Here is a 288,358-nt window from a genome sequence, read left to right as displayed (position 1 = left end):
CTCCCAAACCATCACCTGAAATAGTTTAATTTTGTAACCATGTGTTTATCGTAACCTACATTCACAGAGACCATCTGCAGTCAGTTATTATTCCCAAGAGGTCTCCCCTTGGCGTCACTCTGTGGGCCTCTCCTCCCTTCTACCCGGAGCTGGTTAGTGCTCAGTCTGTGCAAAATAACTTTACAGTATCTTAAGCAGAATAAAGGAGAGTAATCATGCGGCAGAGAATGATAGACCTGCTTCTAAAACCAAGCATGAACTCACTTGGTGCGGGTGCAGGGGGAGCTACGCGGTCCGCGGAGTCTGCGTTGCCCATTAACTCCACCCCCACGCAGGCTCCCGCGGCTCCGCCTTCAGTCCCAAACATCGCTCCCTGCCCTCCTGTTTCTGCCCTCCCGCCTTAGAGAATCTCTAAATCTTTGATTTAAAGCAGGCGTCCATTGCCACCCTCGGACCGCCTCATGCCAGGTCGCAGTTGTCCCGGTAACAGCGTGTCTGAAGGAAGAGCTGGCTTTCCGCAGTTTCCACGGAAACCACTCCCGGCAGAAGCAAGTGCGGCGGGCGCAGCCTGGCGGCGCTGGAAGGCGCCCTCGGGGCGGGGCGCGGAGGACCGCCCCCTGCGCCTGGTATGGGTTATATATATGCACCATATTTTATTGAGCACTATCTTCGGTGGGCTGTTTCACTGGCAGAACAGAACCACTAATTCCTTCCGTCTCGATACAGACCCAGTCGCTCTCGAGAAGCTGTACGCGCTTTAGGGATGGTCCAAATCGAGGAAGATCTGCCAAGGAGCCCTCCCCTCTCCTCCCCTAACAGTAATTCTGCTGGCCAGGGTCCTCTCGAGAGGCTGGAGCGTTCGTGTGCGCGACAGAACGTGAGGGAAAACCAGGTTGATGAGCTTCCTGCCCTTTGCATAGTGCCAGGATATTCTACCAGTGCCCAGAAAATCAAGTATTAATAGGGTTGAGGTTTGCTGTGTTGCTCTAAGTAAGTCCCCTTTACGTTTGTGACGCAGGTTAGGTTAATTGGAAAGGCACTCGCCTCTTGTTTTGTTTCACAAGTATCGTTGGGAAGAGTATCAGATCTCTGCTCAGAGCGATGAGGAAAGAACTGAGGTTTCTGGACAGTTCCTAGGTTAAGGCTGGCGTTTGACCCTTCTCCTGGTCCGTGCCTGGGCAGTCATTCCGGCCGCGGCATGGCCCGAGCTGAGGCAGGGTGAAAGCCGCGGCCGAACGTGCGCTTCTCGGTCCCTAGCCCGTCGTCTTTGTGTCTGTCGGGGCGGGAGGGGAGGGGCTGTCTGACACAGTTATTAAACCTGGCAGCTGCGTTGGCGGCACCGAGGCGCATTTCGAGTGAGCTTGCAGAAAATGAGGGGCTTTCAGCCGGGCACCGGCTTGTCACTTCTCGCTGCCTGAAAGGCGGGTTTCAGAGCGCTTTCTCTGGCTCCTGTTAGCAGTGGCCACTGAGAGTGCACGCACTTGGCGTAAACAGTGGGAAACGTGAGTATTTGCGGCTCCGCGCCGCGGGCCGGCGGCTCGGCTCCTACGGCTTCCAGCCGGGTGCCGAGGACGCAGAGGCAGCGGAGGAGAGGCCGGCGCGCGGGGGACCGGGCTGTGGGAGGGCCGCGCGCCGCCACGCCTGGTCTGTAGGTGGTGCGCGCCGGCGCGTCGAGGAGGCGACAGGCCGGGCGGCTGCGAGAGGCGGCTGGAGCGCCCGGTGTCTTGCGCGCGCCCTGCGATCTGGGCCTGTGGTTTGGAGCCACATGCACAAAGCCGTCGGGCCTGGGCAGCCGGTGTAGACAGTCCTGGGCTGCCCCAGGACCTCCGTCCTTTTTGAGAGAGAGGAGGAGCTGCATTTTACGGATGGCTCGAAACAATGAGGTTAGGCCAGTGTTTCCCGGCCCCGGAGGACCTTTGCGCGCTGGCGGTGAGCATCTGGCCAGTCCCGTGGGGACCCCGGTGTGGCAGCGCCGCCGGGAGCTTCGCGCGCCTCCAGAGGTCGGTGCGTCCGCATCCCTTGGGGATTTCAGAGCCTCTTGGGGCTCAGGCCCCAGTTCCTGAGCTCCCTCCCTCCCTTTTCCTCCTCGAACGCTGTGTTCTAACTGGGCTGACATTTTACGAAGATCCTAGTAAGGGAAAGAGACCTTAATTGCTTAATTTCTTCCCGAAGTTATGAGTGTGAAGAGATGTGGTGTTTTTCCTTACTATCGATTGCTAGAGGGAATCTAGAAGTTCAGCATTGGATTTATATAAATATATACACACACACACACACACACACACACACACACATGCTGCTGCTAAGTCGCTTCAGTCGTGTGCGACTCTGTGCGACCCCACAGACTGCTGCCCATCAGGCTCCTCTGTCCCTGGGATTCTCCAGGCAAGAACACTGGAGTGGGTTGCCATTGCCTTCTCCGATACATACATATATACACATACATATTTCTGGACAAGATTTCCCATATTACAGAACTGGCGTCATACCAGGATCTCTCGGTGTCAGTGTATTTCTTTAAAAACCTTGGCTTTCCCCTAGGGGTTCCAAAGAGTGTCTAACAGCCTCAGTTGACACCAGAATATCATGTTTACTGTGTCGTGTGTGTTTCCATGTCGACCTGGTTCAGGCTGGAACGTGTGATACTGAGAGGTAGTTTCTCAAGCCTCACTCTTGCCGCCTCTGTGGCTGGCCTTCTAGCTGTGTTGTCTGGCCATCAGTGTCAGCAGCTGATGGCCATGGAAGGGGTCACCTGCCCCAGGGGCTGGCCAGAGCCAGGACTCCTCGAAGGTTAGGTGTGTGGGCAGTCAGTTGTGGGCAAACTGCTAAAAGTTTCCAGGCCTCAGTTTCCTAATCTGTAAAGTGGGCATGACGAAGTAACACAGAGATGCACTAAGGTTTGTGCTGGTCTTCAGATCTCACCCCACTAAACAGTTTTTCTGTTATAACTTGATAGTTGAGATTATCTTAATGAAAACAAAAAGAAAAGAAAGGAAAAGCCTACAAAATGGAAAAACTTGTAAATAGCCCTAAGAAAAACAGTTATCAAGTTAGCTTAGAAATTTCCTAAAAACAGACTAGCCTGTTGGTTGTAAATTACTTGATTTATAAGTAAAGAAGTAAAACTGTCACAGACACACATGTGTGAGTGTGTGAGTGTGAAGTCGCTCAGTCGCGTCCGACTCTTTGCGACCTCATGGACTGTAGCCTACCAGGCTCCTCCCTCCATGGGATTCTCCAGGCAAGAGTACTGGAGTGAGTTGCCATTTCCTTCTCCAGATAGACACACATATGAGCCCTTTATTTCTAGAATTTATTTTTGGCCAACCTGTGGGGCTTGAAGGACCTGTTTGCCAACCAGGATTGATCCGGGGCCATAGCAGCGAAAGCCCAAAGTCCTAACCACAAGGCCACCAGGGAACTCCCCATAAGCCTTCTTTAATTTTACATGATCAGGTTGTGACCCTGAAGAAAGTTTGACATCTAACAGGAAAAAAAGGCTTGCTTTTCTTTGCTCCCAGACTTGGTTTTCCATCCTGCAGTGTGGTTTCTCAGGCTTTTGCAAATGAGTTTCTTGTTAACAAAAACCAGATGATAAGTTTTTTTTTTAAAAAAAAGAAATTAATGTGGTTCTGAGATGTTAAGTATAATATGATAGAACTGGAAATAAATACTCCTACTGAACTCTACTTTAGTAAAATAATGCTTTAGGTGTTGTTTCTAATTTTGTCCATTGTACTTTAAAAAGAATGTGGAGAAACTGGAGAAGGAGTTCAGAATGGAGCATCCAAAATAACTTAATGAACCAGAAAAAGGAGAAGCTTAAAAAATTTTTTTTTTAAATCCTGAGGCTGGGTGAGGCTCTGAAAAGAGTGGAGTAGGAGAAAAGCAGGTTTTGATAGAACAGAATGAACTTCTCAAATGGTGAAAGATTAAAATGAGGAGCGTCACAAAGAGAATAATTTCCCATCTGCCCTTCATGGTCTAGCCCCAATGCTCCCTAAACCTGGCTGCCTGTTTGAATCACGTGGGGACTTTAAAATCCTTCTAAGGCCCGGGTCCCTCCCCAGGCTGAGAGTCTGACTTAGCTGGTCTGAACATGAGTTGTGGATATTTTGTCAGAGCTCCTGAGGTGAAAGATTAGGTCGGAGAACCTTGATCATGCCTAAGAGGGCAGAGTCCATGGCTGCAGGAGCAGCAGGGAGCTGACGGGGCCACAGGAGAGAAGACAGCTGTGATCCACACAGGCTGTCCGCCAGCTTCGCCAGATCCTGTTTCATCAAGGGTTTCTGGAAATCCAGTTATTTACTGATAAATATGGAATCTTCAAATCTTTAAGGGTTGCAACTAATTAAGAGTAAAACATTTAAAAGTGTATTGTGCTTGCCAAACAAGACACATCTGCTGAAACTGGTCCCCAGGCCAGATTAGGCAACCTCAGCCGCAGACAGCTGCCTTCTCTTCAGGGAGGAGCCGGGCTGGACTAGGGGCTGTTCTGGGGCCTCTTCTAGTTTGAGTTCTGTTCTTTTGCTTTGTTTTGTTACTGTAGTAGATTGATTTATTCTTTTAAAATTGTTTTTAATTGAAATACAGTTGTGTTACAGTGTTGTGTTAGTTTCGGGTGTATGACAAAATAATTCAGTTTTGTGTGTTTATGTTTATCTATTTCAGATTCTTTTCCCTAATAGGTTATTACAAGATATTGAGTATAGTTCCCTGTGGTATACAATAGGGCCTTGCTGGTTATCTGACTCTTTTGTGACCCCATGGACTAATTCTCCAAGGTTAAAATACTGGAGTAGGTAGCCTTTCCAGGGGATCTTCCCAACCCAGGTATTGAACCCGGATCTCCCGAATTGCGAGAGGATTCTTTACCAGCTGAGCCACGAGAGAAGCCCAAGAATACTGGAGTGGGTAGCCTATCCCTTCTCCAGAGGATCTCCCCAACTCAGGAGTCGAACCAGGGTCTCCTGCATTGCAGGTGGATTCTTCACCAACTGAACTATCAGGGAAATCCCATTTTATATATAGTAGTGAGTATATGCTAATCCCCAACTCCTAATTTATCCCTCCTCCCCTTTCCCTTTGGTAACCCTGCGTTTTCTATGTCTGTGGATATATTTCTGTTTTGTATATAAGTTCATTTGTATCATTTTTTTAGTTCCCACTTTTAAACGATACCATATGATACTTATCTTTGTCTGACTTATTTCTGTACTATGATCATCTCTAGGTCCAGCCATGTTTCTACTAGTGGTATTCATTCATTCTTTTATATGGCTGACTGACATTTTGCTGTATTAATACATACGTACCACATCTTCTTCATCCATTCGTCTGTTGGTGGATACTTAGGTTGCCTTCACGTCTTGGCTGTATGAACACTGGGGTGCGTGTATGTTTTTGTATTATTGTTTTCTCCAGATACATGCCCAAGAATGGGATTGCTGGGTCGTACGATAGCTCTGTTTTTAGTTTCTTAAGGAACTTCCTTACTCTTCTCCATAGTGACTGCATTCATTTTCCTTCCCACCAACAGTGTAGGAGGGTTTCTTTTTCTCCACACCGTCTCCAGCATTTATTATTTGTATACTTTGATAGATCTCTCTAGATTATTTGAACGAAGAAATGTCCTCTAGTTCCCTAAGCTTCCCCCGGATCTAAGATAAGGGAGCTGGCTTTGGGGATTGGGATGGTGATCTTAGGCCCCTGTGGTAAGAGGTCGCCAGCGTCCTCTCTGCCCAACCTCTCCCACTCAGAGTTTCTGGCTCTGCTGATTATGAAGGTACGGTGAATGACGGCTGGGAGGCTGGCTCCATTCTATGGGAGGTCCGGCAACTGTCCTAAAGCTGCTTTTTGGCCTCACTTGGATTAGGAGGGGCATGGTCCGTGCATCAAGCCGCTCTGATGCTGAAACATAATTTTCAAAAGTTCCCAGTTCATACATCTCTTGAATTTCCCTCTCACCTTCCCTAAGCTGCACAAACAACTGAAAAGGGTACGTCTCCATGAGCAAAGGGGAGGCACTCAGCACCACTTTCCACAGATGAGAACCTAGCCAGAAGTGGAGAAATTCAGAAGGCCTGAAAATGTGACTTGGCAGGATGCTCCCTGCCTCTTCCCTCTGGATTAGGACTGCTGTTATTTGTGTGAATGTAGGGGCAGGTGAAGTAACGGGAAGTCAGGACCCCTGCTCTCTCTCTGGCTGTCTGCCCCCTCCCTGCCCGTAGTGCTGAAACCAGGGTGGTACCTCCCCTCCCAGAAATGAGGCAGCCTTCCAGGCTAACACCAAGACCTGGGTGTGCACAGTGGCAGGGATTCAGCACAGAGGAGATGACCACTTTGCCCCGGGCAATGAGCAGATGCCAGCTTTGTTCAAAACAGCTTTGTTAAGCCAGGTGGCACTGTACACAAATGGAAAAAGCTTTCTTTAGCAGCTGCCATTTTCACTCCCCATAGGCTCTGAAGAACAGGGAAAACCAGAGTGACTGAACAGAGGCGTGGGTCCACTCTGTAGGCTGTGAAAACCTCCCAGAGCCACGACCATGGTGTCTTCAGTCCTTCTGCCAGCTTCTCAGTTCTCCAGTCATAGAAACAACACCCGAGACTTCCGTGGTGGCCCAGTGGTTAAGACTCCAAGCCTCTAATGCAGGGGTTTGATCCCTAGTCGGGTAACTAAGATCCCACATGCTAGGTGGCACAGCCAAAATATTTTTTTAAAAAAGCAGCATCCATGATCAAAGATTTCACTGTCAAGGAAAAACGAAAGAGAGACTTGAAGTTAAAATGTAGAAATGGCCCAGAGAAGGGGGAAGGAGACAGGATCCAGGTGCTTGGCTGGATTCTGGATGCCAGAACCCAGAAATGTGTTTCCTAGAGGGACAGAAGCTACATCAACTCTCGTATCAAGCCACCAAGGCCTTAGGCTGCGGCAGAGATGCTCTGCCCTGGTATAATCTGCATGTGCTCACGCTCGCTTGTGTCCGACTCTTTGCAACCCCATGCACTGTAGCCCCCAGGCTCCTCTGTCCATGGGATTTCCCAGTAAAGAATACTGGAGTGGGTTGCCATTTCCTACTCAAGGGGATCTTCCCAACCCAGGGATCAAACCCACATCTCTTGCATTGGCAGGCAGCTTCTTTACTACTGAGCCACCTGGGAAGCCCCTAATGCCTGCATGAAGAAAAAGTGGTTGATTCTCCTGGAATCCCATAGGAACACATTCCCCCCTGTCAGTCTCTGCCACTAGCCCGGGACCAGCTTCAGAAGAGCGGATGTAAGGCGGGGTGCTGTGAGGTTCCTCTGAGGGTCTGACTCACCTCACACCACCATGCATCCCAGAACTGTGGTCCAGCAATTGGCCATAGGTAAGCCTGCTCCCACTCAGGTTCCTTTTAGTCCTGGAACCAAACTGCAGTGTGTACTTTGGAATCAGCCTTCCCTAATGTCTGTCCTCCTTCCGGCTGTAGCCCAGGCTCACTGTTATATATACCAATTGCCTGCTTTCCAGCAGCCAGAACAACAAGTCCCATCCATTTCTGGCTTGATAATGACAGGTTGCCTATGGAGCAGCCTGGCCCGTGCATGCTGTTGACCAGGGTGATGCAAGCAGCTTGTATTTTCCCTTCAGGTAGTTTATTCCCATTCTAGAAACTTCCTGTTGGCTCTTTTTAGTAAATTTACTCTTCACAGAAGATCTCCAAGTGTGTCCAGGGACAGAGGGTACCTGGTGTGTCCATTCCACTCTTTTGGAACTTTAGGTAGAGAAGTTCATTAAGGGGAAATTTGATACTGTTGGCTAAAATGCAGCTGTATATTCATGACTATTCAATTCATCTGTCTTGCATGATCAAATATTCTTGTTATATGAGATTAATGATAATATTAAGTTCAGTTATACAATGAAATGAACTATGAGTTGAGTTGCTGAGTGAAGCCGCTCAGTCGTCTCCAACTCTTTGTGACCCTGTAGCCTACCAGGCTTCTCCGTCCATCGAATTTTCCAGGCAAAGGTACTGGAGTGGGTTGCCATTTCCTTTTCCAGGAGATCTTCCCAACCCAGGGATTGAAGCCGGGTCTCCCACATTGTAGGCAAATGCTTTTACCGTCTGAGCCACCAGGGAAGATTTGATATGAGCTATAAGGGGTTTTAAAAAGAGCAGTTCCATTGGAAAATTTAAAGTACAGTATTCTCATATTGTAAGTAAATTCTCCTAATGTGAGTCTTCCCTAGTGCTCAGATGGTAAAGAATCACTCTGCAATGCAGGAGACCAGGGTTCGATCCCTGGGTCGCGAAGATCCCCTGGAGGAGTGAATGGCAGCCCACTCCAGTATTCTCGCCTGGAGAATCCCATGGACAGGGGAGCCGGGCGGGCTACAGTCCACGGGTCATAAAGAGCTGGACATGACGGAGAGACTAATACTTTCGCTTTTACTATAGTTATATATAGTAGGTGACCAAAGATGCAGAACATTTTTCTATTTTTTAAACTCTATTGACGTATAATTGATTTACAGTGTTGTGTTAATTTCTGCTATACAGCAAAGCGATTCAGTTACACACATATATATATATTCTTTTTCATACTTGTTTGCATTATGGTTTATCACAGGATATTGAATACAGTTCCCTGTGCTGTGCAATAGGACCTTGCTGTTTACCCGTCTTACATAGACTAGTTCACATCTGTTAACTGCAGACTCCCAATCCTTCCCTCCCCGTCCCCTCGGCAGCCTCAGGTTGGCTCTCTTTGTCTGTCTCTATTTCCTAGATGGGTCCACTTGCGTCATATTTTAGAGTGCACATTTGAGTGATGTCATATGGTGTTTGTCGTTCTCTTTCTAATTTACTTCACTTAGTATGATAATCTCTAAGTGTTGCCAAAATGCAGAAAATTTTAAATTAAATCTATGAAATAGTTGCCCTGTTTCTCCCACTAAGTATGAAAAAAGAAGGAAGCATACGATAACTTTAAAAACTAGCTCTCTCCATCTTTTTCAGAAGAAAGATTTGCACACACAAAAGCAGGCAAACAGTATAATGAAGAAAGTGTCAGGGGAAGTGCTAGACTGACTAATCAAATGTGGGAGCCCGTGACGGAGACTGTCTGTTCTCTGCCAAGGCTAGAAAGGCGGACACTGATGTTTGTGGTTATAATCATGGACTCTGTGATGGCTCCAGGGCTTTGGGGAATGGTCTAGAACTGGAAAGGTAAGCAGAGAAGGTGGAGATATTGTTCATGTAAAGGCAGACAGCTTAAGCAATGGCTCAAAAGTCATGGACTTGGCAGCTAGCTTCTTTAAAATATGGACGTATAGTGGCACGTACAGTACTGTGTTAGTTACAGGTGTAGAGCGTAGAGATTCGAAAGGTTTAAAGGTCATGTTCCATTTATAATTATTATGAAGCATGGGCTATATTCCCCATGCTGCACAGCATCTCCTTTTTAAACTCGTTTCTGTTTAGGGCTGTGCCGCAGCGCGCAGGACCTCAGTTCCCCACCTGGGGTCGAACCTGTACCCCCTGCGGTGGAAGCGCAGAGGATTAAGCACTGGGCCACCAGGGAGGTCCCTGTAATGCACCCCTGTAGCCTGTTTTGCACCTAATGGTTTGTATCTCTTACTCCCCCACCTTTTTTGTCCCTCTGCCTTTCCCTCTTCCCACTGGAAACCGCTGGTTTGTTCTCTATTTCTGTTTCCTTTTTGCTATATTCACTCATTTGTTGTACTTTTTAGATTCCCTATATAAGTGATATTGCACACTATTTGTTTTTCCCTGACTTACTTCACTCAGCATGATGTCCTCCAAGTCCATCCGTGTTGCCGCAAGTGGCAACGTTCCATTCTTTTTCATGGCAGAGCAATATTCCATTGTGTATATATAGACACATGAACATATGTATCTATATATACCATGCCTTATTTATATATTCATCTGTTGGTGGACACTGAGATTGCTTCCGTACCTTGGTTTACTGTATATAGTGTGGCTATGGGGGATGCATTTGTCTTTTGGAGTTAATGTTTTTGGTTTTTTCTGGCTGTATACCCAGGAGTGGAGTTGCTGGGTCGTATGTTATTGTTTTTAGGTTTTTGAGAAACCTTCCATAGTGGCTGCACCAATTTACGTGCCCACTAACTGTGCATGAGGGTTACCTTTTCTCCACACCTTAACCAAAATTGGTTGTGTTCCTTTTCTTTTTTAGAAGATAAACAGTTCATAATTATTGGAAGGAGTTTTTTCTTTCTTTCTCTTTCTTGTTTCTTTTCTCTCTTTTTTTTGTGGGGTGGGGGATGATGGCCATTCTGACAGTTGTGAGTGATGTTTCATACTTTTGATTTGCATTTCCCTGATGATTGGCGATGGTGAGCTTCTTTTCACTTTGGCAGTTCATTTTGGATGGCTAATAAAGAGAAAGGAAACAGGCCTTCTCTCTGCGGGCAGATAATCAGGATTTGTATCCCAGAGGGGCACGACCTTGAGCAGTTTGCATAACCCACAGTCTCAGTTCCCTCGTCTAGGAGAGGGGACGGCCGCTGCAGTCTTTTGAGGAATGAATTGATATAAAGGGTCCAGCATGGTTCATGGCGCCCAGATAATTAATCTTTAGTGATTGTTGTCAACAAGAAAGACATAAGATGAGACTCTACCCAACTTCAGTATCAGAAGGAAGACTTTGAACTTGTTCCCAAAACAATATGGCACCACTGTAGACTCTTCCAGGGAAAAGAAGCTTTCTTGTACCACTATACAAAAAGCTCACTAGATTATTACGGATTCTTATATGACCATTTGAACCTCTGCTTGGATTTGTTTTCGCTTCCTTTTTGTGTTTGTGATTCAAACCTAAAATACTTGAACAAACTGATCAGAATGTAAATACACTCCTCTAAATCTTTGAGAAACTCTGATCCACGATGATTTGTCAGTAAGCTGCGTGCTCTCTGGTGAGCATCGTATTGGCCTCCAGCCTTTCCGGAGAACTAACAGTAGCTCTGAGTTTAATGATGTGATAGACTCTGTCAATTACTTCTTTGACAGGTGAACCTTGTGAAAATTCAATATTCAAAAAGGTTTATTAAATATATAGGATTGCCTAATTTCAACTAGTATACGATTCCTGGACGTTTTCCCAGTTCCCTTCATTTTTAGCTCTTTTAAGTAAAAGTTGTAACTCTACTATGCTTTTGGTTTGGCAATGAGCAATATGTTTCCATTGTTATATCTCTATTTTACAATTTACCAGAATTGTTTGGTGCAATTTTTAGAATGTGAGTCACTTGCTATCTTCACACTGTGGTTTTGAAAATGTTTTTATAACTCTTCTGAGTGGAATGTTTCTCTCAAATTTTGCTCCCTACTCTTCCCCTCCTTCCTTTCCCTAATTCCTTTGAGTTTGTCTTTGTTAAACATAATCTTGAAGTGGAGTAAACTGTGTTATCTGACTCTCCCTGCTCACCAAGGTCCTAGAAATAAGCATTTCTGAGATAATCGGGGTGGGGGTGGGGGGTGAGCCACTGATGTCATTAGCTTCCCCAAAGGAAAATAAATCAGTTTTGTGAGGTAATATTGGGATTTCTAGAAGATGATTATATTCCAAGCTTTGTTTTCAAAGCAGGGAAGGGGGCTGAGGGCCAGTTCTCTGCCTAACAAACAGTAAAGGCATCCATTTTCTTTTCTTTCATTCGAATTTATGTTTCTCCAGGAGGGAGAGAGAGACCAGGCACCATCTTCTTGCCAATGTGAATTAACTCTTCATTGACCAGATTCTTTGGACATCCACTTCCCACCCATTAGTTTTCTGAGTAGCAAAGGTTTTGTTGTACTTGGAACTAACATGGGTCTTTTGTTCAAAAAGCTCAGCACAAAATTTTGAAATGAGAACTGTAATCCTGCACTTTGCAAGCTGATTTTTATAACCACTCCCTACTGCTTTTACAAGCACAGAGATGGATCAAAGACCCACCAACGCTGCAAGTTAAAAGGTAACTGCCGTGGGTTGGCATGTGTGATGGAGAGCAGACACTCTCTCTGTCACCATGCACCTGTGATCCCACTGAATCCTAACAGGAGTCCTATGAGAAGGTATTTGGTCCTCATCTTAGAAGGTCAGAGAGGTTGGATCAGTTCTCCAAGGTTACCAACTACTAAGAAGAAGGTGCAGGGGTTTGACCCAGACCTGCCTGACTTTAGTATACTCTATATACAGCAGATACAGAGAATATCCTTTGGAATATTCTGTTGCCCAGTTTGGGTTTCATTTGAGCTCTCTAATGAGTGAATGTAATCGACAAGGAAGCCTGGTGTGCTGCAGTCCATGCGGTCGCAAAGAGTAGGACACGACTGAGCAACTGAACTGAACTGAACTGAATGAGTGAATGGTTCACGCTCAAAGGACTCTCACAGACGAGACCAGTACTGGTTTTCTTTGAATCATCTAGTTCTCATAAACCAGCCACTACAAGGCAGGTCCCACACGTTTCCTGGATGACTGACTATTGGGCAGTCGTGCCCGAGTCTTTGCGACCCCATGGATTGTAGCCCTCCAGGCTCCTATGTCCACGGGATTCTAGTGCGTGAGGGCTTCAGTAGTTGCAGTGCATGGATAAGATGACTAGAGTGGGTTGACATTTCCTCCTCCAGGGGATCTTCCTGACCCAGGAATCAAACCCACATCTCCTGCACTGGCAGATGGCTTCTCCACCACTGAGCCACTTGGTTAGGAGAGATTTTTATTGTCATAATTAGTGTCAGATTTCTAAATTTCCAAGGATAAGGACCATTGTTTTACCTGTTTATCCTGGCCCTTAGCTTGTTGCTTGGCACCCAGTATATGCTAAATAAACATTTGTTTGAATGAGTGTATTAGGGTTCTCCAGAGAAACACAGCCAATAGGATATTGATTGATTGATTGGAATTGGCTCACATGATTATGGAGGTCAGTAAGTCCAATCTGTAGGGAGGAAGCAGGCTAGAGACCCAGGGAGAGCCAGTGTTCCAGGTAAAAGCCATCGGGCAGGAAGCATCAATATTGCAGATGAAGTCCAAAGGCAGTCTGCCAGAAATTTCTCTCTTACTTGGAGGAGGGTCCATCTTTTTGTTCTATTCGGTGCTTCAACTGATGGGATGAGGCCCACTGACAGTATGGAGGGCAATGTGCTTTATTCTATCAATTAAAATGTTAATCTCATCCAAAAAAACAGTTGTAGCAACACCCAGAATGATGTTTGACTAGCTATCTGGGCACTCTTGGCCTGGCCAGGTTGACACATAGAATTAACTATCACAATGAGTGAATGAAAAGCCGCGGTTTCTGGACTGTGGTAAAGCGAGTGGAACGTCAGGCATTGGTCTCTTACAGCAGACTTCAGTTAAAATGACATCTTGCTAATAAAAAAGGCTCTTCTTCCTGTGGGGCAGCTCCAACAAACCTCAGATTCTGATGCCAAGGTTCTGAGAGAACCTTCTTTGGGCCCCTTGGACCCAAGTGATCAGTTACCACTGAACCAAGTGAAATAAAGGGGTTGATGCAGGTCCCATGCTCTCCAAACTAACAGGTAAGTTATTTTTTAGGAGTCAGAATCATAAAAGCATATTAAGAACCCAGCTTTTCCAAGACCTATTGGAAAAATTAACCTTTATGTTGCTCAAGTATACATAGCCATATTTAAGACTGCTTTCTTTAGTTGTTTTAATGCAATTTGGTGATTACTGTAGATCTCTGAAATGTGTAGATTATGTATTCTCTAAAGTCATAAGTCATGTCATGGGATCACATGTTAAAAATGTGCTGCAAAGTGAAGACGCTGAGGAACATGTCCTTTCTTTGAGATTTAAGTAGTATTTCTTTTTGTTATTCACATACAAATTCACTTTCTACTGCACCTTTTTGGACAAGAAGTGATTAGAGGAAAAAGTTTTATTAAGGACATTAGCGTTTTGCTCACTCAGGGTTGACATCTGCATAAATTCCTCCTGTACCCAGTTTTATTTCACCTCACCAAGTTTACCTCTATAGTTGTTTGCATAGTCTAAAATTATTTTAACTTTTTATTTATGTAAACACATGCCCTTGATTTGAAAAATAAAATTGAAATTTTTTAAAGCTTATGCCTGTAATACATACAGCAGCCTCTTACCTTCCTTTCCCCTTGTCCCCCAGTTCTCCTCCTTAAAAACAACCCCTCTGAACAGTCTTACATTTTCCTATTAGTTGTTTCATGTTTCTAAGAAATGATCCTCTTTCTGCTATTTCTCTTTTAATTATTTCTTTTCTTTATTCCGAAAGGTAATATATCAACGTACTTCAAAAGGAAAAGGGTAAAAACCATAAAGAGTCTCCTTACCCTGCTCCTGAACCTCTCTGATCCCCTCTCTGCAGGCAACCAACATCACTTACCCCTCATATATTTTTCCTGAGATCATCTTGCATACACACACGTGACTGTTTACTGGTCAACTTGGCTATCATCTGTTGACTCTCAGCCACAGGAGATGAGAATTTAGCTTTCTCTCTCATACTCTGTTTTCTTGCTTTCCTTCTCCACAACTTAGTTACGGGACAAGTCTTCATTAAATTATTGTTTATATTATAACGACTGTATAAAAGTTGTCACTCCCAAGCCACATAGTTTATATACTGCATTTCATTTTACCCAGAGCTAATAAACACTTCATTTTTTTTCTTTAGATTTTCTATGAGCCTATTGTTACTATTTTTTTTCAGCTGTTCCAGCAGATGTGTCCCGTGGCCTGTATTCTACTCCAATTTGGACTGGCTTCTGTTTTGTTTTGGTTCTCTTGTTTTTTCTCCACTCCCAGTGAGCTGTGGTTTAGGGACTTGCTTTTGTCAATTCTCCCAGAATGGATTCTCTTTTCCTGGACCCCAGTATCTTTTTCTTTCTTGATTTAATTCTGTTTTTTCCTCAAGGGGTTTTTAAAGAAAAGGTACATGCAAGGTACATTTTGAGTCCTTGTATCTCTGAAAATGTCTTTATTCTACCCAGTCATTTCATAGTCTGGCTGGGTATAAAATTCCTATCTGAAAATAATTTTTCCCAGAATTTTGAAGACTCCTCCAGTACACTTTGGAGAAGGCAATGGCACCCCACTCCAGTACTCTTGCCTGGAAAATCCCATGGACGGAGGAGCCTGGTGGGCTGCAGTCCATGGGGTCGCTAAGAGTCGGGCACAGCTGAACGACTTCACTTTCACTTTTCACTTTCATGCATTGGAGAAGGAAGTGGCAACCCACTCCAGTATTCTTGCCTGGAGAATCCCAGGGACGGCGGAGCCTGGTGGCTGCCGTCTCTGGGGTCGCGCAGAGTCGGACACGACTGAAGCGACTTAGCAGCAGCAACCACTACCCTTTCTTACTACTGAAAAGTCCTTTGTTGTTCCATTTCTCCATCTCTTTCAGTGTTTTTTCTTCCTATGTATTCTGCTCTTTCACAGTGATTTGCCATGATTTGAGTGTTTTTTCATTAATTATTTTGATTATTTGGCCCTTTTTAATATGAAAACTCATGCCTTTCATTTCTGAGAAAATGTATTTTATTTTCACTTCACTAATTCCTTCTGTTTCATTTTCTCCTGTTTTCTGTTCTGGAACTCTGCTTAGCTGAACAATACACCACTTAAATTGATCTTCTGATTTTCTTATCTTTCCTGCTACTGAGATCTTTGTTTTCAGATTTTTAGTCTCCAAAGTGTCATTCTTGTTTTTTTAATTGTTAAGAAAATATCTAGTCATTTCGTGGGTGCAGTGTCTTCTTGTTTGGCTCTGAAGATGTTAAATACAGTGGATTTTTAAAAACCTTTTTATAGTCCCTGTATTGTTTCTGTGGCCTCTGAGCCATTTTTTCAGTTTGTTTGTTTCAGACTGTTCTCACATGTTTGGAGAAGTTTGGCTGTCCACACACCATTAAGAGTGAGGCTCTAAAACCTTTGATTGCAGGCTTTGTGTGATGGGTTTGGTAATTGGCAGACCTTCTTTGAAGAATGATCTGGCAGTGAGCCAAGTTTTTCTTTGAGAGACTCCTAAAGGCAATGTGGGAAGGATTTTTCTTTAATGGGAATATTTGGTTTCTTCTGTGACTACATCTCCTAAGAATACTTACGCTTTGGATAGATACAATTAATTTCCACCATTCTGAGAGCATGAAAGAGAATGGAATCTGGACTGCCTATCATTCAGTATACAGACTTCATTTTAATCTTCAGCTTACAATTTGGTGTGCTCTGACCGCCCCCCCCCCAGGAGTTGGTCTGGTGACCTCAGATTAAATACTCCTTGTGAATAATAATTTTTTAACTTCTTCCCTAGCCACAAGACTGGGTGTGTATAGTGGAACTAGCCATAGAATAATATTAAGAATTTGGACTCTGTAGCCAGAAAGTTTGGGTTCAAATCTTGGTTCCAGTGGTTACCAGCTATGTGACCTCGCTCAAGTTTCCTAAATCCTGTAGTTCATGACTCCATGCTAAAGGTGAGCAGTGCAATGCCCAGGGGGGAAAAGAGCATGCTGAGACTTTATTTCTCTTTAACCTGAATTATTGATTCTATATTTTTAAAATGATTTCTCTTGTAAACCAAACCAATGAAAGCACAAAGGAAAACAACTGCACACATGGTCTTTCTGCAAAGACGGTGCGGAGTTTCCCACTGAAGTAAATCATTGTTCACAGAATTTGGCAAAAAGAAAAGGAAAAAGTCTCCAAACAAATAGCCCGTTGAGAAATATACCATGACATGAGGATGATGCAATGGCAAATTGCAACATGGAAAGAAGCCCTGAATGAAAACTTTGTGTTACAAAAGGATCAAAAGCAGTCCAGCAAAATGGCAAGGAAACAATATTTATTTTGAAACCTTACTCGTTTTTCATATGCAGTATTTTTAATAAGTCGTTTGTTTCCAGTTCACCACTACACTCGGTACTTAGAATTATCATGGGCAAGCCCTCAGCTGCTGAATTCCTTTTGCCTCTGGGAAAGGTGTGACTGTGGGCTGCAGAGAACCTGACAGGGAGCAGAGCACCTGCCCCCAGAGAGTGCAGGAGGGCAGAGACGCAGGCAGATCCTGGCCAAACCCCCCAACACCACAGTCCAAGGAGGAGACAGGCCTGGGGTCTGTCCCTCAACGAGCCTCGGCTGAGTGCAGAAAGTGGCCCTAAACCCCTCGACCTAGAGTTTCTCTTCTGCAGATTTTTTGGCTCAGAACCATAGAAGATATGAAGGGTTTGAATGAAATCTAAAATATGAAATCATGTACCTTCTACGGCTCATTTGCCAATTTCTTTGTCACTAACAATTTTTTATTTATCTATGGTGATTAAAAAAACACAAAAGTATAGCGAGCTGCTGCTGCTGCTAAGACGCTTCAGTCGTGTCCGACTCTGTGCGAACCCGTAGACGGCAGCCCACCAGGCTCCCCCATCCCTGGGATTCTCCAGGCAAGAACACTGGAGTGAAAGAAAGCATTTTAAATAAGAGAACTTTGAAAAGGTGTTTGTACAAGGATATTTTCCCATTTGCTTATACTATTGTTTTACCCACATTAGCGGGTTGGTTAAGTAAGTTATGCTACGTCCATAAAACAGCATATTCTGCAACCATGCACTGAAAATTGGGCTTATCGAACCAAACAGTTCCATAAGGGACGTTATCCATGACATGTTATTGGTAGGATGTGAAAGAAACGATAAATAACTGTGAATTATGTTGTTTTAATAAGCACTGTTTTAATAATATGTTTGACTAAAAAGCATATAACATGATGCTAAATTGTCTAGTAATCATTTCTCTGTGGTAGGATAATAGATGATAGTTGAATTTTTGCAAAGAACATTTATTGCTTTTGAAACTAGAAAAAAATGTATATGGCTAAAAAGTGACCAAAGGCAGGCAGTGGTAAGCACAAAATTAGAAGAAAATGACCTTAATATACCCTTAGTGGAGAATCATGATTGACTGAAATTGAAACCATAGAGAACCTCTTTGAAAGAACTTAAAATGTTCATTTTCCATTTTCTTGAAATCAGTTTAATAGGCTTAAAGATATAAAAATAATGTTTCTTAAATTACAGAGTCTACTGATATACAGTGGTTGATTCAATTGCATTGTTAAAAAATCTTTAAACGGTATTCCCAAATTATTGGTTTTTCCAATTCTAATCTAGCACTTACTCAAACTTCTTTAAAAGATTTTCTTTTGGTATAAATTCTGTGCACTGCAAGCACTTTGTTCTCTTTGAGAAAGCAATCCACACTGAAGGGTGGAGAGGTTGCTATTTTGACATAGTTAGAGCCAATATTTCAGGCAGATTCTTAGAAGCAGTGTGTCATTGTGAATGGCATGCCTCAGAAAACAAACTCACACATTATAATATAGATTTAACATTTCTTGTTTGCTGTTTAAAATTATCCCTGTACTTGTTATCTGGAAGGCAGTCGTCTTAGTAATTTACTCAAAGGAAAACTCTGTGGGACTTCCCTGGTGGTTCAGTGGTTAAGACTGCGCTTCCACTGCAGGGGTGCGGGTTTGATCCTTGCTCAGGGAACTAAGACCCCGCATGCCTCTCGGAGTGGCCAAAAAAAAAAACAAACCCTGTGTAACATTCTGTGCTATTACGATCTACCTTAGGGTATCAGTTTGAATTTATTTTCATTTGACTATTTGAGGAAACATTTTTTATCTGTCCTTCTTCTGATGTAATCCAAAATTTATAGATGTATATGTGTGTGTGTATGCTTAGTCACTCAGTCATGCCCAGCTCTTTGCAACCCCACGGACTATAGCCCGCCAGGCTCCTCTGTCCATGGAATTCTCCAGGCAAGAATACTGGAGTGGGTTGCCGTTTCCTTCTCCAGGGGATCTTCCCAACCCAGGGATCAAACCCAGGTTTCCTGCATTGCGGGCAGATTCTTTACTGTCTGAGCCACCAGGGAAGCTCCATAGATGTATACAAATGTATATTTATTTATAGGGCATTTTACTAGAAAAGATAGCCCTAACTCATAGTATTTGTAAAGATGTTAATATTAATGAAGTCTCCTTATAATCCTTGGTCGTAACAGTGACAAAAACACCAACCTTGTGAAGTATTCCTCCAGCCTTCCAGATAGTCTGTGATGGATTTGAATTTCTGACTCCCAAATGTCTGCATGTGGCATCTATCCATGCCTGAATACGGTGCACGTGAACCATGTACGTTCCCCCTACAGCCCAGTGCTTTGCACGGATGAGGCACGTGTCTCTTCACAAAGGCATCCCCTCAGGCAGGCTCTAGCTTCATCTGCATCTCCAGTACAGATGCGCGTTTGTGTGACTGCAGAGGCATTAATGGTGCCTGCAGCTGGGATGTGGCTGCTACATTTCAGTCCACCATGCAGCAAAGTCCATGCTGAAGTGAATGGCTTGATTGGTGGTGCTAACACTGTTTGCCTTTTAATTAAAGTGGAGGCGGGGGAAGGATTTGGGGGAAGGAGAAGAAGAAAGGGGAGACACAACAAGGTGTAATGAGGCCCAGTGATAAAGTCACTTTCATTCCCAGTGAAACAAGCAATTAATCTGTAGAAAGCATTGATCTACATGAGTCACTATTTCTGTTACCATCACGGAGGAGAAATGAAAACACGGTTTTAAAATGCATGAGGAGGACTGAGCACTAGCAACGGCATGTTTAACAGGACCCCAGCTCAGTGAGGTGAAGGCTGGTGGTGGAAGAAGAGTGGGTTTGCGGGCGAGTTAGTTGTAAAGCACCTGCGGGTGGTGTTTTTTCCCAACCCAGCTATCCTGCTGCAACAACCACCAAACACAAGTTGGTCAGCGCCAAGCATCTGCTTTTTGAGTGCTAAGCACCTTCTTCCACAAGCTCATTTGTAGGCAAGCTCTGAGCTTTCCTTCCTTCTGGGAAATTTGATGGGAATCAGGGTGGGTCTGGTAAACATCTTCAGAGGCCCCGCGTATGAGGTACAGATTGAGCCCTACACAAGGGGCTGAGACCAGCCAAGTCCTTCACCCTTGTTCATGGCCCTGAGGAAAGGGCACTTTTTCCTGATGGCTCAAAGAGCTACTGGTCAAAAACAGGCTGCTCTAACCAGCTCACGATGCTAGCTGTTGTCACTGGCTCTTTATCAATAGCCTAAGCAGACACTTGGCTACGCCTATTATTATCTTACTTAGTACTCATAGCCAGCTCACGAAGTGATCCCTACCATCAGTAGTTTTTTATCAATGAGGAAACGGAGGCTTAGGACATTTAAGTGGCTTGTCCAAGATGGCCTGGCTAGTAAGGGGTGTGGTTAGCTTTAAAATGGAGGCTGCTGGCTACGGATGAGCATACCCAGCTTCTGGGAAGAGTCAAGGTTTTCTGTGCCCAGGTGGTCAAATATAAACCATGAGAGATATTTACCCTGTACGTATTTGATATTTGATCTTGTTTTACATAGCTGTGTATCCCTCACAGTTCCTACCTCAATGCTTTTTGCACAGCAGAGTTTCAGTAAACATGCATTAAATTAACTAGTAGAAAAAAGATGGTACATCTTGGTTCAGGGGTTGGAAATTGTGAGTTCTGCTTGTAAAATGTTTTTCTTTTGAAAGGTTTGAAAGTTACATAAAAAGTAAATTTCTTTCTACACAACATAGAAAGAATAGTATAATGAACCTACATGAATTCAAACCCAGTGTTGATAATTAGCAACATTTTGCCAGCCTTGTCCACTCCCTACCAACTTTTTGCTGTTTCAGTTTTTGCTGATAAATTTTTAAAATTAATTTATTTTCATTGAAGGATAATTGCTTTACAGAATTTTGCTGTTTTCTGTCAAACCTCAACATGGATCAGCCATAATACATATATCCCCTCCCTTTTAAAATTCCCTCCCATCTTCCTCCCCATCCCACCCCTCTAGGTGGATACAGAGCCCCTGTTTGAGTTTTGGTTTTTGCTGATATATTTTAAAGTGAATCCCAGGTAGTTCATTTCAATTATAAATGCTCAGTATAAATAACAAAGACTTATAAAAACAACATCATAATTACCATGTAATTATCATACCTAATCACATTAACAATAATATTTTAATATCATCTAATACTTCAGACTGGTTGTCACAAAGGCATTTGTTTATTTTCGCCAGTGCCGGGTCTTCGTTGCTGTGCTCGGGCTTTCTCTAGCCGCAGCGAGCAGAGGTTCCTCTCTAGTCGTGGTCCGCGGGCTGCTCTCTGCAGCGGCTTCTCTCGCGCAGAGCACGAACCCGAGGCACACGGGCTTCAGTGGTTCAGCGCGCAGTCTCAGGAGCTGTGGCTCACAGGCTCTGAAGTTGCCCTTTGGCTTGGGGAATCTTCTCGGATCAGGGATGGGACCCATATCCCTTGCCCTGGCAAGCGGATTCTCCACTTGCTCCCCTGGTGGACACCAGGGGAGTCCACCAAAGCATTTTTTAATCTTAGTTTGTGGAATCAGAATGGAACTTACCTGTGCATTGCGTTCGGTTGTCTTGTATTTTTCTCTCTTATACCCCCACCCATGCCTCTATTTTTAGTAACTTACTTTTTCTTTTTTCCTTCGTTCCTTCCTCCCATTCCTCCTTCCCCTTCTTTCCCTCCTTCCTTCCTTTTTTCTTTTCTATTTTCCCTTAGAAACCAGGGAATTTGTCCCATTGCGGTGATTTTCTTTCTCTTTTTTTTTTACCATATTGTGTGACATTCAAGACTTCAGTTTCCTGACTACAGATCGAACCCACGCCTCATCCTCTGCAGTGAAAGTATGGAGTCTTCTTCTCATTCCAGTGTTTTTGTTTAAAGTGACAGGCACTTGCTTTGTGATATTTGTCTGCGTGGCGGTGCCCAGGCTCTTCTTTGGCTCCTCTCGTGTGGCACCTGGGCTCAGCAGCTGTGACATGCTGGCCTGGCTGCCCTGAGGCATGTGGGATCTTAGTTCCCCAACCAGGGATTGAACCCATGTCCCCTGCATTGGAGGTAGATTCTTAACCACTTGACCGCCAGTAAAGTCCGCCCATTTCAGTGATTTTTAACTGACTTTGGAAACACTTCCTAGAGGGTACTGATGGTGCCCAGTTGTCAGGAGTTTTGCACTCCCAGTATCTCTGGGACAGTGTCTCTGTTGATGTGATTCTGGGTTAGCTCATAATTGTTCCTCCAGCACACAGATGTGTACTGGAGGGCTTCCATGTGCCCACGCTGTATCCAGTGTGGGAGATACAGCAGCATCTCGGTGGGGCTACAGCTGGACGGGGACAGAAGGCTGAGCGCCCGTGGCTCCATCATTAAGTTCAAGGCCCTAAAAAAGGAATGCTGCTGCTGCTGCTAAGTCACATCAGTCATGTCCGACTCTGTGTGACCCCATAGACGGCAGCCCGCCAGGCTCCCCCGTCCCTGGGATTCTCCAGGCAAGAACACTGGAGTGGGTTGCCATTTCCTTCTCCAGTGCATGAAAGTGAAAAGTGAAAGGGAAGTCGCTCAGTCGTGTCCGACTCTTCGCGACCCCATGGACTGCAGCCCACCAGGCTCCTCCATCCATGGAGTTTCCAGGCAAGAGTACTGGAGTGGGGTGCCATTGCCTTCTCCAAAAAAGGAATGCAGGTGACGCATTCTCATGGTGGTCTCAGGAGAAACAGACCTGGAAGTGCCAGGTCACAGGTGTGAGCAGCCCTCCACCCCTCTTTCCTCCACCTTCCAGCCCAGATTCCTGCTCCCCTCAAAGCCAGCCTGGGTGCCCTCTCTGCAGCTACAGCAGAAACTGCTGTAAGGACGGCCTCCTTCTCAGGGGAGACATTTGCGCTCACCATCTGCTCACCCACCTGGTGATTCTGAATAAATGAAACTGCAGTTCGAAAATGTGACAGCGATTATGCAGATGGTGGTCTTCCGGAAAGTACAGTCAGTGCCTTCCATTTGTCAGAAAAATGACCCTCCCCCTCCACCCCTATCATTTCCAGCTTCAGCCTGAGACCCAGGTTCGATGGAGACAGACAGTGCCTATGTGTCTCCTCAGCCTGTCTGGTTATCATTAGATGTGGGGCTTTCCTGGCTCATCAGCAGGATCCTCCAGGGTGTCCGAGGAAGGGAGTCCTTGTCAGCCTGTTTATCAGGTCGCCAGCCTCCCTACAAGGTGGTAGCCAGCCCACTACCACTCTGATTCCTCAGGAACTGTTTCCTGGGAACAGGGTGATTATTTTAGTAATATACCCACCTTTATACCTTTTAATAAATTTCAGTATTAAAAAATCCTATCTTTTCTTTATATAAAATGCAAGGAATTGACTGGTGCCTAAAGAATAAGCCCAGTGAAGGTGCAGAGAGCTCTGCTATGCATCAGCAATGAAATGTCAGCAAGTGTGATTCTTGCTATAGAGACAGATGCAGTGGAAATAGACCCTCAAGGACAAATAAACCATACCTCCTAAGTCAAATGCATTCAAGATATTGATTGCTGCTACATCTGAACAAAGCTCAGACAACTGTTTAATGGCCGGTTACATCCAGGAGGCTTAAAGGAGCCCCGTGCCCACCTCATTGTCAAGTGCCTCTGCAACTGTTTCCAGTGTGTTGAGTCCATTAGGCGGTTATTGGAAACGGTGTGCGTGATGGGGTGATGATCTGTCTCGACACTCCATCTGTGAGAATTTCTAACACTGCAGTTACCATGGCCTCACTGTGACCTGGACAGGCAGAACTCCTGGAAGCAGGATGGGAATAATGGGGGAAGAAGATGTGGGTAGATCTAGGGAATCACATTGGGATGAGGTGGGGTGAGTGGGTGCTGCTGTATTCAGGGATCTATAACATTTTTTTGTCCTCTGAGTCATTTTCTTTGGATGCATTACGTCCCTAGAAAGAGAATCCAAGGATTTTCCCTCCTATGTGTTTTCATCTTGCTTCTTCATGGTCCATGATGTCAGTTGAGGTTGTCAGTACAATAAAACCAAACTGATGGGATGGGAGAAGGTTCTTTGGCCATTTTCCTGGATCTTTGAGGTGCACATCAAATCTGGGGCTGACCATTCCACACTTACTTAGCCTGCCTATGAGATTCACAGCAGTTTTCCCAGCCCTGTGATCATCAATGATTTCAAATTAGCCAATATTACCATGCTTCTGAGAGTTCTCAGAAACATGGTGGAGAGTTCTGACAAAACATGGTCCACTGGAGAAGGGAATGGCAAACCATTTCAGTATTCTTACCGTGAGAACCCCATAAACAGTATGAAAAGGCAAAAAGATAGGACACTGAAAGATGAATTCCCCAGGTCAGTAGGTGCCCAGTATACTACTGGAGATCAGTGGAGAAATAACTCCAGAAAGAATGAAGAGATGGAGCCAAAGCAAAAACAATGCCCAGTTTTGGATGTGACTGGTGATAGAAGATGGAGAAGGCAATGGCACCCCACTCCAGTCCTCTTGCCTGGAAAATCCCATGGACGGAGGAGCCTGGTGGGCTGCAGTCCATGGGATCTTGAAGAGTTGGACATGACTGAGCTACTTCACTTTCACTTTTCACTTTCATGCATTGGAGAAGGAAATGGCAACCCACTCTAGTGTTCTTGCCTGGAGAATCCCAGGGACAGGGGAGCCTGGTGGGCTGCCGTCTATGAGGTCGCACAGAGTCGGACACGACTGATGTGACTTAGCAGCAGCAGCAGGTGATAGAAAGAAAGTCCAATGTTGTAAAGAACCATATTACATAGGAACCAGGAATGTTAGGTCCATGATTCAACGTAAATTGGAAGTGGTCAAACAGAACATTGACATTTTAGGAATCAGTGAACTAAAATGCACTGGAATGGGTGAATTTAACTTAGATGACCATTATTTCTACTACTGTGGGCAAGAATCCCTTAAAGAAATGGAGTAGCCCTCATAATCAACAAAAGAGTCTGAAATGGAGTACTTGGGTGCAGTCTCAAAACTGACAGAATGATCTCTGTTTGTTTCCAAGACAAACCATTCAATATCACAGTAATCCAAGTCTATGCCCCAACCAGTAATGCTGAAGAAGCTGAAGTTGAACAGTTCTATGAAGACCTACCAGACCTTCTAGAACTAACACCCAAAAAAGATGTCCTTTCCATCATAGGGGACTGCAATGCAAAAGTACGAAGTCAAGAGATAAGTCAAGGAGTAACAGGCAAATTTGGCCTTGGAATACAGAATAAAGCAGGGCAAAGGCTAACAGAGTTTTGGCAAGAGAACATGCTGGTCATAGCAGACACCCTCTTCCAACAACACAAGATATGACTCTACATATGGACATCACCAATGGTCAATACTGAAATCAGATTGATTATATTCTTTGTGGCTGAAGATGGAGACTCTCTATAAAGTCAGCAAAAACAAGACTGGGAGCTGACTGTGGCTCAGATCATGAACTCCTTATTGCCAAATTCAGACTTAAATTGAAGAAAGGAGGGAAAACCGCTAGACCATTCAGGTATGACATAAATCAAATCCCTAACAATTATACAGTGAAAGTGAGAAATAGATTCAAGGGGTTAGATCTGATAGACAGAGTGCCTGAAGAACTATGGATGGAGGTTCATGACATTGTACAGGAGACAGAGATCAAGACCATCCCCAAGAAAAAGAAATGCAAAAAGGCAAAATAGTTGTCTGAGGAGGCCTTACAAATAGCTGAGAAAAGAAGAGAAGCTGAAGGCAAAGGAGGAAAGGAAAGATACAAGCATCTGAATGCAGAGTTCCAAAGAATAGCAAGGAGAGATAAGAAAGCCTTCCTCAGTGATCAGTGCAAAGAAATAGAGGAAAACAACAGAATGGGAAACACTAGAGATCCCTTCAAGAAGATTAGAGATTCCAAGGGAACATTTCATGCAACGATGGGCTCGATAAAGGACAGAAATGGTATGGATCTAACAGAAGCAGAAGATATTAAGAAGAGGTGGCAAGAATACACAGAACAACTATACGAAAAAGATCTTTATGACCCAGATAACCACAGTGGTGTGATAACTTCAGTGGTGTGAACACTGGATTAGAGCCAGATATCCTGGAGTGTGAAGTCAAGTGGGCCTTAGGAAGCACCACCATGAACAAAGCTAGTGAAGGTGATGGCATTCCAGTTGAGCTATTTCAAATCCTAAAAGGTGATGCTGTGAAAGTGCTGCACTCAATATGCTAGCAAATTTGGAAAATTCAGCAGTGGCCACAGGACTGGAAAAGGTCAGTTTTCATTCCAGTCCCAAAGAATGTTTAAACTACTGCACAATTGCACTCATCTCACATGCTAGCAAAGTAACGCTCAAAATTCTCCAAGCCAGGCTTCAACAGTACGTGAACCATGAACTTCCAGATGTTCAAGCTGGATTTAGAAAAGGCAGAACCAGAGAGCAAATTGCCAACATCTGCTGAATCATCAAAAAAGCAAGAGAGTTCCAGAAAAACATCAATTTCTGCTTTATTGACTATGCCAAAGCCTTGACTGTGTGGATCACAAGAAACTGTGGAAAATTCTGAAAGAGATGGGAACACCAGACCACCTGACCTGCCTCCTGAGAAATCTGTATGCAGGTCAAAAAGCAACAGTTAGAACTGGACATGAAACAACAGACTGATTCCAAATCGGGAAAGGAGTGCATCAAGGCTATACATTGTCATCCTGCTTATTTAACTTATATGCAGAGTACATCATGAGAAATGCTGGGCTGGAAGAAGCACAAGCTGGAATCAAGCTGGATATTGCTGGGAGAAATATCAATAACCTCAGGTATGCAGATGACACCACCCTTATGGCAGAAAGTAAAGAACTACAGAGCCTCTTGTTGAAAGTGAAAGAGGAGACTGAAAAAGTTAGCGTAAAACTCAACATTCAGAAAACTAAGATTATGGCATCGTCACTTCATGGCAAATAGATACGGAAACAATGGAAACAGTGAGAGACTTTTTTTTTTTTTTTTTTTTTTTTTGCTCCAAAATCACTGCAGATGGTGACTGCAGCCATGAAATTAAAAGATGCTTGCTCCTTGGAAGAAAAGCTATGACCAACCTAGACAGCATATTAAAAAGCAGAGAGATTACTGACACAGGTGCCTGTAGTCAAAGCTCTGGTTTTTCCAGTAGTCATGTATGGATGTGAGGGTTGGACTGTAAATAAAGCTGAGCACCGAAGAATTGATGCTTTTGAACTGCGGTGTTGGAGAAGACTCTTAAGAGTCCCTTGGATAGCTAGAAGATCAAACCAGTTAATCCTAAAGGAGATCAGTCCTGGGTGTTCATTGGAAGGACTGATGCTGAAGCTGAAACTCCAATACTTTGGCCACCTGATGCAAAGAACTGACTCCTTAGAAAAGACCCTGATGCTGGGCAGGATTGAAGGGAAGAGAAGAAGGGGACGACAGAGGGTGAGATGGTTGGAATGGTATCACTGACTGGATGGACATGAGTTTGAGCAAGCTCCAGGAGTGGCTGATGGACAGGGAGGCCTGGCGTGCTGCAGTCCTTGGGGCCACGAAAAGTCAGACATGACTGCGCGACTGAACCAAAATGAGCCGTGCTTCACCATCACAGTCGGAAACCTGATGGTGACTTTGGAGTGTGGCCTGAGAAGCGCCTGGCAATTGCCTCTCTTTTCAGTGTTGCTGATATTCTTGAGAGCTTCAGCCAGGACAGTCATGCCCACTGTTATAGCAACAGGGAAAGACGGCAGAAAGCAGAGGTCTAGAGTTGAACTTGACACAGGAGAATGGCAGCTTTGTGAATTAGTAAAGAGGTGGTAGTGGCAGTGAGCTGAATGGATGTGCAAATAATCTGATTTCTGTTTCATTTGGATTTTTCTTTCTTTTTTTTTTGGAGAAATACTCCCTTTAAAAATGGTTATCTGAGATGTTACGAATAAATATATGATTCTGATTGAATCTTGGACTGGGAAACACATTACTGAGGCAGTTGGTAAAATTGGAATATGAACTGTAGATTAGATAATAGTACTGTACCAGCAGCCCTTCCCAGATGGACCTCCTGGTAAAGAATACACTGGCCAGTGCAGGAGACATAAGAGATGCGGGTTTGATCCCTGGGTCAGGAAGATCCCCTGGAGGAGGGCAGGGCAAGCCACTCCAGTATTCTTGCCTGGAGAATCCCTACAGTTCACAGGGTCACAAGGAGTCCTGAAGGGACTTAGCATGCATGCACTTTACCAATAATAAAATTCCTGACTTTGGTGACTATGGTTATATGGGAGCCTTGTTCACACTGAAGTGTTTAAGAAAAAAGGATCATGATGTACATGATTCCTTCTCAGATGGTTAAAAATTGTGTGTGTGTGTGTGTGTCTATGAAGAGAAAGAGAGAGCAAGAGATGTGAGAGAATACTAAAAAAGTGGTAAATCTGAGTAAAATGTATACCAGAATTCACTGTAGTAGGCATGCTACTTTTCTGTAAGTTTAAAACTATTTCTCAATGAAAAATATTTTAGGCAGTATCTACTGTATAGTTAAGATGTAATTCAACTGTTACAGAACACCCACAATAGCTTAATCAAGAGGCAAATATATTTCTCTCTCAGATAAAAGGAATCCAGAGGTGAACTGCTGCTGCTGCTAAGTTGCTTCAGTCGTGTCCAACTCTGTGTGACCCCATAGACGGGGGCCCTCTGTCTCTGGGATTCTCCAGACAAGAACACTGGAGTGGGTTGCCGTTTCCTTCTCCGATGCATGAAAGTGAGAAGCGAAAGTGAAGTCGCTCAGTCATGCCCGACTCTTCACGACCCCATGGACTGCAACCTACCAAGCTCCTCCGTCCATGGGATTTTCCAGGCAAGAGTACTGGAGTGGGGTGCCTTTGCCTTCTCCGAGAGGTGAACAGTCCAGTTCATAAAACTGTCAGGGTCTCGGGCTCCACTGCTTATGTTTCTTGGGTACCCTCAGTAACTGTTTTCCACCTCATGGACCAAAAGGGCTGCTTGAGTACCAGCCATTTCCCACATTCTAACCAGGAGGAAGGGAAGGGCTTGAAGTAAAAGATGGGGAGACAAAAGGTCTTTATCACCTGTCCTAAAACAAGATCTCCCGGAAGCCATCACTCAGTGTTTCTGTGTACATCTCATTGGTGGAAACAGTCTCCGGGCACACCTCGCTGCAAGAGAACTTGTGACATGAAGCCTGTATTATAGGTATTCCTGGATCCATTTAAAAATCAGGGGTTCAGATATATGAAAGAAAGTGAGACTGGACAGTGGGCAAACGATTAGCAGCCTTTACCAGATGGGTCGCCTGACAAAGACAACATCTGCCCAGCAAACTCCACGAACTTGTGGCTCAAGGGCCTAGCTGGGTGAGGCAGGCCCTCCTGGATACAGTTCAGCTAAGGCAGTGGGTGATATTTGCAGGCTTTCGGTGCCATAATCCTCTGCCACTTCAAACAGCACTCCACCAACCCCTCAACCCCACTCAGCCAGACTATATTTGTAGGAGACTCACTTGCCAATGACCGATTACTCTGATTTTTCCCTGAAATGACTTTGGTCTAAGAGGACAGACTGTTAAAAAACAACAACAACTGAAGAGGATTTCTTGGGTCAGAATAAAGGCTTCAGTGCCTCCTGGCTGCATCCCATACTTTTGGGGCAGAAGAGGAATATTTTTCTGGCTGTTTACAAAGAAATGAGAGTAATATTCATTTTGCAGTTCATAGAGGGTGAAAAGGCCTATTTTGTGGGAAAGTTTGCTATGCTAATAAGCAGTTTTTATAGTTCCTTGAGATACTGGCTTTGAGGCAAGGGGAATGAAAAATGATTTCTGGTCAAACAAACTTGAGGATCATGTACTCTATAATCTTCCGTTATTATTATTTAAGTCGCTTCAGTCATGTCTGACTCTGTGCGACCCCACAGACGGCAGCCCACCAGGCTCCCCCATCCCTGGGATTCTCCAGGCAAGAACACTGGAGTGGGTTGCCATTTCCTTCTCCAATGCATGAAAGTGAAAAGTGAAAGTGAAGTCACTCAGTCGTGTCCGACTCTGCGCGACCGCATGGACTGCAGCCTACCAGGCTCCTCCGTCCATGGGATTTTCCAGGCAAGAGTACTGGAGTGGGGTGCCATTGCCTTCTCCGATAATCTTCTGTTAGAGGGTCACAATACGTAATAATACACTAAGCTCTGAGAAGTTCTGCAGTAAGGAAGTCCCCAGCCTGAAATGGTGTAACTCAGATTGGGACTTGCTCACAGTCTTTTAACTGAGATCACACCGGGTCACAGGACTTAATGAAGCCTGGGTTCTTGACGTCTCATCACAGAAAGAATTAAGTGAGAGACAGTATGATAGGTAAGAAGTGGATTTATTTAGAGAAGAACACGCTTCACAGAGTGTAGGCCATCTTAGAAGGCAAGAGCTGCAGCAAGGTGTGGGGTGGTCAGTTTTTATAGGAGTGTGTAATCTCATAGGCTAGTGACTTGGAGGAATTGCTGTCCGGTCGCTCAGTCATGTCAGCCTCTGCAGCCCCGTGAGCTGCAGCACACCAGGCTTCCCTGTCTTCCACTATCTCCCCAAGTTTGCTCACACACATGTCCATTGATTTCATAATGCTATCCAACCGTCTCATCCTCTGTCGTCCCCTTCTCCTCCTGCTCTCAGTCTTTCCCAGCATCAGGGTCTTTTTCAGTGAGTCAGCTCTTCGCATCAGGTGGCCAAAGTATTGGAGCTTCAGCCTCAGGATCAGTCCTTCCAACGAATATTCAGGGTTGATTTCCTTTAGGATTGACTGGTTTGATCTCCTTGCAGTCCAAGGGACTCTCAAGAGTCTTCTCCAGCACCACAGTTTGAAAGCATCAGTTCTTCGGTATTTGGGGAAGGGCCGGGGAATTCCAGGAATTGGGCCATGGCCCCCTTTTGGACCTCTGTGGGACTGTCACAGTCCCATGTGCCTGTGGGTGTGTATTTATCTTACTGATGTGTTACAGTGTGTATATGCTGAGGCTCAAGGTCTGGTGGAAGTCAGCTTGTTCACCATCTTGGGCCTGTTTGGTTCTGGCTAGCCTCTGTCTCGTCCTCGAGCTCTGTCTTTCTTTTAAAGTTGTGCCCTGCCCCCTTGCCTCCTGTTTCAAGCCTTCTTGTTGCCAACTTTTTATTTTTCCTGCTGTCTCTTGTTTGCTTCTGTCCTATTGAGCCCGCCTTGGAAAATCAAGGATGCTATTGAGTCATGAAGCCCTTACTAAAATGCCATTAGCTTCATCTTAATACAAAGCTTCTAGATTCTCATGGTACCTATTGTGCAGAAAATGAAGCATAAGTCACTTTTAAAGCATAAGGACAAGGTTTTTTCAGATGGCTGGATTTGGAAGCAAAGAGAAGCTGCAGTCCTGCGGGCAAGGTCGATCGACACTTCAGCGCTTCTTAAGGAGTGTGGAGAAGATTGACACCTGTTTGTGGCAATGTCACAGCAAGGCACACCCACTGGGGACCGCAATGGGGATGGTCGCGCCTGTGTTCAGGATGCCTCCCTGGGGGGAAGACAGCCTTATCTGTAAGACTTTCCTCACCAGACCTCTAACAGTTAGCCCTACAAGCAAGGAAGCCCTGGAATCTCTTCCAAACCGTGTCCAGTGTTCAGAACACATACCAAGTTTTACTTAAGCTGGTGAGAAGAGGACAGATCTGTTCAACCTGCATTTGAAAGCTGCAGTGAGTAAGTGGATTTGCTCTATCTTCAGAGAGCTAGTTAAGAACACTGTACCCTTGCCTCTGGGAAGGGAACTAAACAAGGGAATCCTCGATATTCAGTAAATGAACAGCCCCATTGACTCAATGCGTTTTGGGTTACATGTTAAATAATGTCGCTTTATAGTAGTAATTATAGTAAGGTTTTGTATTGTGAAACTCATGGCACATTTCCTGTGTCATCTCATTCTTTTTGACCTAGGATTGGGCATTCTTCTTCTTCTCAGGAAAATGAGGCTCTAGACAGGCTCTGAAACTAACTGGGACATGGCAATAAGCAAGGGCAGGGTTCCTGGTCCCAAGTCTTAGCTGTGCGAGCACAAAGCCTTTGAAAGGTAGCTTGAGGGGTGCAGTCTTGCCTATAAATTAAAAAAAACAAAAATAATCCCTTGGGAAAAATACTGAGTACCCACTCCTGCTAGATCCTAGGCATCCTGCAGAAATCTGCATTCATTCATTCAGTAAATATATACCAAGTGCCCACCGTACCAGGCATTGTCCTGAGTGCCAGTGGTGCCCTGCCCTCAGAGACGTGCCTGTTACTTGTCCCAAGTGTCCCATAGAGCCCTCTGGGGGTGTAGAGTGTGACAAGAGTCAAGGAAGAGGACCACAGGAGAATGAACCTTTGTAACTGTAATAATCATAACAAGAGCTAACCATCATATAACAAGCCTTGCCCCTTCTAAGTACCAATTTGTGTGTTTTCATCACAACCCTCTGAAGTGGATCCCATGGCTAAATCCACTTTACAGAGGAGGAAATAGAGGCCCACAGGGGTTCAGTGACCTGCCCAGATCTCACAGAAGAGATGGGATCTCGTCTAAACAGTTCCCATTAACCACTGAACCATACTGCCTCTCCAGAAAGCCCTTAAGAGGCAGGCTAGGGGAAGGAGGCAGTTCTGGAGGCCCTGTGAGCTCTAATCATAAGTGTCAGGCCAGGGCAGCGTTTCCAGCACACAGGCAGTGACCGTGTGATGGCCGAGGTCTGAGTCAGATGGGGAAGGCCACTGAGCAGGGTGAAGGGTCACTGCCCAGGGACTTCCCCTGTGGTCCAGTGGCTAAGACTCCAGGCTCCCAATGCAAGACACCTGGGTTTAATCCCTGGTCAGGAAACTTGATCCCAAGTGCCACAACGAAGAGTTGGCATGCCGAAACTAAAGATCCCACAAGCTGTAGCTAAGACCTGGTGCAGACAAGTAAATAAATAATAATAATAATAATAATATATTTTTTAAAAAGATTCACTGCTCTTTGTCTCCCCAAGGATACACCAGGCAGACTAACCCCAAAGACCTTCCAGACGCTGTGGCCCCACACCCTGCCACCTGCCAGTCTGAAGACAGTTTTCAACCTTTCCTCACCCACTGAGAGTAAGCAGTAGAGGCCAGTAAGACTCCGTGCTCCTAGCGCAGGGGCCCCAGGACCCATGAAATTCCACATGCTGCATCTAAGTGCTCACATGCCACAGTGAAGCTCCAAGATCCCACGTGCTGCAACTAATGCCCAGCCTGGCCAAATGAATAAATACATTAAAAAAAGAACACGGGGCCAGGATGCTGAAGGTGGAGATGCGGCAGTGATGAGTCTGCAGCCCCCCGCAGACCAAGGCTGCAGGTGGCAGATGCACGGCTGCCGGCTGGTAGGGGCCGTCAGATGCTTGGGGGCTGCCCTGCCCCTTCCGGGGCCCAGCTCATGACTACTGCCTGCCTGTCCCCAGATGACACCAGGCAGCCTGTGCCGGGGGAGGTGCCGCTCAGGAGTCGGGGGACGTGGGTTTCCACTCTCCAGACGGTTGTCTGCCATCTGCTCCCCACCCTGAGGGTCTGGCAGTGCAGTGCTCTGCCTTTAGAAACGGGCGCTCTCTGGTGTGGCTAGGTGCTAACGAGCAGCTTGCTTCCTCTGGGCCTCTGATCCCTTCTGCTGTCAGAGGGGAGAGATGGGGAGGGTCTAAGAAGGCTCCCTACCCACCTGGGGACTCACAGCAGCCCATTTTACAGGTGAAACTGAGACCCTTGGGCACATGATGAGTGACAGCAGGTGAGGAAGAGACCCTTTGGTTCAGAATCAGAAGTGGAACCGGCGCGGCGCCAGGATGGTGAGCCTCCTGAGGCTGTAGCCTGAACCGTTGTACTGAGTACTTTCTGAGATCATAGAACTTGGAAATAGTGAAGCGACTGGAGTCCAGACACGCTTCTTGATGTAACTGCCCTTCTCCAAGGGCCTTAGAGGAAGATGTGAGAGGTGGTGTGATGACTGAGCGCAGGCCCGGGTTGGAGCCCCATCTGCCATTCCTCAGCCATGTGACCTTGGGCAGTGTGTGCCTGTGACTCAGGTTCTCATCTGTGAGTAGGGCCCACCACACAGGGCTGTTATTAGTATTACGAGAGCTATTAAATGGAAATGAAGGCAGAGAGCACAGAGCCTGCTGTGCAGTAGGCCCTCACACAGTGTCAGCGTTACTGAAGATGAACCAGAGCTCATTCTCAGAGCCACGCCGTTTGCAGCATGAACGGACGCAGAGATGATTATACCAAGTGAAGTTAGTCAGACAAAGGCAAATACCATACGATACCACTTACACATAGATTCGAAAGTATGACCCCAGTGACCTAAGAAGCGGAAACAGACTCACAGACACAGAATCATGATTGCCATGGAGGGCTGGGGGAGGGGTGGAGCGGGAGTTCAGTCATACATGCGTACGAGTCACAGAAACACACAACACTGTAAATCAACCGTATTTCAATCAGATTTTTAAAGGTCCATTTTCAGTATCTGGGGTGAATACAATATAGAATGGTTCATATAAATTTTGTGGATTTCCACCTCAAGCCACGAGGGGTTTCAGAATAATTTAATTCTTGAGTTGAATTAGAAAAACTGTCTTCCAGCACCATCGGCTTCTTTGTGTTCCTCATGCTCGAAAAAGGGCTTGCCTACCTGAGACCTGCTCCTCCCCCCAGCTGCTCCTGATGCACTCCTGTCTCCTGGGCCCTCTGTCACATCAGCCTGGTTAGTCCTGCAGAGCCCTTGTCCCAGTCTGCGGTCCAGACACAGACTGAACTGCTGTCTGACTTCCCCAGGGAGCTGGTTCACTGCGGCATCGCCAACACTCAGCGCAGGACCTGGAGCCTAATAGAGATTTGATGCATGAATGGAGGGGTGTCTTTCCCCGAAGTGTGGGCCCCACCTCATGATGATGCCTCAGGGCCATTTGCTCCGGAACCCGTCCTGCCTGTGTTGGCACACTGCGACCCTCTCCCTGAACACACAGTGTTTGTGTCTGTGCCATCCCTGGGGGACGATGAATGCCCCCCCTCACACCTGTCTGCATGTTCCACCACTGTGTTATTTCCCATTCCCATGACCAAGCCCTATGGCCCCAGCAGGATGATGAGTGTGCTTGGAAGGTATGCATTGCACGAAGTAGAAGAAAGAGACGTCTGCTGAGGGCGTCCGTGAGGGCTGGGGGAGGGCGGCACTGAGAAGGTGACAAAAGTCGAAACAGGGCTGGGGACCACACCTTCGGCCGCAGCTCTGCACGCGGGTGCTGTGAACCTGGGCTACACCCAAGGGGTGAGACAGGATGGTCCAAAGGGCTGGAGAGGAAGGGAGAGGAGGATGAGGGATCAGGGTCAGATAAGTGCAATCCGAGTCTGCAACTGTGTGTAGGAAGCTGAGTTAGGAGAGAGGCCAAGGAATGCAGGGGCTTAGCCTGTGAGTGAGAGCGACCCTAGGGCACCCCATGAAGGAATAAGCAAGAAAGTCAGAGACTCACAATGAGAAAGACATCCCAGCAGAGCTGTCTTGCAGGTGTGGGTCAGATGACCATAGGAGCTTTCAGAACTGTGTTCTGTGTAATTCCAGCCCCACCACGCAGGTCAGTCTTATTTTGGGCAACTTTCTTAACTGTTTTAAGCTTCATATTCCTCAACTGCAAAGTGAGGATAGCAATTGCCAACCTCACAGAGATTCAGTAGAGCATCAGAGTAAAGCATGAAGGACCGCTCAGTAGTGTAAATTCTGGGCTGCACGGTGATGAGCTTCTGGAGCGGAGCGGGGCAACCAAGGGGCTTTTACTTTGGGCAGGGGTTCTGCCTGGACTGTATCTGTTTTCTAGGACTACCGTAACAAAATGCCACAGCCCGGGTGGCTTAAGCAACAGAAATTTATTTTCTCACAAGTCTGAGATCTGGATGTCTGAGATCAGGGTACCAGCATGGCTGAGTTCTGGAGAAATCTCTCTCTTCCTGGCTTTCAGACGGCCATCTTCTTGCTGGGTCCTCAGTGGAGAGAGAGCAGAGCTCTCTGCTTATGAGGACACTAATCCTGTCAGATCTGGGACCCACCCTATGACCTCTTTTAGCTTTTATTACTTCCTTGAGGGTCTGTCTTCAAACGTGGCCATACGGGAATTAGGGCTTCAAGGTATGAAGTGAGGAGGGGGAAACAAACACTCCACAACCATGAGCACAAGGAGTAGCTTGAGGAGCAGGAGGTCCCCTGGGCACCTGGAGGGGCCGCATTGGCTCTGGACCCCGGGTGTCAGGACGGCTGGGTCCAGCACCGCGCACCGTGATTGGCCTCACGGTGATAGTCCCCGGTGTGCTTGGCTAGGATGGGCGCTCTAGAATCCAGGATGCTTCCACCGTGCTGCTGTTCTTCCCTGTCCTCAGGAGGTGGTGTGGAGTCTCTCGGACACGAGACCCTCAGCAGAAGCACAGGCCGCTCCTCACGCCTGGAGTCGCGTCGCCACCCGAGCGCCGTCTGCCCCGTCGTCATCTTCCCTGTGGAGGGGCTGCTGTGCCTTGTCTGGGGAGTCAAGTGGTGTCCATTTTCAGTGGCCGTTTTCCAGGATAAATTCCCCAGCTGGGCATTCTGATGTTGCCTCAGCAGCACAGCTCCACAGTGATCCAGGGGATTGCACGTACATTCTCCCCAAGTATTTATTCAGTGAATTCCGAAATGAATGGAGAAGTGAATGAATGAACATTTGAATGAATGTGAATGGAGAAGTGAATGAATGAACGTTTCTTTCACTGGCTGTAGTCTCCTGACAGCGGAGTCCATAAAAGCTTTCTGACCAAAAGAGCACCTAATATAGTTATTCCTTAAGTGACAGACTCCTCACCGTATGGCCATTTGCTTAGCATGTGCACTTGGAAATCTCAGGAGTGATTTCATTTTTGCTGTATTGTTCTTCTTACGTGAGGTTTACTCAATTCCAGCCTCACTTACATCAAGTGAAAAAAGAATGTCGCACTTCGAGGCCTTACCCACCCCACCCCAGCTGTCCCTGCCCCGCCCCAGAGCGCACAGCCCGCAGGGTCCCTGGATGGCTCTGTGGGTCTTGAGCTGTAGCGGGCTGCTGTTCAGTCCCTTTCCAGGGGGTGATCCTTTCACCTTTGCTCTGATATCCGCGTGTGATCCAAGCAGCTGTGCCTTTGTGTTTGAACAGAGCTGAGCCTCCCTAAGAGCTGTTTCGCCAGTGGCCTTGGTGTGTTGCTGCTTTGTCCCTAGCCCAGAAGGCAGTAGGGGTGGCTGTGGGGTGAGTTACACCGTCAGGGAGGGCACACTCCCACTCCCAGGAGCTCACCGTCAGGGAGGGCACACCCCCACTCCCAGGAGCTCAGAAAGGCGTCGGGGAGGCTGTACTGAGACAGGAGGCCACATGAGGAAACCTGACTCCTGCAGGCCTCTGAACCCACCCAGGGCTGCCTCTCACCGAGGGGGAGCTGGGTGAGAAAGGCTGGGTTCCGTTAGCAGTTGGCTGGGGGAAGGGGCCTCCGGAAGGGGCACTTGTGGGGGCAGCCATTGTCGTGTGTGTGTGTGTGTGTGTGTGTGTGTGTGTGTGTGTTAGCCACTCAGTCGTGCCCGATGCTCTGTGACCCCCTGGACTGCATCCTGCCAGGCTCCTCTGTCCATGGGATTCTCCAGGCAAGAATACTGGAGTGGGTTGCCATTTCCTTCTCCAGACCGTTGTTATTTATTTATTTGTAAAGATTTCTTTCTTTATTTGACTGTGCCTGGTCTTTGCTCCAGCATGCGGGATCCTGAGTTGTGGCATGTGGGATCTAGTTCCCTGACCAGGGATGGAGCCCAGGCCCCCTGCATTGGGAGGATACAGTCTTAGCCACTGGACCACTTAGCCTCTGGCTAAATAAGCCACTTAGCCTCTGACAGCCACCAGTCATCATGAAAGTCCCATGATGACTTGTCATTAAAACTGGGCATCCCTTATCACCGTGGGCAGAGTGCTGACGGAATCGCTAGACCAGTGGTTCTCAGCCAGGGCTGGTTTTTCCCGCACCCCCATGGGGCATCGGGCAGTGTCTGGAGACATTTGGGGCTGCTGCCATGGCGGAGGGGGAAGAGGTGAGGAAAGGCCAGGGACGCTGCTAAACGTCCTGCGGTGCACAGGGAGGTCCCACAACGCAATTCTGCAGCCCAGGTTTCAAGAGCCTCGGGGACAGCCTGGCGAGTCTACAGTCTGATCTGACCGGTGGGAACTGGGCCACTGGGCCTCCCTGGGTCACAGTCTCCTGATCTATGACGTAAGGGCCTCTAGGGTTACGTTTGGCTCTGACATTCTGTGATACAGAGAGACTGACTTGACCTGGAGCTTAGAGATGGGATGTGATATCTTCACCATTTCATGGTTTTGAAGCAGAAGAAATGTGGAGGGTTAAGGAAACAGTGCTTCAACCTCAGGCGAATCTATAAAACCTTGAACCATATCCTCTTTATAAAACCTGTAAGGGGCCCTGGAAGAGCCGCATTCTCATGCTTTGTCACTGTGGAAGGAACTCTTGTTAGGGCTCAGGGGACAGCCCGCGACAGACTCTTCTAGAGTTACACAGAATCTAAGATGCCGCCAGTGCAGCTGAAGGTGGCTTTTCAAGTGCTGCCCCCGCTGCCAAGGCACTGGAAGGGAACACAGCTCTCCCGAGCCAGGGCCTTTCTTCCCTGAGTTGTGACTGAATTAGAGCCACGCCCTGTCTGCCACCCGTCTCTCTTCGTATCTAAAGGAGCCTGCTCTTCCAGACCCTAAGAAACAACCCGAAGAAAAAGAATGAGAATATAAGATTTGCCTACGTGGAGAAGCTGGTCTAAAGAATACATGAATTCTCAGAGTTGCCCAAATAAATTGATGGTATTACATTATTGGTACTTTTCAGAAAAAGCAATTGATTCTAAGAAAATTCCCTTGCCACAAAAAGTTATAGTGAAGGCTGTTCTTGTACCTAAGATCATGGCATCCAGTCCCATCTCTTCATGGCAAATAGATGGGGAAACAGTGGAAACGGTGGCTGACTTTTTTTCTCTGGCTCCAAAATCACTGCGGATGGTGATTGCAGCCATGAAATTAAAAGACGCTTGCTCCTTGGAAGGAAAGTTATGATCAACCTAGACAGCATATTAAAAAGCAGAGACATTACTTTGCCAACAAAGGTCTGTCTAGTCAAGGCTATGGTTTTTCCAGTGGTCATGTATGGATGTGATAGTTGGACTATAAAGAAAGCTGAGCACAGAAGAATTTATGATTTTGAACTGTGGTGTTGAAGAAGACTCTTGAGGGTCCCTTGGACTGCAAGGAGATCCAACCAGTTCATCCTAGAGGAAATCAGTCCTGGATGTTCATCGGAGGGACTAATGTTGAAGCTGAAACTCCAATACTTTGGCCACCTGATGCAAAGAGCTGACTCATTTGCAAAGACCCTGATGCTGGGAAAGATTGAGGGCAGGAGGAGAAGGGGATGACACCAACTCAATGGACATGGGTTTGGGTGGACTCTGGGAGTTGATGATGGACCGGGAGGCCTGGCGTGCTGCGGTTCATGGAGTCACAGAGTCGGACACAACTGAACCACTGAACTGAACTGTTCTTATACTGTAAAAAAAAAAAAAAAAATTTCAATATTAAAAATTCAAATCATGCTTGTAAAACGTGCTGTTTACAAAGAGAAAATTCTATATGATGATAACTCTAATTAAAGGATCTATTACCATGTCATAAAGATGATCCATTTGAATTTCATAGTGTTGGAGTAGTATTTTCATGGAAGTATCAGGATTTATTTGTAGATATTTACAGTCACCAATCTTATGGATGTAACTAAAATGCTAACACAGAATGCTTTCTGTGTCAGTGAGATCAGAGGCTCCAAAGGTCAAGAAAAAATCAGTAAATGCTACCCACTCAGGAGCAAAAGCAAGGTAAACTCTCTGGGATGGACATACGAAGGTGGGGGCTTGCTGTCTCGTGGCCCTCAGCCCGTCACCCACCACGAGGCCTTCTTTGGCTCTTTGGATCGGTCATCGGTGTGTGAGCCTCCCTGTCCAGCCCCACCCATGGCAGAGGGCGGGGGTGCTTCCTGCACCTTATGCTGCTGCTGCTGCTAAGTCGCTTCAGTCGTGTCCGACTCTGTGCGACCCCATAGACGGCAGCCCGCCAGGCTCCCCCGTCCCTGGGACTCTCCAGGCAAGAACTGCTCACCTTATACCACGTGACAAAGGGAAATTCGAGGGGACCCGTCCGAATTTGACGCTCATCCCAAATCTAAGAGCGTAAGGACTGGCGTGAGAGCAGAGGGAGGGGGAGATGGTGACAGCGGGGGTCCTGCTGCCCCCAGCCGTGGGGCTAGCCCCTCTCTCCTGAGGGTCCATGGGAGCCATGTCAAGAGGCCCTGGCTCCAGAGAGGGTGATTGGGAGAGGAGAGAGGCCGGGCCTCGGCAAAGGAGAGTCTGCGTGAGGCTGACCCTGAGGGATGCAGCCCTGATGCTCAGCAGCAGCCACACCATGGGGATTCCAACCGGGGCTCCCAACCCAGCAAGCCTCAGGCCCCTGCCTCTGCCAGGCCCCTAGGGTACCAGTGTCCTATTCTATCTGTACCAAAAGACTGTGAGCATCTTTCCCCAATTCTCCCTCCTTCGGGTAATTCTAGAAGGTCAGAAACCTCACAAGCACTGGGAGACGGAAGTACAATCTAGAAGAAGAAAAAAAATCCAGTCTTTCCTCATAGCTCCACTCAGGCTTCCGGGATGAAAGCGTGCAGGAACCAGGGAAGGAGAAGCCCTAAGTAAACAAGAAGTCAAGAGTTGTCGTCATCATACTGGAAGAGGTAAAATTGCCTCTGTTAAGAGGTCTAACTTACAGTAAACTGCACCTGGTTTTGGTGCGTAGATCATTGAGCTTTGACAAGTGTAAGTCAACTGAAAAAAGAAAAGCACAACCTAAAAGCGGAGGGCTATGTTTTATTTGGTAGACTAGCCGAGGACCTAAGTCTGGGAGCCAGCCCCTCAGACAGCTCTGAGAGACTGTTCAGAAGAGGGAAGGGAGGAGCCAGGATGCCTAGTTTTTTGTTTTTGTTTTTTTTCAATCTTAAGATATTTCATTCATCTTTCCATAACCCAGATCAAACACCTTCAATCATGCTTGTGTTTACATAATTATGTCACCAATCTGCTAAATCTCTTTAAAATAAGGCCCCAATCACATCTCCGGCTGTATTTCATAAGACTATTACTCTGTTCAACATTAAAAGCAAGTAACAGCTGAAAATATAATAAAATTCAGTGCAAGAAAAAAAAGAATGAGGCGAATGTATCCCTGGAGACATAGGTCTCCAAACTAAGAGTGAAAAGGCAATTTTAGGAGTGTGTGTTTGTGTATGGCATTGTACAGTTAAGCATCTCTCACTTTAAAAAATGTTGGAAGATTACACACCAAGTGTTGTTTAGTCACTAAGTTGTGTCCAGCTCTTCCGCGACCCCATGGATCATAGCCCACCAGGCTCCTCTGTCCATGGGATTCTCCAGGCAAGAGTACTGGAGTGGGTTGGGATGTCTAGTTTCTGCAACAAAAGCCAGGTAGTCGGACCATCAAAAAAATTAGTTGATTAAAGAAAAACAGACATCTCAAGTTAATGAACTTAGCACTTTTCTAAATATGGGAAGATGCAAGAATCAGGGCTTAGTTGAGGTCATTTCTTGGAGAAGAACCTTAGCCATCCCGAGCCAGTATCCTAATTTCTCCACCCCAGACCCCTCAGGATGCACAGACGAGGGTGGCCGCAGTGGCTGGTGGCTTGATGGCGGTCACATCCTCCATTTTCTCCTAGAGCAGGTGGCATTCTTTGTCCACCTGTCTACACCTGCATACCCACCACACCGTCAAGACGCACAGTTCTTCCGCCACCCCCCAAAGTCGCCTGTGCCCCTTGACTGCCATTCTGCACCCTCCCCCAGCCCCGGGTAAGCACTGGTCTTCTGCCTTCTGCTGCTGCAGGTTAATTGGCATCTGATAGCATTTCATACAAATGGATTCATACAGTATGCACTCTTCTGTGTCTGGCTTCATTCATTTTCGAGGTTTATCTATGTTGTGTGTGTCAGCAGTTTCCTCCTCTTTATTGCCGATAGTGCTCTATTGCAAGGATAGACCATAGTTTATTTTCCATAATGTCCTCTTATGGAGGGACATCTGAGTTTTTTCCAGACATGGGCTATAAACATTCTGTTACAAATCTTTATTAGACAAGATTTTATTTCTTCTGGGTAATTACCTAGGAGTGGAAATTGTTGGGTTGTCTGATACGTATGTGTTTACCTGTATAACAAACCATCAAAATATTTTCCTTTAGTGGTTGTGTTATTTTCTGTTCCTACAAGCAGTGTATAAGAATTCCAGCTCCACATCTTTGACAGCTTTTGGTAATGTCAATATTAAACTTTTAAATTTAGCTATTCTAGTGGTTATACAGTGGTATCTCTCATTGTAGTTCCAATTTCCATCTTCCAGGTGGCTAATGGTGTTGAGCATCTTCTGTGCTCACTTTTTGATACTGTTAATTTATTCGTGGCTGAGCTGGGCCCTGGTTGTGGCACGCAGGATCTTTGCCATAGCACGTGGGCTTCCCTCTAGCTGCGGGTTCATGGAACCAGCAGTTGCAGCAGGCAGCTTTCTTTGCCCCAAGGCATGTGGGGTCTTAGTTCCCTGGTAGGTGGGGGTTTGTCGCTAAGTCATGCCCAGCTCTTGAGACCCCATGGGCGGTAGCCCACCAGACTCCTCTATTCATGGGATTCTCCAGGTAAGAATATTGGAGTGGGTTGCCATTCCCTTCCCCAGGAGATCTTCCCGACCTAGGAATCAAACCCCAGTCTTCTGCATTGCAGGCAGAGTCTTTACAGACTAAGCTACAAGGGAAGCCCCTTAGTTCTCTGAGCAGGGCTCACACCCGCGTCCCCTGCGCTGGAAGGCAGGCTCCTAGCCACTGGGACACCAGGGAAGGCCTGTTATGTGCTTATCGACCATTCAACACTTTCTGTTGCCAGTGCCTGTTCAAATTTTTTGTCCAATTTTTTTATTGAGTTCTTTGTTTTCTGATTATTGGGCTGTAAGAGTCTTCATGTGGTCTGGATACAAGTTCTTTGTCAGATATAGTTGCTAATATTTTCTTCCGGTCTGCAGTTTGCCTTTTAATTTTCTCAACGGTGTCTTCTAGAGACCAGGTTTCTCTTTTGGCCACTCTTCACGACTTGCAGGGGATCTTAGTTCCATGATCAGAGACTGAACTTGAGCCACAGCAGTGAAAGTACAGAGTCCTAACCACTGGAACACCAAAGAATTCCCCAGAAGACCGGTTGTTTTTAAATTTTGATACAGTTCTGTTTATCAGTTTTTCCCTGAAATTGTTTGTGCTTTTTGCTTTATAAGGCATTCAAATTACTGAATGAGATTTTCCTGGTGTTAAAAATGCTCAGCAAACTTTCACCTATTTATTTTTTATATTTTTAATTTTTTGGCAAAATCCATATACATATGTAATTTTTTATTTCAAATTTAGTTGTATTTACAACTACACTTTTACATTTAATTCTTCTTTGATTTCTCTACTCCTTGTTGCTTTTTCCTTAGTTAATTTAATTATTATGCTTCTTGCTTTGTTGCTTCTTGCAGAGACTTTTATGAATGATCTAGCTCTGATTTTTATTGCACTCTGTGTTCTTTTGAAAGATTGAATTAACACGTGTTATATTTTCTCCCTTTCCATTTCTTTTTCTTGTTAATTAATTAATTAATTTTTAAATTTATTTTAATTGGAAGTTAATTACTTTACAAAATTGTAGTGGTTTTTGCTGTACACTCACATGACTCAGCCATGGGTGTACATGTGTTCCCCATCCTGAATCCCCCCCACCTCCCTCCCCATCCCATCCCTCAGGGTCATCCCAGTGCACCAGCCCCGAGCACCCTGTCTCATGCATCGAATATTGTGATGGCTTTTGCCATACGTCAACATGAATCAGCCACATATATTTTAAAGTTTTACGTGTACAATGTTACATTTCTAACACTACTTCATAAAGTTGTGAGGCGGAAGGGAATAATGCTTTAAGGACCTCAGAACTGCGTGACACACAGTAGGGCCTCTGTGAACATGGACTATTGTCAGAAGCATTCAGTTGCCTGCTTGTGACTGAAAAAGCTACCGAAGCTCTGCCAGCAAGCCCAGCCCAAGGCCGGGAAAGACCAGCTCCCTCGGGGGCTGCTGCCGTGTCACAGGCCACTCCAGAGAAGGAGAAATGACTGTGAGCTGGGCAGCCACCACCAAGTGCATATCTAAGACACAGCAATGAGGAATATGGGTATCTTTAAGTTTAAATTTTTTTAATTAGAATTGCATAGTGTATACCTGATTCAGTGCACCACAGAGGTTCAGTGGAACTCCAATAAGCTATACTTGGAGAAATGTACTCAGATTTTCTGCTATGAGGCAGAATTCTAGGGAGATGTTAGCTAAGCTTCCTACTTTTTGTAGTTTTTAAATGACTGATTTGCTTTATAATACATAGCTCTAGAAAGAAGTTAATCTGATAACAAGGTTAAAAATTACAGGTAGAAATGTGTGTTTGTGTGTGTATTGAAAGGAAGGGGAATGTATATACATTAGAAAAGACCTTGATGCTTGAAAAGATTGAAGGCAAAGGAGAAGAGGGTTGCAGAGGATGAGATGGTTGGATGGCATCACTGACCTCCATGGACATGAGTTTGAGCAAACTCTGGGAGATGGCAAAGGACAGGGTAGCCTGACATGCTGCAGTCCATGGGGCCGCAAACAGACACAGCTGAAGTGACTTACTTAGCCTCCTTTCAGTAATTTTAGAGACTGGGAGTCAGACAGTCTGCAGTGTTTTTGTTTTGTTTTGTTTTTGCTTGGTGGTTGTTTTACAAATATCCTTAAAGTCATCTTGCTGCAAGTTAAGCCAATTTTCTTCCAATTTGTTCTCAGTGGAAATGGATAAGAACACATAAGCATCTCTTCTTTCAGCTAAGTAATTGCATGCTCAGCCCCTAAAATGTCCCCTCTGAATGTATTTTCCAATTCTTTTATTACCTTAGTTACTCCCTGCCAACCATCTCCACATTCCTCTTTGGATGCTAAACCCAGCTCTCAGCAGTCAGGCACCTAGTGAGGCCCTGGGGATAAGAGCATCATTCCTAGCGCCCCTGCTCCCCAGGCGTCCCAGCTTCGCGGTGGTGGTATAACCACAGCGCCGTGCTGTCGGCTCACAGCATTTCTACAGCACCGTGTCCAGCACTGTATCTGTATGCTGAAAAGTGTGGAGGCTCTAAATTCCATCACAGTCTCAATCTGTAAACATTGGGGGGCAGGGTGCAGAATGTCAAAAGACATTTTTAAATTTAAACATCAAGGTCAAGCGATTCCAACAGCACATAGAACATATGAAATGAAAACTCAGCAAACTGTACCCCTCCACAGTCAGCCAAACCACAGCGGCCCCTGGACCACTAGGTGCCAGGGCCTCTGGGCCTCTGTCCCTGTTATTTCCACTGCCAAGGATGCGCTTTCTGCAGACAGCCCGTGGCACTCTACCTGAGCACATTCGGGTCTTCCCTCAGAGAGTGAAGACCAAGAAGACCCCTCCCGACTGACCTAACTGCAGCTCTCTTGTTCAGCCCAGCCCACTCCAACCCACCCTCGGGAATTCCAAGTCCTCCTTAGACTACTATATATTTCCTCGTAGCACTTAACAGACATGGTCTGTGTTTTTAGTTGTCAATTCGTGTGTCTGTCTTCCCTAGTAGGAAGTAGTTTGTGTTATGTTGTGTTCACTGCTTTATTCCCCAGCTCTTAGAAGAGTTCCTGGCACAGAGAGACTCGCGATAAATGACCTCTGGAGGAATAAATCTGTGAATGCCAATAGAATTGTTTGTGGTGAGAAAGAGCACTTGAACATTTACCTTTATTTTATGGAAAACATATATAATGCTTTGTTGTGGTTCAGTCGCTCAGTCATGTCCAACTCTTAGCAACCCCATGGACTGTAGCACGCCAGGCCTCCCTGTCCATCACCAGCTCCCGGAGTTTACCCAAACTCATGTCCATTGAGTTGGTGATGCCATCCAACCATCTCATCCTCTGCTGTCCCCTTCTCCTGCATCAGGGTCTTTTCTAATGAGTCCACTCTTCACATCAGATAGCCAAAGTATTGGAATTTCAGCTCTAGCATCAGTCCTTCCAATGAATATTCAGGATTGATTTCTTTTAGGATTGAGTGGTTTGATTTCCATGCTGTCTAAGGGACTCTCAAGATTCTTCTCCAGCACAATTTGAAAGCATCAGTTCTTCAGTGCTTAGCCTTCTTTATGGTCCAACTCTCACTTTTGTACATGACTACTGGAAAAATTAGCTTTGACTACATGGACCTTTGCCAGCAGCACTTATTAAGTGCTAAACACTGCTCTAAGTTATTCACAAATAAATCTCCAATCCTCATGATGGCTGTATGAAGTAGGACTATTACTGTCCCCAACCCGTTAATGAGGAGACAGGTGCCCCACGCTCACAGCTGAGACACGGCAGCCTACTCCAGGTTCGGTGCTCTCGAACACCGCCATGCTGCCTCTCTTAACTAAGTGACTGAGAGATATCCAGCAGAAGCCCCAGACTGCGCGGACGTGGGCTGGGGCCAGAAATAGGGTGCTTTCTGGGCAAGGCCATTGAGCATGGATGCTGGGGAAGAGGCAGTGGACCACATCCAAGTGCTGGCGAGTTGGCGTAGGCGACTCAGAAGAGGAAAATAGAAGGAAGGAGGGCTGTGCAAGTGAGAGCAGGGGTGTGGGGGACCCAGGCAGACATGGGGAGAAGGGCAGGCCTCAGGAGAGGCTGATGAGAAGCATCTAAATTAGGTTTCAGCTGCCGCCTAACTGGGACCACTCACTCCAGTTTGGAGTCTAGCAGCAAATGGCCAGCATTGGGCCAATGGTTGAAGCAATGAGGGCTGGGGAAAGAAGTGTGGGCATGGCCTGAGCATGTGAGGGTAACCTGGAGGTTAGGCAGGGAGAGAGAGGGGGAAAGAAAGAGAAAACCCAGGTCAGATCTGAGAAATTACCCTTCATGTTCCCTCATCTGTCCTCCAATATTGCAATATCAGATTAATTCACTGACTGAAAATCTTTTAAGAAGTGAATAAACAAACTGTGCTGGGTTCATATAATAGGACAACACAGCAATAAAAAAAGTCTGAACTATTGATACCTAACAGAGGCAGAAGAGATTAAGAAGAGATAGCAGGAATACACGGAACTATACCAAAAAAGTCTTAGTAACCAGATAACCACAATAGTGGGATCACTTACCTACAGCCAGACATCCTGGAGTGTGAAGTCCAGTGGGCCTTAGGCATTACTACTAACAAAGTGAGTGAAGGTGATGGGATTCCTGCTTATTGTTACCCTGCTTATTTAATTTCTATGCAGAATACATCATGTGAAATGCTGGGCTGGATGAATCACAAGCTGGAATCAAGATTACTGGGAGAAATATAAATAACCTCATATATGCAGATGATACCGCTCGAATGGCAGAAAGTGAAGAGGAACTGAAGAGCCTCTTGATGAGGGTAACAGAGGAGAGTGAAAAATCTGGCTTACAAGTCAACATTTAAAAAAACTAAGATCTCGGTGATCCTATATGCGAGGCACCAAAAGAGACAGAGATGTAAAGAACAGACTTCTGGACTCTGTGGGAGAAGACGAAGGTGGGATGATTTGAGAGAATAGCATTGAAACATGTATATTACCATATGTAAAGTGGGTCACCAGTGCAAGTTCAGTGCATAAGCAGGGCACTTAAAACTGGTTCTCTGGGACAACGCAGAGGGACAGGATGGGGAGGGAGGTGGGAGAGGGGTTCAGGATGGGGGACATATGTACACCCGTGGTTGATTCATGTTGATGTGTGGCAAAAACCACCACAGTATTGTAATTATCTTCCAATTAAAATAAGTAAATTAGAAACAAAAAACTAAGATCATGGCATCCAGTTCGATCACTTCACAGCAAACAGAAGGAAGGGAAAGTGGAAGCAGGGACAGACTTTATTTTCTGAGCTCCAAAATCACTACAGACAGTGACTGCAGCCATGAAATTAAAAGACGCTTTGTCCTTAGAAGGAAAGTTATGATAAACCTAGACAGCATATTAAAAAGTAGAGATATCACTTTGCTGACATAGGTCCCTATAGTCAAAGCTATGGTTTTTCCAGTAGTCATGTACAGATGTGAGAGCTGGGCCACAAAAAATGCTGAGCATTGAAGAATTGATGTTTTCAAATTGCGGTGCTAGTGAAGATTCTTGAGAGTCCCTTGGACTGCAAGGAGATCAAACCAGTCAATCCTAAGAGAAATCAACCCTGACTATTCACTGGAAAGATTGATGCTGAAGCTGAAGCTCCAACACTTTGGCTACCTGACGCGAAGAGCCAACTGATTGGAAGATACTCTGATGCTGGGAAAGATTTAGGGCAAAAAGAGAAGGCGGCAGAGGATGATAAGGTTAGATAGCATCACTGACTCAATGGACATGAGTGTGAGCAGGCTGCAGGAGACAGTGAAGGACAGGGAAGCCTAACGTGCTGCAGTCCATGGTGTCACACGACTGAGCGACTGAACAACTACTGATACTCCCAACAACCCAGACGAACCTCGGAAAAATGCGGAACAAAAGAAGCTTCTGTGATCTGAATGTTTGACCTCTCCCCTACCCAGTTCATATGTTGAAATCCTAATGCCCAATGTGATGGTGATGTTAGGGTTGAGACTTTGCGGGCTGACTAAGCCACGAGAGTGGATTAGTGCTGGTGTAAAAGAGTTCCCCCAGACTTTCCTACCCCCTTCCACCCCATGAGGGTACAGCTAGACCTCTGTGACCAGAAAGAGGACCCTCACTCGACGGTGCTGCCTCCCTGATCTTGGCCTTCCAGCCTCCAGATGAGGAAAATAAATGTCTGTTGTTCATAAGCCATGCAGCCTGTGGTATTGTGTTCCAGCATCCTGAACGACTATCACAGAAGCCAAACAAAACCCATCTGTATGATGGCACTTGAAATTAAAAGAGTAGATAAGCCAATAAATCGATAGTAACAGAAAGTAGACCCATGGTTAGTTGGGGCTGGGGCCAGGGTGCAGGAAGGGGCAGGAAGATGGATTATAAAGGGACACATGGAAGCTTTTGGAGGCATTGAAAATCTTCCCATCTTGATTGCGGCAATGATTTCACAGGTACACGTTTATGTCAAAACTATCAAAATAGACACTAGAAACTGGGGATGTTCGAACCTATAAATCTGTTATTTGGGGTTGTTTTCTGAAGGCTTTTCCTAAGATTCAACAAATGATTTCTTTTCTTCTTCATTTTTTTGTTTTTGTTTTTTAGTTTTGGATTTAAGTGGTAGAAACAAGTTTGAGCTTCCCAGGTGGCACCCGAGGTAAAGAGTCTGCCTGCAGTGCAGGGGACTTGAGGGACATGGTTCAATCCCTGTGTGGAGAAGACCCCCTGGAGGAGGGCATTGCAACCCACTCCAGTATTCTTGCCTGGAGAATCTCATGGACAGAGGAGCCTGGTGGGCTACAGTCCATGGGGTCACAAAGAGTCAGACACGACTGAAGTACTTAGCACACATGCACGCATGCCTACAGAAACGTCTTTGCGCAGCACGTTTCCCCTTGTAGACGACACTTGCCCCTGAATCCCTTCCCATATGAGGAACCCTCCCTGCCCCTGGAGATGTATTCACTTGAAACCTCAAATGTGACATTGGAACTTTGCTGGTGATCCAGTGGCTAAGACTCCACGCTCCCAATGGAGAGGGCTGGGGTTCCATCCCTGGTTAGGGAACAAGACCTGGCACAGCCAAATAAATGTACAAGTATATAAATACATACATAAATATTTTAATATGACCTTATTTGGAATAAGGGTCTTTGTAGCTTCAATTAAGGTAAAGATATCAAAATTCAATCACTGTGGATTAGGGCCCACCCTAAATCCAATAACACCTGGTCTTAAAAAGACATCAAAGGAGGAGAGGCAGGTATGGCAAGGGGAAGGCAGTGTGAAAACAGAGGCAGAGACTGGAGCAACGTGGCTGCAAGCCAAGAGCTGCTGGCACCCACCGCAAGGTGGAGGCGAGGCACGGTACAGATTCTCGCCAAGCCCCTAGAAGAAACCAACCCTGTCAACACCTTGGTTTTGGACTTCTGGTGTCCAGAACTGTAAAATAATAAATTTGTGTTGTTTTACACTTATAGAAATGTGTTATAACAGCCTTAGCAAATCAGTGCAGAGCCCCTGGGTATTTTTGTTCGTCACTATCCTTAGTTTAGTTCTAACCCTGTATCTTATTTCTCTCTTTTTGTGGGTTGTCTTTGTGTTTTGTTTTTGGCCTGTACTGCGCAGCTTGTGGGATCTTAGTTCCCCATCAGGGATTACGGCGCCAGGGCACCAAGTCCTAATCACCAGACTGCCAGGGAACGACCCTCCCTCCCACCCATATCTTATTTCTGCTGTTTGTTTTTCCTTCTCTGAATTAGTCCTGTTAGAATTTTATTTTCTTAGCATTTGGCTGCTTGTACTAGAGAGTTATTCATTAACCTCTCTAACCTTCAGTTTCCTTGTCTGGGAAATGACTGTGAGTTCCCGCTGCCTGGGGCTGGCTGGGAGGATTGAATGAGTTAATGCATATGTATGTTCCTGTGACCGCACCTGGCGTACAGCTGATGCTGTGCACATACTGTTCCTCATTGTGAAGTTCTGCTCCTATTTTTTCACACATTTTGTCTGCACCAGGTCTTAGCTGTGGCCTGCAGGATCTCTTAGTTGCAACATACGAGGTCTAGTTCCCTGACTGGGGACCGAACCCAGGACCCTGCCCTGGGAGCACAGAGCCTTCATCACTGGACCACCCTCTGTTCCTGCTTCTGAAGGGATGGGTCAGCTTGTAGTTTCCTTAAAATTAAGGATACATTTGCCTCCATTATGTGGGTTATTGGTGAAAACACTGCTCTATTCTTAGAAGGACCTTTCCTTATGGGCCCTGGGATTAACTCTGAGCTAGGTTTTCAGTGAGTCCCCTCATGATCTTCACCTTTGTGGTGTCAAAAGTTGCCATGATTTAACTCAGTGGACTGGGTGATAACAAATGGACCCAAGGCCATTGCTTGGTACACCATATAAGTTGATTTCCTGGTCATTTCCGCGGCTAGAGTCTAACTTTATGCATTATTTTGCAAATGTGACCATTTGGCATTTGGGGACAGAGCAAAAGAGGAGGCTTGTAGCAATCCACCAGCGTGATAGGAAAAATGAAGTTCATTCATATTGAGGTGTGGTTAGCAGGGCCCTCTTAATGGCCTAACTTCATATGAACTGACTTTAATCCTTACAATAGCTGTCTTTCTCAGAGAAATACAAACAATTCATATACAAGAACAAGTATGGAATATCCACATATTAGTCATAAACTGCTTCATCTGCAAAGAACAAATGTATCTGAGGATGATGAAAGTTTAGCGAAATGTGTTTAGAATTTTTACCTCTTTAACAGGTTGGGGGCAGACCAAAGAATGAATGATTTTTGTCCGTAACTGACAATGCATTGAGGAACAGCTAAGCAGAACAAAATCAAAAGCCTTGTCAAGTCATGAAAAGATTTTGACTCTCATTCCTTCTCTCTGCAAAGTCCTTCAATGTCAGTGATGGGTAAACCTTCAGCTTCTCCTCTTTATTAAGCCATGTTATTAATACCTATGCACCACTTTTATTTCCATAAAAAAGAAAGTAAAGGATTCAGTCTTAGAAGTTTATAATTCCCAGAATCTTCTGAGAAGACTTAAGGGATCTGACCATTCATCCATATTTTATCCAAAAGACCTCTGTTTTGAATACTCAGTTCCATTAACTGTATGCTGTCCTAACAGGAGAATCTAATATTATGTGTGCATCACTTTAAAAGATATATATCCGGACTTCCTAGGTGGTCCAGTGCTCGAGACTGTGCTTCCCCCCACCCTGCCCCGCCCCATTCCTGGTGGGAGACGTTCTACATGCCGTGTGGTACAGTCAAAAAAAAAAGAAAATCAGTAGACCGTTTAATAGTTTTCCCTCAGTCCAGTGCTTCTGGGAAACGCAGGTGCGTGATAAGGAGGGCACTGGGGGATGTTGAACCAAGTCAGTGATGTGGGGCTTCGGCTCTTCGGAGGGTTGGGTGACGCGCTCTCTGCTTGTGTGTAATTGAAGCTTCAGGTTGCCAAGAGGTGGATGACTAAGGGGCAGCTGTTTTGGATCAAGGGTAAAGTTTTAATTGGATGATGAGCATTCTCAAAGGGTATACGGCAATTTTCTGAATTGCATAATCGAGTGATTTGAAATTTAGAAAGTAGTGACGTCATCTCCCCCTCTTTTGAAAGAACATACGTCCCCCTCTGTAATTATTTTGTGTTTAATAACAGCAGTAGGCCAGTGCCAAGGGATGCGGGGTCAGGAAAGACCGGGCCTCAGTGCGGAGTGGGCCAGTGCGCTCAAGGGTTTTCAGTCCTGTGTGGTCGTGTTTTCTTGATGAAATTCCTGGCAAAGTTTTCTTTCTATGTTGTCAGAGCCTACTGCTTCTCCTTGTTCTCAGTTCATTTCCTGTTCCAAGAGGCTTATTACCTGTGTTAAAAACAACTGAGTCTGAATATAGTCCTTCCCGAATTATAGCTTGTGAATGGCTGTCTTCGTTATTGGTGTTTAACAAACTATATGAAGAAAGAAATAGTAGACTCTTGGAGAATGTTGTATATGTGCTGTAGGTCGCTACACTTGGAATGTACAGAGAGTACGAATTATTATGTCTGTTAATTTATGGAGAGGTAGAGAATTTGAGATCTGCTCAGTAAAAGGTTAACCTGGGATTGGTTTCTTAATTTTGCGTGTGTGGCATAGTAGAAGGAACGCTGGACTAGGAGTTAAGAAACTTGACTCCTAGCCCTGGTTTTGCTGCTATTTTGCTATGTAACTCTGGGCACGTCACTTAATTTTGCAGGGCATCAGATTTTCCATCAGAAAAATAAGTGTATCTGATCAGATTACTTAGAAGATCCCTCTGTGTCTAAAGTTACGTGGTTGTTTTCTGAAAATGAAACGTTCTGAGTAAGTCTTTGACAATTTTATTTCTTTCCCTGGTTTGTGTCTTTATCCTACTAGAAAGAGAGCCACCCTGCTTTTTTTTTTTAATGTCTAAAATGCTTCTTAGTAAATTTAAGCCGTTTGTATATTTTTCCTTCTGCATTGGGAATGGATTCTGCTCCGTACCTCTGCTCAGGGAGCAGCTGGCAGAAGAGGAAGAACCTGCTCGAGTGCCTACGGGCAGGGTGACTTTGGGAAGGCAGTTAACTCTGCTTCTCGGTTTCTGTCTGCATAATATGGGAATAATCGTTCCTACCACCTCCGCTCCCGGTGGTTCTGAGTAGTAAGTGAGATCAAGCGTGAGATGGCCTGGCAGGTCGCAGCCGTGTACGCAGTACCCCTTCTCTCACCCTGCCTGCCGTGTTCCTCTCCCCACTGCGTGATCCTGCTCTTTCTCAGCTTTAACAGAGAAGGTGCAAATTGGTCTCCTGGCACTCACTGCCCCACAGTATCTGCTGCTTAACAGATACTGAACAATGCACAAATGATGATTGAATAAATTGAATAAATCTTAAAAAAAAAACTTCAGTATACTCATGGGATGACGTTTCAAGGAAGCCTCCTGTTGAACCCAGAAGAAACTATAAAAAGTAAAATGAAACATAAAATTAGCCATCTAAAGTGAACAGTTTAGTGGCATATAACACATCTGCAGTTATACAACTACTATCTCTATCTGGGAGAAGGAAATGGCCCCCCACTCCAGTGCTCTTGCCAAGAGAATTCCATGGACGGAGGAGCCTGGTGGGCTACAGTCCATGGGGTCGCAATGAGTCAGACATGACTGAGCGACTTCACTTTCTTTCTTCCTATAGTTTCTTTTGGAGAGGGAAATGGCAACCCACTCCAGTGTGCTTGCCTGGAGAATTCTGTCGACAGAGGAGACTGGCAGGCTACAGTCCCCACAGTTTCAGTCGGACGCAGCTTACGTGACAGCACGCACACACGCATGGGCGTGTAGGTTGTGTCTGCCTTGTGACTCCCTGTGAATAATGCTGCTATGAGCATAAGCATACATGTATTTCGTTGAGTACCTGTTTTCGGTTCTCTTGGCTGTATACCCAGGAGTGGAATTGCTGGGTCACATGGTAAAGTTTTATGTTTGACTTTTTGAAGAAGTATAGGACTGTTTTCCACAGTAGCTGAGCCATTTTACATTCCCACCAGCACTGTGCAAAGGTTCCGGTTCCTCCTTATCCTCCTCAACACTTGTTTTTGCTCTTTTTTAATAGCCATCCTAATGGCTGTGAATCAAATCCGTTATGATTATACAGTAGAAGTGAGAAATAGATTTAAGGGACTAGATCTGATAGACAGAGTGCCTGATGAACTATGGATGGAGGTTCGTGACATTGTACATGAGATAGGGATCAAGACCATCCCCATGGAAAAGAAATGCAAAAAAGCAAAATGGTTGTCTGAGGAGGCCTTACAAATAGCTGTGAAAAGACGAGAAGTGAAAAGCAAAGGAGAAAAGGAAAGATATAAGGGTCTGAATGCAGAGTTCCAAAGAATAGCAAGGAGAGACAAGAAAGCCTTCTTCAGCGATCAATGCAGAGAAATAGAGGAAAACAACAGAATGGGAAAAAAACTACAGATCTCTTCAAGAAAATTAGAGACACCAAGAGAACATTTCATGCAAAGATGGGCTTGATAAAGGACAGAAATGGTATGGACCTAACAGAAGCAGAAGATATTAAGAAAAGGTGCCAAGAATACACAGAAGAACTGTACAAAAAAGGTCTTCATGACCCAGATAATCATGATGGTGTGATCACTCACCTAGAGCCAGACATCCTGAAATGTGAAGTCAAGTGGGCCTTAGAAAGCATCACTACGAGCAAAGCTAGTGGAGGTGATGGAATTCCAGTTGAGGTATTTCAAATCCCGAAAGATGATGCTGTGAAGGTGCTGCACTCAATATATCAGCAAATTTGGAAAACCCAGCAATGGCCACAGGACCGGAAAAGGTCAGTTTTCATTCCAATCCCAAAGAAAGGCAATGCCAAAGAATGCTCAAACTACCACACAATTGCACTCATCTCACATGCTAGTAAAGTAATGCTCAAAATTCTTCAAGCCAGGCTTCAGCACTATGTGAACCGTGAACTTCCAGATGTTCAAGCTGGTTTTAGAAAAGGCAGAGGAACCAGAGATCAAATTGCCAACCTCTGCTGGATCATGGAAAAAGCAAGAGAGTTCCAGAAAAACATCTATTTCTGCTTTATTAACCATGCCAAAGCCTTTGACTGTGTGGATCAGAATAAACTATGGAAAATTCTGAAGGAGATGGGAATACCAGACCACCTGACCTGCCTCTTGAGAAACTTATATGCAGGTCAGGAAGCAACACTTAGAACTGGACATGGAACAACAGACTGGTTCCAAATAGGAAAAGGAGTACGTCAAGGCTGTATATTGTCACCCTGCTTATTTAACTTATATGCAGAGAACATCATGAGAAACGCTGGACTGGAAGAAGCACAAGCTGGAATCAAGATTGCTGGGAGAAATATCAATAACCTCAGACATGCAGATGACACCACCCTTATGGCAGAAAGTGAAGAGAAACTAAAGAGCCTCTTGATGAAAGTGAAAGAGGAGAGTGAAAAAGTTGGCTTAAAGCTCAACATTCAGAAAACTAAGATCATGGCATCTGGTCCCATCACTTCATAGGAAATAGATGGGGAAACAGTATCAGACTTTATTTTTCTGGGCTCCAAAATCACTGCAGATGGTGATTACAGCCATGAAATTAAAAGACGCTTATTCCTTGGAAGGAAAGTTATGACCAACCTAGATAGCATATTAAAAAGCAGAGATGTAACCTTGCCAACAAAGGTCCATCTAGTCACGGCTATGGTTTTTCCAGTGGTCGTGTATGGATGTGAGAGTTGGACTGTAAAGAAAGCTGAGCACCGAAGAATTGATGCTTTTGAACGTGGTGTTGGAGAAGACTCTTGAGAGTCCCTTGGACTGCAAGGAGATCCAACCAGTCCATCCTAAAGGAGCTCAGTCCTGGGTATTCATCGGAAGGACTGATGCTGAAGGTGAAACTCCAATACTTTGGCCACCTCATGTGAAGAGTTGACTCATTGGAAAAGACCCTGGTACTGGGAGGGATTGGGGGCAGGAGGAGAAGGGGTGACAGAGGATGAGATGGCTGGATGGCATCGACTCGATGGACATGAGTTTGGGTGGACTCCAGGAGTTGGTGATGGACAGGGAGGCCTGGCGTGCTGCGATTCATGGGGTCGCAAAGGGTCGGACACGACCGAGCGACTGGACTGAACTGAACTGAACTGAACTGAATGGTTGTGTAGTGGTACCTCTTTGCGTTTTGATTTGAATTTCCCTAATGACTAGTGAGGGACTTCCCTGGTGGCTCAGACTGTAAAGCGTCTGTCTACAATGCAGGAGACCTGGGTTCAATCCCTGGGTCGGGAAGATCCCATGGAGAAGGAAATGGCCATCCACTCCAGTACTATTGCCTGGAAAATCTCATGGACAGAGGAGCCTGGTTGGCTACAGTCCATGGGGACGCAAAGAGTCGGACACGACTGAGCGACTTCACTCTCTTTTCTTTCACACTTTAATGACTAATGATGCTGAGCATCTTTCATGTGCTTGTTGGCCATTGGTATATCATTTTTGGAGAAATCTCTATACAAGAACTTTGCTCATTTTTAAATCGGGTTATTTCTATTTTTATTGTTTAATTATAGGAGTTCATTATATATTCTGCATACTAGACCCTTATCAGATATATGATGTTCACATATTTCTCCTGTGGGTCATCTTTTCACTTTCTTGACAATAGAATTGATGCACAGAAGGTTTTAATTTTGATGAAATCCAATTTATCTATTTTTCCTTTTTTTCATACTTTTGGTGTTCTGAATCTTATTTTTACAACAGGGTCTTGATTAGTATTAAAGGAAAACTAGGTCTTTTCCAGAAGGTAACCTTTACTTTAAAATCCAGAGCCATGCAAAACAGATGTAACAAGCTCCTTTATAATCAGTGGAAGAATAGAAGGACCCGAAGCAGCCTCAAAGCACTATTTAGATGAGGTAACCGGAAGTCTCACTTTAAATGAGTCGAACTTTAGTTTAAGGAGTCTCGCTTCCCAGGTGGTGCTAGTGGTAAGGAACCTGCCTGCCAATGCAGGAGACACGGGTTGGATCCCTGGGTCGGGAAGATCCCCCTGGAGAAGGAAATGGCAGTCCACTCCAGTATTCTTGCCTGGAGAATCCCATGGACAGAGGAGCATGGCAGTCTACAGTCCACGGGGCCACACAGAGTCAGACAGGACTGAGCAATTTAGCACGTGTGCACGCACCGGAGGAGTCTCACTTTAATATAAATTAAACATCAGTGGCAGAATCATAAATATTTTTCAACTACCATAGATCAGAAAGGACAGTATCTTTGGATTGTTCTTTTTATAATCAAAATCAGAAAAGCCTGATACAAAATTTGTGGAAATGCTTATATTTCAATATTTTTCTGTTTCTCTGCTAGTCAATTTTGATAGCTGTTGTGCCTCCTTTATAAATAAGGGAACTAGTCTCAATTGTAACGACTGTGCTTTTCTCAAAGATTTTATGCCTGTAATTTACACAATACCACAAATCAGCCAAATAGCTCTTAACCTTATTCTTACTTCAGTGTATTATTTAGAAATTTTATTTTAAAAAGCCACAGTTATTTTCGGGTTCTTGGTTATTATCATAGGGTTTCAACAGTTTAAGCTGGCCTAGTAGCTTTACAAGTAGGATTTAGTTAAGTTCAGAAGAGAGAAAAAAGCCATTGCCTTTGCCTTCTCCCCTATACACTGAATTAACTCCTGTTTTCTGTGTGCAGGTATGATCAGATTGTGAGCATTTTTTTTAACGTGAGGCATTTATATTTGGCGAATAAAATGTGCCCACTTCTCTGAGTTCTGAAGACAAACCAATCAAATCAAGCATTTTTTCTGTAAATGTAGTAAGTACTTATCTGATATTCTATTTAATAACAAAAACATATCATAAAAGCATCTTCCTTGGACTTTGTTCCTTTCCTTTGTTTTTTGATTGAAAAAGCCCTTTCTACCCCAGTGAATACTCTATTTATTAAGCCCAGGAGACCAGAGATGGTTAATGCAACACGAACGTCTGTGACTTCTAAAAATTTGCATTATTTTGTGTGAGGCATCAAACTCCTCCTTGAAAATGATCTTCTGCGGGCAGTGATTAAACTTTTCAGCTCAGACCCCTTTCATGCTGCGGGGCTGGCCCTTCTTATTTGGCGTTCCTTGCTCTCTGTCTCCCCTTCTTCAAAATGAAACATGATATCCTCAGCCAACAGAGCCCAGAGAGGCTGGTCATTGGCGCCCATTGTCCCCTGATGCTGCAGCCCCGCCCCCTTGGCTGGCGCTGACAAGCTGTTTATATTTTTCTAAGGGCCACCCTTTAACTCGGCGGCCTGATGACTATAATGGGCCCGATTGTCTGTGGGCTGCAGAGCGCCGAGGCCCCACATCCAAGGAGGCAAGGGCCCGTCTCTGATGCTCCGGAGAGGCGGATATGGAATACCGGTAAGGGCGCTTCTAAGGGCACTGAGATGCCTTTTCTGGGCTCACAGGCGGCTCCTGGGCACTGTTTTGGAAAAACGAGTAGTGATCGAGTTGCTAGCTTTTTCCTGGTTTTAATTTTCTGCCTGCTCAAGACGGAAGGAACAGATTGGATCTCTGGATTTGCTAACGAAGCTCATAGGGATCCCTGTGGATCCAGGCAAGAACCGAGAAGGGAGGCAAAAATCCAGGGAGAGACGCACGCAAGCGGGTTTGACACCAAAGCCACATGAAAGAGGCAAAGCGCGGGGCTGCCTGGTGATGCCGTGAGACTCAAGGGCTGTTTTCTCTTCTGACTTAGCCGTTCGCAGCCAGAATTTAGCTCTGCCGCTGTGGATTTCTGTAAGCCAGCTGTCGGCCAGTGTAACTCGGTCAGCCCCTTTTGAATGCGTCTAGAATCTGCGGGGTTTTCAAAGGGCAAACCATAGTAATCTTGTGTGCCATAAATTGTTTTATTCAGAAACGTGAGAACGGTTTAGAGCTGCAGGCTCTAAAGTTTTTACTGCCCCATTAAGGTGTTCAGAGGGTACTAAGGCCGGCTGCAGTGGGGCTCGGGAATGAGGGAAAGCCTGGGGCGATGAGAGCATTTGTCCCTGACTAGCCGAGGAAGAAACCCGGGGGCCCTGAAGACCTCACGTGAGAGGCGGGAGCGAGCCCAGAAAAGGGCTGCGCCAGCCCTCCTGGGGTTCTGTCTGGTTTCTGCGCGTGAGTGAAGGAGGGCGGAGAACCGTTCAGGCATCCGCCTCTGGTCCCGGATTGCAGCATCGTGGATGCCCCCCGCCCCGCTTAGGCGGAGTAAGGCACCTCGCCTGGGGCAGAGGGCCACAAGGGGCAAGCAGGGAGGAGGTGCGCAGTTACTGGGCTGCAGGCAGGGGCGAGGGGCTGGGCCTGTCTAAAGCCTTGGGAATTGCTTTAAGAATTCCCGCCTCCTGCTGAACAGAAACTCACTATGGCAGCTTTGATGGGAGGCTTTTGTCTCTTTGCCTTTCACAGGAGCCTCACGGTGCAAAGTCAGTGAACCCAGTCTCTGCTTGATATGGACAGGAGCCTGAAAAGGGGAGGGGTATGGCTCAAGTTTTAGACAAAACAAAGGGTGAATTATGGGGCTTTAATGCATCTAGTGCTTTATAAATCTCCCCACCTCACCTAATCCCCAGCCTCAGTATTTATTATCCAGACACAGCATGTTTAAAGCCAACATGATGTAGGGCTGCTGGAAGACTTAAATCAGATGCAAAGTTTTTTTTTAAATGAAGTTGACCCAAAGCATCATGAGTGTTTCAGCGCAGTGTATGAAGACACCTGGTGATTTCCAGCTGCGGCCAGGCTCTCCTTCCCTGGTCTGGGTGCCTGAGGAAGGGGGCGAGTTGCCCCATGGGTGCTCTGGTCCAGGAACAGAGCTTCTGGCCCTGCCAGTGCTGCCCCAGAGATGTGGGACTCACAGGTATGAATCACCCTGTCCTTCTGCCTCAGGCCTCCCAAATCCTGGCTTCCTTCAGGTCATCGTACTCTCCTGTTTCTACCCCACAAGCACCCCCAGGGGATGGTCAGAGAGGCAGAACCAGGAGGAGGTGGTGAGAGCCCGGGGTGAATTCCAGGAGATTCCACGTAAACAAAGGCAGCCTCTGCCTGCCTTCTTTTATCAGAATGGTGGGCACTCCAGGCTCTGGAAATCTCAGACATAGCATCATTTTTAGGTACAGAATTTATGCTCATGATAAAAATAGAAGATTTACAATATAGAGTAGTATTCCTCTGTGTGTGTGTGTTAGTCACTCAGTTGTGTCCGACTCTTTGCAACCCCATAGACTGTAGCCCGCCAGGCTCCTCTGGAATTCTCCAGGCAAGAATACTGGACTGGGTAGCCATTCCCTTCTCCAGGGGATCTTGCCGACCCAGGGATCAAACCTGAGTCTCCTGCATTGCAGGCAGATTTGTTATCATCTGAGCCATCAGGGAATCCTTCTAGAGCTTTTCAATACTGAGGGCTATTATGAAACCAAAGAAACAAGCCTGTGTGAATGAAATACTATGACGATGACAAAGTCTAACAGAAATAGTACCTATCGTTTGTTGAGCACGTACTATGCGCCAGGCCTTTTTGTGCATTTTCTCACTCAGTCCTCCCTAATCCCTTTGAAGTACAATTCTCATTTTACGAAGAAAGAAACTGGGGCACAGAGAGGTTAAGTAACTGGCCCAAAGTCACACAGCTTATTAGTGACCTGAAATGTGAAGGTACACAGCACATCACCTTGTGTTATGAAGTGAGGAGTTTCTGTGGAATAGAGTTGGCATTTTCATATTCACAGTTTTTCAAGAATCCATCACTGCAACCAAAATGTGACCTCCTGTGGGAACGTAATTGGTGGCTGGGGAAGAAAGCCAAGAACCACTTCCTTTAAATGAACGAGAGCGCCAAAGAACAGCAGCCTTGTCCAGTGAGCCAAGTGCCAGGGAGGGCCAGCTGTGGGGCTGGGGGCCCTTGGGCCTGGCCCTGCCACACCACGGTGGGCCTGTGCTGTGTGGTACTGGACCCTGGGAGGAATGACACACAGCAGAGGAACCAAATAACACAGGGGTGAAAGGAAACAGCTGAGTCAGACACTCCTGGCTCCAGCCTGTGATAGAAACATGTGCGAGGCCCAGTGGAGATTGGAAGAAGCACCTTTAGCCAGACTGGGGACATCGGTGAAGGCTTTGTAGAGAGGGAGGATTCTAGAAGGAAGTCTTGAAGAATGAGAAGAGTGGGTCAAACGGGCGTGGAGGGAAGGGTGCCTAGTGCCAGCAGTTTCTGATGTGGTCGGTCAGCGGTGGGTCTTGTGGGCAGCTGTGTACCAGGGTTGGAAGCAACCGAGTCAAAGGGATCAACATGTGCAAAGGCCCAGAGTCAGAGAACAACTAAACAGCTTGTTCAGTCTGGTTGAAACCTGGCGTGTGAATGAACAAGTGGTCCTGGGTGAGACAAAGGTGACAGAAAATGAAGCTAAAGAAAACTGTTCCATAAGCTGCAAGATCTTGACAACTGTTTTATCAGGGTGATGGATGTGTAGGGATCCATCATCTACTTCTGTGTTTGTTTAAATTTTTATTAATAACTTTTGTAAAAAGGAGGCTAGCCCATAGAGGCACCAAGACCAGAACAGAGCAGAACTCGAACCAGGTCTCCTGGAGACCTTGCCAAGTCACTGGACCTCTCTAGTTCTCCTTCTCCTCATCTGAAAACGGGAGAATGACATCCACCTCACTGGGCTGTTGTGGGGATTGAAAAGATAGACCATACAAACATCCCTCCATAGAATGTCACGGAATCATCCCTTTTCCCACTCATCCACTCTGACTGAGGTTTCTAGATGATGCTGTAGAGACTTCCAAACAGAGAGTCTCAAAAGAGTCTGTAAGTTACAGAAGCAAGAACATGAGAGGCAAGGTCTGAGGTGGAGGCAGGTCTGGGGCTAGGTGAGTGGCCTGGGAAACATCCACACCACGGACTGACACATGTGAGTTTAGAGAAGTTAGCCCTGCAGGTGGCTGAAGAACAGGAGACCCCATGACCTTGGCTCTCCAAGGCCCCCCTGCCTAAAGCATGGAGCCCCGTTTGATTTGCGTTTATACGCCCTCGCATTCCTTGTGTTTTCTGTCTGAATTTTTAAGGGAGATGCCTCTCCCACCATCACTCACGCTTAATGAGCCTGCAGTTTGGTCATCCTGGATATTAAAGTGTCCCAAAGAGACAGAGGAAAGGGAATCAGAACAGTAGACTGAGATTTCATCCCCTGGGGAGCCCCTGGGAGCCTTTTAGATAAGCATCATCTCATCTCAAGCCACGCCTGGGAACACAATCCCTTATCACATGGCAGTCTGCTCTCAAGGACAGCGTTTCCTGGTATGTAAGTGTTTAGCAACCAGGTGTGTTGAGTGTCCTGGTACCGTTCCTGAGGAAGTGACTCCGGGAACAGCACGTTTCGCAGCTGTTGTGCAGAATAGAAAATCCCTCAAACTGTGGACTCTACAGAAACCACAAGAAGCCAGAGGGCCAACCTCTGACTTCACAAACACCAGAGATGCTTCTTGACCCCAGCCTCTGCAACTAAGGTGGCAAGTGCTGTCCTTCTCGATGGGTGTGTAGGAGGAAGATATTTAAGTCCGCAGCATCCTCAAAGCCGTGGTATAAACCTGGCCAGGGCAGGCCGTGTCCAGTGTGCGCTTTTTGAGGTGTCAGGCAGCTAAGTCTGTCCTCGCTGAGATTCCTCCAGGGGCCCTCCAAAGACAGAGTTCTCACTGCATGCTTTTGCCCCACTCCAACTTCTGCTCCAGAGGGGTAAAACTGAGTTCATGCTGAGCTCTGAAGCTGTAAGTTGGCCTCAGAACTACGTGCCATGAGGAGCACTCACGTGTTTACCAAGGTCGCTTCAAGTCTATATAGTTTCCTTGGTTGTTCAGTTCAGTTCAGTCGCTCAGTCATGTCCGACTCTTGGAGACACCATGAATTCCAGCACGCCAGGCCTCCCTGTCCATCACCATCTCCCGGAGTTCACTCAGACTCAGGTCCATCGAGTCAGTGATGCCATCCAGCCATCTCATCCTCTATCATCCCCTTCTCCTCCTGCCCCCAATCCCTCCCAGCATCAGAGTCTTTTCCAATGAGTCAACTCTTCGCATGAGGTGGCCAAAGTACTGGAGCTTCAGCTTTAGCATCATTCCTTCCAAAGAAATCCCAGGGTTGATCTCCTTCAGAATGGACTAGTTGGATCTCCTTGCAGTCCAAGGGACCCTCAAGAGTCTTCTCCAACACCACAGTTCAAATGCATCAATTCTTCGGTGCTCAGCCTTCTTCACAGTCCAACTCTCACATCCATACATGACCACAGGAAAAACCATAGCCTTAACTAGGTGGACCTTAGTTGGCAAAGTCATGTCTCCGCTTTTGAATATACTATCTAGGTTGGTCATAACTTTTCTTCCAAGGAGTAAGCGTCTTTTAATTTCATGGCTGCAGTCACCATCTGCAGTGATTTTGGAGCCCAGAAAAATAAAGTCTGACACTGTTTCCACTGTTTCCCCATCTATTTCCCATGAAGTGATGGGACCAGATGCCATGATCTTCGTTTTCTGAATGTTGAGCTTTAAGCCAACTTTTTCACTCTCCTCTTTCACTTTCATCAAGAGGCTTTTTAGCTCCTCTTCACTTTCTGCCATAAGGGTGATGTCATCTGCATATCTGAGGTTATTGATATTTCTCCCGGCAATCTTGATTCCAGCTTGTGTTTCTTCCAGCCCAGCGTTTCTCATGATGTACTCTGCATAGAAGTTAAATAAGCAGGGTGACAATATACAGCCTTGACGTACTCCTTTTTCTATTTGGAACCAGTTTGTTGTTCCATGTCCAGTTCTAACTGTTGCTCCCTGACCTGCATACAGATTTCTCAAGAGGAAGGTTAGGTGGTCTGGTATTCCCATCTCTCTCAGAATTTTCCACAGTTTATTGTGATCCACACAGTCAATAAAGCAGAAATAGATGTTTTTCTCGAACTCTCTTGCTTTTTCCATGATCCAGCGGATGTTGGCAATTTGATCTCTGGTTCCTCTGCCTTTTCTAAAACCAGCTTGAACATCAGAGAGTTCACAGTTCACGTATTGCTGAAGCCTGGCTTGGAGAATTTTGAGCATTACTTTACTAGCATGTGAGATGATCTTACTGAGGAGCCTCCATCCGCAGAAGTCCTGTGAAATGTGCAAAGCAGCTCCTTCCACGGTCCTGGAGAGTTCCGGGGCACAGGGACCATCTCTGCGTTCCCGGGAACGCCCAGCAGAGTTGAATCCCTTTGCTGTGTCACTGACACACAGGTTCTTCCACTGTGGACCGAGGGACAAGAACCAGGGCTCCCGGAATACAGGAGTCTTGCCCCATGCTCATCACTGCTGGATGATTCTGTTATCTTAAGAGCGTTTTGTAAGGAGAAAATAGCAGCCATCAGTGATGTCTTAGAAACGTGGCCCATTTCAGGATACCCTCAGGGAGAATAGCCATTGTCTTCTGGATATTCTCTGTGATCTGGGAAAGCAGAGGGGTGAAGCATAAATCTTAATTAATACTGGACCATTAGGAAAAGAAAATGGAGAGACTCTTGGAAGGTAGCAGTGACCCTAAAAAGCCCCCGAGGCTGTGCGGGAACTGTGGCAAGGAAAGGCAGGGGCAGCCCGAGGAAAGCAGTGATCCTCCCACTCTCAACCCGGGCACTGGACCAGCGGCGGAGGGGGCCGGGGCCGCGCCCAGCTCCCCCCATCCAGGTGGGCCCCGACATTCAGGGAACGCCGGCCTCCTTGCCCGTCGGGGTTCCCCCGTTACTGTCTGCACACAGACCTGGTGCCCATGTCGAGGGGCAGGGTCCCCGGGGCGGGGGTGGGGGATGCTGCTGCTTGGGAGGAGACCTGGGCTCAGCGCGGAACAGGACCGGGTGGAAGCGGAGCTGGCAGCCGGGCATCCTTGACCTTGCGGCGAATTGAGCTCAGAGAAACGTCTCAGTACTTTCCGGGTTTCCAAGGCTAGTGCTGAGCCCGCTCCTGCAGAGTGGAGTCCACGGCCGCCTGTCCACACCGCTGAGGGCTCCAGGAGCCGGGTGGGGCAGGGGGTCGCTCCCAGCCCTTTCCATGGACGCTGTCACTGCGCACCCCCTCCTCCCCCAGGTGGACGCGAACCTCTCTTCTCATCCCGGCTCCTGAGTCTCTAAAAAGCCCCAAGACGGGGGCTGGGGGGGCAGGGCTGGGAGAGGAAAAGAGGTGGAGGCGGTGGGGCTGGAGGGGAGCAAAGCCTTCCAGCTCCTTCCTCTCGCCTGGGCTGCTCTGTGGCTGCGGTGGGAGTTTCTGTTTGGGGGCCTTTCTTCCTTTGAATAAAAGCAGTCCGTTCAGGTGCTGCCCGCGGAACGGCTCTCTCCAGTTCGTAGCCCCAGGCGGAGGCCTAAGCCTCTGATTCCTTCTATTAACTCCAGGGGAACGTGGGTTGTGTTCTCATATCCTCCAACTTCAGGCACGTCTGTTCCCAGACCTGGACCTGGAAGCTTTGTGTGTGTGCTGGATCGCCGGGCAATCGGGGGGACTAACGCTCATTAAACACCAGCTGTATGTTAGGGACTGTTCTGAGTGCTTTATGTATATGAACCGGTTAACCTTACAAGGGAGGTATTCTCCTTTGTTTTCAGGTGGGGGAACTGAGGCTCGGAGAATTAATAAAATTGTCCAGGATTACACAGCTGGTCTGGGGCAGACTGGCATTCTGGTTCCAGAAGCTGCGTTTTTAACCACTATGTGATACCCGGGGGGGGGGGGGGGGGGGGGGGGGGGCGTTATATTCTTTATTTTGTATGTATTTGGACTCCTACTTCTGATTATTTAACGTCTTTCAAAATTTTCCCTATTGTTAACAATGTAATGAGGAGTGTTTCTGTAATAATAGCTAATGATTCTTACCATTTATTGCACTGCTAAGGGTGGCAGAGCCTGTTCCAAGTTCCTTATGCCTTGTAACTAATTCAGTGTTTGTGACTACTGTTAGTACCATGGGACCAATGAGGAAACTGAGGCCAGAGCAGTTGGTTAAACATTTTGTCCCAGGTGGCCGGATTAGGAAGTGGCAGAGTTATCTCAAAGCTTTTGTTCTTAGGATACTGTCTGTACATTTATCTGTGACCACATCTCTGATTCTGCTTCAGGAGACATTTTGAAGCTGGAATTACTAGAGCGCAAGATAGAAATATTTTGAAGGATCTGTATATATATCACAAAATTATTTGTCAGAAGCCAAGGATAGTTAGCTAATTTGTGTTCCCATGAATGCTGTGCAATTGACTAAGGAATCTAAAAGTTGAATGAGCCCCTGAGCAACGTGTCTATATACCTTTTGGACTTTTATCAGTTAATCTGGGCATTAACTATCATTAATATTATTTCTAAGAAAATAAAATACATGTCTGGCTCAAAACTCCATTTTCAAGCAAGCATCTAGGGTGCTGGCAATGTTCTATTTCTTGGTCTGATAGTGTTTACCCTTTGTGGTTTCTTGCAATAAATAATTCATCAAGCTATTGCCTTAGAACTTGTGTACTTTTCTGTTTGTAATGTATACTTACTAAAAGTCCCCCCGCCTTAGGCCTCTGATTGAAGCCTAAATTCTTGTTGTTGTTATTTATTTTTAATTTATTTTTAGTTTTAATTGGTAGCTAATTACTTTACAATATTGTGGTGGTTTTTGCCATAGAGTCACATGAATCAGCCATGGGTGTACATGGTTCACACATGGTGTACATGTGTTTCACCCATAAAAGTTTATTTTTAAACAAACTATCAAATATAACCGTTTGGAAGTTAGGAGATAGAACATATTGGAATCCATTGTAAGGAACAGGAAAATGACTCAGTTGCCTTCATATTTTCTCCACATGTTGGCTAAAAGGAGATTTAAAAGAAAGTTTCATGATTCCTTCTTTCTTTCCACTTCCAATGCAAGAATTAGACATTAAACCACAATAGTGCTAAGAAATGCAGTTCAGAAAAAGTCCCTTTTTTGTCTTTGTTTTCTCCAAGAAAGCTTTTTTTTGTTCGAAGCTTCCAAAGTATGACACAGATGTAAAGAATGCAAGGTTATGATGAGTGAGGTTTGGCAAGGTCTTGAGAACAGCGATCACGATCCTAGAGAGAGTTGTGCTCTATCTTGTTTTTCTAATAACTTCTTCCTTAATATTTGGTTTTGAGGCAGTGGGTTCTGTGATATGGCCTGATGCATTCAGCAATGTCCCTAAAGACTCAGGTACATCTTTCCATGGCTAATGGATCCAGCCCAGGAAGATCAGTATATCATCCTTTCAAGAAAACATTCTAAGGAAGCACCTTCTTACTCTAATGGAAGCCAGTAGCAATTGCCTTGTCAAGTTTCCAATTTTTTAAAATATCATTTTAGTGCTTATTTCCCTCTGATGACTTTATGTTTGACATAAAAGTAATTGTTTAACCCCATTCAATTTCTTAGTTCCTGGACTCTAGCTGTACTTTTCATCAGTTTTTATTCCTCTGCCACAGAGGACCAAAGTGGCTTCAGGAGGAAGGCCTTTCCTGAAGAGACAAAAGAAGCCATGTTTCCCAATTCTTCCTTTAGTTTCTAACCCCTCAGTGTCTCCACTTGAGATTCTTTGAGCTCTTTGATTGAGTTACCAGTATTCCTTTATTTGAGCTGACTTCCTTCCATTTCTACCCAACATCCCACCATTACCCCTGTGTCAGGCTGCCGTGGCAAAACACCACAGGCTGGGTGGCTTAAATAACAGAAATGAATTTTCTCTCAGTTCTGAAACTGGAAGTTCAAGATCAAAGTGCCTCTAGGAGCAGGTTCTGATGAGAGCCCTCTTCCTGGTTAGCAGAAGCAGCCTGCTTACTGTCCCCACATGGCCTTTTTGCTCTGGAGAGAGAGAAAGCTCCGGTGTCCCTTCCTCTTCCTATAGGGACACTAATGCTATTGGACTGGGACCTCACCTTATGACCTCACTTAACCTAATCACTTCCCTGAAAGGCCCTAAAATACCCCTGCAATAAGTGGGGTAAGGGCTTCACAATATGAATTTATGGGAGGGCACAACTCAGTCCATAGCCTTACCAGAGTCACTGCTAAGTCGCTGCAGCTGTGTCCGACTCTGTGCAACCCCATGGACGGCCTACCAGGCTCCTCTGCCCATGGGATTCTCCAGGCAAGAATACTGGAGTGGGCTGCCATTTCCTTCTCCAGTGCATGCATGCATGCTAAGTCGCTTCAGCTGTGTCTGACTCTGTGTGACCCCATGGACAGTGGCCCACCAGGCTCCTCTGTCCACGGGATTCTCCAGGCAAGAATACTGGAGTCGGCTGCCATTTCCTTCTCCATACCAGAGTCACTACAATTAAGGTTAAGTTTGTTTCAGGGACTTGCCTGGTGATCCAGTGGTTAGGACTCAGTACTTTCACTTCTAGGCTCAGGTGAAGTCCTCCTCAGGGAATAGGGTCCAGCAAGCCAGACAGTATAGCCAAGAACAAACAAACAAACAGAACTTTGTTTTCTCTTTCAAAGTAACATTTTTTTTAATTAAACTTTTTTGCCTAGTGTTTCCGTTGTGTAACATTTAATTTTTAACCTTGTAAAACGTTTTTGAGTTTCTGCTGACTGTACTAAGGGAAACCAGACATAAAGAAGACACGGACGCTCCTCAAGTAGATGCCTCCAGGAGTCTATAAAGTAATGAAAGAGAGGAATTGCGTGCACAAAGAACCAGAATACCTGGGAGACTGGCGATGCTTTAAATAAAATGCAGTGTGCTGTGGAATTCAGAGGAAAAGGGTATCTTCCTCCAAAGGCCACCACCTGCGCTTCACAATCAGGGACAGGCAGGCTGTGGACTGGGGAAGGTGTAGACGAGACCACACCAGGCTCAGCGGACGCCAGGGAGGCAGGAAAGTGCAGTTCAGATGAGACTGAGGAGTCAGGAGGGAACACTGCGGAGTCTGCTCTTATGGTGTAAGAGGAGGTTAATTCTGAAATCAGCACTTAAAAAGAGTCACTGTGGCTAAGTTGCCCTTGGCAGTCTGGATGTTTTGTCCCAATAATCCTAATACCATCAGTTTGTCCTCCAGTGTTGCAACAGACCAGTTTCTTTGAGCACCAGATGAAGAGTGTAGCTGGCTGTTTCAGGGGAGAGAGGAAAAAAAAAAAAAAAAAAACGGAGGGAGGGAAAGAAAGAGGGGATGGAGAGAGGGAGAGAGAGAGAAATGAATGGATGGGAGTGTGTCTTTAAAAAATAAGATTACACTGGCCACCCAAAGGGAGTCATAGAGCACCAAGATTGAGGAAACGGCAGATTCTTTCCAAGTTTCCTCCTCAAAATATGTGTTTCACTTACAACACTTGATGTAAATAGATGAACTGGCAACATAAAGGAAATATTCATGGAAAGGAGCATATTTAAAATGTTCCCATCACTAATGATCAAGTAAATACAAAATTTAAAAGCAATGAATTACTATTTTCTCCTTATCAGATTAGCAAACATCTTAAAATAATACTGCTAGTGAAGGAGTGTGTCTCATGGCACACCTAACTAATGGGAATGTAAACTGGCACAGCCTTTCTAGAAAGTAATTGTGTAATGTTTTACTCTCTCGAGTGCCCCAGAAATGTTAATATACCTTGATTTGATAATCCCACTTATAGGAATCTATGCTGATAATACAGAGGTGTAGACAAAGGTGTGTGTTTAAGAATTTCATTGAAGTTTAATTTATAATAATTGGAAATTTAGAAGCAATCTAAATGTGAACATTTTGAAAATTGGTTGCATAAATGATATATAAATTAATGGAATACTCTTCAGCTGTTTAAAAATGTGTTTTCAAATAATTTTACTGATAAGTTTACATATTATATGTTTTTTAAAAGCAAGTCTCAAAATCATGTATGTAATAAAAATATACTTGAGGAAAAAATAAACAAATTATATTTATTTATATTACAAATATTTGTTATGCATATTATATATCTGGCAATGTATTTATCTGTAGGTAGTGGCCCTATAAATGATTTCTATTTTATTCTTTATACCTTATTGGGTTTTCCAAATTTTCTAGATCATTTAATTGTTTTTTATTCAAAAATAGCATTTTAATAAAACCTTTTTCATCTTTTAGGGCCCAAGTCCACCCTTTCATAAAGTATTTCCTGGACTAATAGGAAATAATCTCTAGCTTTTCTGTGATTCTTTTGTACTAGTGTTAACATATATGGTCTTGAATTGCAGCCGCTGTATGTATGACATTCATCCCGACTGGTTTGGGAGCTAGCAGAGAACAGGGATTATGGCTTAGAGGTCCTGAGTTTCTGAGCAAAAGCCTAGTTCTCCTTTCACACCTTCCATAAAGCTTGTCCTGCTACTTGAAAAAGTGGGTGATTTCTTCTTCCCTTGAATCTTCAAGACAGCTTTTTATGCCTCTTTTATTGGAGGCCCATTCTGGTTTGGATGCTAGTTAATTGCGTTTGTCTTGACAAATAGAAATTTGTCATCCAACTCCCGATTATGGGAAACAAATTTTGCTCCTCTGTGTGTCCAGAGCAGTGCCTCGTACATTGTGTGTGCTCTGTAGACAGTTGGACCTATGCCTACATGTGTATGGTGTTAGAGAATGTTTTGCTGCTGCTGCTGCTAAGTCGCTTCACTTGTGTCCGACTCTGTGCGACCCCATAGATGGCAGCCCACCAGGCTCCCCCATTTCTGGGATTCTCCAGGCAAGAACACTGGAGTGGGTTGCCATTTCCTTCTCCGACGCATGAAAGTGAAAAGTGAAAGTGAAGTCGCTCAGTTGTGTCTGACTCTTAGTGACTGCATGGACTATGGCCCACCAGGCTCCTCCATCCATGGGATTTTCCAGGCAAGAGTGCTGGAGTGGGGTGCCATTGCCTTCTCCATGTTAGTTGCTTAGTCATGTCCAACTCTTTGCAACCCCATAGACTATAGCCCACCAGGCCCCTCTGTCCATAGGATTCTCCCGGCAAGAACACTGGAGTGGGTGACCATTTCCTTCTCTACTTTCATTCTTTTACATGTAGCTGTCCAGTTTTCCCTGCACCATTTATTGAAGAGACTGTCTTTTTCCTACTGTGTATTCTTACCTTCTTTGTCATAGATGAACTGACCATACGCTCATGGATCTATTTCTGAGCTTTCTGTCCTGCTGTGTTGATCTGTGTCTGCTTTTGTGTCAGTACACTGCTGTTTTGATGACTGTAGCTTTACAGTATGGTCTGAAGTCAGGGAGCTTGATTCCTCCAGCTCCAATTTTCTTCTGTATGATTGCTTTGGTAATCTGCAGTGTCTTTTGTGTTTCCATAGAAATTAACAATTTTTTTGTCCTAGTTCTGTGAAAAATGCCATTGGTAATTTGATAGCACTGCATTGAATCTGTAGATTGCCTTGAGTAGTATAGTCTTTTGACAATATTGATTCTTCCAGCCCAAGGATATGATGTATCTTTCCATCTCTGTGTCAGCTTCAATTTCTTTCAACAATAAGTTTTGAAGTACAGGTCTTTTGCCTCCTTGGGTAGGTTTATTCCTAGGCATTTTATTTTATTTTAATTGAACAATAATTGCTTTACAGAATTTTGTTGCTTTCTGTCAAACATCAGCATGAATCAGCCATAGGTATACATATGTCCCCTCCCTCCCATCTCTCTCCCCATCGCACCCCTCTAGGTTGATACAGAGCCTCTGTTTGAGTTCCCTGAGTCATACAGCAAATTTCCATTGGCTATCTATTTTACATATGGTAATGTAAGTTTCCATGTATTTTATTTTTGATGTGATGGTAAATGGGATTGTTTCCTTCATTTCTCTTTCCGATCTTCTGTTGTTGGCGTATAGAAATGTGACAGATTTCTGTGTATGGACCTATAACTGAATGAACATGGGCTCTTTCCAGCTGTTCCAACAGGTACCCAGCAGTCAGTGCCTGCTCTGAGGAGCTGAAGACTGCCCTACAGGCAGAGGAACAGAAGGCTCAGTTAGAGATGCCCCAAAGCACTGGGCAGTGGCAGTCAGGAAGCCCAGGCCTCCAGAAGAATCTGCCAGGGAATACCTTCACCTTAGGCACAAGATGCATCAAATACTACTCTTTACCTCCTCTCTGGGTCCTGAGAACTTTATCTGTGAAGTTTTACCTTCTTTTACCATTTCACAAACTTGTAGAGATTAATTAATTCCCCAGAGAATCCCATTTCTCCAATCATAAATTGAACACCATAGATTTGCCCTGCAACCCATTTCAGATCCCCCAGAGGTGTTCACTTAGAGAAAAGATTAAAATCAAGGACTGCATAAATATAATTTTAGAATAAAACACATAGAGTAAGGAAATAAGGCACAAGATTAAGTTCCTTTGAACATGGGTTTACTGTACTGCAAGTTTTCACAAAGCCCTGTCGTGGGCACTGAGGATGATCCAAAGAGTAAAAGGACGTCGATCTCATTCATTAGATCCCGAGAGACTGCAGCCCTATAGCAGGAAGGGAAGGCCTGGAGAGGGATGGAGGCGTATGTGTGTCTGGGGGGCGGGTTACCACACAGCCGTTGGGGGTGGGACCAGAGAGAGGGGAGAAATAATTGGGTGGTGGAGACATAAGAGACTTGGATTCCGTCCCTGGGTTGGGTAGATCCCCTGGAGGAGGGCACTGGCAACCCGCTCCAGGATTCTTGCCTGGGGAATCCTATGGACAAAAGAGCCAGTGGGCTACAGTCCACAGGGTCGCAGAAGAGTCACACACAGGAGGGTCCTGAGCACAACCTGCTACATTTGTATGGGGGTGGGGGGTGGGCAGCAGTTCCCACCACCACCACCAAGCAATTTTCTGCAGCACCAGCAGGTGTCCTACAGTTCAATTCAGTTCTGACACTGATCGCTGGAGAGAGCATCAGAGCCCACAGGTCAAGGGTTTGGTCTCGCAAGACTGCACCCTCCACTCCCCCAGCTACTCCCCCTCCCTTTTGAAGCCAGTCACAAGTCCAGGTTGTCACCTGTGCTTCTGGTCCAGGGGCTACAGATGGGGGGTTTAAATGACCCCCTCCTTAGGGTCAGTTCACTTGCTAGAGCAGCTCACAGAACTCAGAGAAACGCTTTACTTACTAGATCACCAGTATTATGAGAGGATATAACTCAGGAAGAGATGGGTGGAGAGGGACGCAGGGCAAGGGCAGGGGAAGGGTGAGGAGCCCCTGGGCCTCTCCAGGGACACTCCTCTCCCTGAATCTCCGTGTGTTCCCCAGCCTGGCTCTCAGAACTATCTCCTTTTGAGTTTTTACGGAGGCTTCATTGCATAGGCATGATTGATTAAATCACAGGTCAGTGGAGACTGATCAACCTCCAGCCCTTCTCTCCTTCCTAGAAGTCAGGGTGTGGGACTGAGCCAGTCTCCATCCTTCTGGTGTGACCCAGAAGTCACCTCATTAACATAACAAGACACACTTATGTGCTCATCACTCAGGGAAGTTCAAGGGTTTTAGGAGCTCTGTGCCAGAAATGGAACGAAGACCGAATGTGTATTTCTTATTATAAATCACAATATCATAGAGTGGGATTCAGGTAGACTAGGAAAGGCTTTAGGAAAAATAACAAAACCCAAAGTTCTAAGTCAGTGACGGATATAAGATGTGATGTGAGACAGGTTGTTTTGGAAGGCGGGAATGGTATTTAACAGTGTTCTTAGTGACTGACAACGCTACTCCAGGTAGTTTGAGCATGAAGGGAACTTATTAAAGAATATTAAAACACCCTCAAGAAAGTGAAGGAACAACCTACAGGATGAGAGGAAATATTCTCAAATCATTTTCCATTAAGAGACTTGTTTCCAGGATATAAACATTAAACACTAAAAGATAAATTTAAAAAGACAATTAAGAATGGGCAAAGAATGATGATTCCACAGCAATGTGAATAAATGTACTTAATACAGACAGGGAGGCCTGGCGTGCTGCAATTCACGGGGTCGCAAAGAGTCGGACACGACTGAGCGACTGCACTGAACTGTGCATTTAAAAATGATTAAAGTGGTCACTTTCAAGGATTTTTTAAGCAAATTTACAAAAATTCGAATGGGTATGGGGCAGACAGGGGCACCCCTTCCAGGGCCTGAGGGTTGGCTCTTGCCTAACACTCGGAAATGAATTGTTCAGAGAGACCCTCGTGCTGACAAAGCAAGAGCGTTTATCGGAGTAGGGGCACGCAGGCAGACAGCGAGAGGGTGAGGGGCCCGGGAGGACTGCGTTGCCACGTGGCTCAGTCTCAGGTTTTGTGGCGACGGGGTTAGGTGCCGGGCTACCTCTGCCAGTCATTCTGACTCCGGGCTCTTCCGAGGGGAACAAGCATCAGTCAGGATGGACCCTAGGGAGAAGGATTCTGGGCGGTTGGCCGGACAGATGAACTGGCATCTCCTCTGTCCTTTGGGCCTGTTCTGAATTCTTCTGTTTGGCATCAGCCTCTCTGTTTCAAGCTCTTTACCAGAAGCTCCTGTTGCAGGGTAGCTCGTGCAGGTGGTTACTATGGTGCCTGGCCAGGGCAGGTGGTTTGGGACAGTTCCCCTAACAGGATTTTAATAGACATTTTTTCAGAGACGATACACAAATGGTCAAGAAGCACATGAAAAGATATTCAGCATTATTAGTCATTAGGAAAATGCCAATCAAAACCACAATGAGATACCACTTTATGCCCACTGGGAAATTAGAACCCTAGGGATAGTGTAACATGGTATAACTGCTCTGGAAAACAGTCTGGCAGTTCCTCAAATTTTTCAACCTAGCATTACCATATGACCCAGTCATTCTCCTCCGAGATATGTACCCAAGAGAAATGAAAATATATGTTCCTACAAAAACTTGCACACAAATGTTTAAACAGCATTATTCACGCCAGCCAAAAAGTGAAAATAATCCACTGAAGAACCAATAGACGAAATGTAGTATATCCAGACAATGAAATATTATTTGGCAATACAAGGAATGATGCGCTGATTCGTGCTACAATATGGATAAATCTTAAAAACTTTTTCATCAGTGGAAGAAGCCAGAACCATGAAAGGAACCATTCATGAGATGTCCAGAATAGGCAAATCCGTAGAGACACAAAGTAGATTAGTTGTGGCTCAGGGCTGGGAGGAGGGGGAAACGGGCAGTGATCACAGGTGATGAAAATGTCCTGGACTTAGACAGTGGACTTAGATGGCTGCACAACCTTGTGAATATACTAAAAGCCACTGGATTGTACTTTTTTTTGAAGATTCATTTTTTTAAAATGGAAGTATAGTTGATTTACAGTGTTGTGTTACTTTCAGTGTCTAGCAAAGAGATTCAGTCATATACACACATACACACATATATATATTGTTGGTTATCTCTCATATATATATATGGATTACACAGTTTAAATGGATGAATTTTATAGTGTGTGAATTATATCTCAATAAAGCATTTTTTTTTCTTTTTTAAGACTATTACATGGCTCAGAGAATCTCCGAGAAACCCAGAGAATTAGACTTAGAGATTACCCCACTGAGAACGATGCCTAAATTGTATCACAGGAAGGTTCCGGTATGAGCCCAGCACTGTTCCTCTGGGCATGCGCGTCTCGGACCTTCACCCCTGCTGGCCCTGGGCCTCCATATCTTTCTACCAGATTCCACCACCTCACAGAAAGCAGCTTCCTTAGAGTCTGCCTTCCCATATGGCTTTCATCCAGACTGAAGCCTAGCAACTATCTACCTGACTGCCAGAGCCTAGGCCAGGGTTTCAAGCCCCAGCTGTAAAGGAGGCTGAGAAAGCAGGCTGGGCGTGGGGACGAGTCAAACTAATGTCCACTACCCCCAGTTCCCTCAGGGAGTTTGCTGGATAATGATTCTTTTTTTAGATTTATTTTTTTATTTTTTGAGGTCCTGTGCGGCTTGCAGGACCTTAGTTCCCCAACCAGGGATCACACCCAGGCCCCGGCAGTGACAGCACTGAGTCCTAACCACTGGACCTCAAGGGAATTCCCTGGGCAATGGTTTTAAAATCACAAAATATTGGAGCGAAGTATTTGAAGCTCATGTGTTCTGACCATTTGGTCCAATGACTAGCACACTGCCAGAGGCAATGGCAATGTCTAGCTCTGTCTGGCCTGACTTGGTAAGATTTGGCGATGTTGATGATCCCTCTCAAACACGTCTCTTCACTGTGTGTCACCCTTGTGCCTTCTCATCATCTTTTTCTCACTCTCCACCTGGATCTGCTCTTTTAGCCAGGTAAAACTGGTGTTTCTCTACAACTGCATATTGAATCCCACTCGACAACTTAATTTGCACTGTGAATGTTATGGGTTGAATTGTGTCCCACTAAAATCCCTATGTTGAAATCCTCACAGCCAGTCCCTCAGAATGTGGCTTTATATGCAAATACAGTCATTTCAAAATAGATAGAAATAAGGGCAGATGTAACTGGTTACAATGAGTTCATACTGGAGTAGGGTGGCCTCTAATCCAGTATCCTGGTGCATGCTGAGTCCCTTCAGTTGTGTCTAACTCTGTGCAGCCCTATGGACTGTAGCCTGCCAGGCTCAGTTGTCCATGGGATTCACCAGGAAAGAAATCCTGCAGTGGGTTGCCCTCCTGTAAGGGATCTTCCCGCCCCAGGGATCAAACTTGCATCTCTTAAGTCTCATCTCTTGCATTGGCAGGCAGGCTCTTTACCACTAGCCCCACCTGGGAAGCCCCAATCCAGTATCACTGGTGTTTTTATAGAAAGGGGACAATTGGATGCAGACACACAGGGAGAAGGCCCTGTGATTGAAGTTATGCTGCCACAAGTCGGGAAACTATCAGAAGCCAGGGGAGAGTCCTGGCACAGATCCTTCCCTGGGGCCCTCAAGGGGGCATGGCTCTGTTCACCCAGTAAACTTGGATCTTTAGCCTCAGAACTGTGAGACAATAAATTTCTGTTGTTTAAGCCACTCCGTTGGTGGTGTGGGAGCTCTAACAAATGTCGTGTATTTCCTTTATTGCCGTACTTACCTTCTTCTAAGTGGTGTGTGTATGCACGTTCAGTCGCTCAGTTGTGTCCAACTCTTTGCCACCCTATAGACTAGGGCCCACCAGGCTCCTCTGAGGATGGGATTCTCCAGGCAAGAATGCTGGAGTGGGTTGCCATTTCTTCCTCCAGGGGATCTTCCGGACCCAGGGATTGAACCAGCGTCTCCTTGCACCACCTGCATTGGCAGGCGGATTCTTTTACCACTGAGCCACCTGGGAAGCCCTCTTATAAATGGAAAAGGGCCTAAGATATATGTTTAGCCCGTAATAATGTGGCAGCCTTGCCTGCTGAGACATTTGCCGTTGGATAGCCCACAGAAACCACTTGTTTCCTCGTCTTCATTTGTCCGCCGGTGAGGGGCACCCTCCATCTACCCCGCTGGCCATGTCAGAAGTGCTTGCCTACAACTCTGCTCCCCCTTGCGTCTCCGCCACAAATCCTAAAGGCTCCACGTATGGCACAGCTTTGGCGTACTTCTCACCCATCCCAGCCCCACCTCCACTCCTTTCCTAGCCCGCCTTCCTTCTAGATGCCCTCCACAACGGTCTCTCTCAAAGGCAAATCAGATCAAGCCACTTGTCTGCTTTACCGTTCTTCAGAGAGGCCTCGCCGCGTGCAAAGGTCAGAAATGAGCCAAGAAGAGCTTTAGGGTCCGACTCCTTGCTGTCCTGCATAATCCCGTCTCTCACCATTGCACCTCTCACCTGCTTTCTGCACTCATAGGGATGCTCAGGTCTTCCTCTTCATTCCACCTGACGCCCGTTCAGTCTTCGAAACTCAATGGCAGCCTCCTCTGGGGAAGCCTGCCTTGATTTCCAGCATGATTCAAAACCCATTCAGTGTTCCTGCAACCCTCTTGACACGGACTATTACCGCAATTTCACAACCGCTGAAATCATTGCTCTCCTCTCCCCTTCTCTCTCCCTGCCCTGCGACTCCTAAGGCACTCGCGAGTAGAGACCTCAGGCTTTTTCCGTCAGAGTTTCCCCAGCCTCGTGCCTGGCACAGAGGAGCACACAAATGTTTCTAGGCGGAAGGAAGGGGAGGGGACGGAGCGGGGAGATTCCCTACATCGATCTAATTTACGGAATAAAATGGAAGACCTTGAGACACAGTAATTTCTCCTCGCTTCCCGTGCTCATTGTCAGAATTTACTTAAAGTAAACGCAGAGATTTTTTCCCCCCTCTCTCCCTTTGAGGGTTGTGATCGCTTTGAATAATGAGCCATTCTGTTCTGGAGGCTGGCCCTTTACAGCCGCGTCAAACTGAAGTCATTCCCCCGAAGGGACAGACTTTGCAGCGTGTTTACAGAGCTGGGGGAGGCGTGCGCGGGAGCAGCCCCGAGGACCGCGCCCACCCTTCGGCTGCCCCAGGGCTGCGATCGGCTCTCCCCCGGGAGCCGGCCGCCGAGCCCGCAGTCGGCGCGCAGGGGGAGGCGGTCTGCACCGGGGCGCCGCATTGCGTGCGCTTCGCCTGCCTTTTGTGCGGGGATTAGCGCCGCGCCGGGGCCGGGAAAGCGGCGGGCGCCGGGCGGCGCGTAATCCAGGATTTGCCGGGGCCGCGCGGTTGATGGAAAACAGATGTCTCAGCCCCGGGCCTGAGCACGGGATGGAAGTGACCGACCCGAGAGCCTGCTGGAAGCGAGGACGCCGAGTCCAGGCCCTCGGGGATCCAGCAGGGAGGCGGCGCTCCCTCGGCTCGTCCGTTTTCGCAGCTTCAGCCTAGAGCCCGAAATCGCCGGCGGGTGCGCGGCTTCCCCCGCCGCGGGCCGCGCACGCCGCTCCAGTGGCCGAGCGGGTCGCCGTCGCGCGGTAAGTCGCGGTTGCAGGACGGCGGCCCGCGCTGCGCGTGGGCGGCTGCGCCCGTGGGCTGGGCCGGCTCACCCGGAGCCTCCCCTCGGGGCTCCGGCTCCGGGACCGCGGTGCGCGGAGCCGGCGGAGACTCCGCTTCCGGGCCCTGCTCGACGGGCCGGGGCGGGGGCTGGTGCTGGGGAGCCGGGGACCCGCCGCCAGTCCGGAAAGGGGCGAGCCCAGCTCGCTTTTCTCGGCATTTTGCAACTGAGGGAAAAAGATATTCTGTAACCTTACAGCGCGCGATTTAATAACTGTTGAAAAGGTGGATTTCTTTCTCGCTGTCTTGTTACATTTCGGTTGTTTTCCTCCAACCAACTCCTGAAACCGGGTTCCTTCCTAATTAGCTTCCACTCTGATCCTCTGCCCAAGTTGATACTGCAAGTCTGGCTTCTTGGAGGAGAGAGATGTTGATTTTTGAGGGTTTTCGGGGCTTTTATGGATTGATACCTTCTGAAAATACATGCCCCATGTTGAAAACCGCACGCTGCGGACAAATTCGGTAAGAGTGCGAGTGGGAAGGCTGGTCTCATAAAGCGCCTGTCAGATCCCAAGTTTCTATGAACCCTAAATTAGTTTCCACCTGTAATCCAATCCCACAGGCAGCTAGTTCTCTCTCCACCCTTCTCCTCCCCTCAGGATTCACCAACCATAAGAGCAGAGACAGCTTTAGATTCAAATGCTTTTTAAGTGGTTAATTTTAAGCACCTAGACATCCAAAGAGTAGGTGAGCCCCTCGGGTGGGAGGAATTGTTGTCATAGGAACAAGGCTCACCAATGCTTTTTTTCCTCCGTTAAATAGTTTCTGGCCTATTTTCTTATAAAAGTTGAGAGTAACTTTTGCATCAGTCTTTAGGGTATATGGTGGGTTTGTTGCGCGACTCTTTGGTGTTTCCGGGTCCTTTGTCAGGGGTTTGAAGATGGACTGTGCTTGCTGGGCTCACTACCTGTCCTCTTGACCTCTGGTCTCAGATGGCTACGTGATTTCATCCCTGGCAGATTTAGTTGCCTTTGGACTGAAAGGAACAAAAGAGCAGAAATGACTCAGAACCCTTGGGCTACCTCAACCTTAACCAAAAGATGCGAAGGATTTGATTGAATTCTTTATGACGCCCATTGCTTGTTTCCTTCCTCTTCAAATATATCTAGGAATTAAGAGTCAATAATCGACGTGAATTTGAGCAAGCTCGGACAGAGGAGCCTGGCGTGCTGCAGTCCATGGAGTCCCAAAGAGTCAGACACAACCTAGCTGCTGAACAACAAACAGCAACAGTTTTAAAAGAAAACTACCTCCTTCCTCCCTTTAAACCCAGATTTGGTTGAGTAGGGCATGGCCGCTTGCACTAATGAAATGTCTTCATGGTGGAGATAATTCATATTTTGGACTGAGTAGGGGTGGTTTGCACCAGATCTCACTCACGCCCATGTTTATACATTCTTTTCTGTGAACCCTACCTTTTTCTTTCTACCATTTTTTATACTATCTTATTTAGGTACATACCATGACTCCATTTTGGCTCATGGAATCTAGTATATCTACCTTTTAGAGGCAAGTTTGTTTAGCTGACTGTGTCCCCTTATCAGTATTAGAACATTTTCCCAAATCCTGCATTTGTTTTCCTGGAAAACTCTTTATCAAACCCTCCATTGGAAATTCCATTGTATCTCTCAAAAGTAAACCTGACCCAGGGATTGAACCAGCGTCTCCTGCATTGCCGGCAAGTTTTTTACCATCTGAGCAACCAGGGAAGCCCTATGCGCCATAGGTCTTGAATTATTTTTCTTGCATCATCATTTTAATGTTGACTTGCACGGTTTCCTGATTGTCTGGTCCGCTTTTTATTCCTGCTTCATATTGAAACACAAATGGAAAGAACTTCTCACATTTCTTCACACTGAACAGAGCATACACACTGACCTTTTCTTTGATTTGTCCTTGGGTTGAATTCTGTCCTTGGAATTTCTGTCCACTGCTTACTTTAGAAAGAGGATGGATATTTAGCTTGGGGCTCAGGCGTGATATGTTTATTGGCTTTGTCTGAGCCGCAGTAATTGATCACCACTCCAGCTATTTCTTGATGAGAATTCGACCTACTCAACAGAGATAACCCAATCTGGTAATTGGCACTTTCAAAGTGCCATCCTGAAATCCTAAAACCTGGGAAGATAACATGATCAGAACCTTCTCCTCTTATTACTGAAGACACTGCTTGGTTTACAGTAAATCCATCTTGGATTGTAAATCCCCCAAAGACAACCTTAGTTTGATTTGCACAGGTTCTAAATGTTGATGCTGGCAACTGTTGGCCAGATGCTTTTGATGCTGCTGCTAATGAGGCAGATAGAAACGGTGATAGTTTTCTTTTGGGGTTTCATGAGAAAATACCTTCGTGGATATCTGTTTGCGAGGCCTCTCTGAGACTGTTATATTAAATATTTTGCGTCAGGGCTGAGGCACTGTCATTTTCCGTCACCAGCATTATTTCTTATCCTCTTAAATATCAGACCTTAAGACTGGCCTGCCAGTTGGCAGGTCTAAAAAAGTCAATGCAAGTTATCTAAGAGTTTAGTTTATTTTCTCTGCAAGAAAATGGTAAGTCTTTGATATGGCTAGTATTTGTTCCTAGAGTTAGAAGAATTGGTAAATGCAGCCTTCAAGATAAGTAGCTAGAGAGGAAATGAAGGGGAATAAGTCTAATGACACTGAGCCAATTGTTTACCAGCCACTCAGCTTTTATGTATTTTTGAAGAGTGGAGTGGTAATTCAACCTCAGAAAGTGAGCTCGTTGGCAAATATGAATACTGGCTCCTTGCTATGTAAAACTGTTAGTTTTGCATATCCCCCCTTTTAATCTCATCTTGATCCTAGAACTGAAATATCCTCTCCCTAGAATTTACAATACTTTCTTTTTTTCATAACATACTGGATGTCTGGATGAAATTTATTTAGGCAGAAGAGCTGGCCAGAAAGATTAGGATGTGTCCTTGAGTCAAACAAAAACACTGTGTCGGTCAGCGTCTTTATTCATTTATGACAGTGTGGAAGGTCTCAGATAGAAGCTGTGGAACTGGTTTGCTTCCGCCCTACCTGCAGTAAAATGATCAACTTGCAGACTTCTGGCACCAGAGCAATTTGCACAAATATGCTGGAGGCAGTTGGCGTTCTGGAAGTTGATTAGCCATTAAAATCACTGTATCTTTATTGGGAATGTTTTTCAGGTTTCAGAATGTCTGCTGTTTGAGCAATGTCTTTCGGTTTCAGTTGTACTAAACCAAAATGTCTAGAGAGGCATAAAGTCTGGCCGACCTGCTTGTCCCCTTCTAGGGTCAGGACTGGCGTTTTAGAACTTTCATTGCTGACCTTCAAGGATGCTGATTTTAAGGACCAGGAAACAACACAGGTCTCAGGTTAAGACTCCTGAAAAGAGAGATCCGACAGAAGACCAAAAATGTCAAAGATTACACCCAGTTTTGTTTTGGAATGTTCTGTCCAATCAGATAGAAGAAAGGAAAGCTGTTTTTCAAGCCCCGTCTGTCAACCAACAGGATTTGTTGAACAAATATTATGTTTCAAACTCACTGCGTTATGATCTAAGAGGTACAATAGTGTGAAAGGCAAAGCATGAGCCTTGAAGGAATTTTCAAGCTTTGGTGGTGCCGTTAGACATCAATGAGCATCCTTCTCCCACCTGTTCACTGATTTCCTTACCTGGGTGACCAGGTCTAGGGCTGGGCTAGGAGCCCCCTCTATAATTCAGCTCAGATGTCTGCGAGTTGATTCCTTTGGCAGCAAAAGTTGTGTTCTTGGCTCTTCAACAAGACCTGGATAAAGTGACACTTTCTGTCAATCCCCAATTCGATACATGGCTCTATTCCTGTGATAGTCCTTCCCCAGCCATCAAACAGTTCATTAATATCAAAATAACCCAAAATAGGGACATAGCTATCCTTGAGATTTGCCTTAATTTAGAGGACAGGATCAGGTCTCTTTCATCTTGAAAACAACCTCTCAGACTAAACAAAGACAGAATGTTCTCTTTTGCTGAGCACATGCAATTTATTTAAATTAGTGTTAAATATTCGACCATGGTGTCAAGGCTATATTATAAACCCATCTGAAAAAGAATGAGTTTTCTGGGCCTTCACTGAGGGATTAAAATTAAAAAAAAAAGGCATTAGCCACATTGCAGGGGATTTGCATCTTGTTAGCTCGCCGGGATGTCCTCGCTGTTGGGCACAATGGCAGGGCACCTGGCTCTCTTTGTAGCTGGGCAGCCTGCCTTAGTTAGAATTCTGCTGGGAGTGAAGACAGTGAACTGGAGGCACAGGAGGGGAAGGGAAAGGGCAGGAACCTGCAGGACTCAAAAGAAGGGAAGCTTGGGGTCAGTTCCGACCCATCCCTTTTTGTGTAGTTCAAGGTTAATGCAGTTTCCTTTAGTTTTAATATGTTTTTAATTCAAGTATAGTTGACTTGCAGTGTTGTGTTCATTTCTGCTGTACAGCAAAGTGATTTAGTTTTGCATATGCATACGTATATGTACATTCTTTTTTTTAATATTCTTTTCCATTATGGTTTATCATACGATATCGGATGTAGTTCTCTGTGCTATAGAGTGGACCTTGTCTATCCATTCTACCTATAAAAGCTCACATGTGCTAATCCCAACCTCCCACTCCATCCTTCTTCCAAACCCCGCCCCCTTGGCAACCGCAAGTCCGCTCTCTACGTCCATGATTAGGTTTCTGTTTCATAGGTTATTTGTGTTGTATTTTGATTCCACATGTAAGTGACCTCTAGGTCACTTCCTGTCCTTCTCAGTATGGTGACCTCTAGGTCCATCCGGGTTGTTGCAGATGGCCTTGTTTCATTCTTTTTCTGGCTGAGTGCTATTCCGCTGCACATATGTGCCGTGTCTTCCTTTCCATTCACCTGTTGATGGACATGTAGGTTGTTTCCGTATCTTGACTATTGAGAATTTTCTGCTATGACCGTGGAGGGGGTGCATGTGTCTTTTTGAATTACAGTTTTGTCTGGATATATGCCCAGGGATGGGTTTGTTGGATCATATGGAAATTCTATTTTTACTTTTCTGGGGAACTTGCGTGCTGCTTTCCATAGTGGCTATACCAACTTACATTCCCAGCAATGTAGAAGGGTTTCCTTTTCTCCACATCCTCTCCAGCATTTATTTGTAGACTTTTTATTTATTTTTAATTATTTTTATTTTTCTGGCTGTGCCTCACAGCTTGTGGGATCCTAGTTCTCCAACCAGGGGCTAAACCCATACTCCCTGACTACCAGGGAATTCCCTGTAGACTTTCTGATGATGGCCATTCTGACTGGTGTGAGGTGATACCTCATTGTGGTTTCGATTTGCATTTCTTTGATGATTAGGGATGCTGAGCATCTTTTCATGCAGCACAGCTTGCTTTAGTGGCAGCGCAGGCTGTCCCGGTGTGCAGTCGTCTCCCTCGTGTTGGTGAGTGAATTGTCTCCGTGGGGAGCTTGGGGCCACTGGCACCCTGGCATCGTCCAGCATATGTTTAGGGCTCCCTCTGCCTACCTCCTGCGTTGGATTCTTTTTTTGTTTTTTTAATTTAATTTTTATTTTATAATGGAATATAGTTAATTTACAATATTGTGTTAATTTCAGGTGTACAGCAAAGTGATTCATTTATGCACATACATATATACATTCTTTTTCAGATTATATTCCCCTATAGGTTATTACTAAGGGCTTCCCTGGTGGCTCAGAGGTTAAAGCGTCTGCCTGAAATGCGGGAGACCCGGGTTTGATTCCTGGGTCGGGAAGATCCCCTGGAGAAGGAAATGGCAAACCCACTCCAGTACTCTTGCCTGGAGAATCCCATGGAGGGAAGAGCCTGGTGGGCTACAGTCCATGGGGTCGCAAAGAGTCGGACACAACTGAGCGACTTCACTTCACTTCACTTCATAGGTTATTATAGAATATTGCGTAGAGTTCCCTGTGCTATACAGTAGGTCCTTGCTGTTTATCTATTATCTATTTTATATATACTAGTGTGAACAGTAAGTCCCCTACATATTAAGTTCATTTTGAGAGTGCATTTGCAAGTCCAGTTGGTTTTGTAAGTCCAACAAAGTTAGCTTGGGTACCCAAGCAACACAGTGGGCTATACAGTACTGTACGGTAATTGTTTTATAATAATTTTCACACAAATAATACATAAAAATGCAAATTTTTTTTTAAATTTTACAGTACAGTACCTTGAAATGTTCAGTAGTACAGTACAACAGCTGGCATACAGAGTCTGACATTGAGTAAACAGGCAAGAAGTTACTGTTTGGAGGGGCAAGGGAGGGTGGGAGATGGTAGAGCTGAAGGACCATCAACAACAGGAGATGCAGGGCAAGCTGCAGTTTCATGCCTGGCATTGTTGGAACATGTGAGCACATCTTTGAAAGTTCGCAACTTGACAGTTTGTAGGTAGGGGACTTAATATATATGTTAATCCCAAACTCCTAATTTATCCCTCCCCCTGTCTTTCCCCTTTGTAGCCATATTGTGTGAGTCTGTTTCTATTTTGTAAGTAAGTTCATGTGACTCTTTTTTTTTTTAAGATTTCACATGTAAGTGATATCATATGATATTTGTCTTTGACTTACTTCACTTAGTATGATAATCCATCCATGTTGCTGCAAATGGCACTATTTCATTCTTTTTTATGGCTGAGTAATGTTCCATTGTGCCACACCTTTATCCATTCCTCTGCTGGTGGACACAGGTTATTTCCATGTCTTGGCTATTGCAAATAGTGCTGAGATGAACACTGGGATGTAGGTATCATTTCGAATTATGGTTTTCTCTGGAGGTATGCCCAAGAGTGGAATTGCTGGATCATATAGCAGCTCTGTTTTTAGTTTCTAAGAAACCTCCGTACTAGTCTCTGTAATAGTTGTGTTAATTTACAGTCCCACCAGCATTTATTGTTTGTAGACATTTTGATGATGGCCATTCTGACCAGTATGAAGTGACACCTCAGTTTGATTTGCATTTCTCTACTAATTAGCTATATTGAGCTTCTTTAAATGTGCTTTTTGACCATCTGTTTATCTTCTTTGGAGAAATGTCTATTTAGATCTTCCTGCATTGGATTCTGCTTATGAAAAGCAAAATAATTGCCAGATTAGTCAAAGAAGGAGATAATAAAAGTGAGCCTCTTAAGGAATGTGAGCACAATCCTGGAAACCCCCCTTCTTTTAGCATGACCAGTCAGAAGTTACCCACGGGAAGTGGATACAAAGACACTCAGATAGGTTGAATGTTTGTGTCTTGATAGCAGCAGAACAGAAATGGCAAAACTTACATGTCTTTCTCTGGTAAATCATAGCCAAGGATGAAACCACTGATCAAGGGAAAACTTAACAAATAGTTGCAGAATGTAGCCTCCAGACCTGGTGCCATGAAGAAGTCTTTTCTCACTAAGTCATTTCCATTTCAGAGAAGCAGTGCCCGTAAGCCTGTTGTGCCAAATGAGCCTGAGATGACAGACACTTTCTTTCGTCCCAGATCACACAGAAGTCACACAGTCCTGCTGTACAAGGCAGTGATGTGACTGGGTGTCATTTGCTTAGAAGAAGGATGAGCAGAGGCTAAGGGGCGCCGGGGGGTGGGGGTGGGGTGGGGTCTTCTCTGCTGTTTTTGCCTGTTTTCAGCCATCAAGTAGCAATTACCCTTCAAGTGTCCTTCATCCCCTTCCTCCCCAAACATCTCAGTCCAGAAATCTGAAGTACAAAGTAATTGATGCCTAAAGGCTACAACCTACTGGAAGCTGCCCCGCCACCCCCCACCCCACCCCACCCCACAACAGGAGAAGATCTAGGAGCTTGAAACAGGAAGAAGTGGGAGGGTGGGAGGGGGAGGGAGTCTGTGCAAAGTATTCCTTTTTTCCCTGTGACATTTACTCTAATGTTTCTGCTTCAGCTCCAGACCCCACAGGGGAAGGTATGTTTAATTCATTTTTAAAATGATCTCATTGAAAGAAAAAAATCAGTTGGACCTCTCTGGGATTTCCTCTATAAGGCTTTTACTTGTAGTTCACCTAACTGCTTAAACAAAACTTCTGAATTTTTAATAAGCATCTATTATAGATCAAATTCATACTACTTTCTAAAAAGCCTTTGCATGTCAAGAATGGGAAATAATTAAGAGTTTGCTTTGAATAGTTAAAAGCAGTTTCTGTAATGGGAGAGGGCCAGACATGTTGAGTTATGAAATTCTGAATTCCATCTGCATGGGAGCTGGTTTTCATTTGTAACGTAGTACAAGATATTCTTGGCATGTTTGGGGCTCATTCCACACAGGATGCTCCATGCTGGAACTAAATCTAAGTAGAACTAAATAGATTTCTTTTCTTAGATATTTTTCCGAAACCATTTCCTCTCCATCAGGTCCCTTGGTTGCAGGCGTTCACCAAAGCGCTGCCGGGTCTGGGCCTTTCAGTATGCAGTCTGCATTATTCAGCCATCCGGCAGGGACCTGTTGATAGGGGGTCAGTAGGGACAGGAGGTCACCAACAGACCAGAGGGATGGAGTCACTCCTGGTGGAGACGCTCAGACCTCCTGCTTGTCTCCTAGACCTATTTTCCAGGCCGTAGAGACCCAGGGCCCAGTTTTCTGAATTTTGCACATAAAAAACAGCTGCAATACTTACTAACGTGCAGTCTGTGTTTGGCATCTGGAACTTCAGACCGACCACGCAAAATTGTTGGCCAAAGTTTAAAGTTTCTGAAACAAATACCAAAGGCGAAGTGAAAGAAGGAAAGTTAGTTTAATCCCTTTTAAAGAGAAACATTAAATTAAGAAAAACAAGCCTAAATCCATATGGCTGGGGAAAGATTGCTGGTCTGGGAACATGAATACTCACCAAACGCATCGGCTCCATGTAACACCACAGTGCGTCTTCTTTGGAAATTGGACTTTGGCTCTTTTGATATGCTTATGGAATGGACCATATTGAGATTCTAAATTGACAGAGGTCGACTTGCTTTTTTTTTTTTTTTAATATTTATTTATTTGACCCTGCTGGGTCTTGGTTGCAGCATGTGAGATCTAGTTCCCTGACCTGGGATAGAACCCACGCCCCCTGATCTGGGAGCTTGGAGTCTTAGCCACTGGACCACCGGGGAAGTCCTCAACCTGCTTTTTGTATTTCAGTCATTTTTCGCAATTCTCGATTAGCTTTCAGTCATAAGACCAGTAGAACTAAATGACCAAATAAAACCAGAATGCAACGTTAAACCTCTTGACTTGGGGATGACCCATTACCTGTGGGTTTATTGCACCAGAGCTGTGTGTCAGGGACTGTCAGTGTCCTTCCGAGAGCCTGAGGTACTGCATGCTTCAGGGAGACTGAGGTGACCGCACGCCGTCTGTCTTTTCTTTATGAAGATAACCCTGCTGACCCCCTGGACCTGTTTTGTGGTTGGCTCCATCCTTCCTCCCGCTCTGTTAGTTGTGAAGTTTATTGCCCGCTGTGGCACAGACCTAGGAGAGCCAGCTCACTTGGCTCAAGCCCATGATTTCCTCAGAAGGGCAGCTAACTAGCTGAGCCAACCTGGCACTGTGATGATAATGATTTAATCTCACATTTGAGCAAATCTTCACCTTTTAAAAATCACTTTCATGTAAATTGTTCCACCTTATCTTTACAAGGACTCTGAGAAGTAACATTTTAGAGGTAAGGAAGTCCAATGACTTTTCAAGGAAAGGAAGTTTGGACTCACAGCTTTGATGTTCCTCATTGACCCAAATGCTCAGTAATGTCTGATCAGATGTTAAATAATAAAATAATAGAAGAATTGTGGGAAGCTCTGGTCAAAAAATGTTTTATTGAGTAAACAAATCTAGGGAGGTGTCTGGAAAAGTGATTTCCAATAGGGACTTAAAATTTAACTCAAATATTAACTTAAAATTTAAGATCCGAGAGCATCACAGAAGAAGCCGTTAGGGAACTGTGTGAACAAGCTGCGATTGGGTGTCCGTTTGTAAGACATAAGACTTGACAATGATAGTTTAGAGAAAGGGAAAAGGCAATCGGCCGAAAGATCAGTGACACTGTAATGGCGGGAGAGAGACTGATGTTGCAGGCTAAAGAATGTGCGAAGTTTTGATGGCAGAGAGAAGCAGGTGGGGGACATCGCAAGCAAAGGTGGAGAGCCATTTCCAGATCAGGACGAGAGGGAGACACGTCTGATTGGTGCGGAGACTGACCCGAAGGCTGAAGTGGGGAACTTGCGGGAATAAAGGTTGAATGGGGAGGGAGGGGTCGAATTAAAGATCTTTAAGGCCAAACGGAGACATGGCAGAGAATGTGTGGGCAGGGCTGGCCCCTTCTGGGGAGTGGGAGTGAGCCTCTGGCTCCCAGCAGCCGCAGGCTTCCTTGGCTTACGGACGGGGCTCTCCCCGTGTCTTCACGTTGTCCTCCTTCTCTGTGTCCAAACTGCCTTTTTTTTTTTTTTAATTTATAAGGACATCAGACATATTAGGAGCTTCCTTGGTAGCTCAGCTGGTAAGAATCCACCTCCAATGCAGGAGACCTGGGTTCAGTCCCTGGGTTGGGAAGATCCCTTGGAGAAGGGAATGGCTACCTTCTCCAGTATTCTTGCCTGGAGAATCCCATGGACAGAGGACCCTGGCAGGCTATAGTCCATGGGGTTGCAAAGAGTCAGACACCACTGAAGTCAGACTGAACATGCACACACCAGACATATTGCATTACGGTCCACTTGACAGCTTCATTTTCACCTTGTCACCTCTGTGAAGATCTGTTTCCAAATAAGGTCATATTCTGAGGTGCTGCTGCTGCTAAGTCGCTTCAGACATGTCCGAGTCTCTGCGACCCTATAGATGTCAGCCCACCAGGCTCCCCCATCCCTGGGATTCTCCAGACAAGAACACTGGAGTGGGTTGCCATTTCCTTCTCCAATGCATGAAAGTGAAAAGTGAAAGTGAAGTCGTTCAGTCGTGTCCGACTCTTTGTGACCCCATGGACTGCAGCCCACCAGGCTCCTCCGTCCATGGGAGTTTCCAGGCAAGAGTGCTGGAGTGGGGTGCCATTGCCTTCTCCGATTCTGAGGTACTAGGGGACTTCAGAAACATATCTTTTGTGGGGAGGGGGGTGGGAGACGCAGTTCAACACGTAACGGGAGCCTTTAAAGAGTCTTGAGCTGCAGAGTAAGAGGGGAAAAGGTTATTTTAGTAAAGAGACAAAGAACAAAACACGCAGTACACTGGGGGCAAGAGAGAGATACAGACGCGGAGCGAAGGCTGGAGAAAAATTAGGTGAGACCTACAGACATATCAAAGGAGTATTTGAGCAGCTTTCAGGAGTAGAAGTGATAACCATTTTAGAACATGACAGTTCACAGAGCCTTTCTGCTGTGCTACATGTGTTGATCGTGATGAGCGTGTCTGGAATCCCAGGGCTCTGGCCTGGGAGGAGGACCAGCAGGGAAGTCATCCACACCAGTGAGGGCAGCTGCGTGTGCCACATGTGAGGCAGTGACAGGGCGGAGGCACCTGCAGGTCACGGGGGACCCAAGCCAGCTGTCCTCTCTCTCGATGTGGGTTTGGACGTCGAGTGCATGCATGCTGGCCTCTGACCCAGGAGACGGGGTGAGATACCCCAGGGAATGGACACACAGGGGAGAGCGGTGGGCTTGGAATTCTGGCATTGCTCCTGAAAAGCAGCAGCGTGTAAAGAGGAAGAGGAGAGGCAGCAAGGCTCTGAAGAGACAGTTTCAGCGCCACGCACTGTAGAGGGCGAGAAAGGAACTGGGGGAGAGCTGACCAGGGGTCAGCCTGGGGGAGACTTGGATTTCTGTTGTTCTTCAGCTGTTCAGTCAGGTCCGACTCTTGAGACCCCATGAACTGCAACACGCCGGGCTCCCTGTCCTTCACCATCTCCTGGAGCTTGCTCAAACCCATGTCCATCGAGCCGGTGATGCCACCCAGCCATCTCATCCTCGGTCGTCCCCTTCTCCTCCTGCTCCCAATCCCTCCCAGCATCAGGGTCTTTTCCAATGAGTCAGCTCTTCACATCAGGTGGTCAAAGTACTGGAGTTTCATTCTTCAGCATCAGTCCTTCCAATGAATATTCAGGGTTGATGAATTCATTGGAGAGAGCAAGTGTCAAGGAAAAGATGGTAAGAAATACGATGGTAGCCACAGGGCAGTAGGATTCAGAAAACGGTCGGGGCTTTTATTTTGAAGTCAGTTTTTTTAAGATACTGATTATGAATAGAAACCACCACCCAAAGCAGCGCAATCAAGATAGAGAACAGGTTCTGCTCCCCTAACATTCTGTCCTGCTGAGGGACTTTTTGAGAGGAAACCGGGGTCCATATCGTCAAAGCTGTGGTTTTTCCAGTAGTCATGTAGAGAGGTGAGAGTTGGACCATAAAGAATGGATGCTTTCCAAATTTGGTGCTGGAGAAGATTCTTTGAGAGTCCCTTGGCCAATCAATCAAGCCAACCAAGCCAATCAATCTTAAGTAAGTCAACCCTGAATACTCATTGGAAGGACTGATGCTGAAACTGAAGCTCCAATACTTTGGCCATAAGTATTGGGAATAGCCAACTCAATGGGAATAGCCAACTCAGTGGAAAAGACCCTTATGCTGGGGAAAATTGAGGGCAGGAGAAGGGGGCGACAGAAGAAGTGAGATGGTTGGATAGCGTCACTGATTCGATGCCATGGACATTCAATGCCATGTCCACTGATTCGATGGACATGAACTTGGGGAAACTCTGGGAGATGGTGATGGACAAGGAAGCCTGGCATGCCGCATGGGGTCATGGAGAGGCCGACATGACTTGGCAACTCAACAACAACAGGGTTTGTTTGAACTCAGAAGGGAGGGAAATTATGTTAAAGGAGAAAATGATGGCAGTAAAGAAGAATGAAGGGTTAACTGAGAGATTGAGACCCTGGAACCACTCAGAAGGGTTTAATTCTCCTGAAAAGGAACACTCCTCTCTTCCTGTGGAGCAGCAGGAAGAGTATGTACATTCAGGCTCTGTGATATATTTGGGGAGTGGATTCTTACAGTCCTGCCAGCAGAATCGTTTCCTGCTGAGCAAGATGTTAAGTGCCATGTTCCATAACTCCCCCCTTGGAGGTATAATTTCCTGTTGCAATTACTGTCTGCAAGAATTACATCAAAGTGAAGGGCAGGCACAGGGCAGGTTTGCTGTGGGCTGTGTGCCCACAGTATGCTGCCACTGAATACTGTAGCAACTTTAGAGCTAACAACTTCATCGTTCTCCAAAGTCAAGGCCTCAGCATCTTTTCCTGTCCCATACAGTGGAAACACTTGGCAGCCAAAAAAAGCTTCCATCCCCATAAACGTGTGTTGCAGCCAGTGGATGACTCACTGCCGAAGGGCTGGCTCCCACAGACATGTCCTCGGGGTGTAATTTGGTGCAAGAGATTCACGTCTCATCGTGTTACGCTTTTGGCCCAGAATCACCCTGCAGTGGATTCTCTCCTGTGGTCTGCGGTGTGGCTCAGCCTGCTCCTCACCTTTGTGGTCCCACCTCGGCCGCCTGATTCAGGTGCGGGAGGCAGTAGGTGTTGAACAGCTGTTCTCAAACTGTAGGTTTCATGAGCAGGTTGCGAATCAAGCTGTGGGTTGCAGGCAGCCTACTTAAAAAAAGAAACAGGGTGGAAGACAGCAGGGAACTAAGTGTGACATCACGAAACTTTTGTTTTAGTGAAAAATCTGTGCCTGTACTGGAGCCCATGTAAGATCTGTTTGTACTGTGGATCACTGTCACAAACATGTGGGAGACTGAGGTGCGTGCGGTATTATTAGTCCCTTACTAGTAGTGTGGCCCTTGGCAGGTCACCTAATGTCTTTGTGGCTTCATTGGAGCCGTAGTCTGTAAAATGGGCATGTTAATAATAACAATATCTGTTTCATAGGATTGTTGAAAAGATTAAAGAGAAAATGCGTGCAAAGCATTATGGACTGCTCCTGGTTAATAATCCACAATTATGATACTTTCTTTTTGTGCCTAGATCTGTAGCCCAAACCTTTGTTTCCTACCTAGACCTTTCTTCTGAGACTGGAACTATGAACCCAACAGTCCAAACTTGAACTCATCAGCACCTTCTCTCCCCAAGCCACCCACTCCCCACCCCCAGCCCCCAGCTGCCCCATTCGCCTGCCCCCAAACACACAGGCTCCTCTGCTCTGGAATCTACTCTTCTACGAGAGGGGCCGTCACTGCCCTCTCGGGCTGTCTGAGCATCATCTTACTCGTTCTTCCAGGAGCAGAATTCTAGGCCAGGTCCCCATCATCCCTTGCTGGGCTAGTGAGAGTCTGCCCACTGTCTTGCCCTGCTCACCACACCTTGCCTCTTGTGTATCCATCCGTCCCTTCCAGGCTGTCCTGTGTGTACGTCTTCAGTGGCTCTCATGGATTCCAAGTTAGCGTTCACACCGTTCAGCATACAAAGCGAGGTCCACCACATCCTGGACCTCATCTCTCCCTACCCTCGTCTCTCCCACTCAGCCTCGTGCTTCACGCAGACTGCCTGGTGAGCTGCTTCTGCCCATGCATGCATGCATGCGTTGAGGTCTCTTGTGCCTGGAATGCTTGCTTCACCTTTCTATGCTACAACTTTTACTTGTCATTTGGGCTCAAGGTTGGTTTTCAAAAGAGAAAGACTTAGGTTTGAATCCCCTAGTCAATAGTTAACAGCTGTGTGATTTTTTTAAGCACTAAAAACAATTTTTATCTTGTTTTTCAGTTGTTTTGGTTGCTTTATGATTATTATTTTTTAATTGGAAATTGAAAGTGGAAGTGTTAGTCACTCTGTCATGTTTGACTCTTTTCGAGTCCACAGACCACAGCCCCCCAGGCTCCTCTGTGCATGGGGTTCTCCAGGCGAGAGTCCTGGAGTGGGTTGCCATGCCCTTCTCCAGGGGCTCTTCCCAGGCCAGAGATCAAACCCAGGTCTCATGCACTGCAGGCAGATTCTTTACCATCTCAGCCACCAGCAAGCCCATTTTATATGCAATATAGTTGATTTACAACACTGTGTTAGTTTCATGTGTACAGCAAAGTGATCTATGTATAAATACATATATTTATATGTATTCTTTTTCAGGTTCTTTTTCCATATAGGTTGTTACAGAATGTTGAGCAGAGTTCCCTGTGCTATACAGTAGGTTATTTTTGATTATTGTTTTTATATATAATGGTGTATATGTTAATCCCAATAGCTGTGTGATTCTGAGAAGCAAACTTCTGAGGCACTTGAAGTCAGTTTATGCATCTGTAAAATGGGAATAGCAATGTCTCCCTCATAGAGTTGTAAGGATTAAATGAATGATTGTGTATAAAGAACAATGCCTGGCACATACTAAGTGCTTAACGAATAAATGGCTGTTCACTGTTGATTTAATATAATTATCATTATAATTATACAACAATATAATTGTTTATTTAATATAAATTTTTAATTAAAATTCAGTTTACGTCCTCTGGAGCAGAGCTTCTCGCAGACCCGAACGTGTCTGGTTGTCCGAGACTAATGTCTGCACCAGCTGTTCCTTCTGACCAATCACCCTTCTCATTCTTCTTCCTGCAGCCATCCCTCAGTACTTGCAGATACCTGACAATATAGTCATGATTCGTAAATGTATCCTTGACGACTGAATGGATGTCATTACTTCCTGACGGGTGTTCCTGCCATCTCTCTTTCAGGAAACTCATTCTGTTAACTGCAGCTGGATTAGTTCTCTTAGAGTTCCGTTATTTACCTGGGCTTCTCACATTTCTCCGGTCACTGTACTCTCCTAACACTAGCAGTTAGGACCACCCCCGAGACGGCTTCTGTTTAGTGTTCCAGACTTTCCTATTTTTTCCCCACCTTATGCCGTGTGCTTGCACTGCCTGTGTGCTCATCCGTGCTGCCTCTCTCTGCCTGGAAACACCGAACACCTTAGCTGCCGGCTTATCGTCCCCTCATCTTTGCCTCTCACCATCCCACAAACCCTGTGAAGCCTCCTTCAGTGTTACTGCATGACAATCCTAGAACCTCTTCTGATCCTTTTTTTTAAAAAATTTTGTTCCTTTATTCTGTGTGGGTGGCGCTGGGTCTTCATCGCTGCGCACAGGGCTTTCTCTCGTTGCGAGTAGGCTCCTCTGGCCCTGGGCGCCTGGCCCCCGTGGGTGTGGAGCAGGGGCTTCGGGCTCCTCTGGCCCTGGGCGCCCGGCCCCCGTGGGTGTGGAGCAGAGGCTTCGGGCTCCTCTGGCCCTGGGCGCCCGGTCCCCGTGGGTGTGGAGCAGGGGCTTCGGGCTCCTCTGGCCCTGGGCGCCCGGTCCCCGTGGGTGTGGAGCAGGGGCTTCGGGCTCCTCTGGCCCTGGGCTCCCGGCCCCTGTGGGTGTGGAGCAGAGGCTTCGGGCTCCTCTGGCCCTGGGCGCCCGGCCCCTGTGGGTGTGTGGGTGTGGAGCAGGGGCTTCCTTGTTCTGCAGCACGTGGAATCTTCCGGGACCGGGGATCAAACTTGAGTCCATTGCGTTGGAAGGCAGATTGCCATCCAGTGTGTGACCAGAAAGTCCCTCTGATCCATTTTTTATTTTATTTATTTTTAATTTTAAAAGAATTTATTTATTTGTATTTCTTTACTTGGCTGCTCTCGATCTTAGTTGTGGCACTCAGGATGTTCAGTCTTTAGTTGTGGCATGTGGGATCTAGTTCCCTGACCAGGGATGAAACCTGGGCTCCCTGCGTTGGAAGCCCAGAGTCTTGACCACTGGACCACCAGAGAAGTCCCTGATGCATTTTCTAAATAAACAAAAGCAAATTTGCTCCATCCTCTCTTGCCCCCTCGACTATCTGCTGTGGTTTGCAAACTGTCTCATGTAGAAGGTTGTCGACTGTCCTCTATTCAGCAGCTTATCTGCATACTTGGTTTTGACAGCAAGTTTATTGAGCCCAAGAATTGGGCCTTAAACTTCTATGTAAACTTTACAGCGTCTGGAACATCAAGTTGCTTGTCATTTCTCTTGTTTGAGGGAATGAACAGAAATGAGAATCAGCGAGACTGGGCCCTCTGCCTGCTTGCTGCTTTATCTTTGGGGGTTGGGGTAGGAGAGATTAGAGTTTAACTCTTGCCTTTGGACTCTTAAATATAATTCATCTAGCTGTACATTGGCACCATGTTATAACCACGTTGTACTAGGTGTCAATAAACATTTTTGATGAATTAATGATTAATTGGTGGTTTGGTTGCTTTTAGAACTAATATACCTTCAGGTCTACTGTTCATGGTCCTTAGTGACTTAGGAGCATACATACTAATAAAACTGAGTAAGAGTCAAAGTATATGAAATGTGACGCTGTTAATACACATGTTGGGGGGTGATAGTATATGCTTATATACATGGATATACTCTCTATTGGGTTTCCCACGTGGCTCAGTGGTAAAGAACCTGCCTGCCAATAGAGGAGACATAAGAGATGTGGGTTCAGTCCCTGGGTCGGGAAGAGCCCCTGGAGGAGGGCATGGCAACCTACTCCAGTATTCTCGCCTGGAGGGTTCTGTGGACAGGAGCCTTGTGGGCTACAGTCCGTGAGGTTGCAAAGGGTCTGATACAACGGAGCACACTCGCACGTATCCTCTACATTATCAAGCAAAAAGCTGGAGGATCAGGACAGGCTATGAACGGCTTACCAACACTGAAACCTAATTTTTTTTTTCTTTTTCAAAGACTAGAAGGTCCACTGGCAGTTTGTTCTCCAGTCCCACCCCCTGTCATCTACAGCTTCCTGGCTGTGTGAAGCCTGAGGTGTGATGGGTGATCTGCCACACTGAATGTGGCAAGGGAATGACCTTCAGGGCTGGCCTGGATGCAGAAGGCCTGAAGCTCAGTTTCTCTCATCCACAAGAAACTGAACCTCCTTCCTCAAAGCGAAAGGGCCAGACAGGTGGATCTGCTCATTTGTTTGTCCTTCTGCCCCTCTTTCCATCTAACCCCTGAGTAACAGTGAGCCTTAAGGTGGTGGTGGCTATAGCTTTTGTGTGTCTGAGTCCAAACAATACTCAGGAACAAGTTTACAAACTAATTAACCAAATCTACAAACCAAATTAACACAGAATTCTTAAGGAAGGTTTGCCAGTTCTAAATTGTGTATATGTTTTGATGAGTCCTAACTTCCAAAATTATTAAAGCATGCTGTGTGGCATCACACATTTCACAGTTTACACCCAAGCAGACTGTGAAATGTCGCATCTGCCCTTAATGACAGGCGTTGTCGTGCTGTGTTAGTTGCTTAGTCGTGTCTGACTCTGTAGCCCCCCAGGCTCCTCTGTCCATGGGATTCGCCAGGCAAGAATACTGGAGTGGGTTGCCATTCCCTTCTCCAGGGGATCTTCCCCACCCAGGGATCGAACCCGGGTCTCCGGCACTGCAGGCAGATGCTTTACCGTCTGAGCCACCAGTTCAATTCAGTTCAGTCGCTCAGTCGTGTCTGACTCTTTGCGACCCTATGAACCACAGCAGGTTCATGGGGTCCCTGTCCATCACCAACTCCCGGAGTCCACCCAAACTCATGTCCATTGAGTCTGTGATGCCATCCAACCATCTCATCCTCTGTCATCCCCTTCTCCTCCTGCCCTCAATCTTTCCCAGAATCAGGGTGTTTTCAAATGAGTCAGCTCTTCGCATGAGGTGGCCAAAGTATTAGAGTTTCAGCTTCAACATCAGTCCTACCAGTGAACATTCAGGACTGATCTTTAGAATGGACTGGTTGGATCGCCTTGCAGTCCAAGGGACTCTCAAGAGTCTTCTCCAACACCACAGTTCAAAAGCATCAATTCTTTGGCACTCAGCTTTCTTTATAGTCCAACTCTCACATCCATACATGACCACTGGAAAAACCATAGCCTTGACTAGATGGAGCCACCAGAGACATGTGGAAATGTTGGTGATAACCAAAAAACAACCTCTTTGTACTTTTGATGCTGGTTCCGGGAGACCACAAAATCAGGACAATAACGGATTATTTAGCTGGGCATCAGAACACCAGGAGCATCCAAACAGTGGAATTATTTTTAAAGAAGTTTTTCATCCAGTTTTAAAAATTATGCCAGTGTGATAATTGAAGAACATTTGCACTAAAGAACAATATGAGTGGGGATGCTGTGATCCACCAGCTTCCAAAGACAAATGGGTGGTATTGTAACAACACAGTCCTCTGAATGCAGGATAGACTGGTTCATGGTGGACCACTCCACTGACAACAGGGCAGTCTTAACTGTCAGTGCCAAGGTGCTTCTTGGTCATACATGTTTTGGTAGGTCCAAGCTGTGCTGAATGTTAAGTTTCAGTCATTCATACACACGTTACTTGTTAAAGCACCATTTAAAATTTGTTTTATAGAAGTGTAGTTGATTTACAATGTTGTGTTAGTTTCTGCTATACTGCAAAGTGATTCAGTTTTTTATATGTGTGTGTGTGTGTTCTTCTCATATTCTTTTCTACTGTGGTTTTGTTGCAGGAAGAGGGACCCCAGCAGTAGGGTAAGGAAACCCAGGAGAACTGCTCTGCCGCCTGGCTCGCAATGTCGGGTTTTATGGTGATGGGATTAGTTTCCGGGTGGTCTTTGACCAATCATCCTAATTCAGAGTCTTTCCTGGTGGCGCACGCATTGCTCAGCCAAGATGGATGCTAGCGAGAGGGATTTTGGAAAGTGGACGGACACGCAGTGTCTCCTTTAGACCTTTCCCGAACTCTTCCGGTTGGTGGAGGCTTATTAGTTCCGTAGTCCTTATCGGGATCTCCTGTCGTAAAACAGCTCATGCAAATGGTTACTATGGTGCCTGGCCCGGGTGGGCGGCCTCAATCAGTGTGCTTCCCCGAGCACTTTGACACAGGGTGCTGGGTATGGTTCCTGCACACAGGGCCTCGGTCATTCATTCTGTATACAGTAGTTTGCGTCTGCTCATTCGCACGCCCAGCCCTTCCCTCTCCCCCGCCTTTCACAGCCGCAAATCTGCTTCCTCTCTCTGAGAGTCCGTTTCTGTTTCATGGCTGGGTTACTGGTGCCATAGTTTTCAATGTTAATTGATTAATGCATTTACTTACTCGTGCCTGGCTGTGTCAGATCTTAGTTGAGGCAGGCAGGCTGAGTTGCCCCTTGGCATGTGGGATCCCGGCTACCCAACCAGAGGTCGAACCTGCTTCCCTCACACTGGCGGGCGGATTCCCTACGAGGGCCGTCCCTGTGTCGTAGTTAAAGGCTACATAGAAATGATTTCATATGTGGTACTTGCCTTTTCTTTCTGACTTATTTCACTTAGTGTGATAATCTCTAGGCCCATCCGTGTTGTTAAAATGACTTTATTTCATTCATTTTATGGCTGAGTAGTAATCACCCCCACACCTTCTTTATCTGTTTCTCAGAATGGACGTTTAGATTGTTTCCGTGGCTTGTCTATAAATAGTGCTGCACTGAACATGTATCTATTGTAATCAAGGCTTTGTCTGGATATATGCCTAGGAGTGAGATTGTCAGGCCCCGTTTTCAGTCACTGCTCTTTTGAAGTTGAGATAACTAAGTGCTTCTCTGGTGGCTCAGTGGTAAAGAATCTGCCTGCAATGCAGGAAACCTGGATTCAATTCCTGGTCAGGAAGGTCCCCTGGAGGAGGGCATGGCACCCCACTGCAGTATTCTTGCCTGGAGAATCCCATGGACAGAAGAGCCTAGTGGGCTACAGTGCGTGGGGTTGCAAAGAGTCAGACACAACTGAGTGACTAACATTTTAACTAAGCTCCAGAAATATTAATCCAAAATAGATCAAGTCAGTTCCTAGACGTTTTGAATACTTTTATTTCTAATAAGGTGGTTCTTTAATCTCCGTTTTATCAGACCAGCAATTCTTGTCTTACAAATACATCTTAAGAATAAAATTGGGTGTTTAACATAGAACCTTGTACATAGTAGGTGCTAAATAAATGAGTTCCCTTGCTCTTCACATACCATGAACCAGAATATATATAAGGGAAAAGTAATATTCATTGAATGACTGCTATTTACTGAGGACTTACTTCTATCTAGACCCTGCTATATCAGAGATAAAAAGATGAGTAAGACTCAGGCCAGGAACTCACTCTCTAGTAGGAGAGACAGACATCTAAACCAGTGATTGCTGCAGAGAGTGGTAAGTACAGTGATAGAAGTCCTGAATACATACAGGGAGGGCTGAGTACCTTGCCTGAGTGAAGGGGCTGTCAGGGAGTTTTCAGTATAGAAGTGACGCATCAACTGAATGTCTAGCAAGAGAAGAAAAGGAGTCCAGGCAGAGAGAAAGCATGCGAAAGTTTAAAAGACGCAGGGAGGCTCTGGAGGCCTAGCGTGAGTGCAGTTATAACCCTTTATAGAGGACTTTCAGAGGGCAAGCCTGGAATCACTAAGGGCAGCAAATCCAGCCCCAGTTACATGCACCGCAGCTGCCGCACTTACATGACGTGCAGTTGGTTGGGGGCTCTTAGTGTGTCCAGTGACCCGAAGTGGTTTGGATGCTTTAGTCACCACAGGGGTGGTGGGATCCAGAGGCCGAAGAGGTCCAGACCCTCTTGTACAAAATCTTAGGGCTCTTGTAATGGACTGAATGTTTGAGCTCCCCAAAATTCATATTTGGAAGCTGTAACCCTCTCATATGCTAGGAGTCAGTCATAGACGGGACTTTGGGGAAGTCCTTAGGATAGATGGGTCATGAGGGTGGGGCCCTCATGGTGAGACTGGTGCTCAGTCTTCTAGTTAGAAAATAACTGACTTGCACTGAATTGTTTTCAAGGTGGGCTTCCCAGGTGGTGCTAGTGGATAAGAACCCGCCTGCCAATGCAGGAGACACAGGATATATGGGTTTGATCCCTGAGTTGGGAAGATGCCTTGGAGGAGGTCATGGCTCCCCACTCCAGTGTTCTTGCCTGGAGAATCCCATGGACAGAGGAGCCTGGGGGGCTCCAGTCTCTAGGGTCGCGAGGAATCGGACACGACTGATGTGACTTAGCGTACAACATGCATGCTTCATAAAGGTAGCTCTTTTTTTCCTTTGCCTTTCTGTTTCCTTAATCTCTCTCTAGTCCCTTCTAATCGATAGAAAAAGTTACTTGCTCATTTGTACTCGTCAAAGATCACTGTCATGCTGTTTTGTATCCTCTTCAGTGTAGAAGCCCCTTGCGCCTGGTAGATGACGTCATTGCTGCATGAACGTGCAGGGAAGGAAGGGATCCATGACCGTCGTGTATCAGTGGCCTGCTGTGGGCCCTTCTCCTGTTCTCTTTACTTTCCTCTTTTCAACAAAAATGACTGCTATCAAGTAATATCTCCCTTGTTCATCTTTAGCTTAATCGGAAGCAGAGTTTTATTTTACTCTTATTGTTATTATGCTTTTATTCTGGCTGTGCTGAGTCCTCTATGGGCCTCTCTCTAGTTGCGGCACTGGGCTTAGTTGCCCATGGTGTGTGGGATTTTAGTTCCCTGAGCTGGAAGGCAGATGCTTAATCAGTGGACCACAGGGAAATCCCGAAGCAAAGTTTTAGAGCAGCGTGAAATGCATCTGAACTTTCTGCCATGATAGGGTCACTAAATAAAAACTGAATTTCACACCCACATTTCCTCATTTGGCCTAAATATAAAAGATCATTGCTGCCAAACTGTGCATAAGGATTGCAAGGCTATTTTTGAAAATGTTTCCCTGTGATAAGCTTACAAACACTTAAGGGCACGCGATACCGACAATGGGGCACAACACCTTACTTGGTAGTGTTTCCTTTCCAATATGTTTTTACGCTCCCTGTTTAAAGAAAGAGGTTTTACATTGTAGTTTGAGCAACTCTTTCAAAGTGATGCATTTGCCTAAGCAGTAACTATTTTTCTCTTACTTAAAAAAGCAATATCAAATATTAATAACTTTTAATAATCAGGCGACCTTCACCCACTGTGAAAGGACTTAGTCTGGGATCAGTGGTATCCTTTCCTCTGCTGCTTCTGGGACTCTGCGTGTCGAGAGGGCTCACTAATTCAGAATACATGAAAAAGCAAGAGTGAGTTACACAGTATCAGAAAACCTGTTTACTTTTATTACTCCCAATATTTACATGTATCTGGTAATCATGTAGGGTTTCCCTGGCGGCTCAGATGGCACAGATTCCACCTTATAGCAGGAGACTTGGGTTTCTTCTCTGGGCGGGAAGGTCCCTTGGATAAGGGCATGGCGACCCATCCCAGTATTCTTGCCTGGAGAATTCCATGGACAGAGGAGCCTGGCAGGCTATGGGGTCACAAAGAGTCAGACACGACTGAGCAACTAACACTATCACATTTATCAAAATTCAGTAATCATGTAAATGTGTTATAAAGCATACTTTTTTTGGATTTGTTTAGTATGTATTTATTTTTCGTCTGGATCCTGTGGCATGGGGAGTCTTAGTTTCCAGACCAGGGATAGAAGCTGTGCCCCTACAGTGGAAGCAAGGATTCTTAACCACTAGACCACCAGAGTAGTCCCACATACCTTAAGGATCAGGTGAAAACATTTTCAGAAAGTGATATGAAACTCTTTTCCTGGAAAGTAAGTAAGTAAACTCTTAAGCAGGTTAGGCTGTCCTGATCATGTCTTGCTTCCACCATTTCCCTGGCAGATCTGTTCTACAAATAAAGCTCAAAGGCATCTTAATTTTTTTTTAAAATTGGAGTATAATTGCTTTACAATGTTATGTTTGTATCTGCTGTGCAATGAAGTGAATCAGCTATATCAAATGTATCTTCAGCGGAGGTTCAGTGGTGACAAGTATTTCTGAAGGCATTTTACAGGAGAGCCGGGCCAGCGAGACTATTCTCCGCGGCATGCTGGTCCTCTTGTGGGCAGGCTGACTCTTGGTCTTCATCCTGTGGTTTTGGAAGCTACATGTCAGGACTGCGCGTGCACCGTGGCATCGTTGGGGTAGGACCCTGTCCATCGCTGGGGTAGGACCCTGTCCCCATGGAGCTTATAGGTTGGTGGGGAAGGTGGCTCTAAGCAAGTGTGCAAATAAGTATGTGTCATTACAAATGGTCATAGTTGTCATTAAGGATTCCAACACAGTAAAGTGCTAAAAACAAAGGGCGGGGGACACCCACTTATGATGAGAGGGTCAGGGAGGCCCCAGCGAGGCCCCAGCGAGGAGGCATCATTTGGACAGAGAGCCAAGGGTACAGGGACAAGCTTGCATCTGGGGGTGGGGGCTCCAAGCAATAGGGCAGTGGGCACAGCATGCCCTGAAGGGAGCTTACTCCTCCCTCCTGAAGACCTATTTTGCCATTTACCAACGAAAAGCAGCCTCTTCCTCTGGCCTTGAAATCTCAAAATTTGGACGTGAGGTGATGAACTCACTGGCTCTTGAAAGGCCAGAAATCATGGAGAGAGAATGATGGAGGGAAGAGCAGAAACTTGATGGCACAGGAAGAACGGTCCTAGAATGCTGCTAGGAGAGCCCTGACAGTTAAAAAAAAAAGAAGGAAAGAAATGAAACCTGTTTTTATCATGAATCAGCTTTGTGGGCAAGACTAAATTAAGACTAGGTTCTTCCATTTCCATTTCTGGGGGGCAAGCAAGCACGAGTTAATAGCCTTTTTAAAATAGAATGGAAATTCTGCTGGGGCCATCAGGGAACAGAAGAGAGATGGGTCGGAACGCACTGGCCACATGATGCCAGCCGCGCACGCTTGAGTAAATCTGTGTGTGCTTCTACCACTTCGTGCTCCTCTCAGATTTGACGAGCTTACAAGGCTTCCTGAGCCGTCTAGACAGCAGCTAATGATTCAACTTCCACACTTCTGTGTTTATTTCAGTGTCAGATTTTTACGGTCAAGGTCATTCTGAAGATATGCACCTTCTTAGCTGTGCAAAGTTGGTCGATAGCCTCTATTATGTCTTCTATCTTTTTTTTTTTTCCTTTCTATTCCCAGGAGCCTGCCTCCTCTGTGAATCCCGTTCCTACAGGATGTCATGGTTTATTTTTTCCCTGCCCTTTGCCGAGTGGACGGCCAGCGTTTTAACCTTTCAGTACTCTCCTCCTTTGAGGCGGCTTCCTGTTTCTCTGCTATCTTGGAAACTCCTGCTGTTTGGCTGCAGGGTTTGCATATTCATAAATTCTGAACCTTTGACTCTCCAAGCAGGCCAGCTGTAGCATGAGAGCTGTTTGTTATTCCTCGGTATAGTTTTCTATTTTCACTTGCCAAGAAATACACCTGTGCTTGTATTTCCAGTCATTTCTGTAGGGATCAGTCTCCAGAAAACTAACAGAGTCATGATGAAACCTGGTGGGATCATAAGCAAACCCGGGCAGCCTGTAAAATGGCTCCGCAGGTCTGCCTGTGCAGAGAGGGCAGGGGGCAGCTGGAGAGACAGAGGCATGCCCAGGATCAGGTTTTGCCGCACTTGCTAACTGTATGGCCTGGGGGGAGTTTTGTCACCTCCCCAGGCCTGTTTCTTTGTCTGTATGGTGATGATCTGGAGAGCTCCAGGTCCCTGACCGGAACAGAGGAGTCAGGGACCCAGCAAAGTGCGAGGCAAGCATGTTGGCAGGGTCCCTAGGATCAGGACCAGGTCTTTAGAGAAACCATTTTGCTGCCTTCCAACTATGGGACTGTATCATCTCTCTGGTCCTTTCCTGCTGTTTTATATATATATACAGAATTCTATTTATTTACCTTTGGCTGTGCTGGGTCTTCGTTGCTGTGTGGGCTCTCCGCTATTTGTGCAGGGGGCCCACTGTCTAGTTGCAGTGTATGGCCTGCTCATTGCAGTGGCTTCTCCTGTGGCGGAGCACGGGCACCAGAGCACGCAGGCCCCGGTGGCTGCAGCGTGTGAGCTCAGGAGTTGCAGCCCCCAGGCGCTGGAGCACAGGCTCACTAGGTGCGGTGCCCGGGTTTAGTTACTCTGTGGCAGGTGGGATCTTCCCAGATTGGGGATCAAACCCGTGTTTCCTGCATCGGCAGGCGGATTCTTTATCACCGGAGCACCAGGGAAGCCCTCCTTTCCAGCTTTAAATACCTCTGATTCTATGAAGGGATGAGAGTCTTGTGCCTTCCTGCTTCCAGTCACTGGTGGAGAGGCTCTGCCAGGGCAAGACGGAAAGTGGACCAGGATTCAGGCCAAGAGCTGGGCTGATGACCTGAGCCCCCAGTGGGCCTAGAAAGTGACAGTCTCTGCCCTTGGTGCGGGTCATTTGACGATCTATATGACGGAGGGATGGCTGTGTCCCTGTAGAGAGAACCTGTGCCACGCCCTGTGGTAGGGAGAGATGAAGGAAAAGGCCAGGTTCTCTGACCTCGGGCTTGTGCTCACGGGTGGGGAGGGGAGGCGTATTGGTGCAGTGAGGTCAGTCTTGGCCAAGGTTCCTTCCCAAAGCCCAGCTTCTCAGTTTTTTTCTTTCTAAAGAAGCCTTGCTTGCTTTCCACATTAGAGAGCAGGTAAAGAGGTGGTTCTGCAGGGAGCCAGCAGGTTCTGGGTGACTTGAACTCTATATGTGTCTGTGGCTGGGCCGCGCCGCTCCCAAGGAGAGTCCCCGCCAGCTAGAGGGTGTTAGCATGACATCCGACCTTGAGGGCCAGTCAGCACTTCAGTAGGTCAGGGTTAGTAGGTTCTTCATCCAGTAATGAGAGCAGAACATAGATAACACAGTCTTGAGTTTGAAATTTCTTTTTATTGAGGTATAGTTAATTTACAATGTTGCATTAGCTTTCAGTGTACAGCAAAGTCATTCAATTATACATGAATATGTTTTTTCCAGGTTCTTTTCCTTTATAGGTTATTAAAAAATGTTATTGAGTAGCGTTCCCCTAGCTATACAGTATGTTCTGTTGCGTATCTATTTTTATATATAGGAGTGTGTGTAGTTTAAAATTTTTTTATTGTAGTAAAAGTCACATAATATAAAATATACTATTTTAACCATATCCAACTGTCCAGTTCAGTGGCACTGAGTACATTAGTGTGTATAGTTTTTAAAAGATGTACAAGAACAGATTGGATTCTTGGAATGGCTTTATAAGAAAGCCTTTGCATTTCCTCTGGAGCAGGGGAAACAAGTTTACCTGTTAATTGCAGTAAACCTGGACTATGGTCTTTTTACAGCATCGAGAAAGACTGTCTGGCCTGCGAGGAATTTGATATGAACTAGAGAATAAAATCCATCCCAGATCGCAGTGGAAAGCGAAGCACAAAGTCCTGTTTCCGTCCTTGGACACCGGGGCAGTGAGGGAGGAGGCGGGAGAGCTGGGAACTAGGAACTGCCCAGCACTCGGGGCCTCCGACTGTTGTGCGAGGGGACCATCTGCATTTTGATCTGCAGGGGGCTTGGGACTGGGCCTGTTTTCTTGCGGGTCCTCCTGCCTGCCCTCATTTTCCCCAGCCTTCTTCACTCCTCATCCATTCTGTCATCTTTCATCCTCTCCGTGTAACATTTAGGGGTGTTGTGACCCTCTGTGACATTTCCGACAGCTGGGTGTCTCTGCACCCAGCCTTGAGAAGTGAAGTACACACAGGGCCAATTCTTGCACCTGTGGAAACAGCTTGCCTTTGTCCACAAAACACAGGGCGATCGTGTGTCTAAGGAGGGAATTGTCTTTTCTATCTTTGATCTTGGGCACTAGTAAATTGAAGGTATTGCTTACTTGTCTTTGCTTCTGCACAAATAAATTGTAGGTATTGTTTTTCCTTTATGAGGTTTTCCCTGTCTCTGGGTTGGTCTGTGCCCTTGTTAAAGTTAGCCAGGCTTGAAGTAGACACTGTCTATGGGTGTTACGGAGCTACCAACTAGATTTCCCTTTGAGGCAAAATCCATGACAGGAAGTGCCAACCCTTTCGTTAGGCTTGCTCCCGGGTGCCCAAACCAAGGCCTGTGGGCCACATCCACCCACTGCGCTGTAATGGTTCGCGAAGAAAAGTCAGGAGGAAAGTGATTTTCTGTGCGTGTGAAATTTACAGATGTTATCAGTGTTTATGAAGGCGGTCTGACTGGAACACAGCTATGCCCCTTCACGTACTGCCTGTGGCTGCCTTCACTCTACAGCAGGGTTGAGCAGTTATAACAGAGAACACAGAACTGTGTGGCCCACAGAGTCTAAAATGTTTCCAGAGAAAGCTTTCTGACCCCAGGATTCAGTAATTAAGACCACCACCATAGTGATGTCTTTTGAGTCTGACTGTATGCCAGGCACCATGCTCAGCATCTTTCAGGCATCCACTTATTTTATTCTCATAACAGCCCTACAGGTGTAACTGCTCTATCGCTGTTTTACAGAGGAGGAGAAGGAGGGCCAGAGAAGTTGTGTAATTTCCCCCACATCACATCCCTGGTCCGTGTTAGAGCTGGATTTGCACACACATATGTCTGACTCCAGAGTCTGGAATATCATCCAGTGCAGAATGCCATCCCAGTCAGCTGGAGTGGCACCCATGAGCATCCTTGCTGGGTCTGAGGTGGAGGCCATAGATGAAAGTTATTTGAGATCAAATTTATTTTTATTTTCATTAACTTATGTTTAATTGAGACTTTGTGTTTGCATCGCATAAGAGTGCACGAGTCCCTTAAGGATGGTGGCTGAATGTGGACCCCAGCACAGCACCCAGGACATAGTAGAGGGAAATTAAAAGCTAGTGGAGTAAGGGAAGTGGGTGGGCAATGGGGAGAGGGCAGGAGAACAGGGAGAAGAGAGACAGGAAGAGGAAAGACATTATTGAGGAAGAGTGGGGATGCCCCTGGCATTGGCCGTCAGGCCATGGGTGGCTCCACCCGGCACCAAGCTGACTCCCGCCGCACCAGATACAGGGTGCCCTGGACTTGCCAGGCCTGACCTGACCCATGCATACACCCCCTCTGCTATGGTCTGGCTGCGCCTACTCTCCTGCCCCTGCTCTGCTCACCTCTGGTGGCACTGTGGTTTCCTGGCACCCAGCCCAGGCATGCTGCTAACCCAGGGAGAAAGCTGGATGAGTCAGTGTTTAGAGCAGGTCCATTCAGTGGAGGACATGAAGCGAGGGCCCCCATTCTCACATCTAGAGAGGATGGCTTTCCTCAAAGAGGAAATGTTGACTCTGGAAAGGTGCCAGAAGGAATCCTTTTTCTTCTTATATTTCCAAGAAGGCTACTGGGTATGAAGGCGAGCGACTGACCAGTGAGGACTCATGTCCACTGGTTGCTGACCAGCAGAAAGTACCAGGGCTCTTTCTCACAAGAACAAGCCAGAGGGATGGGAGCAGAGACCCTCTTCCTTGCTGGGCTGGCCTATCTTTAAGAGTCAGTGTGAGGGCTCACCAGAGCAACAAAGTAGCGCTGCAGCCTCTTCCTCAAAAGTGTCAGAGCCAGTGGGAGACACCATTGCTAAGTGGCTGAGGCTGAGGGAGGCTGTGTCCTTCCAGGATGATAAAAGTGGACAGATACATTGTTTCTGATTTTCCATGATTCTGCCCACTCTCCTTTCCTGACTTTGGTTGGCATAAGAAGAGAATTAACTTTTCATCCAAAAAATAAATGTTTATTGAGCCCCTACATGAGCCAGGCTCTCGGAATACAAAAGAGAGTCGCTAGTCATCCCTAAGGGAGCTCCAGCCTGCTAGAGGCGATACTGCTAGTGCCTGTGCTCTCCTAGTATGCGAACTGACTCCTTGCTGTGTGCCAGGCACTGGGGTGGGTTCTCTTCATAGACTAAACCATTCAGGTCTCACACAAACCCAATGAGCCAAGTTATTACGCCCATTATATGGATGAGGACACTGAGGCACAGAGAGGCTCAAGGACTTGCTCAGACTCATCAGTGGCAGAATGGGGACTCAACCCATCCTGGCACCACAGCCCATACTCCCCACCCCTGCCCTGGTCGTAGTGACTTGAGGGTTGAGCATGTTGTGCGCTGAGCTTGGCGCTCAGGCCCCTCCATGCTGTATCATTTAATCATCACGACAGCCTTATGAAGGGACAGTTCCCAAGGGAGCTTACAGAAGCAATGAGCAGCCTGAACACAGAGCAAATACAGATTTGTCTCCAGAGCCAGCGCCTAAATTACAGCTGCACGTTGACTTTGGCAGTATGATTCTAATACAGGTGGCCAGTGTGGCGTGTGCCTCTCAGGCTGCTTAGGGAAATGCTCTCCCCTGGTTACAGGTGTTGGGTGAGGCAGCCTCCTGCGGGTGGGGCCAAGTTTCACCATCCTCAGATTATTCCCTCTGCCAAGGTGCCCAGCTTCCTCCTTGAGTACCACCCTTCGCGTTAGGGCGCTGAGCTCTAGACGTCCTCAGGAAACTCAGGCTTGTGAACGGAGAAAACCCCACCTTGGCCCGGTGGCACCTTGGTTAAGGTAGCTCAGATGCGGAAGCCTGCAGGCCTGGAAGGCAGGCGAGGCGAGGCGCAGCCCAGGGGATGGGAAAGCGCCGCAGCGGGCGCACCTGCGTTGCGGGAGGGGCAGGCCTCGGTGGTCCCTGTTACAGCGTTGATTGCTGTCACCGCAATGAAAAGCCTGAGTCTCCCCGCCCTCCTCGGCGCTGGCATCACCACCACGTGAATCAGTTATTTCATACAGTCGTCTTGCCTCCTGTTGAGAATAAGGTTAGAAAAGGATGCCTCCAGGGAGAGAAAGAAAGATTCAGAGTACAGGCAGAGCGGTGGACGCGTCTACGGAGCGGCTGCCTCGGGGTGGAGCCTGTTGCCATAGGAACCGCGGCCGGGCTGCGTCTGGACCCAGGGCTGTTTTCCGGGCTCCGCCTGGCCTCGGAAGCCAGGCGCTGGGAGATTGGCCGTCACCGGGGGATTATTTCCTTAGACTAGAGTTCTGGAAGCGGAAATACTTAGTCAGCAGACATGTACTTTTGTAAGGTTCTCTCTGAATTATACCTTGGTTAAAAAATAATCCTATGGGACAGAGAGGAAGAAACGCGGGGAAGAGGGAGTCAGGGTCCAGCAAGGTGATACCAGCACCGCAGCCGCATCAGCAGCCCCGGGACCTTCAGGTCAGGGCTGTGCCCCGCCCAGCTCAGGTCTTGGCTAGGCCTCAGCCCCGGCCTTGGCAGGGCAGTCACCGGGGGAAATTTGCTACCTAGAATCCCTGACTCTAAATCCCAACCTGGTAGTCAGAGCCACTGCAGTGATTACTTAAACAAGGTAAACCGCTGAGGCAAGCCGGAACTTGGCGCTGCCTTGGGTTTAATTGTCCAAATGAAAAGTGTGATCGTGAAACTGGCGGAGAGGAAAACAACCCTCGGTCTTGATGTGCTCATCAGCATGGACATCAGTAATTAGGGACCCAGAGTTAGAACTGGGAGCTTCTCTTCCAGCGATGCTCAGGACAGATGGTCGACTTAAACTTAGTGAGGCCAAAGAGCAGTAAAACAAAAGAGCATTTTGTTTGCTTGCTTTTGCTTGTTATTTTTGTCATAGTCAGAGCAAGACAAAGAATAAGGAAGGGTTAGCACGCTGCTGGGATGTCTGATGGATTGCAGAATCCTGTTCTGCTTCAGTCTTTTGTGTGAAGGACATCTTCAGGCTGAGAAGGGGCTTCTGAGGGCAAGAAGAAGAAACTCAGATGGTTGTGGGTTCAAGCTGCCACCCAGACCCCCAAGACAGATTTTAAGGTAATGATATGGTTCGTAATCATCGGCACAGGATGCGAAGCAGGCAGCATACGCCTTCACCTTGTTGGGAGGCTCAGAACCTCTTGCCTCGCTCCCCTGCTTGGGATGTGTACCAGAGATAAAAGCCAGCGGAGGGGAGCACAAGGCGTAGCCCCCTTGTCCCACCCGCCTTTTACGCCATTCCAGTTGTGCAGCCACCTTGGAGTTCCGCTCATGCACACCAGAACGAGACAGGTGTAACGTTCTCCACGTATCTCAACTCTGTTCTTGAGAGAACGGTGCTACGGGAAAGCCAGGCCCTTCTCAGGTGGGTCTGCATCAGCCCAGGCCTTGTGGTAGCCTTTCATCCATAGTAGTAGAGGCTAGGGGTTGAATTACGTCCCTCAAAAAGATATGTTCAAGTTGCAAACCCCACTACCTTTGGGTGTGGCCTGTCTAGGAAGGGCCGTCCTGACACCTGAGACCCAATCAACATGCCTGTGACTTGATTTTTGGGTCTTCACTGCCTAGTACACCACCTGGCACATAATTATTTGTAAAATGCATGACATTAAATGGTAACTCCCACTCCCTTTTCCCCCCCAAAAAAATTAAATGGTAATTCCAAGATGAGTTCTGGTGTGAGTTCCTGGGCTGTAACTGAGTCAGCTGGTTCTGTTTTCATCATCCACAGAACCCCACTAGGTTAAGGCCAACTTGGACCATCTCTCTTTGCAAGGACACTTTTAAAGGGAAGATTGTTTCTGCTTTATCAACCATTATTTTCAAACAGTCCTCTTTGGTATAGGACCTTTCCACCACCACTGAAGAATGACTCCTAGACTCCAGGGTGAGCGGTCTATGCCGCCTCTGCCAAAGGAGAGGAGAGGACTGCCTCTTGGGGTCCAAGCTAAACCATTCACCCAAGTTGGTTGCAAAGAGTCTGGACTGACAGGAAGAGTCTGGTTCTGAGGGGTCACTTGTGGGCTGCTGATCTTTAAAATCCATCCTAACAATATCTCTTCTGCAGTCACTCAAGCCTGAACTGGAAATAATCATTCCTTACCATCTTCTTTCAGAAGACAATTTGGCAACAATATTCAGAAAGGCTTTTGGAAACAAAGATTATGAAATAAAACAAAACAACAACTAAACTAAATGACGATTATATTAGGTTGACTTTATAGGCTCCTGGTTTTAGGCGGCCTCCTCCTAGTTGGTTGCACTTATCTTTCCCTGAAAGACATCCCCTCTCTAACCAGCTGGCTCTGTTGCATTGTGGGACTGGCTGCTCCCTGTCCCGGCCTTTGCCCATCCTTGAGGGGCATTGTGGCACCGTGAAAGAGGAGCTATGCCAGCCACAAGGCCCTAACTTTAGTTCACCTCACTGCCTAATGGCTGCTGCACTCTGGGCTGGTCTTATAAACCTGAACCTCAGTTTCCACTAAAGTAATAAGGTACCTGCTCTTGTTACTGCTCACCGCGTGACAGGCCGATAAGTAAAGGCAAGTTGTTGGGGCAAGGAGCAGCAACTGCATTCAGAAAGCCAGCAGGTCGAGATGATGGACTAGTGCCCCAAACAGCCATCTTCCCCAGGTTAGAATTCAGGCTTTTTTTTTTTTTTCAATAGAGTCATTATTTTGTTTTATTTTTCTATTTTTTGGTGATACCATTCCGGCTTCCTAGGTGGCTCAATGGTAAAGACTCCATCTGCCAATGCAGCAGACACAGGAGACCCGGGTTCAATCCCTGGGTTAAGAAGATCCCATGGGGGAGAAAATGGCAGCCCACTCCAGTGTTCTTGCCTGGAAAATTCAATGGACAGAGGAGCCTGGCGGGCTATAGTCCACAGGGTTGCAAAGAGTCTAACAAGACTGAGGGACCTCAGTTTCCTGATGGGATCAAACCCAGGCCCACAGTAGTTGAAGTGCAGAGTCTTAACCACTGGATGGCCAGGGAATTCCCCAGGCTCCTTTTCTACTAAAAAGGGAAAGGGGGTATGGTTGGTTGCAGCAAACCTTTTGGTGCCAGAATCCTTTGTTCTTGCAGCTATCCAGTCAAAATGTTCCTGTAAACCTCCTAAAAGACATTATTCTCTGTTCTGCAACTTTTTATCTTATATGAATGGAGAAGTGTTACACTTTTAAAGGCCAGAGCCTTGAGAGTGGGCCATCCTGTATATTTCAGGCTATAGACGGCCTTCTGAACTTAGAGCAAAGGCAATAGTATACCAAAGTTAAAGCGAAAGAAGCAGATCCAATATGGAGTCAGATTTGTCCATCCCTGTTAAATTCTGTCTCTGGGTTTGCGTTGCTTTGTATTGTGAAGGTGCTTTCTAAATTCTAAAGCACAAATCAGGTACGAAGAATTGCCTTTCCGTAATGGTCTCTGACCCAGCGACTTTCCAGTTCTGAGACGAGCAGAACCTTTACATGGTGCTACATGGCTCATCGTTGGTAGGGCTTCTGTCGCTGCACACCCACCTCCTGGCTGCTTGCTATGTGACAGGCATTGCATAGGGGCTGTGGAGTTAGAGGTAAGAGATGGAGCAGGCAGTAGTTTCCAGCAAAGAATGCTGTGGAGCTCAGGAGCAGCACCCAGTCCACACGGGGATGGGAGGGTCTGGGATTGAAGGAGCCACAGGGAATCCTTCCTAAAATGCAGCTGTCTTTGTGGATTTCTGGAGGACTTGAAGGAGTTAACCCGGGAGAGGAGTCAGAAGAGCTTGCACATTCCTCTTCGAACAAATGCTATGTTTCTTACATTGCTATCAGCAGAGTGAGGGGACAGAGATACTTGTAGGAGACCCTCCCACGTGCTGGGGGATGCCAGGCATCCTGCCTCAGGCACTAAACCTCAGTAGTATCTCCCTACCCCTAGCCCCCAGACACATAATCAGTAGGACAGTCAAAAATGCCCCTTCCCATTCCTGAATGCGTGCCCCACCACTCCATCAGGGGGATCAAAAATGCCCCTTCCCATTCCTGAATGCGTACCCCACCACTCCATCAGGGGGATCAAAAATGCCCCTTCCCATTCCTGAATGCGTACCCCACCACTCCATCAGGGGGATCAAAAATGCCCCTTCCCATTTCTGAATGCGTACCCCACCACTCCATCAGGGGGATCAAAAATGCCCCTTCCCATTCCTGAATGCGTACCCCACCACTCCATCAGGGGGATTGGTGCCCTGCCCTGTTCTGCTTAAAAAACACATGGTGGCATGACTTGGAACCAGAGTGTGACTGGGGAGGCTACAACAAGGAAAAAAAATGAGGAAGGCAGAGGGCAGATCATAAATGGCCCTATATGCCATCCTAAGAGGTTTATGTTCTAGCAGAGATGCCCTTGATTGGAGATAAGTAGACTACACAAAGGACTTTGAATTGAACCTGACACGTAATACACGGTCAGTAAATTTCCCTTCTCTGTCTCCCAGGGTCCCGCCAAGCCCAGCTCTATTAGCACCTCTCGTGTTCTTACACGTGTGCACTATTTACACTTCCTGAGTGACCGCAACTGACTGAGGACAGTTAGCTCTCTAACGTCTATTCAGCTGGGGGGAAACACTGGGGAGGGGTAACACAGCACCCCGAAGTCTGCACGGCATGCCGCAGACTCAGCCCCAAGGATCTTGGACTCATCTCTGCTCTTGCGGCTTTACCCTCTGGCTGCAGAAGGTCTCAATACAACTCCAACCCAGAAAGAAACTGTACCAATAGCTATGACCACTAGTCAAGGACTTAACCACTCCCAACTGCAATTACCTGCTTATTCATCCGTCTCCCGCTCTGGACTGTGATCTTCCTGAAGGCTGAGCCACCGTTCTGTTCGTCTCTGTATCCTCAGAGCCTGTTCAATGCCTGGCACACGCTAGACATTCAATGATTGAGTGAGTAGGTGAAGCTTCTCTGACTGCAAGCCAGGCAGCGAGACCAAGGATCTCTCCCACTTCCTCACCGTCCTGTGAGAACAGAGACTCACTCCGAGTGTGTGCCCCACAGTTTGGGTTGAGTGGAGGGGTCAGAAGAAATGACGTCAGAGGGGAGGAGTAGATTTCGATGCACTTGGCTACCGGATTCATCATGGTCAGTAAATTTCATCAGAAACGCAAATGAGAGGAGAGTCCTGTCTTAGGAAGTCAGGGACTGTTGTGATAGCCTGTCTTAGGAAGAAGACGTAGCTTGGAGTGGGATGTGCTTGCCTTTAGTTCCCAGAGTGGATTCTAATTAAATTGTAAACTTCTAGCAAACACCTATATATGAATGTTTATAGCAGCCTTATTCATAACAGCCAAAAAGTTGAAACAACTCAAATGTCCATAAACAAAATATCCATCTGCTTATCTGTACAGTGGAGTATTTTTCAGCCATATAGAAGAATGAAGTGCTGATACAAGCCACAGAGATGAACCTTGGAACTGTTCTGTGAGTGAAGTAAGCCAGACCCCTCAGTTCAGTTCAATTCAGTTGCTCGATCCACATTATTATATGATCCCATTTATGTAACATGCCAGAGTAAGAAAATCTGCAGGGACAGAAGACTGAAGGCAGGAGCAGGGGACGACAGAGGACGATTTAGTTGGGCGGCATGACCAACTCGATGGACATGAATTGGCGCAAGCTCTGGGAGTTGGTGATGGACAAGTAAGCCTGGTGTGCTGCAGTCCATGGGGTCACAAACAGTCGCACACGACTGAGCGACTGAACTGAACGGATAAGAGACAAACGGTAGATTAGTGGTTGCTTAGGACTGTGGGGGATGGGAAGGTGGGGTAACAGCTAAAGGGTCCAGCTGTAAAAACGTATTAAATTGAGGTATAGTTGATTCATAGTGTAGTGTTAGTCTCCAGTGTACTGCAAATTGATTCGGTTATATTTTTTCCAGATTCTTTTCCATTATACTTCATTACAAGATGTATGCCATACAGTAGGACCTTCAACTATTTTCCATCTGCTACTATATAAAACCGTATGTGTATCTGCTAATCTCAGAGCCCTAATTTATCTCTCCTTTGGTACCCATAAGTTTGTTTCCTGCGTCTGTGAGTCTCTTTCTGTTTTGTGAATAAGTTTATTTGTATCATTTTTTAGACTCTATGTGTAAGTGATATCACATGATACTTGTCTTTATCTGGCTTATTTCGCTCAGTATGATCATCTCTAGGTCCATCCATGTTGCTGCAGAGGACGTTATTTCCTCCCTTTACAGCTGAGCAACGTTCTGCGGTGCATGTATGTGTGTATAGGTTCCACACCTTTCTCCGTTTGCCTGTTGATGGGCGTTTGGGCTGTTTCCGCGTCCTGGCTGTTGCCGGTAGTGCTGCTGTGAACGTTGGGGTGCATGTATCCTTTCAAACTAGCGTTTTCTCCAGATCAGTGCCCCAAAGCAGGATTGCAGGATCATATGGCCGCACTGTTTTTAGTTTTTAAGGAGCATCCATGCTGTGCTCCACGGTGGCTGTTCCAGTTGCATTCTCAGCAGCAGTGCTGGAGAGTTGCTTTCTCTTTACTCCCTCTCTTGCATTTATTGTTTGTAGACTTTTAAATGATGAAAACTGTACACTTGAAGTGGGTGAATTGTTTAGTATGTGAACTATGTCTCAATAAAGCTGTTAAAAAACAAAGCAAAACTTCTAGAGCAGGTGTTAACCTGGGCTTTTGAGAACTGTGTACTATGCCAATTTGGGCATGTCTGTGCATTTTTCTGGATTTGTCAAGCTCACCAAATTCTTTGTGACCTTCCCCTCCTGCCCCTCTGCAGAGCTGAGTGCCCCTTCACCGGGCTTGCTGCAATGCCTGATTACATGGAAAGAATTTAATGAATATTAATGTTATTAAACATGCAAATTCAGTTTTTATCATTTAAATAAAATAATTAGTGTCTACTTTTAAACTAGTAACTAACCAAGGGATAGAAAGCAATGCATTTCCCTGCTCCATTGCTATAGAAAGGGAATGATTATGGATTCCATTCTGATATATAGGATTTTTATATTCTAAAGTATTGTTTGTAATATGAAGACCTAACTTTTTATGTGGCTTCTTGCTGGTCATTTTTGTTACTAAAGCCTTTTCAGGATCAGTTAAATGATAGAGGGGTTATGTTAATATGTCAAGTTTGACAAAGTTTCTAACGTTTGAGAACGTTGGCGTCATCAGAAAAACAAAAGGTTCTGTTGTCCCCCTGAAATAAATATTGACTTACATGATTTTTTTCTGAATGATTAGAACGACAAAAAGCAGAGAAATATCATTTGCATGATTTGACTTTGAGGAACTGTATTTTATAGACCCTTTCCTGGGTAAGACCAAGAAGGGAAAAAGTAGAGCCTTATTGAACTGGGCTGTTTTGCATTTAAAAAAAAATTTGCATTGGTGTTTCAAGCTAGTTAAAAAATCTAAGGAAATAGATCTTTTTTTTTTTTTCTCCTTACTAAGGGAAGTGAGTTTGTGCTCTCACACTCCACCCAGTCTTCTAAATTCGAACTTTTCCTGCTGAGCTCCCGCGTGCCTAATTTTTTCCTGGGATCTTTCCACACTGCATCCCCTTTCGATTACTTGGCGGCACACCCTCTCTCGGGTTGGTAAGCCTGTCGGCTGCGGGCGCAGGGAGCTGTGCACAGACAGTCCTCCCCCTGGTAACCGTGCAGCCGGTTCTGGCGATGGTGCCGCGGCCCAGCACAGGAGCGTGGAAACAGCTGACTGCTGACTCAGAGGGGAGCGCAAGCCACCCACGAATCTCATTGCAGCTCGCCGCTGCATCCCGATCCCATAATCCCTTGCTTGGTCTGCTGCAGTCTTTTCAACAGACGCTGAGTGGGAAAAAGATGTCCTGGGAGATAAAGGTTGATTGGTTTGAATATCGAAAGGGGTCTCCCACTTGTTCATGACCCAGAAACATCCCTGCCGACTGTCCTGAGCCTTCTCTTGCCTCCTCCATTTTTCTCTTCCTCTCTTCTGTTCATGAGCTGGCACACCACTCCATAGAGCAGAAGATATGCTGGGCTGCTGATGATGGCTGCACTGCATGGTAGGGAATTTTAACCAGTCTCTTTGCATGCTGCTTCCAAACTCCAGTCTTGAGCAGAAATGTGCATTGTTCTTTTGGGTGGCCGCGGGCTGCAGCGCCAGGTGGGGGAAGATGTCTTCTTTGCCTCGTTCGTTAGTCTGTCTGCAGAAATGGGTAGGTCCTCGGTGTTCATACTGCTTAGTCTTAGCCCAGGTGAATAACTAATTCACCCTGCTGCCTCTGTGCTGGTGTTCACCCCTCTCTTCTCTCTAATGGTGACGCTGTGTGCTCTGTAACTGTCAGACAGAGGGAGACCCACTCTGCTTAAACAAAAGCATCAAACTAGCAAGACTAGGGCGATCATCATGCAAGGTTTTCTTATCAAGTTTCTAATGTGGTCTAACTGGATCTTTATTTTTACTAGTTTTATTTTAATGTGTATATAGGCCTATCTTAAATACAGGGTTTTTTCCCTCGGTACCCCAGGGTAGAGGAGACCGTGTGATTCGACCCTCCCCCACCATGTCCTCTGTTAGGGAGCCCTGGGGTTGAGAGCCACAGTTCCCAGTTGCCATTGGAAACCCAGTCATTCGTAATGCATGACTCGCCCCTCTGAATTCTGAATGCCATTGATGGTCAGAAAACATGCAGGAGAACATTTGGGGCCTTTTCTGACTTTTTTTTTGCTGCCTTTGAAATAGACTCAAATCTGGGTGGAGTTCAATGGCAGCACTACACAGAAGGGGGGGAAAAAATCTTGGGTTGGACCTTAGGTTTGCTTCCTGAAACAGTAGGCATCATTTTTGTATCCAAGAGCTGTTTGTGCAACGATGCCCCACCCTGCCATTATTCCTTATTGAGGTAGGGGGGCAGGGGATTAGGAGAGCAAGTAGGAAGGCTATTATTTCAAATTAAAAATTGAATGTTAATTAGTAGATTTCTGAACCCAAAGGTAAAATGGTATTTCTGTCTTAAGAAAAGATGGTTTCACTATCAGCTTCAAGGAACAGGTCCATAGATTCAGAATGAGGCATTTTAAAAATTATTAGTTCACTTCTGTGGTTTAGATCACCTTGCAGTAGTTTTATTCCTCATGAGTAAATTGTGAGTGCTTTTTTGTTCCCGGCTTTGTTTTAATCAGACGGTGTAAGGAAAGCCATTTGTTTGCCCAGATTCTTGAATCGATTTAAGTACTAGGATTCACTCCTGCCCACTGTGAACCTATTTGCCGGTGCCTTTCAGTATTTTTGGACAGATGCTTTAGCAGCATCCTTCCTAACCCACTGTGTTGTTAAATAATGCACGCCCCTCCAGAGGGAGCACACAATGAGAAGTTTCATGTGTGCTGTGGTGGAGAAAGCAGCTTTCTGTTGCAGAGATGTGAATAGCGGCCTTTCCTAAACCTCCAAGTGTTTCTGTCCAATTTTCTCCTGGAAAGACACGAGGGGTTGGCATTGGAAAGGTTAAAACACTGCTGAATTAAAAATGTTCTCTGGTAGAATGTGCTGTTTCAAGAAACAAGAAAACAGCGTATATATAACCCACACATTTTTAAATGGAGAGTAAAATCTATATATATTTTCACCATAGTTAATGTTATAATCCTGGGATGACTTATTTTTTTTTTTTTATATGATAAAAGTTGAGTGATTTTGTTGCTTGTGAAAGATGGTAAAAAAAAATACTCATTCTTTGTCTTACTAAAGTAAAAATGTCCTTCACTTAGATTTCTTTAGACATTAATTTCTCTAAACCCAGGACTTCCTTTTACCTATCCTTATTAAGTAGGAAAAAAATCCTAAATATGTAGCTATTTATTTAACTAAGCTTAATTTTTAAGACTCCCTTGTGCTTTTTTTTCATTACCTCTCTGATAAAACTAAGACTTCAGCCAAATATTTATATGTATTATTGAGATATATAGGAGAGAAATACTTCCAAACTTAAAAAATTGCCACAAATTTTTTTCTGTCATTTTTTTTTCTTTTAAAAAATGTGACCGAGTTACTTTTAATTGTGGTAAAATTCTCATTTGCACACACCTGTGATTACTTTTCAAAAAAAAAAACAACCTAATACCATCTGTGTCCCTTTACTACTTATATAAGAATTTTAGTGTAGATTTATAGGATCTGCTTTCTATTAGGGTTCTTTGAATATTATTATTATGCAGTTTATCAGAATTGACCAGATCAGACTTCCTCGAAGAATTTGCAGATTCAGACTAGACCAAATACTGAGGAAAAAGAAACCCAATATAATTATTAAAATAACATCATTGGAGGAGATACTGATTCCTGCTTTTGCATGCCAGTCTCCCCTTTTCTACTTTACTCACTTCTGCCTTCATATTCTGTATTGAGAATTCCATTCTTCTAAGTGCTTTTATTATTATGATTGGAAACTTATTAGTTTAAGTAAACATTTATTCTAATCAACAACAGATTTAAATAATATGCCTCCAGGGGAAAAAACGTATTGCTGCTATATACGCCTGTGTCTTTTGAAGTTCCGATGCAGAATAGATTTCTCTTCTTTCTCGCTAATCTCGCCCACCTCCTGGGGCTTAGGGCCCTGGCTGCCCTCTGCCTTTCCCCAGAATATTCAGCCTCTTTGTGTAGTCCCCAAGGAAAGCAAGGAAGAGACTTGGCAAGGTGATGGATGTGGGGAGAGGAGACCCCACTCACCCTGACTGTCCCAGGGCACCGACAGATGAATGTCAATTAGCCTGACCACTTAACACTCCCCATCACACAGACCCAGCCTTCTGGAACTTAGAAAGCCCAAAGCAGACCTTAAGAACTGACTCTGGAAGGTGAGTACTTTGACAAAGAAGGCAATGGCAAGTGTTGGCAAACTAAAGAAAGAGGTAGAGGAGACAGGCGTAGCTGTCATATTACAGATTGGGGGCTTGGCTTAAAAGTCAGCTTCCATATGACCAAGCCCAGCAGTCTAAGGGAGCTGTCATGCATCTGACCCTGGGAAGGAGAACCCCCCTGGAAAGCTTGGGCACACGCCTCTCTGGAGACAGAAGGTAAAGCGGATGGCTTCCTGAGGCCCCCTGCCCCGCCTCCATGCACACTCGCATTCCTCCCGTCAAGAAAGACACTGCATCTGGCTTTTCTAATTTACAAAATGGCCCATTTGGGATAGAGGCTTGATTGAACTGGAAATAGGTCACCCTGCTTTAATTTCACTGAAGATTGTCCTCTTTTCTTTCCTCCAGTTGAGTCCTCAGTAACAATGCAGATTTCATTGCAAGTGGATAATAATATGCTCATAAATTTGAAAAATTAAAAAATACCTCGTTTTTTGAATTGTATTTTAATCCGTACCTTGAGCTCCAGGTACCACCTGCTCTGGCAGGTAAAAGGTAGTTTACTGTGAGTTTATAGATAATCCCAGTGGTTCAAGAGCTCCTTCCTAGAAATGTAAAAGAAGACTTTTAAATTCTTGGGAAGTTGATTTAAGCACATCTGCACCATTGTCGTTGGTCCAAGAAAAAAAAAAAAGGAGCTATATTAATAAATAAATTCAGTTAAGTTCCACAAAGAGAAACCATAATCCAGGAATGCCATAAAATTAAACAATGGAAATGGAACCTAGTGCCTTTAGGAAGACATATAATCAAATATGCTGCCGCTTACCCACAAATCACATGTTAAAATTTGATTTTGCAAAGGATTCTTGACCTGTTTCCCAGCCATGTTTCTTAGACCAGCCAGACAAGCTTTCACCAGCCTCCCTTTCTCCAGAAGGCGTTTCCAGTCTGTTTTTTCTCTTCTACCCTTTCTGCCTACTCTTCATCACCCTACCGTCAGCAATAAAGGGCTTGGATGGTTTTCTGATCTCAGCGGTATAATTTGGAGTGGGAGATATGGTTTCAACTTTGGAATTGTGGATGCAGGCATTTTTCTTTCATTCATCTCCTCCTATCAAATTCTTCTTTTCCACTTGGTTGTAATTTCCACCAAGTTGTAGATTTGAGAAAGCGAATCAGGCAAAATACCAGAGATGATGTGGGGAAGGAAATGCTGGGGCAGGATTTTTCTGTGCCCAAGGATTTCGTTATCTGATGGTTACAGTGTTTTTACCCACACAAGCTGGGTTTAGTTGGCAAGTCCCCACTAACATGGAATTTATGTGTCAACCTTCCTAGATTTTTTTTTTATTTCCATGCATATGTGTCTTTAGTAGTTCTCAATTTCTTTTCCTGTGTATGTAAGAGTGTTCACATATGTCACTAAATATTTAGCTTCTGGATCATGGCTTATGTTGCTAATCATTAGACTTATATGGGAAGGCAGGTAACGTCCGATTTCAAGTGAAAATGTTCAAATGCCCGGTGATAACCATGCTCTTCGTCTTGTAACTTAGCAAGCGCTGCTCTTTTCTGCTGGGACTGAGTCTGTTCCCGTGTTACACTTTCATTCAGTCCACTTACAGAAATGTGTCAAGAGACTCGTAGACTTAGAGAACTAACTTGCTGGGGGAAGGATGGAGAGAAAGGATCGTTAGGGAGTTTGGGATGGACATGTATATTTAAAATGGATAACCAGCAAGGACCTACTGTCGAGCACCTGGACCTCGACTCAGCGTTATGTGGCAGCCTGCATGGGAGTGATGATACATGTGTATGTATAGCTGAGTCCCTTTGCTGTCCACCTGAAACTATCACAATATCTTAACTGGTTATACCCCAATATGAACTAAAAAGGTTTTCAAAATGTGTGTACTGTGTACCAAGCACAGTTCTAGGTGCTGGGACTACTGCAGAGCAATCAGATAAAAATCCCTGCCTTTGTGAATGTTATGTCGTAGTGTGGGGGTGGGCTGGGCAGGAGGCAATATTTGCAATAAATCCATCGCACCCTGTATTGGAAAGGGACCAGGGCTGGGGAGCAAAATGGAGCAAGGACGGGGGTACTAAGTGCCAGGAGACTGGGGCAGGTGTCAGCTTTAAACAGAGCGGGCAGACTGAGATGCGGATGTTAAAGCGAAGGCCTGAGTGGGGTGCGGGCCCCGCTGTGAGCAGCACTGCTGGTTTTCCCCCGCAAGGACCCTCAGCTATTCTCCCCACACAAGCGCTCTCACAGCTGGCTCGTGTCGGCACTTCACTGGCGTTGGCTGTTGGTGTGGTTTCAAAGTGGCTCGCTCTGCCCTGGCGTCCGTATCAGTCCCTCTCTGTCGGCCTCTTGTGAACAGACGCTGCTGGTTCCTGCATCCTGAAGCAAGCTGGCTCCTGCAGAGACGGAGTACAGCCAGGTGTGTTCATGTGTGCCTTGCGGATCCCCAGCCAAAGAGTAGTTCTGTATTCTGATTTTTATTACCATGCTCTTAATTTCTGCTGGTTATGTGTGTAAGAAGGATCTCAGACAGCTCAGAAACCAAGAAGGGGAAAGAAGAGTAGCTGAGAATCTAGGTAAGTATTTACATGCGCGCATGCCAAGTCACTTCAGTTATGTCCAGCTCTTTGGGATGCTATGGACTGTAGCCCAGCAGGCTCCTCTGTCCATGGGATTTTTCAGGTGAGAATACTAGAATGAGTTGTCGTGCCCTCCTCCAGGGGATCTTCCTGACCCAGGGATTGCACTCATGTCTCTCATGGCTCTGCATTGCAGGCGGATTCTTTCCCCCTGAGCCACCAGGGAAGCCCAGTAAGTACTTACAGCTTTTCTAATCCAAGGAGACCAGAATCTGCAGTTGTGCCCAGACGCTTTGATGGAGAAAGGCTGTCAGATGTTTCGTGGATACTCCTTGTGGCATATTCAGATGGTTGGAAGCTTCCCACAGTGCTTACGAGTGCATTTTGTGCCTCCGTTTTTCTAAGCACATTCTCCCTCCAGGAGCAGTCAAATTTCTTTCTACTGTGGCTATCCAATTATATTCAGGGAATGATCATTATCTTGGCAAAGTCTTGGTTTGGAGCTCTTTGGGGGTTGGAGACCTTGTGTGTTGATTCTGGGAGTCCTGAAAATCCAGAAGTCTTCAACAGCTCACTTGTGACAGATTGTGACGTTGTCATGATTTTAAATTACTGTTAATGAATAAACTTAATTTATCATATAAATTAACAATACTAACAAAGACTCCCTCTCACCCACTACAATAATTATCATGGAATTAGAGTGAAAATTAGAATGAAATGTTTTTTATTTCCTCTTTGGAGAATAAAAATGTCTGCTCAGGAAACTTCATTTAGTCAGCATAGATCATTTGATTAGAACAAATGTTTTTTTTTTTCTTGCCAAAATTGAAAGTTTAAGGTTAAAAAAGAGTAAAATCCAGGTTGATGTTTTCTTTCTGCTTATTTCAGTAGTCAACATGACTGATTATTTCAAAGAATATGCTCTTTGGCTTGACTGTGCTCGGTGACATTATTCTTATTTAGTCTCCATTGACTGTTCCTTGTTTCAGCATGTCTCAGTTCTCTGATTGAACTTATTCTTTGACTAAAGTTTTCCACAGGCAAAAGGCAGGCAGAAGACATGATGGGTGGGCAAGGACCATTTGATCCTGCTCCATTTCAACATAAACATTTTCAAGAGCTATTCAAAATAAAATTCTTTTTAACTGGCTTTAACTGAAAAGTTTAGTATGATTTTTTAAATTGTATTAATTTATTTATTTTTATTATTTATTTATTAAATTTTTTTTTTAAATTTATTTGGCTACACTGGGTCTTCGTTGCCGCACGTGGGATCTTTAGTTGCGGCATGTGGGATCTAGTTCCCTGACTGAGGATTGAACCGGGGTCCCCTGCGTTGAGAGCATAAAATCTTAACCCTTGGGCCGGCAGGGAAGTCGTATTTATTTTTTAATTGAAGGATAATTGCTATACAGAATTTTGTTGTTTCCTGTCAAAACTCAACATGAATCAGCCATATAGTATGACTTAAAATATATATATTTGGAACACTTGGTGTGTCATGCTTGCTCAGGGCCTAAACCAGTCTTCTGTATCGGAGTGTCGGAGCTACTGAAGTGAGAAGGCTATAATCTTTGTAAGTCACACACACACACACACACACACACACACACACACACACACACCCCAGTAAAGTGTTGAACTTGCTTACGATTAGGTAACATTAACTTATCAGATAAGGCAGAATACTTGAAATCCGAACTTTCTGATTCACTGATTTTACTGGATGACCTTGGACAAGTCATTTAAACCCTCAGCTTCGGTTTCCTTATCTTAAGGCCAGACAAATCCATCCCTTCCCTATTCTTAGGGATATCTTAGTGCTCAGTAGGGATGCAGTCAAAGAACTGTAGATGATGTGCTAACCCTTTGAGCTCCTGAGAAAAGAGCTGCATTTAATCCAGTCAATGGGTATCACTCTCTGCTCTGGTACTTTCATTCTATGAAGGTCTAGCAGATAATGCTGGCTAATTAGACCTGTCCCACCCACGCCGTTTAATTGACGCAGTGAGTTCCATTTGAATGTGACGCTTGTACAGCAGGTGCTTTTACAAGCCCAATCTATTTATTAATCATGCTCTTTAGAGAACTTACCCAGAAGGCATGGAGCTGGAAAATGGGTGTGTCATGTGCGTATCTGTTCTCCAATATATTTCTGCAGGAAAGTTGACGTACTTTTTAAAAAGTTGATGATTTAGTGGAGAGAAAGAAGAAACACCATTTGTACTTGGAAAATAACATTTCTTTTAGAAAGTGTGAAGTTGTTGATTCTGTGAACACAGGTCCTGGATCAAGTTAAAATGTTGTATGTAAACCAAGCTTCCATAGCACAGCCTTCTGAAAACCCAAGTCTAGGAGAGTTATAGTAGTTTAAAGGGTGAAAAAGTCATGGGTTAAACAATCCATAAGTACTTCCCTACTTTCCACCTAGGGTCATACATTTTTTTTTGAATAGAGCATATCTATTGGGATTTGGGGTGGGAGCTGTGGACACCTTGGCAAATATTAGACAATTAGTAAGTGAATTTGAGCTCAGCCTTGGTTCACCCCTGTGGGACAGAAGCCAAAAATTCTTTTTTTTTTTTTTTTTTTTTCAGAAATTCTTTAAGGTGATAAATGGAGTTGTGTTTCACGTTGTAATTTTTCCCTCCCCTATTCTTTCATAACCCTCTGCTTTCTTTGTTACCCTCTTCCAGTTCTCCTTTGCTGACCTGAACTCTCACATTTTAAAACCTCCTCTGGATTAATTCACTTCACCAGTCCCTCAGATACCCACACACGAACACCAACAGACATTGCTTAAAATAATAGAGATTGCCTCTAGCCTTTGTCCCTGCTTCGTGACAAATACATATTAGTATGAAGCCTATAAACCTTTAGTTGTAAAGAAATTGCTCTGAACTACATACAAAGTTTTTATTGAAAACTTCTAATCATTCCATTCCTGCATATTAATAGTATATAGGGAAGGAACCATTTTTCTTCTATACACTTAAGTTCATACCTGAAGCCTGTGAATTAACGTGGCAAAAGACAGATATCAGAAGAAAAAGATATACACATTTTATTGATATTTCTTTTTTTTCAAGATAAAATGTTTTCTTGAACTTTATGTAATATTTTAAATTTTACATTGATAGGAGCTTCACAGACTAGAAGAGGCAGTTAGACCCAAGAGCTTATATACTATTTCAGTAAACAACCACAAACTATGGGGAATTGACTAGACAAAGGAAAAGTTTGGACTGCTAGGGACAGTAAATTGTGGGAAGGTGACCGGGATGTATACGGTGGATAAGAGTTGTTTAGTCAAGTCTGTTGTGCAGGCTCCACTCTGGTGATTAAGAGTCTTCCTCTCTTCCTGGTATTGAAGATGGCAGGCACCTTTACAAATGGGAATGGGTGCCCTGCCTTTGTAGACAGATGTCAGAGAGAGAGCTCTTCTTCATCTGCTATTTCTCAATTGACTCCAGCTCAAAATAATCCTTACGTCAGAGTGGCTTATTTGGAGGTGGCATATTTTGACCCCCTTCAAGTATAATAATTGAGGAAATACATTCTATCCTAATAAGATTATTTAATATAGACTATAATAGACTATATTTTAATAAGACTATAAATATATATTCAGATTGAGTCGAGGCTAAAGGTGTGAACAGGCAGAGCTATGTAAGTATCTATCCCTTCAGCTGCCCCTGCTTTGAAATCCAGCAAGATACTTCTTTTTTTTCTTGTAGCAATTTAATTTTTAATTCAATTTTTAAAGCTTACTTTCCATGTACAGTGATTACAAAATATTGGCTCCATTTCCCATGTTGTACAATACATCCTTGAGCCTGTCTTTCCCCCAATAGTTTGTACTCTCCATTTCCCCATCGCTGTATCAATATGTTCCACCAGCCTCTCCCCCCACTGGTAACCACTGGTTTGTTCTCCATATCTGTGAGTCTCCCAGCAAGATACCTTATTCTAATTTTTTTTTTGTTTGCCTGGTGGACATATGATTATTTTATTGATTTACAAAACGGGCCCCTCACTATACACCCTCTGTAACACTGCCAGTTGGTTACGCTGTGGTCACGACATGGAATGCTACCCATATTCAGAGCGCAGTGCCCCTAGCAAATAAAGCGATGATTGATTTGTATTTGCAGATTATTACATGTGTTTCCATTTTGGTTTTTCTGTCTGACAGCAGCAGCGTGCAGGGTCAAAGACAGCCGGCCCCCCATGTCAGTGGTCTAGGATGGCCAGTGAAGCCACCAGCATCCCAAGTCCTGTGGTGCGCCAGATTGACAAGCAGTTTCTGATTTGCAGTATATGCCTGGAAAGGTACAAGAATCCCAAGGTCCTCCCCTGTCTGCACACTTTCTGCGAGAGGTAAGCCTCTGTGCTCGGAGAAGGGGGTTTCACAGACTGACTTTCTGCAACCTGCCAAGGGTGCTGTCCAGAATTCTTCAGTTACCTATGGGAGATGATAAGTCTTTTGTGCTTCTGATAGACATCTAGAAACGTAATCATGAGTTGCAAAGAATTTACTTTCAAGGAACTACAAGCGGGAGGAAGCAATCCAATAGCTACTGATTTATTTCCGCGGGAGATGGAGCATTACATATTTTAAGATTCAGGTTTTTAAAACTTTTCCCTTTGTTCTTTGTGAAACCATTTTTGCCCTCATAGAGAATCTTTGATGAGGGCCAATTAAAAGTCTTCCCAGGTGCTCAGATGGTAAAGAATCTGTCCACAGTTCAGGGGAAACCTGGGTTTGATCCCTTAGTTGGGAAGATCCCCTAGAGAAGGGAACGGGAACACTCTCCAGTATTCTTGCCAGAGAATTCCATGGACAGAGGAACCTGGTGGGCTACAGTCCATGGGTGTTGCAAAGAGTCAGACACAACTGAGTGAAGAGTTTATATTTACATAATTAAAAATGTATCATTTTCACCAGCATAACAAATCAAGTAATATACATGCATATATGAGGGGTTAGTTGAAAGGACGGAGTTTTCTTCCAGAGATACTTCAGAAGACACATACTAATGGTGTATTTGAATGTGATGGTGTTTCACATGAAGAAATATATGTGTGTGTGTGTGTGTGTGTGAAATAACTGTAAATTACCTGAACATTCTTTCTTGAATAGTTTTTTCCACTGAGTTAACCAGTTTTCAAAATATACTTTTACCCTCATGTTCAACTTACCCCATCAGCCATTAGGCATAAAAAATGTTGTTGGTAATTTAACATGGTTAAAATTTTCTACCTCCTATCATAGAACAAAAATTGCTGTTTTCAGTGACTTCAAATCAATGCTAATTACATTTGCCATCCAGTTTAATGTACACGTGTCTCCCTGAACATGCTTGGAGTTGATTTCCTTTGGAAAGTCTCGATTACAGTAGGATGGCCACACCCTTGGTGGTGACGGATGGATGAGAAAGTGGATTTGTTACTGCTGGTTGTGGTGTTCTGTTTTGCTTTCTTTGTTTGGGTTTACACACACAAGTGCATGTATAGTTTTTTGTTTGTTTTAAGCGGTGGTATATAGGGCACTGATACTTGGCACTTTATTCATAATTTTATAATTATGAACATAATTACAAGTACTGAGTACTTTGTAATTCATATTCCAGAATGGCAACAAGGAGAGTGATTTTTCTCCCTGGCTCAATGGACATGGCTAAAACATGACTACCAGCTAACTGTGCACATGTCCCTGGACTCACATGGGAAGGTCATATTTGCTACTCAGGAGTCGATGCAGCTGGGCACTCTCGCGCTCACTGCTGAGACCCACTTGGCGTGAGCCTGGCAGAGCCGCCGGGGTTCGGTGCCTGCTCAGGCTAGCATCTGCCTGCCATTCCCTTGCTCTGACCGGCGAGAAGCAGCACTTCCAGACTTCCCTGGCTGTTCCTCTTGCACTGTCTCTCAGGTCTGGCGCAGGCCACTTCCACTCCACATCCAGTAGCTGGTGCTGGAGGCTTCCAAGAGCCAGACAAAGCAAGTCCCTAGGGAATGCCACGTGAACGTTGTTCGAGCCTCATGTGCACTAAACTGATTTCCTTTGCAAGGTGTTTGCAACTTGCCTTAATGAGAACATTTTACGTAGAGACAGAAATTCACGGCTTGTCTCGCTGCCAGAGGAGAGGAAGACCCAGGACCATTGTCTCCACCTCTTGCTGGGCACAAACACTGGCTGCTCGGTGGACAGCCACTCTCTTACTCTCATTTCTTCCAGAGTGCCATCCGTGGGGCTTGGAGAATGCAGACACAGTCCCTGGCTTTATGAAGCTTCCAGCCAAGAGAAGCAGCCAGTCATTAGCCACCTATTCACTCAGATTAATAGGAAATTAAACCAGTCACAACGGCCATGTACCTGAAGTACACAGGCAACCATATAATAGGAAATGTGGCTCTAATGCAGAAGGCTTCCCTGCAGAAGCAATGACTAGGCAGAAATCCCAAGGATGAAGAAAAATTAGTTTAGCAAAGCGGAGTAAGCAGAAGAAAAGAATGGACAGAAGAGCCTGGTAGACTGCAGTCCATGGGTCGCGAAGAGTGGGACACAACTGAACGACTTCCCTTTCACTTTTCACTTTCATGCATTGGAGAAGGAAATGGCAACCCACTCCAGTGTTCTTGCCTGGAGAATCCCAGGGACAGGGGAGCCTGGTGGGCTGCCGTCTATGGGGTCGCACAGAGTCAGACACGACTGAAGCAACTTAGCAGAGCAGAGCAGAGGTGTAGAGTGAGAGGGACCATGACACCTTTGGAAGAACTTTAATAAGCCTCGGGTGACAGATGTGCAGCAAATTAGAGGAAGACAGAAAAATGCAGAAGCCAGGTCACACAGGTGCACAGCACACATCATCACGTGTGGATTCTTGTCTCGGCTGTAAAAACAGTGGAAGCCACAGAAGGGTTTCATCTTAGATATGAGGGGAGGAGGTTAAACTTTACATTTGGGGAAGACCACTCTGGTTAGAATATGGAGAGGGATGAGGGGGATACAAGGAAGATGACAGTATACCAGGGGTAGAGTGACTGCAGAAATCTAAGCAAGGCTGGTGTGATACGGATGGAGAGACCTGGGAAGCCTGGAAAGATAACTTTCAGGCTTCGGTGGCGGGTTGGACATGAACAGTGAAGACCAGTAAGGGAATGCTTACTGTTTTAAGAACCACTCCTGTTTGGGTTTGCCTAGATGAAAGGATGGAGGTGCAGTTTACTGCTAAGAAGGAGGACAAAGAGTGTGGGAAGGTCATGCGTTTGGTTCTGGGCACGTGGAGCTTTAGGACCTGTGAGATCTCTTAGGAGAGATGCAAGAGAGCAGTTCGTGTACGGGTATGGGGCTCAGAGGGGGCATCCATGGGAGGAAACGTCCACATGAGAGTGTTGCGCTTATTGTTATGTAGTATAGTGCCCCAGGGAGAGAAGAGGGCTTACGACAAGCCTTGATGAAGTCCAGAGCATACTGACTCTCAGTAGGAGAGAGAGAGCAGGCAGAAGGAGAGCCAGGTGAGTGTGGTATCGTGAGGCAAGGACAGATGAAAAAGGAGTCGGGAGCGGGGAGTGCACAAGCTTGATGAATGGCAGAATGGAAAGATGTGTGTTAGATTTCAGTGTTGCTGGTGACCTTAGCAGAAGTTACTTCATCCCTGATGTTGACTCAGTGCTGTCTACGTGTGTGACGTGTGTGCGTGTGTGTTAAGGCACTGCAGTCATATCAGTGCTGTCTACTAGTGTGACGTGTGTGCGTGCGTGTTAAGGCACTGCAGTCATATCCGACTCTGCAACCTCAGACTGGAGCTCACCAGGCTCCTCAGTCCATGGGATTCTCCAGGCAAGAATCCTGGAGTGGGTTGCCATTTCCTCCTCCAGGGGATCTTCCCAATCCAGGGATCGAACCCACATCCTTATGTCTTATTGGCAGGCAGGTTCTTTATCATTTGGGCCTCCTGGGAATTCCTGTGTGACATAGGGAAAGTCAGTTAACCTCCTTGATGTCAGTTTTCCCATCTGCAAAATGAGAGAAATGGGGAGAAATAAGAGGTTTTCAAATTCTGTTTGTCATAGAAGCTGGGAAACATTGTAGTTATGGCACGCTTAGATTCTGGTGCCAAATCGCCTGGGTTTGGACATGAAGTCCCTTGGGCAAGTAGCCTACCCTCTCTCTGCCTGTGTTTCTTCATACATTTGAAAGTGATCACAGGATCGTTGGAAGTACCGTTGACCCTCAAACAACACATGAACTGCATGAGTTTATCATTTGCAGATTGTTTTCAGTAGTTAATAGTAGTTAATACTACAGAATGACAAGATCTGCAGATGGTTGAATCTGTAGGTGTAAACCCTGGATGTGTAGGAACTGGCTAATTGAAGGGCTGGCTCTGAGTCATGGGTGGATTTTTGGATTTTCCACTGCACTGGGGGTCAGCTCCCCTAACTCCCACATTGTGCAAGGGCCCACTATACTTTATATTTAGTGAGAAGTGTGTGGGTCCGTCATTATTAATGTAGCGTAGCTCAGTCAGTAAAGCTTCTGCCTGCATTGCGGGAGACCTGGTTTCATTCCTGGGTGGGGAAGTTCCCCTGGAGAAGGGAATGGCAACCCACTCCAGTATTCTTGCCTGGAGAATCCCATGGACGGAGGAGCCTGGCGGGCTCCTGGCAGGTTCCTGGGATCACAAGAGTTGGACATGACTTGGTGCTCTCTTTCTTTCTTTGCTGATTAAGTGAATGCAATTGATGGCTTTTAAGGAGAGGTAAGAAGAGATGGTGTGTCCCATCCCCATTTCAAACAAAGCGTTTCCACTTTGATGTGATTTTAATATCTGCAGTCTGCTTATGATCTTGTGTGTACAGAGTTTCAATGCTAACAAGAACAAAAAGTGACATGTCTCTCCCAATTTGTGTAAAATTCCACAAATTCGTGCATGCCATACCAGCTACTCTAGGCCAATGCTTCTTAACCTCAAATGGGCATACAGATTGCCTGGGAGTCTGATTCATCAGACATGGCGTGGGCCCTGTGAATTGGAGTCTACATTTTTTTCCAAGCTCCCTGATGAGGCCAGTGATGCTCACCATGGACCATACTTTGCTTGTGTGGAAAAGCTCTTGGAAACAGTACCAAACTAAACTAAACTAAACTGAAGTTGCTCAGTCATGTCTGTGACCCCATGGACTGTAGCCTACCAGGCTCCTCTGTCTGTGGGATTTCCCAGGCAAGAGTACTGGAGTCAATGAGATTTTTCCTTGAGCATCATTTGTCCAGATGGCTGACCAGTCGAATGTAATGTGACCTGTTGACTTCAGAAATGCACTTTTTCTAGCGAAGGAGACCACAACGAAAGTTTATGCAGAGCAGCTTTGTACCTACTGCAGGAGCCCCACTATGCTGACAGCCCCACTTCTGTTCCTGGACAGGTGCCTGCAGAACTACATTCCCGCCCACAGCTTAACCCTCTCCTGCCCAGTGTGCCGCCAGACCTCCATCCTGCCCGAGAAGGGGGTGGCCGCGCTCCAGAACAACTTCTTCATCACAAACCTGATGGACGTGCTGCAGCGATCTCCAGGCAGCAGCGCTGAGGAGTCCTCCATTCTGGAGACCGTCACCGCCGTGGCTGCAGGGAAGCCTCTGTCATGCCCAAACCACGATGGGAACGTAAGTGAGGCCCTGCGGGCGCAGTCCTGGCGGAGGGGCTGCTTGACCGGGGAGGCTTGGGGCAGTCAGAGGGTATCAACTCTGAAACAGGACTCCACCTGGAAAAGGAGTGGTTAACGACGCCTTTACCATCCTCAGATTATTTTGCCTGCTTCTTTCTCTGACCAAATTTATGTAAATAATAAAATCAATCTTCATTGTGCCCACTTTGCACTAATTGTTGGTTTCCCCACTAGGGCAAACTAACAACTCTTTGCCAGCTGGGCATACTTTGACCCACAGAAACGTCTGTGTTATAAATTATGGATAGAGATTAAATAGTAGATAAGTTCTGCAAACTGAGAATGGTTATTAGAATGTTACAGTGTTTTATTTTTCTTGTGAGGGAAATTTCTCTCGTGTTCCATTAGATCCTGTTACTTCATCATAAATAATCTGAAGTTATGTGAATCCCTGATAAGAGATTATAGAATGGAGTCCAGACTGTGTCCTGCTACCAGCAAGCATAGCAACTGTTATGTATTCAGAAGGACCTGTGTGTTCCATCAAAAGAGGAGTCCTAGGAGCTGTGTAGCCTGAAGAGGCAGCATTGCACAGCAGCTCACAGCCAGCTGATTCAAATCCTGCCCTGCAACTCATTTCCTATGTCAGCTTTGGCAAAGCTTTGACAGATTTACTAAACTCTCTGTTCCACTTCCTCATTGGTAGAAAGAAAGTAATAAAGAAAAAAATACAAAAAAAAAAAAAAAAGAAAAAGAAAAAAATACTATTACTACCATACAGGATTAAGTAGAGAATTAAATATTTAAGTTGTAGAAAATAGTAAGCTCTCAATAAATATTAGCTGTTAATATTATTTCTAATTAATGATGGCTTCCCTGGTGACTCAGACAGTAAAGGGTAAAGAATCTGCCTGAGATGTAGCAGATGTGGATTCAGCCCCTGGGTTGGGAAGATCCCCCAGAGAAGGGAATAGCAACCCACTCCAGTATTCTGGCCTGGAAAATTGCACGGCCGGAGGAGTCTGGCAGACTGCAGTCCATGGGGTCACCGAGAGTCAGACACCACTGAGCAACTAACCCACATACACAATGACTTGTTTCACTTTTCAAAAACATAGTGACTACTTCAAAAGTGTGTGAAACTGGGACTTCCATGGCGGTCAGACGGCTGACTCTGAGCGCCCAGTGCCGAGGGCTCCGGGTGCAACTCATGGTCCCACGTGCTACGACTGAAAAACAAGATTGCCCACGCTGCAACAGAGATGGCGCTCCCAAGTGCCGCAGCTAAGCCCTGGGGCAGCCAAACAAATGAATACAGAGAGAGATAAGTTGTCTTTAGAGTGGTTCAAACTGCAGCTGAGGCAACAGAGGTTGTTAGCAAAGCAACCACTATGAGCCATAGCTAATAACTGTTCGTTTCCCTCTCACACTGCTCTCTTCCCGCCGGGCCTCGGTCTCACTGGCCTCCTAGAACCTGCCGAGTGGCTTCCCACCTCTGACCCTTTGCGCCTGGAATGCTCTTTGCCCCGCCTGTGTGGCCAGCTTATCCTCGCCCTCTGTGCCTCAGCTCAAGCTCTCCGCCACAGAGCAGTCCTGTCTAGCCCACCACCTGAGGCAGACCGCGTCTGACTCCCAGCTGCCCGCCAGCTGGCCTCTGTCTTGGTTTCCTTCATGACATTCTCAGCGTCCTGACTGCCTCCACTGTGTGTTTGCTGGCTCTCCTTAGAGAGTGAGCTTCCAGAGGGAGAGGCCGTGTTGCTTATCATACCGCTGGCAGTGAGCACAGCGCCTTCCGCGTGAAAGCGTACGTACGGGAAGAGCCCAGCCAGATGAGGAAAGCAAAGGCTACTTGCTCAGCACGAGCTGAAACAAAGAGCAGGACCATCACGTGTGTTCTGTCAGAGCCAGGCCAGACGAGTGGGGAAGCTCTCTGTGGAGAAGGCGGAGGCTTCCGGTGTGCCCTGATGGGGAGTGGCTCGCTGGGGAGGCGGGAGGAGGACTAATGAGAAGGGGCACTCTATGTGACTGCTCGGGGTGCAGATCTGACTTTCTCTGCTTGGTCCTAAGTTGAAGACAGAAACAAAAATTACAGAAGCTGTCAGTTACAACTCCTAGCCTTTGAGGGCCAGTTGTTGCAGAAGTTATCTTTTAGCTTTTGGGATTATTGCCAGAGAAGCAGCGTGACTAATAGAAGCCTGGCTTCCTGGGTTGTTTTCTTGAGGATACAGGGGTTGGTGTGGGTTGTTTCCTTGTGGATACAAGGGTTGGTCTGAGGTGTTTCCTTGTGGATACAGGGATTGGTGTGTGTTGTGTCCTTGAGGATACAGGGATAGGTGTGTGTTGTTTCCCTGTGGATGCAAGGGTTGGTCTGAGGTGTTTCCTTGCTGATACAGGTGTTGGTGTAGGTTATTTCCTTGAGGATACAGGGGGGTGCTGTAGGTTGTTTCCTTGTGGATGGATACAGGGATGGTGTGAGATGTTTCCTTGTGGATACAGGGGTTGGTGTGGGTTGTTTCCTTGAGGATACAGGGGTTGGTGTGGGTTGTTTCCTTGAGGATACAGGGGTTGGTGTGGGTTGTTTTCTTGAGGATGCAGGGGTTGGTGTGGGTGTTTCTTTGATGATACAGGGGTTGGTGTGGGTGTTTCTTTGATGATACAGGGGTTGGTGTGGGTGTTTCCTTGAGAATACAGAGGTTGGTGTGGGTTGTTTCCTTCAAGATACAGGGGTTGGTGTGGGTTGTTTCCTTGAGGATACAGGGGTTGGTGTGGGTTGTTTTCTTGAGGATACAGGGGTTGGTGTGGGTTGTCTCCTTGTGGATACAGGGGTTGGTGTGGGTTGTTCCCTTGTAGATACAAGGGTTGGTCTGAGGTGTTTCCTTGAGGATACAGGGGTTGGTGTGGGTTGTTTCCTTGAGGATACAGGGGTTGGTGTGGGTTGTTTCCCTGTGGATACAGGGGTTGGTGTGGGTTGTTTCCTTGTTTCCTTGACGATACAGGGGTTGGTGTGGGTGTTTCCTTGAGGACACAGAGGTTGGTGTGGGTGTTTCCTTGAGGATACAGAGGTTGGTGTGGGTTGTTTCCTTGTTTCCTTGACGATACAGGGGTTGGTGTGGGTGTTTCCTTGAGGATACAGAGGTTGGTGTGGGTGTTTCCTTGAGGATACAGAGGTTGGTATGGGTTGTTTCCTTGAGGATACAGGGGTTGGTGTGGGTTGTTTCCTTGAGGATACAGGGGTTGGTGTGGGTTGTTTCCTTGATGATACAGGGGTTGGTGTGGGTTGTTTCCTTGACGATAGAGGTTAGTGTGGCTTGTTTCCTTGTGGATACAGGGGTTGGTGTGCGTTGTTTCTTTGGAGATGCAGGAGTTGGTGTGAGTTGTTTCCTTGGAGATGCAGGGGTTGGTGTGGGTTGTCTCCTTGAGGATACAGGGGTTAGTGTGGGTTGTCTCCTTGAGGATACAGGGGTTGGTGTGGGTTGTTTCCTTGAGGATACAGGGGTTGGTGTGGGTGTTTCCTTGAGGATACAGAGGTTGGTGTGGGTTGTTGTTTCCTTGAGGATACAGGGGTTGGTGTGGATTGTTTCCTTGATGATACAGGGGTGGTGTGGGTTGTTTCCTTGGAGATGCAGGAGTTGGTGTGAGTTGTTTCCTTGACGATACAGAGGTTATTGTGGCTTATTTCCTTGTGGATACAGAGGTTGGTGTGGGTTGTTTCCTTGGAGGTGCAGGAGTTGGTGTGAGTTGTTTCCTTGGAGATGCAGGGGTTGGTGTGGGTTGTCTCCTTGAGGATACAGGGGTTAGTGTGGGTTTCCTTGAGGATACAGGGGTTGGTGTGGGTTGTTTCCTTGGAGATGCAGGGGTTGGTGTGGGTTATTTCCTTGAGGATACAGGGGTTGGTGTCGGTTGTTTCCTTGTGGATACAGGGGTTGGTATGGGTTGTTTCCTTGAGGATACAGGGGTTGGTGTGGGTTGTTTCCTTGGAAATGCAGGGATTGGTGTGGGTTGTTTCCATTGGTGTGGGTTGTTTCCTTGAGGATACAGGGATTGGTGTGGGTTGTTTCCTTTAGGATACAGGCATTGGTGTGGGTTGTTTCCTTGTGGATACAAGGTTGATGTCAGTTGTAGCCTTGGTGATGCAGGGGTTGGTGTGGGTTTTTTCCTTGGAGATGCAGGGGTTGGTGTGAGTTGTTCTCTGTGGATACAGGGGTTGGTGTGGGTTGTTTCCTGTGGATACAGGGGTTGGTGTGGGTTGTTTCCTTGGAGATGCAGGGGTAGGTGTGGGTTGTTTCCTGTGGATACAGGGGTTGGTGTGGGTTGTTTCCTGCGGATACAGGGGTTGGTGTGGGTTGTTTCCTTGATGATACAGGGGTTGGTGTGGGTTGTTTCCTTGCAGATACAGGGGTTGGTGAGTGTTGTTTCCTGTGGATGCAGGGGTTGGTGAGTGTTGTTTCCTTGGAGATGCATGGGTTGGTGTGCGTTGTTTCCTTGGAGATGCAGGGGTTGGTTTCCTGGGCAGATTGTGGTCAGAGTTCTATTTCACATGGTCCAGCCACTGTGCATTGTAGTGTTCAGTTTCTCAGAAGCCAGTGGTGTGTATTTTTGAACAAGGGACCAGAAACCTTGCTTGGTTTCTCACACATTTCTTTGTGTAAAGTAGGTATGGTTACTTTCGCTTTACAGATAAAGAAACTGAGGATTGGCCAGTGTAAGTCACACAGCTAGTTGACACATGATAAATGCTACAGTCAGAGGAAATAGCATCCTGAGTTTTCTGGTAGCCAAAACAAGAGAGACATTTTGTATTACATTTTTAATTATCTAACTGAAAGCATACCAGGCTCTCAGTAACTATAGATTTCCTGTGCACTGTACTCCAAGGGAGCATTACCATATGAATTTTGTAAAGGGAACTTGAAGGGTGCCTTCTTATAACCACAGCTCTTAGTGAATGCTAAGGCTGTCTCTTCCTGGGGTGCGTATTCTAAATACTAGTCTGAGAAGGTGTCTGTATCACACACAAGAGTTTCCTTAAAGTGTAGTCCAGGCAAGGAACTTTCTGGAGGTCTGACTTGATAAGCACAGTTTTAGAAACAGTAGGAGACTGCTGTAGACATGGGTCCAAAATGGGGTGTAAAAGACAGTCGTGTGGGAGACCGATAACGGAAGCTAAAAAGACTCCATCCCTAAGGAGCGCCAGGCCGTCCTGGGGCTCAGGAGCGAGCCCCCAGCGCAGCACAACTGGGGCATGGCGATGCGCCCGTGCGGCGGAGCGCTGGCGAGCCGTGGAGTACAGGGCCGAGCCGGGGCAGAGGCTGTGATGGGCTGGGGGTGTCATCAAGGAAAGGTCTGGCCTACACTCCATGGGCAGTGGGTTCTTCGCCTTTGGCGCCACCTACCCCCGCCCCCACAAATGAAAAGGCATATACTAAAATCTGTTGAACTAAGCTATTAAGATGGTGAGTATTTAAGCAATTCAAATTGATCGTACAAGTCACTTTAAAAAAATTATTTTATTTTCTCATTGTATAGACCAAGTTCCTACACCACAATGAACTAAAATTACATTAGTAACATGTTAAAAGAGACTTCAAATCTTTTTAAAAAGCTTTTAATTATTTAACCAAAGAAAATAGAAAAATTAGACTATTTACAAAATATTGAAAGTGGAAACTTTATTGAATGTATAAGATAAAGTCATATCTATACTCAGAGAATTTTATAGGTTTAAGTATTTCCTTTTATTTAAAAATATTCCATTCCAAGAAGTTAGGAAATGAACAATAAAATAAATATATGGAACACAAAAGAAACAAAAATAATAAAGACAGTTTGAAAATCCTGAAACAACTGTGTTGATGAATAATCCAAGAGCTGAATTTTTAAAAATTAATTAAATAATTTGATAGAGCACCAAACGGTAAATATAAATTAATTGAGACTAATAAAGAGATTAAAAATTTTTTAAATTAGCAAGTCAATTCTCTGCTAAAGACTAAGATATTGAAAGCCTGAACGAAATATATCATTATCTAGGAAACTACAAATGATCAAGAAAACCCAAGTTGACCTAAAACTTCAAAAAAAAAAAGAAAGAAACTGGTGAAAGTTAATTTAAAACTGAATGCTTTCGGGACTTTCCTGGTGGTCCAGTGGCTGGGACTCTGCCCTCCCAGGTGGAGGTCAGGGGCAGTTCGGGAGTTGGGGTGGGGCAGATCCGATCCCTGATGGGGGAACTAAATCCCATAGGCAACAACTAAGACCCCTTGCAGTGAGTAAGTAAAAATATTAAAAAACAAACAAACAAACACTGAATGCCTTCAAACTTGTATAAAACAGACATGATTCTGATTCATCGTATGTATACTTCTGAACCATAAAAAAGGTAGGGAGCTCCCAAATTCACCTGTGACATACTCATAACTCTTGACACCAAAAACCTTGAGTCACTAAGTTTATGAAAGTAGCTGTACAATTCTTATTTAAATACCCCAGCAAACTTTTACCATGTAAGAGCACTTATTAAGAAAAATATGAATATCACAAAAGAAAATGAGTCAGAAGAAATATGAACATTTGATAATTGTAGGAGGAAATAAACGTTAAGCGTCACAAATAATTCTTCAAGATTGTTTTCTGATCATGCCTAAGCAATAGAGACCCTTGGATGCCACAGGCTGCTAAGAAGAAACACTCTCAGAGATGCTAATTCCAGCAAAGGTAAAGAAGCCTTTGGGTGAAACTTTCCTTTGTTTCTCTACCAAAAATATCACATCGAATCACACTGAAAATTAACTCTAAAGAGTCAGATCCTCCTGGAGGTGTTTTGAGCACTTTCTCTATGCTGAGTCATTATGATTCTTTGGACTCATAAGATGTGTAAACCAGCGAGAGGCCTTGGAAAATTAACTGCGCTTCTTTAATCATTCTGTTGTTCCATCATAGGAGTTCTCTGCCGCTGCTTTGAAACAGGGGTCCTCATTGCATATTCAAGCCAAATGCATGCAATATTACAGATAATTGGCTGCGGTTAATTGCCATGGGTAAATCTTTAAAAACAGTTCAAGCGTCTGAAGGTTAATAAAATCAGGTAATTAACAAGGAAGCAGGATGTTGCTGTCATAAACTGCCTGGTGCTGGTTAGCACATGTGGATGAAAGCCTGTCATTTACTTTAAGTGTTGTGACACTGTCTTCTAATTAAACTGCCACCGCTACATTGTTCAGATACAAAGAAAAATGGGGACAATGGTCAGTGATTTAAGAGGTTCTTTGCACGTAAACCAGACATTTCAGCTCATGCCTTAAAGTCCCAAAGCACGAATAATCCTTAAGCCCTGTTGTTGCTGGCTTCAGTGCCTTACTAAGGAGGACGTTAAGAGGTGTGAAGGAGAGATCCTCATGAAGGATGCCTTGCCAAGAATCAGCCCCCACTTCCAAAAGCCTCTGGGTTGGCTGCAAGGCCCTGACCATCCTTTACAGCTCGTTATTATGCATTTAGTCCTGCCATTCTCTCTTCTAATGAACCCAAACGTTGACTACCTGTCAACAACCACAAGCTCATCCAGCCCGCCCAGCACTGGGGAGCACCAGGGTTATCTCACCCAAGGTGGACGAGCTCTGCTGGGTCACTCACTCCTACATGAGGTCTCAGCTTGAGTCAAAGCTATCAGAACCAAGGACAAGCATTAGAGAATAACTGGTTGTTGATGTTTCAAAATGATTTCAAGGCCTTTGCTTCCCAGGAAACAACTAGGGCTCGGTACCAGGGACAGTTCCTCAGGTCTGCTGCTGTCTCTTCAAAGATACAATTTTTTAAATTGAGGTGAAAATCACTTAACATAAAATTCAACTAACTACTTTATTAATTTTTTAGATTTTTACTTGATGTGGATCTTTTAAAAAAGTTTTTACTGAATTTTTTACAATACTGTGTTTTATGTTTTGTCTTTTTGGCCAAGAGGCATGTGGAATCTTAACTTCCTGACCAGTACCCTCTGCATTGGAAGGGTTGACCTTTGCACTGCCAGTGAAGTCCATTTTCATCACTTTTTGTTTTGGCTGCACTGGATCTTCGTTGTGGCAAGCGGGGGCTACTCTTCATTGTGGTGTGTGGGCCTCTCATTGCGGTGGCTTCTCTTATGGAGCAGTGACTGCAGCGCGTGGGCTCAGCTGACCCACAGCACGTGGGATCAAACCCACATCTGCATCGGCAGCTGGATTCTTTGCCACTGAACCACCACTGAAGTCCTTCTTAGTATATTAAAAAGGTTGTGCAAACATCACTACTATCTAATTTCAGAAGATTTCCATGATATCCTCCAAAGAAACTGTACCTGTTAAGCAGCCATTCTTCATCCCCTCTCCACCGCCCCAACCCTTGGCACCCATCACCTGCTTTCTGCCTCTAAGGAACTGTCCATTATGGACATTCGATACAAATGCAGTCCTATAATATGTGGCCTTTTGAGTCTAGCTTCTGTCATTTAGCATAATGTTTTCAAGGTTCATCTATATTGTAGTGAATATTAGAACATCATTCGTTTCTTTATGGCTAAATAATTTACCACAACTCATTTATCCATTCATGAGTTGATGGCTGTTTGGGTTGTTTCCACTTTCCACTTTGAGCTGTTATGAATAAAGCTGCTGTAAACATTCATGTACAGTTTTTGTATGTACATACATTTTCAGGGTTGCTGGGTCATATGGTAGAGTTGAACACCAGCAAAGCATGAGAGTTATGATTTTCCATATTCTTACCAACACTTGTTTTTATCTGATTTTTTTAGTCTAGCCCTCCTAGAGGAGAAGGCAATGGCACCCCACTCCAGTACTCTTGCCTGGAAAATCCCATGGATGGAGGAGCCCTGTGGGCTGCAGTCCATGGGGTCGCTAAGAGTTGGACATGACTGAGAGACTTCACTTTCACTTTTCACTTTCATGCATTGGAGAAGGCAATGGCACCCCACTCCAGTACTCTTGCCTGGAAAATCCCATGGATGGAGGAGCCTGGTGGGCTGCAGTCCATGGGGTCGCTAAGAGTCGGACACGACTGAGAGACTTCACTTGCACTTTTCACTTTCATGCACTGGAGAAGGAAATGGCAACCCACTCCAGTGTTCTTGCCTGAGAATCCTAGGGACGGGAGAGCCTGGTGGGTTGCCATCTATGGGGTCGCACAGAGTTGGACACGACTGAAGTGACTTAGCAGCAACAGCCCTCCTAGGTGCTGTGATGTCTCATTGTGGTTTTGATTTGCATTTTTTTAGTGACTAATGATGTTGAAAGTATTCTCCTGTGAAAACTGGCCATTCATTTAGCCTCTTTGAAGAAATGTCTATTTAATTCCTTTGACAATTTTTGAATTGGGTTCTTGAGTTACCGGGTTTTTAATATGTTCTGGATACTGCATCCTCATCAGATGTATAACTAGGCAATATTTTCCCCATTCCTTTTACGTTTCTGTTACTGCCCTTTGATATACAAGTTTTTGATTTGATGAAGTCCAATTTATCTTTTTTATTTTGGCTTGTGCTTTCGTGTCATATCCAGGAATCTGTTGCCAAGTCCAAGGTCATGAAGAGTTAACCCTATGGGTTTTTTCCAAGGATTTCCATAGTTTTAGCCCTTACATTTAGGTTGTTAATCTATTTTGAGTTAATTTTTATATATGCAGTGAAGTAAGGTTTCAGCTTCATTCTTTTACATGTAGATATCCAGTAGCTTTGACATTATTTCTTGAAAAAACTGTTTCCCTCATTGAGGGGTCTTGGCATCCTTGTCAAGAATCAATTGACCATAAATGTATTGTTTTACTTCTGAACTCTCAATCCTATTCCATTGATCTATATGCCTGTTCTTATGCTGGTAACACATAAGTAGTTTCAAAATTTAGAAATACGAGCCTTCCAATTTTGCTCTTCAAACTCTTTTTTAAGATTGTTTTGGCTATTCAGGGTCCCAGTGCAATTCTCTATTAGTTTAGGAACAGCTTGTTCACTTCTGTGAAAAAAGAAGTTAGAATTTTGATAGCTGTTTCATTGAATTTGTAGATCAGTTTGGGGAATACTGCGCTCTTAACAATATTAAGTCTTCTAAGTCATAAGCATAAGATATCTCTCCATTTATTTCCATTATTTTTTAATTTTTTTCAACAATATTCTGTAGTACTCAGTGTATAAGTCTTACACTTTCTTGGTTAAATTTATTCTTTAAATATTTTATATTCTTTTGGATGCTATTATAATGGAATTTTCTTAAGTTCATTTTTTGATTTTTCGTTGTTAGTGGATAGAAATACAACTGATTTTTGTTTGTTGATCTTGTATCCTAACACTTCACTGAATTAATTTGTTAGATCCAGTATTCTATTGTATGTGTGTGTGTGCACGTGTGTATTCTTGGGGAGTTTCCATATATAAGTCATCTCTGAATAGAGAAATTTTTACTTCTTTTCCGGTTTGGATGCATTTTATTTATTTTTCTTGCCTATATGCTCCGGTTAAAATTTCCAGTACATTGTACGGAAGTGACAAAAGTGGAAAAAAAAGAAGTGCCGAAAGTGGACATCCCTTTCTTATTTCTGAGCTTAGGGAACTACCATTCAAGAAGCTGTGGGTTTTTGTAAATTCCCTTTTTCAAGTTGAGGAATTTTCCTTCTAATTTGATGTGTGTTTTTTTATCATGAAAGGGTGTTGGTATTGTCAATACTTTTTTTGCATTTGCTAATATGATCATATGGGTTTTCTTCCCTTCATCCTGTTACCATGGTATATTACTTATATTGATTTTTGTATGTGGACCACCCTTGCATTTCTGAAATAAATTCTACTTGGTCGTGTGTTTTGTCCTTTTAATATGCAGCTGGATTAAGTTTACTAGTATTTTATAAAGGATTTTTACACCTATATTCATAGGCAATATTAGTCTATAATTTTCTTTTTCCATTATGTTTTTGGCTTTGATGTCAGTGTATTACCGGCCTATTAGAATGAATGAATGTTCCCTTTTCTTCTACTTTTTGAAGACTTTGAGGATTGGTGTTAATTATTCTTAAATGTTTGGTAGAAATCACCAGTGAAGCCATCTTACCCCAGACTTTTCTTTGTTGGAGGTTTTTTGAATATTGCTTCACCTCTTTACTTACTATAGGTCTATTCATATATTCTATTCTGAGTTAGTTTTGGTAGATTCTGTGTTTCTAGGAATTTATCCATTTTATCTAGGTTATTTAATCTGTTGACCTACAACAGTCCATAGTATTATGTCAATTTTGTTGATCTTTACCAAGAACCAACTTTTGGTTTCATTGATTTCGCGATTGTTTTTCCATTCTCCACTCTGATCTTTGTTTCCTTTCTTCTGCTTGCTTTGGGTTTAGTTCTTCTTTTTCTAGTTCCTTCAGGTGGAAGCTTAGGTTTATTGATTTGAGATCTTCTTTTTCAAAGTAGACATTTACAACTATAAAATTTGCTCTGAGTACTGTCTCTCAAATTTTGGCATGTTGTTATTTTTAAATTAAAAGTCTCAAGCTATTTTTAAATTTCCTTTGTAATTTTTCTTTGACTCGTTGTTTAAGTGTATGTTATTTAATTTCCACATATTTGTTAATTTTCCAGATTTCTTCTGTTCCTGATTTCTGATTTCATTCCATTATAGCCAGAGAAGATACTTTATATGATTTCAGTCATTTTAAATTTATTGAGACTTTTGTATATGGTTTACTGTGGAAAATGTTCCATGTGTACATGGCAAAAATGCATTGTTATTGAAAAGCATGTTCTCTATGTGGATGTTAGATCAAGTTGGCTTATAATGTTTTTCAAGTTCTCTGTTTCTTTACTGTTCTTCCATCTAATAGTTCTATCATTACTGAAAGTTCAATATTGAAATCTTCAACCATTATTATTGAACTGTCCATTTTCCCCTTCAGTTCTATCAGTTTTTGCTTTGTTAATAATTGTCATCTCTTCTTGACAGATTGACCATTTTGTCATTATTAATGTCCTTATTTAATTGAAGTATAGTTGATAGTCCTTTTCTGTCTGTTATATCCCTGGAGAAGGAAATGGCAACCCACTCCAGTACTCTTGCCTAGAAAACGGAGGAGCCTGGTGTCCATGGGATCACAAAGAGTCGGACACAACTAAGCGACTTCACTTTCTTTCCTTTCTTTCTGTCTGTCTGTTATAACAACTTTTGTCTTACAGTCCATTTTGTCTAAGATTAGAAAAGCCGCTCCAGGTCTCCTTTGGTTACTATTTTCATGGAACATCTTTTTCCATCTTTTTACTTTCAACCTAAAGTGAATCTCTTATAAACAGTGTATAGTTGATACATTCATCAGTATTATTATATACCTACTATGTGTAAGGAATTACCTAGGCTCTGGGTTGAGAGTGTTTTAGTGCTTAGTAACTTAAAATTTTATAAATATTTTATAAAAGGGATATGAATAAAATTGCTTTAGTGGGTGCATTCACTTTATGAAAAAATCAATCTGTGTTAGGATTTATGCCATTTTTTTAATGTGTGTTATACTTCAAGAAAAAAATCCCCCCTTCAAAGTGCTTTGGGAATTCAATATTGGAAGAAGTTATTTCCCGCTGAGAGAATAAGGGGAATGCCTTCACAAAGAAACATTCAGGCTTTATGTTATATTGTTATCAAGAGTTCATCTTTAATCAGGATAAAGGGGTTTTATTTTCAAGTAAGCAAATGATATCATCATCATTATCATCGCTGCTACTGCTTAGGAACTTACTGTTTGTCAGTGCCGGGCATCATCTGAGTTCTCTGTGCAGATTACTCCCTGAATCCTCACGGCAGCCCTGTGAAGTAGGTTAGTAGGTTGCACAATTGTCTCCATTTGACAGAGGGAAAATTGAGACACGGTGAGCTCATGGAAGTGGTGGAGCCAGGACACAAAGTGTTCTGTCCCGCTCGTCTCTTATCCAAACAGCAGCAGTTCTCAGGGTGCCATCCAGGAACTCTCGTGGGTCCCCAGACTGCTTTAGGAGATCCACAAGATCACAACTGTATGATAATACTAAACATTATTTACCTTCTTCACTCCCAGTCTCCAGAGTATACAGTGGCATTTTCCAGAGACTGTATGGCATGTGCTATCAAGACAGACTGAACAGAAACAGATATGAGAATCGAGCTGTCTTTTGTGAAGCCAGACTCGGAAGAGATTTACAAATATGGAAAGCAGTGCCATTCTTCTCACAGGATTTTCTGTTTTGCAAAATATACTTTTCATAAATCATATTATTTATGTTCACATTTAATGGGGCTTAGTTTTGCCTTTGATGAATTAATATTTGGAATGTTTCTCAGTTTCCACTTTTAATATAAGCAGCTGTAGATATAACTCACATAAACAAAAAGCATTTCAAGTGCTCAGTCATTTATAAAGAGTGCAAAGGAGTCCTGAGACCCAAGTATCTGAGAACCACAGCACTGTACTGTTCTGCCTTAGGGCAGTGGCCAAGTACAGCTGGGTCTGTGCCTGTAGCTGCTCTGGAGTCCGATCCACCTGTGTTTGAGACCTGGCACACAAAAGTTTATCTTCCCTTTTCTCCTGTGACGCTGGATGTAGCACTCTCCACATCCTGGGGAGGCTGTGGGAATTGCTGAGTGGACGCTGGGGAAGACCCAGCGCCTGGGCAGCGCTCAGTCCCAGGCCGAGAACGGGAGCCGCTCTTGTGTCGCCCGCAGGTGATGGACTTCTACTGCCAGTCCTGTGAGACCGCCATGTGTCGGGAGTGCACAGAGGGGGAGCACGCGGAACACCCCACCGTGCCCCTCAAGGACGTGGTGGAGCAGCACAAGGCTTCGCTCCAGGTGCAGCTGGACGCCGCCAACAGAAGGTGTGCACACCCCCGCTGCGCTCTCCGCCGGCCGCAGCCTGGGGCCTCCGGGTTTCATGTCCCAGTGGGATAGAAGGGTCATGTCACCTGAGTAAAGTCTCCTTTGTCATAAACTAGTGAGCGATAAGGGTGATCCCCTGCCCCTTGGTAAAATTCCAATCCCCTTGTTATAAGTAGGCTTTTCTTTCAGCACCTTCGTATGATTAAATGAACAAAATATACTGGAGGAAAATGCTCTCAGATCTCTGAAATTTGTGCCTGAAACCAGGCTGTCTGAAGAGCCTTTCTTAGCTACTGTTCTTGGCTCACTTACAGGCCATTATGCCAACTGTGACTGGCTCCTCTCCGCTTGAGCCCAGCAAAATGGTCTTGAGCAGCGACTGCTCAGTTTTCCTTCTGCTTCCTTGCCTCCAGGCTCTTTCTTTGGCAAGGAGATGAAGGAACAGGGTAGTTGTGCGATGCGTGAGAAAGATCAAAGGGAGGAAATAAACAGCCAGCTGAAAATAAATCTTTACCAATAGTTGAAGTGAGAAAAGTGTGGCTATTCTGTACTAATTAAAAGAACTTGGAAACTTGCAAGAAGTTCACAGGAAACTCTGAGTTTGGGTCAGTTTTTCATGTGATTGGGGAAGAAGATATAGCTGTCTATTTAGAACAGTGGTCCTCAGCCATGGGCCATGATATCCCCTAGGGGAGACTGGCAATGTCTGGAGACAATTTGGTGTCACAGCTGTGTGGGGGGGAGGAACAGAGGAAAGGATGCTGTTAAACATCCTGTAATGCATAATAATCTTTTTCATTTTGCTGTTATCATAGGATTTTGAATATAGCTCTCGGTGCTATACAGTAGGACCTTGTGCTTGTCCAGTGCAGAGTATGCCTGATTTAGAGTGGGAGAAAAAGCTGAGGGGTTTTGAGAGCTTTGAGGTTTTGTACCATCAATTATTAAAAATAAATCAGATGTAGATTGAAATAAGACATGGATCGTCAAAATCTCTTTTCGCAAAGGCAGTAATTATAGCATGTCTTATGATTCTGTTCTTCAGTTTTTACTTTTTAAAGATGATGAAAGGCATAGAAAATGTTTCTTGACAAAATGTAGTGTTTGGATAGTTTTGTTTTTGTTTTACTACTTCCCTGTGGATGTTACTAGAATAACGACCTCTGACAACTGTCCTCCAGGCTCCCAGAAATAGATTCAGCTCTTCAGTTCATCTCGGAAATCATCCATCAGTTAACCAACCAAAAGGCCAGTATTGTGGATGACATCCATTCTACCTTTGATGAACTGCAGAAGACTTTAAACGTGCGCAAGAGTGTGCTGCTTATGGAGCTGGAAGTCAACTATGGCCTCAAACACAAAGTAAGACTCCGGCCATTCTTAGGACATCCCATAGGAGGCTTGATCCCGGTCCTCCCTGACGCCAGCTTACTGTTCCACCAGCAGCAAAGGGGACTCCAGTGGGTTCTTAAGTGTCACTGTTGTTTGGCAAAGAGTAGCTTTTACTTAACAGCATATTTTTTCCTGTTTCCAGCTATGTTTTCCTTCCTGTTTTCACCAAAACTATGATTCTGTGGCCTTAAGTACTACTTTATAACTTGACTATATAAAAGGCAAGGTTGAATATAAAGTAATACTTTCAGGATTTAGGGTTAGACTGGATTATTTTCCTTCCTTAATTATAATGTCTAATAGTCTCTTGATGACTCTCTCACCCACACCAACCTGTTAGTCAACTTCAGAGTGAACCCTGACTGCAGCCTCTGTTTAACTCTGCGCGTCCCATCACAAAACCAGGGGTGAAAGCTTCTGATATTCAGATGTGGAGCTTTTATTTGTCTGGTTTCCGTTCCTTGAGCTGACGACAGGGGAACTTTGAACATTAGGGAAAGAGAGTGAGTAATGAATACTTCAGATGTCAGGCATGGCACTCTGGCCGCCGCGCTCTCGGTGACGGTTCAGCTCACCCCAGACACATGATCCCAGAAATATGTGTGTGGGAGAGATGAGGCGAGGAGGACGGGAAAGAGAGGGGGCTGGGAAGGCGATTTAGGATTCAGCGTTACAGCCGGGTTCACTGGGTTAAACGGAAGCCCCCTCGCCCCGCGGCACGCCGCGGGCGGCGCTCAGCGGCTCGCTTTCCCCGCAGGTCCTCCAGTCGCAGCTGGACACCCTGCTCGAGGGGCAGGAGAGCATCAAGAGCTGCAGCAGCTTCACGGCGCAGGCCCTGAACCACGGCACGGAGACGGAGGTGCTGCTGGTGAAGAAGCAGATGAGCGAGAAGCTCAACGAGCTGGCCGACCAGGATTTCCCGCTGCACCCGCGAGAGAACGACCAGCTGGACTTCATCGTGGAGACCGAGGGGCTCAAGAAGTCCATCCACAACCTCGGGACGATTCTGACCACCAACGCCGTCGCCTCCGAGACGGTGGCGACGGGCGAGGGGCTGCGGCAGACCGTCATCGGGCAGCCCATGTCTGTTACCATAACAACCAAGGACAAAGACGGCGAGCTGTGCAAAACGGGCAACGCCTACCTCACGGCGGAGCTGAGCACGCCCGACGGCAGCGTGGCCGACGGGGAGATCCTGGACAACAAGAACGGCACCTACGAGTTCCTGTACACCGTGCAGAAGGAGGGCGACTTCACGCTGTCGCTGCGGCTCTACGACCAGCACATCCGCGGCAGCCCGTTCAAGCTGAAGGTGATCCGCTCGGCGGATGTGTCCCCCACCACCGAGGGCGTGAAGCGGCGCGTGAAGTCCCCGGGCAGCGGCCATGTGAAGCAGAAGGCCGTCAAGAGGCCCGCCAGCATGTACAGCACCGGGAAGCGAAAAGAGAACCCCATCGAAGACGACCTGATCTTCCGAGTGGGTAAGGGGCGGGCGGCGCTGCGCCGGCACGCGGGATTTTGCTGGGCTCAAGGCGGGACTGGGGAAGTGTCGCGACTTGCAGCTTGGCAGGTCGCAGCTCGGGCTGATGGTGTGGGAGATAAACTGCTGTATCTTATTAGGTGAGCTCATGCAGGCTTCTTCTCCGGAGAAGGTTTGTGTCCTTCTCTTCCTTCCTCCTGCTCCCTCTTCCCTCCCTGCTCTCTCTCCCTCCTTCCCCTCTCTCCTTCCCGTCCTTCTCCTCTTCACCGCGCCAGCGCTGCATATTTATTCTGGAAATTCAGGAACTGAAAATAAGCAAAAAGAGAGTTAGAAAAATACAGCTCTCATAATCGGGACTTTTTTTTGGTAGCAGTTGTTTTTTTTTTTTTTTGCTTATTTCATATTGGAATGTAAGTGATGAACAATGTTAGTTTCAGGTGTACAGCAAAGTGATTCAGTTACATATATACACGTATCTATTCTTTTCAGATTCTTTTGTTACATAATACTGAACACAGTTCCCTTTGCTATACTGTAGGTCCTTTTTGGTTATCCATTTTAAATATAACTGTGTACATAATCTGCACATTTTAAAGGAAATGTTGTCAATCCCCGCCCCCACCCCCGCCCGTGGGAATAATGTCTTTAAAGTACTTCTGCCTAACCCAAAGGCAGAGACATGCTTCTATCAAATAGCTTCACGGTTTCTCTGGAATGTGCCAGCGCAGGAGGTAACTGTGGGCAGAGGGTCTGATGCTTGTCACTGCTTCCACATTTTAAGACCTGGGGACAAGAGGCATGGTGCATTGCAAGCTGTAGTTATGTCCATTTGCCTGTAGCTGGAGAGCAGCCTCAAGAGGAGAGGGTGGGTGGAAACCTGGAGAATAGAATGGGGTTGGGATGGAAGCAAGAAGGTTTAGGATGAGCCAAGAGATTTGGGAATGCGAATTGTCCTCCCATTGTCAGCTTTATTGCCTCCGACTTTTTAAAGCTGTTTATTTTCTAAACAAACTAAATGTAAACAACCACCACTTAACTACTTCTTTTATTATATATTTAAAAAACTGTTTTTTTATTTTGTGGCATGCCACATGGCATGTGAGATCTAGTTACCTGACCAGGTATCGAACCCAGGCCCCCTGCATTGATAGCATGGAGTATTAAGCATTGGACAGCCAGGGAAGTCCTCACAATTTGATAATTCTTAAGAGAAAAAAGTCTGTCTGTTAGTATCCAAAAGTGGTTCCCACTTGCTTCCCTTTCTGCCTCTTCAGTCCTCCACTGCAGTATCTCTAAAAAGGTCTTCAAGGTATGGCCACTGACACAGGTGGAAAAACAGTTCTGTGGTTCAGACAGATTGGGGAAAGCTTAGCTTAAGTGAGGGAAACAGATTCGTTTTTTGGCCGTAGTACCTTCAGAATCTGCTGACGTGCACTCGAAGTCTCCCAGGCAGTGGAGGGATCATAGGCAGCACCTCCAAGCTCTTCTGACCATAGCACTTCTCCTGTGGCCATCTGGGGAAAACAAGGCTCCGTGGAACATTCTTGGGCAAGAGCTGCTCTACTTATTATTCATTTCTCGTTATTATTTAATACTCAATATTGTTTACTATTCTTTAGGGTAAATCTTGGTAAAGACTGTGATATAGCAAGCAGGCTGCCTTCTCAGCGTGTGGAGGCCCTGGTCCATTCACTGGCCATTTGTGCAGTTGGGTACTCAATATTGTTTACTGTTCTTTAGGATAAATCTTGGTAAAGACTGTGATATAGCAAGCAGGCTGCCTTCTCAGCGTGTGGAGGCCCTGGTCCATTCACTGGCCATTTGTGCAGTTGGGTGCAGAGGCTGTTGAGACACTTGCCAAAGCAGAGGGGGTGGGCTGGGTGGCACAGGATTGGAGCCTCCCAGGCCTGCCACTCCGGTTCTGCCACTTGCTTCAACTTTGGGCAGGTCTCCCAGCTTCCCTGGGCTTCAGTTTCCATGTCCATAAAAAGAAAAGATAAAAATATCTGCTTCTCAGAACTGTTCAAAGTTCCAAGCCTAATGCCTGGCATGTTGGAAGAGCTAAATAATCCACAGCCATTGTTTTTGCATGAGCTGTTATTGAGGCTGTTAGATGTTCCCTGCTGCCTTTTCTTCTAAAACAATTGACCTTGCTGCTCCCCATTGATCTGCAAACTCAGTCTTGCGTTTGGAATCTCCCCTCCCCCAGCCAAGTTCCCTGGTCTGCTTCCCAGGCAGTGTGCAGAGTGGAGAGAGGGCCAGATCTGGGCCTGATTCCGATTCTCCCTTCTTAACCCAGTTTCCTCCGCTAAAATAAAGGGAATGAAATCTTACCTAATTCTTGAGGTTGCCGTAGGGGTGAGACAAGAAGGAATTCTCAGGGCTGGCACTTGCCTGTGTGCAGTAACTGCTGAGTTAAAGATGGCCGTCCTTTTACTATTGTTATTATTTTCAGTCGTCGCCATTCCACTGTGAGTCTCCCCTGAGGAAAGAGACATATCTCTTAGGGGTTTTTTTTTCCCCAGTTATATTCTGAATGCCCAGCCCCGCCCCAGGGGAAGGGGATCCCCTCCTGTCCCCTCCTACCCATTGAGACACGCACCCTTGGAGATTCACTGGTGTTTAAATGTTTAGACATTTGTGAGGCCCTTAGAACAGTCCCTGGCATATACCACTAAGTCCACGGTTGTTAATGAAGTAAAGATGATGTCTAAGTTTGCTAGGGCCGCCATAACAATACCACAGACTGGGTGACAAACCGGAGGAGACTGATTTTCCCCCAGTTCTGGAGGCTGAAAGCCCAGGCTCAAGGAGGCGGCGGGCTCGAGGCCTCTCCGCCTGCTCGCTGCTTTGCCCTCTGAAGGTTCCCCCTGTGCTCGCACACTCCTGGTGTTTCTCCCTCTTCTCATAAGGACACCAGTCATATTGGATTAGGTCCTTGTTTTAAGTTAATCACCTCTAAAGATCTTAACTCCAAAAGCAGTTACATTCTGAGGTACTGGAGGTTGAGACTGGACTTTAGCTTATGAATTTTGTAGAGATACATACAGTTCAGCTTATAACAGATACGTAAGAGCAGATACATGACGAATATGCTGTGTACATACCTGAACACCTGTGTGTATTTGTGAAAGTGAACTATCACTTTCTGGATAATAGAAAAGGTCTTCCAGGGTAGTTTTGACTTACACTTTCCCTCTCGTCCCTGGTCATCCAGCCCCTAGTTAAATGGGACTCTGCTGTGTGCCCGACACTTGGCTGGGCGGCGATGTAGAGAGAGGGATCAGATCCTGAGCCTGACCTAGGGGAGACCACAGTCTAGAAGGGGATAGACATGACGATGTGGTGTCTTCAGAAGGAGCACCTTCAGAGGCGGGCGGGATGGGGACGCTGACAGGTAGCAGGGAGTTAAGGAAGGTTGTAGAGATGACACCTAAGCCTAAGCCGGCTTCGAAGGAGAAAGAGTCTGCCGGTTAGGAAGAGGAAAGGGGAGATTTAGGTGAAGGAGAAAAAGATCAGACACTGAGTAGTCCGAGGAACCATAGTGATTCCATTACCTGAAGCATGAAATAGAGTGAAGAGAGCAAAGAAGTTCTGTTTCCTTGCTAAGCAGAAACTTTTATCTGTACACCTGTGTTTCCCATAAACCACTTGAGTTCCTTGGGGTGCTTGGCAAAAATGAGAATTGCTGGATTCCAAGCTGCATGTACAGGATCAGAATCTCTGGGGAAGGGACCAGGAATCTGCATGCCTCCGGCTCCACAACCCTTCTGCGCACTGAGGGTTGAGACCCGTCATGGTGTGGGTGAAGCGGAGGGCGCTGAACAGTGTAGTGTGATGTGGTGACTTACTGTGATACTGATTTCCAGAGCGCCTAGGGATCTACCGGCAGTATTCTCCGGGAGGCAGGGGGCAGCAGTCACGTGAGCTCTTACAAGCGCTAGGATTGAGTGATGCGGCGAGTGGAGAGGAAATGCAGATTCCTAACATCCTTGGCGGAGAAGGCAATGGCACCCCACTCCAGCACTCTTGCCTGGAAAATCCCATGGATGGAGGAGCCTGGTGGGCTGCAGTCCATGGGGTCGCGAAGAGTCGGACACGACTGAGCGACTTCACTTTCACTTTTCACTTTCATGCACTGGAGAAGGAAATGGCAACCCACTCCAGTGTTCTTGTCTGGAGAATCCCATGGATGGAGGAGCCTGGTGGGCTGCCGTCTCTGGGGTCGCACAGAGTCGGACACGACTGAAGCGACTTAGCAGCAGCAGCAGCAACATCCTTAGGATGGAGCAGGCAGGACTTTAGGACCCAAGTGAGCTTCCGGCTGCTTGACTCCAGTGATCCAGGATGTGAGTGAATGGTCAAGGCTGTGGGCGGGAGGCTGGATGGCCCTGGTTCCAGCCCCAGCAGCCCCACTTTCACAACCACACAACCAGGGAAGTTCCTTCATCTCCAGTGGCCTCTCCCCTACCCTCCTGCCTCTGGTAACCACAAGTCTGATCTCTTTTTGTGAGTTCCATTTTGTTTTCATTGTATTTATTTATTATGATTGGCTGCACTGGGTCTTCATTGCTGCTCAAGGGGTTTCTCTAGTCGTGACAAGCAGAGGCCACTCCCTAGGTGTGGTCACAAGCTTCTCATTGCTGTGGTCTCCCTTGTTGCAGAGCGCAGGCTCTAGGAGCGTGGGCTCAGGAGTTGCAGAGCCTGGGCTCGGGGGCTGTGGCTCCCGGCCTTGGTTGCCCAGCAGCGTGGGGGATCTTCCCAGACCGGGGATTGAACCTGTGTCCCTGTATTGGCAGGAGGATCCTTACCGCTGTACCAGGAGGGAAGTGCTGTTTTGTTTTGCTTCAGATTTCACGTGTTAGTGAGATCATACAGTATTTGTCTTTGTCTCACTGACTTTCTTGAGTTAGCGTAATGCCTTCAGGGTCCGCCCATGTTGTCGCAAATGGAAGGATTTTCTCCCTTTTATGACTGAATACTAGTCACACTATTCAACCAGACATGGAACATACCCAGAAGTGGCAAAGCTGGATTGTATGGTAGTTCTATTTTTACTTTTCGGAGATCCTTTATCCAGTTTTTCCGTAGTGGCCTTATCAGTTTACCAAGAGTGCATGAGGACCAGTAATCCACACCCGTGCCACCCCGTTCGTTTAATTTGTTTGGCTGGGCCAGGTCTTCATTGCAGCATGAGGAATCTTTAGTTGAGCATGCCACCATATTTTATCTGTCTTTTTGATGGTGACCATTTTAACAGGCATGAGGGGCATCTTATTGTGGTTTTAATTTGCATTTCCCTGATAGCTAGTGATCTTGAGCTTCTTTTCATGGGACCTTTGTGACTGTTCTTTGGAAAAATATCCATTCAGGTCTTTCCCCCAGTTTTTAATTGGGTTATTTGGGTTTTTGCTGTTGAATTATGTAAGTTCTTTATATATTTTGGATATTAACCCCTTATTAGATGCCTAGTTTGAAATATTTTTTCCCATTCCATTTTTTGTTTTTTCACATTGCTGATGGTTTCTTTTGCTCGCTAACAAAAGCTTTTTAGTTTGATATGGTCCTGCTTGTTTATTTTTGAATTCTTTTCTTATGCCTTAGGTATCCTATCCAAAAAATCTTCACCAAGGCTCGTGTCAGGGAGCTTTATTCCTGTGTTTTCTTCTAGGAAGAAATAAGACCTGATTTCAGGACTTATATTTAAATCTTTAATCCCTTTCTAGTTAACTTTTGTCTATGATGTAAGACAGAGGTCCAGTTTCATTTTTTTATGTGATTATTCAATTATCCTAGCACCATTTGTTGAAGCCACTGTCTTTTCTTGGCTCCTTTGTCAAAATATTAGTTGACTGTATATATTTGGGTATTTTTTCTGGGCTCAATTCTGTTCTGGTCTATTGGTTTTTAATGCCAGTACCATACTGTTTTGATTTCAATAACTTTATATTATAGCTTGAAATCAGGGAATGTGAGGCCTCCTGTTTCGTTCCTCTTCCTCAGAATTTCTTTGACTATTCATGGTCTTTTGTGGTTCCATATAAATTTTAGGAGTGTTTTTTCAACATCTGTAAAAAATACCATTGGACTCTTGATAGGGATTGGATTGAATCTGTAGATGTCTTTTGGTAGTATTGACATTTTAACAATATTAATTCTTCCAATCCACGAATATGGAGTATCTTTCCACCTTGTGTCTTTTTCAATTTCTTTCATTAATATCTTGTAGATTTCAGATAAGAAATCGTTCAGCTCCTTAGTTAAATTTGCTTTTAAGTACTTTATTGTTTTTGATGCTATTGTCAGTGGAATCAAGTTCTTTGTTTCTTTTTCAGAAAATTCATTGTTAGTGTGTGGAAACGCTACTGAATTTTGTATGTTAATTTTGTCTCTGCCTCTTTACTGAATTCATTGATATCAACCATAAGGGGAGCTCTTACACAGTAGAAAGGGCTAGTGGTAGAAATCAGAGCTCCTCCCCAGCCCGACAGCTCATGAACCAAATTACCAGAACGACATATAATCATTCTCAGCTTTGAAGGAATGGAGGCCCAGGAGAGCCCGAGAAGGAACCAAGCCACCTGTGACTCTGAGGCCCCTGCCTTTTTAATTGCACAGCAGTTCCTCTTCATCTGAAATCTCCGTCAACTTCTGCAGTTTTCCAAAGTTGAGATACTTGACACCTCCCACACGTGAAAACGTAACATATGCCCACAGTGAGTGAATTATTGTCTTACTCTAATGCTAAATTGCAACACAAACCTGAAGGAGTGGAGGGGAGTGGCTTAGCGCATATGTTGATAAAGCCTTAAAACATCAAGAGATTGTTTTTCCCTGCACTGTCAGCGTTTGCTGACTAAAAGCCATGAGCTGGTTTGTGAGCTGTTTAAGAAAAGCATTGAACAAAGGGGAAGCTGAAGAGGTGGGAGGGAATGAAAGAATTACAGATGAATTGTTTCAAATTATGCAATTCATCCGCCATACCTTAATGAGTCCTTGGGAAGTGGTGAATGAACCATTTATTTGTACTCTAGAACAGTGTGCTTTCTTGTGATAGCAGATGGCTGTATAAAATCACTTAGCATGAGTTCAGAGGCTTTACAGGAAGATAAGATAATTTATACCCCTCTTCCCTGCCTCATTTCTGCAAGGCATCATCTTCCCTCTCTAAAATCTCTGAGGAAGGAGAGTGTGCTAATTTGGCATCTGAGGTTTTTATAGGAACCCTGACCTACTCCTTGAGAAACTCATCCTTGGGAACATCTCTTGCATTTCACATGTGGAAAGATGCCACTGCTGTTTACCAAGTACCAGGCACTGCGCTGTATTGTAAGCTGCAGCAGAGAACAGGACAGATGTTGCGGCTTCCCCTAGGGAGCTCATAGTTTAGTGAGGGAGACAGTGAACCAGTTAAAGCAGAATTTCCTCAAAGATTTTTATGGAGCAAGCATGGCTCGTGTGAACCCAAAGAATAATTGTCCTCACTTCAGAAACCTGATACCCATTTAGAGAGAAGCAATGTATGTATTAAAAATATGTATTTTGTAAAGGGTTAGGAGAACCAGGTTTTATTCATTGCTGTGTCTCTTTGCTAACTCTGTGATATGTCCAGCTTCAATTCCTCATCTTTAAAATGGATTGATAATGTTTATCCTGCTGATGACTCTCGGGCTTGTTACAGGGAGTGCATCAGAGAATGTATATGAAAGTGCTGTCAATATTACTGAACACTTCCTTTTCCCATGACGTAATGTGGGTTGTCACTTGCTCAGTCATTCATAATTCATTTAGAGACCCATTCATTCAGCAAATGTATGCTAAGCACCTACTTGGTTGAAGATCCTTTGTTAAACCTGTGTCTGGCTTTTTTGTCCTTTTGCATTATCCGATTCTAAGTATCTAGGTTTATTTAGCGTTAATTTTCTTACTAGGTTGGAGTGGGAGTGGGAAGAAATTTGCGGTTGTGATCACCTATTTCAGCCCAGGAACTTATTACCTTACTTCTGTAATCTTCCTAGAGGCCTGGGCAGGAGCATGGATAAGAAGTTGATAAAAAGTCATTCTGTGCTTCATAGGCTAGTTTAAAATCTGGGGAAAACAAATATAATTATCTTAGGGAATTGTTACCAAATTGTTTATAATTACTTTAAAGACTCACATTACTCATTTTACTAGCCCAAATGTAGCCATTAGACAAGGAAAGACTTTATGATGACTATATATGTTTTATGCTTCACTTACATTTGTTAAGAAAGAACTGGTTTTCCTTATTTATTGGCAGGCTAGAAATTTTTCTATGGACTAAATAGTATTTACTAAATATACTGAAGAGGAATGCACCACTCCAGATTATTTCTAACTTCTGGAATTTCTGTTTACTTTGGACCCAAGACACTTTTAAAACACTTGGACTTTGGGCATTTCAGCATAATAATTCTGTGTGTATCATTACTCAACATTAAGATTTTCCTTGTAAAACTAGTCAACATGGGTTGTCCCTCAAGTATGTTGCTGGATTTCCTTTAATCCTCAGGAAATGGCATTGCCTGTTCCATCTAATGTTTTTAAAAATATATAAGCCATCTAACAGATGTGCCTCCAGCCCTGGGATTTTACTGACATGTGGGGCAGCGGACTCAGGCTCTCTTAACTTGAGACCGAGAGTGACGGCTGGGCCAGCTCATAAGCCTGGGGCGTGGAGGGGGTGGGAGGACCTCCCTCTGCAGTGTGGTCCTCTGTATTGTAGATGCTTTCCTCTCAGAGCCTGTACGGGAGCATCTCGCATCCATTTCAAACTGGCAGAGTCTTCTTTCCCCTTGTTCCAAACGATATTGATACGGAGGCCAATTATATGTCTGACCGAATTTTAAAATTATCGTCCCCCGTACAGTTGTTTCCCATTTCTACGGACCCTCAAAAATGTGTGTTTATTTCTGCAGAGCAAAAAAAGGTGTCCATATTTTTTTGCTCAGGTATTCCCCTCCTTCTGCATCACCTCTATTTTTTCAGAAGGACAATTAAATCTTTTTGACAGAGGAACCGCTGAACATCTATTGAAGCACTAGTCTCTGTTTTTTTTCCTTCCTTTCAAACCTCAACTGCTGCTGCCTGCAGAGCCTTCGCTGAATAGAATAGGCTTTGTCTTAGCAGAATGGGGCTTCCCTTGTGCTTGAGCTGGTGAAGAATCCACCTGCAATGCAGAAGACCTGGGTTCAATCCTGGGTTCAATCCCTGGGTTGGGAAGATCCCCTGGAGAAGGGAAGTATACCCACTCCAGTATTCTGGCCTAGAGAATTCCATGGACAGTATAGTCCAGGGGGTTGCAAAGAGTCGGACAGGACTGAGAGACTCACACACATTGTTAGCAGGATGAGCCAAAAGTTAAATAAAAGAGGGCAACAGGCAGGTTTAAGAACAGCAAACCAGTGCTCGTCTCCTCTGTCCAGGTGCTTCTTACTCCCGTCCTGTTTTCAATATTTCTTTCCTCTGCCTGCATGCCCTCTGGGCCATGGGTAAACTTCCAGTTTTACACAACAGCCTGGGTTTTCTTTACAGTCACTTCTTTTCCAGTCCACTGGTAGGACTCTTTTTTATTATGTTTCTTCATTTGGTCCTCAGTTCCTTATCTTGCTAATAACTTCCATGCTTTTGTTTATCAATGTTTTTGATAAATTAAGCTTTTATTCTCACGAGACCCTGGCCTTGCCCCCACTGCCTTTTAAAAAGTGTAAACTGAGCATTTTAGAAGAATTGTTGCTTTTGCTCTGTTCTTTCGTTTTGCTGTACCTGTTAATCAGCTGTTACTCAGACTTCAGAAGGAATGCCCCAAAGCTAATACCATGTTGGCACGTACCTGTTTCAAGGGCCTACCACCTCTTTTCCTGCCCCTCCCCCCAACCCAAACAGGTATCAACACACCATTTTTAAAGTATTAGCTGATCCCATGGACCTTGATATTCAAGGGATCTTGTGCAGATTAAGTATAAAGATTGTCTTTTCTGAAACATCTGAAATTAAATAGAACCGTTTATCCTACAGCGTGCAAGACATTCTTTTGAGGATCAGATTTTTATTTCATGTTCTTAAAAGAGACAGAGATCATGAGTCATCGTGTTAGGGCCCAGGATTTCAATAAAACAACTGTCTTGTGGATTTGATAAGAACCAGCTGATAGGATGATTCACCCAGGGATTCTGTCTTCGGTTTTGTTCTAAGTTTAATTCTGTCGCAGTTTCACTTCCTAAATGCAGAAGCCAAGTTTCTGAAGAGTCTCCCTGTTCTTAAGCACCCTCAATAGGGCCTTGACATTGGCCACTGGCAGCCTGTTTTTGCTCTCCTGGGAAATTGCATTGATGTCTAAAAACAAATATCGAGTTACTCTTTTGAATGTAAATGAAATTATAAAACTGAGGCATAGCTCTCACTCTCCAACTGTGAAAATTTAAACCTCCTTCCCAGTCATTTCTGAGCAAAGTTCCTTTTATTTCCATCCGTTGATATTTACATGGTCCTATTAAAATAAGTTATAAATACTTCTTTTGAAATAAAAACAAACATCTGTTAACCGTAGACACCTTTAAGCTTTTTTTCCCTCTTACTTCATCTCTTTGGTGAAAAACTCTAGGAAGGATGAGGCTGTTACTTACACTGATTAATTTTCTTTTGCCTTTCTTAGTTATTTAATCTAGAAAGCACGTCAGGATATCTTTTACAGGAGAGATAAGCTTAATGAGACACTGAGTCTTTGAAAATAGTTCGTAGATAACTCCGGTGGTTGAATATAAGCCTGCTGGTTTTGTAACACCTGTGACCTTGTGATTCATTAAAAGTGTTGAAAGTCAAGTGTCCAGGTTTCTAAGAGATGCTGATTTGGAGAAGGAATTTTGGCACGACCCCAGAATAAGACCCTCTGCCACTAAATATTAGTTTTTATAATCATGTCTTTGTGGAATCTAAATATATTTTAATCATATCAGTCTGCAGCCACAGTTTAATAAGAAAAGATTGGTATTTGCTCCCCATAATGTGCTGTTGCAAAAACTTTATTGGTCCGGAAGACAAGTTTAGTAGAATATGGATTAGGTCAGTGGGAAGGGTTCCTCTTTTTTTTAAGTGTATTTAAAAACCATTGCATCCTCAGGCTACTTACAGAGGACTGAATGATTCTCTTGCTATAACTGAGGAATCTGACTCTTGCTTAATCTTCTGTGGTGTTTGTTGGTTTGTCTTGTTATTTTGGCTGTTCCACATGTCGCATAGGATCTTAGTCCCCCAGCCAGAGATCAACCCCATGCCCCCTGCAGTGGAAGCGCGGAGTCTTAACCAGTGGACCACCAAGGAGAGTCCTAATTTTCTGTGGTTTTGTCATTTACTTTTAGGTACCAAAGGAAGAAATAAAGGGGAATTCACAAATCTTCAAGGGGTAGCAGCATCTACAAATGGGAAGATATTGATTGCTGACAGTAACAACCAGTGTGTGCAGGTATGGCTCCTAATTGTATACCTTTAACAACTTACGTTGATAAAATAGGTACAGGTGCAGTTTCCTGCTTAAGGCCTGCTGCTGCTGCTAAGTCGCTTCAGTCGTGGCCGACCCTGTGCAGCCCCATAGACGGCAGCCCACCAGGCTCCCCCGACCCTGGGATTCTCCAGGCAAGAACACTGCAGTGGGTTGCCATTTCCTTCTCCAATGCATGAAAGTGAAAAATGAAAGTGAAGTCGCTCATTCGTGTCTGACTCTTTGCGACCCCATGGACTGCAGCCTACCAGGCTCCTCCATCTGTGTGATTTTCCAGGCAAGAGTACTGGAGTGGGGTGCCATCGCCTTCTCCAACTTAAGGCCTATGATGCAAGAAAAGAAAGGGAAGCTTATCTTGTGTGTGTAGGCTTTACTTCAAATAGGGCTTGCGTGTTCTGCCCTGTAGTCCTTACGACAAGTATTCTTCCCTGCTTTTGCCCTGATGATTTCTGTGCTAGTTCCCATTGCAATGAATGTAATTTGTTTTTCAGATATTTTCCAATGATGGCCAGTTCAAAAGTCGTTTCGGCATACGAGGACGCTCTCCTGGGCAGCTGCAGCGTCCCACAGGAGTAGCTGTGCATCCCAGTGGGGACATAATCATTGCTGATTATGATAATAAATGGGTTAGCATCTTCTCATCAGACGGCAAGTTTAAGGTAAGATTAACTACAACTGACCAGTTGAGAGGCGGAATAAGAAATACAAGATTAAACTGTCTATTCTGGGGAGTCTCACAGATCCAATAAAATGTTCAACAGTTTTTCATATGCAGAACATCTTGACTTTGTCACGTCTAAGTTTAATGAAGCAAGAGTCACAGTGATATTGTCATAAATCTACTCATGTATATCCTAAATATGGCTGTGTTTTATAAAGCAGTTAGTTCACTCAGTTGCTTTTTAAAATTACATTATTTTTAAATACTCTTTTTCATTATAGTTTATCCCAGGGGGTTGGATATAGTTCCCTGTACTATATAGTAGGACCTGGTGGTGTATTCATGTTAAATGTAATAGTTTGAGTCTTCTAACTCCATGTATTTATTCATGGTAAATGTAATAGCTTGTGTCTTCTAACTCCATGCATTCATGCTAAATGTAATAGTTTGCGTCTTCTAACTCCATTTATTCGTGCTAAATGTAATAGTTTGCATCTTCTAACTCCATGTATTCGTGCTAAATGTAATAGCTAAATGTAATGTCCTTCTCCCCTTTGGCAACCACAAGTCTGTTCTCTGTGTTCACGAGTCTGTTTCTGATTTGTAGGTAGCTTCATTTGTGCCGTATTTTAGAGTCCACAAATAAGTGATATCGTGTGGTGTTTGTCTTTCCCTTTCTGACTTCATTTAGTATGATCATCTCCGGTTGCATCCATGTTGCTGCAAATGGCATCATTTCATTCTTTTTATGACTGACTAGCACCACCTTTTCTTTATCCATTTATCTCTTCATGGATATTTAGGTTGTGTCCATGTCTTGGCTCTTGCAAACAGTGCTGCTATGAGCCTAGGGTGGCCTTCTCCAGTGGTTCAGTGGTAAAGAGTCTGCCTGTAGTGCAGGAGATGCAGGAGACCCAGGTTTGATCCCCGGGTCAGGAAGATCCCCTGGAGGAGGGCACGGCAGCCCACTCCACTATTCTTGCTGGGAAAATCCCATGGACAGAGGAGCCTGGTGGATTACAGTCCATGGGGTCACAAATAGTCGGATAAATGTGAAGCAACTGAGCACGCACACACAAATGCAGGGTTGTGTATATCTTTTTGAAGCCTAGATTTGCCTGGCTATGTGCCCAGGAGTGTGATTACTGGATCATGTGGTAGCTCTATTTTTAGTTTTTTGAGGACCCTCCATACTGTTCCCGATAGTGGATGTACAGTTTATACTCGCACCAGCAGCGAAGGAGGGGGCCCTTTTCTCCACATCCTCTCCAGCATCTGTTATTTGTAGGCGTCTTAATGATGGCCACTCTGACAGGTGTGAGGTGGTACCTTGTTGTAGTCTTGACTTGCATTTCTCTAATTATTAATGATGTTGAACATCTTTTCATGTACCCACTGGCCATCTCTATGTCTTGTTTGGAGAAATGTCTGTTAATATCTTCTGCCTGTTTTTCAATTGGGTTTTATTTGGTCATTGAGTTGTATGAGCTGTTTGTATATTTTGGAGATTAAGTCCTTGTCAGTTGCCTCATTTGCAAATATTTTCTCCCATTCTGTAGACTGTCTTTTCATTCGTGTGTACCTGTGTTTTTTATGGTTTCCTTTGCTGTGCAGAAGCTTATAAGTTTGATTCAGTTTGTAAGTTCAGTTCAGTTCAGTTGCTCAGTCATGCTGACTCTTTGCGACCCCATGAATTGCAACATGCCAGGCCTCCCTGTCCATCACCAACTTCCCGAGTTCACTCAGACTCACGTCCATCGAGTCAGTGATGCCATCCAGCCATCTCATCCTCTGTCGTCCCCTTCTCCTCCTGCCCCCAATCCCTCCCAGCATCAAAGTCTTTTCCAATGAGCCAACTCTTCGCATGAGGTGGCCAAAGTACCAGAGTTTCAGCCTTAGCATCATTCCTTCCAAAGAACACCCAGGACTGATCTCCTTTAGAATGGACTGGTTGGATCTCCTAGCAGTCCAAGGGACTCTCAAGAGTCTTCTCCAACACCACAGTTCAAAAGCATCAATTCTTCGGCGCTCAGCTTTCTTCACAGTCCAACTCTCACATCCATACATGACCACTGGAAAAACCATAGCCTTGACTAGACAGACCTTTGTTGGCAAAGTAATGTCTCTGCGTTTGAATATGCTATCTAGGTTGATTAGGTCCCATTTATTTATTTTTGTTTTTATTTCTGTTGCCTTGGGGGACTGACCTAAGAAAAACATCGGTATAATTTATGTTGGAGAATGTTCTGCCTATGCTGTCTTCTAGGAGTTTTATGGTCTTATGTTTAAGTCTTTAAGCCATTTTGAGTTTATTTTTGTGCATAGTGTGAGGATGTGTTTTAACTTCATTGATTTATGTGCAGCTGTCTAACTTTCCCAGCACCACTTCCTGAAGAGACTGTCTTTTTTTCCAATTTTATATTCTTGCCACCATTCCCTGGTGGCTCAGCAATAAAAAATCTGTCTGCAGTGCAGGAGCTGTGGGTTCAGTCCCTGGGTCAGGATCCTGAAGGAGGAAATGGCAGCCCACTCCAGTATTCTTGCCTGGGAAATCCCACGGACAGAGGAGCCTGGTGGGCTATAGTGTGGGGTCTCAAGAGTTGGGAAGGACTTAGCGACTAAACCACCACCATCCCCTTTGTGTATGGTATTATTCCCGGGCTGGCTATTCTGTTCCATTGATCCATCTGTCTGCTTTTGTACCAGTACCACTGTTTTGACTACTGTAGCTTTGTAGTGTTGCCTAAAGTTCGGGAGAGTTATTCCTCCTGCTTTGTTTTTTCCCTCAGGATTGCTTTGGCAATTCTGGGTCTTTTATAGTTCCATATAGGTTTTGGATTATTTGTTCTAGTTCTGTGAAAAATGTCATGGGTAGTGCTTCTTTTTTTTTTTTCTTTTTTTTTACGATCATCAGGTTTATGTCAATTCAAAACAACATCAATCTTTATAAAAGGTTATTGAGGCAATTTATATTTCCCAAATTAGCCTATAGATTGTCGTTTCTGAAGTTCCTTCAGGCCTGTGATAGATAACGATATAGGAGAAACAGAATTATGATACATTGTCCCTACCCTTTAAAAATATACAAGCATTGTGAGGAAAACAGACAGATCATGGAAATGATAGAAAACAATTCATGTCAGCCTTTCAGTCCAGTTCAGCTGCTCAGTCGTGTCCAGCTCTTTGTGACCCCATGGACTGCAGCACGCCAGGCCTCCCTGTCCATCACCAACTCCCGGAGCTTACTCAAACTCATGCCCATTGAGTTGGTGATGCCATCCAACCATCTCATCCTCTGTCATCCCCTTCTCCTCCCACCTTCAATCATTCCCAACATCAGGGTCTTTTCCAGTGAGTCAGTTCTTCACATCAGGTGGCCAAAGTATTGGAGTTTCAGCTTCAACATCAGTCCTTCTGATGAACACTCAGGACTGATCTCCTTTAGGATGGACTGGTTGGATCTCCTTGCAGTCCAAGGGACTCTCAAGAGTCTTCTCCAACACCACAGTTCATAAGCATCAATTCTTTCATGCTCAGCTTTCTTTATAGTCCAACTCTCACATCCATACATGACTACTGGAAAAACCATAGCCTTGACTAAACAGACCTTTGTTGACAAAGTAATGTCTCTGCTTTTTAATATGCTATCTAGGTTGGTCATAACTTTCCTTCCAAGGAGTAATCATCTTTTAATTTCATGGCTGCAGTCACCATCTGCTGTGATTTGGGAGTCCCCAAAATAAAGTCTGACACTGTTTCCCCTGTTTCCCCATCTATTTCCCATGAAGTGATGGGACCAGATGCCATGATCTTAGTTTTCTGAATGTTGAGTTTTAAGCCAACTTTTTCACTCTCCTCTTTCACTTTCATCAATAGCCTCTTTAGTTCTTCTTCACTTTCTGCCATAAGGGTGGTGTCACCTACATATCTGAGGTTATTGATATTTCTCCCAGCAATCTTGATTCCAGCTTGTGCTTCATCCAGCCCAGCGTTTCTCATGATGTACTCTGCATTTAAGTTAAATAAGCAGGGTGACAATATACAGCCTTGACGTACTCCTTTTCCTGTTTGGAACCAGTCTGTTGTTCCATGTCCAGTTCTAACTGTTGCTTCCTGACCTGCATGCAGATTTCTCAAGAGACAGGTCAGGTGGTCTGGTATTCCCATCTCTTTCAGAATTTTCCATAGTTTATTGTGATCCACACAGTCAAAGGCTTTGGCATAGTCAATAAAGCAGAAATTGATGTTTTTCTGGAACTCTCTTACCTTTTCAATGATCCAGCAGATGTTGGCAATTTGATCTCTGGTTCTTCTGCCTTTTCTAAAACCAACTTGAACATCTGGAAGTTCATGGTTCATGTATTGTTGAAGCCTGGCTTGGAGAATTTTGAGCATTACTTTGCTAGAGTGTGAGATGAGTGCAGTTGTACAGTAGTTTGAGCATTCTTTGCCATTGCCTGTCTTAGGGACTGGAATGAAAACTGACATTTTTCAGTCCCATGGCCACTGCTGAGTTTTCCAAATTTGCTGACATATTGAGTGCAGTACTTTCACAGCATCATCTTTCAGGATTTGAAATAGCTCAACTGGAATTCCATCACCTCCACTAGTTTTTTTCGTAGTGATGCTTCCTGTGGCCCACTTGACTTCACATTCCAGGAAGTCTGGTTCTCAGTGAGTGTGAGTGATCACACCATCGTGATTATCTGTGTTGTGAAGATCTTTTTGTACAGTTCTTCTGTGTATTCTTGCCAACTCCTCTTAATATCTTCTGCTTCTGTTAGGTCCACCATTTCTGTCCTTTATTGAGCCCATCATTGTATGAAATGTCCCCTTGGTATCTCTAATTTTCTTGAAGAGATCTCTAGTCTTTCCATTCTATTGTTTTCCTCTATTTTCATTGCTCACTGAGGAAAGCTTTCTTATCTCTCCTTGCTTTTCTTTGGAACTCTGCATTCAAATGGGTATATCTTTCCTTTTCTTCTTTGCCTTTTGCTTCTCTTCTTTTCCCAGCTGTTTGTATGGCCTCCTCAGACAGCCATTTTGCTTTTTTGCATTTCTTTTTCTTGGGGATGGTCTTATCCCTGTCCCCTGTACAATGTCATGAACCTCCATCCATAGCTCATCAGGCACTCTGTCTATCAGATCTAGTCCCTTAAATCTATTTCTCACCTCCACTGTATAATCATAAGGGATTTGATTTAGGTCATACCCAAATGGTCTAGTGGTTTTCCCTGCTTTCTTCAATTTAAGTCTGAATTTGGCAATAAGGAGTTCATGATGTGAGCCACAGTCAGCTCCTGGTCTTGTTTTGCTAACTGTATAGAGCTTCTCCATCTTTGGCTGCAAAAAATAGAATCTGTCTGATTTTGGTATTGACCATCTGGTGATGTCCATGTGTAGAGTCTTCTCTTGTATTATTGTGGAAGCTGAAGTGGAATGGTTCTATGAAGGCCTACAAGACCATTTAGAACTAACACCCAAAAAAGATGTCTTTTTCATTATAAGGGACTGGAATGCAAAAGTAGGAAGTCAAGAAACACCTGGAGTAACAGGCGAATTTGGCCTTGGAGTACAGAATGAAGCAGGGCAAAGGCTAACAGTTTTGCCAAGAGAACACACTGGTCATAGCAAACACCCTCTTCAACAACAGAAGAGAAGACTACACATGTCAGCCTTTAGGCAGTCATAAATTGTTTGGTACAATTTTGAACCATAGTGTTATGGTACATAATTTAAGAACTGAAAGGAAAAGAAAACAGGGGCTGTCTCCAAAGAGAAAATATGAGCTGAGCTACAACTTGGAGGGAACCCATCATTCAGTGTACTTGTTGTTACTCCCATCATCCTCTGTTTCTTTAGCAAGTCACTGAAGAATGGAGAGCTGTTTGATGACAACAGAAATCTCTTCTCCAAAAAGATTATCATCCAACCCATTTTCCACGTTTGTTCCCAAGATTGTGCAACAGTTTGTCACAAGCAGTGTTTTGAAGGCCAGGTGCAGTATTGTCCCTGTTCCGCCCCCTGCTGGTCCAGGCTTCTCTCTCAGTGGACAACATGAACTGTAACTCATTGGAATACCAGTTCTGCGGCTTATTAACTGTCTGACTTTTGGCAAATTACATGACTTTCTTAAGCCTTGATGGCCTCTTGTTGCAAATTTGGATTTTAAAAAAATCTGACATACAGGATTTGGATAAGGATTACATGAGATGTTATTTCTGGGTTTTATATGTGCCTGGTGTGAAATAGGCATCCAAGAAGTGTTCTTTCCCAGTGCCTGTCCGAACGAAGCATTCCGTCTGTTGGATCAGTTACGATTCTGGCTTCGTGACCTCATACTGGCTCCTGGGGCTCATTCCTTCTTTGTCCAGACTTATACGGGGATGATGCTCTTCATAATCTATTCTGAAATCCTAAAGATGGGTGAAATTCACTTAGTCTCTTATTGGAAGAATTTATATTTTCCTTTGTGTGTTTGTTAGATCACAATAGTCACCTCATCAGTTTTCTTTTTAAAAGGTATGTAATTATTAACCCTCAGGTTGGAGCCTCTGTTTTGCGTGGGCAGCATTTTTTCAGACTTGGAGAATAAAAAGCTATCAACTCCAATTCCACCATATTCCATACCAATCTTCAATTGTCCTTGATTTTTTTGTTCCACTGCTAATTTAATGACCGTATCATGGCAATATGCTTGGGAAGTTCTGTCTTGCTGTGTCTCTAACTTCCTCCTCTTGTTTTCATAGTTGTATTTGCGGTAAGGCTTACCCAAATATGACAGCTTTAACTTTACTAGAATGAACACGTTTGGTGACCTCTTGAAAATACCTTCTAATTTGGAGATAACCCATTTATTCTAGTTTAATACTCTAGCAAAACCATGACCTGTTGTTTCAAATTTAAAAACTGACCCTAAAATAATTATTGAAAGTTTTATATCTGAAATATTTTATATCTATTATATTAAAATAACTTGAAACAGTAGTTTTATATTTAGGAAAGCAAGGCTTCCTGTATCAAACATTTCTCATTCAGTGGTTCAGTATTCTGTATGTAATAGGGGCTTTCTTCTTGGAAGAACTGGATTCTGATAGTGGGAAGACTGTTGGTAATAATTGGAATAAGCATGAAGGAACACTTATGCCCCCTAGAGGACTGGGGGAATGGATATGGTATTGCTGCAACGTACTCCTTTTTTCTTTTTTTTTTTTTTTAATCAAAATCCAAAGACTAAAAGGTTATCAAGTGGAAAAACTTTTGTACTTTAATGAGATTTCATCCAAGTGTGATGCTCACAACCATAAACAGAGATATTTATTTTCTTCTTTGGTGGAATTCAGCAAAATTAAACAGATGCTCAGGAAAACAAACTCTTAACACACATGTAGATTTCTCTGTATTTATTCCCAATAGTTCTAAGGATATAGTTTCTTATCTCCTTTTCTTTGTTTTACTCACCAACTTCTTAGGCCTAATTTTATTCCTCTCTGCCTCTTAAGTTTTTCCTTTCCATCTTCCCTCCTGACTTAGATCTTCCAGTCCATCTGGGAACCTTTTGTGACCTCAGAACAGATAAAGAGACCCTTGGCCACCGTATTCTAAAATACCTCATCTCTTCTTTCAATTTAAGGACATATTTCTTGAGTTAAATATTTTCGTTTAACTTTTCCGAAGCCAGGGTCTAAAATATCTTTGCTTAGTATTCTGTTTAAATGGGGGACACATTGTCAGAAATTTCTTATTTCACTTGGGAGAATCTAGTGCAGCTAATCGGGAGTGATGAAGGGAAGTGGAAGGAAAAAGAGGTTTTGGTTCAACATTTGCATTTTTTTCTTTTAGACATGCGCTAGTTCTCACTACAGCATGATAGAATGGCTGTTATCCCTTATTATCTGTTTTTATGCTACCTAATTATCATCCTCTAGGTATTATGTGACTGAGTCATTCCAAATAACAACCATTGTTCATAGTATTAGGTAATGGTGATGTTCTTATTAATCATCTGAGTTCCCTCTTTTACCTTTGATCTCTACTGCCATAACTTCCATTCAGACATGAAAGTATATAAATTTTTTGCAAGCTCTTATGTTATAGTCTAGTCTTTGAGCTAGATTGCAAACACCAGAATTGAATTAACCAACAGATTCCCTTGTAAGAATGCCAGTATTTCCTTTTTGAATAACTATATCTGTTTGTTCTAAAGAGATCAGAACCGAATCTCGGTAATTTATAAACATACAAGAATGAAAAATCCTACATGGCAACCCACTCCAGTATTCTTGCCTGGAGAATCCCATGCTCCTCTGCAGTCCATGGGGTCTGAGCTGATCATGACTGAAGCAACTTGGAGCACAGTGCTGAGCCTCAGCCTCCACTGTGGGGAGCCCCGCCTCCCTCTCTCCATTTCTCTCTGCACGTATCTTCATATCTGTGGGGACAGAGGACAATCCTGCCCGTCAGATATAATATCAACTGAGGAGAGTGGGAGAGAGGGAGAGTGTATCTGACACTTTCCTTTATCCTCCAGAATCTGCACGACCCAGGAGGCAAATGTCATCGCTGCCGTTTTGTAGATGAGGAAACTGAGGTTCCAAATGGTGACAGAATGAACTTTGCTCTGAAAATGTGATGATGCTAAGTGACTGGACAAACTGTGGTGTCATAAAAGAAGTTAGGAAATTCAGAGGTGCTAGTTTGGGGTGTTTTTTTTTTTAATCTCTTTTTGTTTTTTTAAATGGTTTGACGTTGGTTGAGTTTGAGATAAAATCAGCCATGGCTAAAGATACGGATTTGAGAATCTTACACATGGCAGTGAAAGCTGATGCCGCAGCATAAATGAGGTTTTAGAAGTGTATAGAGTCGACCTGTCCAATGTAGTAGCGACAAGCCACTTGTGAATACTGAGTTCTTGAAAGGGGACTGATCTGAATTGAGTTGTACCGTGAGTGTAAAATATACACTGGATTTCAAAGATTTAGTCCCCCCCAAAGAATGTAAACCAGTTCATTAATAATTTTTATATTGATTACTTATTGAAATGGTAACTTCTGGATATAGTGAGTCCTCTACGTATGAACCTTCAAGTTGCAAACTTCCAAGATGCGAACGTGTGCTCCCAGCATGTCTGGCGTGCACTGTTGCCTGTGCGCAGCCTCTGCAAGTTGTGCTTTTGTGTACTTTATAGAGTACCATAGTGCAGTATCTTTACTTCAAGCCCAGGATGTCAGAAATAGGCATAAAAGCAATGGTGATGTAGTCGGTATTGCTAAGAAGCACCAGCTCTTTACAGTACTCCTATACTTTTCAAGGTACTGTACTGTAAGATTAGAAATGTTTTCTTTATTTTTTTTAATGTATTATTTGTGTGAAAAGTACTATCAACCCATTACAATACATCCGATGTTATTTCAGTACGATATGGCCGATTGTATTAGTTGGGTAGCTCGGCTAACTTTGTTGGATATATGAATGCGCTCTTGGAATGGAACCTGTTCATATGTAGGGGACTTACTGTATATCACGTTAAATAAGTACATAATTAAAATGAATTTTCGCTGTTTCTTTTTTCTTTTTGATGTGGCTACTAGCAAACTTTAAGTTACATGCGAAGCTTATGTTATATTCCTATCAGAATAGCACTAACAGAAAAAGGGAAAATAAGGGGTCTAAAACAGAACCTTTGAAAATGTAATGTTTTTCAGAGTTTAAGTTTTTAAGTTAACATGTAATGTATGCAAATAGATTTTTCAAATAAGTCTACAGAGGAGAGAATAAAATGAAAAAGTGTTTTTCCTGCCACCGTTAATACCACTTTGTATCACATAGACACTATGTGATTTCTTAGTTTCTTTTCCAGGAATGTATATGCATGTAAACACATATTTAATACAGGTGGGGTACTGTTCTGTACCTTGCCTTTTTCAGTATCTGAAGGTTTTCATTAAAGCACAGAGAGCTCTGCTTCCGCTGACATTTCCCAGCCTGGTGCCAGCGAGGACTGTGGTTCTTGCCTCCCTGTCACCTCCCAGGTCCTTTCCCAGCGCTCCCTCACCTCGGATGCGCCTTCTCCTCCCTTATCTGTGTGACCTGTATCACTGGGGTATTGTTCCACGTGGCTTCTGAGACGGCCTTGAATTCTCCCAAACCTACCAAAGTTAACCCTTGACACCAGGCACGTGCAAAAGAGCACAGTAGACACAGCAGCTGAGGTGTCGTTGAGGGCAGGCGCTGTTTCTCACTCTACCACATGGCACGCACTGGGCGCTGGTCAGCGCTTGTGGAATTATAAATAAATGGGCAAATGAATAAAGCCCGTCTTTATAAGCACTCTAGGAAACAAAGTATTAAAGTGAAGATTTAAGACAGGCATCTTACAACAAACAGGCATTGATACACACACTACACTCAGAAAAGTAAGGTCTTAAATGCGTATGGTATATGTTTTATAGAAATCGAATGCTTTTATCCCTTTTAAAAATACTACAAAGACTGGAACCATTTAATCATCATGAATTACCCTGCAATAATGCTAGACTTTTCAAGTTAATATATTGAGTGAATATTTGTTGAGTACTTGTTAAGCACCAGGAAATGTGCTTGGCTCTGAGTACACAGTGCTGGATGAAACAGACATGATTCCCACCTGTGTGGAGCTCTAGTTCAATGGCAGATGCCTGGCCATTTAGATATTAATTATGATATTTAATAAAGACAGTGACTGCTTCCTTTTAAAGACTGCTTAATATGTGCTGTACTCGACACTAAATAATTTATTTTACTATATACATATTCCAGAAGTAGCAGTGGAAGTGATTAAGGTCACTTTTTGACATTTATAATATTTAAGAATCTAAAACGTAAGGAAAAAAATTAATGCGTGCTATGGCAAATGCTATAGCAAAATGGACACAAAGCGAGTGACAAGCGTGAGACGGTCTTCCCACTCCTAATCCAGTGGTCCCTTGCTCCACCAAACTGCCTCCTTACAGAGGAATTGTGACTCCAGTTAAGGGGATTCTAGAACATTTTTGGTGCTGATTCCTTAAAAAAATGATTGCATATAAATATCAGTAACAGATAATGGAAGTGGGAAAGACCATTTTCAGGACAGATAACTGTGGCCCATGAGTAGCCACGCACCTGTTTGAACAGCCAGGTCAGCGTCTGCTGACACCCTCATCCGTCTTCATGCTCTGCCGCGCTTTCACCTTCATTTCTGCACTTGTTTCCGACAGACGAAAATCGGATCAGGAAAGTTGATGGGGCCCAAAGGAGTGTCTGTGGACCGCAACGGGCACATCATCGTGGTGGATAACAAAGCGTGCTGCGTCTTCATCTTCCAGCCGAATGGGAAAATAGTCACCAGGTTTGGTAGCCGAGGCAATGGGGACAGGCAGTTTGCAGGTACACTCGATGGTAATATGTAAACCCCCTTTTTTATGCTTCTTCTGCTCACAGTTGCATGATGTTGGAGCATGTTGAAGACGCCTCATCCCCAGTGTGTTTGCCGGCTTTGGGAAAGACACTGGGGATGGAATATAAGCGAAAGCATGGTTAGATGCTTCTCAGTGACTTTACCCGCAGTAAGTGCTACTGCAGCCCATGTGTGGCTTTTACTGGTGGCAACTCAGAAGTCTAATCTTCAGATATTAACATTGAATAAAATCGTTTTTAAATGAAAATGTTTGAGGAACCATGGAGAGCCTCCTGTTTCCACCTCACTGTTGCTTTATTTAAAAGTTTCTGAATGAGAATAGTTTTCACCTAAGTGATTATATGAGACCAGGAGTATAGAATATTTGCTCAACACAGGGAAGGCAGTTTCTTTTACTTTTCTCTTTGGTGTGCCACTTTGCAGTCACAGGCTTATTTCGTGTTTTTTTTTTACATCTGCAAGAAGAGGCTGAAAACAGTTGATTGCTTTCTTTTGAGGAGGATGCTTTCGGCGTTTCACATTAATTTGCATAATCTTTCTTTATGCTTTGTCTCCAGTTCTGCCAAATTCTGAATGTCGCCCAAAATTATAAAGTGTGGGTTTCTGAGCTACTTGAAAAAAAATTATTACATGCTGGATATTTTTCCCTCGGTGCTCCCAAGAGTGACCATGTCTCTCTTCGGTGGGAGCTGAGGGCCCTGTGTGACTGTCGGGGAAGCTGGCAGAGGTGACTTTCAGATGGTGGTGTGGAGAAGGAATTCTGATGCTTACTGCTCATTCCACTCCATGAGGGCTGCTGGAACAGTCAGCTTGATTTGGACGAAAGCAGAGTAGACAGCCACAAGTGTAGAATGCTATCGAATCTGTGTTATCTGAAGCCAGAGGTCTGGCTGAATGACCTTTTAAGAACCGAGTCTGTAGTTCTTTGTTTTTTCTTAAATAACTAAGTTAATACATGAAGTTCTGTGACTACTGTGTTGTTGTAATCATTTCCGTTGTTATGGTTATCACATATTTTTTTCTTATTTTTATTTCAGGTCCCCATTTCGCAGCTGTAAATAGCAATAATGAGATTATTGTTACAGATTTCCATAATCATTCTGTCAAGGTACCGTAAACACATCAATTGCTGTTAACTTTTAACCGCTTCAATGCAGGAATCAGTCTGGGAGAAAACACGAGACTTGCGTATACACACAGGACCTAGGGGACGTAACCAAAAGAGCAGATCTTTGCTTCTCCTGAAAGGTGCAGGTTTCAATTTGGACACACAGACTTGCAGAGCCAGAAAAGTGAACAAAACATTGTGGCAATAAGTTTCTTCATTTGAAATTGGTGTAAATGGAGATGACTTGAAAATTAACTTTGAAAAAGCAATTGCTTGAACTTAGGCAGAACTTTCTGAAGCTTAATGTTTTGTGGCTATTTGATAAATTAAAACAGATGACTTTTTTCCGTTTTCTGCACCTAGGACCTTACAGACAAAAGTAGATATTAGAACTCTGCCGCCACAACAGATCTGGGGAGGGAATAGCTCTGGTATCCATTCATAGAGTGTCCTTCATACATCCTTTCACACACTTGGTGCTCCCTCCCCCTCCCCCAAACACTGTAGTACATCTTTCTTACTAGGTAGAGTGGGGAGAAAGATTTGACCTCTGTTATGAGCAAATCAGGAGAAAATAGAGTGGTTCAAAACCAGAGTCTCACTCACTCACAGGAACGAGAAAACGCTTGCTAGCATTCTAGACCAAGCCTCTCGGAGTGTAATATGTGGTCCGCTTGAAGGCCGTGTCGGGTGGCCTGGGCAGTGCCCTGGCAGACACTTTTCCTTTCCGAGTTCTTTATCTGTTTTTAGGGTTACCTTCTGTTTACATCAAGTGATACAGGTTTGCACTGATGCTAGGAGTAATATTAAGTTCTCCTAGTAAGTAAGCTCCCTTCAGTGTTTTAAAGTCAGGCATTGCAGATGTGAGGGAGGGTAAGAAGACAGCATGGGGGAGGCCAGTGAGTAAAGTTTGCACTTAGAGACGACCATTGAGCACTCAAAGCTAAACATCAGCCTGCCAGCGTGGATGACTGGAAGAGCTAAATAGGGATAGGATTCTAACCCAAAGGAACGCTCTTCACTGCTGCTTTTCCCCAGCTCTTCCTGGAAGAAGGTGTCTTGAAGCTGGGTAGATAAATGGAAAGGCCTCGTGCTTTGGAGATGGGCGCCAAGTCCCCGTGCAGAGAGGGGAGCACAGTGGTGCTGGGGCAGGCTGAGGGGAAGGATGCCCACCGTTGCTGCTTCCTTAAAAGGCCGCTTCCTGCCATGGGTCTCTCCGGAGTGGCTGCCTGAGTGGCAGGGCCCCGTCCGTCCCCTCCTCCACATACACACACACCGCCCAGGCTTGGTAAGAGGAAGAGGACAGTGGGAAGGTCTCTTGAGAATGAGGGACACACACAGCAAAGTGGCAGCAGAGCCTCCGCCTGCGGCCGTTCTCCCAGGGGGCTGTCACAGTCCTGTGGACGAGCATAACTCGAAAAGGGCAACATGGGCCATCACGACACCCCCTACCCTCCACTCTTTTTATAGAGCGGCCCTTCATTTAACCTTTGTGCATGCAACAAGAAGGAAACCCATGTAGGTCTCAGTGGTGCCAGGGCCAGTGAGGCCGGGCCTAGGTGCCACCACCCCCAGCAGAAGACGTGACGGTGACCAGGCTGCCCTTTTCCACTGAGCACAGCTGGGGCTCAGAGCCTTTCCTTTCCCTTTGCTCGAGGCAACTATGTGAGCCAGCTGGCCTCGGTGAGTGGGAGGATTCCTATTTACCAGTCCTGCCTAACACTGTAGGAGGAAGGAAAACATATGTAATAGCCAAAATGCAAGGCAGAGAGCCACAAATGCCTTTCTTAAGAATGGGTACGTGTAGGGACTGCCCTGGGGGTCCAGTGGCTAAGACGCCGCTTCCAGTGCAGGGGGCATGAGTTCAATCCCCAGTCAGGACTGAACGGCCAAAAAAAAAAGAAAGAATAGGTGCACACAAAGTTCTCTAAATATCCAGAAAAAGGAAGATTTCCATAATTAAGACTGTCAGGGAAGACTTCCAAGTGGAGGTGGTGTTGAGGTGAACAGAATTTTGAAATCAGAAAAGGACTATCATTAAAATCATAAAAATTTACAGTAAAAATTTATCAAAAAAGAAAACTATAAAAATGATTTCAGTTCATACTTCTGCCTGTTAGTATGCTTTTATCTGAATAAGTTACAAATAATTAAATGACATTTTAGGTGGGAAAAATAGAAAATATGAGAAATTGAAAGTCATTAAAATCGTGAAAACATTTCAGGTTTTCAGTACTGTAGAGGCAGTTTAGTTACTTAAACTCAATTTTTCTCTCATTTAGAAGGAAAAAACACAGTCATTTTGATTTTTGTCTTCTCTTCGACAGTTGCCATGTAGCTTTTATGGAATAGTTGGGCTTTTTTTCTTTATATAACATGAGCAGTTAACAAGAATTCTTGATTCGAGTCACTTCTCTGTTGGTAAACATAAAAACCTGAACTATAGATCAGGGGTAACAAGTGGGCTAATTGGTTCTTTAGCTACCTTCACTATATACATTTTCCTCATTGCAAAACAAGATTAAATTAGCCTTCTTCATAATTTCAGAATGGAGCAGAAGCATGTAAGCTGTTCTAATTATGTCAAGGAAAACATACTGACTTAGAGAGATAAGCAAACAAAATGATTATTTGTATAGCTTTTTTTTTTTTTTGTATTGGAGTATAGGACCCAGTGGTAAAGAATCCCCCTGCCCAGCCAAAGACACAGGTTTGATCCCTGGGTCAAGAAGATCCCCTGAAAAATGAAATCCCACTCCAATAATCTTGGCTGGGAAATCCCATGGACAGAGGAGCCTGGTGGGCTATATAGTCCATGGGGTCACAAAGAGTCGGACATGACTTAGCGGCTAAACCACAACAGCATTGTGATTTACAATACTGTATGAGCGTCAGGTGTACAGCAATATTATTTGGTTATACATATACAGACATCTTTTACACATACACATCTTTTCTTTTTCAGATTCTTTTCCCATTTAGTTTATTACAGAATATTGAGTAGCATTCCCCGTGCTACATTAGATCCTTGTTGATTATCGATTTTGTATATAGTAGTATGTACATGTTAATCCCAAAATTATGTGAAGGAGATAAAAAGAATCAGAAAAGATTTTAAAGACACGACATCTTAGTAAAAGTTGACTCTTGTCTCTGTCCTTTTAAAGAACCAAAGAGGTAGCTTATTTACTTGGCAAGCATGTAACTAATTCAGAAAGCAGTCATGACTTTTTTATTTTACCTTAAAGAAAATTTAGGCTTTAGAGTTGGAAGCGTCTCCCTTCCCCATCATAAGAAACTAAAAGAAATAGCATCATTTTACTCTTTCATGATCACAGAGATGGCAGTAAGAGAAGCTCTAAAAGGCTCTGAAAGCACCTTCAGATGAGACGTGTGCTCAGGCTTGGTGGCCTCTCTCAGGTCCTCGTTTCAGAAACCTCACTCTCATGGGTGCCTTGCATACGACACTGTCTGACTGGTCAGTGAGCTTTTCTGCCTGTGTCACGTGACAATGAAGGCATAAGAGAATATCCTGAACGTGTTTCAAAACCAGATCTTCCAGATAAAGTTATGCTTGCTAGTCTTATCATTAAACACATGAAAATGCTAATTCTCTCAGTGTTAGTAATCTGAGTAATCTACAATTGGTACATATACTGTAACACTATTAACAAGAATATTTCAGTTCAGTTCAGTCGCTCAGTCGTGTCCGACTCTTTGCGACCCCATGAATCGCAGCACACCAGGCCTCCCTGTCCATCACCAACGCCCGGAGTTCACTCAGACTCACGTCCATCGAGTCCATGATGCCATCCAGCTATCTCATCCTCGGTCGTCCCCTTCTCCTCCTGCCCCCAATCCCTCCCAGCATCAGAGTCTTTCCCAATGAGTCAACTCTTCACATGAGGTGGCCAAAGTACTGGAGTTTCAGCTTCAGCATCATTCCCTCCAAAGAAATCCCAGGGTTGATCTCCTTCAGAATGGACTGGTTGGATCTCCTTGCAGTCCAAGGGACTCTCAAGAGTCTTCTCCAACACCACAGTTCAAACGCATCAATTCTTCGGCGCTCAGCCTTCTTCACAGTCCAACTCTCACATCCATACATGACCACTGGAAAAACCAAGAATATTTAATTAACCACAATAGTCCAGTGCTTGGCTGTATCAGATATTAGAGACTTTGAGAATTCTGCAGTTTTGTTTAGCTCCCTCTTCCATCCTCCTCCTCCTCTCATGGGCTGTATTCATCAAAGCTTATGGCTATCTATTCTAACTAAAATATTCTGAGAAAATCTATTTTAAAAAGCCATTTTCTTTTTCCTCTGTTGCTGCCATCACACACACACACACGCACGCACATACTCACTTGGATTTTCCTTGCTATAAATGTGTGGTCCAGCCACATTTCTTCTTATGTTGACGTAGTAAAATGGTAGTGAATTCTGAATATCTGGCGTAACAAAAAGCTCTTACTTTCTGATTCAACTTTGAGCAATTGTCCATCCTGTTAGAAATACCATTCCTATTCTTGAAATTAGATATTTATTTAAATGCAAAAAGAATAATGTGTTTGGAAATTACATCTCTACTTACTCATACTACCTTATATTTGTATATTTCTGATAATTCATAACAAAAGTATTTTTCACGTAGTAATACAACCAAATATAAGCTAGGAAAAGAAGTGGTTTAACAAATAGTAAATCAGATTTAGATAGTAAATTTGGGAACCACAAGTGATATGCGGGGTCTAGTTTGTAAACTGCTCCTTTTTGAAGAATGTCTTAAATAACCTGCTCAGATATTTTTTAAAAACCAGAATGTTTGCTTAACTATTTTAGTTTAAAATAATTTAAAAATATCTCATACAGGTGTTTAATCAGGAAGGCGAATTCATGTTGAAGTTTGGCTCAAATGGAGAAGGAAACGGGCAGTTTAATGCTCCCACAGGCGTAGCGGTGGATTCAAATGGAAACATCATTGTAGCCGACTGGGGGAACAGCAGGATCCAGGTAGATGGATTTGTTTGTTTAGAGTGATTGCTGTTTGTTGAAAGTGAAGTCCCCCAAACTGGAATGTTTTCCCTTTGTTCATGGGTTAGGTGATTAGGCTGTAAATAGTCTAACCAGAAGTGCCAAACTAAGGAAGGTGGAATAGAAACAAGTCAACCCCGGGTGCTCTGGGCAAAGCAGGGAGCATCCCAAGTCGCTCTGAGAACAGCAGTGTTCGGCAGTTGAATCTGATGATGGATGTCCTCTTCTCAGGAAAGGGGTCAAGACTTTAAATGTAACACTGTATACTTTAATTTCTCCAGGGTATTTATCTTGCTTAATTATCCCAGTGGACATCTACTTTTGAAAAAGGTGTTCTGTATCTGATGGGAAGCCAGAAGCAGACAGGGGGCTACAGTCAGGAGGCAGGCTGTATAGGGCCACAGATGATCAGCTGTTTGCACTGTGGCCCTCATCACACCTGCCTTTTGAAACACCCTATAACCCAAAGAGAACGGCCAGAAGAAAGCAGTCTGGGCCTGGGAAGGAAAAGAGTTCTTTTTTTTCGTCATAGCAGAAGCTTACTGACCAAGAAAGACCACTTTCTGTCCAAATGTACGTGTCGAACCATTGACTTGGTATAACTTACTCTTTTCCGAAAATGAAAAAAAAAAATCTCCATTTTCTTGATGCACGTTGACTCAGGACATTCTTCTGTGGTCTAGTTGCCAATTTTTCCCTCTTGTGCTTGGGAATAAAAGAAGATAGTGAGGCTGGAAGGAGAGAAGTGAAAGCTCAGAGTGAGACAGAAGGGTGGTTTGTTCTTCAGGCCCCATCCAGAGCCATTCCCCTCACATGGGACCTCTGTGAGCGTGTAAGCAAGGTCCTCTGGCTGGGGGTGCGTGCCTTGTCCGTGCCCCTGGGGCACAGAGAGTGAGTGGAGGGAGGGGCTGTGGGTGAGCGCGGCCTAAACAAGCCTGGGGGCTGCACCCGTGCTTCCAGGTGAGAAACGCCAGCATCAGAGGTTTCCTAACCCCGGCTTCTTCCTGTTACTCTTCTGTCACACTCTGACTTTATGTTTACAGGTTTTTGATGGAAGTGGGTCGTTTCTGTCCTACATTAACACGTCTGCTGATCCACTCTATGGCCCCCAGGGCCTGGCCCTAACTTCGGACGGCCACGTGGTGGTTGCAGACTCTGGAAACCACTGTTTCAAGGTCTACCGGTACTTACAGTAACAATGGGCGACTGGACACCCCCTTACAAAGATCTTACACCGTAAACTGGAATGGATTTCCTGACGCAGGACCAGATGATACTAGACTTTTCTTGCTAGAAGGAATCATCGGTGAACTTTCCAAGGTTATTTCTGAATGTAACAATTTCCTTAAAAACTGCATATCTGGTTTCCATAATCCATGTTTAGAGTTAAAAAAAAAAAGAAATCTCTTCTACTGAATCTATAAAAACTGCAAAGTTTTACACCTGTGAACTATGGCACATAGGACAGGGATTTATGTAGTTTAATTTTTCAAATCAAACAAGCATTAAAAAAACAACTAGAATATTTAAAGGCATTTGTTAATCCTGCGAGTGATAGCTTTTGTGCAGAGCTTCCAAAAACAAGATGAAAACAAAATCTGTTATAGTTATATACTTTATTTAACCTTGGTCACAAGACCCAGGGGATCCTCTAACCTCACTTTTACAGTAAATATTACTCTTGTGACATTTTTTGTTTATCAGTAACTACATATGACATTACTTTGGGAAAAAACGAAAGCTGTCTTACAAAATCCTCCCAGCTGGGATTAGCAAGCCTCTTGAGTTTAGCACTTAAAAAATCAATGCAAATCTCCCACCCTTTCTGAGTTTGATCAAAGATCTTCATGTGTTCTTTTCACCTCTCTCCTGCTCACCTTGTATCTAAAAACAAAGTTCATTTTCAGTTCAATTTCAGGGAAGCCTGAAATTCCTGATACTTTGAAAGGCATTTTACAACAGTAATGTTACCTTTTGGTAAACCAACGGGCCCGTTAACTCCAGGTTAATGCAGTGGAATGTAATCAAGGAAAAGTCAGTCACATTTTCTGTGCCGTGTTCTCACACGTGTCTCTCCTCTTCCACTTCACGAATGCGAAAGCTTTACCTCTTGCAAAATGTCAGCACATGTAGTAGGACACCAGTATCCTAGGACAGAGAGCCATAAGCAGCCCTTTGGAGGACGGATGGTGTCAACCAAAGGCATGTGATTGATTGATCAGTGGTTTCCCCTTAGAAAGCAAGTGTTACCAAAGTCGTGTTATCGCGAGAGCATTACAGGTAAGGGCATGTTATGGTTATTTATCATTGTCTAATGACTAGTAGAGGCATTAAAGGACTATGTATACATGATTAGGGTAAGGTAGAATGTATCATATATATATATTTAGCTGAACCTTTGGTGTATTGAAATAGGCAGCACTCTGAAAGACAGAAGCAGCTTCAGCACATTCCTCAAAACTGCACCGTTTAAAGCCGTCCTCATAGAGCAAGCCCTAAAGCAGATGTCATTTTTGCCATTTTCCAGGAATGCTGGTATCGGCTGACTGCTAGTCAGAAAATGGCCTTCTGTGCTTTCAAAAGCAAAACGAAAAACAGGTCGAAAGAAACAAAGTTGAACTTGATTTACATTTAAGTATAAATGCATTTTGAGAAATGGCAAGAATAATTTAGTCAAATCTGATTCTGTAAAATAAGATGTGGTGTATTTCCACTGTTTGATTTTCTACTCAGTTCTACCAAATAGATGTCGTGTTTGGCATTTTCGATAATGACTTGGGGACCTTTTTCACTAAAAGCACCTTAAAACTGTACTATAAAAAAACATTTCCCACATGTATAACTATGTGAATGTGATGTTTCTTTTTTCCTAAAGTCAGTGGTGAAATGAGTCTTTGAATTTAAACACTGATGTTTAATGAGCATTTCCTGGGTGCCAGAGGCTATTCAAGGCACTGGGGAGAAAGTAATGGATAAAACAAACAAAGCCCCCTGCCCCTTTGGAGCTTACACTCTAGGGTGGGAATGTCATTTTACCATTAACTAACCTTCTGCATAAAAGATAAGCTAGACTCGATAATTCCTGAAATGTTTAAAAGGAAAGGTTTTAAACTGGTTAAATTAATTTCAGTTTATTTTCACCAGTGAAAGTAGCTTCCTCTGTAGACTCTGTCATAGGCCATGGATCTTAAGGCTCGTTTACTTAAAGGGGTTTTTTGCACATTCAGATTATACTTGTGAATTTAGAAATTAACCAGCCATCATAACCTATTAGACTGGGTATCTTAATAGAAGGAACACAAAGCTGATTTTTTTACATGTCAATATTGGAATGAAACTGGAATAAAAGAAGAGATACTTTGATTCAGACCTGTCCCACTACCTGTTCCTAACACATGCTACGGGCACTCCAGGAAACACTATATTTCCCCAAAATAAATACTATCGCATATGCTAAGGTATAGATAACGTTTCAAATTTGGATACATATGTGCATTTACTGTATTTCTTGGTAAGCATATTTTAGGGGGAAAAGTGCTGCTGATAGGATGAACAGACAAGATTTAAATGGAGTTTTGTCACATTCTAAGTGGTTTCTAGTAAACTGAGAAGGATATTAAAATAAGTGACTTTTTGTTTCTGTTCTACCATTATTGTTTGATTTCTGTTTGTCACGTGTACAGAACCTGTCATACATTCATGATAAGTAGCACTGAAAAACTACGCATTCAAATTTCCCGTGGGCACTTACGGCAAAATGTTGCCAGTTAGAATGTAGTGGTCGGTGACCATGCATCCCCTCCCCAGTTACAGATATTAGTAACTGTATCTCCAATACAGACCTCCCCTGCTGGGCATGGGGAGGTGGGTGGAGTCACTTGACCACTTAGAAACAAATGAATAAAAAGCCTTTATGACGCTTAGCCATAAAAAAAAAAAAAAAAAAAAAAAATGGTTCTTCATATCTTGACCAAACTTTAGTCTCCGGTAACTAAAGTCCCCAGGTTACCTTCTTTTAATTTACTCTTTGACTAGATTTGAGGCAAATAAATACTAACAGGTCCATGCAACTAGAATACACTTGCTTCTACTACTAAATATACAGGGTATGTACTAAGGGAGTTAACTGGAATAGCAGTATGCTAGCAAGTGTCTATGGATCCTTAACACTAAAGGGGTCACATAAATGCTTTGGTAATACCTAAGTTAATTGGAGGAAATAGCAAATAAACATCAGGTAATCTGCAGGTTACTTCAGATGGAAAAAATCTTTATGTACATTTGAACTGTACGGTATCCTCCTTATTCACCAGCTTCTGAAAAAGGAATATTTTTAGTTTAATAATTTAAAAGTAAGACATTTCCAGGTAAGATAAAATTGAAGGTATTTGCTGCAAACATTGTTTAATTTTGCTTAAAATTGAAAGTCGTGATATTGTTGCATTCTGTAAATGTTACAGGGTTTTAAACTTACAATTATTTTAATATTTTTGATAACTAGGAATCTAGCATTGCCATAAAGGAAACTAAGTGCCCATTAAAGATTTGTTTGGTATAAATAAATAATTTTTTGTTTTGTTTTAAGTGACAGTAAGCTACAAATCATGATGTTAATCTTAAACTTTCTGAAGATGAATTGTGTGGCAGTGATTGTATAGTCTGTTTGTGGAGAATGTATGGATGCTATTAATATTCTAAGATAGATGAATAAATTGGCTATGTTGTTCCAATGAATGTACAGCACTTGCAGTAACTTTTGAAAGCGACACAGCCTTAAAATGTTTTTGCTTTATGACATGGGAATGTTCGGTCATCAAAAGAGTATATTCTTAGAATTCTTTATATCATTTTCAGTTCTATAGCCTTTCAATCCTATGTATGAGTATGAGGGACTTTTGTTTCCTTTTTTTTTTTCTTTTAAAATTTTGTACATTCCATCTTTATAGGTCTGTTTCATATATTTTGTGCATAGAACACTAAATCTTGCGCTCTTTGACATTGGTACTGATATATTCTCATCGATTGTTCTTTTATGAATCAAAATGCTGACTGCCTATTTAAAGAAGAGAATAAACGCTGTGCATCAAAGTGTCTGTATGTTCGTAGCTACGTATGTACTGCAGTATTTTGGATGCTTTAGTCTACAATAAATCTTTAAATTAATTCTGTCTTGAAACATAGGAGAAACAAGATTCATGTGTATATCTTTACCGTGCACAAAATCTCAAATCATTATAATAAAGCTTGTTTTCTCCATTTCTAGGCTGAACGTTCATTTATTTAACCTGTCGTTCTCTCTCTCAGTGAAGGAAAGTGAAGGTACATTCTAGAACACGTGGAAGATATCAGTACCTTAATCAAACTGTTCATACTAGTGAGAAAAGGTTTAGTGAATGGGACGGTTTTCTTAGGTTCTCCTTCTGATAGTCTGTTATCGGTATCTAGAAATACAGCAGATTTCTGTATGTTAGTTTTGTGTCCTGCGGCTTTACTGAATTAAGTTGTTAGTGCTGGTACTTTTGTGGTGGCGTCTTGAAGATGGTCTGTGTTCTGGCATCATGTGGCCTGCAAACAGTGATGCTTTTAATTACCTCTTTCCAGTTTGGATTCCTTTTATTCCTTTTTCTGGTCTGACTGCTGTGGCTACCCAATACTATGTTGAATAAAAGTGATCAGAGCAGTCATCTTTGGTTTTTTTCCTGATCTTTGAGGAAACGCTTTCAGCTTTCCATTGTTGAGCATATTAAGTATAATGTTAGCTGTGGGCTTACCACATGTAGTCTTTTATATGTTGAGGTATAGCCCCTCTATACCCATTTTGTTGAGAGTTTTTATTATAAATTGATGTTGATTTTTGTCAAAAGCTGTCTGCACCTGTTGAGATCATTATATAATTTCTGTTCTTGATTTGTGGATGTTGAACCATCCTTGCAGCCTTGGGATAAATCCCACTTGATCACGGTGTATGGTTCTTTCAATGTATGATTAAATTCAGCTTGCTAATACTTTGTTGAGGATTTTTGCACCTGTGTTCCTCAGTAATGCATACACATTAAGTTGCTTTAGTCGTGTCCGACTCATCGCGACCCCGTGGACTGTAGCCCACCAGGCTCCTCTGTCCATGGAATTTTCCAGGCAGGAATACTGGAGTGGGTAGTGGGATTGACCTATAATTTTCTTCTTTTGTGAAATCTTTGTCTGGTTTTGGTTTCAGGATGCTGCTGGCCTTGTAGCATGAGTTCAGAAAGCTTTTCTTCCTCTGCAATATTTTGGAATAATTTCCGAACATTCTCTTAATGTGTGGTAGAATTCACCTGTAAAGCCATCTGGTCTTAGACTTTTGGTTGTTGGGAGGTTTGGGGGTTTTTTGGGTTTTGTTTTTTAACTGATTCATTTTGGTAATGGTAATTGGTCTGTGAGGGAGCTTGGTCCTGAGGTCTGGCTGCAGGACACACGGGTCCCAGAGCTGGTGTAATGTAACTGGTAGGTGGGGCCAGTTCTTGCCACAACTGACTGTGGGGTCTAGGGTGTTCCAGAGTTTGTGTTGGCTTGCTGGTGGGCAAGACGGCCCCCCTCCCCCAGGCCCAGGTCCGGTGCTGACATGTGGACTGGGGCCTGTCATGGCAGGCCGCAGGGCTGGTGTTCCCCCTGTGGTGGGTGAGGCTGGTCTGAGGCTGGAGCAGCTTACTAGCGGGTGGACCCAGGGCCCAGCAGACTGTGGGACTGGCACCTGCCTGCTGGTGGGCAGAGCTTGGTCCTAGGATTCTCTGGCTGCAGGGCCCTGTGGGTTCCAGGTCTAATGTCCGTGTCCTGGTATGCAATGCTGGGTCTTCAGCCTTCTGGTGGGCAAGGCCATGTCCAGGGATGGCTGTGGGCTCAGGGATTCTTAAGGCTGCCTCTCTGCTATTGGATGGGGCTGTGTCCCTGCCCAGTTAGTCGCTTCACCTTACGTGCCCCAGCCCTGGTGCCTCCAGGCTGGTCAGTGGTTGCAGAGTGGGTCTTAAGGACAACAGGCTGAAGGACTCCAAAATGACGCTTGCCAGCTCCAGTGTCTTTGTGGTAGACTGAGTTTCCCAAAAGGCTGCCGCCAGTGTCTGTGAGTCCAGAGTGAGCTCCAGCTGCCTCCTGCGTCTCTAAAGAGACTCTCCAAGATTAGCAGGTGGGTCTAACCACCTTCTGTGGGTCCTGAAGCATGTGAGATTTTATGTGTACCCTTTAAGAGTGGAATCTCTATTTCCCTCAGTCCTCTGGGTCTCCCAAAAGTAAGCCCTACTGGCCTTCAAGGCCAAATACTGAGGGGTTATCTCCCTGATGCAGGACTCCTGGGCTGGGAAACTCAAGCTAAGGGTCAGACCTTTGAGAGAACCTCTGCAACCATAATTCTCTTGTGTGTAGGTCACCCAGCCAGGGGTAGGAGTCTTGACCGAATCGCAACTCTGTGCCTCCTACCTGCCTCACAGTACCCTCTGAGTTCCTTCTGTATTTCTTTGGTTGTAGAGGATCTTTTCTGGTGGGTTTTGGTCTTTTCAGCAATAGCGCTTAGTGCTTACAGAGTTGTGATTTTGGTGCGCCCTTGAGAGGAGGTAAACCTGAGGTCTTTCTGCCCCACCTTGGGAATTCCATCCCATCTGACCTGTGGTGCCCCACAAGGCCTGAGAATAGGTAAGCTCTCAGTCTTGAGCAGTGTATGAACTTGATGCTTATTCATTTGTTCTCTTTTGAAGGACTCTTGTCTTTCTTCATTGATTATAAACAAGTCATTGGTTTAAACATATGCATACAGCATTTTTCCTGATTGATTTATAGGCTTTTCGGTTTTTCATTAAGTCCATGATTTATATGTTGTGTGATAAGATGAACACTAAAAGTTGTTATGATCAGAGTAGCCTTTGTTAAAGATAGAGGAACACTACAAAAACTTCTTCGTTTTACTTCTTGGAGGGTTAAATTTCCATAACAGATGGAAAGTCTGAAAGAGGTGACCTGAGTTAGTCTGGGAAGGAGAGATGAAACAATAAAAATGAGAAAAAGACCAAACGTTACACTGCTGACTAGTAATTGTGAACATTAGTATTATTGACACCTAATTCTGTTTTTCACTTATTCTTTCCATTTAACCAAGTAGGAGGCTGTGGTTGTGGGCTCTTTGGAGGTGAGTGAGGCACTTGCCCAGGCTTTAGTATATCTCAGATTATATCCATAATCTTGGTTCATGTAAAGCCAAAGACGCCACTTTCCAGAGCAGACAGAAGGTGCAATTAAAGGTGCGGTTTGTTATTGCCTAGGATGAAGTGAAAAGGGAAAGTGAAGTCGTACTCAGCCATGTCCAACTCTTTGCAACCCCATGGACTGTAGCCTACCGGGCTCCTCCATCCATGGGATTTTCCGGGCAGAGGTACTGGAGTAGGGTGCCATTTTCTTCTCCATGCGTAGGATAAGAGGACGGGCAGATGACAGTCTGTCCTCAGCCCGCCTCCTGCCTCTTTTTCGCTGCTGTGGTCTGAACAAATGCCTGTGCACCTGTGGATGCTTGGCTTTGGGCTATGTGTAAGGGCTGTTAGGACAAATAATAAGACCTGTAGTCTCTAAGAGCTTACAGGGTGGTTGTTGAACTAGACCAGGTAATTACAACATTATGAACTGCTTTTATGCACCTTCATTAGCAAATGTTTACTGAGTCTAGGGTCCCATTCTAGCTACTAGGGAATAGCAGTAAACCAAAAAAAAAAAAAAAAGGTCCCAGTTCCCATGGAGCTTTATCCTACTGGAATGAGACTTAAATGAATATGTACAGAGCTGGCTACATAATTTATGATGCCTGGTACAAAATGAAAATGCAGGACCCCTCACTCAAAAGAATGGAAAGACTTTCCTCTTCTTTCCGTGGTCTCTGTGTCAGCCTGTGGTGGTGTTTATTTGCTACGTAATGTCACAGTCCCTGGGGCAGAGGGATATTCACCAGGTGCGTGAGGACGCTCACATACACCTGAGGCTCCCACCATGACTGACTTGCTCCATGTGCCCAGTCATCACCCCCCTGAGAACGGAGGATGATGGGCTGTTGAAAGGGGCGAAGGATGCTAGCAGCTATTAACTCACCCGGGGAGAAGGCAGAGAGGCGTTAGTGAGGACCGCCAACCCTGGCTTGCTAAAAGAGGGCAAGAGAGCAAGCTCTCCAGGGGAGAACTAATAGTTCAGTATCGTGAGGCTAGACAATGCTCGAGAAAACACGATGAGAGACAAGGCAGGGCTGAAAGAGTTAGTGTCCCTGTTTTCAAGGAGTTTATATCCCAGATGGAAAGATTCAAAGAGCATTAATACCTATAGTACAGAACAAATTAAGGTAGGTGCCGTAAAAGAAATGTCAATAACCATGATGGAAAGTCCAAGTCTTCACATGTTGGGTGGGGACAAGCTGTCTCCTCTGTGTTCACCTGAGACTTCCACAAACTTCCATTCTCTTGGGAAAAAGAAAAAAAAATTGAGTTTGTAAAGATTTTTAAATGCCAGAGAAATGTACATACCTCTAGTGGAAATATACACACCTTTCCTCCTCTCCTGTCTCATCTTCACTGCTTCCTCACTCCCAAATGAATCATAAAGTCACATGAAATTTTTGGTTTTCCAGTGCTGAGAAAAGTTATGTTTACACTATACTGTAGCCTATTAAGTGTGAAGTAGAATTATGTCTTAAAAAAGAATGTACATACCATAATTTTAAAAAATACTTTGATAAATTTTTTAGAAAAACTGCTAGCCGTCACCTGAGCCTTCAACGAGCTGCAGTCTTGCTGCTGGTGGAAGATCTTGCCTCCAGGGTGGTGGCTGCTGACTGATCAGGGTGGCCGTCACTGAAGGTTGGGGTGGCGGTGGCAGTGTCTTGAAATAAGACGGTGAGGTCTGCTGCATTGATTCTTTCATGAATGATTTCTCTGTGGCATGCGGTGCTGTCCGAGAGCATTTTACTCACAGAGAACTCCTTTCAAGGTTGGAGCCAGTCCTCTCAAACCCTGCCACTGCTTGATCAGCTAAGTTTGTGTAATCTTCTAAACCCTTGGCTGTCGTTTCAGCAGTCTTCACAGCATCTTCACCAGAAGTAGATTCCATCTCAAGAAACTACTTTTACTCATCCATAAGAAGCAACTCATTCCTTCAAATTTTATCATGAGATTGCAGCAATGCCATCACACCTTCAGGCTCCACTTTGAACTCTAGCTCGAAACTACTTCTTTTACTCATCCATAAGAAGCAACTCATTCCTTCAGATTTTATCACGAGATTGCAGCAATGCCATCACACCTTCAGGCTCCACCTTGAACTCTAGCTCGAAACTACTTCTTTTACTCATCCATAAGAAGCAACTCATTCCTTCAGATTTTATCACGAGATTGCAGCAATGCCATCACACCTTCAGGCTCCACCTTGAACTCTAGCTCGAAACTACTTCTTTTACTCATCCATAAGAAGCAACTCATTCCTTCAGATTTTATCACGAGATTGCAGCAATGCCATCACACCTTCAGGCTCCACTTTGAACTCTAGCTCGAAACTACTTCTTTTACTCATCCATAAGAAGCAACTCATTCCTTCAAATTTTATCATGAGATTGCAGCAATGCCATCACCCCTTCAGGCTCCACTTTGAACTCTAGCTCGAAACTACTTCTTTTACTCATCCATAAGAAGCAACTCATTCCTTCAAATTTTATCATGAGATTGCAGCAATGCCATCACACCTTCAGGCTCCACTTTGAACTCTAGCTCGAAACTACTTCTTTTACTCATCCATAAGAAGCAACTCATTCCTTCAAATTTTATCATGAGATTGCAGCAATGCCATCACACCTTCAGGCTCCACTTTGAACTCTAGCTCGAAACTACTTCTTTTACTCATCCATAAGAAGCAACTCATTCCTTCAAATTTTATCACGAGATTGCAGCAATGCCATCACCCCTTCAGGCTCCACTTTGAACTCTAGCTCGAAACTACTTCTTTTACTCATCCATAAGAAGCAACTCATTCCTTCAAATTTTATCACGAGATTGCCGCAATGCCATCACCCCTTCAGGCTCCACGTTGAACTCTAGCTCGAAACTACTTCTTTTACTCATCCATAAGAAGCAACTCATTCCTTCAAATTTTATCATGAGATTGCAGCAATGCCATCACACCTTCAGGCTCCACTTTGAACTCTAGCTCGAAACTACTTCTTTTACTCATCCATAAGAAGCAACTCATTCCTTCAAATTTTATCATGAGATTGCAGCAATGCCATCACACCTTCAGGCTCCACTTTGAACTCTAGCTCGAAACTACTTCTTTTACTCATCCATAAGAAGCAACTCATTCCTTCAAATTTTATCACGAGATTGCAGCAATGCCATCACCCCTTCAGGCTCCACCTTGAACTCTAGCTCGAAACTACTTCTTTTACTCATCCATAAGAAGCAACTCATTCCTTCAGATTTTATCACGAGATTGCAGCAATGCCATCACACCTTCAGGCTCCACCTTGAACTCTAGCTCGAAACTACTTCTTTTACTCATCCATAAGAAGCAACTCATTCCTTCAGATTTTATCACGAGATTGCAGCAATGCCATCACACCTTCAGGCTCCACCTTGAACTCTAGCTCGAAACTACTTCTTTTACTCATCCATAAGAAGCAACTCATTCCTTCAGATTTTATCACGAGATTGCAGCAATGCCATCACCCCTTCAGGCTCCACTTTGAACTCTAGCTCGAAACTACTTCTTTTACTCATCCATAAGAAGCAACTCATTCCTTCAAATTTTATCATGAGATTGCAGCAATGCCATCACACCTTCAGGCTCCACTTTGAACTCTAGCTCGAAACTACTTCTTTTACTCATCCATAAGAAGCAACTCATTCCTTCAAATTTTATCATGAGATTGCAGCAATGCCATCACACCTTCAGGCTCCACTTTGAACTCTAGCTCGAAACTACTTCTTTTACTCATCCATAAGAAGCAACTCATTCCTTCAAATTTTATCATGAGATTGCAGCAATGCCATCACACCTTCAGGCTCCACTTTGAACTCTAGCTCGAAACTACTTCTTTTACTCATCCATAAGAAGCAACTCATTCCTTCAAATTTTATCACGAGATTGCAGCAATGCCATCACCCCTTCAGGCTCCACTTTGAACTCTAGCTCGAAACTACTTCTTTTACTCATCCATAAGAAGCAACTCATTCCTTCAAATTTTATCACGAGATTGCCGCAATGCCATCACCCCTTCAGGCTCCACGTTGAACTCTAGCTCGAAACTACTTCTTTTACTCATCCATAAGAAGCAACTCATTCCTTCAAATTTTATCACGAGATTGCAGCAATGCCATCACACCTTCAGGCTCCACTTTGAACTCTAGCTCGAAACTACTTCTTTTACTCATCCATAAGAAGCAACTCATTCCTTCAAATTTTATCATGAGATTGCAGCAATGCCATCACACCTTCAGGCTCCACTTTGAACTCTAGCTCGAAACTACTTCTTTTACTCATCCATAAGAAGCAACTCATTCCTTCAAATTTTATCACGAGATTGCAGCAATGCCATCACCCCTTCAGGCTCCACCTTGAACTCTAGCTCGAAACTACTTCTTTTACTCATCCATAAGAAGCAACTCATTCCTTCAGATTTTATCACGAGATTGCAGCAATGCCATCACACCTTCAGGCTCCACCTTGAACTCTAGCTCGAAACTACTTCTTTTACTCATCCATAAGAAGCAACTCATTCCTTCAGATTTTATCACGAGATTGCAGCAATGCCATCACACCTTCAGGCTCCACCTTGAACTCTAGCTCGAAACTACTTCTTTTACTCATCCATAAGAAGCAACTCATTCCTTCAGATTTTATCACGAGATTGCAGCAATGCCATCACCCCTTCAGGCTCCACTTTGAACTCTAGCTCGAAACTACTTCTTTTACTCATCCATAAGAAGCAACTCATTCCTTCAAATTTTATCATGAGATTGCAGCAATGCCATCACACCTTCAGGCTCCACTTTGAACTCTAGCTCGAAACTACTTCTTTTACTCATCCATAAGAAGCAACTCATTCCTTCAAATTTTATCATGAGATTGCAGCAATGCCATCACACCTTCAGGCTCCACTTTGAACTCTAGCTCGAAACTACTTCTTTTACTCATCCATAAGAAGCAACTCATTCCTTCAGATTTTATCGCGAGATTGCAGCAACGCCATCACCCCTTGAACTCTAGCTCTCTTGCTGTTTCCAGTACATTTGCAGTCCCTTCCTCCACTGAAGGCTTAAACCCCTCAAAGTCATACAAGAGAGTTGGAGTCAACTTTTCTCAAACTCCTTTTATTGTTGATATTTTGACCTCTCTCCATAAATCACACATGCTCTTAGTGGCATCTAGAATGGTGAATCTTTTCTAGAAGGTTTTCAATTGACTTTGCCCAGATACAGCACAGAAATCACTGCCTATGGCAACTATGGCCTTCCAAAATGTATTTCTTAACAATGTGTAAAAGTATTATGGAAACTACTCTTTGATCCATGGACTGCAGAATGGATGTTGTGTTAGCAGGCATAAAAACATTAATCTCATTGTACATCTCCGTCAGAATTCTTGGGTGACCAGGTACATTGTCAATGAGCTGTAATATCTTGAAGTAATATTTTTTCTGAGCAGTAGGTCTCAACAGTGGGTTTAAAATATTCAGTTAAACCATGTTGCAAACAGATGTGCTGTTATCCAGGCTTTGTTCTTCCATTTATGGAGCAGAGGCAGAGCAGATCGAGCATGATTCTTGAGGGCCCTAGAATTTTCAGAATGGTGGGTGAGCACTGGCTTTGACTTAAAGTCACCAGCTACATTAGCCCCTAATAAGAGTGTCGGCGTGTCCCTTGAAGCCAGGCATTGACTTCTCTCTAGCTATGAAAGTCCTAGTGGAATCTTCTAATGGAAGGCTGTTTTCTCTACACTGAATATCTATTCGTTTAGTGGAGCCACCTTCATTAATTATCTTAGCTTGATCTTCTGGATAACTGGCTGAAGCTTCTGATTAGCACTGGCTGCTTCACCTTGCGCTGTGGTGTTAGGAGACAGCTTCTTTCCTTGAACCTCATGAACCAACCTCGGCCAGCTTCAGACTTTTCTTCTGCAGCTTCCTCACCTCTCTCAGCCTTCAGGGGATTGAGGAGGTTCACAACCTTGCCGTAGACTAGGCTTTGGCGTTAGGGAACGTGGCTGCTTTGGTTGTCTCTCCGGATCCCTCAGACTTTCTCCACATCATCAAGAACGCTGTTCCGCTTCCTCATCGTTCACGTGTTCACTGGAGTAGCACTTTTCATTTCCTTCGAGAAATTTTTCTTTGCACCCACAACTTGGCTGTTTGGTGAAGGAGAGCTTAGTTTCAGCCTGTCCCTGCTCCCGACATGCCTTCCTCACTAAGTTTAATCACCTCTAGCTTTTGATTTAAAGTGAGAGACATGTGACTTTTCCTTTCACTTGAACACTTAGAAGCCATTTTAAGGTTAGGAACTGGCCTGGCTTCAATATTGTTTTGTCTGAGGGAATAGGGAGCTCTAAGGGGAGACAGAAAGATGGGGAAGTGGCCGGTTGGTTGGTGGAGCAGTCAGACACACAGTACATATCAGTGAAGTCCTCTGCCTTATGTGGGCATGGTTCATAGTGTCCTGAAACAATTAACAATCAACGATTACAGGTCACCATAAGAGATATAATAATGATTAAAAAGTTTGAAATATTGGAAGAACTACCCAAATGTGCAATAGAGACACAAAATGACCAAATGCAGTTGGGAAAATGGTGCTAATAGACTTGCTCGACAGAGTTGACACAAACCTTCAATGTGTACAAAACACAGTGTCTGCTACGTGCAATACCGCGAGCGTCCGCTGCGTGCAATACCGCGAAGCATAATAAAGAGGTGTGCGTGTTTCAGCACATTGCTGCTGCAGGCTCTGTTCTTCCAGGAACTCAAACCTAGACAGGCAAGGAATACTGAGTTCCCCAGATTCCTGTAGGGATTCCCTGGTAGCTCAGTCGGTAAAGAATCTGCCTGCGATGCAGGAGACCTGGGTTCGATACCTGGGTTGCGAAGATCCCCTGCAGAAGGAAATACCAACCCACTCCAGTATTCTTGCCTGGGAAATTCCACCGACAGAGGAGCCTGGTAGGCTGCAATCTGTGGGGTCACAAGAGTCGGACATGACTTAGTAACTAAACCACCATCTGATTCCTGGTCTAGAAGAAAGGCTGTGGGTAAAAGATGGGCATGTCCCTTTGGGCCTGCACACTCCTTGGCCTTGCGGAGTGACGTGGCTGGAGTGGGGCCAACATGCCCCTCTACAGAGTACGGTCTAGGGCAAGTGGCAGTCACCCAGGTGGAAGGGCAACACTGACTGGAACAGAAAGGCCACACTGGAAGGAGTGGTTCATCCTCACATACTCTGCAGGCAGTAGATACTCACATTTTTAAAAATGAAATTAATGTGTGCTTAAGGGTTTTGTAAAACACCAACACGGAGAAGGCGCTGGCACCCCACTCTAGTGCTCTTGCCTGGAAAATCCCATGGACAGAGGAGCCTGGTAGGCTACAGTCCATGGGGTCACGAACAGTCAGACACAACTGAGCGACTTCACTTTCACTTTTCACTTTCATGCCTTGGAGAAGGCAATGGCAACCCACTCGAGTCTTCTTGCCTGGAGAATCCCAGGGACGGGGGAGCCTGGTGGGCTGCCGTCTATGGGGTAACAGAGTCGGACACGACTGAAGTGCCTTAACAGCAGCAGTCCAAGTAAATAATTACAGAGTGAATCGGGGTGCTGTGATAAAACTGTACAGAGATCCTTCTTGTGGGGAGGTGTGAGGAAGCAGAGAGAAAAAGACTCGGAAGCCTACCCAAGCATTTAAAAGATGGAAGGATGGGAATGGCTTGCGGGATCTTACTTCCCTGACCAGGGATTGAACCCAGGCCATGGCAGTGAAAGCGCTAAGTCCTAATCTTCCTGGACCAAAGAGGAATTGCCAAGAAAGGCTGTTCTTTATGGAGCAGAAGGTATGGCAGTCTGGGAGCAGATAAGGTAAGTTCAGTTTAGTTCAGCCACTCAGTCTTATCAGACTCTTTGCGACCCCATGAACTGCAGCATGCCAGGCCTGCCTGTCCATCACCAACTCCCAGAGTTTACTCAAACTGATGTCCACTGAGTCAGTGATGCCATCCAACCATCTCATACTCTGTCCCCTTCTCCCACCCTCAATCTTTCCCAGCATCAGGGTCTTTTCAAATGAGTCAGCTCTTTACATCAGGTGGCCAAAGTATTGGAGTTTCAGCTTCAACACCCCAGTCCTTCCAATGAATATTCAGGACTGATTTCCTTTAGGATGGACTGGTTGGATCTCCTTGCAGTCCAAGGGACTCTCAAGAGTCTTCTCCAACACCACAGTTCAAAAGCATCAATTCTTCAGTGCTCAGCTTTCTTCATAGTCCAACTCTCACATCCATACATGACCACTGGGAAAACCATAGCCTTGACTAGATGGACCTTTGTTGGCAAAGTAATGTCTCTGCTTTTTAATATGGTAAATCTTCCCACAAATGCCACCTTTATTCTGACAACTTTATATAAACCCCAGTATAATTGCTTAATATTGGTCTTAAATATCACTTTTTTACTGACTTACTTACTTCCACTGTATCTCGAGCAAGGCATGAGAAATCTAGGGTCACGGTGCATGCCTGTGTGCTCAGCCCTGTGTCCAGCTCTGTGTGGCCCCGTGGACTGTAGCCCACCAGGCTTCTCTGTCCATGGGATTCTCCAGGCAAGAGTACTGGAGCAGGTTGCCATCTCCTCCTCCAGGATATCTTCTCCAGCTGGTGATCGAAACTGCCTCTCTTGTGTCTCCTGCATTGGCGGGTGGGTTCTTTATCACTGTACCACCTAGGAAGCCCCTTGAAAAATCTAGGGTATGGTGCATTAATTATACATTTTCTAGTACTAATATTAAAACACTAAATGGATAGCCTTTTATTAAAATCATCTTGCGTAGCATCAACAGAATTATACTGAACTCGGATAGGAAAAACCAAATTAATGGAACTCTAAGTAATTCAATATATCCTTATCTTGCTTCTATCAGAAGGAACAGGAGATGCTGTTACTGAATCTAAGCTCATACTGCTCACTGCACAACATGCCAGTAATCAAGAGACAATGTGTTGGGGCGAGAAATTGGCTTTATTCAATAAAATGACTTTATTCAAAAAGCCAGAAAACCGAGAAGATGGTGGGCTTGTGCCCCAAAGACCAATCGTGCCTTAGTTAGAATTCAGGTTCCTTTTCTACTAAAAGGAGAGGGAGTAGAGTCAAACACTTCCTGGTTTCCATCAGCCTCTGGAAAGCGGGACAGTCTCTCAGTCATGCCTGACTCTTTGTGACCCCATGAACTGTAGTTCACCAGGCTCCTCTGCCCACGGACTTCTCCAGGCAAGAATCCTAGATGGGTTGCCATTCATTCCCTTCTCTAGGGCATCTGCCTGACCCAGGGATCCAACCTGGGTCTCCTGCACTGCAAGCAGAGTCACCAGGGCTGTGTTAATTTCTTCCTTCTTGCAGTCATTCACAGCTGGATCTGGTCAGGTTTCCAGTGAGCTTAACATTGGTATTCTAGTTTAATGCTCATTACCTGGGAAGCAATGTTCCCAGAGATGTGTCATTATACCTAGTTAGGCTTATAGGCAACATCCCTTTAGTTATCAATTTATAATAAGATTCAAAGGTTCTTCCCTATTACAATGCAAATTCCTATTTTAGTAACAAATTCCTTTCTTTCTAGTGAAATCATCATACTTTAAAATGGCTCAAGATAATACAATTTTCAGAATAACTGAAAAATCTGAGTTAATTTTCTAGCACCTTGTCAAGTAATGAGGTAGCCTATTTTTGACTGTTTTGAAATTCATTCTCTTGTATCAAAAAAACCCTAAAAGAAAGGCAAACATAAACAAGGGGATTTTTTAAATCTGGAAAAGTAGTGGATAGCGCTAAAAGCTGGGGCATAAAATTAAAAGAGGAAAGAAAATCCGCCCCAGACCAGGCAAATCCGGATGGACGGAGGCAGTATTTCCTGCCCAGGGGCCAAAAGGAATCAGTTTCTTAAGGCAAACTTGGGGCGGTTTCCGCTGAATGAAGAATGACGTCAAAGGCGAGGGCTCAAGACTTCCTCGAAAAAAAGGCGGCATTACACTCAGCACCGAGGACGGAAAAGACGGAAGCAGCTGCGAGAGCTCGTCGGCCAGCCTCGGGAGCGCGGACGGGCGCGACCAAGCAGGCCCCGCCCTCAGGGTGGGCCCCGCCCACCCGCGCGGCCGCTCGCCGCCGCCGCCAGGGGTCGCTGCGCGCCGCAGGAGCGAGGGCTGCTCTCTCTTCCCCTCCTCCCCCTCGCTGCTCCGCCCGCGGGGCGGGGTCGGCGCCAAAATCAAACCCGCCCGAGCCGGCCCCGCCCCTGGCCGCGTGCCGGTCCCGCCGCCGGAAGACGAGCCGCCCGCGCCATGGTAAGAGCCGGGGCGCGCGTCCCGGGCCCCTTCCTCCCCGCGGTCCGGCCGCTGAAGCCCCCGGCCGTGCGGGGCCCCGGCCTGGCCGGCTCCGGGCTCCCAGGGTGGCTGCAGGGGCCGGCGCGCCCGCCGGGTCCCACGCCGCGTCCGCCCCGCGCTTCCCGGCTGCCGCTGCCCCAGTCCAGGCAGGCATGCAGCGCCGGGGCCCCGCTTCATGCCCCCGCGCCCTCCCGGGCGGCTTAGATTAATGGCGCAGCGTCCGAGGACGTGCCGCGAGTGTCTCACAGGCTCAGCAGTCTGTCAGCAGGGCCAAGAGTCGCTTCGGAAGCCGTGTCCGGGCTCCCCGCCTCCGGCCTCCAGAAGGCCGCCCCCGCTTGAGAGCCCTGGGGGAAGCGGCTTTGGGGGCGCGAGGGCTTCGCTTGATCCCTGACGATTAATGGTTTTGTGCATTGTAGCCTGTAGAGCACATTTCAGAATTCCTCACAGTTTCTAAAGTGACCTAAAGACTCTCCACTTTATGCCAGTTAGAGGATTTCTGTGAAAATGCTCCTTTTTTACTGAAGGGCAGGACTCACTTCCGAAGTTGCTGTATTAGAGAAGCACCCGGGCTTCCCCGGTGGCTCAGACTGGGAAGAATCTGCCTGCAATGCAGGAGACCCGGCTTGGACCCCTGGGTGGGAAAGACACCCCACCCCCAGAGAAGAGAATGGCAGCCCACTCCAGTGTTCTTGCCTGGAGAATTCCACGGACAGAGGAGCCTGGCGGGCTGCAGTCCACGGGGTGACAGAGTCTGACACGGCTGAGCACGCTCATGAAACTGCACTGACTTGGTCAGACATGGCCTTCTTGTGGTCCAGTGAGTTCAGTTTTGGTTAGATTCCAAACCATCTCTTTGTTTTGCGAGTTTAATGTCTTTCTGCTCATCAAATCATTTTCATAAACCTTCAGAGTTTATACTCTCGCTGCCCCCCACCTTCTCTTGGCAGAGAATCAACGTCTAATGAAATGGATCAAAGATTTTAATATCGTATTTAAGTTAAGTGGCCGTTATTTTGCCAAGCTAGTGGTGGATGGGGATCTAGGTTGTTCAGTGTTTATTTGAAGGTAGTTGTCCAGATGTAATCATAACTGATAACGGCTTCTTTGTGGTTAGACTAACGCCCAGCCACCTGGGCATCAGTTGATGTAGGAAGCCAAGCAAGCACACACTCAAATCCGGTACCAGTGCGCCCTCATACATTTCTGTTCACAGTTACTAGCCAGATACAGCTGACTACTGTGCTAACTTTTTGTTTTTGTCTTTTTACCGACTGACTCTACACCTGCATCGCCTTCTAATAGTAAATGGTTTAATGTGCCTTTAACTCTTTTCTGATGTTTACCTCTGGTAATGGAGAAACATGAAACAAAATTTTTTGTAAGAGACATGTTTCCCACTTTTCACGTATCAGTAAGAAATAAGTTTCAGTTTAGTTCAGGTCAGTCGCTCAGTCGTGTCCGACTCTGCGACCCCGTGAATCGCAATACGCCAGGCCTCCCTGTCCATCACCAACTCCCGGAGTTCACTCAGACTCGCGTCCGTCGAGTCCGTGATGCCATCCAGCCATCTCATCCTCGGTCGTCCCCTTCTCCTCCTGCCCCCAATCCTTCCCAGCATCAGTCTTTTCCAATGAGTCAACTCTTCGCATGAGGTGGCCAAAGTACTGGAGTTTCAGCTTTAGCATCATTCCTTCCAAAGAAATCCCGGGGCTGATCTCCTTCAGAATGGACTGGTTGGATCTCCTTGCAGTCCAAGAAATAAGTTTAGTGTTATACAAAGATAACCTTTCTTCTCTTTCCTGGTTGTTAATTAATAGCTGTTTGCTTCAGTTTGGTTATGCCTGCAGGGTAGACAATTGTTTTAAGTCCAAGCACGTTTTTTACATTGGAGATACGTGGTGTGGTCTGCTACTTCTGAGGGCAGCAGCTATCATCTACTTTTAATTTTTCAAAATTTTACTAGTGATCAACAGGGCTGACTTTAGGATTTCTTTTTTTTTTTTGGACTGCACAGCATGTAGGATCTTAATTCCCTGACAAGGGATCAAAACTGTCTCCTGCAGTAGAAGCGCTGGGTCCCAAATCACTGGCCCTCCAGGGAATTCCTGACTTTAGGATTTTTTTTAACTTATAATAAGAGAAGACTCCTTTCATTTTCCTAAAGTCAAGTGTTGAATGAATCTCTAACTTATACTATCAGGAGATTTTCTTTAATCTTAAATTTTACGTGAGCCCTTGTTGATTTTTTTGGAGAAATTTCTAAATATGAAGTAATGTGGCATCCTTTTACATTAGTTATTTTAACTCTGGCCATGATACCCTCCTACCATGGTTAGTAATAAACATTCTTTGTAGTGGTTAAGGAGAGTGATGGATAAATTAGCCTGAAACCAGTGTTAAGGGATGATAACGTGTGTGCATGCTAAGTCACTTAAGTTGTGTCCAACTCTTCGCCACCCCATGTGTCGTAGCCCGCCAGGCTCCTCTGTCCATGGGATTCTCCAGGCAAGAACACTGGAGTGGGTTGCCAGGCCCTCCTCCGGGGATTTCCCGACCCAGGGACCAAAGCCAGGTGTCCTGTGTCTCCTGCGTTGCAGGCAGGATCTTTTCCACTGGTGCCACCTGGGGAGCTCCTCCATGTTTCTTGAGTCACTTTCACAAGCTGCTGAGCTGAGTGATAAGTGCTTTCCTCAGAATGTGCCCTCAGGATGCTAGGTTCTCCCCATTGCCTGCCTCTGCGTGGCAAATTCTTGTGGAGCCCTGGCTCTCAAGGAGCAGTTTATAACACCAATGTGTTAGGAGCCTTTTCTAAAGCACTGGATGTTTTTCCAGTGATGCAGCCACAGACTGAAGCCCTAGGAGCCCCGCAGTGCCCCTAACTTAACCCCCAGATTCTAGACTGAGAAAACCATTTTCTCAATCCTGGGGCACGTGTAATCCCATAATAACCCCGTGCCTCCTAGCCCTGTATGCCCTTCCCTCCTCCTCCCCAGTGGCAGCTGCTAGTTTGTTCTCCTTATCTGGGCGTCTGCTGCTTTTTTGTTTTGTTCACTAGTTTGTTGTATTTTCTAGATTCCACATTTAAGTGTTATCGTATACTGTTTCTCTTTCTCTGACTTATTTCACTTAGCCTTCCAAGTCGGCCCATGTTGCTGCTTTTTTATGATCGAGTTATAAGAATCTCTCTGTGTGTGTGTGTGTGTGTGTGTGTGTGTGTGTGTGTGTACACCACATCTTTATCCATTCATCCTTGATGAACACAGGTTACTTCCATGTCTTGGCAAATGTAAATAATGCTACAGTGAACATTGGGGTGCGTGTATCTTGGGGTGTGTGTATCTTTTTGAACTTGTGCTTCTTTGGGATATATACACACAGGAGTGGAATTGGTGGATTGTATAAAGGTTTTTGAGAAAGCTCCATACTGTTTTCCACAGTTTTTGCACCAGTATACATTCCCACCGAAGTATACGCGGGTTCCCTTCTCCCCAGGTCCTCACCAGCATTTGTTATCCGCGGTCTTTTTGATAACGGCAGTTCTGACAGGTGTGGTGAGCATCTCCCTGTGGTTTTGATTTGCATGAGAGGAAAGTGTTTTAGGTAGAACAGCATTTTGTAAAAGGCACAGAGGGGATTCCCTGGTGGTCCAGTGGTGTACTTTCGCTGCAGAGGGCCCAGGTTCAGTCCCAGGTCACACCAGCTGCGCCTTGTGGCACGGGACCAAAAAAAGGCACAGAAATGGGAGAGAGCATGCTGCGAGGGGAGAGCTACAAGTAGTTTTGCATTACAGCTTAGCTTGCTGAGCTCTTCGTGTTCTGGTGAATTTGAGGTGGGGGTGGGCCTGTGAGAGCCTTGTCTGTCACTCGAGGGTGACGGGATGCTCCTGGATGGTTGGGAGCCGCTGGAAAGGTTTAAGCGAGGGAGAGGCATCGTTAGATTTGCTTTTCGACAGCACGAAGTGTGGCCTTGGAGGGACAGAGTGTGGGGAGCAGCCTGCAGATCTAAAGTGGGCCTGAGCTTAGGCGGAGGCATGAGGCATGGAGCAGACGGCATAGAGGGGAGAAACAGCTCAGCGCGGAGGTTGGCAGGGCTTGGTCACTGGTTGTCTGTGAAATGGAGATGAAGGAACCTAGGGTGACGCCAGGCCTCTGGCTTGGGTAACAAGTGGCATCTAACTGAACTCAAGATCCAGAAGAGCAGGTTTGGGAGGAGGTGTGGGAGAGGAAGAGGTCAGTTTAGACCTCCCAAATTTGAGGCTGTTCAGCAGGCAAGTGATTAAATGTGATTGGAGTTGAGGCCCCCATCTAGCCCACAGATGTAAAGATTTGAGGTCTTAGCATGAAAACAGGTAAGATCAAAGGAAGCATATGAGGGGATCAATAGAGAAGGGACCTGGGGAACTGCAGTATTTGAGAATGGACAGAGGAAAAAGAGAAAAATATTAACTTTGAGGCAACTTATTTTACCTATACAATCATCAAGGAACACTGGATAATTTGCTGTGAAAGTGAGTGTGTGCGTTTCTAGGCCGTATATTCTGGAATGCATTCACAACGACAATTCCAAATTCCTTTCCCTGTCTAGTGTTGGCTTTCATTTCTGATGCAGGTTTTGATTGGGTAGGTTTATTACTATTGATTTATTTACGTCTGCTTTTTAAGTGGTCTATTTTAAAGTTCTTACTAAGCAGTTTTTATACACCTATGCATGTGTGTGTGCATGCATGCTAAGTCGCTCAGTCATGTCTTGACTCTTGACCAGTCTCCTCTGTCCATGGGATTCTCCAGGCGAGAATGCTGGAGTGGGTTGCCATGCCCTCTTCCAGGGAATTTTGCTGACCCAGGGATCGAACCTGCATCTCTTGGCAGGTGGGTTCTTTACCACTAGCGCCACCTGGGAAGCCCATATTCCCTTATAATCCCATGCAATTTTTGAGAAAGATGCACATTACTTCAGAAACATTGATGTGGAATCTTCCGTGAGAGCACTAGGGATTATGGTTCTCATTCTCTGTTATTTTCTGTAAATACTTGCTTTGAGGAAATAAGGTTTTTTGAAAAATCAGGCTTTAGCTTTAGGTATATACTCTCTATAAAATATAGAGTAAAATTTATTATTAGCAGTACATTTCAGTTACATCCTAATTATCTTAACTTCAGATTGGCTAAAGGGTAGGATAATAATCGCCTGAGGTAGGCTTTCGTATTCTACGTGCATGTTTTCCTTCCTCCAGCCTGCCCTCCACAATGCTACGTCACTCTGACTCCCTGCTTTAGAAGTCGCCCTGTCCTCCTCAGTTGCCTGGAGGAAAGTCTACTCTCTAACTGGACAGTCAGCCTGCCATAATCTGGCCCCAGGCAATCTCTCTCATCTCATCTGCCCCTCCCTCACACCCTCATTCATTTCATAAGCGTCCCTAAGTGTTTATCTCTCTGGAGCATTCCATGAACTTCCATAACCCTGTGCCTATGTGCGGTCTGTCCAGGATACCCTCCTCACTGTTTCTCAACTTGCCAAAATCCCACTCATCTCTTGCCTTCTGAGCTAACCCTTCTTTCTTTCCTGGGTAGAATTAACTCAATCTGTCTTGGGTAGCAGTTTATGCATGTACCTGTTCATCAATGAGAAGCATTGTATGGCTGTTTATTTTCTTTGAGAGATTAACTCTTTTGAAGGTAGATACAGTGATTTATTGATCATTTGATACCTATTGAATTTCTACAAAATGCCAGACTGTCTCAGCCACAGTTGTTATTTTTATAGTGGCAGCACCTACCACAAGGCCTGGCTATGAGATTTATTAACCCTCTTGTCTCAGACAAGACTGTGCATTATTTCTAATACTGTTTCGAACCAAGTTGTCTTAAAAAGCATTGGTTTTTGGTTTTTAAAGCAGTTTACTTTTTAACTTTTATGCCTAACTTTTGTACTTTAGTCGAAGAAAAAAGGACTAAGTGCAGAGGAAAAGAGAACCCGCATGATGGAGATATTTTATGAGACGGTAAGTTGTTTCCCTTAAGATTTTTAGTACTTTGTGCAATTTTCTCTTTAAGTATATGTCATCCAGTGTTAACTGTACCTTTTTCACTAGAAATCAATACCGACCAACTTCCTGAAGAATGAGTAAAATTCAACCAACATTTGTGGTTCCTGTGGGCTGTGGAGCATGAAAGAACCCTATCCCAGTGTCTGTAGAGTCTCTTCTGTTCAGGGGCTTCCCTGATAGCTCAGTTGGTAAAGACTCTGCCTGCAATGCAGGAGACCCGGGTTCGATTCCTGGGTGGGGAAGACCCCCTGGGGAAGAAATAGGCTACCCACGCCAGTATTCTTGGATTTCCCTTGTGGCTCAGCTGGTAAAGAATCCACCTGCAATGCGGGAGACCTGGGTTCAATCCCTGAGTTGGAAAGATCCCCTGGAGAAGGGAATGGCTACCCACTCCAGTATTTTGGCCTGGAGAATTCCATGGACCCTACAGTCCATGGACTCAAAGAGTCAGACACGACTGAGCGACTTTCACTTTTCTATCCAGACTGCCCTACCCTCTAGAACCATAATTTTTTTTTTTTAATCTGTATATTGGAGCATAGTTGACTAACAGTGTTGTGTTAGTTCCAGGTACAGCAAAGTGATTTGTTTATACATATGCAAGAATCTCCCTTACAGTATAGAGGGTAGTTCCTTAAATGGACTCCTATGCCAAACACTGCAGGAGCATGAGAGGGCCACCTTAGTCTCAATGCAGATGGCGCAGGAAAGGCTTCACAGCACCTTTAAAATGGGAAGGGTGGTGTTTGCTAAGCAGATGATCAGAGAAGTTGTGGACAGAAGAAACTTGTGTTACTCCTTGGTCTCACATCTTGCTTTTTTCACATTAATTATGCTGCTGTGTATTGTTCACTTATATCTGGATATGAGATTTATTAATAGTAACAGCCCCAAAATATGTATTAAGGACTTAGAACAAGGTGGGAAACTCTTCTAGAATCTGTAGACATAACAGTGAAGTAGATGGACAAAGGCCATGCCCTCATGGAGCTTAGATTCTAATTCAGGGAAGCAGAAGAATAATGCTAATGTTTTGATATTGCTAAAACAGGGCAACAGTATAATAGAGTCTAACGGGATGCAGGGGAGACACTGTTCTAAGTACTTTCCACATATGAGCTCATTTAATCCTTAAAATTACCTCCTGAAGTAACAGATTGCATTATCAGTCAGTTCAGTTCAGTTCAGTTCAGTCGCTCAGTCATGTCCGACTCTTTGCGACCCCATGAATTGCAGCACGCCAGGCCTCCCTGTCCATCACCATCTCAGACTCACGTCCATCAAGTCCGTGATGCCATCCAGCCATCTCATCCTGGGTCATCTCCTTTTCCTGCCCCCAATCTCTCCCAGCATCAGAGTCTCCTCCAATGAGTCAACTCTTCGCATGAGGTGTCCAGAGTACTGGAGCTTCAGCTTTAGCATCATTCCTTCCAAAGAAATCCCAGGGCTGATCTCCTTCAGAATGGACTGGTTGGATCTCCTTGCAGTCCAAGGGACTCTCAAGAGTCTTCTCCAACACCACAGTTCAAAAGCATCAATTCTTTGGTGCTCAGCTTTCTTCACACTCCCAACTCTCACATCCATACATGACCACAGGAAAAACCATGGCCTTGACTAGGTGGACCTTAGTAGCAAAGTAATGTCTCTGCTTTTGAATATACTATCTAGGGTGGTCATAACTTTTCTTCCAAGGAGTAAGCGTCTTTTAATTTCATGGCTGCAGTCACCATCTGCAGTGATTTTGGAGCCCAGAAAAATAAAGTCTGACACTGTTTCTACTGTTTTCCCATCTATTTCCCATGAAGTGATGGGACCAGATGCCATGATCTTTGTTTTCTGAATGTTGAGCTTTAAGCCAACTTTTTCACTCTCTTTCACTTTCTTCAAGAGGCTTTTTAGCTCCTCTTCACTTTCTGCCATAAGGGTGGTGTCATCTGCATATCTGAGGTTATTGAGATTTCTCCCGGCAACCTTGATTCCAGCTTGTGTTTCTTCCAGTCCAGCGTTTCTCATGATGTATTCTGCATATAAGTTAAATAGGCAGGGTGACAATATACAGCCTTGACGTACTCCTTTTCCTATTTGGAACCAGTCTGTTGTTCCATGTCCAGTTCTAACTGTTGCTTCCTGACCTGCATACAGATTTCTTAAGAGGCAGGTCAGGTGGTCTGGTATTCCCATCTCTTTCAGAATTTTCCACAGTTTATTGTGATCCACATAGTCAAAGGCTTTGGCATAGTCAATAAAGCAGAAATAGATGTTTTTCTGGAACTCTCTTGCTTTTTCCATGATCCAGCGGATGTTGGCAGTTTGATCCCTGATTCCTCTGCCTTTTCTAAAACCAGCTTGAACATCAGGGAGTTTGGTTCATATATTGCTGAAGCCTGGCTTGGAGAATTTTGAGCATTACTTTACTAGCATGTGAGATGGGTGCAATTGTGCGGTAGTTTGATCATTCTTTGGCATTGCCTTTCTTTGGAATTGGAATGAAAATTGACCTTTTCCAGTCCTGTGGCCACTGCTGAGTTTTCCAAACTTGCTGGCATATTGAGTGCAGCACTTTGACAGCATCATTTTTCAGGATTTGAAACAGCTCAACTGGAATTCCATCACCTCCACCAGCTTTGTTTGTAGTGATGCTTTCTAAGACCCACTTGACTTCACCTTCCAAGATGTCTGGCTCTAGATGAGTGATCACATCATCATGATTATCTGGGTCATGAAGATCTTTTTTGTACAGTTCTTCTGTGTAGTGTTGCCACCTCTTCTTAATATCTTCTGCTTCTGTTAGGTCCATACCATTTCTGTCCTTTATCGAGCCCATCTTTGCATGAAATGTTCCCTTGGTGTCTCTAATTTTCTTGAAGAGATCTCTAGTCTTTCCCATTCTGTTGTTTTCCTCTATTTCTTTGCATTGATCGCTGAGGAAGGCTTTCTTATCTCTTCTTGCTATTCTTTGGAACTCTGCATTCAGATGCTTATATCTTTCCTTTTCTCCTTTGCTTTTTGCCTCTCTTCTTTTCACAGCTATTTGTAAGGCCTCCCCAGACAGCCATTTTGCTTTTCTGCATTTCTTTTCCATGGGGATGGTCTTGATCCCTGTCTCCTGTACAATGTCACGAACCTCATTCCATAGTTCATCAGGCACTCTATCTATCAGATCTAGGCCCTGAAATCTATTTCTCACTTCCACTGTATAATCATAAGGGATTTGATTTAGGTCCTACCTGAATGGTCTAGCGATTTTCCCTACTTTCTTCAATTTAAGTCTGAATTTGGCAATAAGGAGTTCATGATTTGAGCCACAGTGAGCTCCTGGTCTTGTTTTTGCTGACTGTATAGAGATTCTCCATCTTCAGCCACAAAGAATATAATCAATCTGATTTCGGTGTTGACCATCTGGTGATGGCCATGTGTAGAGTCTTCTCTTGTGTTGTTGGAAGAGGGTGTTTGCTATGACCAGTGCATTTTCTTGGCAAAACTCTTATTAGTCTTTGCCCTGCTTCATTCTGCATTCCAAGGCCAAATTTGCCTGTTACTCCAGGTGTTTCTTGACTTCCTACTTTTGCATTCCAGTCCCCTATAATGAAAAGGACATCTTTTTTGGGTATTAGTTCTAAAAGATCTTGTAGGTCTTCATAAAACCGTTCAACTTCAGTTTCTTCAGCGTTACTGGTTGGGGCATAGACTTGGATAATTATGATATTGAATGGTTTGCCTTGGAGATGAACAGAGATCATTCTGTCGTTTTTGAGATTGCATCCAAGTACTGCATTTCGGACTCTTGTTGACCATAATGGCTACTCCATTTCTTCTGAGGGATTCCTGCCCGCAGTAGTAGATATAATGATCATCTGAGTTAAATTCACCCATTCCAGTCCATTTTAGTTCGCTGATTCCTAGAATGTCGACATTCACCCTTGCTATCTCTTGTTTGACCACTTCCAATTTGCATTGCGTTATATTGTCCCTATTTTATAGATATAGAATCCAGAGGTGTAGGAAGTTTAGTTCATTTGCCCTAGAGCTAGTAGATGATGGAGCTAAGATTCTAACCTGGGTGTCTAGCTACAGCATCATTAAACACTGTGGTGTACTACTGACCTGGGCAAGGATTTGTTGAGGGAATGGTTCCAAGGGTTAACTTTTGCCATATAATCCTAGATTTTAAAACACACAATTGATATTTTTTTTGCACAATTTATGATGACCTTAATGTCTAATTACTGATAACAGTGCTTTCTAGATGTTTTTGTCATCAAATGGTGTCAAAGTATGTTGTGCCTCAGTTGTCAAATATTGATGCAAAGAAAATTATAACGTGATTTGTAAATCGACAACTATAGCGTAGAAATAACTGCCATGAATTGTTACCCCCTTTTGTTGATAACAAGCTGTACAAATAGTTCAGTAATTTTAACATCATAGGTCTAGCCTATTTAAACTTGTAGATTGGTATTTTACAGAAACTAACTTGAGACTTGGAGTATGGGAGACAGGCAAAAAATATGCTACAGATACACTTGTAACGAAGCTTCTGACTGGGCTAACAAGTATGAAATAAATCTACATTCCCTTGTCTACAGAAAAGAGCCCAGTAAGCCCTGAAAACTAAAAAGTGCTTTAACAAGCTAGCCAAACCTAATCCTGACTAACATAAGACAGTCACATTTACTGTTTATCTGAATATTTGTATATTTTGCTGCAGAAATGTTCATATGTGATATACTGGCAGTGTTCTGCCGTACACTGTATGTGTCCCGTATTACCCTTCTAAACTTCAGAAGGTTTTAGTCAGGAACACAGCTTTCTCCAAAATTGTGGCACTAACTATACACCTTTGAGTTTTACAGCTGTCATCCACATCTAAAAAATGGAGTATTCTTTGAAATGTCGAAGTAACCTAAGCCTTAAGTCTCTTGACTACATTCATATTTAAATTAATATATAAATCAGTGCCTACATTTTATTAACCCAGTTATGGGCAGCTCCATATAGCGTGATGATAGTTCAGAGCTTATGTATTATTTTTCTTCAGTGATTAAATGCGACTCATACTAGCAGAGTGGATACTTCGAAAGAGGAAGGAGCACGTCAGCCACTTCTTCTATTTTCTCAGTTTTCCACAGAATACACCGCTGAGTTAATTTTAATTCTGCTAATGTGTGTTAGGCATGTGCCTCTTCCGTGTGATGCTAATGTAACAAGGATAAATAAGGCAGCAACGGCCTTCCCTTAAGGAGGACACTGATGCTTTTCTGTCTCTGAAAGGCTTATCTTGTTGTCCCCTTTCCATGGTCAGGTATCAAAGTCAGAAACGTGGATTAATTAATCCATTCAGCAAATAAGCATCTATTAATTTCCAGGCATGGTTCTAGGTGCATTACTGAACAAAATAGAAAAAAACATACTGTTTTTATAGTTTAACATTGCAGTGGCCCTGAGATTTCCACCTCAGTGTGGATAGCAGGGGCTTCCCAGGTGGCTCAGTGGTAAAGAAATCACCTGCTAATGCAGGAGTCCCAGGTTCAGTCCCTGGCTCAGGAAGATCCCTGAGGAGGAAATGGCAGCCCATTCCAGTATTCTTGCCTGGGAGACCCCCCGGGCAGGGGAGCCTGGGGGGCTACAGTCCATAGGGTCAGAAAGAGCTGGACGTGAGTGGGCACACGGGCACACACGTGGACATCACGTTCAGTCTGCTTCAGTGTGGAGTGTGTCACCAGACTCCTTTATTCAGTTGTATACTTCTCATTTCCAAGTCGGTTGGTGATCATTTATTTGTGTTACGGTTTCTCCATATGTGTATAAGGATGCCTCCATACACATACATATTAATACGTATGCACAAACTCTGCCTCACTTGATAGCATTATGTTGGCAACTTCATTGAAAGATAGTATAATCTGCAAATTTTCAAATACTGCTGGGTCATATCCAATATAAAATATTACCTTGAGGCTCTGAAAGACTAAATATGATGCCATACTATTTCATTTTTCACGTTCTTGCCAGAAAACTTTAGTCTTTAATATCAGGCTCACCATAGTGATTTCTTCCTGGATTGTACCTGACTCCGATTTAGAGTTCTTGACCCTATCCCTGACTTGTTGTGGAAGCTTGCATCAGTTAACGTCACACATATAAATCAGTTAAATAATGGTAGGAATAATTATGGTAGATGCAAATAATGATGATAGCTATAATGTAGGATTTTTTAAAATGTGGTATGTTTTTCTGTAGGAATAATATCAGAAAGGCCTACCATTTGTGGTAAATCCAATGACATTCTTATTTCCTTTTACAAGGAGTTATCAATGCAGCACATCTCGTTATTTGCGTATATAGTGCTTTATTCCTATAATGGGTGAAAGGTAAAATAATTATAGTAGGTTTTTTAAAGTAAAATCTAAGGTTAGATTAATGAAAATTTCTCTTGTGCTTTTGGTCATGTCTGTGTGTTTATGTAAACATGGGCTTCCCTGGTGGCTCAGACGGTAAAGCGTCTGCCTGCAATGCAGGAGATCCGGGTTCGATTCCTGGGTCGGGAAGTTCCCCTGGAGAAGGAAATGGCAATCCACTCCAGCACTCTTGCCTGGAGAATCCCATGGACGGAGGAGCCTGGTGGGCTACAGTCCATGGGGTCGCACAGAGTCGGACACGACTGAGCGACTTCACTTTCACTTTCACTTTACCTGCTTCACAGAGTTGGTATAAGGATTAAATGAAATAATCTGTAAAATATTACGATGCCTAGGCATAAGTGCTTAATTAAAAGTTAATTTAGTAGTATAACTGTGTGTCTTCAGTGGTATCTTTATTCATGGTTTTGATTTTGAAAGTTAGAACCATTGTGTTCTTTTCTTTATTATCTCTGTTTAATGTAGGGGAGAACCAGTATTTACTTGGGACCATTTTCTTTGCTCTCTTAAATGACCACACTTCAGTTCTGAGGCTAGTTCTTTGCAAGCCTATTTATTTACACAGCAGCCCCAGTGGGGCAGCTGGTATGTCTGGGGCTGTTCCTTGATGACCACATGTAGACACATGTCTCAATACATTCATGTTCTCTTTCCAGAGAATCTAAGGTATTTGCAAATAGGTTCGATTAATTGATTTTTTTAATGCATAAAAGGCCTAAAGTTAGTAAGTTATTGCATGTTCTCTGAGACTCTACAGAGCTTTCTTTAATAGTTGATCCCAGGTGTGCAAAATTTTGTTTCACAATCTATTAATAGGGCCCATGACTTAGTATTTTCTTGAATTTACTAAATCTTAAGTGTACTGAGATGAAGTTACTTTGTCCAACATTTTATAATTGAAGATGAAAGAATTTCACAGTGAATACCTGTATGCCCACTCTAGATTCCACCATTAACATTTTATACTCCACTTGCTTTATCATATATATTCATCTGTCCATTCCTTTATCTACCTATCAATTCATCTATTTTGCAGGGGTTGTATTTCTGGGGTACTGTTCTTTTTATACTCCATTTTATCATATATATTCATCTGTCCATTCCTTCATCCACCTATCAGCTCATCTTTTTTGCGGGGGTTGTATTTCTGGGGTACTGTTCTTTTTATACTCCACTTGCTTTATCATATATATTCCTCTGTCCATTCCTTCATCCATCTGTCGGTCCATCTTTTTTGCGGGGGTTGTATTTCTGGGGTACTGTCCTTTTGTTAGGTATGTTTTGTGAATATTTTCTTCTCATCTTTTCAGTTTCTTATAGGGCCCTTGAATGAGCATAAGTTTTAAATTTATGATGCCTGATTTCCATCCTATTGAAGTTATCATTTCAAGTTTATATTGGGAGAAATAGATCCCAGACTTCCATAACAATAATCACAATAATTCTAATTATTGAATACTTCAGTCTTTTCAGATGTTTCACTTGTATTATTCAAGTTCTTTTGAGCAGTTCAACCAAAGCTTATTATAGGAAGAAAGGAGTATTCTGCATAGATTTGTTTCTCCAGCCGTAAGATTGAGTATTCTGTGTGTATATCTTCCCCACAATGTTTGCTTTGCATGTGGTGGACATGTAGCATGCATAGGTTAATGATTGATAGGCAGCCATGAATTGCATGATTTTCTTATTTAGGGGTAGCTCTTCCATGAAACCTTGAATGTAAACAAACCTTGACAGCTGTCTGTCTTAGTTAGAGCTGCTAAAGCTGCGATGAATGGTCTATACTAAGCAAAGCACTATTTGTGTTTTCTGTAAGTCAGAGTGTCAGAGAAGCCAGCTATCTCATGCTAACAAATGATTCATCATAACTAGATTTTATACTTCATTGGGAAGATGTTCTTTATGTTCTGCCCTCCAGTTACTTTAAGGGATTGTATGTTCATGCAAAATCTGTCCGTTTTAAGTTCTGTTGAAGGTATTGAACAAGATAATTACAATTTCTTCTAGCTCTATAATTCTTCATTCTATTACACTTCATTTCCAGGCATAGTTTTCTAATACAACATTTTATAAACATAATTATGGTGAATATAAATATATAGTAGAAAATAAATGTTTTTCATTGTTTTTTTAACTCTTTTAAACAGAAAGATGTATTTCAACTAAAAGACATGGAGAAGATTGCTCCCAAAGAAAAAGGCATTAGTAAGTATCAAAGATGTGCCAGAATATTTTGATGGATACCGGTCATCTTTCCTGCGAATCTTTCACTTCATGGAAGCATTAATTTCTAGAGATGAAGAATGTTTGTTAAAGTCCTTATATAATGTTTCTGGGCCATGACCGTGATTCTTGTGTTCAGAGTATCTGCTCTAGGAAAACTAAGGTGGAATATACATGCGTGCCTGTATGCACACACACACACACACATGTATACATACACACAGTTATACACAAGCCCGTTTATGTGTATAATTAACTTCAAAAGAAGTAAAACTGTTCATGTGTGTTCTGGTATTTGTTAAAGGGATTTACCTGCTGTGTTAGTGTTCTAAAGCTGCTGTAACAAATTACCGTAACTTGGTGGCTTAGCACAATGGAGCTTTTATCCTCTCATAGTCCTGGAGGCCAGAAATCTGAAGTAGAGGTGTCAGTGAGGTTGGTTCCTTCTGGAGGCTCAGAGGGAGTTTCCGCTTCACGCTTCTCTACTGGCTTCTGGTAGTTACCAGCAGTGCTTGGCTTAGAGACACATCGTTCTAATCCCTGCCTCTGCCTTCACATGGCCTCCCCCTTTTTCTCTCCCCTCCTGTGTCTTATAAGGACATGTGTCTCTTGGGACCCACCCTAAATCCAGGATGATTTTATCATGAGATCCTTAATTACATCTGTATGGACCCTTTTCCAAATTAAGATTGCATTCAGAGGTTCTGGGGTTTATCTTTTGAGGAGTCACTCTTAACCCATTATATATGATATATATATTTTTTAAACCTTACTTTCTGATTGTATAAGCTATACCTGTTTAACAGATTTGGAAGTTATATAAAGAATATAATGAAAATAACGTTGTTCACAATCCCTCTACTGAGATTGCCCCTTTTTTTAAGCTTTCATGCTGTGTTGGCGTATAGCCAGTTAGCAGGTGGTGGTAGTTTCAGGTGGACAGCAGAGGGACTCAGCCATAGCTACGTGCATGTGCCTGCTCTCCTGCAGACCCCCCGCCGCTCCAGGCTGCCTCATAGCCCTGGGCAGGGCCCCGCCTGCTCTGCAGTGGGCTCCTGCTGGCCATCTGTTTTCAGTGGAACAGTGTGTAGCGGCCAGCGTCAGTTCGCTCTCTGCCTCTGTACCTCTCTGCTTTGTAAGTTCATTTGTATAAGGGGTGTCCTACGATGCTTCTCCTGTCTGACTCACTTCACTCAGTGTAACAGTCTCTAGGTCCATCCATGTCGCTGCAAGGGCGTCATTTCATTTTTTTAATGGCTGGGTAAGATTCCACTGTATAAATGGTAACATGGTATATTATGATGTCTTATTCTTGAGCTTCTGTTTAGCTGTGTTTGTGTTATGTATCTGTCCATTTCTCTGAGAGGAAGCCATGCTGCAAATACCGTTTTGTGTTCATGTATTTTTTCATATAACGTTGTATCGTCTACCTATGTCATTTGCTTTAAAAAAAATGATTTACAGCATCTGCATTTCCTAATATTTTTTCTGTGACCACCCACTGTGCCATAATTTGCTTAGCCCATTAGCTATTGTTGACCATCTAGATGTGTTCCCAAATTTTCTTACTAACGTTAAGATAGGTAGCATGCCATTCTTAATTTTTTTCTAAATGACTTGTTTTTTAGAGTATTTTTAGGTTCACAGCAAAACTGAGAGGAAGGTACAGTGTTTCTCATGTACTCCTGCCCCCCACACATACATAGCTTCCCCTGTTATCAACACCACTCACCATCATGCATTTGTTACAGTCGATGAACCTGCATAGACACGTCATGGCCACACTGAATCCATAGTTCACATTAGTAGTCACTCTTGGTGTGGTGCACTTCTGTGGGTTTGTGCACACGGATCCACCATTACGATATCACATGGAGTATTTTCCCTTCCCTAGAAATCCACTGTGCGCTTCCACCTATTTCATCCCTTCCCTTCCTCTTGCCGAAAACTTTTTTCCACACGTTACTTCATTAGGAAATGTCCCTAGAAATAGAGTAGAAAAAGAGACTTGTATCGTTTCAGGCTTTTTAAATGGATTCTTAAATTGCCTTCAGGAAAGGCTATTATGCTCAAATTCATTTCTCAGAACTGTTATCATTTCTAGAAGTCTTTGACGTTTCAGTTTCTATTTTTTTAATAAATGAGGTTGAATGTTTTGCATTTGGTGGAGATTTTATTTTTTTATTAAATCTTTTAAGTTTTTAATGGATTTTATTCAATTTAAGGGTCTGCTCTAGGGAAAATTAAAATGGACTCTATGGATAATTTCTTGGTATAGTTCTATTAATAAAAAGTAAGAATGGAGACTTCCCTGGTGATTCAGTGGTTAAGAATCTGCCTTGCAATGTAGGGGACTAGGGTTCAATCCCTGCTCGGGGAAGTAAGGTCCCACATGCCTAGGGGCACCCACATGACCAGCCCAACAAATGCAGCCAAATAAACACTTAAAAAAAAAAAAAGTAAGAATTGTCTATGAATTTCAAACATTTGTGAAATATGACTTTGTATTTTTACATGGTATTTTTAAAACTCTTTTCTGATTTTCAGTCTTACCCCTGACTATTAACATCTAGTTTCTTTCTTTCTTTATTGCTTAATTTTTTATAGTAGTTTTAGTTTCCTTAGCAAATAAAGTAATGCATGCTTATTATTGGAAAAAAATAAGAAAAATGGGCAGAAAGAAGGAAATGGAATTTTCCCCCTTAACCGTACCTTCTGCATCTCTGCTGCCACGTTCCTGAACACTGCCTTCTAACCTAGTTTTCTGTACAGTGCGTTTTGGATGTACATGTATCCAAGCCACTAAATACTTTATAAAGTAGATTTAATGAATACATAGTGTATTTATCCAGAATATTCTTTTAAGAGTCCAATTATTGTACTGATTTCCAGGGTTTTGCTATGAAAAACAGTGATTTAGTGAGCATCCTTAAGCATTATTTTCTTTAGCTAAATTTGTGAAAGTGCAATTTCTATGTAAGAGTTATGCATAAATCTGTTCTTGCTACATTTTTCTACCATGTTGAGGAGTACTTACATCTCTGTATCCTTTATTATAATTTTTAGTGTTTTAAGTAGTCAAAAAATCCTATCTCATGCTTTATTTTACATTTCTTCAATTATTAGATGGTTTGACCACTTTTCTTGTATATTGCCCATGCATGTTTTATAGATGCCTATTGATGTATTTTGTTTTTCTCTTGGAGTGTTTGCCTTTTTTGTAATTATTTTTAAAAGCTCCTTATTTATTAACTTATTAACTCAATCTATAATATTTATTGCAAGTGTTTCCCCAGTTATTAGCCTTTAATTTGATATATGATGCGTCTTAATATGAAGTCTTTAAAATTTATCTCTCTTAGCTGCTATGTCAGTAAAAGAAGTCCTTCAAAGCTTGGTTGATGATGGTATGGTTGACTGTGAGAGAATTGGAACATCTAATTATTATTGGGCTTTTCCAAGTAAAGCTCTTCACGCCAGGAAACGTAAGTTGGAGGTTCTGGATTCTCAGGTAGGCCACCACAATTTAAAATAATAGATTTGTTTTTTAAGAAAGAAATTTGTTGTATTTAATCCTCTTCCTATTTAGTGGTTTCTGTTAAATTTTTAACGTGCATTATTTGACTCACAGTCTAAAGATAATCAAAATCTCATTTTTTCCAAGGGGAGCGAAGACCTTCGAATGTTCTAACTCTCATCTTACATGCCATGATATTGTTTTCTAGTATTTTATTTCTTTTTAGGTTTACAGAAAAATTAATGGGTGGGTACAGAGAGTTCCCAAATACACCCATGACCCTGCAACCAAATACGCAGTTTCCTTTGTTATTCACATCCAGTATTAGTGTGATACAGCGGTCACAGTTGACGAGCCAGTGGTGATACCTTAGTATTCCCTAAAGTCCCTAGTTTACATTAGAGGTTCATTCTTTGTGTTGTGCCTTCTGAGTTTTGACAAATCTACGGACGTCATGTATCAAACATAATAGCATCATGCAGTGTAGTTCACGGCCCTAAAAATCTCCTTTGCTTTGCTTATTCCTCCGTCCTTTTCTCTCCTCTAGCCCCGAGCAACAACATATTTTTAAGGTCTCTAAAGTTTCGCTTTTTCCAGAATGTCATCTGGTTGGAATCATTATACTCTACAGGCTTTTCAGAAGAAAGAAGACTGGTTTTTTTCACTTAGTAGTGTGCATTTTAAGTTTCCTCCATGTCTTTTGGTGGCTTGGTAGCTCATTTCTTTTGACTGATGAATAATATTCCATCCCATTGTACATACCACAGTTTGTTTACTCATTCAGCTATTAAAGGAGCTCTTGGTTGTTTCCAAGAGTGTAGTTCAAGATTCCATCACATTTTGATGAGCTATTTTGTATCCTTTACAAGACTGATGGCATGAATTATCATGTAGAACTTAGAATGCAGTGGTCCCCCCCTTATCTGGGGAAATACATGCCAAGACCCCCAGTGGATGCCTGAAACCATGGGAAGTCCTGATTCCTACACATGCTACATTTTTTCTTATGTATACATACCTGTGACGCAGTTTAACTTAGAAATTAGGCACAGTAAGATATGAAAAACAACTGGTTGTGAAATAGAACAGCTACAGCAATAACAATGTGAATGTGGTCTCTCTCTCCAAACATCCTACTGTGCAGATTTAGTGCCCTTTCCATCTTCATGAAGCCCTTGTCATGCCCTGGGGCTGTATCTTTTGCAGTTTGAGGTGCAACAGCAGAACTAGCCCAAATTTCTTTTGCCTTCTTCACAGTGTCATGGAGAGAGGTCTTTGCAAGCTCAGCATACGATTTTTTTCTTTCCTTATTAAGAACTTTGTCCTTTTCACTTAAAAGAAGCTCTTTGCAGCTTCTCTTGAGCATATCTGAGCTGCGTGCATCAGCACTCTTGTGCTTTGGAGCCGTTATCAAGTAGAATAACGGTCACGTGAGCACAGGGTCTGTGATACCATGACAGTAACCCCACAGCCAGCACGACTGCTAAGTGAGTAACAGGCAGGATACGCTGCACGGAGGAGTGACTCATGTCCCATGTGGGATGGAGCAGGACGGGGCAAGGTTTCATCACGCTACTCAGAATAGCACACAATTTAAGACTTCTGAACTGTTTATTTCTGGAATTTTCCATCTGATATTTTCGCACTATACTTGACCACAGGTAACTGAAACCGTGGGAACTGAAACCACAGATAAAAGGGGACTCTACTATATAGGCAAACGGTGAAATTTTAGGGAAAGTACTGTGGACTTTTTTTGGGAAGGGAGGAAGAATCCTGATTTTCTGGAAGGTAACAGTAACACGAAAAGTTAATTAACAGTAGTAAATTAATTTCTGTCTGAAGGTTGTGTGAGATTGTGTTTATTCACAGGAAAATCCTCCTGAAACACCACTTTTTAAAATGATGCTCCTGTGTTCAACTTTATGGTGAACCATAAAGTCAGTGTTCTTAATTACAAGCAACACAAACTAGCTGTGGTTGACATTAGCAGAAAATAAATTTATTAAAAGATGTAAGATGGACTTGCAGAATCACTGGGAAGGATGGACACAGTTCTAAAAGTAGGCAGGAACTGAGGGAAGGTACACAGCCAAACTCCTACCAGGACATACCATGAAGCCTTTCTGGTGAGGATACTGCTGCTTCAAACATTGCACCCAACTTGGCATTGCTGACCTCAGAAGATAACCTCAGGTTTATGTGTGTGTGTGTGTGTGTGTGTGTGTATTCTTTTTCAGATTCTTTTCCCTTACAGTTTATTACACAGTAAGACCTTGTTGTTTATGATGCTACATTTTTTCCCTGCTAGGAAATAACATACGTATTCAGCACTCAGCAGTTTTTTTAACTTATGCAATTAAAACTTTATATAAGGTGATTTCTTTTTAGGCCTAATTACATTTTCCTGTCTTCATGTTTTTTGGTTCTTGTTATCTCCTTTGAAAATTCCCTCGTCTTTCCTTTCTACTTAGTTCTAAATGTCTCTCCTCAGAAGCTTTCTCAAGCTCCCTTAGCTTACTGTGTTCTTGCCCTTCTCTAAACTCCTGTAGTATTTTTGGTCTTACCATAAATAAAATGTACAGCTTTGGCAACTATTTCTGGTTGTCCAATAAACATTGTCCTCTTTTTCATTACTAAGAACACGTTACTATGTTGAAGGAGCGAAAAACCTTAATCTTCCCAGATTCCCTTGCATCTGTGAATGGCAGTGGGAGATTTGGTGAATGAGATGTAAGTGAAGAGAGGCTGTGCGGTTTCTGGGAGAATGTTCACTTTCATGGTAAAGGCAGAGCCCTTCCTTCCTCTTTTCCACAATGTGGCCCTGAGATCACACTGTGCCGATGTTCCTAGGAATGGCCGGGCCTGAGTTGACAGGGCTTGGGTCCCCGGAGGCGTTTTGACACGCTGCACGAGCCTTGGACTGCCTCACTTCTGGACTTCACGTTGCATAAGAAAATTAAGCTGGTTCATCTAGTTTTAGTCAAATACTCTCTTTGTATTCTAAAAGGATGTATTCTAGGTGGATAAATTTGCTTTAAATTTTTTTTTTTTAATTTAAATGTGACTTAGCTCTTGTATTACCTATTGCTGTGGAACAGAACTGCATGCCCCAAAACTTCATGACTTAAAGAAACAGACATTAGTGTCTCACCATTTCTGTGGGTCAGGAATCCAGGCGTGGTTTAGTTAGACTCAGAGCTCCTGTGAGGGGGCTTCCCTGGTGGTCCAGTGGTTAAGCATCTGTCTTCCAGTGCAGGGGACGCAGGTTCAGTCCCTGGTCTGAGAAGGTCCCACACGCTGAGGAGCAACTAAGCCTGTGCCACAGGAGAGTCAGTGCGCCGCCAGAAAGAGCCGCGTGATGCAGCAGAGGTCGTGTGTGCCACCGCTGAGGCCTGGCAAAGCCAAATAAATACATATTAAAAAAGAAAGAGTCTCGCATGAGGCTGTGATCAGACTTGGCCAGGGCTCCGTTCTCATCGGAAGGCACGTCTGGGAGATTTACCTCTGAACTCAGTCTTAGCGGCTATTGGATTTAGTTCCTTGCTGGCTGTTGGGCTGAGATCTTCAGTTCCTGGAAGTCTGTTGGGCTGGTGGCCTGGACTCCTTGGTAGTGTTTAGCACCTCCCTCCCTCCTCGAATCGTGGTTTCTCCATAGGACAGCCCACGGTGTGGCAGCAGCCTTCCCTCACAGCAGATGTGCGTGGAGAGTCCGAGACAGAAGCCACAGGGGTGGTTGTAACTTAATCTTGGAAGTGACTCACCTCTGCCTCACTTTGTTCCCTAGAAACAGATCATTAAATTCAGTTCACACTGAGGGAGAGATTATACATGGGCATAAATACCAAGAGACAAGGATCACTGGGACCATCTTAAAGGATACAGACCACAAATTTTTCATTGTTCTAACTTCTCAAATGTATAAATCTTTTTATTTTTATTTTTTTAAATAGCTTTATTGAGGAATAATTGACATACCAAAACCATATTTAAAGTTTATAAACTGTTAAGTGTTGACATACGTGTACATCAGTGGAACCATCACCATAATCAAGCTAAAGAGAGTACCCTTCACCCCTAGAATTTATTCGTTCCCATTCTCTCCTGCCTAGCCCCAATCCCTGACACGCACTGCTTCCCTTGCCCCGTTCCTCAGGCAACTGCTGATGTACTTTCTGTCGTTATACGTTAGTTTACATTTCCTAGCTTCCCTGGTGGCTCAGATGGTAAAGCGTCTGCCTGCAGTGTGGGAGACCCAGGTTCGATCCCTGGATTGGGAAGATCTCCTGGAGAAGGAAATGGCAACCCACTCCAGTACTCTTGCCTGGAGAATCCCATGCATGGAGGAGCCTGGTAGACTACAGTCCATGGGGTCTCAAAGAGTTGGACACAACTGAGCGGCTTCACTTTCACTTTCACTTTATATTTCCTAGAATTTCATATCAGTGAATCATGCGGTACTCTTCCTGCCTTCTTCTACTCAGCATAACTAAGATGTATCCATGTTGCTGTATATATTGCTCATACATCTTTATTGCTCAGTGGTATTTCGTTGTGTAGATGTACAGCAGTTGTTTACCTGTTGAGGGACATTAGGGGCTTTGTTTTAGTTTCGAGTTATTAGAAATAAAGCTTCGATGAATATGTATATATGTTTTTGTATGGACATATGTTTTCATTTATATTGGGTAAATACCTAGGAACAGAAAGCCTGGATCATATGGTAGGAGTCTGATTAGCTTTCTAAGAGGTTGCCAGATGGTGTTCCAAAGTGTCTTCGTTCCTCCCAGCAGTGTGTGTGTTCTGGTCTCTCCATATGCTCGTCGATACTTGGGATGACACCCCTTCTAGTGAGTGTGTAGTGATACCTTGTAATTTCCATTTCCCCAGGTTGGTTCTTCGCACAGTCTAGATACAAATCCTTTATCAGATAAACGCTTTCCAAATGTTTTCTCCCAGTCTCTGGTTGTCTTCTCATTTACTTACCTGTGTTTAGAAAAGCCGATATTTTTAGTTCTGGGGAAGTCCAGTTTATCTATCAACTTGTTTCTTTATGGTTAGTGTTTCTGGTGATGTTATCTTACCTTCTTCCAGACAGTTACTCATGCCTGAAATTAGGCCTAGCAAGTGCCAATTAAGCATTTCTTTTTTGACTTTGTAAACCAGAGATAATCTGGAGCAATGTGTGTTTTTTATTTGTTTGCCTCTGGATTTAGCATAATTCTATTTAGCAAGTGAAGGCGTTTTGCAAAAAATGTAAGCAAGAGATTCTTGCTAGTATAATGAGTCTATTTTTAATAAGTGAACTTAATATCATTGTTTATTCTCAATAAGGGATAGGGTGTTCTAATTAGTTTCTGTCAATATTTTCCTCTCCCTGCTGGTTTGAAAGTTGGGATCCAGTGTTTTTTGTGACATACTCCTGTTCCCGATGCCCCATTTACAAGCTGGAGATCAAAACTTGATCTCACACACTTCCTCCAGCAGTCACAGTTCAAGTCGGAGGCCACCACAGAAGTAGTAGGTCCTGTACCTTCTGTTCTCAGTTCTGCAGAGTGAGATTTCGACATGTCATTCATAAGAGATTGATAGCATTTGGCATTTGCAGTAAATAACTTTTTTAAAAAAAGCAAAAACTCAGTACCATTTCACTGACCTAAACCTACTTTATTTTTGCACTGAAATTTGAGAAGGAATGCCAGTATCATACTATGCCCCTCAACTATGGTTCTGAAGAGAGCTTATCATTTTAGAGAAACAGTAAAGCTTAATGGGAAGAGAAGTAGTTAGAAATCAAAGATGGATTGAAATCACAGTTTTAACTTTTTGCTAGTTGTAAGGATCTTGGAAAAGTTTCTTAAGCTTTTAAAGCCTTAAAATTTCCCAAATTTGTAAAAAAAAGAAGAGAGAGAGAGAGAATTATACTTACTTCAGAGGGTTGTGTGGATTAAGTGGTATATGTGAAGGGCCAGTGTGCACAGGCACTGTGTATGGCGGCTGGAGGTTTGACTAAATTAGTGCTCATCCAGGAGTATATACTCTTGTTTGTTCATTCAGAAAGAATATTTGAGGGTCTACTATGTGCAAAACATTTTACCAGACACTGGAGGTAATTCAAAAAAGTAGAAATCAAAATCTTTACATGCTTTACTCAGAAAGAACCTGTAGCCTGTGCTGAAGGTAAGATGCATACCCATGAAAGAGGCAAATGGAGAGTGAAAAGTGGTAAGTGGCTGACTGCCGCCAGATGAGCGATAGAGATTAGAAGTGTTGCAAGAGGTCATGGGCTTTATATATAGAAGTCACTGTTAATGTTGAATTGAAGCAGATTCCAAATTCAGGGTTGCACTGCAAGATCAGTTTGTTCAACATATTGCCAAAATAAAATGTTAACTTCTTTTGAGTTCCTTGTTAATTACTTCCAGATTAGAGAGTAGGAGCTCTTAGTTCCCCCCACCACCCCCATCATTCTGTTTGCTTTGGTTCTGCCAGTGATTCCAATTAAGTACAGGAATGTACTTGTCTCTTGAGAATGGGCGTTTTTTTGCAAGTCTGAAAATTAAATCAGGAAACATTTTTCTCTCTTGCCTTTAGGTTGTATCTGTTGATCAGTATTAAAGGCAGTCTAAAAAAGCCTCATGGTTATAATTTATGTTTCTCTTTAGATATTTTCTGAGATAGCAAAGAAGCTATCAACTGCGTGTGGATTGCGTTAACTGCTTCTACAGAAACAATATGCGCCTCCTCTGTATATGTGTGGTACCAAGTCCTTTGAGCAATATAAAAAATGATAAAATGTGTGTTTCGTGTTGAGATAATTTATATTGGTAAGGCAAGATAAATACTTTATACAGTTAATTAACTTTTAACGAAAAGACATTGTTAATTAACTTTTATGAAAAAGAAGTGTATGTAGTTGAGGGAGACTTCCTAGAAATGATTTCTGAGCCGAAAGTTGCCCGAGTGTAGATGGAGGGAGGAGATTACTGAGGGGCACAGAGGGAGCCACTGATGCTCTTGATGATGATAGCCGGGCTTTACTGAGCAGCCAGCCAGGGAGTTTTAGGAGTTTGTCTTAGTCCATCAGGCTGCTATAACAAAATACCACGGATGTGGTAGCTTATAAACAACAGGAGTTTGCTTCTCATGGTTCTGGAGGCTGGGCGTGAATGAGAGTCAGCAGAAACAAAGGTGTGAGGTAGTCTGGGTGAGAGCAGCCCACTGGCTCAGCCTCACTGGTGCTGCTGTGACTCTGTGGCGGTTTTTCACTGACGCCTCCTTGTTTAAAGGGTCAGAGCTATGGAACTCATGCTCTTTCTCTTGTTTTCTTGCTCTGCTGAGACCTTCCTTAGTTCTTCATCCAAGTTCTGATTTGCAACCCATTTATTACTAGTGGAAGGTAGTTTGGGGGTCAGGTTTTTGATTTATGACCAGCATTTCATTTTGAAATCCACACTGAATTGGATTTCAGACCCAGGGTATGGGTTTGGGGAGACACTAAGAGATTCTCAGGATAATTTTTTTTTAATTTTACCAATTTTTAGAAATGAGTACAGATCTTCCTCTACTTCTTACGGTGGGGTTATGCTGTCAACCCCATGGGAAGTTAAAACTGTTTTAGGTCAAAAAATGCATTTAATACACCTAACCCACCAAGCATCATAGTTTAGCCCAGCCTATCTTATAAGGGCTCAGAACATTTAAACATTAGCCTACAGTTGGGCAAAATCATCTGTCACAAAGACTTTTATAATAAAGTGTTGAATATCTTATATAATTTATTGAATGCTGAAAGTGAACAACAAAATGTTGTCTGGGTACAGAGTGGTTGTCAGTGTGTTGGTTGCGTACCTTGGTGGTGACGCGGCTGAACGGGAGCTGTGGCTCACTGCCTGTGTCCAGCGTGCAGCGTCACGGGGAGCGTGTACTGCCTGTCACTAGACCAGGACAAGAACCGAAATCCAAGTTCCAAATATGGTTTCTGCTGAATGTGGACTGCTTTTGCACCATCATAAAGGTGTAAAATCGTTCAGTCAAAACATCGTAAGTTGGGAACCATCAGTACATAAAATCATTTGTTGCTAAAACTGAATGGGCAAAGAATAGGTCCACTCGAGCTGTGTGGACAACTTGAAATATTTTTGAATAAAAATAGGTGTTACCTCTATTGAAATTCGTTCAGTTCGGTAAATGTATAGTGAATGCTTGCTGTGGCAGGTGTTGTGACTGAGAGGGCTAATGGTGAGTGAGGTTGCTCTGGTCCTCCAGGACCTCACTGCCTGGTGAGGAGAGACCCCGGTCAACAGACCCCTGCCACACGGTGGGATAATGTACAGCATGGGGGAGGATGGTAGAGGGTGAACGTTCTGCTGAGGAAAGGCTTTACAGTTAAGGAAGGAGATGTTTAGGTTTGTTCTGGAAAGATGTGTGAGTCCAGAAGGGAGGTGAGGGTAAAGGACATGCTGGGCACAGAGACCCATATGTTAAAGTAGTGGAGCACAGTGACTTACAAGATGGACTCTAGACCCAGCCTCTAGACTCAAATCCTCCTTCTTCCATTTAGTAGAAACGTCTTGTGTCTCTGTTCTCTCTGCTAAGTGGTCCTAGTATTTCCTACTTCACAGGTTGCTTGTGACAATTAAATGTGCTGTGTATAACTGCCTACAACAATGACTAATCCATAGCAAGTGCTTTAGCTTGTCATTATATGCCAAGGCTGGATAGATATGTATAGAACTGCATGATATATGAGAAAATCTGGAGTTGTTTTGTACTGCTAAGTTGAATGTGAGGGGTGAATGTTGTTACTGTTCAGTCGCTAAGTCATGTCCAACTCTTGCGACCCCATGGACTTAAAACTCACTGGGATCTACTGCCCTTGTGATTTCCCAAGCAAGAATACTGGAGTGGGTTCCCCATTTCCTTTTCCAGGGGATCTTCCTGACCTAGGGATCAAATTTGCGCCTCCTCCATTGGCAGACAGATTCTTTACCAATGACCCACCAGGGAAGCCTGCTAACGAAGGGCTCTGTGTATGAAGCTGAAGGATTTTGAGTAGGGAAGTGAGATGATCAGAGCCTTATTTAAGAAAGATGCTCCTGTTGCCAGTATGGAGGCCACGTAGGGCTATGCACTGTGAAACTACCCAGCTAGTGGCTGTCCCAGGCCCACTCTGCTCCAGATAAAAGGACTTCTTTGCACCTCCTGTGCCACGGTGGTATGGATGGTACCCGTGGGGCTGCTTCCTCCCGGGGTTCTAGATCGAAAGTGATAGATTTTCTCTATTCCTATGCCCTCCAGGTTTTCCAGGGGCTCTGCAGTTGCACTCCTGTTTCTGTAGTGGTAGCTAATCGTACAGTACCGGAGAGGGTAAATCAGGGCCCTTCCCAGAAACTCTCAGCAGTGTCTAACGTTCTTCCTTTCCTCCTACACTCTCCCGCGGCTTCTGTCTTCAGTGTGTCGTTTGAAGAGGACAGAACAGGACTGGTTCTGGCTGGTCTGATATTTTTCTGGTGTAAACCTAGACTTTGACTTTTGAAAGAACAAAAAGAAAAAAATCTCATGGTTCCGCTGTGTGCTGTCCCTGAAGTTTGTTCAGGCGTGGCTAGAGCAGTTATTGCTCCTGTCATATTTACAGACCTCTCTCCTGTATTAGGTGTGTGTCCCAAACATAAGGTAAAAGCCATGTCTTCAGTTTTCTCTCCCCCAAACCTAATACTAATCCTAAGTAGGCATTTAATCATGTAAACTTAAATGAGTGAATGAACACAGCAGACAACTAACCAGCTTCTAAACCATCTTATCAGCCTGTAAGTTGATGTTTAATAAAAATGTTTGATAAAGAATGCTTTTGTCTAGAAATAAATGGAATATCTGACTAACAGTGGCTTAAATAAATGGAAGTTTATCTTTCTCACATTAAGTTAAGAGGTAGGTATCTGTTAATGTTGATCAGTGTCTCAGTGGTATCTGTCTGCATCTTTGGGGTCCATTATGGTTATGAGATGGCCAGCATAGCTACTCTTGTCATAGCTGAAGAATGGTATGGCAGAGGGGAGAGGGAAGTTACAGGAATGTTGTCTCTTAACAGGAATATGAAAGAAAACTTTCTCAGACCTCTCCAACAGACTTTGGCTTCAATCTGTAGACTGAAACAGTGTCTCTCTACACTGTGGTTTCCTCTCTGTAGAGGAAACTAGGAGTGGAAGTGGGTAAGGAAGGAAGGAGGTTGGGAATGGCTTAGAGGAGTCAGTCAACCACAAGGACTGTAGGCCTAGTGTTATAAATAGGATGCCACTTTATGAGAGTGTAGCGTTCTGTACCTGCAGCACAGCTGATCAGATAGTAGTGTTTGATGGTAATGTAGTCTGTTCTCAGTGAATACGTGAGCTGTACAGAAAACATTCTGCTTTATCACTGACTTTTTTCCCTTTGGTTGCAGGGGTGATGCAGGGCATCAACAAAATAATATTTGTATTTTGATGTTTCCTTTCAATAGAGAAATACTTGGCCAATTTCTTACTTTTATAGATAATCCCTTTTTTTTGCTATTTTTGATGTGAAAGTGAAAGTCGCTCAGTCGTGTCCCAACTCTTTGTGACCTGATGTACTGGGGCCTGCCAGGCTCCTCTGTCTATGGAATTCTCCTGGCAAGAATACTGGAGTGGATAGCTGTTCCTTCTCCAGAGGATCTTCCCAAGCCAGGGATTGAACCCAGGTCTTCTGCATTGCAGGCAGATTCTTCACTGTCTGAGCCACCAGGGAAGCTGTACAAATATATTTTTGTTGATGTATCTTCACATTTTGTCTACTGAGATTTTTCTTTTAAAAAAAGTATCAGAGACTCTTATTTGTTTTAGAAATTTTAGTTTCTTCATTGAAAGGTTTTTCTTTATTAAAAATACCATTTATTCGCATCCTTTGTTTCATAGCACTAATGTTAAGTAACTATGCTGTATAGCTCGAAATGTAGTTTTTTATAAAGACATTTTTAAAATCTATTTTTGGCTGTGCTGGGTCTTTGTTGTTGCAGGCGGGCTTGCTCTAGTTGTGGTGAGCAGGGACTAATCTATGAAAATATATTTATAATATATAAATATAAAGGACTATAAAGAAAGCTGAGCGCCGAAGAATTGATGCTTTTGAACTGTGGTGTTGGAGAGGACTCTTGAGAGTCCCTTGGACTGCAAGGAGATCCAACCAGTCCATTCTGAAGGAGATCCAACCAGTCCATTCTGAGGGAGATCAGTCCTGGGTGTTCATTGGAAGGACTGATGCTGAAGCTGAAACTCCAGTACTTTGGCCACCTGATGTGAAGAACTGACTCAATGGAAAAGGCCCTGATGCTGAGAAAGATTGAAGTCGTGAGGAGAAGGGGCCGACAGAGGATGAGATGGTTGGATGGCATCACTGACTCTACAGACTTGAGTTTGAGCAGGCTCCGGGAGTTGGTGATGGACAAGGAGGCCTGGCGTGCTGCAGTCCATGGGGTCGCAAAGAGTTGGACACGACTGAGCGGCTGAGCTGGGGCTGCTCTCTGTTTGCGGTGCATGGGCTTCTCACTCTGGAGGCTTCCCCTGTAGAGGCTTCTCGCTGTGGAGGCTTCTCACCATGGAGGCTTCCCCTGTGGAGCGCAGGCTCTGGAGCGTGCGGGCTTCTGTGGTCGTGATGCACAGGCTCGATACGGTGCAGGGGCTTCCTTGCTCCGCGGCGTGTGGATTCTTCCCGGAGCAGGGAGAGAGCTTATGTTCCCTGCATTGGCAGGTGCATTGTTAACCACTGCACCACCAGGGGAGTCCAGCATATTAGTGTTTTTTTTTTTTTTCTTAAAAGTTGCCTCACTTGAAATTGTTCTGGATGTTGTTTATTTAGAATGTTGACAAATTTAATGTGTTAGTATGGTGCCCAGAGGGACAGGATTCTCAGTGAAAAACCTAGCCTTTGCTGTCCAGATGACCTGGATTAAACTAGCAGCATTGCCATTTACTACCTGGTCAAGTTACCGAGTCTCTCTGGATCTCAGTTTCTTAATCTGTAAAGTGGCAGTATTGAAACTTCCAATGAGGTCATGTGTGTGTGCACCCTCTGCAGGCCTACTTCTCTGCAGGCACTCCGTGGTACCTGTTACAGCAGGTAAGTGACTCCTGACAGTGGAGAGTGCGCAGAAATTGTATGGCTTGTTGCATTTGTAGTTTGCTGCTCATCATTGTTTTCATTTTCTTGAAGGAAGGGAAGAGAAAATGAAGAATGTGACAAAACTTCTTTGAAGTGAAATTACTTGCTTCTTCAGTTAGGATTATCAAGTTATATTCAGTTTATTAAAGTGTTTATTTTGTAGAAGATAGTTCAACTTTCTCTCTCTTAAAAAAAAAGTTTTATATTTATCTCTCGCTTACTGGCCCCATATACCTTTGTTAATGGGAGAATTCCACTGTTTTGCAATGGTAAGCCAGAGAGTCATCACCTAATGTCATAATCACATTAAAAATTTCCTAACTATACTTAACCAGCATTCCAAAATGGACTTTTCTTAGCCAGTAAAACTAGAAGTAATGTATCAAATTCATGCCAGTTTTTCTCAGTGGAAGTTCTTTCTATTTTGATTGTATTGAGCTATAACCTTTTTAAGTAATTTTTAATAAAGATTAAAAGTCACCACTAGACATTTTAATGATTCCATTCTTGATTTATAATTTTTGCTATCTCTTTCAAAAAATAAGAAAAAACTTTTTATTTTTGTGGCATTTGGTATCTTTACGTTCACAAATCAAAAAAAAAAAGTTGGCAACATTTCGTTTCTCCTCTTTAATAAGCTAAATTACAAAGCTACTTACTATTTGTAGTTCTTAAGTAAAATTACCAGTTCTTTTAGGAATTTCGATATTGCTGCCTTCTTGATGGAAAAGATTAAGAGCATTAGGTCTTAGCTTTTCAAACTTTTCATATGGGTATTTTTAAATCTACTGTCTTTCTTCACCAAGACCACCTGTGCTTAACCATACCTTATGGTAAGTCTGTGTGTTTTCCATCAATGAGCACTTACATGGCTCCCATATCTTGGCTATTGTGACTATTGCTGCAACGAACATAGGGGTGCATGTATCTTTTTGATTAGTAATTTGGTTTCTTTGGAGAAATACCTAGAAGTGGAATTGCTAAGTTGTATGGTAGTTATAGTTTTAATTTTTTGAGGAAACTCCATACCATTTTTCAATAGTGGCAATGCCAGTTTACATTTCCACCAACAGTGCACTAGGGTTCTCTTTTCTCCATGTCCTCAGTTCAGTTCAGTTGCTCAGTCGTGTCCAACTCTTTGCGACCCCATGGACTGCAGCACATCAAGCCTCCCTGTCCATTACCAACTCCCAGAGCCTACTCAAACTCATGTCCATTGAGTTGGTGATGCCATCCAACCATCTCATCCTCTGTCAGCCCCTTCTCCTACCACCTTCAATATTTCCCAGTATCAGGGTCTTTTCAAATGAGCCAGTTCTTCACATCAGGTGGCCAAAGTATTGGGTTTCCACTTCAGCTTCAGCACTTCCAATGAATATTCAGAACTGATTTCCTTTAGGATGGACTGGTTGGATCTCCTTGCAGTCCAAGGGACTCTCAAGAGTCTTCTCCAACACCACAATTAAAAAGCATCAATTCTTCAGTGCTCAGCTTTCTTTATAGTCCAACTCTCACATCTATACATGAGTACTGGTAAAACCATAGCTTTGACTAGACGGACCTTTGTTGACAAAGTAATGTCTCTGCTTTTTAATAAGCTGTCTAGGTTGGTCATAACTTTGCTTCCAAGGAGCAAATGTCTTTTAATTTCATGGCTGCAGTCACCATCTGCAGTGATTTTGGAACCCCCCAAAATAAAGTCTGCCACTATTTCCACTGTTTCTTTATTTATTTGCCATGAAGTGATGGGACTGGATGCCATGATCTTAAGTTTTCTGAATGTTGAGTTTTAAGCTAGCTTTTTCATTCTCCTCTTTCACTTTCATCATGAGGCTCTTTAGTTCTTCACTTTCTGCCTTAAAGGTGGTGTCATCTGCATTCCTGAGGTTATTGATATTTCTCCTAGCAATCTTGATTCCAACTTGTGCTTCATCAAGTCCAGCATTTCTCATCATCCTCACCAACACTTCTTTCTTGTATTTTCGATGATCCTATTCTGACAGGTGTGAGGTGATACTGTCTTTTGTTTTTTCATGGCTGCGCGTGGGCCTTCTCCAGTTGTGTCGAGCAGAGGTGCTCTCTAGTTGGGATGCACAGGCTCAGTAGTTGTGGTGCAGGGGCTTAGTTGCTCCACAGCATGTGGGATCTTCCTGGACCAGGGGTTGAACCCATTACCTTGGGTTGATATGCAGACTCTTGACCACTGAGCCACCAGGGAAGCCCTCACTGTGGTTTTGATTTGCATTTCTTTATTGATTCGTGATTTTGAGCATCTTTTCATTTGTCTGTTGGCCATTTGTATATCTTCTTTGGAAAATTATCTATTCAGATACTCTGCTCATTGAGTTATTTGTTTTTTAATATTGGGTTATATGAATTCTTAGGATCTTCCCTGTAGCTCAGACAGTAAAGAATCTGCCTGCATTTCAGGAGACCCAGGTTCGATTCCTGGGTCAGGAAGATCCTCTGGAGAGGGAAATGGCAACCCACTGCAGTATTGCCACCTAGAGAATCCCATGGACAGAGGAGCCTCACAGGCTACAGTCTGTGGGGTTGCATGAATTGGACATGACTGAGCGACTAAACCACCACTGTTGGATGTATCATTTGCAAATATCTTGCCGCATTTAGTAGGTACCCTTTTTGTTGTGTTGCTAGTGTCCTGCGCTGTGCAAAAGCTTTTTAGTTTGATGTAGTCCGCTTTGTTTAGTTTTGCTTTTGTTTCCCTTCTCAGGCTTTTGTATGCCTGAGAAGACATATCCTCCCCAAAAATCTTTCTAAGATTGATGTTACAGAGCATGTTGCTCATGTTTTCTTCTAATAGTTGTACGGGTTCATGTTTTACGTCTGTCTTTCTGTCTATATGGTATGAAAAAGTTTTAGTTGGATTCTTGTATATGTAGCTATCCAGTTTTCTGAGCAAAGAGATGTGTCTTTTCCACATTGTGTATTCTTGCCTCCTTTGTCATAGATTGCTGCTACTACTAAGTTGCTTCAGTCGAATCCGATTCTGTGCAACCCCATAGACGGCAGCCCACCAGGCTTCTCCGTCCCTGGGATTCTCCAGGCAAGAACGCTGGAGTGGGTTGCCATCTCCTTCTCCAATGTATGCAAGTGAAAAGTGAAAGTGAATTTGCTCAGTTGTGTCCGACTTTTAGCGACCCCATGGACTGCAGCCTACCAGGCTCCTCTGTCCATGGGGTTTTCCAGGCAAGAATACTGGAGTGGGTTGCCATTGCCTTCTCCATGTCATAGATTAATTGACCGTAATTGCATGGGTTCATTTCTAGTCTGTCTGTTCTGTTCCATCTGGAGGAAGAAATGGCAACCCACTCCAGTGTTCTTGCCTGGAAAATTGCATAGACTGAGGAGCCTGGTGGGCCACAGTCCGTGGAGTCACAGAAAGTTGGACACAACTGAACACACACAAACGCATTCTGTTCCATTGATCTGTGAGTCTGCTCTTTGTGGCATACTGTTTTGATTACTGTAGCTTTGTAGTGTAGTTTGAAGTCAGGGAGCATGGTACCTCTAATTTTATTCTTCTTTCTTAAGATTGTTTTGACTGTTTGGGCCTTTCATGTTTTGTTGTTGTTTTTACAAATTTTGAAATTATTTGTTCTAGTTCTGAAAATTGCCAATGGTATTTTGATATTCATTGCATTGAATCTGTAGATTGCCTCGAGGAGAATGGTCATTTTAACGTTCTTCCAGTCCATGAGCATGGTGTGTATTTTGTCCAGTTTCTTTCATCTGTGTCTTACAGTTTTCATAGTACAAGTCTTTACTTCCTTAGTTAGACTTATTCCTAGTTGATTGACATTTTTTGATGCAACTGTAAGTAGTAATGTTTTCTTAATTTCTCTTTCTGATAGTTTATTGTTAGTGTATAGAAAAAAAGGGCTTTCGCAGTGGCTCAGGGGTAAGGAATTCATCGGCAATGCAGGAGATGCATATTCAATCCCTAGGTCAGTAAGATTCCCTGGAGAAGGAAGTGGCAACCCACGCAAGTATTCTTGCCAGGGAAATGCTATGGACAGAGGAGCCTGGTGGGCTACAGTCCATGGGGTTGCAAAAGAGTCAGACACAACTTAGTGACTAAACAATACCAGCAACATAGAAACACAGTAGAATCTTTATGTTGATTTTGTATCCTGCGGCTTTAATGAGTCCTTTTATTCTAACAATTTTTGGTAGAGTTTTTGAGATTTTTTTATATTGTGTCATGTCTACTGCAGTGACAGTATTACTTCTTTCCAATTTGGATTCTTTTTCTTGACGGACTGCTGTGGCTAGTACTTCCAATATTATGTTGAGTAAAAATTGTGAGAGTGGACATCGTTGTCTTGTTCCTGATCTTTGAAGGAAATGCTTTCAACTTGGAAGAAAAGTTATGACCAACCTAGATAGTATATTCAAAAGCAGAGACATTACTTGGCCGACTAAGGTCCGTCTAGTCAAGGCTATGGTTTTTCCTGTGGTCATGTATGGATGTGAGAGTTGGACTGTGAAGAAGGCTGAGCGCCGAAGAATTGATGCTTTTGAACTGTGGTGTTGGAGAAGACTCTTGAGGGTCCCTTGGACTGCAAGGAGATCCAACCAGTCCATTCTGAAGGAGATCAGCCCTGGGATTTCTTTGGAAGGAATGATGCTAGAGCTGAAAGTCCAGTACTTTGGCCACCTCATGCAAAGAGTTGACTCATTGGAAAAGACTCTGATGCTGGGAGGGATTGGGGGCAGGAGGAGAAGGGGATGACAGAGGATGAGATGGCTGGATGGCATCACGGACTCGATGGACGTGAGTCTGAGTGAACTCCGGGAGTTGGTGATGGACAGGGAGGCCTGGCGTGCTGCGATTCATGGGGTCGCAAAGAGTCGGATACGACTGAGCGACTGAACTGAACTGAACTGAACTGAACTATCACCATTAAGTATGATGTTATCTGTAGGTTTGTCATTAATGGCCTATATTATGTTGAGGTATGTTTCCTCTATATCTACTTTGTTGAGGGTTTTTATAATCATAAATGAATGTCAGATTTTGTCAAAAGATTTTTTTGTACATGCTGGAGTAATCATATGATCTTTATTCTTCAGGTTGTTAAGATTGTATATCACATTGACTGAGTTGTGTATATTGAACCATCCTTGCATTCCTGGAGTAACTTCTACTTGATCATGGTATATGATCCTATTAATGTATTGTCAAATTCAAATTCAGTTTGCTAATATTTTGATGAGGATTTTTGCATCTATGTTCATCAGTGATATTGTCCTGTAATTTTGTGTGTGTGTGTGGTCTTTGGTTTTGGTATAAGGGTATTGCTAACTTCACAGAATGAGTTCAGAAGTGTTCCTTCCTCGTTAGCATAGTTTGAGAGATCTGGGCATTAATTCTTCTTTACTTGGTTGAATTCCCCAATGAAGCCTGAACTTTTGCTTGTTGGAAGTTTTCCTTTTCTTTTAAACTGGTTTAATTTTATTACTGGTAAATGATCTCCATATATTTTCTATTTTTCCCTGATTCAGTCTTGGGGGAGATTTTATGTTTCTAGGTTGCCCATATTACTGGCATGTAATTATTCATAGTAATCTCTTACGATCCTCTGTATTTCTGTGGTTTCAGTTGTAACTTCTTTTTCATTTCTGAATCTGAGTCATCTCTTCTTGATGAGTCTGGCTAAAGGTTTATCAGTTTTGTTTATCTCTTCAGTGCACCAGCTCTTAGTTTTATTGATTTATTTCTGTTTTTTGTCTCTGTTTTATTTATTTCTGCTCCTCATTGCATTTTGAATTATTTTCCCCCATTTTTTTAACTAGAGAGATGTATGACACCAGTAAGTGAAGCTGCTCAGTCGTGTCCAACTCTTTGTGACCCCATGGACTGTGGCCTACCGCATTCCTCCATCCATGGGATTTTCCATGCAAGAATACTGGAGTGGGTTGCCATTTCCTGCTCCAGAGGATCTTCCTGACCCTGGGATTGAACTCAGGTCTCCCCCATTGTAGGCAGACGCTTTACCGTCTGAGCCAGGGAAGTCCCTGTGACACCGATAAGAGCTTTTCAAAATTGATGTGAAATGCTAGTGCTAACTTACTTTAGTTGATACAAATCTAGGTTTTAGAAGTAATACTCTAATCTCCCTAATTGTAACAAAGGATTAGTTTATTCTTTCCATGAGAGTCTCGTTTTTTAAGAATTACCATTTAGAAGTACATTCATGGGATTTTAGCTAGCTTTTGTAGCCACATCTTAAGTAAGTACCTGTTTTCTGTTAAATTTTTTGAAATGAGGGGAAAACCCTCAAATCCGGGCAACCACTGTTGACATACTAAGGACCCCCAGCCTGGACCCTAGCCTTCCATCCTCAGTTCCGGTCCCTTGCTTGCACACTCTTCTGGGAGGCCTCCTCTACTCCTGTGGCTTCCGTTGCCGCCTGTATACTTCTGAGTCCCTGGTTTTCATATCCTGCCTGTGCCTCTGCACTGAACTCCACACCTGTGTATGTGTTCGGCTACTTACTAGACATCTCTGCTTGAATGGCTGATAGGCAGCCCACATTCAGGATGTTCAAGACTCAGTTCTTTAGCCAAACCTCTTCCTCTGTGTCTTATAGATTCTGAAACTACAGTCTACTTAGTCATCCAAACCAGAAGCCTGATTAGTCTTTACTGGTCTCCCTGTTACTAGTCTTTACTTTCATTTATGTGCTATAGTAGTTTTTTAAATGCCCTTTGCATAGTTTCCCGTCCCTAAATAACAAGTCTAGATTCCACAGCCTGACTTTAAGGCTCTCTGTAATCTGGCTCCTGCCACTGGCCAGCCTGATAACCTGCTGTTTGCCTTCTCCAGCCCTACACGCCAGCTAACCTAATTGTTTACAACTTCTGTTCATTTCATATCTTGTGTTTTCACGTGCTGCACCTGACTAGCTCTTTTTACTTGTCTACCAACAAACTTCAAGCTGTCCATTAACCAGAGATATTTAAGACCTACATCGGAAATCTTTTCTTCTGGGAAGTTTTTATCCCCTCCTCAGCTGAGTTGATTACTCCTTTATCCTTTAACTTTCTTACATACATTTCTTTTGCAGAACGAAGTCTTTATGTCACCATGGCAGACGTTCTGAGAGCAGGAATATCTTAACCATATTTAACCAGCATGTAAATGCAGTTACTGAGATGCAGGGAGAGAAATCTTGAATGAGCGCATAAATCAATGAAGCATCGCCTAGTTCCAGTCCTGTCGTATGCCTTTGTAGCAGATGGCTCTGGGTTGGCAGCGCCAAAGCCGGTGGCTTCTGAGCTGCCCCGCTAGGTATTCTCCTCTGCTGTTGGAGCTACTTGCTGGATGGGTTGGAGAAGCCTGACTCCAGAGCTAGAGAATTCCCTGTACCATACCCAGAACATTCTTCTATGCTTCATATGAATTGCAGGTCTGGAACAGCCATTCTCATTCATAACTGTTTTCTCCCCAAATCATCCAACCTGGAAAAGGTTTGTTCCATAAAAAACTGGAGCTGCACTTTCGATGTCACGCCACCAGGCGGTGGCAGTGTCGAAGACATGCAGATCCTTCGCTTCCTGGGATAGCCCTGGTTTTATTTGTCTTGTTTTGCCTTCAAAAACTACATCAGTGTTTTGTACATTTTAGTATTTCAACATTTATAATGTTTCTGGCTGTTTTATGTATTTGGAAGTTTCACAAAAATAACTCTATCATTGGGATGCTTTTTTTGTTTAAAGTATGGTTCTTACTTGACCAAAGGGCATGGGTTCAAACTTCCAGGCTTGCATTTCATCAGATTCAAATAAAAGGCTTTGTTTGGGTTCCATAGTATTTATGTTTAATTATAACCATAAATTTCCTAGTCTATAACTTTGGTAAAAATTTAGATTGGTTGCAAAAAAAAAAAAAACTCAATTTAATTTTTTTTAAATTATTATAACTTTTAAAATTAAATACCTTCTACTTTTTCAAAAATTTCCTACACTTAAACTTGCCACAAATCTTAGTGTGGTTGACTGCTCTCTGCTCTTGAGTTAGGCTGCCATCCAAATGTGTTAGGTTGCCCTTTTCATTCTGCTGGAACTACTTAGACTATGGAAGAAGAAGCTCTCATTTACTTTTTTAGCCCTTTAAAATCCAAGTTCTCTTAAATCTTTCCAGTATATGAGGCAAAAATAGAAAAGAGCATCTTTCTTTTCAGAAGAGAAAAGCCTTTATGGGCAGCTACTTTCTCCTCACTATTTCTCAGCAGTATTGTCTCCTTATGACTCTTTCTTTGGCTTTATAAGTTTTATGTGAAGTTTATTATAACCTGGCCTAGAAAGAAATTTAAAGCTTTAAATTTGTTAATTATATTTAAGTTACATAGAAACTTGAACTTAAGCACGTTAGTGCTTCTAAGCAAGTAACTTGTTATATTATTTGATGGGTAGGTTCTAATGAAACTAAATTACTTACACTGAAAAACTTACTGGATCAAAACATTTTAAATAGTATTTAAGTAACATTTTTATTAGCATTTTAAATAGTGGACAGTCTTAATTTTCACAAGAGGAATTCATAAATGTTAGAACTGAAATGTGAGCATATCATTTCCCAATACTCTTGAAAAACTAGGAAAATAAGTTATTCCTTATGTAAAAGTAATTTTGCTGATTTTAGCATCTATGTAGATCTATTGGTAGATTCTGTCAGTTATTATAATATGTAAAAATATGGGCCAGCAATTCTGGAGCTTGTTGCATACATGAGTGCCCCCATGGACTCTATTTGAACCAACCCTCAGAAGTGAGAGAACCGGAGCCCATTGGGAGGCACATTACATTCTGTTCCAGAGGGCATTGATACCTTCCTTGGAGAGAGAGAGAGAGACTGTGTGTGTGTGTGTAATGAATCCAAAGATCAGGCTGGAAGGGAGTGCACGGCAAGCTGGAGAAGGGGGTTGGTGAAGGGGGAATGTTGTCCAGCCTCCCCGGAGTGTGTCTCCTGCATCATGGAAGTTACAGATAAGGAAAGCCAGCAGAGAAGCCGGCCAAGAGCCCAGCAGCACAGCCACGCAAGGACCTAGCAGACATGTCAGGCCCAAGAGCACCGAGGCGTCCTAACGCTACCTGAGTATGGTATTTCTAGTTCCCTTTACCTGTTCTGTTCTCTCTCCCGCTCTCCAGGCTTGGTAGAGGTGGAGGACAGGAGGCAGAAACTGCAGTCACTGGACTGAAGGGAGGACAGAAACTCTAGACTAGGAGAGAGAGGACAATGTACCCTTTCTAGTAAAACCCACTGGCAGCCTGTGGTTGCTGAAAAGAAGTCTTAGCTTTAAATCGAGAGTTGAAGTGTTGATTGTTATGTTAGACATCCTAATTTCTGAATTAAGGCTTTGTTTGCCAGCTTAAAAAAATTGTATATCTTGATTGAGTGATGAGAAATTCATGGGACTCTCAATTCTTCGTTTAGAGGCAAAGGAAGCACTTCACTCACTGAACTATTGGCGATTGTGGGGAGGAACTAAGTTGCACCTATAGTTTTACCCTAAGAGTACAGTGCACAATGCTTGCATGCTTAGTCATGTCCAACCCTTTGCGACCCCATGGACTGTAGCCTGCACAGCCCCTCTGTCTATGAGATTCTCCAGGCAAGAATTGTGGAGTGGGTTTCCATTCCCTCCTCCAGGAGATTGACCTGACCCACAGATCAAACCCAGGTCTCCTGCATTGCAGGCTGATTCTTTACTGGCTAAATCAAGCCAGATTATGCAAAATGCAATGCAAAATATGTATAGGTTATTTCTTAACACAAAAATATTAATAATACAAATCTACTCATCTTTATAAGTAATTTAAAATCTCCCCCTTATATAAAAAATTTACTTGTTAAACAGTTCTATCATTGCAGATAATTAAAGGGTTGTCCTTCCAAGTAGATTTTGAGTTTTCTTCGCAAATGGATTTCTTTTTTTTTTAAGACATCCTTTTTATTTTATTTTTTTATTTAGGTTGGTGAAAAAGTAATTGCAATTTCAGACCCTGAACTTTAAATCATTATAACTAAGCTCAAACACGTCTTTATTAATCAAAATAAGAACCATTACAATCAGTACATTTTTGCCAATGAGATTAAGTTTGTTATTCCTGTAGCATAAAAATCTGTGTCTCGGGATTCAACAAACTCTTGGAAAGCATTTTCTCCCTCCTGCTGGTTGTGAAAGCATTTTCCTTGCAAAAAGTTGTTGAGATGCTTTAAGAAGTGGTAGTCAGTTGGCGAGAGGTCAGGTAAATATGCCAGGTGAGGCAAAACTTCGTAGCCTAATTCATTCAGTTTTTGAAGCATTGGCTGTATGACGTGTGATTGGGCATTGTTTTAGGGAAGGGTTCTCCCTTTCTGTTGACCAGTGCTGGCTGCAGGCGTTGTAGTTTTTGATATATCCTCATCAGTTTGCTGAGCATACTTCCCAGATGGAATGGTTTTGCTGGGATTCAGAAAGCGATAGTGGATGAGACAGGCAGCAGACCACCAAACAGTGGCCATGACCTTTTTTTGGTGCAAGCTTGGCTCTGGGAAGTGCTTTGGAGCTTCGAGCTGGTTGTCACTGGTTGTCGTATAAAATCTTCTTTCATCATATGTCACAGTCTGATTGAGAAACGGTTCGTTGTTGTTGCATAGCATAAGAGAATACACTTCTAAACAATGATTTTTTTTATTTTCAGTCAGCTCATGAGGCACGCACTTACTGAACTTCTTCGCCTTTCCAACTTGCTTCAAATGCTGAACGACCATAGAATGGTTGACATTGAGTTCTTCAGCAACTTCTTATGTACTTGCAGGAGGATCAGCTTTGATGATCCTCTCAGTTGGTCGTTGTCAGCTTCCAGTGGCCATCCACCGTGCTTCTCGTCTTCAAGGCTCTCGTCTCCTTTGCAAAACTTCTTGAACTACCACTGAATAAGAAAAAATCGAATAAGAAAATTAGTCCAATTTGCTTTTTGCCTTAACATCATTTCTCTAGTCTAAAATAAATATGAAGTAAACAGGAAGTAGTAAGTTATTAGCATAAAAATATAAAGCAAGAAATGTTCATTAAAATGATAAATAACATAACCACATTTATTTAAGAATGTATTCCAATATCAAACAGCAGATTTCAGCAATGCAAAACAGCAGTCGCTTTTGCACCAACCTAAATGTTGGTTTTTGGTTGTGCTGGGTCTTGCCTGCTGAGTGGGCTGTGCTCTCATTGCAGAGGGTTGGGGCTCCCCTTTATCTGTGGCGTGCGGCTCATGCAGTTGCGGTGCATGGGCTCGGTAGTCGCAGCTCCTGAGCTCTAGAGTGCTGGCTTAGTAGTTGAGGCACGCGGGCTTAGCTGCCCTGATGTGTGGGATCCTCTCGGATCAGGAATCGGGCCTGTGTCTCCTGCACTGGCAGGTGGATTCTTTGCCACTGAGCCACCAGGGAAGCCTTAAGGTGGGTTTCTTAACAGAGACTCTCTATCTAGGACACATTCTTGCTGATGGAATTGACAGACAGTAATTCCTTATTTATTTTCACTATTGTCTGAGGTCCTATTACTAAGAAATAATGGGAGCTGGTAGACAATTAGTAGCCCTCATACGTAGCCCTCGGTTCTGAGTTTGTCATATTAGAGCCCAGTTCTCATGGTTACAGTCTGTAATCCCCCATAACTGTATCTAACTTCCCTCTCAGTATCAGTTGGATTTTGCATGCCTTTGGCTTTCAAAAGATCTGACTGACTTCCAGTTGGATTCTGTATAAGGCTTTGACTGTACTCGCAATTTCTGGCTTAGCTCTCATGACATAAGGCTTCGTTGGACCTCTTTATCTTCTGTTTCTCTTAACTCCTTCTTAATATTTTTATTGCTTCCTAGAATCTAAAAATAGTTCATTTGCAGTAGTTTTGAAGTCATCTTACCTTTTTTTCCTTGTAGTTTCTTTAGTTCTCTGTCTGACTGAACAGATTCCTGACATTTCTCCTTGAAGGAATGCGAATCCCATTTGCTGTGCACTGCTCTAACAGTTTGTTTCTTTACACTCTAATGTTTATCATGATCTCATCTTCATCAGGTGCTACGTGTGAGTGTCAGAATTCTTCTCAAGCGTGTACTTACTGAGTAGCTTCACTTTCCTCTTACGTTGCTTTCCTGATGGTATTCCCATGTTTTTTCTGTGTCCATTATTTGGGATTCCTGCTATACTTTTCTCAGGTTCTGAAGTGTGTTCCACAGGGTTGCACTGCTGGAAGTTTGATCTCCTGGTTAAGTGGAATATTAACCTGCTGTATTTTTACTAGCTTCAGAGAGTGTTTCCATTTAATGTGCATTGTCTTGTAGCATAAAGAAAATAATTCAAAAATAGTCAACATTCAGTGCTCATCCATGCCTTGAGTTATTTGTTACTGTATTCAGTGGAAAGGCTCGAGCCAGTAGTATTGTCACTATATGTACAGTGAGCACTTCATAAATGTTTATTGAATGAAGAGCCTTCCTGGCATACATTGCTTTATTCTCCTCATTCCTACAGTGCTGTAACCCAGCCTAGACGTTTGATGTCTTCCAAAATATTTCACAGCTGTCATAGCTGGCCAGCACTATATGAAACAGGCTATTGTTAAAGTGCTATCTGCTGTAATAGTCAGAATGCTTACTGTAGTGAAGGTAGAAAACCCAGGTTGACTTGGTATGAGCAATAACGGCACTTTTGATGCTATGTCTCATTTAAATTAAAATATTTCAAAGGTAGAGCATACATAAACGTACTTTAACCTGGAGTCTGGCTCTGTTTCTCTTGGTTTGGCCTCTTATACAATGCCTTTGTCCTCGCGCTGACTTTCTTCATGGTTACAAGAGGGCTGCCAGCAGTAATGGGGACCATTTGCTTCCTTGTAGCTATGCAGATTACAATCCAGAGGGCAGGAGAAAATTGTTCCCCACAATCATTGAACAAAGACTCTGATCTTATCCAGATTTAACACTTGAAATCAACCACAGTGGCAAAGAACATTCCTTACAATGGTAGGCATAGGCCTGGGGTCATTGCCTGTCCCTCAGCACCAAAACCAGTATTAAACCCTAACCAGAAATGGCAAGACAGTCGTTGAAGAAGATTGCAAAACTCTGCTGAAGGACACGAAAGAACTCTTGAGTAAAGGAGCAGCATATTCATGAACGACTAAACTCACCTATAAAAATGTCAATTTATTATATATCGCTTATATGTTACAGTATACTAGATTTATGTGGATAATTATCATATTCATATGGTAAACTGCAAGAAGGGCTGAGGGGGACTCCCCTCATGGTCCAGTGGCTCAGGCTCCATGCTCCCAGTACAGGGGCCCTGGTTCATTCCCTGCTCGGGGAACTATAGCCCACACGCAGAACTGAGAGTTTGCACAACTAAAAAGATCCCTTATGCCTAGAATCCTGCGTGCCACAACCAAGACCTGGCACAGCCAAATAAATACGTAAGTAAATATTAACAAGAAGGACCAAGGAAGTATTTTAGAAATGAAGAACAATGGAGTAGGATTTTTCCCTGTCAGACATCAGTATATAATGCTACAGTAACTAAAACTTGCAAGACTTACCTGGTGGCCCAGTGGTTAAGAATCCACCTCATGGTGGGGGATGAGGGTCCCATCCCTGGTCAGGAAACTACGATCCCACAAGCCGTGGAGAAACCAAGCCCGTGCACGCTGCGACTTTTGAGTCCTTGCCCCACAACTGGAGAGCCTACAGCATGCCGCCACTAAGCCTCGACACAGCCAAATGAATATTTCTAAAACTTGTTATTTGTGTAAGAAGACAGAGAAGGATAGCCATACAAAGAAGCTATAAGCAGGCTTTTGTATACCTGTCTACTTGACGATAAAGATGCAAAACATCTTTATCAATTCTGAGGAAAAAGGCCAGACTGTTCAGTAAGGTGTAGGGATAATTGGGTGTCCATCGAAATGAATTAAAGTAAGAGCCCTACCCCAGCCCTTTTCCAGAATAAACCAGAGGCCTTTTAAAGAGTGAAAGATCAAAAGAATATAGTAATAGAAGGAAAGCATTTGTGCAGTATTAGTTTGAGAGGCTTTTCAAAGCAAGACGCAGAATCTAAACGCCAAAAAGTTGATGCATTTGCACAAAGAATTAAAATTTGCAGATTGGAACATGACAACAAAAGGTAAACATTTCTAACCAAGTAATTGCCATCTTCTACATATAAATAGTCCCTAAAAATACATGAGAAAAGGGTAAACAATGCAGTGAAATAATGGTCGTAGGACGTTATTAAAGAAGTCGGTGAAGAAATACATTTACATAATCACTAGACATATGCTGCTGCTGCTGCTGCTAAGTCACTTCAGTCGTGTCCGACTCTTTGAGACCCCATAGATGGCAGCCCACTAGGCTCCCCCGTCCCTAAGATTCTCTAGGCAAGAACACTGGAGTGGGTTGCCATTTCCTTCTCCAGTGCATGAAAGTGAAAAGTGAAAGTAAAGTCACTCAGTCGTGCCCAACTCTTGGCGACCCCATAGACTGCAGCCCACCAGGCTTCTCTGTCCATGGGATTTTCCAGGCAAGAGTACTGGAGTGTGTTGCCATTGTCTTCTCCACTAGACATATGAAGAGATGCTAAATCTTGAAAACCAAAGACATACAAATTAAAACAATAATGGAATGTCATTTTTCAGCTACCAGATTATCATTCCTTTAAGCTATTGCCAGTATCCCTTTTGGGGAAACCTACAGGGAGAAAACTTGTTTTATACAGTTGATGAAGGACAAAAATGACAAAATTAAAAGTTCAGTATTACGTCACACCCATTAGGATAGCTTGTGATGAGAAAGAAAAAATGGTAAGTGTTGGAGAAATTGAACCTTGTGCATTGCTGATGGGAATGTAAAATGGTGAAGTCATTATGGAAAACAGTATGGTGTTTCCCCAGAAGGTTAAACAGAATTACCATATGACCCAGCAGTTCCACTTCAAAGTGTATACCCCCAAAGAACTGAAAACAGGAAGAGGTCTTTGGTGTAACAATGTTCAGGGCAGTGTTATTCACAGTAGTGAAAAGGTGGGAACAACCCAAAGGTTAATCACCAGGTGAATCGGTAAACAGAATGTGGTAGATACAAAACTGGAATATTTATTTAGTCTTTAAAAGGAATGAAATTCTGGGGTAAATCTCAAGGAATGCTGTTGCAGAATCGTATGATTAAAGTTTTGTAAGAAGCAGCCTAATGACTTCATTGAGTTCTACGATGTTTGAGTCTTTTTTTTAAAAAAACTCATTTTAATATCTTGAAAATATATTCATATATTGCTTATAATAGGAAAGTAATTTTTCTTCTAGTTTTATTGAGATATAGTTGGCATAACTATATAAATTTAAGGTGTACAGCATAATGATTTTATTAACATACACCATGCAGTGATTACCACAATAAATTTAGTGAATATTCATCATCTCCTATAGATACCAAATTAAAGTAATAGAAAAAAATTTTTTCTTGGATGAGAATACTTAGGATTTACTGTCTTAGCTTTCATATATAACATACACAGGGTTAATTGTATTTATCATGTTGTACATTATATCCCTGGTTTGCAGTAATAACTAGAAGTGTGTCTTTTCAGACGTAGGGAACAGACTGGGGGGTTCAGGAGGGGGAGACACGTGTACCCGTGGCTGATTCATGTTGATGTAAGGCAAAAACCACCACAATATTGTAAAGTAATTAGTCTCCAATTAAAATGAATGAATGAATTCTTTGAAAAGTGAGTACCTTTTGACTGCCCTCATGCAGTTCCCCCCGCATACCCCCGTCTCTGGTGACCACAAATTCGATCTTTTTCTGAGCCGCTATACTTTGTCGGTTCCTGTTGCACAGCCTTGTGATTCTATATTTCTGTACATTTCAAACTGATCACCATGAGAAGTATAGTTAGGATATGTCACCTAACAGAGATATTAGAGTGATTGACTGCATTCCACACACTGTACATTTCATGCCCATGAGTCATTTATTTTGCAACTGGAAGTTTGTACCTGTTAATCTCCCTCACCTGTTCCTTTCTTCTCCTACCCCCTTACCCAGGAAAAGGATTTCTAAAATAATAGTTAAGTATGATCACAATATAGAAAATTTTATGTTTCACAGTACAGAGATAACCATTTTCAACTTTTGTGCATTTTCTTAAAGGTTTTAATTTGGGGGGGTTGGTTTTTTGATCATACATAGTCTCTCAAAGGGCTTCCCTGGTGTCTCAGACAGTAAAGAATCTGCCTGCAATGTGGGAGACCTGGGTTCGATCCCTGGGTTGAGATCATGGCAACTCAAGACTTTTTAAATATATAAAATCTTAAATTATACTGGGTCTCTCTCTCTTTCTCTCTCTCTTTTTTTTTTTTTTTTTTTTTAGGAGAAACAAGACGTAGAACCTCTTTTTTCCATACCATATTGTACATGAGTTTTGATAAAGCAGTAGGCTTACCTGGTTTCTTTTACTGTTACCTTTTCTCCCCAACCTCCCTTCCTTGACATTCTTGCCCACCTATGAGGACTTCTGTATTTCTTTCAAAAGCTTTGAAATTTTATTTCTAAAAAGGAGCAAATCAGAATTCCAGTGCAGCCAGCTTGAATCAATCTTTCTGTTCCTCCAGGCAGTGAATTAGCCCTTTAGAAAACATTGGCATTATGTCTCTGAAGCCTCAGAGTCTGTATAGGGGACTGGGATGCATTAAAGAGAAGCATTGTCAGATCCTTCCTCAAGTCTAAAGATGAAATCCTGTTCTTACTAATTATAAGTCATTTTTGTTGCTGCTGCTGCTGTTTTTTCTGTGTTACTTGGGTTTTAAAAGTTGTTTGCTTTAATGAAAGTTGGAAGTGGAATGTTATAGTACGTAGTTGGTTCTTGTTTTATGTTACAGAAATATGTCAAGAGAGTTTGCTCCTTAAAGGAGTCCTGTGGTGAATTTTTTTTCTCATTATAGAATATCACTTCTTTTTCTAATTTTGTGAATGTGGACTTTTGTGTTTCTTTCAGTGATAAATGCTGAGATACTTTGTTTCTGGTTCAGACTACAGTGCCTAGCAATAATTCATTTTTGCTGGTGAACTAGGTAGTATTCTCCCATATATTAATATCTTGTGTGTTTTAGTTGGATTTGTTACTGCAAAAAAACAGATTTCTGTAGTAGTTCAGTAGTTCTCAAAAGTGTGATGCCCGTAATCAGAAGCGTCAGCATCCTATCACCTGGGAGCATGTTAGAAATGCACATTGTGAGGCTCTGCCCTAGACCTCTTCTATTCAAAGCAAGAGGTGGGGCCCAGCAGCCTGGGCTTTAACACGCCCTTCGGGTGACCCTGATGTGTGCTCAACTTTAGGACTACTGGTTTAGATTATATCTACAGGGGCTGAAAATCTCGGCTCTTAATCACTGAAGGCCTAGATTTGGTTTAATTCCAAGGTATGTGTTAGGAACTATGGCAATATTGCTTCTAAGAGATGTGTAGATGAGAAACAGATAGCATGGGCTGCCTCACGGAAGTTGCTTTCATTGCTTCGCGCAGTTGAGAGTTTAAGAACTAAACATAGAGCCAAGACTGCTTCCCTGCTGAGTTGAACCAAACTGTTTCAGTGCTTAGGATAATCAGCAGAAGCTTCTCATTTGATACCATCATTTAACAGAGATGGTTAAAGTGGCAAATCATGCAATCACATCTAAAATACGTAAGGTTATTTTCAGAGTTAAGAAATTCCTGAATTAGCTCTCTTTCAAAAGCTTTTAAGTTGTAAATAATTACAAGCAGACATACAATATCTGGGAGACATTTCATTAATGTAATTAAGATATATTAATATGTCCATTAATTATTGGCTTATTTTTACATTTATATTGGCTTATGTCTACCTATCTGGTTAGTTTTTAAACATTTGTAATATAAAAATGTTATGCTAATACCTATGTGTATTTTTTCATTGGAAAATACTCCTAAATGTAGCTATTACATGCATTTATTAAATTATTTCAGGTGGGTCCTTCAGGGTGGAATATTAACATTTTAAACATGGTGTTGTTTTATAAATGAGAACTCTTGTTTTAAAGAACAAGGTCTCCTTGCTAAATTTAGGGCTTTAAAGCTTATTTTGGCTCTTAACTCTACAGCAGATTTTTGTATTTCAACTTAGGAAGATAATTACTCTCTCTAGAGGAGGTGTAACTGGTTTGGTGGTAATGTCCTCTTGTCATCACAGATGGATCTAGTTTGTGCTATGGATTAGAATCAGGGACTAGACAACCAAAGGAATACTAACAATATTCCCTTTGTGCATATTGAGAAGTGGAAGATTTCTTAAAGTCAGGGTAAAGCTACCAACTTTTGGAAGATATTGTTTGTGATTTTTAAGCAAAAAAGGGTATCTAAGTATAATTTACCCTCTACATATAATGAAGTCATATTGTGAAAGGTCATTTTTTTTTTTTTACAATCAGCCAAAAGAAATTACTCATCCATCTGTTAATTATTTTCCAAATGTTTATAACTTAAGAGTGAATGAAGAGTAGAATATACTTTAAGAAAGCCCTTACCCAAGGGGCTTCCCTTGTGGCTCAGCTGGCAAAGAATCGGCCTGCAGTGTGGGAGACCAGAATTCAATCCCTGGGTTGGGAAGATCCCCTGGAGAAGGGAAAGGCTACCCACTCCAGTATTCTGGCCTAGAGAATTCCATGGACTGTAGAATCCAGGGGGTCGCAAAGAGTCAGACACGACTGAGCAACTTTCACTTTCACCCAGTCAATGAGCCTAAGATTTCTAACTAGTTTACAGCAAAAGATGTGGTAGAGAATTTTCTGTGATTATTTATTTAGTTTGGGGCCCGGGTAAGATTAATAAAATCGAGGCGGGAAGCAGTGTTCTGAAATTAACCAGTCCCTTTCGATGTGGGCTCAACCCACATGCTAATGAATATTCTGTGTCTAAGGTCTCTTTATGCTTGTGTTATTTAATCCATTTTCAGCATAACTTACTACTTTCTAAGCTTGAGTGCTTAAACTGGTTTCTTTTAAGGTATCTAAAACATGTAATATTGGCAGTGCTGTGCTGCGCTTAGTCATGTTCAGCTCTTTGTGACCCCGTGGACCATAGCCTGCCAGGCTCCTCTGTCAATGGGAAGTCTCTAGGCAAGAGTGCTGGAGTGGGTTGCCATACCTTCGTCCCGGGGACCTTGCCCACCCAGGGATTGAGCCCAGGTCCCCTGCATTGCAGACGGATTCTTTACCATCTGAGCCGCCAAGGAAGCCCATGAATACTGGAGTGGGTAGCCTATGCCCTCTCCAGGGGATCTTCCTGATCCAGGGATCAAGCCAGGGTCTCTCGCACTGCAGGCCATTCTTTACCAACTGAGCTACCAGGGAAGCCCAAATTGGCAGTAGATTTGTCTGAAAGATTTTTTTCTTGTCTAAGAACTCAGTGTATAATTCCTCACAAAGTACCTTATTTAAGAAGAATAATTAAGAATAATTTCATTTTTGACTCTCTATTAGTGAAACAGGTCACAGGACTACCAGTATATAAGAAACAGAGTGTTTCAAAGAGAATTTAGTCTGAAGTGAAATGGAATTTGAAGAGAGAATGTATATAAAACAAGATTTTGTTGAACTTTCAAATTAAAATTTTAAATGGTATACTTTGTGACGGAGGCAGGGAATCTGATGAATGAAGACTGAAAAGATTGGTAACATATTCATTTTTTGTGTGTAGGATAAGAAGAAATATTTTAAACGTTTTCAGCCTGCCCTAGTGATTCATGGTGCTTGCTTTTCCTCAAGTTAGAGAAGTCAGTTCCCCAAGTAGTCTTTGACATTTTTTGTTATGCTGACTTGGGCTGAAGGCAAATCTTATTTTGTCTTCTTGATTCAGAAACTTTATATTAAGGCAGTTTATCTTAGCAAGCCATTTTATTTGTTTCAATTTTATAGTTATCTGAGGGAAACCAAAAGTATGCGAACCTACAGAAGAGCATCGAGAAAGCTAAAGTTGGCAGACATGAGACGGTAAGCTGTATCTGCACATCCTTTAATAATGCCAGTCCTCAGTGTAGGGAAAGCAGCAGTGCTTCCTGTGAGGAGGGTGCTGCTCCTTCTAGGAAAGAAGCCAGCCCCAGCAAAGGCTGTGAACATTTGGCCTGGTAGATCCACTGACTGTGAACCTAGATTTATCATTATTGTATTGTATACGGCAGGGTAGCAAAAAAACATAAACCCCGGAGCCAGACTGCCTGCATTTTCGTCTCCTAAACTCACTCTCCTCCGTTTTCTCAGTTGTAAAATGGGGAATAATAAAATCTACTTCATTGAGTTATTGTTTGATTAAGCTAGCTAATATTTGCAAAGCACTTAGAAGAGAGCCTGGCACAAAGTAAGCTCTGTTTAAATGTTTATGTAAATTTTTAAGAGTTGGGATTTTTAAAAGTCTTGGCACAGAACCAATTGAAAACTGTCAATATAGGGTCCTTGTGGTCTTGTAATATTTTTAAATTATTTAAATGAATATTGACGTACTTTATTTTAAAAAGTACGGTGTTCTCTAAAGTATTGTATTCTTTGTCACTTCAGTCGTGTCCGACTCTGCACCACCCCATAGACGGCAGCCCACTAGGTCCCCCATCTCTGGGATTCTCCAGGCAAGATCACTGGAGTGGGTTGCCATTTCCTTTTCCAATGCATGAAAGTGAAAAGTGAAAGTGAGGTCGCTCAGTCATGTCCAACTCCTAGTGACCCCATGGACTGCAGCCTACCAGGCTCCTCTGTCCATGGGACTCTGCAGGCAAGAGTACTGGAGTGGGTTGCCATTGCCTAAAGTATTGTATTAGGGGCAGGGGCTTTTAAAAATCACTTTACTTTTTAGTTTTATCATTATCTCAAGTTTGAACTTATGACTTGAAAGAATGTTGAAGATCAACATGAACCTCTAAGCCCTTCATCTCAGCCTCTGTACCACTTGTGGAAGAGACTCAAAAACTTGTCACATTGTACAAAAGAATACATCACAGATTTACATGGCTTTATGCTTTTCAAAGTTATTTTACATACATTCTTTTATGTGAGTAGTCAGCACAGCCACGGATAGGAATTGGAGAATGGTAATTGCTAAAGAATATTTAAGGGAAGGTGAGTTCTGTGCACAACCTGAAACTTGTATTTCTTCATTTGGCAACAATTAGCACTTTTTAAAATTCAACTGTGGTTTTTTTCCTTTGATTTGGCAATAACCTATAGAAGCACCTTCAACTAATGGTGACATATTCATGCCCCATAATAGTCAGTCTGCTGAAGATTACCCAGTCCACTTTAACCACCGAAACTAGGGGGGAAAACCACTAGCAAACCTAGTTGGTGCCTACAGCTGTCAGAAGAATGACTCCTGAGAAAGATGAACTATCACGTTCATCCTGAGTTCGCTAGTCAGGAGTTGGTCTACCTATTAGATATATTCCTGGTGATGCTGCTGCTGCTGCTGCTGCTGCCAGGGAAGAAGACATAACTATCACATATATTCTGCTTACTGTGAGCCAGGCAGGTACTGTTCCAAAGGTGTTCTCCGTATTGAATTTTGCCAACAGTCCAAGGAGGTGGCCTCTATTACTGTCTTCATTTTTACGTTTGAGGAACTGAAAGCACAAAAAGGTTAAGTAATGTGGCAAAGGTCTTGTTGCTAATAACCAGTCTGGGACGGCTCTCAGTTCAGGATATGTGGAGAGCTGTCCCTGTGTTCACACAGACACTCAGCACTCTGCTTCACCTGGCTTCATTAGCTTTTTCTCCTCTCATTTTTCATTGAGGATTATGTATGATTTGGGCATTGATAGCAAATAATGATCATCATATCTTGTGATTATTTTAAATCACTCCTGAACTGTGCTAATATGGCCTACATAAACATATATAGCTGTTTACTTTTGAATTAAAATTAAATACAATAAAATTCAGTTTCTCAGTAATAAGAGTCACATTTCATGTACTTAGTAGCCCCGTGTAGTTAATGTTACCTGCACTGGAGAACACAGATCTAGAACGTTTCTATTATTGCAGAGTTCTGTTGGACTCTGCTACATCAGAGCTGTACATGCATTCTGTTGCATCAATGCTAGGAAAAGGAGCCAAAGAGAGCAACTGAAGGCAAAAGTACAAAAATACAAGCTAGCAAGGGACCTTAAACGAGTCCCATTAGAGAGCTTGAACTCTATTTGGTTTTCCCTCAAACTTATCCTATAGTTGGAGAAGGAAATGGCAACCCACTCCAGTATCCTTGCCCTGAAAATCTCGTGGACAGAGGAGCCTGGTCTGCTGCAGTACATGGGGTCGCAAAGAGTCGGGCACGACTGAGCGAGTAACACTTACCCTATAATTCTATACCATAACCTTTTCCAGTATTTGATTTTGGTTTGGGCTTATTTTTCACACATATAAACTGAATACCAACAGCACTGTGACTTCTACCTGTTAATGAAAACCACGGCTAGAAATTTCAAATACTGTTTATTGGATCATTTTTTGTTTCAAAGTTTTATTTTGGTTTGCCTTTAAAGGAAAGTGATAGGAGGTCACAGTTCTATTGTTTCTGATATCTTTACATATTTTTTAAAGTTAATCATTCTTGAAGACTAGAAAATTATCTAGAACACTTTTTTTAAGGAAAACTTTATACTGTCTGATGTTGCCATAAAATTTACATATATATATAGTGGGGTGTGTGTGTGTGTGTGTGTGTGTGTGTGTGTGTGTGTGTATACACAATCTTGTGGAACTCTCCAAAAAATTACCATTTGTCATGTAATGACAAATGACAATTATCATGTAATAATCATCTTTGAGTTTCCATTCAGTTAACATATACAGAAGATAATTGGAGATTGCAGACAAAAATGAGAATTGAGTTTGTTCTTATACTGTGAATATATGTATGTGTGTGTGTATACTAATGTTAATGTTGTCAAAAGCCCAGTGTGTATCAGTTATGAGAAATAAGATAAAAAATGTTTATAAAATGTATAATCTTATAACATGGCATTTTGTTTGTCTTACTGGACATAATGTTACGTTGATGCAGGAAGAGCGAACTATGCTAGCCAAAGAGCTTTCTTCACTTCGAGACCAAAAGGAACAGCTTCAGGCTGAAGTAGAAAAATACAGAGAATGTGACCCACAGGTTGTGGAAGAAATACGTAAGTTTGTGTTAGTCCCTAAGAGTTCTTAACTTTGCTAATGAAAGATACTTTATACTTCTAGTTGCCTTGTAACCTTTCTCCATGTATGTGAGAAAATAAAGCCCTTAATGCTATTACTATTGCGTTAATATTTCCATTAAGGAGTCTTAATGTTAAAGCACTGAATAGTCAAAACTGAGCAGTTCAAGAATAAGGAGAGTTGGTGGGGTAAAATGTAAGCTTAGGAAACTGAGGAGTCAGAGAAGGAGCTAAGTTGACCTCAAGTACCTTGGATCCAGAAAGAAATACACTGTTATAGGAAAAGAATACCAGAAGATTTGAGTTTAAAAATTGCAGAAAATTAATCGGTGTGTTGATTTTCCATTTGAATATTCCAGTGATGTTTCTCCTTACTTTTAAACCAGAGTCCCCAAAGCTGCATTTTCAATATTTTTTTGTACATTTATATAAAGATAGAATTTTGAATATTTGAGGAAATGAAAGATATTATACTTAATTGTTTAGAAAAATATGCATGACTTTTTTCATATTTTTCTGTCTCAGATTTTCTTTTCATTTAGGAAATTATCAAGTAAAACATTTAGAAAAATGGATATTATAGTATGTGATTGAAGGCTTTGAGAGAAATTGAAAATATTTAGTATTTTTAAATTAACCTGAGGACAGTTTGATTACAGTTAAGTTTGATGGTGTTATTTATAACTAAAAAAATGTTAAGCAGTTCAGTTAGTGGAATCTAAAGTTAAACTTAATTTTAGAGATTGATTCCATTTTACACAACTCCAAGAGGGGCCATTCAAATATATGTAGTACACGGCCTAGATAATATATATTAGCCCTGATTCAGCCGATTACCCAGGGTGATTTTCAAAGCAAAGTGGAGACTTTGAAAGAAGAACCGTCTGTGCCAGTCATTTTCTGTGAATTCTTTGAGGAGATAATGTTGACTCTTTCATGCTGCCCCGGTTTCGTTTCATGTATCATCTTCCTACAGAAGAATCTGTTGATACTAACCAAATCTGCTTCAGAATTGGCCACTCTACTCTGTTTTATTAAAGTTCTAACTACTGTCCCGTGACCCTCAGTGTACACGGGCACATCAGCACAGCAGGAGACGGGTTAGGCGTTCTCTCCTAGGAAGCGAGGCCTCGCCGTCAGTCGCCCGTGAAAGGAAGCCCAGACTACTTGTTAGAGAGGACAGCAAATATTGTGTATCCTGCCCAGAGCAGTGTCTCGTCAAAGAGCATTTTTAAGAACGGTTTTCTTACCCAGATTTGTAATACTTCTGGTGGCTTATTTTCAGGATCAGCCTGGCTATTCCCTCTGGCAGTTGATCCTGAAAATTCTGTTTCAGGAACCAAATATGATCGTTCGTATATTACTTTCACTTGGATCTACCTTCCTGATTTTAGTTTTGTCTAATTCTTGGACTTTTTTTCTTGAAGTGTCAACTCTTTGCTTACCTGCCTCATTCTCTTTTCTGTCTAGGGACCCACAGCTCGTAGCCACACCCAGCCATGGCTTCTGCTTTTCACTTTGTGGTCCCTATTGTATTGCCACAGCTCTTTCCCTGGGCAGATGACTGTGCCTAATATCACCTCCACTTGTAACCTCCCATTTTTACAGACCTTTCCCCAGGTGGACTGTATCTGTCCACTCAGGACTAACTAAAAACTCTTACTTAGGCTTTCAGAATCACTCTGACCCTCACTGATGGTGATCCTAAGCCAGTATATCTTATAGTGCAGAAAATCAGTAGGGATTTTGTGCCAGACTAATTCATGAAGTGGGAAGACTTATTTTCGAGCATGTAACTTCAGATTTGACATTGCTTGTACGTCTGAACCAAGGAGCAATTTTGGCAAGTGCATCACTTCTTAGAAAGGTGATAAAACTTGAAGGGAGAAGTTTCAGGTATATTAAAGGTGATGGATTTTCTGGAGAGAAGACTAGCACAGTTGAGATAGAAGTTGCAACTGTAGTTTTGTACTAGTTGCCTGAATTCTGCTCTCCATCTTAACCTTTAAATTTAACACTTTGGTAATTTATTCTTCAACCCAAGGAAATATGCCAATGTGAATGAGTTTTAAGCAGGGTAGGAGGGCTAAGTCAATGAGAAGAAAAATTTTCTGGTTTACAGTAAGTTAATAGATTTTCTCTCTCTTCATCAGCATCACACCTAGATTATCTTTTAGTATTTATTTATGCAACCATATAAGGTGAATCTGTATTTGGGTCCTATAAATTTATAATCATTAATCTATTACACATATATGAACTTTTGACATTTTCACATTGTACATTTTTTACCTTAATCGGAGAATGAGAGGATAAGAGTCTTTCCTGGCTTTGTGCTATTACTTTTTCATTCCATTAAAAAAATCATCTATTTTTATAAAATATATAATTATAGAAAATTGCATATTAAAGAGACAGTAGATATCTAGGGTAATTACATTATTTCAAAAATACATTTTAGATGTGAAGGTAGAGTATTTTTTCCTATGGAAACTATAGAACTACAATCAGAATGAAAAAAAAGTAGCTGTCAGAGCCTGTACACCTAGAGAAGGAGTTTCTAGACCGACTTTAGTTCATGCTTTTATGGAGAAATGCCTAGTCCTCTGCTCTTACAATTCAGAACAGCTCACAAAGGTTTATTCAGATGTGGCACTCTGACTTTCAGCCAAGATAAAGTAGTAATCTACTGACTTTACGCACACATAAAAACAATAAATACGAAATAATGGTTTCCAAGATACTTGAAATTAGATGGCAAAGAAAAGTGATTCCTAGAAAAAGGAAACAGACAAAGTAGGCCTTACGATTATCCCAACTTATTTTTTTTGAGGGAGTTTCCTGGCTGCAGCACAAGGAAGGAGAAGCTCGGAAGAGCCCTGCAGACTTCCTGAGTCAGGGTGAAACTGGGAGTCAGGGAGACCAGCGTGGACAGAGTTCATGGGACAGCATGCGGGAGAGCAGAGAGTGGCACAGACAGAGGGCCCTGGGGTCTAGAGAGAGCTCCTCTCAGGTATCCCGCGCACACTTGTGAGGAGACTGCCCAAAGCTGAGGAAAGAACGATCGCAGAGGGCCAGCAGGAAACCAGTGCCAGGCAGTCCGACAGGACCAGGAATAGTGTCTCTTCTCAGCAGCCGGATTAGAAGCATTTGTGCGTCACGAGGCACTGAGTAGAGTGTCCAAGATGGACTTAGCTCTGCTCTCAACCGAGCTCACAAACTGTAAGAGCAAGCCTTGAAAGCATCAAATTATTGCAAAGTGACTTAGATGCATTCCAGACAAAGCTCAGTAATACACAAAAATACCCAGCACCCAGCCATGTAAAATTCGTAATGTCTGGCATACAATGAAAGATTACCAAGCATATACAAAGAAGTAGGAAAAATATGTTCATTAGTGAGAAGAATACTCCTTCAATCAAAACTGATGGAGAATTGACACAGATAATGGAATTCAGTTCAGTTCAGTCGCTCAGTCCTGTCCGACTCTTGGCGACACCATGAATCGCAGCACGCCAGGCCTCCCTGTCCATCACCAACGCCCGGAGTTCACTTAGACTCACGTCCATCGAGTCGGTGATGCCATCCAGCCATCTCATCCTCTGTCGGCCCCTTCTCCTCCTGCCCACAATCCCTCCCAGCATCAGAGTCTTTTCCAATGAGTCAACTCTTTGCATGAGGTGGCCAAAGTACTGGACTTTCAGCTTTAGCATCATTCCTTCCAAAGAAATCCCAGGGTTGATCTCCTTCAGAATGGACTGGTTGGATCGCCTTGCAGTCCAAGGGACTCTCAAGAGTCTTCTCCAACACCACAGTTCAAAAGCATCAATTCTTCGGCGCTCAGCTTTCTTCACGGTCCAACTCTCACATCCATACATGACCACAGGAAAAACCATAGCCTTGACTAGATGGACCTTTGTTGGCAAAGTAATGTCTCTGCTTTTGAATATACTATCTAGGGTGGTCACAACTTTTCTTCCAAGGAGTAAGTGTCTTTTAGTTTCATGGCTGCAATCACCATCTGCAGTGATTTTGGATCCCCCAAAAATAAAGTTTGATACTGTTTCCACTGTTTCCCCATCTATTTCCCATGAAGTGATGGGACCAGATGCCATGATGTTCGTTTTCTGAATGTTGAGCTTTAAGCCAACTTTTTCACTCTCCTCTTTCACTTTCATCAAGAGGCTTTTTAGCTCCTCTTCACTTTCTGCCATAAGGGTGGTGTCATCTGCATATCTGAGGTTATTGATATTTCTCCCGGCAATCTTGATTCCAGCTTGTGCTTCTTCCAGCCCAGCGTTTCTCATGATGTACTCTGCATAGAAGTTAAATAAGCAGGGTGACAATATACAGCCTTGACGTACTCCTTTTCTTATTTGGAACCAGTCTGTTGTTCCATGTCCAGTTCTAACTGTTGCTTCCTGACCTGCATACAGATTTCTCAAGAGGCAGGTCAGGTGGTCTGGTATTCCCATCTCTTTCAGAATTTTCCACAGTTTATTGTGATCCACATAGTCAAAGGTTTTGGCATAGTCAATAAAGCAGAAATAGATGTTTTTCTGGAACTCTCTTGCTTTTTCCATGATCCAGCAGATGTTGGCAATTTATCTCTGGTTCCTCTGCCTTTTCTAAAACCAGCTTGAACATCAGGGAGTTCACAGTTCACGTATTGCTGAAGCCTGGCTTGGAGAATTTTGAGCGTTACTTTACTAGCACGTGAGATGGGTGCAACTGTGCGGTAGTTTGAGCATTCTTTGTCATTGCTTTTCTTTGGAATTGGAATGAAAACTGACCTTTTGCAGTCCTGTGGTGACTGCTGAGTTTTCCAAACTTGCTGGCATATTGAGTGTAGCACTTTCACAGCATCATCTTTCAGGATTTGAAATAGCTCAGCTGGAATTCCATCACCTCCACTAGCTTTGCTCGTAGGGATGCTTTCTAAGGCCCACTTGACTTCACATTCCAGGATGTCTGGCTCTAGGTGAGTGATCACACCATTGTGATTATCCGGGTCGTGAAGATCTTTTTTGTATAGTTCTGTGTATTCTTGCCACGTCTTCTTAATATCTTCTGCTTCTAATTGGTCCATACCATTTCTGTCCTTTATTGAGCCCATCTTTGCATGAAATGTTCGCTTGGTATCTCTAATTTTCTTGAAGAGATCTCTAGTCTTTCCCATTCTGTTGTTTTCCTCTATTTCTTCGCATTGATTGCTGAGGAAGGCTTTCTTATCTCTTCTTGCTATTCTTTGGAACTCTGCATTCAGATGCTTATATCTTTCCTTTTCTCCTTTGCTTTTTGTTTGTCTTCTTTTCACAGCTATTTGTAAGGCCTCCCCAGACAGCCATTTTACCTTTTTGCAATTCTTTTCCATGGGGATGATCTTGATCCCTGTCTCCTGTACAATGTCACGAACCTCCGTCCATAGTTCATCAGGCACTCTATCTATCAGATCTAGTCCCTTAAATCTATTTCTCACTTCCACTGTATAATCATAAGGGATTTGATTTAGGTCATACCTGAATGGTCTAGCGATTTTCCCTACTTTCTTCAATTTCAGTCTGAATTTGGCAATAAAGAGTTCATGATCTGAGCCACAGTCCGCTCCTGGTCTTGTTTTTGCTGACTGTGTAGAGCTTCTCCATCTTTGGCTGCAAAGAATATAGTCAGTCTGATTTCGGTGTTGACCATCTGGTGATGTCCATGTGTAGAGTCTTCTCTTTTGTTGTTGGATAATGGAATTAGAAGACCATAAATGTAAAAGTTACTGTGAAAATGAAAGTTGCTCAGTCACATCTGACTCTTTGCAACCTCATGGACTATACAGTCCATGGAATTCTCCAGGCCAGAATACTGAATTGGATAGCCTTTCTCTTCTCTAGGGGATCTTCCCAACCCAGGGATTGAACCCAAGTCTCCTGCATTGCAGGCAGATTCTAAATGTATTCTATATGTTCAGAAAGTAAATAGAAACATTGAAGACATAAAAAAGATCCAAGTCAAGCTTCTGGAGATGAACACTGCAGTGTCTGAAAAGAAAAATGCACTGGATTAGATTAATAGCAGATTAAACTTGCAGGATTAGTGTATTTAAAGACTATGGCAATAAATATGATCCAGAGTGAAACTCAGAGAAAAAGAAAAATTTTTAATGAAAATAGCATTTGTGAAATATAAGACAACTTCAGTGACCCTAATATACGTGTAATTGCAGTCCCAGAAAGGGTGTATATTGGGGATGGGGGCACGGTAGGGACATTTCAGGTCAGAAAAATATCTGAGGAAATAAAGGCTAAATTTTTTTCAAATTTGATTAAAACTGTAAACCCACAGATTCAAGAAATTTAAATATGTAGGTAGTAAATGGCAGTAATTTTCTTATCACTAAATCTAGAGAACTTTTTAGGCTTTAACTTGACCGACCTGAAATCCTCTTTCCTCAATGAGATTATTGTTTTTAAAATGTGCTTTTTGATAATGAGGGACTTCCAAGGATTTGGCTATCATATTATTGCAGAACAGATTAAAAGATTATAGGTTTCACAAATTGAGTTTAATAGGATTTTGTTCTTAGCATGGCTATAGCACCCAAATTATAACAATCGGGCTTGTCTCTAAGTTTATAATGGCTTATTTTGAAACAATTCTTCTGTGGGTAATAGCTATAACCCGTATGTCCATGTAGATACAGCTATGTATTATCTTTTATTTCTCAATAATCCCTGTAGGGAATATTTATATTTCATCATGCTAATTGAATTAAAGTAAGAACAGATAAAATAAATTGTAGTAAAAATGAATTCTCACAGTAAAAGGTTTGGAAAGTAAATCTTATAAGTGCTTAAGAGATTTTTCTTAGAAGTAAATGCCCAGATAACAATGAAAATGGTGGAGTAAGGGCCTTTGAAAATGTACCCTTCCATGAAAACTGGAAAAAATTATTACAGCTTTTGCAGAACTAAAGACGTACCTAGTCAAGAAAAATGGCCAAATCTCTGTAAGGGACAAGCTTTGTGCTGTTCACCTTGCCCTACTGCCATCTCCTGCTCTCCAGCTCAGCAGTAACCTTGAGAAATGACAGCCCTGCATTCTTAGCATCAAAGGGAGTAGAATGGACCAGGAGCTCTTTCAGACCCTCATGCCAAAGAATTGTTGTCATTATTTGCCATCTTTGATGCTCCCCTAAAAGCTACCAATAGAAAGGATTGCTTTTTTTTTCACCTGACTTGGAATATGCCCATCACTAACAGGGGAGCACCCCTTGGAAGTATTTGTCTAAAACTGTTACAGGCAAGAATTTTAACTTCACAGCTCTCTTGGGTGATGAATAGGTTAACAAAAACAGTGGGCTGACCAAAAAATTTTAAAGGAGAAGCCAAAAGAGATGTTCTCAGAGACCTTGAAATCAACATATTCCTAGAAATCTAAATGCCCATACACACGTTGGGCTGTGCTCATTCTCATAGACGACCTGAAGCGGTCCTAACCTCCCACTGCCTGCTGACCTTGACACTGTGTAGAGGTGGAGGCTAGAGCAGAGTTGTAAATCACCTAACTGAATATTGTTGGAACATGCTCAAGCACACACATGCAGCCTCTCAGCAGAGATGTGAAGATTTAGTCCGGGTGTTTAAGGAAATCTGTATTCAGTCATTGGCTGACCAGTAAGCAAACTGACTGGAGACTTCAGTAGCCATACATAACAAAAAATACAGACTTGACAGAATTAGTTCAGAGAAATCACTAGGTAAACAATAACTAGTAGCCGCAACAGCAACCCTGGGAAGGTGGGAAGAATCAGATTTCCAAAGTTGTAAATGTCCAATTTCCACTGAAAAATTGCAAGACATGTAACGAAATAAGAAAATATACCTCATGCATGATTTTGAACTTTAAATCAGCTGTTTAAATGTGTGAAAAGAGCCAAAGAAAAATATGTTGGACTTCCCTGGTGGTGCAGTAGATACAAATCCAACTGCCAATGCAGGGGACACGGGTCCCATCCCCAGGCCAGGAAGAGTCCACGTGCTGGGGAGCAACTGAGCCTGCAAGCCCACTAGGCACTGCCGCAGCCCACGTGCCTAGAACCTGTGCTCTGCAACGAGAGGGACGACCACAGTGAAGTGCACTTTGACGTGCCCCACCACTGCAGCAAAGAGGAGCCCCTGTACGCTGCAGCTAGAGAAAACCCTCGCGCAGCAGTGAAGACCCAGTGCAACCAAAAATAAATACATTTTTTTAAAGAGAAAAAATGATCTGTCTAAAGCAGAGTACATCATGCGAAATGCCAGGCTGGATAAAGCATAAGCTGGAATCGGGATTGCTGGGAGAAATACCAATAACCTCAGATATGCAGATGACACAACCCTTATGGCAGAAAGCGAAGAAGAACTAAAGAGCCTCTTGATGAAAGTGAAAAAGAGGAGAGTGAAAAGGTGGCTTAAAACTCAACATTCAGAAAACTAAGATCATGGCATCTGGTCCCATCACTTCATGGCAAATAGATGGGGAAACAATGGAAACAGTGACAGCTTTTATTTTGAGGGGCTCCAAAACCACTGCAGATGGTGACTGCAGTCATGAAACTAAAAGATGGTTGCTGCTTGGAAGAAAAGCTCTGATCAACCTAGACAGCATATTAAAAAGCAGAGACAATACTTTGCCAACAAAGTCCTGTCTAGTCAAAGCTATGGCTTTTCCTGTGGTCATGTATGGATATGAGAGTTGGACTATAAAGATAGCTGAGCGCCAAAGAATTGATGCTTTTGAACTGTGGTGTTGGAGAAGACTCTTGAGAGTCCCTTGGACTGCAAGGAGATCTAACCAGTCCATCCTAAAGGAAATCAGTCCTGAATATTCATTGGAAGGACTGATGCTGAAGTTGACACTCGCGTACTTTGGCTACCTGATGTGAAAAACTGACTCATTTGAAAAGACCCTGATGCTGGGAAAGATTGAAGCTGGGAGGAGAAGGGGACAACAGCGGATGAGATGACTGGATGGTATCACCAACTCAATGGGCACAAGTTTGAGCAAGCCCTGGGAGTTGATGGTGGACAGGGAGGCCTGACGTGCTGCAGTCCATGGGGTCACAAAGAGTCGGACATGACTGAGCAACTGAACTGAACTGAAGGAACTGAAGGAAAATCTGTGAATGATGTCTCATCAAATACAGTAATCCCCTATATACAAATGAGTTCCATTCCAAGAGCGCATTCGTAAGTCGAACAGTTAGTCTAGGTACCAAGCAACACAATTGGCTATATAGTACTATACTATATACTGTAATAGGCTATAATACTTTTCACACAAATAATACATTTAAAAAACAGAAAATAAAACATTTTTAATCTTACTGTACAGTACCTTGAGAAGTACAATAGTGTAGTACAACAGCTGACATATTAGGAACTGGCATCCAGTGGACAGGCAAGATGAGTTACCGACTGGAGAGGAGGTGGGAGATGGTAGTTGAAGTACTGTCAGCAGCAGGAGATGGAGGGCAAGCTGCAGTTTCGCTCATGCCTGACGACGGCGCAGGTTCTGCTTCCTTGCTAGCTTCAGTTCTATCTACCCTCTTGAAAAAAGGTCCCGTGATGCCTGGGTAGCAGCTCTTGTTTTCTCATCATAGTCGATGACGTGGCAGCATTGGGTTGCATCTGAAGAGCTGCTGCAACCTTGTGTATCCTTCTACCTTACCATTGCCTGAGTCCAAAATTTCGTCAGCTGTTCCTTGTCTGTCTCTGTTCTTTCTCTGGACCTCCTATTCCATTTTTTTCCCTTGCTCCACTCTCAATTATTTTCACTTTTGTTTCCATCATTATCACTTGGTGTTTCTAAGCAGCACCAGCTACATTACCACTGCTTTTGTGCTTGCTCTTGGACATCCTGGACTTGAAATAAAGATATTGTACTACTGTGCTCCACACACTACTGTACAGTAAAGTACACAGAAACACAGCCACTTGTAGAGGATGCATGCATGTGACGATCTGTGCTAGACATGTGAACTAACTTACATGCGTGGACATGTGAACACACGTTTGCATGTTTGAGGGTTCATATGAAAGGTATTTACTGTAGAGAATATAAATAAAGAGGTAGAATAAAGAAGGAACCAAGTAGAAATTCTGGAGCTGAAAACTATAGTAGCTAGCTGAAACATTCACTGGAAGGATTAACAGCAGATTTGAGCAGGCAAAAGAAAGTTATCTTCAGTAACTTGAAGATGGTTCCATTAACATAATCCAATCTGAGAAATAGAAATTAGAAAGAATGAAAAAACATTAACAGAGTCTCACAAACTATGGTATCAGAAATGCCAAGATTCCCATAATGGCTGTCCCAGAAGGAGATGAGAGAGAAAGCTGCCAAAAGAATAAAAGCTGAAAATGTCCCAAATCTGATGAAAAACATTAATTTACACATTGAAAAGGCTTAATAAACTCCAGTTAGGACAGCCTCAAAGAGATCCATACATAAACTCATAATGATCAAATTGTCAATTGAAAGCAATAAAAAAAAGAAGTAACTCATCACATGATGGCTCAGAGGTTAAAGCGTTTGCCTGCAAGGCGGGAGACCCGGGTTCAGTCCCTGGGTCGGGAAGATCCCCTGGAGAAGGAAATGGCAACCCACTCCAGTATTCTTGCCTGGAGAATCCCATGGATGAAAGAGCCTGGTAGGGTACAGTCCACGGGGTCGCAAAGAGTCGGACACGACTGAGCAACTTCACTTCAGTCAGATTCTTAGGAGCCATAGATGCCAGAGATATTAAAATGACATTCTCAAAATGATGAAAGGAAAAGCTGTGAACCAAGAATTCTGTATCCGGAAATATTTTTCTTCAAAAATGAAAAACAGACTAAGGTGTTCTCAGGTAAGTAATTGAAAGAGTTTGTCACTAAGAAAAATATAGAATTCCTTCTGGTTGCAGTGAAAGAATAGTAGACAGTAACTTGATCAACATGAAGAAATAAAACAGCAGATTTATATGAGTAAATCTAAAGGACAGTATTGTGTATTTTTGTTCCTATCTCTTACATTCTCCTATCCAGTTTAAATTACAGCTGCATGAAGCAATAATGATAAACATGTTCTAGGGCATGCAGTGTATAAAATACATTTTGTGACAGTAACAGCATAAAAGTGGGGAGAAAATGGAGCTATATAGGAGCAAAACTCTTGTATACTATTGACGCTAGTAGTAATTCTAATTAAAATGTTAATAGTCATCCCTAGGGCAATCACTAAGAAAACAACCCAAAAATATTTGGTAAAAGAAATAAAGGAATTAAAATGATATACTAAAAATTACCATTTAACATAAAATGAAGCAATTGTGGAGGAACTGAGGAAGAAAAATTTGTATGACTTATAGAAAATAAATAGCAATTGGCAAATGAAAATCCTTCAGTTCAGTTCAGTTGCTCAGTTGTGTCCGACTCTCTGCGATCCCATGAATTGCAGCATGCCAGGCCTCCCTGTCCATCACCAACTCCCAGAGTTCACTCAAAAGCCTACCTTATCAGTAATTATATTAAATGTAAGTGGATTAAAATCTCGAATTCAAAGGCGGGAATCGGCATGAAAGACTGAAAACACATAAACTACTGTCTACAAAAGACTCAACATTTGACTCAAAGACACAAACATGGTAAAAGTAAAAGCTGGAGAAAGAAATTACACGAAAACAGTAACCAAAAGCGAGCTAGAGTGGCTAAGCCAATACCAGAGAAAATAGACTTTAAAGCAAAAATTGTTGCCGGAGACAAAGAAGTGCAGTTTATGATGATAGAGGGGCCAACTCTTCAAGATGATATGCCAATTATAGACACATATACAGCAAACAATAGAGAGCTGAAATACATAAAACCCCAAAGTACTGAGGGGATAGACAATTCAGCAATAATAGTTTAAAATTTCAGTTCTCCATTCTGAGTGAAGAATGGAACAAAAAGATGTAGCTTAAGAGATTAGAAGGCTGAAGCTGCAGACCAGCTGAATCTCTTTGGGACACTCCGCAACACCGGAAGACTTACTTTTCTCATGTGCTTAGTCGCTCAGTTGTGTCTCCCTCTGCGACCCGATGGACTGTGTGGACCCCATGGACTGTAGCCCACCAGGCTCCTCTGTCCATGAGATTTCCCCAGCAAGAATACTGGAGTGGCTGCCATCTCCTTCTCCAGGGGATCTTCCCAGGGAAGACCCAGGGGTCGAACCCGGGTCTCTTGCATCTCCTGCATTGGCAGGTGGATTCTTCACCAGTTGAGCCAACAGGGAAGCTTTATTCCTCTCAAGTAATACTCTTAAAGATAGATCAAATGTTAAGCTTATATCTCAAAAAATTTAAGTAGGTTGATAATACAAAGTATGCTTTCTGATAGTGGAATGTAAAAGATAATTAACAGAAGGAAATTTGAGAAATTTACAAATAGGTTGAAGTGAATCAACCCACTCGTAAGAGGGATGGCTCAAACAGAATCACAAGGGAGATTGTGAAATACTGTGAGATAGTGAAAATGAAAACAAAGAAAACTTACTGGATGCAATGAAGGCATTGTTCAGTGGAAAACTTACATTAATATTGTAATGATTGTGTTAAAAATAGGGACGGCTCTCAAAAGCCTAGCCTTCTATCTTAGTCTAGAAAAAGAAGAGCAAATTAAACCCAAGTAAATATAAGGAAGAAAATGACTAGAACAGAAATAAGAGAAATGGAGAATCAGAAAAACAAGAGAAAGTCAGTGAAGCCAAAAGTTGGTCCTTTTAGCAGATCAGCAAACTTGACAAACCTTTGGCTGTTCAAGAAAGAAGGAAGATTTAAATTAATAAAATCGGGAATGAAAGAGAAAGATCATTATTGACCTTATAGATATAAAAAGGATTGTAAAGGAATACTATGAGCAATGTTTATATGTCAGTAAATTTGACAAGGTATACAAAGTGAACAAGTTTCTAAAAGGATACAAAGTACCAAAACCATCTCAAGTAGAAATGAACTTTGCAAACAGATGTATAGGCTTCCCTAGTGACTCAGTGATAAAGAAGCTGCCTGCCAATGCAAAAGATGTGAGTTCAATCCCTGGGTCAGGAAGATCCCTTGGAAAAGGAGATGGGAACCCACTCCAGTATTATTGCCTGAGAAATCCCATGGACAAAGGAGCCTGGTGGGCTACAGTCCATGGGGTCACAAAAGAGTCAGATCCGACTGAGCAACTAAACAACAACAAATAGATGTGTAACACGTTAAGAGATTGATCTGGGAATTAAAAGCTTCTCACAATGAAAAACTAAGTCTATACTGGTGAATTCTATCACTTTAAAGAAGTGACTCTTCAATGGAAAAAAAAACTTAGAAAAGAGAAAACACTTCCTAACTTATTCTTTGACATCAATGTTACTCTGATACCCAAACCAAAGACATCATAAGGTAAAAAAACTAGTTAAGTATCATTTACAAATGTAAAAATTCTGGAGAAAGTACTAGTAAATCAAATCCAGCAGTATGTAAAAAAAGATTATACATCCTGATTAAGTGACATTTATCAGGAATGAAAGGTTGACCCAACATACAAAAATCAATCTAATGCAACATATTGGTAGAATAAAGGTGGGGGAACGCCGTAAGATTGTGTCAATAGACAAAATATTTGATAAAATCCAACACCCTTTTGTGATAAAAACACTCAAACTGGGAATAGAAGTGAACTGCCTCAATCTAATAAAAGGGTATCTGTAAGAAATGCACAGCTAACATAATGAGTGGTGAAAGACTGTATGCTTTCCCCAAGGATGTCCACTCTTACCACTTCTATTCAATATTGTACTGGAAATTCAAGCCAGGGCGATTAGATAAGAAAGAGAAATAAAAAGCATCTGTATTAAAAAGAAAAAAGCAAAGCTATCTGTTTGCAGTTGACATGATCTTAGCCCTAAACAATCCATAAAACAACAAAATACAACTATTAGTGTTCACAAGTGAGTTCAACTGATGGCAATCAGTTGTGTAAAATCAATGTGTAAAAAAATACTTGTATTTTATAAACCCTCAATAAACAACCTGAAAATGAAATTGAGTTAAAATTCCACTTAGAATAGCATCAAAATGAATAAAATGCTTAAGAGTAAAATTCATTGAAGAAGTACAAGACTTTTACTGAAAACTAAACTTTTAATGAAGTTAAAGATCTATATTTTTAAGGTGGAAATACTCCCCCAGTCGATCTAAAGATTAACTCAAATCTCCAAAATTCCAGTTTCTTTTTTTGCAGAAATTGTTGTTGGTTCCAAAATTCATATGAAAATGCAAGAGACCCAAAGCAGCCAAAAGAATCTTGGAGAAAAAGTTGGAAGACTCAAATTTCGCAATTTCCAAACTTATTACAAAACTTGAGTAATCAGCTCAGGCAGCAAAAAAAATAATGCCATTTGGAGCAACATGGGTGGACCCAGAGACTGTCACACTGAGTGAAGAAGTCAGGCAGAGAAGCAGAAGCATCTATGACATCCCTTATGTGCAGAATCTAAAAAGAAATGATACAGATGAACTTACTTCCAAAACAGAAACAGACTCACAGAGAACACACTTAGGGTTGCCAGGGGGAAGAATGAGAGGAAAGGACAATTAGGGAGCTTGGGATGGACAGGTATACACTGCTGTTAAAATGGATAACCAACAAGGACCTACTGTGTAGCCCAGGGAGCTCTGCTCAATGTTATGTGGCAGCCTTGATGGGAGGGGAGTTTGGGGGAGAATGGATACCTGTATATATATATATATGGCTGAGTCTCTTTGCTGTCCACCTGAAATTATCACAACATTGTTAGCTGGCTATACTCCAGAACAAAATAAAAAGTTTGGGGACTTGTCTGGCAGTCCAGTGGTTAAGACTATGCCTTCCAATATAGTGTGGGTGTGGGTTCGATCCTGATCAGGGAACTAAGATTCCACATACTGTGGGGTGCAGCCAAAAAGTTTAAAGAAGAATTTAATAAAAATTAATTAATTTTTTAAAAAACTTGAGTAATCGAGGTGATTTGGTACTAGTAAATGAATAAACATATAGGTTAATGAAATAGACTTGATAGTCCAGAAGTAAACAAAGTTTTGAACAAGGGTACCAAGACCATTCAATCAGGACAAAATACTGTTTTCAACTAATGACTCTTGGGCACCACTGGTTATCCGCATGTAAATGAATCATCCTCGCCTCCCACTTCACAGTGTATACAAACATTAACTCAAATGGAGCAGAGACTTAAATGCAAGAGCTAAAACTATAGAACTCTTAGAGGAAAAACACATAGCTATCTGTGTCTGTACCCTTGGTTTTTTAAATATGACGTCAAAAGCTCAAGCAGTCATATAAAAAGTATACAAATTTGACTTCATCGAAATTGACAACTTTTGTATGTCAAAGTACGATGTCACGAAAGTGAAAAGAAAACCCACAGAATAGGAAAGAATAGTTTTCAAATCCTATATCTGAAAAGAACTCTTCTGATTCAATAATAAAAAGTTTAAACACAGGCAAATGGGCTTCCCTGGTGGTTCAGATGGTCAAGAATCTGCCTGCGATGCAGGAGCCCTGGGTTGGGAAGATCCCCTGGAGAAGGGAATGGCTACCCACTCCAGTGCTCTTACCTTGAAATTCCAGGGACAGAAGAGCCTGGTGGGCTGTATAGTCCACAGGGTCACAAAGAGTTGGACACAGCTGAGCAGCTAACACACAAAAGATTTGAATACGTTTTTCCAAGGAAAATACACAAATGGCCAATGAGCATATGGAAAGAAACTCGGCATCACTGGTCATTAGGGAAATGCAGGTCTCGACACAAGGAGATACTCGTTAGGATGGCTGTTATAAAAGGAAGGCAAAGTAATTGTTGGTGAGGTTGTGGAAAAGTTGTAACTCTTGGATTGCTGGTGGGGTTGTTAAAGTGATGCAGCCACTTTGGAAAACAAGTTATCTGTTCCCCAAAATGTACATACAGTTACCATTTGAGCCAGCAATTCCACTCCCAGGTATATATACCCAAAAGAATTGAAAACATGTTCACAGAAAAATTGTTATTCATATTAGTCACAACAGCCCAAATGTCCATCAACTGATGAGCCGCTAAACAAACTGTGGGATATCTATACAATTATTTGATAATGAAAAGGAATGAAGTTCTGATACATACTACAGTTGCCCAACCTTGAAAACACTGTGCCAAGTGAAAAGAAGCCAGACATATAATTTCATTTATATGAAACATCCAGCATAGGCAAATCCATAGAGACAGAAAGTAGTGGTCTCCAGAGACTCGAGGGAGTGGGACTGTGGAGTGACTCCTGATAGATGTGGGATTTCCTTTCGGGTGATGAGAGCTCTGAAGATAGGTAGGGGTGATGGTTGTACAACCTTGTAAATATACTAAAAATCACTGAATTGGATGCTTCAATATGGTGAGTTCTGTGGTATATAAATCTTACTTCAATAAATAAATGCTCTCATTATGACTAGTTTATACCCACTTGATCATGGCATTGTTATGTGCTGTGTAGATTGACTTGAACAACATAATATAGATACAGATACATTTAATAGCAAGATATATAATTAAATATAAAGTAAATATTTCCTCCTTCAGGGCCACTACTGTATGGCCATTAAAATTTTATTGTCAGGTTTATTTTGGTCTAATTTGTATACAGGCTTCCCTGGTGGCTCAGTGGTAAACAGTCCATTGCAGGAGACATGGGTTCAATCCCTAAATGCGGAAGATTCCCCTGGAAAAGGAAATAGCAACCCACTCCAGTGTTCTTGCCTGGGAAATCCCGTGGACAGAGGAGCCTGGTGGGCTACATCCATAGGGTCTTGAGGGAGTTGGACATGACTTAGAAACTAAACAACAACAAATATGTATATACTAAAGTGCTTACCAATAAACTTATTTTATCCTCTTCTGGTGTTGTGAATTATTTGAGAAACATCTCAGTTAAACATTTTGTTTTTAAAGAGCAAGTACAATAATAGTAGGGGACATTTAGGAAAGAGATCCTGGTCAAGTTGACTTTGTGTTCATGACTTATATAACTGCAGCTATCTAAAATTTCTTTGGGAAGTTGAGCAGGTTTGTGAAACACATTGTCACTTATTGAGATTTTTTTTTTTTTTTCAGGTCAAGCAAATCAAGTGGCCAAAGAAGCTGCTAACAGATGGACTGGTATGTATTACAATGGTGATATATACCAGTGTGTTACTACTGGTAAACTAGTCAAACTCTTCTGCACTTTCTAGGGTGTCAAATGCAGAAGCTATTGTGCCTAGTTTTGTTTAAGAAAAGACATTTCTGGAAATGTATGTATTAATCAAGTTTTCATATCTTAAATCATTAAAAACAGTCTTATTATGAGTTATTTTGTAAAGTATGAGACATTTTTGTAAAACAAGTGATTGCTTTCAGTTTAAGTTTTATATAGCTTTTCCCCAATAAATCACTTAGACTAATTACTTAACCTTCATATATATTAATGCAAGATACAACTTTTAAGAGTTTTGTGGAGTGTGAAAGATTTGTCTTCTTGTTCGTAATATTAATTTGTTGAGGACTGACTATGAGCTAGGCATTGTAAAGCCTGTCTATGGTGCATTCTCATTTTATCGCCACAGCAGTCTTGTGAGGTAGATAGGATTATTATCCCTAATTTTAGAGGTGAAACTGAGCCCACTGGGATCCCACAGTCACACAGGTGCTGAGCATTGGAACAAGAATTAGATTTCCGAGTCCAGGCTCTCTTCCACTACACAAGATAGTCTTCTCTGTGTACCTGCTTTCATGTAAATGCCCCATTAATCCATTTGCCAATGGATACACCCTCTGGTGTATGCCAGGAATATTCTAAGAGATGGTAATTTATAGGGTATTAATTATGTGTCTTAAAGTTTAGAAGAAAATTAATAAATAGTGCTTGTTGTGAATTATATACCAGTATGATTACTATTTTTAAAGCCTGTGTGGAAGTTACGCTGATGCTTCTCCAGTATTTAATCATAAAGTAATGGTAATTGGACTTTCCCACCCTGGTAAGTCTTTAGTGCCGCTCTGTGTGTCACTCATCCTGGTTCTGTTTCTGGGAGCGTGTGGATAAGATCGCATTGAGGCCGAGATGCAGAAAGCTTGGAGTGGCTGCCTTACTAAAGTCCAAGGTGGTTAGTCACTGGAAGAACGGGGACTTGAGCCAGATTTCCCTGATTCCATATTCAGGCTTCTGTGCCTCACTGAAAACTTAAGAATCATTTTTCCTCGTCTGTTTTAGAATTAAAATCAATATAACTGGCCTTTGGCTCCTATAAAATTGCAGTCTTACTTATTACAAAGTTATTTCCTAATAGTATGATGCTTTATGAAAAGAGCAGAGAGGGCAAAAACAGCCAACTAACAGTAAATAGAAGGGACCAGTGACATGTGTGCCCAATGAAGTACTAGTAACCAGTAAATGTAGTGACACCGTATAGGTGTGAGAAGTACACAATTTTGAGTGGAAAAAAGGCAAATGGATTTTTTACGTTAAAAGTAAATCAAAAGTTACAAAGTGATTTCCCGCAGTTAACAAGCAGTAGGAACGGGAGGCCTGTGTATATGGTGAGAGAGGAGCTTGACTTTGAAAGGAGTCCTGTTGTGCTCATTATTTACTGTGTGACTCATTGAACCTCTCTGAGCTTGCTTCTTCATCTGTTCAATGTGGATAATATTTGCCTCAACATTTCAGGGGGATTCAGTAAAACAGTCTGTAAGCCCTTTAGCACACCATTAGACACATTGATAAACAAAGACTCCCATTTTTCCTTCCTTTTAAAAAAGTCCTTTTATGTTTTCCCATTGATCGTAAACTTCAAAAATTATAATTTAAAAAAATGTGAACAACTTTTTCCGTTGTGTTACTAGCTGAGAAAGAACCTAAAACTTTTAAAATCATGTAGGAAGGATGATATTTTTAGAAGAGCAGAAACAGCTGTTAAGAACTATATTTCCATTTGAGTTTATGACTTGCTCCTTCCAACATAAAAATGTTATGAAAAAATCATGGAGTTGCATTATACCTCAGAAAACCTTCCTGTTTTCAAAACAAACAAAAAGAAAACATCAGTACTATTTATAACTAAAGATTGTTATATAATTATTAAGATTTGGTTTCTTCATATGAAAAAACTCCTAAAATGTATGTAAAATTGAGCATGTATACTTTTCAGTAGTTCAGTATTGCAGTTTTGTAGAATGAGAAATCAGGATATAAATAGTGTTTTGTGACATTAAGTAACTTTAAATGTGATATATGAAATTACACAAAACCTTGCCTGATAATGAAGATAGTGGAGTTTTTATGACTTTTTATGAGAGACTTCTTGGTGAGTGAGGGGGATAGGTGTTGTGACGTCCTGGTGTAGACCCACGCGTGTGATACTCCCTGTCCTAGTCCTGCCTTTATCCTGTATTTGCCATCATATAAACTAACACAAATTCTACCCCTCTTAAAACTGATTCTTTTTTTAAAAAAATTAAGTTTTCCCAAAGTATACAAGTGGGACCTGGTTAAACTTAAAAGCTTTTGCACAGCAAAGGAAACTATAAACTATAAGCAAGGTAAAAAGACAACCCTCGGAATGGGAGAAAATAACAGCAAATGAAACGACTGACAAAGGATTAATTTCCAAAATATAAAAGCAGCTCATACAACTCAATACCAGGAAAACAAACAATCCAATCAAAAAGTGGAAAAGAGACCTAAACAGACATTTCTCCAAAAAAGACATACAGATGGCTAACAAACACATGAAAAGATGTTCAACATCGCTCATTATTAGAAAAATCAAAATCACAATGAGATATCACCTCACACTGGTCAGAATGGCCAACATCAAAAAGCCTACAAACAATAAATGCTGGAGAGGGTGTGGAGAAAAGGGAATGCTCTTGCATTGTTGGTGGGAATGTAAATTGATACAGCCACTATGGCAGACAGTATGGAGATTCCTTAAAAAACTAGGGCTAAAGCCACCATATGACCCAGCAATCCCACTCCTAGGCATATACCGTGAGAAAACCAAAAGTGAAAAAGACACATGTATCCCACTGTTGATTGCAGCACTGTTTACAATAGCTAGAATATGGAAGCAACCTAGATGCCCATCGACAGATGGATGGATAAAGAAGCTGTGATACATATACACAATGGAACAGCACTCGGCCATTAAAAGGAACGCGTTTGATTCAGTTCTGATGAGGTACATGAACCTAGAACCTATTTTACAGAGTGAAGTGAGTCAGAAAGAGAAAGATAAATACCGTAGTCTAATGCACATATACGGAATCTAGGAAAATAAAGAATTTATTTGCAGGCAGCAGTGGAGAAACAGACATAGAGAATAGACTTACGGACATGGGAGAGGGGAGGAGAGGGTGAGATGTGTGGAAAGAGTAACATGGAAACTTACATTACCATATGTAGAATTGATAGCCAATGGGAATTTGCTGTATGGCTCAGGAAACTCAAACAGGGGCGCTGTATCAGCCTAGAGGGTGGAATGGGGAGGGAGATGGGAGGGAGGTTCAAAAGGGAGAGGATATATGTATATCTATGGCTGATTCATGTTAAGGTTTGACAGAAAACAATAAAATTCCATAAAGCAATCATCCTTCAATAAAAAATAAATTAAGAAAAAAGAAAAAGTTTTTAATCCAATTATAAATGTTTCCACACAACAGAAAAATTGACAGGTATGAACTATCAAAATTGCAGATAACACTGTCTTAAAGGCAGACATCCAGTGGCCCAAAGACATATTGAATCTTGGAGAAGGAAATGGCAGCCCACTCCAGTATTCTTGCCTGGAAAATCCCATGGACGGCAGAGCCTGGTAGGCTATGGGGTCCATGGGGTCACAAAGAGTCGGACATGACTGAGCGACTTCACTTTCACACTGTTTTCCATAGTGGCTGCCCTTTGGGTACCCATAGTGCCCAAGGTTTCCCCTTTCCCCACATCCTTTCCAACATTCATTATCTCTAATTTTTTTTGTCTTTTATCTTCTGCCGTGTTGGCTATTCTGACAAGTGTGAGGTGATATCTCATTGTTTTGGTTTGCATTCCCCTGATGATTAGTGATGTTGGGCACCCTTTTGTGTCCCTGTTGGTCATTTATTTGTCTTCTCTGGAAAAAATGTCTGTTCAGATCTTCTGCTCATTTTTTAGATTGTTTGTTATTTTCCCCCTGAGTCCTGTGAGTTCTTTCTATACTTTGGATATTACCCCCTTATCAGATACATGGTTTGCAAATATTTTATCCCATTCCGAACATTTTCTTTTCATTTTGTTGATTATTTCTTTTGTTGCCTAGAACTTCCTTAGTTTGATATAGTCCAGCTGACTTATTTTTGCTTTGTCATTTGTGCTTAAGGTGTCATTACCAAAAAAATCATTGCCAAGACATTGTAAAGGAGATTTTCTCCCTGTGTTTTCTTCTATGAGTTTTATAGTTTCAGGTCTTATATTCAGCATTTCATCCATTTTGAGTTCATTTTTGTCAGTGGTGTAATCTAGGTGTCCAGTTTTATTTTCTGCACATGGTTATCCAGTTATCCTAGCACCATTCATTGAAGAGACTATCCTTTCCCCATTGAGTATTCTTGGTCAAATATTAGTTGGCCATATATGTATGGGTTTATTTCTGAGCTCTCTATTCTGTTCCATTGATGTATATATCTGTTATTATGCCAGTATCATACTGTTTGGAATACTATACTTTGTAGTATAGTTTGAAATCAGCAAGTCTGATGCCTACAGTTTTGTTCTTTCTCAGGATTACTTTACCTATTCAGGGTCCTTTGTGGTTTCATGTGAATTTTAGGACTGTTTGCTGTATTGCTGTGAAAAAAAAGGGCATTGGAATTTTGATAGATATTGCATTGAATATATAAATGGCTTTGGGTAGTATGAACAACATTAATTCTTCTAATCCATGAACACAGGATATTTTTCCATTTGTTTGTGTCTTCTTTAATTTCTTTCATCAGAGTCTTGTAGTTTTCAGTATACATATCTTTTACCTTCTTGGTTAAATTTATTCCAGATTATTTCATTGTTTTTGATGCTATTGTGAATGAGATATTTTCCCCAAAATATTCTCTTCTTAATGTATAGAAATATAATTAATTTCTGTATGTTGATTTTATATCCTTCAACTTTACTAAATTTCATTAGCTATAAAAAAAAAGACATATTGAATCAGTCACTTGATTCATTAAGAATTGTGTAGAGAGGCTTTTTGTTTGTTTGTTTGTTCTTCATCTTTGAAGGTTTATAGAGTGGTTTCTTGCCCTCACGTGACCCAGTATCCTTCCTGCAGAGGCTCCAGCCTCACTGTAGTGCCTGTTTCCTCCTCCTCTCCTGATCCCGGCTTGAAATCCATACCTCCAAGGTTCCTGCAGTGCCGCAGCTGTCCTCTTATTTTCTGCAAGTCTTTCTGTATACTTAGAGTCTCATAGAGTCTGGAAACAGTACATATAACACTTGATCTTTTATCTCTAACATACATATCACTTTGGAATTGTTTCGTGTTAATTTTTCTCTTTCTTGTGTCAATTTGAAGGCATAGGCTCTTTATGTTCTGCAAGACCTGTAATATACTTAATAACTGTCTTATGTAGCAGTATTTGTTGGTGACTCTCAAGAATGCATAGGTTATGCAGACATCACCCAAATTAAACAGATCATTCTAGAGTACCTCATGCTATTAGTTTTCTCACTTAGGTTCTTATGGAAAGTAGAGATTTGGTTTAGATTGTTACATAAAGATTTGTTTTAGTATCTGTTGATATTCTATGCCATGAATATCAATGAAACTAAGCCATGCCATGTGGGGCCACCCAAGAAGGGCGGGTCATGGTGGAGAGGTCTGACAGAATGTGGTCCACTGGAGAAGGGAATGGCAAACCACTTTAGTATTCTTGCCTTGTGAACCCCATGAACAGTATGAAAAGGCAAAATAATAGGATACTGAAAGAGGAACTCCCCAGGTCAGTAGGTGCCCAGTATGCTACTGGAGATCAGTGGAGAAATAACTCCAGAAAGAATGAAGGGATGGAGCCAAAGCAAAAACAATACCCAGTTGTGGATGTGACTGCTGATAGAAGCAAGGTCCGATGCTGTAAAGAGCAATATTACATAGGAACCTGGAATGTGAGGTCCATGAATCAAGGCAAATTGGAAGTGATCAAACAGGAGATGGCAAGGGTGAATGTCAACATTCTAGGAATCAGTGAACTAAAATGGACTGGAATGGGTGAATTTAACTCAGATGACCATTATATCTACTACTGTGGGCAGGAATCCCTCAGAAGAAATGGAGTAGCCATTATGGTCAACAAGAGTCCGAAATGCAGTACTTGGATGCAGTCTCAAAAAGGACAGAGTGATCTCTGTTCGTTTCCAAGGCAAACCATACCATCACAGGAGTCTAAGCCTATGCCCCAACCAGTAACACTGAAGAAGCTGAAGTTGAACAGTTCTGTGAAGACCTACAAGACCTTTTAGAACTAACACCCAAAAAAGATGTTCTTTTCATTATAGGGGACCGGAATGCCAAAGTAGGAAGTCAAGAAACACCTGGGGTAACAGGCAAATTTGGCCTTGGAATATGGAATGAAGCTGGGCAAAGGCTAACAGAGTTTTGCCAAGAGAACGCATTGGTCGTAGCAAACACCCTCTTCCAACAACATGGGAAGATTCTACACATGGACATCACCAGATGGTCAACACTGAAATCAGATTGATTATATTATTTTCAGCCAAAGATGGAGAAGCTGTATACAGTCAGCAAAAACAAGACCAGGAGCGGACTGTGGCTCAGATCATGAACTCTTTATTGCCAAATTCAGACTGAAATTGAAGAAAGTAGGGAAAATCGCTAGACCATTCAGGTATGACCTAAATCAAATCCCTTATGATTATACAGTGGAAGTGAGAAATAGATTTAAGGGACTAGATCTGATAGATAGAGTGCCTGATGAACTATGGAATGAGGTTCGTGACACTGTACATGAGACAGGGATTAAGACCATCCCCAAGAAAAAGAAGTGCAAAAAAGTAAAATGGCTGTCTGGGGAGGCCTTCCAAATAGCTGTGAAAAGAAGACAAGCAAAAAGCAAAGGAGAAAAGGAAAGATATAAGCCTCTGAATGCAGAGTTCCAAAGAATAGCAAGAAGAGATAAGAAAGCCTTCCTCAGCGATCAATGCAAAGAAATAGTGGAAAACAACAGAATGGGAAAGACTAGAGATCTCTTCAAGAAAATGAGAGATTCCAAGAGAACATTTCATGCAAAGATGAGCTCGATAAAGGACAAAAATGGTATGGACCTAATAGAAGCAGAAGATATTAAGAAGACGTGGCAAGAATACACAGAACTACAAAAAAGATCTTCACAACCCAGATAATCACAATGGTGTGATCACTCACCTAGAGCCAGACATCCTGGAATGTGAAGTCAAGTGGGCCTTAGAAAGCATCCCTACGAACAAAGCTAGTGGAGGTGATGGAATTCCAGTTGAGCTATTTCAAATCCTGAAAGATAATGCTGTGAAAGTGCTGCACTCAATATGCCAGCAAGTTTGGAAAACTCAGCAGTGGCCACAGGACTGGAAAAGGTCAGTTTTCACTCCAGTCCCAAAGAAAGGCAATGCCAAAGAATGTTCAAACTACCACACAGTTGCACTCATCTCACATGCTAGTAAAGGAATGCTCAAAGTCTCCAAGCCAGACTTCAATAATACGTGAACCGTGAACTTCCTGATGTTCAAGCTGGATTTAGAAAAGGCAAAGGAACCAGAGATCAAATTGCCAACATCCGCTGGATCATGGAAAAAGCAGGAGAGTTCCAGAAAAACATCTATTTCTGCTTTATTGACTATGCCTTTGACTGTGGATCACAATAAACTGGAAAATTGTGAAAGAGATGGGAATACCAGACCACCTGACCTGCCTCTTAGGAAACCTATATGCAGGTCAGGAAGCAACAGTTAGAACTGGACATGGAACAACAGACTGGTTCCAAATAGGAAAAGGAGTACGTCAAGGCTGTATATTGTCACCCTGCTTTTGGCCACCTCATGCGAAGAGTTGACTCATTGGAAAAGACTCTGATGATGGGAGGGATTGGGGGCAGGAGGAGAAGGGGACGACAGAGGATGAGATGGCTGGATGGCATTACTGACTTGATGAACGTGAGTCTGAGTGAACTCCAGGAGTTGGTGATGGACAGGGAGGCCTGGCGTGCTGCAGTTCATGGGGTCGCAAAGAGTTAGACACGACTGAGCGACTGAACTGAACTCAACAGAGCACCTCATGAGAAACGCTGGGCTGGAAGAAACACAAGCTAGAATCAAGATTGCTGGGAGAAATATCAGTCACCTCAGATGCAGATGACACCACTCTTATGGCAGAAATTGAAGAGGACCTAAAAAGCCTCTTGATGAAAGTGAAAGAGGAGAGTGAAGAAGTTGGCTTAAAGCTCAACATTCGAAAACGAAGATCATAGCATCTGGTCCCATCACTTCATGGGAAATAGATGGGGAAACAGTGGAAACAGTGTCAGACTTAATTTTTTTGGGCTCCAAAGTCACTGCAGATGGTGACTGCAGCCATGAAATTAAAAGACACTTATTCCTTGAAAGAAGAGTTATGACCAACCTAGATAGTATATTCAAAAGCAGAGACCTTACTTTGCCAACAAAGGTCCATCTAGTCAAGGCTGTGCTTTTTCCAGTGGTCATGATGGATGTGAGAGTTGGACTGTGAAGAAAGCTGAGCGCCGAAGAATTGATGCTTTTGAACTGTGTTGTTGGAGAAGACTCTTGAGAGTGCCTTGGACTGCAAGGAGATCCAACCAGTCCATTCTAAAGGAAATCAGTCTTGGGTGTTCTTTGGAAGGACTGATGCTGAAGCTGAAACTCCCATACTTTGGCCACCTCATATGAAGAGTTAACCAGTTGGAAAAGACTCTGATGCTGGGAGAAATTGGGCGCAGGAGGAGAAGGGGACGACTGAGGATGAGATGGCTGGATGGAATCACCGACTTGATGGACATGAGTCTGAGTGAACTCCGGGCGTTGGTGATGGACAGGGAGGCCTGGCGTGCTGCGATTCATGGAGTCGCAAAGAGTCGGACACAACTGAGCGACTGAACTGAACTGATATTCTATAACAATTAAAGAAATCAGAATATTTTATTAACATTCTATTTGATATAGCAGTATTCACCTTAGCAGTTAACTTTATTCAAACTATTTAATTATTATTACTTGATACTTGGAATTCAGCTTCCTGAAACAGTATTCTTAAAAGTGATCAAACTCCATATAATAACTTCCTAATGATACCATACAGTATAACAGTATACTTCAGACCAGGTGACTTAACTAAAGAAATTGATTTTCTCACAGTTCTGGAGGCTGAACGTCCAGAACCATGGTGTCGGCAGGCGTGGTGTCCTGAGTCCTCTCTCCCCGTGGCTTGTAGATGGCCGGCTTCTTCCGTGTCCTTGCAGAGCTTTCCAGTGCCTGTCCCTGGCGTCTCAGTGTGTCCACTTTCCTCTTCTTGCAACACTACCAGTTAAATCGGATCAGGGTCCACCCCAGGTTTTAATTTAATCACCTCTTTAAAGACCCAGTTTCCAAATACAGTCACATTCTGAGGGAGCTTTGGAGGAAGTGCTAATTCAGCCAACAACACTCCAAAAGAACCTATTTTAACCCTTCATTTCATTATCACTACTAACACAGTGCTTCACGTTTTAAGGAGCACTATGAACCGGAAAGTTGTATACCGTGGTTTTTATATGTTTATAGTCAGTACATATTCCTTATAAAGATGGTATATGTACATTAAACAGAATATTTAAAATTAAAAAAGGAAACTCACCGTCATTCCTGTTCTCTAAGCGCTGCCATAGTGACCACACTGGTACTGCCTTGCATAGCCACCCTTCTGGGTGATCGGACATGTAGATTACTTGAATTTTTTTCTTTCGTTACACTGAGATGAAGATTTGATCATAAATCTTGGTGCACAGTTGGTTTTATTTCCTTCGGGTCCCCTTAGATCGATGTAACACTTTTTTCGGTGGTTAGATGCCCTTAAATTCCCTAGGAGACATTACGGCTATATCTGCTCCTTTTAGCCTTCAGTGACCCCCTCCCTCCTCTTCACCCCTGCTCCCTAGCCTGGCTGTCTAGAAGCCACTTCTGTGCTGGGGGAGGGAAGAAAAGGGGTGCCCTCTGGGACAGGAGCAGCTCTAATTCCTGAGGTAACAGAACCCTACCTCTGCTCTGGAGATGTTAAAGAGGCACCATCAGCCTCTCCCTGTCTTTGGATTATTCTTTAAGTCAGGTATTCTTTAGTGGCAACTGATTTACTGAATTTTTTGAATATGAAATCTGTTTATTCAAAACAATCACTAATATTTTCTTTATTCTGAAAGTTAATTGTCATTACTCTTGAAGATGGGTTTCCCTGGTGGCTTTGTGGTAAAGAACCCACCTGCAGTGCAGGAGATGTGGGTTCGATCCCTGGATCAGGTATATCCCCTGGAGAAGGAAACGGCAACGCACACCAGTGTTCTTTCCCAGGAGATCCCACGGACAGAGGAGCCTGGCGGGCTGTAGTCCATGGGGTCACAAAAGAGTTGGACATGACTTGGCGACCAAACAACAATAACTCTTGAAAATACAGACATTTCCTTATTTTGGTACTTCTAAAATAATAGAAATTTTTTTTCAATGAGTATAATTATATTTGAAATTTTATGATTATGTTTCCAACTCTCAAAAATATTTCTCAATTTTCTTTATAGATAACATATTTGCCATAAAATCTTGGGCCAAAAGAAAATTTGGATTTGAAGAAAATAAAATTGATAAAAATTTTGGAATTCCAGAAGACTTTGACTACATAGACTAAAACGTTCCGTGTTGTTGTTGATGGTGAAGGAGCTATGTGCTTGTGAATATGTAAATTTTTATACTATCCAGCTAAATGTACTGAATTGTCATTTACCTGTAATTGTCTTTATCGTTTTGTTAATTTTAAATAAAGTACAGAGTGTGGATGTTGTCACTGTTTTTGATTCTCCTCAGTGCTCATCAGAGTTAGGAGAATGCAAGTAAAGTCTGTTACGCTTACCAATAATTTTTTTTTAATAGATCAAAGCCATCATGACATAACATTTTTTAGTTTTATTCAAATATTAAGAACTAAAGGTACTTCTGAAGACTGTATTATACATGCTTGGAAATAACTTTCAAAACTAATGGCTACCTTACTATTAATATTTCTCAGTATTTAGTGGAAAATGTGTCTGATTGAGTCTCAGTATATTGCATCATATTTGCAAATTTCCCACAGGAAGAAATACAGAAAGTTGATGTTCCTTAAATTTAGAGTTAGGTAGTAATTCCTCAAACATGAAAGCTGCGTTTTTTTAATGTTTGATGCCTTTCTGCTGTAAAGAACAAAACATGCCCTTTGTCCTAATTTATACACTTGTAAGATGATATAGTGGTGTTAGTATAGCATGCATACTCAGCTAGAGTTCAGGGATTTTTTTTTTTTTTCCATCTACCTTCAAAAAAGAGTAGGTTAAAAATAATGTATGTCTCGTGTGTATATCTTTTTCCAGTTCAACTTTGGCATTTAGGGTATTTGCAAGGACAAACTTAAAGAAAAGAAATATCATACTAATCAGAAAAAAAAGACTAATGTGTGTAATGCCTTTTGCATACATGCCTTAATTTTTCTTCACACAGTCCAATTTTGATGTTCTTTTAAGTAATTTGGATGAGGTACTCCATATGTTTGAAGTGACCCAGATGGTATCCACACCATTTGTTAGTGAATCTGGTCTTTGAATTGTGCTGAGTTGCCAGGGGCCTACTTAATCACTTCCTGGATGTGAGCGGGGAGCTTACTGGTCCAACTTTGTTCTCAAGGCCAGTTTATGTTGCCTTAGGGCAATAGCTCTTCTCGCAGGAGAAAGTATTTGATGTAAGAGACAAAGGACAAAAAATAAAAATAACCCATCATAAGCCCTTCCCTAATATACTAATGGGAATTCCAAAGTTTCTCAGACCTCGTTTGCTGTTTCTTAGAAAAGATGCTTCTGGGAATTCCCTGGCAGTCTGGTGGTTGAGGCTTCCCAGGTGGCGCTAGTGGTGGAGAACCCGCCTGCCAACATAGAAGACGGAAGTACAGGTTCCATCCCTGCATCGGGAAGGTGCCCTGGAGGCATGCCAGGCCACTCCAGTACTCTTGCCTGGCGAATCCCATGGACAGAGGAGCCTGGCAGCTACAGTCCACAGGGTCACAAGGAATCAGACACGACTGAAGCGATTTCGCATCCCTGCATGCCAGTGGTTAGGAGACTGTGCTCTTCCTGCTGAGGGCCCAGGCCGGATCCCTGGTCAAACTAAGGGAACAAAGATCCCATGAGCTGCACGGCATGGCCAAAAAAATTTTTTTAATTAAAAGGTACTTTCCTCTTTAGAGAGAAGGTATATATGTTCAAAAAGAAAGCCATTTCTAATCGCTTAAAAGATTCTATTTCATAAATATTTAGGTAGCTTCAACATATTTATTTTTACTATCTTATGGGGCTAGCCTGAGAATCACTTCTTAGCATTTGCCTAAGATCAAGTGTAGTATGGAGGCTTCTCAGGTGGCACAGTGGTAAAGAATCTGCCTGCCAGTACAGGAGACACGAGACAGAGGTTTGATCTCTGGGTTGGGACGGGGAATAAAAAATGACAACCCACTCCAGTATTCTTGCCTGAAAAATTCCATGGACAGAGGAGCCTGGTGGGCTACAGTCCATGGGGTCATGAAGAGTTGGATGCAACTGAGCAACAGCCTGAGAATGATTGAGATGGAGTCTCTTCAGGAGCCCCCCAGAGACTGTGGTACCCTCCTAAGCCAGCAGTGGGCTAGTAGATGTTTAGCTAAACCAAGTCTTTGGAAAGGGAGTTGGGGCCTGGTTTATAGAATGTGCCTATTTGTGTGATGTAAATACACCCAGCATAGAGAATTTCAGAGTACCAACGTGATGGCAGTGCCGGGTTGGAGAAAGATGCTGGATATCATGTAGTCTTTTTACCGTGCAGGTACAGTAGATGTGAATCCCCTAGAGCATAGATGAGGGTAAAATGTAAGATAATTAGGGAGCGATGAGTTTTTAGTTTTAGTACTACTGTTTTTAATGCGTAGCTTATGTGGTTTCATCTTTGAGATGGCTGGATTAACAGCTGGCCCACTGTTACTAACTGTTGGCTTGCCTACTGTAGCACCTCACGGTTCTTAATCTTGCAGAGCTGCTTTTGAGTTTGTTCTTCCCTGAAATTAGAGACATTGATTAAGAAGCCCAGGGACACTGGTCCAGCAAAACTCTAGGTAATCCTTAGTCCTGGGTTGGTTTTGTAATTGACCTGAAGACTGAGGACAACTTCGGTAGACCTAGAGTCAAATTGCTAGTGATTCAGGATCAAATCTGATTCAGTATTGTATGATTGACACTCCCGATGTCATTTCAATGAATTGTGAAGTTTAAAAGGCATTTGAGAGATGATTTCCATCTTAACAACCTTCTTCACATGTAGTTATTAAAATCTCACGACCTATCTTTTAAAGAACCCTAGGAAAAATTTTACAGTCTCCTAATGAGTTTCAATTTTCCGGGCCAGGTCAGATCACTGAAATGTCACTTCTGAGGCTGGGCCAGGAACAAAGAAATCCCTAAGGATGAACTGGATACCACTTTTCCTCTGATGTTTGCTGCATCATTAGTCTAATAGGATTAGGAAGTTCTTGGCCTGTCTCAGAAATTGATACTATTACCCTAAACTTTATTAAACATGATTCTAAGGGATTAGAAAAGGCAAGTACAGCCAAGAAGCAAGAACCACTCTAATAATTCTTGATCAGAAAAATCTAAATTGTAAACCCAATAATACTGTTTTTTGGGTTTTTTGTTTGTTTAAGAACACGATTGGAATAAAATAGAAACCATTTTCCTGCTAATATGCCATCGTAAGAGCAGTTACAATGGGACAGGTGATGGGAGGGTGTCTCAAAATTGCACATAAATCCCCTTTCAGGACGTGCTTCCTGAATACTGTCTGTATGCTAGGAGGAAAACGTACTGCATTATCAACTCTCCCACTGCAGTGAATTTATATTATACTTTCTCCAGCTTGATTTTTAAAAAATTATTTGTAAGAGATAAGAGGCCAGGTGATGTGACTATCTTTGAATCTCAAGGCTAATGATTTCTATGAACCAAGAATGGCAAACTACCATCCCAGGAGCCCACTTCAAGGCCCATTGTTTACAGCCCTGGAGCTAAGAACGCCTTTTTACACTTTTTAAATGATGTAAACATAGGAATAAGCAACAGAGGTGGTATGTAGCCTACAAAACCTGAACTATTTACCAGCTGAACCTTTACAGAAAAAGTTTGTCAACTTTCAAAAGATCAGAAGCGGACAGCCTGTGGTCTAGATAGACATGCAAGGCATGTTTTGCCTAACCTGTATTTTACTTTTCATTTAAATTGGTTGTCAACACAGTCACATGTAAAACGTCACGTGCATTTCTAGCTTCTTTTGAAAACTGAATGATTCAGCAACCCCCATGGCAGCACATCTGCTGGAGGTGAGAGGACTGACTCGGGTGGCGAGTTCAGTTCTTAGAGGAATGCTGAGTACAGCTTTCTTCCTGAAGTCACTCTTCTGTTCCAAGGTGACAAACTGATTTGAGATCAAACTTTAGTTTCAACTTTTCAAGTTCGAGAAGAAAAATCCTGGTGCCATTTTTTGTATTAAATGTTTAAACTAACATAGAACTGGCATCTTGATGATGAAACATTCTATGCACAAACAAGCGATGTCTTTCCCGATGCTCAAACATGCTTTTAGTGTTTCCTATAGACGGGCTCCCCTGCTGACTCGGACAGTAAACAGTCTGCCTGCATTGCGGGAGACCTGCATTCAATCCCTGGGTCAGGAAGATCCCCTGGAGAAGGGCATGGTAACCCACTCCAGTATTGTGGCCTGGGGAATTCATGGATAGAAGAGCCTGGGGGGCTGCAGGCCATGGGGTCGCAAAGAGTCAGACACAACTAAGCAACTAACACACTTGTTTTTCCAGTGGTTTTATAGTTTTCTTCATATAAAATTTTTACATTTCTTAAATGTATTCCTAAGTATTTTATCTTTTATTGCCATTTTAAATGGAGTTTTTTCTAACTGGTTATTTATGTATCTGAAGGCTGTTTTGCATATTAATTTTGCATCCTGCCATCTTGCTAAATTCTTTTTTGATTTTGTTTTTTAATTAATTCTCCAAAGTTTTCCAGATATCCTATCATATCATATTCAAATAGGCATAGTTTTAATTCTTTTCTCATTGTTTTCTCTTACCTGGTTGCATTGGCCAATACCACTCATAAAACTGTAGTAGAGGCAGGAACATCTGTCTTATTTCTGACTTCAGTAGGAACACCTTATAATTCTGCATTAACTAAAATGCTGGCCTTTAATTGGTAATGTTAAGGAAATACCCTGTTTTCTCAAGAATTTGTATCAGGAATGCTTGTTAACTTTGTTGAAGTTTTTCCCCATCTATGAAGATAAGCATACGATCTTTCTTTTAAAATCTATTAATAAGGTGAATGATATAATAAATTTTTCACTCAACTATCTGTACCTTCCTGGCATAAAACCTACTTAGCCATGGTGAATTATTTTCTTAATGTGATATTAGAGTTAGATATTATATAGATGTTAATAGTTTATTTAGAGTTTTTGCATCAATATTCACAAGTGATACTGGTCTATAATTTTTTTTTATGTGCTATCTCTACAGGTTTGGATATCAGTGTTTTACTAATGTTAATCCTTCTTAAAAAGGATTTGCAAGTTTTCTTTCATCTGCTCTGAAACAGTTTATTTAACACTGGGATTACCTGGCTTCTAAAGATATTCAACTATAATTTTCAACAACAAAACCAAAAATTGGATCATTCTGAACATATGAATCAATGCTATTTTGCTTTTCACTTAAGAGTTTGAAAATTTTGTTCAAAAAACTTGTTTTACTTGCTATATATTGTTTATTCATAAAGATGTACTAAGATTCATAGACATTTGGTTTGTTTTCAGCTGCATGCTATTTCAGACGGTATTTTCATAGAACATTGCCAAACATCTGTTTGTGCATTCATGGGAGTTCTTGACAAGAGAAAAAGAGAAGCTCTTTTGAGTTTGTTTTTTACTCAAGAAGACTATTCATGAAGAACTGATCCTCTACAAAGACTGTAAGTAATATAAGATAGAGCTGAGTTTTATAGAAAAGAAGAGGAAGGGTAATGGCTTTGAGGACTTTTTAAATTGCTCTTTCAATGGGTTTTCAGAAATGAATTCTAAGTAATTTTTTATTGAAACAATTTGTAAAAAAAATGTGCTGAGACTGTATTATCAAAAACAGATTTGTAAAAATTACTGCCTTTTAGCTGAAATTTATTAATTAGAAAATTTGTAATCAATGCTCAGGTGTCTTTAGGTTAAAGATTAGCTTTTAAAGGTTAAATGCCAAATGCTTTCTGAAAACCTCTCTAAAATGTACCTTGCTGATTTGGAGATTGGATTTGATGCAGAAAAGGCGAGTTACTTTGCAAGCCCTAACTTGGAAGGCATCGTGTTTCTCATGACATTTGGAAAAGTAACTGTGGGAACTTTTTGCACATTTAAATTGAACAGATATGTAATTTTTTTCTGTCCAGTTGTGGTTGTTACCATGTTTAAGTCAACGTACTTCTGGCTTACATGCGTTTCCTGTGTTGTGTGAGCTCTGGGGACCCACACCTGACTGAGTTTAACTTTCTTAGCAACTTTCCGTCAGAGCAGATTTGGTTTGATTCTGAGGTCAACTGGAACAGATACTTTGCTTTTAAGGACCCTAATAAAATCAGTTTGTATTTATGGAGACTGAAATGACCTGTTTGTTTTTAACCAATTAAAAATTTAATGACAACAATTTTCTTAATAGATCCAGAAAGATAACTTCTTTTTTGGAATGGTGTCAACATTTGACATAGCACAGCTTCAGGAAATAGTATACCTGTATACCACAATTATTCTTCATAACCATAACTGAAAGTGCCTAAGAGATTGCTTTTCTCATATGTGGACAGAGTATGTAGAAACCATATTCCAGTGTTAACTATGTTATAATACCATTGAAAAAGTAAGGCAGTAACGTTGGAACTAAGTATATGTTGAAGATAGTTTTTCCCTACTAGACAAAAGCTCTTTGAGGGCATGTTGGTTTTTCATCTCTGTAGGCCCAGAGCACCTCATGTAGCATTTGACACAAAAGAATGACAACTTCATCATCTCCTGCTTCGAATACTCTCTTCATCGCTCACCAGCACTCTTACTTCAGCTATAACTGGCCTCACTCCAGAAAGGCTATGAAGCAGCTGTTTCTTTCCGTCAGCTTTTCCTCTCATCCCCTAAAACTATTTCAGACATTCGCCACTCAGGCCTCTCTACTCAATTCTGCTTTCCTCAGTTTTCTCTATTAAAAAAAAAAAAAAAGGTTTATGTTTAAACTTGAGCTCTTCAAGCATAATCTCAGCTCCCGACACCCCCTCTTCCAGTGGCTGTCACAGCCGCACTTCTGCCCAGGCTGGGTCTCCACTGCCGTCCCCGGCCCAGCTCCCTCCTGGTGCTCCAGGGCCCTGCTTTGCTTCATCTTTGTCCTCTTTCCCTCCCCCCAGTGGCTTCACTCTTCCTTTCTACTGCCTGCTCTTAACACACCTCCGCACTGTTGTATCAGAACACATTGGCGGAGAGGAGGTACCATTTCTTCTCCTTTTATTCAAATAACCTAAAGTGAGGTGAAGTCGCTCAGTCGTGTCCGACTCTGTAGCCCACCGGGCTCCTCCGTCCAGGCAAGAGTACTGGAGCGGGTTGCCATTTCCTTCTCCAGGGGATCTTCCCCACCCAGGAATCAAACCCGGGTCTCCCGCATTGTAGGCAGACACTTTACCATCTGAGCCACCAGGAACCTAGGATTCAGCTAAATTAAGTCATTTTTTAACATTACAGTCACTTTTTCTCCATTTATGAAATCATTTGAACACTCATTTAATAATCTCATGTTTACCAGGCATTGTATTAGAAGTTGATGATACGAAGATAAATGAGTCCTATAGTCCTTGCCTCAAAGGATTCCAACTAAGCAAATGAGGCAGACACACAAGCAGGGAGTTATAACACAGAAGAGAGCGCAGGCGAGGAGTGTACAGGTGTCAGCGGGTGTGGACGAGGAGGACCGCCTCATCAACCCACAGTCCCGCTTCCCAGGATTTAGATCCGCAGATACAAAGCTGGCGCTGGGTAGGCCCACCTCAGGATGTTACTGTCTCTCTTCTGGATCCCAGTTCTCGGTGTTTGTTTTATAAATCCACAGTGGGAAATGCCATTATATTTTAAAAAGGAACCAATCATTTTAAATAGTAAGAAAAAATATGTACATAAGTAAATTACTTCTATCCAAAATTTCTACAGAGCATATGCTACCTTTTAATGAAAGGGGAAAGGAAGTCCCCTGACGGTCCAGTGGTTAAGAACTTGGTGCTTTCACTGCCGTGTGGTCAGAAAAATAAGTAAAGGGGGAAATAACACATATGTTTGTGATTGCTTCTGTCCACACACACACACACTGAAAGGATGCACAGGAGACTTGGTGGTTGTCTATGTGAAAGGGAGGAATTCTTCCTCCTCTCCTTTCTATAAATTTTATTTTTGAATGTTGCCGGTTCAAATATTTTTTTATGTTGTTTGTTCCGGAAGTTGAATTACAACAAAGAAATCTCAGAGGTCTCTGCACCATCTGGCCCCAACTTTTCAGTCTTAACTTTGCACTTCTCTGCAGCATGAAACAAATCAAGGTAGTCTTATCTCTTAAAGAATCATTAGCAAGCAAGTTTTGCTCATCTGAGCCCTCCATCAGGCATGTCCTCCATCTAGACTCATTTCTTCAGAGAGCAGCTCGAGTCCAGCATTCTTCACGAGGCCCTCTGTGCTAGGCCTTCAGCCATAGAGAGCTCCCGTAAGCCACTGCTCTATACAACAAGTCATGTCCGCTCGTGCGGCGCGGCTCAGCGGCTGTAATGCCGCCTAAGTAATGTTCATGTTTAGATGTCCTGTATCTACTCGATTCCCAGCTCATACATCCTTGCATCATCCACATATAAAGCTCTTAGCATTTCTTTAATCAATTAATCCTATCCACTTGCTGAGGTGTTAATTACTGTCTTAATGAAAACCACCGAATGAAAATGAGCAATAGGCTGTTGGAAGTGTTCCCCAAGTCCCTGGGAAACAATATGGATTTGGGTCAAACAAGCTTGAGTTCACATGCAGGCTGT

General features: G+C 43.3%; 2 protein-coding genes across 2 annotated transcripts; both read left to right on the top strand.

Annotated features, from left to right (window-relative positions):
* Positions 1 to 58,701: 58,701 nt before the first annotated feature.
* Positions 58,702 to 184,800, top strand: TRIM2 (tripartite motif containing 2). The gene is made up of 12 exons (XM_052654535.1): positions 58,702 to 58,811; positions 127,602 to 127,786; positions 132,836 to 133,073; positions 146,794 to 146,945; positions 148,128 to 148,308; positions 149,096 to 149,819; positions 161,197 to 161,300; positions 161,828 to 161,995; positions 173,235 to 173,403; positions 174,472 to 174,542; positions 179,413 to 179,553; positions 180,618 to 184,800. Exons 1-12 carry the CDS (start codon positions 58,782 to 58,784, stop codon positions 180,768 to 180,770), a joined length of 2,316 nt encoding a protein of 771 aa, XP_052510495.1. The 5' UTR covers positions 58,702 to 58,781; the 3' UTR covers positions 180,771 to 184,800.
* A 17,271-nt stretch (positions 184,801 to 202,071) lies between these two features.
* Positions 202,072 to 279,834, top strand: MND1 (meiotic nuclear divisions 1). Its single transcript, XM_052655047.1, has 8 exons — positions 202,072 to 202,152; positions 204,130 to 204,195; positions 212,807 to 212,864; positions 216,245 to 216,393; positions 248,568 to 248,642; positions 251,698 to 251,812; positions 269,003 to 269,047; positions 279,728 to 279,834. The coding sequence occupies exons 1-8, from the start codon at positions 202,072 to 202,074 to the stop codon at positions 279,832 to 279,834; spliced, it is 696 nt and encodes a 231-aa protein (XP_052511007.1).
* Positions 279,835 to 288,358: the final 8,524 nt, after the last annotated feature.

The sequence above is a fragment of the Budorcas taxicolor genome, chromosome 17, assembly GCF_023091745.1.
Source record: "Budorcas taxicolor isolate Tak-1 chromosome 17, Takin1.1, whole genome shotgun sequence".
Lineage (NCBI taxonomy): Eukaryota > Metazoa > Chordata > Mammalia > Artiodactyla > Bovidae > Budorcas > Budorcas taxicolor.
The sequence above is the reverse complement of the archived record's forward strand: the minus strand, read 5'-3'. Positions and strand labels throughout refer to the sequence as shown.

What these genes read in the sequence shown, in the direction of transcription:
- TRIM2 (XM_052654535.1), top strand. Translation starts at nt 58,782, where the DNA reads ATGCTCCGGAGAGGCGGATATGGAATACCG. An exon ending in TGGGGACAGGCAGTTTGCAG is followed by an intron (nt 173,404 to 174,471) that starts GTACACTCGATG and finishes TTTTTATTTCAG; the next exon opens with GTCCCCATTTCGCAGCTGTA. An exon ending in GGGGGAACAGCAGGATCCAG is followed by an intron (nt 179,554 to 180,617) that starts GTAGATGGATTT and finishes TTATGTTTACAG; the next exon opens with GTTTTTGATGGAAGTGGGTC.
- MND1 (XM_052655047.1), top strand. Translation starts at nt 202,072, where the DNA reads ATGCTCCTGGATGGTTGGGAGCCGCTGGAAAGGTTTAAGCGAGGGAGA. An exon ending in TGGAGATATTTTATGAGACG is followed by an intron (nt 204,196 to 212,806) that starts GTAAGTTGTTTC and finishes TCTTTTAAACAG; the next exon opens with AAAGATGTATTTCAACTAAA. An exon ending in ACAGGTTGTGGAAGAAATAC is followed by an intron (nt 251,813 to 269,002) that starts GTAAGTTTGTGT and finishes TTTTTTTTTCAG; the next exon opens with GTCAAGCAAATCAAGTGGCC.